We start from the raw sequence: 225618 nt of genomic DNA, 5'->3' as shown, positions 1-225618 counted from the left end.
CGCTGCTGACTTTCTCCACTGAAGCCTTGACAGTTGAAGTTGCTTTGCATTGAAAATTACATTTTATAACAATTTATGCGTACCCAATGTATTTATTTGGTATGCGTAAATTGTTATGGAAGAAGAAGAAGAAGAAGGGAGGAAAAATAATAGTATTTATATATATTTATCTGATTGTCCAGGTCTTGGATGTTTATCTATACTCGTATATGTATTTGTTATAAAATATAGTATCGTTGAGTTTATGTTATGGGATATTAATCCCATAACATAAGTCTCGAACTTACTTTGGGGCTAACTCAATCTGTGTGATTTATCCTTATATATTTATTTATTATTTATTCTGTCGGAGACTTCTAGCACATAGCCAGATTTAAACAATTAGAACGACATGAACTGATTATTTTTGACACTCTCTTCCTCAACTAAACATTATCCCGATGTTTAGTTCGACCATAAAACGTTAGAGACCAGGGTCTTCCCTGCTTTTTCCTCTCCAAGTCAGGTCATTGGCACTGTATTGAACACGTATGAGGTATGCCCCACGGCTACATTGCGCACCGTTGCAACGACGCAGCACGTTCAGCTCTGTCGTGCTCCGTTGTTTTCTATAGGTTTTGACATTGACTTGCGTTCATGTACGCCGAAACTCCATACAATTTCTACATTATTCTATGTTGATCCGTCAACGTGACAAAGGCCGGCGGAGCGCAACGTAGCAATGCAAACGGGGTATGGCTGTAAAATGTATCAAAATTATAATTTTGACAATGTTGTAATATTTGAGTGGAAAGTGTAGTTGTCTCACTAAGCGTCAATGCAATGTGCCATAACGTTCACTTATTAATCTCTGCCACAAAGATTGAGATAGATCCCTATATCTTGTATTATATCATTGCCATAAAAAATAAATTTATTTATTCTGTTGGAACTTTGTCACTTTGAGTAACAATTTTATAAATAGCGCTATCTTTTGAGCGCATGCGAAACTATTTATCTAATATTCCTCAGCTACATACCATTGCTTGGCATTCCATTTATGAAATCAATTATGGAGGTCTTAGTTTTTATGTAAGCATTGTATTAATACAAGGAAAAACCAAATAATGAACGTCGCGATTATACTCGTATATTGTATAGAAAAAGCATCAGTCAAAGAACACTACTGGGGTGAAAGAGCATTGATATGGTATGAAAATATACGCACTGATATAAAAGTATTGTATAAAATCTACTAGATGGCATAATCTGTTAAAAAATTACATTTATTTGAAGGAACCATAGAAGTAGTAATTCCAATTCGTAATTTATGGTTCTTGGAATGTTTCTTCCATCTTCCATCATAATAAAATTAGTCGATAAAGGAATAATGTAATAATAATAATTTGTGTATTTTTGTCAGACATGAGTTTTATAGATTCTTAAGAATAGAAGTTTTCCTGGATATTTAACATTGACACAAATACTGCAATATGTCTCGAATAGGATCCAAATACGACGTGCAGATATTCTGCATTTCCTCTTTTCAAACTGAAAATGTTATTGATAGAATTTTATTATTTTTCTCAGACTTAAATACTTTAGGGATTTAAAAGTGAGTTCCATTCATTTTTCTTTCAATCAAATGCACCAAAATACATCGAACCAAGATAAAAATATGCAAAAAAGATGAAGAACACAGTATAATGATATAATTTTCGTAATATCAATGAACTGGTAATAAGCTAGCACGAAGCCTCGCGCTCTATTATAAAAAAACTTTACTAAATTTATATTATTATGTATGAAAACTATGTAAAAGCAATAACTATAGTTTTTTCTAAATAATTGTATCCAACTGGGTACGTTTATGGGAAAAATGTGGTCCAGAGGTACTTTTTAACAGACAAGGGCAAATATATAGGTCTGTAGGTATTCTTAAGGTCTCGAATTGTTTGAAACCTTGACATACATTTTATACAATTTATATTAAACTAGCTTTTGCCCGCGGCTTCGCCCGCGGATATTTCCCACAGGAACAGTTATTTTGCCGGTATGAAAAGTACCCTATGTCCTTCCCCGTACTTCAAACTACAATCATGAAAGATTTCAAGAAGATTGGTTGAATAGAAAGAGCGTGAAGATGTAACAAACTTACTTTCGCATAAAAAAAATATATATTATTCCATACAAATTCCTCTGATGTTATAAATTTATAAATATTTTAGTATAGCCGTCAATGTGTTTAGAAGTACATAGTAGATACTCCTTTTTATACTATGCTTATGGCGACACATGTTCTTCAAGACGCTTTGCTACATACATTCTCTTTCATGAATGAATGAATCATAAATGTCCATCCATATTGTGAGAAAGCGTACGCGCATCGTGACCTATTGCCCGCCATTTTTAAGATGGAACTGGTGGTAAAGTGGTACCAGTGGTGTAGTGGTACCAGTGGTGTAGTGGATGGTAGTTGTGGTTGCGAGTGACGGTGCGCGCACGCACGCTCGGTTCGCGTTGGATAACTGTTGCACCACCCGGATACGGTAAGCCAGTTTTCACTTTTATACACGATTTTCGCATTTGCGATTCGCTTGTTGGGTTGCGAAATCATGTGCTGATGATATTCATTTATTTGTTTTAATTTCGTGTTTAAATCTCGTGTTCGTTTATTTTTTAGTTTTTGTGAAATTTCATGATTTTGTTTTGTCAAAATTTAAAATACATTTAACAGTGTCCTGTGAAGTTTTACTTAATACTTACTTACTAGTCCGTTATCGTTGTCCCAAAATAAATATTTTGACAGTAAGTATTCAATAAACATTTACACATAATTGCAAGTACACAATATGCAAAACTAACATTACATTTTGGGTAATTGCAAACCTTTCATCGAGTTGTGCATACATTAGTGATAAATACAGAGAGCAAGTCTGTGCAAATGCGGCGAAGCATGACCTGCAATCATTTGATGCACGCAAAATGCAGATTTTACTTATATACTAAAGTGTCTTAAAATTATACAAAGTTCGTGAAAAATAACGACTGTGCGCATTTATTTTTATTTTGAAATTTAAAATGTAATCTAGGTTTAAAGTACACCGATGTAGGATTACAGTTTCTGTGATTTTCCTTGTTTATTACTAATCATCATCACCATAAATAGACATATCTGATCGTCAGTCGGTATAATAACTAATAATTTATTAAAATCACTTGGCGAGAAATAGCTTTGTTTTTTCTACAATTTAAAAAAAACAAGGATTATAAATTAATTAATCTTACAATTATGACCACAAACCCTTCTAATTTTTTTATGTTCTTATGGACTTCAACTTGTGATCTACAAACTCTTTTAGGAATAATGTTATTGATCTGATTATGATAATCGAGAAGAATTTATATTTTATAATTCCGATTTTAACTGACTTGCAATGATATTCACATGTTAAAACATCATATTGCCCAACAGAGTTATAGTAGCAGTAGTATAATATAATTGAGCTAATACATAAACCACGTTATGTGGCTAACATTGTACTAATGCAAATTTTGTAACGTTTGCCAATTTATAACCTGTAGTTAGTGTTTACGACGTTTCGAGTACTTGTTTATTGCTAGTTTAGTACGGTTAACAGCACATCTATTTAACCAAATTCGGCGTTATTAACGCTGAGTTTAGAGGCACATACCTATTAGATTGACATGCAATTGAATGTACTTGCAACATCAGTCGACACATATCTAGTTTTATTAGATTCAATATACACCGCCTTTGGTTTATTCTGTCTTCATATGATATCTGTATTATGTATAAACTAGCTAATTCCCGCAGTTTCGCCTGCGTAAATTTCCAACGGGAAGAGTTAATTTTCCGGCATGAAAGGTACCCTATGTAGATTTCCACACATCAAACTACATGTAAATTTCAAAAAGATTGGTCAATCAATCCTCCTAGTTTCTTTCCAGTTTTATTCCGTTTATTTCAAAAATCCCGGGAAAATGGTAATGTAATTTTCATTTTGATTTTTGGGCTTTTATTCGTAAAATTAAGTCACGAAATGCTTAATAAATTATAAATATATGTACTTGCTTTCACGGCGATAAGTAAAGTATTTACACCACTTTAACGATTCGTGTTGACTATTACTTACTAAGTTATTATTTTCTTAGGTTTCCTTTGATTTAACTATATGTTTCTAAGTAAGATTTGATCAGTATACCTAATTCTAACCCTCGACAGGGTTAATGTAATAAAAATACAAGGTGTTTCTCAGAATAATACCTTGTATTTTTATGACCTCCATCATAAGGATCAAATCTTTTACAAAAATGATTAATAAATGGAATTAAATCATAGAAAATCTTAACTAAGTACACGCCCATTAAATGATTGAATTGAACCGAATGTGAACAATTGAACACCGGCTGAACGTGTTTGTTTAGCAGTCCTACAACTTTCTATGTGACTTTCTTAGAAATGCCTTACACGGGATATCGATTGACGCGATATCATAGATATTTTATAAGAATTATACATTTAATAATAGAAAAAATAATTTACGATCGCCTTAAAATTAATTTCATTAGCTACAAATAGGTATTTATGATATCAAATTTGACTCAATCTGTGTGATTTGTCCGAATATATTTATTTATTATTTATAAATTGAAATTGACAATGTAACACACGGAAAAATTTAAAGATAAAATATTATTTAATAAAGACAAATATTCAAGCAAGAATTATATTGGCTCATACAGGTTCAATAAAACATGGAAATATAAGGCATAAAAATATTTAATAAAGGAAATACAAATTAATTTAAGTTGACGTATAAAATAATGATATCGATTTTTTTAATTTTTTTCTTTACTTGGTTACCTAAATACCGAAGAATATTTTTAAAATCCTGTACTAATCATAAAAACTATGATGAGCCTGATTTATGATCGACTAATAGATACAAAATGTGTTTTTGGTTTTCACATTGGATGAGATCAGTCGACCTGAACTTAAGAGCCAAATACCAAAGACATAACATGACTGTGGTAAATACAATAGACACTTTATTGTTTCGTTAAGCTAACCAGAAAATCACAATTAACTAATTATATAATGGTTTATATCATCGATAGGCAAACGTGAGAAAATGTGCACGGCAAAAAAGCTTATGCGAAATACCCACAGGTAGATGCAGCTTGATAATTTTCTATTATTCATTACAAACTGCTATTGCAACATCAATTGTGTGTTTCATATGGTACATTATTAATACTATGCGTCCTTATAATTCTAAGAATTCATTAAATTTTTTGAGCATATGAAAACACACGATACGGAGATCCAGTAGTAGAATTATATTTGCAACCTTTTTACAAACACAAACATGAGTTGTTTAAAACAAAATTCCTATATGTAGGTTACTTGTATGATTCAATATAATTATTTGTTTTGATGTAGAAACATATGCAAATGTCTTCACATTTTTCAACACCCAAAAACAATAATAGGTACCTAAGTATACTCATCCAGAATTCAAAGTATTTGTTTCCTTAACAACACACAATAAATTGAAATAAATATATACAACTAAAAATTAAGAAATCTGAAATAACTATATAATAAACTGAATATATTTTTTTTCTGTTCCAAAAAGTTTCGCGAATTCGATTTAATGCACACACTCACATAATTCGTCTGTATTGCTTATGTGATAACGATAGCCACTCAACAGCCCACTTTACCTCACCTCACACTTTACCGCCTAATTGACGCCTGCGCAGTGGCGTAGTTAAGTGTCCTAGGCCCCAGTGCAAAAAATATCTGATAACTCCCCAAAAATAAGCTGTTTAAAATTATTTGACATTTGATCCGATAAATTTTCGACCGACGATAAGGGAGGGATAGCAAAAACTGGCAAGGGATAGAAATGGGTGGAGACAGAAAGAGAGCGTTTTTGCCCAGCACGGGGACCTGATAGCTACATAAAAAATTGCGATTCGAAAAAGCTCTAGTCTGGGCTCCCTTGAACTTGGAAGCCCCGATATACGACCGCTCTGATCGCTACGCCACCGACGGCGCAAAATCCCAGTGTTTATTTACGCACAATTTGCCAACATAAGACATAGCGTCCTCTCGGTGACACAACCATTTTGCGTAAGTGTGTACTTTTGTGAATAGGAAACTCAACTAGGACAGTCTAACAGTGTTAGCTAATGATATTTGATGGAAGTTGCGCTGTGGCGTTTGGTTGGGAATGTCGACAAGAGAAAAAATCTTAATAAGTTGATGGTCAACAACTGCAGGATTCCAAAGAGATTGACATCTGGTAGATAGCCGGTACTAAAATCAGGTAGTCAATGCACAACAAGTTACCCTGCATAAACCTCTACGGCGCGGTAATAGCGGCGAGTTTGCTGCGAATTTGGGTAGGTTGATGTGATGTTGACTGGCACAGTTAAATTTGACGTTAATTTTAACCGGCTCGCTGCTGACATTTAGACGAGAAGACAAGATAAAGACGCGTTTGTCTGTGCAAGTCAAAGTTGACGGTGCAACCCACCCTAAGTCTGCTGCTGACTACCAAATCGCAGGTTAAGAAGAAAAGGCGCAATTAACTTCTCCGCTGCTTTTTATAAAAAACTTTTGAAAAAACGCAGCTAGTATATGTAAATATTCAAGTAAGTACACAAATATCGCCAGTAAAATGATTTAACATTTAAATATTGCTCAATTTAGGGATGGTTAGTAACCTCCTCACCTCAGAGCGAGCATGACCAAACCAACTACTTACATTATATTACTGCGGTTAGAGCCATGCACATAATTGCATCTTAGCATTTGCTCGGTGCGTTTACACAACTGCAACCGCTGGTGCAATCTTCATTTGGCGGTCTGGTTTATAAGAATGTGAATTTGGTACTCTTGCGCGAAAGACACTTGTGCGAAAAAATGAGGTCGTTGCGCCCAGATCTATTTTGCACTTTGTAGTAATGTTTTTATGTTTCTTCGCGAACCAAATTTTGTTTAGTTTACATTACTATTTTTTTCTTGCGACAAAAATAAGTTGCATACAAACTAGGCAATGTATGTGCGTCGGCATCCTCAGCGGTATAGCCGGAATTAATTTTTTGAAGATTATGCTGTGATTTTTTACAATTGGCCTGTCGTCAGTGACAGTCATACCACGTATAGAGCTTGATTTTTGGTGCTCAAAACATAAATAAGTATGACCCGCGATTTATATAGACTGTACTGTGTGTGTGTGTACTTATAAATAAACCATAATTAAATAGAAATATATTCAACGTGGTAATATACATTTAAATGAATTTATAGTTCATTTAAATGGCTATTACTGATGTTATTATGACACGTATTATGCTATTCTGAAGAAACATATATTAATTACATATAATTAATATTGATAAATTACGATGATAAAATATACAGAAGAAGGCATTATCTACTTATAAGTACGGCCTTCGAAGTATGAGAAATCTTCCTTCAAGCCATCAAACCTGCGACCATAATCATCAATCGATTGAATTAACTATATTGTGTAGTACCTACCTCTCTTTATCCAAACTAAAACATTAAAATTACATCCCAACTACCTATTTATCTATTACACCGACCAATATCTATTAGACCAATATTACAAATGAAAAAGTGAACTTGTATATATGTTTTGTTACAGCTTCACGTATATGTCCTTTTTCGTAGTTCGGAAAATGATATAATATCGTTTAGTACCTACCTGTTCCCCGGAAAAACAGCAAAAAAAAAATAGAATCGTTTCCATGGGTAGCCGCATGTTAAAGTTAGCTAGTTAGTTATAGGCTACAGTATTGGCACGTCTCAGGAGTGGCCAAGGAACCTGACCCGCCGCTTTCTCTTTCGCCATATCCCTAGACTTGCAATTTATGTACCCACCAAATATTACCACATACTCGTACCGTCTAATGGAAATATACAAGCCTCCTTATAACTCGTTCTGGCGTCGATGTTTATTTAGGACTTATACTGCATTTGGAATGTTCGTTTGCTGTATGCTGACAGACTTTGTAATAATTTTCTAATTGGATTCGTAAATGCGATAGAAGTCTTTGGAATTTGCTCAAGCAATAAATTTTAAAAATCTTTTTAATAATATGATCTCTCCTATTTGATAGAATAACAATTAACAGGTCTCAAATAGTGATGTGCTGTTCCCACGAACGTGCCAGGTTTCCTGGAAACATTCATAATTTTGAGAAAATGTTTTCGGTACTTATAGGGAATAGTGGTACCTACGTTCCGAGATAGAGGGAATTTGGGAACACATACATATATGAGTATCACTGGAACACGGCTTGGAACTGCACATGGCTTTTAAATACTTATAAATATTGACAATTAAATAATTATATTAGACACCAATCTCAATTGGTACGCAGAAAAATAAAAGATTAAGAAACTAGTCTCAAGGTACTTACCAAAAAACTTCGTTATCTTTGCACTGGACAGATTCCCGGCCCAGCGCTTCTCAAATCCATTTGTTGTTTAATCATAATTCACGTGATCTTCTTGACCGTATTACACCGGATGATGATGAGTACTCGTCTAAAAGAGGTATTCCTCGAAGCGCCACAGTTTTGAAGCGCTCCTAATGAAGCGTTACTTTTTTATTCCTTCGGAGCGCTCCTTTTAGTAGCGCTTCAGATATCGATTAAAAATATTTAAATGTTATTCCTCGATGCGCTCCTATGATTAGGGTCTTATATCGATCCATTAACTAAACAGGCTAGAGATCACCTTATGTTATGTAACGTGCCTTCTCACTTACTTACTCGTTTCTGGTTTATATTGTAAGACGTCATGTTACCGGCTATTTTTGCTATGTCATATTACATTTCACAAAGTGAATCATTTCAAATGATACATATTTATAAAACAATATTTACGGTAGGTAACACCATATTCGGTTATTTTTTAATTATTATGTAAGTCCTGCTGCAATGTGATTATTATATATGCATATTATTTATATCTGAGCGTTTTATTTATAAATAACATCCTCTTTGAATAAACGTTACTTTTTGAATACACATTATAGTGCAGAAAGCGAAAACATATTTATCTGTCAATTTCATACTTTTGGTTATGCAACTTCAATGATGAAAATGCACAAATGAGTTTTTAAAAATCATTAATATAAAATATTACGTTTACTTATACTTTTCCCTATTTTTAAACGTGGGAGCACTTCGAGGAATAAAATTGAAATATTTTTAATTGTTTTCGGAAGCGCTACTAAAAGTAGCGCTTCGAGGGAATAAAAAAGGGGCGCTTCATTAGGAGCGCTTCAAAACTGTGGCGCTTCGGGGAATACCTCGTCTAAAACATTTTTTTTTCAGATGACCTCACAAGTGAACGAGTGGTATCGAGGGAGGAGCATCCTTCTGACGGGTGCTTCAGGGCTGATGGGCAAAGTGTTGATCGAGAAGCTTCTATACAGCGTACCTGATGTCGGCTACGTCTACGCCCTGGTGCGGAGCAAACGCGGGAAATCACCGGAGGCACGCATCGAAGATATGTGGAAACTCCCGGTATGGACGCACTGTCAGGATATTTGGCAATGACAAACTTTGTGGCTCGTATGTTCGATAGAATATTTATGTAATAATTTTACTTTTGCCCGACATAGTACTTACTATCCATATGTTTTCCCGAATAGGTCCATCGGGACCATCAAGAAAAGAGTAGTCAAAGTATACTTGCCTATCCGTAGCTACTCGTATATGTCCAAGCTTTTTAAAAAATATATAAATGTGTTTTTAGACGTATTCCTTTATTTTTCCCTCGGATATATTAATTTAACGAGATGTAGTTAAATGCCATCTTTTCACCTACAAAAATTATAATTGCAGTTATTTTCTCGAATAAGGGAAGAGAAGCCACACGTCATGAAGAAACTGATCCCTGTCACCGGAGACATCATTTACGACAATCTTGGCATTGAGAAACATCACCTGGAGAAAATATATAATGAGGCAAGTGGTTATTGCTTTTGTAAAGGCTAAATACACTAGGTACCTACGTATCTGAATGTGTTTACCTATATGTACTTACTTTAATATGTTTTTCACTTCATTATTATTATCTCAAGGGAAAAAGTTATTTACTTCATACTAAGGAATGTTTTCAATCAGCTACTTACGTATGTTACATTTATTTCCGCTATGGTATCCAGTGGCAAGAGTGGTATACACACCTGTAAGCGACGAAATAATCAACCATCGCGCAGGCTAATTTAAATGTGGATATACAATATAAGAATCTTGGTAAGGACGAATATAATTCACGTAGTGATCAAAAATGTCTGGTTTTTCAAGTTGTTCAGGGGCGTTTCGACAAATAAGTTGACTTGCTATTTATAGATAAACTATTAAACGTATTCTCGTACGTAGGTAGGTATTTTGTTAAAATTTCAGCGGTGGAAGAACATATTAATATGGACTATGCTTTATCAATTACGTGGGTACGAAAATTTTATGATTATGCTAATTATTTTAAGTATTTTATGATTATGATAATGCGAATTGAATATTTCACATAGTAATATTTTATGTGAGACTAATAATTATTTAACCGACTGTCATTGTATTATTAAAAATATAGCTATTTTTCAGTCCTGTTCAAAAAATGTTACAAATTATTGCAATGTTAGTAAGTTTTCGTCTTATAGCGTGTTATGAATAGGACTTTTTACTGATTCTGCTAGTCCATCATTTTTTCATTATTTTGACTTGACCACCACTGCTTGAGCGATAATGAGACGAATAGATGAAGTAAAAATGTTTCTCAATAAAAACCTATTTTACGTTACAGGTGTCAATAGTATTCCACTTCGCAGCCAGTCTTCGTCTGGAAGCGCCCTTGAAAGAGGGCTTAGAAATGAACACCAGGGGCACACTTCGAGTACTAGAGCTGGCTAAAAATATTAAAAAATTGGATTCTTTTATACATCTGTCTACAGCATTCTGCTATCCAGATTTCGAGAGATTAGCAGAAAAGGCAAGTACACATAGTATAATTCAATTTTATTCGGAAACACACCACTATGAAGTAACTATTTCCTTCATACTAAGGCATAAATCAAATTTATTTTGAAGAGTAACAAAACAAACCATTTGTGATAAGTAATGTGCCGTTTCCCGGACGCATTTCCAATTTAGATGGAACGTTCCCAGAAATGAAAATGGGAAATTTTGTGAATGGCACATCACTAGCAGTCAGCCGCAACGATTTTAACATGCCTGTTTATATCATTATGTGAAGAGATGCCTATGTCAATGAAATGTATGTAGACAAGATGACGATTACGAATAAAGATTAAATGTAAAATTTAAAAAAAAATAGTAAAATAAAATGCAAAAAATATTTGTGAAACATAATCGCAACGTTTATGATAGCTTAATTTGAACTGTTAAACTGAAAACAAGTTGAAACACGTTTCACCAGGTCCACGACCCTCCAACAGACCCTCACGAGGTCCTCCGAGCAGCAGGTTGGCTCTCTGACCGCCAACTGGACCTCCTGTCTCCGTCCATCTACCAGAAACACCCCAACTCCTACACCTACTCAAAACGAATGGCCGAGGCGTTGGTCAGGGAGTATTATCCTTCGCTACCAGCTGCTGTCATAAGGCCTAGTATTGGTAAGTTGTTGGCAATTTGTCATCATCAGATCAAATCTGTTTATCTTCGACACGCTACTAAGTGATAAATAAATTTAATTTTCTTTTTATCTATCCTGCTATTCTCGGAAACTACATAAGTTCCTGCTGAAATTTCTAAGTGAAAATATTTTCCTTTCTTTCTATCTACTCTCTGGATCTACCGAAGTTCCCGTAACGTATTCCATATTACCCAGATTTTCAAACTTCCTAACACATCACAAACTGTCCTATTTATAAATATTTCTAAATTATTCTTCATTTGTAAGTAATTCAGCAACCAATTTAACAATTCTTCAAGATCTTCATTAATGTAAAGATTTTAGATTTTTTCCCATAGCCTGTTTATGTGTCCCATAGGTCCCATTGCTGGGCAAGACCTTCTCTTTTGCTGTCTTGACATTTTCTGATATGAAAATATTTAATTTCAGTAACCCCTTCGTACAAGGAGCCAACGCCAGGGTGGGTGGACAATTTGAACGGCCCTATAGGGCTGATGGTGGGCGCTGGGAAGGGCGTAATACGATCCATGCACTGCTACGGTCACTACCACGCTGAGGTCATTCCTGTCGACATTGCTATTAACGCCATTATTGTTGCTGCTTACAAGATTGGATCTACTACTGAAAGGTGACTTACTGATACTAAAATATTATACACATACATACAGTCGAACTTTCTTAGATATACTTATAATAAAAAAATTTCGGTTTTTCTATACAAAGTCCAATCACTGATTATCCAAAGCCAATGGGAGAACATTAAAATGTATGTCATTTTTGAACATATCTTTGAAAACCAACTCGGTTACATCGTCCACAGTTTCAAGTTTTTCATGTTGAAATGTGATTATAATAATGAATGTAGGTACCATTAGTAACCGGTACTAATTTTAATTCAAACGGCACGATTTCAGTAACATATGTTACTTATACATACATATGTTTAGGTACCTACTAAGTACAACTTTAAGGCCGAGCTACACCACCATTGCGATTGTTAGTTCAATAGAACTAACAAAACTGATACAAAATCTTGTATTTTTATAGGCCACCTGAAATACCGGTGTTCAACTTAACGACGGGAGATGACCGAAACACGACCTGGAAGCAAGTCCTGGACATTGGGAAGGCCACAGTGAGGAAGTATCCCTTCGAAGGTCCTCTATGGTACCCTGACGGCAACATTCGACACAACAAATTCATCCACAGTTTGTGTGTCTTCTTCTACCACATCGTGCCGGCATATCTAATTGATTTCTTACTCTTTCTATTTGGACAAAAGAGATTGTAAGTATTCGGTCATTTTATTTTGAATATTAACATTTTTGTTCGTAAATTGATTCAATGTGAGATTTTGTTAGATTCCCTTTTTATTTTTATTCTTGAAACATATCCGAAGTTAATGAGAAATCTATGTAACCTCCAATCCACTTGCATAGACTGTCAGGTATCTTGTCGCATGTCGGTAAATCCTCAAAATATTTTAGAGAAATAAAACAGGTCCAATCGATCTTTATTTCTTGGATTTACTGATGATTACTTTAAATTCTGTTAAATTTTCAGCATGGTTCGAATCCAAAACAGAATCTCAGTTGGTCTCGAGGTGCTGCAGTACTTCACAACGCGGGAGTGGTGGTTCGATACAAACAACTTCAAGACTCTGGCTGCGATGCTGAACCATGTGGACACGGAGATATTTCCTATGGACTTGAGCATTATCGAAGACGAGCCTTACATCGAATGCTGCATGTTGGGCGGGAAGATGTACTGCTTGAAGGAGAAACTGGAGAATCTGCCGAAAGCGAGACTACAGAATAATATGTTAGTGTTTGGATACAAATCCATACAGTTAGGAGCTTTTTGAGAAATACTATTACTACTATTATTTGATACATGAAAAAGGTCTAATTTCTTAATAAATACTTTGACTACAATAGTGCATAGGGGCGGAGAGGTTTAAATAAATAAAAAACATGTTTATCGAAAACAGAATCTAACTTCTCTGACATGTTCGAAGATAATCCAACTAAGCCTTTAGGCGAATTAAGTTTCCCAATGAACTTTCAAATATTAGCACCCAGGTGTTTGAAGTATACTAAAATCATGTTAAAATGCACATCGTTGCATAAGCACAGGTGAATTAAGTTTACAGAAGGTTTTTTATTTTGTGTCAACTCGTACATATATACACCGCCAAAATATATATTCAATCTTTACTTGCCATTTGATATAAATTCCTTTTGCTTTCAGTCTGTTCATCCTGGATCGCATGGTGACAATATTCTGGTACCTCTTCTTCTTGTATCTCCTGGCTTCGTACTTTCAACCAGTACGAGAGGTGCTGTCTTACGGAGGGCCTCTCGTCAGATACTTACCTCTAGTCGGTAAAGCTGTTTTTACTGACTAGCTGCGCTGCAGGACTCTGCTTCTGGGACGAATCGACACAAAAAAAATATTTCCAATCCGACTGATAGTGTGTTTAAACAAAATCAAACAAAAAACCTCTCCAGCTTTATTACGATAGTAAGAATAGATTATTTTTTATACTGTTGTAGTGTAAAATTTATAAGTATTGTTATACTTAGTTAAGAATATACCATTAGAACTTACTTCCACATATTGCAATTTTTTATTGATCATACATACATGCATTACAAATAACATCATTAATATTAAAAAGACTCTAATTACAGTCGTCTTATGTATTAATATTAAAATATATGCATAGTACATAAATAATCTAATACGAATTAAATAAGACATGATTAATTAAGGTTGTAACATATTGTAAAAATGGTGCTTAATGTGTTAGAAATTAAAGTATTTTGGTAAAATTAAAGTAATTTATTTTCCATCCATGACGTTAAATATCCTCGAAACCTTTCTCAGTAGAATGTAAGTTTTTAATTGCACATACTCTTTTAAATTCAATCTTATGTACGTAGTTAAATTATATTCAAAACGTTTGGGCCGCAAAAGTACATAATAATTGAAGAAATAAATATTTGTTTATGTAGCTCCATATTTCTTTTTATATATAATTATTATTTATCAGATCGATCGAACTATGAGGCCTTAGAGACAGCGGGTATGAAAGAAACCTAACCTCCATGAACTAAAATCACTGAAACGTGTAATTTTGTAATCTTAAACATCATGGAATTAGTAGGTACTCCGTACAACGAAGTACTTATTACATCCATGACTATCACATATTACGAGATGTCTGCAAATCTGTCGTCAAAATTATTGACGTCGACGTCATCGTTTTCACAGATGAAGAAGCATCTTCGATCGCAAGCTATATCATTGAGCTGACCATTGTAGAACATTGTTCCGCACCGTTCCAGATCGCCGCCGTCAGGCTGGCCACCACCCCAACGGGAGTACCCACTGTTTTCTAGAGGAGTGCCTGAAATGAAAAGGATGACATTATATCGTGCCATATCTCTCTTCTCCATAATTATGTTCTCGGTTGCGTTCAGGACTTGTTGCATTGTATTGTATGTCTGACAATAACCTTCCTTGGGAACGCTGTCGTTGCCTATGTTACCTGCCAAGGCTAGTGTCCCTTAATCGCCTCACATGACATCCGTATGGAGTACTCATATTCCAAGGCGAAACCACATCTTGTATCGCGCAATTCGCAAACTCGAAAGGTTATCGCTATAGACTTTGGTTTGCATTAAGGTCTGCGACGACCTCTTTTAATGGTTTTTAAAATCTATGTACTATTCGTGGTAAAAAATCAATTTAATAGAAATAATGCTTGAAAGTAAATTTACTTTTTTGTACTTATAAAATGTTATTCTTCTTCGCCTGAAAAACTTTCCACATTTTTATGTTTATGGAAAAATGTCTGATAAGAGACTCATAAAACAAAAAAAATCCAAAAGAGTAAGTACCCTCAACTTGTAGGTTGTAATAATTAAGTAAGTACCTTTAATTGTTCTCCATCCATTCCCGTTCCTATTATGATACCCTAAATGAACAGCTCCGCGGAGGTAATTCCCCGGAATGTTATCTTTCGGAGCCAGACTGGTCAGCTGCTGCAAGAAGTCTGCTTCAGCCTGACTCTCGATGACAGCCAAGAATGACAGCTCCGAACTGCAGATGGTGTACGCCTCCGTCCAGTTCTTGGGAGACAGATGGAATTTGTAACATCTTCCCAGCTCTTTGTTGTATTTGTAATCTGAAAGACCCAAAACATTAAACACTATGTGTCATTTCCAACCGTATTACCGTATAACCGTATAACCGTATAACCGTATAACCGTACACTTAGTTGTTCAGAAGAAACCATGGTAACAACAGGGCTAAATAGGGTAATTTTCTCAAATACTTAGGGTGAGTTGCAGTTACCTTTGACGTTGTCTTTACCTGCGCGTCGCTGGCGTTTAGACAAAATGGCGTACTTTGCGTTTTTCTGCACAGGTTAAAGTTAACGTCAAAGTTGAGTGATGCAACTGATTGAACTTGATTACCTTTTTGGTGTCATATTTTTTCTGTTCTCACTAGCGTTGATAGAAAATAGGAAAACATTTAAAATTACGACATAAAACGTCATTGCTTTTTTTGCAGGAAAAAACATTAGTTTTTTCCGAACTTTCAACGCCAGCCTTGACCGGAAGATGAATAAGTAACTACTGATCCTATAACATTATCGTTGTAACCCAAAAGTAACAAAAGCCTAAAAAGATATTAGCGATTTGGGAGCTAAGTAATTACAATGCTACTAACCTGGATATGGCATTTTACAAGCTGTATTCCATTCGAGGAACGCGAGCGTCTTCTTGCAGATGTAGGGATGCTTCTTCCAGCAGCCGTCGTCATTCATGGAACCTTCCTTGTTCAGCACCACGCAGTCCTCTTCACCCCCGCCGTCGTTAGGCTCGCCCGTTGCCCATTTGTTATACACATCCAATAAAGACAATCCTGTAAATACGACGAAATAAATTTTAAAAAATAGGTAATTGTATGTTCTACTGCTGCTGTTTTTTTTTTCGTCGCTAGATGTAACACACGAATTTCATATTTTAAAATATGACAAGATTTCTATTTCATCTGCAAATATTTATAAGAGATTAGAAAGTTTTGATCCATTATAACGCGTAATTTGTCGTTCAAAGAAATCAACGACAATATAGAAAAAAATATTCAACAGCATCGTCGCACTCGCAGGGCAGATTATTTGGCCACCCTAAAAAACCTAAATTTTTGTATAAGTTTCTTCAAGTTAACCACTTAAATAAAAATTGTACGGTAAGGAAGATGCAACGTAAGATGTAATAAAAATATTTAGTAATAACTCACCATCAATGGTTTCAAATACACCTTTAGCTAACAACGAGGATATACCAATCCAAAAGTGGTTGTATCCTTGAGCTTCCTTCACGTAGCCAAGAACTGCATTAGCTTCCACTTCGTTTTCCGGATAAAATAATGTGGCTCCCTCCCATTCACATATTTGCTTAGCGACTTGCCAACTTCTCGGAATGGTTTGGATTTTGTAAAAACTCTCAACAGACTCTAAATAGTGGTAGTCTTTTCTGAAGAATTTATTTTCACGTTGACCGTCTAAAATAATTTCAACGATTATATGTATAGCAAGATTTAATTAATTATAAATGATATGGCGGACCCGCGCTCCGATGGCTATAGAAACAACCGTATAAATGCTTAGATGTGAGGGAGATTTATCTAGAAGACAATAAGGCAAAACAAGTTTATTTACAAAACAAAGAATATTACAAAGGATGAGCATTTTAAAATGTTAATATGACGATATTGAATGTACTTATGGGTTTGTATTGCACGTAAAACTGAATAATATACAATCGTAGACACTTACACGAGCCGTAAAAAACAAATGATATAAACAACAAATATGAAAACCAACTCATTTTACTAAAAAAAGATTGGCAAAATTGATATCTGTACTCGACGACGAATCGAGTTCCACTGAGAGATCGTTATTAACATGCAAAATATTAACAGGAAAACACTTCGCAACATATACTGATCTCTTGTAAAATTATAAATCGAATTCCATTAAAAACGAGTTTCCAAAAAACAAGCTTATCGTTCCAACCCAAATATTATGATTTTACCATTGCCTCTCATCCTTTTACTCTCGCGCCATTTTCTTAGGTAAAATGTAAAGTCATGTCAGATGACTTTAGGCGACTTGAATAAAATCTGGCACTAATTTTGGCAATCACTCGAAAAGAAGAAGTTGGTAAAATATAGTTTTACTGATTTAGTGTGTCTGATGTATTTGTAATAATATGGATATTTAACCGACCTCATTTATCGGTCGCAGAACGTGGTTGAGTGCAATAAAAAATGGCCAATTTAATTTACCTGTGTTTATTAATATCGTTGGCATTTCATTGTACATGTAAGTAAACCAAAAAAATTGTTTTGTAGTTTTGAATTCCAATTTGGTTTCACAGCGGTAAATGGCACCCATCCAAAACCCTGAGTCTTGTCTGAGGCGGAAGATCATCTTGTGAGTTGCCTATGATATACTCTGGGTCTGGAGAAGCCATATCTGGTATGTTGCTCAGAGGGGCCTTCCCTTTTAGGGACCTAGCGGTGGGAAAAGGGGATAGCTTTCTACCCTGACTGTCACATACCCATGTGGCGTTCGACGAGGAGGAGTAGGAATATGGTATAGCGCGATGTGCCGCACTACGTATCCTCCACTATATAGCGGCCATACTACGGTAGTGTAAAGTGAAAGAAGCGCCCAATTTACAGTGTGCTGCGATCTCTTTGCTCTCCGGCCGATGAATAGTTGTTTAGGTGATGCACGACTTGATAATTCATAAAATCACAGCCAAATCTTTGGGCTTAGTGGCGTCACGGCCGTAAATGGAACTGGGGGCACGCGAGGAAGAATGAAAGTAGCCATAGTACGAAAAGTCTCACGAAAGTTGATATAGACTAGACGTATAATGGTGTAAAGGGTGCCAAAATTGAAGGAAGTAGGTAACCCATGTTCTTTTTGTGTAGGCAAAAGCTTATATGGTTGCCACAGATAATGTACTTGGGATTAGTCACCTTTAAATCATATTTACGGGGTAGACAGAGCCAATAGTTGTGATACTCGAAGGCCTATTGGTGGAATTGAGACAGATTGCTAAACCATCGCCTACAAGGACAATCTCGACTTTTACAATTTACGCGGAAAGAGAAGCGGCTAGCGGATTCTATGTTTTGCATGGATAAGATCATAATTATGCATTTATTAGGTTAGATACCTGTCTAACTACTTACTGTATATTTTAAGGCGGACAGCAAGCGAAAAAATTCGTCAGGAAATACTACCACTTCATAGAATCTGAGAACAGTTTTTGTAAAATCCATTGTGTTCCCGTTGGCATGACAAGAAGCTAAGCAAATATATGAATGGGAGGGTGCCACCTTGCTTCACCCTGATACTGAGTACACGGCAGTCCTAGCATACCTACTTAAAGGAAGCCTAATTGTTGAATATGGATATTTGGCTTGGTGTATCCTCATTATTAGCAAAAGGAGTTTTTGTTACTACTAATGGTTAGTATTTTAGTTCAATTAACCTTCTTATGTACCCTCCAATCCACACTGAGCCCGCAAATTGGTTCATGACCCTACCTAAGTCACAGACCACTCATGCCCAGCTGTGGGGATATTAAAATGGCTGATGGTGGGTGATAATGTATTTTTTAAATACGAGCGCAGCAAATTGATAAAACAAGGGGGATGGTAGGTACTGTACGATTATGGGGTGCGTATTTATTAGACTTAACCAAATACCTGCACTCAGGAATGTCTCAGAATCAAGAATAAATAAGTCAAAATCAGTAATCCTTACATATTATAATAATAAAAACTTTATTCAGCCAAACAATCAATACTTAATATAATACAAATGAAAAAATGTACTAGTCAATATAAAACCTCTGCTGCGTCTGTCTGTTCGCGATAAACTCTAAAACTATTGCCCGGAATTTCATGCGGTTTTCTTCAATAGATAAAGTGTTTCCTGAGGTGTATAATTTATTATGTTTTTACTCGAGCGAAGCCGGGACGGGCCGCTAGTGTTATATGTTTCGGGAAATCCATTAGATAACTGATAGCCTTTGTGATCTACATTATCGTATATAAAAACCGTTCAATGAAATACCAGACAATAACCGTAATTTATTTATCTGTAAAATAAAACCATTGTATAATGTGGACTTTTGAGTTAATGGATATATTTTTAATTTGTTTTACAGGAACATTAATGATAGATGTTTATAATAAATGGAGCAAACATGAACCGAACAATATGGGTGACGCGGAGGATTGCGTGATGTCGTATGTGAGCTTAGGAGTGATGAATGAGGATGGATGTTTCAAGAAAGCCGTATATTTGCAAGAAGACTCTCAAGTCACTGAAATGGAGTTATTCATGCAATATGCCATATAAAGGTTGGTATAATATTTTCTTTCAAACTGGTTCTAATTTTGGTCGCCGGGTCAGGTGTGATTTGCACGAGTGACGCCTATGTAGGTAGAAATGCTTTGAAAACGATAATACAGGACTTTTTATAAATTGGCAATATTTTATCTACTTACTTGCGTCCATGATACTGAACAACTTTTCATATGAGGTGCAATCGCGAAGAAAAATCAACTGTTGCATATAAAATCAATATAACTTGAGGAATGTGTATGGATCAGCTGATTTTCTTTTCACGATTTCTGCTTTTTAATTGAAAAGTTGTTCAGTAACATGGAAGTGTGTATTTGGAGAATCTTTATTCTTTATTTATGTACATTTTATGTCATTTCAGATAACATCTATAACGATACACTCGGGAAATGTTACAAATTCCACCACTCGCCAAAAAACTGGACTGAGGCATACACAATATGTAGTTCAGAGTTGTCCTACCTAGTCGTGATTGACAGCCAAGATGAAGACGACTTCATGAGTGAGGAATTAGAAGAATATGTTACGCTAAGCAACATACACAGTTGTTATAAGGGAACAGGCTTTTTAGGGTATCATAACAGGCTCGGAAATGATGGAGATCTGTTCAAGGTATTATTTTTAAACCACCACCATATCACCACTTATCACATAGCCACTTATATGCTACTCGAAATTTCGCACGGTTTGGTCTTCGTATAAAATATATATCCCCCTGCATCGCGTTTGTTTGAGGCGGGTACGTAGAATAATCTATGAGCCGTGGCGTGCATAGAAGGAAAAGCAAACAGATCTCTTCCAGTTAATAGTATTGGTTTAGCATGTAACACAGAATGTAAGTACCTAATCTGTCAAAATGTTTTTATAACTTACAGATATTTCTATTGAAAATGAAAATTTCGGTTGGTGGGGCGCGACAACCGACCCAATGATGATGCAGAGAAATATGGAGCGGTCATGGTAGGCAGGCTTCATGACATATTCTGTAATCTTCGGTGCTATTTTGTGTGTGAACATGATATTTAGCACTATAAATAGTGATGTTTATGTGAATTGAGTTAAATACGGCCCATTTATTTAGTTGCCCAAACATTTAAAAAATAAAGAATGTAATTAAAATTATTGTTCATATAATAATAATAATACAGATTTAATTATGATCCAATCCCCATTATAGGGCCTTTAAATCAACATTCATTAATCATAGTCTAAATTAATTATTATATTATGTACATGTTTAATTCATTTTGACATGTCAAAATTTATTCAACAGCAGCGACGCCATTACTGCCGTTGCCTTTGTAGCTGACATAAAAATATACATTGACAAATCAGTTATTTATAAACATAGCACAATTTACATTAGATTGCAACTGTTTCTGAACTGGGTATAGTCTGTGTTTCAGATATAATTGCTCCTTCTTCCGAAAACAACAACAAAATACTTATTAACATCTCGTTAATCGCTCTCATCTTACCGATTTCCATGCTGGTTCATGGACAAAACGTGAATGCGTAGCGTAAACTTTAACTAGAAGATTAAAAAACACGCAAATATTTTTTTGTGTGCCTTATATCCAATACTGTGTTTATAATAATAGTTAACGTTACGCAGCGGATGGTATTTCGATTTCTTATTGGATTGTGGTGATAGATAAGATACAGCAATGAGATACAGTCATTTGCAGAAATCCAAATTACTTTAATTCAAAATGGAGATTTGCATATGAATGTACAATATGAAAGAGACAAGAAAAAATAAAAGACGATAATATTTTTTATAATTTTATCTTGAGGTGTAAGTTTATTCGCATAACAATGTTTCATACAAATTTCCTCTTTTTGTACACACCTTTTCATGGTTTATTTTTGTAGTTTTTATAAAAGTTGACTCTAAAATTTTAACATATCGTCATGTCTGTTCCCTATATCTAATTCGCTTTACCACTGCCGTTAAATTATTTAATAACAGAGGATTTATTAAGGCAAAGTATTAGGAGGAAAGAAAAGTTACTGCAGACTAAAAAGATTAAGAAAATAATATACAAATATTGTGTTTCTACGAACACGGAATGGGCTTACAGCGTAATCAGCCTTCCCATATCGTTCCACGTGGCACTGAACTGTATGCGATACTTGGCTTGGACCTTCACCGGCCACCACGAGGCGGAAAGTGCAGTAGGATTCATTAAAGCCACTATTTTCTAACGGACATTGCACTCTTAGCACTGGTCTCAGCAAACTAGGCGCCACCCCAAGAGGCTGCCAGTTACACCTAATAAGAAAATTCGTCACTAAATAACAACTAAATCACTTTAAAATCAATTGAAAATGTACATTATTCTCCTTATCAATGTAAACAAAACTAATCTACTACGAAAAAAAATTAGCAAATTTAAATACAAAGATCTACCTAGACCTCTATGTAAAATTAATCACTTAAGTAATAGAAAAACACAATAGTGAGAGTGAACGTTGCATTTCCAGCGCAACTCACTTGTGATATAGTTATTATGCCTTTTAGTGTACATTCAACGAATGATAAAAAAGGATATTGCGTTGACACATTAAAACTAAAAATTGACTGTACATTTTATATTTAATATGTAAATATTTGTACATATTGCACTCTGAAGTAACAAAATTATTAAATCTGTCGAAACGAAGAATATGTTGGCGATTTCAGTAAATACAAAATTCAATGAAATTACAAATCATCACAATGTTCGTAGCTCGTACACTATACTAAGTCCCTACGGCTTACAAAGCATACGAAACATAAATATGGAGGTAATTTACAAAAAAATATATTCTACCCAAATAATATAAAAATAACAACAGCCATCTGTACTTAGATGAATAAAATTAAAAGTACATATGTCAAACATATGACAATAGAATCTAGAGGTATCTATGTACAAAGTTAATGGACATAAAGTAGACTCCCACAATCAAGTCCACCGTTTGTAAAGACTGGACGTGCCACGTTTGGTCACAACAATACTCTTCTCAGTGCTTCCATGTAAAAGTAATACAATTCGAATTCAAAAGGCAATAAAGGACAACAGGTTATAACAGTCGATCATCGTACTCTCCTCTGCCAGTCTTGTCTACACATATCGCCATCTCCCTTACACATGCTGACTCAGTGGGGTGCTCAGTGTGCCGTCTCGCTTTTACATCATTATCCCAATAAGCGATATAAACTTATCATCTTACTAATGTTCCATTATTAGCTAAAGACACAAATTATATTATGGTATCTCATTACTTATTAGTTTCTCGTGTGAGATTATTACATTACTTAATAAACCTATTACAATTTCGAAATTGAATAATATGTATCAAACACGACCGGCTGTGCACCGACGGGGTCCGGATCCTACCAAGCTAATATGAAAACTACGCGACAAATGATGTATAATAATTACTTATCGAATGGCAGTTATTTTTGTCACAAACCTCCGATGTGGCCGTAAGAGGCGACTGCTCGGCTCACGGCAACATCTCGGTCATAAGGCATCGTTCGCAGCGAGATTCTGAAACGCTCAACTCGAGTACGGACCACGACTTGGCCCGTTATAACCCACGCGTCAAGTAAATAAGTTATAATGGCAGTGTATTCGTTAATACGCCCCAATCAGCAGGACACCTAAGACACTCCAGTGACGTTTTGTGCATCTTTCTCTATTATAGATCGCCTAATGCTAGAATAAAATTATATAAGTCGAAAAGATGTACTCAAGCCGACTAGCGCGCGGTCCGCGGTGCAAGCGCGATCGTTTCACTCTGAATTTATACGTATATTAAGAAATGCATTTCCAAAAACCCCAGGCATACCGATTATGTAAATACATCACACTTAATGGCATGTAAAGAAGACACATTCAACACGCACCAGACAGACACTTAATTACTTCTTAAACGCGTAAAATGGATGGTGAATAATTTCGTGTGGTGAGATGTTAAGATGAACAAACATACGCGATTTGGTGTTCTACTTTTTAAGAAAGTTCTCGTAACAGACATCGAAGACGTGGAGACGGTCACTGTACAACAGTCCCCAGGAAAAGTGGCTTTCTGTTATCATTATTATTATAGATATACTAGCGGCCCGTCCCGACTTCGCTCGGGTGGTATAAAAATAGGTAACAACCGATTCTCAGACCAAATGAATATACAAATAAAATTTCATCTAAATCGGTCAAGCCGTTTCGGAATAGTATGGCAACTAACACTGTGACACACATTTTTAGTATATATAAAGATTAATTGTAATAATTCATGGCTTATAAAATTATATCATGCCAAGTGCCACTAATTGCAAACAGTTAACAGGTATACGACAATCAATTTGCATTTTCAGTACTAATCCTCATATAAATATGGACAAATTGTTTTTAATAAATACTTATACGAACATTTAAAAAATTGAACTTCCTAACCAAAAGCTAACTAGCTGTTTGTTGCGCGACAGAAAGCCACTTGCATGAGGCAAGCGAAGCCGCCGGCTTGGGCTAGTCACGAAGACCGGCGGCCGACGAACGGAAAACTCGCTAAACGAACGAACGTTAACAACGCTTACGGTAATTGAGATCTATTAATTTTATCTTCTATATACTATGTTTTCCTCTCATCAACAATGTAGGTACACGACACAGGTAACGCGAAATAAGGCATATCGTATGTGGCTATTTATAGCTTTACGGGCAGTTAGTGTTCAAATGTTAGACCTACTATGATTAATTAATATCCGCTGGTCGGAGGTAGATTTGGTTCCGCGATTATTGGACGTTGCGTGCATGTAGACATAAGACCGCCCAAACAAGGACACATTAACTGACGCGCTGGCAGAGACGTACTATTTTAATATGTACCATAACATCTAGCCATATAACGCGCCCTTGTAGATAAGACTATCTTTACATTGTAGTATCTACTACACCAATATTGTTCCCATAGAGTAAGCTCGGCCAAATACATGCCATAAATAGTTTTAAACAAAATATATAATTATTAGCTGCCATTTTGTACTTTAAGTAGAGAAGAGTGGCGGGCTTCAAATCAAACATTCAAATAATTATTCAAAGAATACTGTACAAGTTTGGTAATTTCTTGGGGACCAACTATCTAATTTCATATCTACATAACATGTGCCTTACCACATGCACGCGACGTCCTATTTAAGTAGAAACATCCAAAGTATCGTATAATAAGTAATGTATTTTTATAACTGGGAACACGCACCAAACCTGCCTCCTTGTAAGTAACTATGTTTTAAAACATGTGACACGTACACAAAGTCTATTTGCAATGCTCTTATTATTTATGCTTATGGAATAAATTGCACACTCACGTAGATTTGGCCTTTCAGCGTGTGATAAATTGATTATCGATATGCAGCGTAACTAATCCTTATAGAAATGTACAGATTATAGGCGTTGTAGGACATTCCAGCGAAAACAGTGTAAAATGCAATGTCGATTTGCCATCTAAGCGACCTATGAATGCTTCTGTGAAAGCTACCGACAGTAGTGTTAAATGTAATAAGACACACTTATCTCAGCCTACGTAAGATAATTCAACATGTTATAAATGTAATCACAGCATAATAAATTATAAATTACTGACGCGGACGCGAGCGGAGCAATGGAACATGAATCGGAACGAAATCGACGGGACACGATAACACGTTTGACATAAACTATATATAAACAAACACCGCAGAATATCACGTACATAAGGTCCGCGGCCGGCAGCCAGCGAACTCGGGATAACGTCGCGGAACGTTACACTGCTACTCATCACATATATTAATCGAAAAGGTTAATCAACATATCGTTAATTTTGGTAAATAAACATATCAACTTTTCACCCAATAGAAACATCTCATATATTACTTTTTTTTCTCTATAACTCTGGTAGTATGTACGTATCTGTAATTTAGGAGGTGTACTTATCGAAGTCTTATAATACAGCCGTATCCGAGTGACCAACAATATCCAGTCGAAAACGATATAAAGGGTCCCTCCGGTCGCGCCGGCCAGAACGAGACGCGGTCATTGCGGCCGGCGCGCGGGCCACAAACGATCAACACTAATATATTCTCCAAACGTTCAACAACACATATATTCACTAATCTCGCGCATTCGTCGTCGGTCACCGAATACGAACGAAATCGGGGATAGTCCCACGCACAGTCCTTATAAATAGGATGATCACGTCCGACGTTGTGTCCTCGCACTTCACTAAAACTAGCCAGTCTATGAGCGTTCTCTCCTTGTGTGTGGGGCCGCTCACAGGCAGCGAGAGGCGCGGGCGGGCTAGAGGGCCGAGCCCGCGTCCACGAGCGGCAGCTGCTGGGCCGTGGACACGTCGGCCACGTCCCAGATCTCCTCCAGGAAGGGCGGCAGCTTGCGGTTCTTGAGCTTGAGCGAGATGCACATGTTGGAGTTCTGCATGCCGAGCGTGCGGATCTCCGTGAGCACGGACAGGATCTTGCCGAACACCACGGCGCAGCGCGGCGAGTCCGAGTGCTGGTTCATGATGTACACGCGCAGGGTGTTCAGGTAGTACCGCTGGATCTCCTCCACCAGCTGCGGCTGCTCCAGCCCCGGCCGGTCTGCAATAAATGTACACAATGGTTATTATTAATAGCAACAGAATGAATATCTTCCAAACAAAAATTAAACTGAATGCCTTATGTATGCTATTTAATGGTAAAATCAAATCATTTATTCAGAAATTACACCTTCATAGAAGCATAGTTCAATGTTGTTGTTTTTTTCTTTCAGCCATTTTTGCGAAAATATAAAATGACTGATAGATTGTGCTCTAAAATCATAACAAGTGGAAATCTAGTCACTGCCTATCCACACGTGAAACAGACATGACAATATATCTGTATGTATGTATCTGCCATAATAATTACCTGAGAAGATGACGATGGCAGTGAGTAGCGCGTAGTGCACATTATCCATAGTCATTGAGTACATGCACCGACAGAAGTGCAACAAGTCCTCGATGACATACGCCATGCCAGCCTTGCGGTAGTTGTCGCGAGTGTACGCCTGGTTGTTCGCGAACAGAACACTGTCCGTCGCCGCGTCATACCGCCGCGCCACTCGCAACATCATCACCTCGCTTGAGCACGCCTGTTGAGACAAATATTATGTAAAAACAAGTGTTATTTTTATAGTATAGTAGCAAACTAGTATGCGGGTTCCCTGATGGTAACCATACAGCCCATGGACACCAGTGAGTTGCTGACTTTTTGATAAAGCAATAAGATTTTTCTTGAAGGCCTCAATGTCGAAACTATTAGGGTACACCGCTGAAGGCAGTTTTATTCCATAGTCTAGCACAGCGCAGGAAGAAGTTACTTGAAAAACGGACTGTTGTTGAGCGCCAACCGTTAAGATGATGGGGTGGTTTTGATCATTACTGCAACAAAACTAACAGAGTAGAAGTTACAATTGGCAAGTGCTGGTAAAGCATGAGAGAATGAATGGATGAATGCGGAGCACCATGAATGGAATAACTACACATCATGTCGTTTCTGCTTCTAGCAAAGGGACAACAATTCTTGAAGTCATCAGCCAGAACTTTTTGGGTAAGGACGATATGCATGCCGTGCCAATGGTCTAAATGTTAAAAATGTCGTAGCCCGTACGAAGTGGAGAAGAAAAAGTAGGAGGAACGCCCAATTATTTCATACGATATAAGCCAAATCTTTGAAATTTGGCCAGTGGATTTGGATAACAGAGTAACTAGCATCTATGCATCATCGTCACAATTTTTCTAACAAGTCTTTTCACGTCTATTAGTAAAAAGTATACAATATTAGTAGAAAGTTATTAAAAACCTTTAGTAACGTGATTTGATCTGGTTGTGAGATTTTGGAGAAGCCAGGCAAGCCTTTGGCGAACTCCACTATAAGCTGCACAGTGAGGATCGTCATCTCCGTGATCTGGCGGAACGGCATGTCGTCGTCGTCCTCGTCTGTTGGCTGCCACGTCTGCAAGCACAATTGTTAAAATGTTAAATGTTGCCACTAGATGGCGTTAGAAGCTAATTCATCACATGACATGATTAATCCAGAAACCTTTGTAGACTCTTTTTCACATGAATTTCATTGTAATTGGCGCCATTTTTGTAAGAAAATAACAATACCGCCATGAAGTTAAAAATTTAACTTTTCCAAATGTCACAAACAAAAAATTATTATGGGCCTTATGTGACCGTGATGTTAGGTAATATTGGAGCCCACACTGCTAAGAACTTTTTGATAGATTTATTGGTATCTCTTTTCTCTTTAGTATAGCGAGATTTATATACAGCAGATGTATATACCTTTTTCTCTTTTTCTTTTAACACCAATTTGTATATATACTCATGTCTTACCTGTGTGACCCTTTTGAGATCCTCTTCAGAAGGCTGCTCGTATCCGTCCTGGTACCACACGAGCCTCGCGATGAGGAACTGCTGATTGGCGGTCAGAGGAGGGATGTTTTTCAGCCGGTTCTGCTCCATCAGTTTGTCCGACAGGAACCGCGGGACCACTTCGTGCTGCAAACATTCCAGCTTCACGTAGGAAACCGTCGAATTATTATCGCTTCGAGGGTGAAACGATTTAAAGACGAAGATAGAAGGAAATAATGATAGTATTGACGTATGATGACGTATTTTCTACTATCTTGGACATCAAAGGTAATAATATGATAATTCTGTTTTGTAAAACTGTATATGATTTAAAGATTTGTTTTAAAGATAAGAAGAGAAGAAGTTTATTTGCTCTATCGTTACAAAGAGAAGGAAAATATTAAGAAAAGTGGGCAAGTTATTATAAAGAACTTACAATCCTGGCGGCCTCTGGTGGTGGCGGATCGCACTGCATGATGGGGGGCATGTGATCGTCGACTGTCGTCGTGCTCACGGGCAATTTGTCTTTCTCCCTCTGTGCCTTTTTCTCTTTCCGCTTTATCGCACACTGGGTCTCAGGCACGACGCACTCTGGTCTCATACCCACCGCAAGACATTTCTTTAACCGGCATTCCTGACATTTCCTTCGCATATACATGTCCATTTCGCACGCGTGCCCGAATTTGCATATATAAACCGCATTTTTTGTCACACTCCGCCTGAAGAATCCTGGAATGCCACAACATCAAGGTTAACTTTTTATAATCTTTATATACGTGAAACCGTCACAAAAACAACGTGACGAAATAACAGCGAACTGTCCGATAAGATAATGATACTAGTCATATATAGGTAATAGTATATCAAGTTTATCTACATGAACCTTTATGTGGCGGTAATAGTTGCTAAAATGCTCTGATTTTATAGTAACGTGTCTTTACACTGATTGCCTGAAAGACATGGGTCATTGACAGCATTCAGATGACGGTTTTTATTGTATCTACACAAAATGAATAAGATAGACAGCGGCATAAATAGATTAAATTGGACATAATTGTACAAGATTACATGCCTGTGTTCCATGGCTCCAAGGATGATTTTAGCTTGTTTTCTGATTACTTACATTGTATAAAATGATACAGTGAATGCACACAATACGAGTAAAACCTGGCACTTGTAACAGCCCTGATAGGAATCGCGGTGATTCAGGAGATGGGCAGACATGCTGCAGACAGCATTGTGACGTCCTGCTACACGACTACAATATGCATAGTAGTAATCGACTCGCGCAGCACAATGCGCCAATTCAACGCTGAATTGGCACGCTCGTGGGCGACGAGTAAGGACTATGGTAGCTGACCTTAGCAGCACTAACACGATTATGAAGTCACTGCGTACTACGATCCATATCGATGTGTTACGCACAACTTACTTTTTCCGTGTTTTTCTAAAACAAAGACTCATCATTGATCAGCGATATAGACAGTATGATTTACATGTATGTGATGTACCTTTGCATCCTTCACACGTTAGCGCATTGTAATGATATCCGGAGGCTCTGTCCCCGCATACGAGGCACAACTCCTCCTGCTGCCGCGGTGCCGGCCCCTTTTTCTGTCGTCTCGCATCGCCGTCCGTACTGCAGCCATTGACGCTGGATGCCGGTGACAACTCCTCACGACCTGAAACAAAAGATATAGGAATTCAATATGATGTATTGTTTGAGAAATGCAACTGCGCAATAAATGAGAAGCGAGCTCGGTGGCCGGCGGCACCCAATGCGAACGTCTAAAATCGGACGCTATAAAATTTGCATACATTTCATGAACCATTTGTCGAGTTGGCGGACGAGCGAGAATTTTATTTTTCATTTTTATGTTCCGCCCGTTCCTTGAAGAGAAGTATTGAATCCGATATACGCTGGTAAGTTTTCGGCAGTTGCGTGAACATTTCCTGCCCAAACAAAAGGTGGCTAGAGCGATGTCCGCATACTAATGAAGTTCAAAGCGGATTTTATATTCGAGTCGCACGCAGGAGCTGGTGTGGGATGTGCGATGGAAATGTAATAGGCAATTGTCAATCAGAGTTGGAAGTCCATAAAAAGTAAACAAGAATAAGGAATGTTTTGAGGCACATAAACATCAATATATCGATAAATTGGTAGTTTGTATGTGCTCAGCATGAACATTGTATGTTGATTGATTTTATTGCAATTTATTTATAACACTGACGATAAATTAATCTAACAATGTTGATGTAGCGTTGTTGTTCATAACAGTAGGTTCTAGGAATATTATTGGTGAGAGAAGGGTTCGTTTAAGTAAGTCTCATTAAGTTTATTTACATTTTTATTGTGTCCATTATACCGAGTCTCGGCGGGTCGGCGCCCGCGTACCTGCGTTACGCAACCAACCAAAATAGCTGATGCCAAAAAACTAGTTCCACGTGGGAGCTGAGCCAGGTTGCGCTTCGGTAACTATAATGCCGTCTATACATTATAGCGATACAGTAGTTTTTCATTGCGGTAAATAAAAACTCAATACTCGATCTGTCCAAATTCGGCGATAGTGTGTAGCCAGCATAATGCGAGGAACACACGATACAAATACAAAGAAGGGCTTGGTGTATCAAAATATGCACGGCCATCACATAAAGCGGAACCATGGCGGAACCGCTTACCCGCTCCATTTACCTCTGCCCCGCGTATCGCTAGACAAATGTTATGTTAGGTTTTTATATATAAAAACATTGTTAATCCACAAGATATGCCACCGGTCTAATCCAATTATGGAAATTCTTAAACGCATTTGAGTACCTAATTCTACTCTAATTGAGCGAAATGTTTTTATCCCGACCAAAGTGACCTTGTTTACTTTCGCACTGCCAATTCCACTATCTAGTATATTTATGCCAAAATAACTCCCGCCTGCACTTGCAATAAATATATCTGACTCAATAAAGGGGTCAAGTGCGAGCGTCCATTTATCGTCGAGGTCTTTATAAAATGGAATTTATGGTTATAGGTTTATTGACCGATAAAAACACGCATTTTTATTCATGTATATTACAACATTCCTTACATAGCATATTAAAATAATTGCAAGTCATTAAAAAGGTATTCAGAAATAAAGGAAAAGTCGAAAACGGATTTCAATGCTAAATGCTGCTGATTCTTTAAAAATATGTTTTGTGTTGAATTGTGATAAAATAAATAAAAATGGTAACTGATAAAAAAAAATGTACCGTGTATACGAAAGTTATTTATATTAAATAACCTTTTTGACCTAAAATGATGCAATGATGGCGCGGTGAAAGTGCCACCAAGTCTAAACCAGTTTGTCTTTTGAATTTCAATAAGTTTGCTTTTGATTTTACACTGTTTTTTAACTTTTTTTTATTCCAATATAATAATTTATTGGCAATAAGTTCCAGCATAATTAAAATAATAATAAAAATTTATTTCAAAAAATGTCCTACGTACTATATACGCACAGTGGTTTGCTAATACTATGAAATTGTGTGTAAATGTACTCTCGTTACACAACAAGAGTACATTTACACAAAAATGCATAATAAATTGTAATGATGTAGGTAGTAGTAGTAACTAAGTAGTAATAGTAACTAATAAGTCAAAGATTGCATGTTTTTTCAGTGGCTTTTAACAACATTATTATACTTTTACTGATAAGTCTATAATTATTATAAATCAAAGCATTGTCCGTGAAAAAGAAAGCTAATCAAAAGTTGAATGCACGGATGACCGAGTCAGTGTGTTATGGTATTACGTCTCAGCTGTTCACTGTTGCGCCCGCGTTTGGAAGGTCTAGTTCGTACCGCTTCGGGGGAGCTCGGGCTGTTTCGGTTATGCGAGCGAGAGGCGCTCTAGAGCGACAAGTGGGGCGCGAGCGTCGACCGGGGGCAGCGTGCGGCCTTGACTCTTGAAGCCCCCCCTCACGCCCCACCTCGCTACGCTCACCGCGCAGCCACTTTATTTATGATAGCATCAGCTCCAAGCTCGCGATTCTCTACCAACTAATAAGCAACTCGTTTTTCCTCTCACGCGACTTATTTTTTGTACGGCAGGTTCTATTTAAGATATTGATATTTTAAAAGGATATTAACTTTGTTTCTTTTTGCTTTGTATAAAGGTATCTAAGTAAATTTCTGAAAGTCGTTCATCATGTAGTTAGTCATCAAGCGGCATCAATTAAACTTTCACTGTGACCTCAGTCAGAGAACAACGCAATCATTTCGCAGGCGGCCGCGTCAGCGTCTAGTGAAAGTTGGCCAAAAGTGGGTATTGCACAAGTCTACATACGCACACGTAATTTTAATTCGGATGTGGCGAAAGTAAGCCCATGCAGTAACGAGTTGGCTGGAACTGTGGACATTAGGACTTCCCAACGGCGCTCAATATGGCATAATTTCTATAGAAAACAAATTTTGTGAAACTTTCAAGGGTCTGTCTGCTTATTAGATAAGAGCTTTGACGGAGCAGTGGCATATAGAAGCAGGACAGATAGCAGTGGCATATTCGTAGCTATTCCTTCTTGCCTTTCGCGTATGGAACTCTAAAAATGTGGATAAAACCTCAATTTGATAGGATTTATCTCTACACCGCTACTATAATATGTGTTGCAGCGGTCGTGGATCGTGGAGAAATTATTGTCTAAAACTAGACGTATCGAATAGCATAAATATTATACTGTGGTAGTAGTTAGAATCTGCCTGTTTGGGAACCGCTGCTACGAGCATTCGCCGAGCATCACTAATCGCATTACACAGAAACACTCTGTGATTCCGCGCCACACAAGAGCTAGCCAAGATCTATTATTGCTCACAGGTAAAACATTATTGCACTGCAAGCTTGTCAAATAGATATCGCGACGGCAAATTACTTGTTTCTCAAGAATAAAGAAATTTGAAAGTAGAAAACTTGGGATATAATTTATGAAGCTAGAAGCTACTCAAATTTTTTGAAAATTCGTTTCTATTACTGTAGCACATAGTACATGACCGGCGGTTCACTGTACATAATTTTCACGTTATATCTCCTCTGATGTGAGGGTTGATTTCAAATTTAAAGAAAAAATCTCCGTTTGATTTTTTATCAGAATTAACCACACCCGCTGTCAATTGCAGTGTGGAACAGCATTGGCGCATAAAAAAATGCATACAAGATCGATGCATCGGCTGGGTGGAGACGTACGATGTTACTTTCAATACTTTCTAGCAAGAGATGTGGGCCTCGCAACTGGAGCGATCGTTTTCACCGCGGGGAAAACGGATTGAAATAGAAATCGCGGGAGAAAATCATTTTCGCGTCATACAGCTGTGTTACAACGTGGAAACTTCGCGTATGACATATTCGCACGGGACAGATAAAGTGTACACTTGACACGTTTCTTCTGATAGCGGACTAATAAACAATGATGATTAGAGAGAAATTGTTATGAATATTCGTGTAAGTATAGTATTCTTTGGAGAAAATGCGGCAATGAAGTTTGTAGTACCGATTCTTCTGGATTTGCGCTTTGAAGTTAATAAACTAAAATTAAAATAGTTTATAGCATTTTGAGAAATATTAAATATGTGATTTAAAATAATACCGCGTTACTTTAATAATACTCGTATATTATTATTTAGTATAAAACAAATATTCCAAAGCATCAAATAGGTCACTGTAATGATAACTCCGCCGTATTATATTTAATCAATGATAAGAAATTAGCAGTGTTTGTTGAACTTCTTATCGACATTATAAATGGAATCAAAGAAGTTAATAAAAACATTACATTTAAACATAATGGAATGGAACAAGTGACAATCAATTTGGGTCGAACTAAACATGTGTTTGGGAGTGTCCTAACACAGACTCGGGAGGAAACTGACTGTTGGGATATTTAGAAGAGGAGGGGGCGGTCGCACGTGGAAGTGTTTACATCCGCCGCGCAGCATCCGGGCACAGCGCATGCGCTGTTTCATGCAATCCTCTCCCATGAAACTGTGTGACTTTCGAAGAGCCATTTTTGATGGCAATGGGGAATATCAGTGGTTGACTATCTTTATTTGGTTTGAAGTTATTCTATCAGGACATTGCTCGTTTATAAATTATTCAAAATCTTTTAACAATCACATTAATATCAAATGGAGTGGAATATTCTAGTGCTTTATCCTAACCGTATGTTTACTTATAATATTTTACCTCCCGTGCGCTGTTAAGAAGGCAAACAACTATAGGTACTTTGAAGACGCCATGACTTTCAGTTAACGAAGCCCAAAAAATTCTTGGTTTGTTTCGTCATAGTCGTAAATTAGAAAGTGGTCACCAGTTATCACGTAGCCACGTACGTAATGGATATGCCACAACTCCCCAACAGTTCTGTTTATTGACGGAGTGCTAGACCTCCTGCGTCCCTCTCTCACATATGTTTACAGATTAAATCGGGTTTTTTGTCTCTATCTATTCCCCAATTTAGTAAACCGTGCACCCACGCTCCGACGCGCCTTTACGAGTAAACATGAGAATGGGTAAATAGAATAGGGAGGGAGATATAATTAGAATAAATGCATAGTTTCTACAATGCAACGTCAGTCGTTAAGTGTTGTAATGATAAAAGCAATACCATGTAATAATAAGTAATTAAACCGAATGAAACCAGAATCATGCACCGACTGAGAAAATAATGAGAAAATTAAATATCAAGCGAAGTAAATGAAAATCTCCAGACAAGGAGAAAAGGTAGAAAAGCTGTCCTTGGGCTCCGACAATGTACGAGTATATATCGAAGAAGTAACCGGGAGAACGTTCTAATGAGAGATCAAGTCAAGTGAGATTACGTAAACGCGCCATTCGTCCTATCTGTGGTCCTATCGATGCCCTTGCCCTGTCTCGTCTATTACGTGACCTCACTGCGAGTGTTGCTCGTGCATTAAGTAATACACGACATTGACTGATATAATAAAAGCCCAACATTTTTTCCTGTAACGGATAAATTATGACAGAAATGCACATGTACATGTACACTATTAACCTCATTACACGAAAATATAAGTGATGTAGGCCAAGGCATGTTTAGATGACGTAAAGTGTATCGTTCGCGGTCGTCATAAGGGCTAATTAAGCCTGGCTCCGAAATCACAAGCATTTGGGTCAACGACTCTTTGTTCTATGCAAAGTGATAACGGCGCAGGTCACCGCAATCACGTTCTTTTCAAACTAACAGAAATCATTAGCTAATTAATTTTTAAAAACTGATATTAAATATACAGTCGTAAGCATATAATAGCATATGCAACTAAAATAAATCTTTGAGCTGGTTTGTTAAGTAAGTTAGTATTACCTGAAAACTGTCTACACTTCTTTTGTCACCGCAATATTATCGACTCCATAAGATTATGTCGATGAATGATATAAATGAATGAATGAACGAACGATAGAATTTTCTATAATACATTCTCTTTTTGTAATTATTATATGTCTATTTACTGAAGTGTTCCATAAAATTAGTGGCTTTCTACCTAGTAAATGCTACGTAATAATAATTAATAGTAACAATTAGTCATAAACCGTAATATCTAGGTCATTAACAATTTCCAATAACTGAGCAGTGATGAGGAAAACAGAGTTAAAACCACAAAAGTAGGTCAATCATCTGAGATCGGAAATCGAGGCCAAAGTAACAAACCGCTGAACACAGATATTTCTCACGTGACACCAAAATAACCATTTCTCTGATATTTCAGAACAACATTTCAGTCCATGCTTCATAATTTATTTATCTTATAATACTTGTATTGTGGTAATAAGGGGACAATACTGATAAGTGAGGTTCGTTTCGTCATTTCATTCTTACTTGTGATCGATCCGAAATGCAAATATTTTGTTCTGGTTGGTTCCAAACAAAAGCGTTGACTTATAAAACTGAAAGGTATATTCATTGAAAGGAAATAATCATAAGGAATTTTTCGGAAAATAAAAACATAATCCTCCCCCAAGAAAGGAACTAATTTAAAAAAAATTACTATCAGAAATTTTTAAGAGAAACTGTGTGTCTCCGCATTCCAGGTTACTCGGACAAAAAAGGGACACAATGAAGGCAGAGTGCACAAGTATTTATTTTAATATACCACCCAGGAACTTAGGGGTCGGTGACCGGGTATCAATATAGATAAGCTGCCGACGAAACTGTTATCGGCCGACAAAGAATGCTTGTTTACAGCGATTTCTATACGCACACTGATTTGGTCAATCATAATTGTTTTTTTTCTTATTGTATTAATAATGTTTGTATTATTTGCGGCAAGGTTACCAGGTTATCGATATCATTACCAGATTGAACATGTTTTAACTTTACTAGTAACAAAAAGTGACTCCAGAAAGAATCATTCATGTAACATGTGTCTACGTATTATCAGATATCTGTAGGCTCCACTGAAAGGAACTTCAAATAAATGAATACAAATTTAAATTATACTGTTACGTGAAACCATGTAATTTTCAAAAGCATTTCTGAAAAATATGCAATATTTTCCACCCTAATTACTAAATCGTGTTTTCTTCGCATCAAACATTAAGAGCTCACATTCGAAATGAAATCGTTCTCGAACATTCGAGATACCTACTACATTTTAAAACAAGAATGTATCGTTAAGTAAGGTTTAAGTGTAAGTAAGTGTATACAGGCAACTGGTCACACCAGCAGGGCCTCTTCGCCTCGTGACCAGATCTCAGTAACGAGCAAAAACTACAACATCCGACCAACACGATAAAAACTGAATGTATACCGATACATTTCGATGCGCGAATTGAAACATGCTGTCTTGTCAACCTAGAAAGGGTTTTAAAATTTATGGCTGGCTGACAATAGAATAAATAATAGGAATACTTTCTCAAGATCGCTCTACTTCCAAGATCGTACGTAAATTAATAGTAAATATCTTATAATCTAGAGATCTTACACTATTTAAGATGGACAGATCAATACGGGATGTATTGATCTGTCCATCTTGTTAAGTTACTCGAAATCTCAATAGTTTACTCCAGTCCAAATAATCTAATTTGTACAAATAATTGCATTTAACTCTTTTGAAATTACAGTTAACTATTTGAAGAGAGTTCAGTCAGAATGTAAAGTATGTTACTCAACAGTTCCGCTATCTTCTTCAACTGATTCAAATTAGTTAAATTCAAAAGTTTAAGTTATATCAAAAAGTTAACTTCACGCGAACTGATGGGACACAAATACTCTTCTGCAGTGTCATACCTCGTGAACTGTGTCATGGGCTCGCCCACGCTCGGCGGAAGGTCGGTCGCCCTCCGCCGGCACTCATTTCATTACTCAATAAAGAACGTCTGCATCATTAAAATAATATGTAGTATTTATACATAACGAGCATACTGAAAAATCATGAGGAACATCAAAACAATGAGGAAAAACGTGGTTATTAAAATACATCTGCCAATCGGCGTTACATCCATGCGCATTGATTTGAGTTATTATCATATCGAACACCACCAACAAAACCCCTTTTAACCCTACACAAATTTCGGTAAAAAGGCCAAACGAGTACGCCGTGGCTGTAATAATAATCGGCCCTGTCGGCATGATTGATGGCTCGAGGATGACGAAGCGCACTAGACATACGAAACCTTTCCCTGTCCCTGCTTCCTCCCCCTACCGTTCATTCAACGTTAATGCTCACAGCAAAGAACTTGAAGCAATGACTTTAATCACTTCCCAGGCCTGCAATTAAGGCAACCCAAAACCGTTACAAATTCCAAACCTCTCAGTCATAAAGTCAAATCTTTGTCTTGTCCACTTCTTCGTTTCACGCCTTGAAAATTCGATTTGCTGTAAAATATAATAGATACTTGGAATCGAAGACAAACCAATTCAATTTAAGTCTCAACGAAATTCAGTTACTTTTCTCTCCGATAAAATTCGGAAAATCGTCACGAGGAACAGAGAAGATTAAATTTAACTTAGGTTAGCTTAGTGACTTCGTTGCAGCTGTTGATTCCCACTATGTTCGTACTTCACAACAAAAGTCTATGTCCCTTATTTCGAAAGGTTTCAATAAGCGTTGTATATAAATCATTTACCAACCACAGGAAATGGCTATACAATGACTAAGTATTTCTGGGCAAACGATAACATCAATAAAAGCTTTCTTTGCATATTGATTGTATAGAGTCAAAGTGTGGAAATATCCTTGGACTCGCAATCAATAAACCGAGTGTTCACAGTCCAACACGTGAACCGATGGATTAATAAAATATTAAAGGAATTGCGCAACCCACATTCTATCGTTCATATGACGAATTGCCATATCAACGCAAACCTACGCTTTGATTCCATGTGGGGAACACGGAAAACAAATTATAAATTATTCAATGCAAGAACAACAGACAATTTGTGTAGCTAATTGATCCGTATATCCTCACTAAACTGTTCGTAAATTAAGTTCTGTTCAAAGTTTATTCATATCACTGAACTGTGAGGACCAAATTCTCGGACAAGTTTCATAGCTCCAGACCAATTAGATTGGTGTTGCTACAGAAACAAATGCATTGTAGGCGCATTTGCAATGTTTCTGCAAGTCGGATCTCGGCAAGCTGCGGTAGCCAGCGAGAGCAGTACATTCCTCGAGTCGGCCGACCGGTTCCCGGCGACTGTTTATGGCCGCACCAGTTATAAATAGACTCACTGCAAACCATCCATCTTAGCAATGCTTTACTTCTAAACCGTTTCGATACACAACGACATTTTCAACGTGCAATCCTTATTTTCACTACATGAGATGCATGCATGGAACTAGATTGGCAGACAAGTAATCTCGATCGCTCCGCACAGGATATGCAATTTGGTCAGATGCTACCAGTGACATATTGTATCGTTAGGACAATTTATACGGCCTTAGAAGACTATCTAGACAATAGGCTTGTTAAGAACAACTTCATGTTAACGGAGCTCTATAAAACAATCTAATCAATGCAGCAGTCAGATACGGAATGACAGATTGTCCTAGTACACAGTATGTAGAAAGCATTGCAGTTAATTTGAGCAGATCGATATCGACATACATTATAACTCGCGTGCAAGTAGTTGATTGCTAGTACAACTCAGAAATAATGAAGATAAAATCAGTAAAACATGGCGACTGACTGCTCTCACGAGTAAGCTATTTCACTTTCACTACATCGAGTACCAATTACTGATAAAGCCAAATTAACTGAAACTAACTACACATAAGTCGGAGCACTTTATATAAACTGGTCTGTTAACCTAATAATTGTACTGACCGTCTCGATTCCTTACAACTCAAGCACGAATTTTGAACTAATTCAGCACATACGTTCAAATTACATAATGTCAAGCACGTGGTGTCAAGAGCAATGACCTCCGAATATATAACACTGATATCTAAAAAGCTGTTATCAACTAAATTTTGGAAGATAAAAACTGACATACTGTCGCGATAACTCGACAACGCCATCAAACAAAGGAACACTTTAGTAATCCATCAATCAATGATGCTTAACCGGCTTTCTTATGAACTTACTCAACAGTATCTACATTCTGCGATCGTATTTCGCACTGTAGTCACCCACTTTAACCGTGTTGCCAATTTGTTGCATAAACGACCTAGTAATGTCAAAGGGGGTCATTGTCGCGTTGCGCGGACGCCGCTGATCCGCGCCGCCAGGTACTTGCCTACTCGCCTCTGGTTGCAGGTTAGATAATTATATCGATTGAACCCCGGTCTCCTTCGGCGTGTCTGTGACCCCGATGTAAATAACCTGAGGCAGTTGTACTGTAAACAACTGACGCCGTTTGCGTCAATCGCTTGCACGGCATGGCCACGGCGTTGCCTCGCCCAGCCATTGATATGTTCCTTTTGACTTCTTCGTACTATTTTAGGTACAGATCAAACACTGAGGAAGCGAAGGAAAGCTACACGTAAACAGGGCGTAACACATAATTTCTGGAATAACTCTACAGTCAATATGTAACAAACAGGACAGGACGCAAGGAATTTATCGGGGTTTCAGTAGAATAAAGAGCCTTGAAAAGATAAATGGTAGGTATTACGTGAATTTTCTACAGATGCGAGAGGTGCCAAGTATCCAGGAGTTACTTAATCTTAGTCGTATTGCCGCCATTTGTTACAGATGTCCGGATGGCGTGCTCGGGACGTATCAGCAAAATGCAGGAATATTTCTGAATCGCTTCGACATACAAGCCACAATGTGATCGTTAATGTCTACTTGAAGCGCTAAACGTATAATTTGTGTTCTGTGACAGTTACTGTTGAAGACATCAGTCGTAAATTCAATAAGGTCCCAGTCTATTTTGCTAACGCTATTTTACATTGCCTCTGTCAAAGTCAATACTTGCATGGAAATTGTTATTAAACAAAAGCAGCAAGTGGAAACTATGTACATTCAGTAGTTACACTATTGAGTATGTTTAATCTACAAAGTAAGGTGACCTAAATGATAAGATTATTTTCAATAGCTTTACACATGAACACATGCAAGTGTGCATGCTTGTGTGAATCCAGCGAGTTCGTTCGTACAATGACATTGTCGACCTTGACTACTGCCTCGTATTTAAGAACACACACACTCTCACCTATTTGCATGTTGTTCGCTTCAGGAATGTATTCGTCATGCACACGTACATTATTTAAATCTAGCGAATGTAATGCGCCTGAAAACAGAAGAAGCAAGTTGTCTTGTAGTTTTTTAAATAGAATGGGCTCCTCTGTTTGTGTCGGTTTATAGCTGAATATAAGCCTGGTGTCTGGTCGAATTGATAGAGAACAGTTCAACACACGATAAGGTGAATGCCAACGTGCCATGCAGCGGTGCACAGCGGAGCGACCAAGGCCAAACGAACAGAATTATCACAAGTGTGCATATCAGAGTGCATGTTAACAACACTCATACTGCGTATAGGTTATGCATTGCATTCAAGAATAAATATAATCTGTACAACGATGATTAATGAGTTTTCCTGGTGTCTCGTTTCAAGATTATTTGTATCATTTTAGAGACTATCGGCAGGAACCAGTAAATATATTTTTGTTATCTATTGTTTTTGTTTAGTATTAAGATTGTATGTTGTTGGTTCATCTTGAAAAAAAAAACTGTTTAAAGATTATTTAGAATACGAACACTTTTAATTATTATTATCGGAATATATGGGTACATAAGACAGCTTAATCGGATTCAAAATGAGACTAAAATTTTCTGAAACCTTTTAAACCTTAAACAAATTATTATGTAGATAGCCAAGCTACTAATATACATTATTCAGTGAATTATATTTGTCGTAATAAAGAATAAAAACATCGGAGACATGATAATCTCTAAACATTTGCTTTGATGTTAGAATAGTCGGCACATTAAGGTTCTTATTTTTTTAAACGGATGACGACAGCTGAAGGTAACATCAGCAAAACAATTTATTTAAATTGCGATACTTATATGTTTTATTTTTGCCCCACCGACACATTAGACCAAGTTTGTGATCTATCGTTCTGAAGACTTTCCGCTTGCTTTTCTGTAACAATCGTAGGTCTCTCACAGATATAAGAGCACTCTTGTCCGTTGGTATATGGTATCCCTAAAGACAAATTATCACTCAACGTAATTTTAAATACACAAGCCGATCCTTTCAATTTTCCGAGTTTAGAAATTTAGATCTATAAAGCGCCAGCAAGTTAAAATAAATTTTGTTTGTTTGCCCGTCGACGTCCGCTTGCTTCGTTACGTAGTTAACGCAAACTGGTTTCAAGTTTAATGGGCATTAGAATAATGTTGTTCAAAACAATTACCCAAGTTAAACTGTGAGAAACTTCGTCGCTATTTGGAATTTTGGAGGCAAAAAACACAGGGCGGGAATAGAGTAGAACATGACTCATGTAAACATTGCACGTTTTATATTACAACATGTTATTTCTTATTGGATAACGCTAGGACTTATAGCTTAGTGTAGGTTGAGGATGACACAACATAATAAAACGACAGCCAATGCAGAGGCGGCTACAACTACGGTCTGTACCCGAGACAAATAGATAAGTAACATAGTTACAATAGGTGATTATAGTTCAAAGTCACGTAAACTTAAGTTCCGCGATGAAAGAGACTCCATTGATATGCGATCCGCAAAGTTACACAATATATAATAATAAGATTGTCGCCGGAATGTGATGTTTCTTTTTATTTGCTTGGATTTTATTTTATCAATTATTTTAAAATACATGAAATTCGTGTCGTAATTTATAGTTTTCTTAATATTTATTCGACTTTGAAACGCTAATCACTAGACTGGCTAGTAGCATCCCATTAGATATGTTGACCGGCATTTGATTTCACACAAAAGCCAATGCATTTCAACACGCAATATTATAATCGAGCTGAGAATAATTTAAAAAAATTGTTAGACATATTTCATTAGTTAAGTTCACGAATCAGGTTTGTCTTGTTCTTACCATAGAACCGGTCAAACGTTACTTGAGGATCATCGCCCTACACTATCAGTTTGATTGACAACTAGCGGGTACTAAACTAACAATGGCTTAAGAGCAAGATTTAGCAAGCCCGTTACGAACAAATTAGATCGATGCCCGTGAGATCTTCCAGTCTCCAACAGAACAGTGCAATCTCTGTTCAAACAGATGCTTCTGAATGATAAAAGGAAATATGAAACGATGTTTTGTACAGTCTATTGGCTGTATTGAATTTAATCGCAATAATCTTTTCAATTCGATTCTGAACAAAGATCGATTCTTTGGAAAAAGAACCGTAGATTAAAATAGTAGATAGTGACCACGAAGGCGGTTTGCAGGGACAAAAATATCGTGTTTCAAAATTGGAACTCAGTGATGTGACTGAGATAGTGTACCAGGCTGTTAGAGCATCGTAGGTCGAGATAATAGAAGCAACAAGCGCCTCGGAGCAGCGCGTGCGCAGCCGACCGCGACGCGCGCTCGACCGCACATCCGCCATACTTCTTCCTAGAGTTGCTTCTTATAAGAAAACCATTCAGTATTCTTCTAGCCTACTATTTCACTTTTCAAACCAGATTTTGTATTTTCTTCCGATTTGTGATACAATCTTTTACTTTTATCAATAGTTTTTGTTGTTTAAAATTCATGTACACTTCATTCATTATACTACCATCCAAATTAGTGTGAAAACACGTAATGTATGACGTGCGTGGCCTGTTTTTTTTAAACATAAGTGTCAACTTGTGTCAATGAACTTTCAAAGGTTACCTACAACGGAAACTAATCTTTTGTTTTAGATAATGCCTACACGCTAGGTATTTTAAAATCGATATTTCCTGTAATATCCGGCTATTTGCAAGTTATGAATAAACGTAATTATTGTGTAGCGAGGGAATATAAATCCATTCCTAATATTAGGGTTCACACAATAAAATAGGATGGCAGAGCTTTATAAAAGCGCGCTTTTAGCGAATGAGGGGTCAGGCAGACCATTAGATTATTCAGCCAAGTCAAAGGGTTGCCAAAAACGTTTTTATTTAATGAAAATTTGACCCTTTTGACTGCGTCAGAATCGGCAGCTGGTGGTGTAGTATAGATTAATGTTATTCTAACGCTATTGTCGGCTTAAAGGCAAAGCCGACACTTAATAGTTGCCAGGCTCATCCGATTTGTATGCTAATACATTCCCAAGTCGGACTTACATAAACGGAAACCGCTAACGATCTGAGAACAAGCTCTAGAATCACGATATTATCATTAATTGAGCTCAGTGGCATGATTGTTGTTATATAACATTTATTAAAATCATAGGATGAAGTCATAAAGCTATCTTCGAGCGAGTACTGAAGAGGTGAGCGACCTCTTTGATTAAGGAATCATCAATCATGCAAGGCTGCTCTACCAACGAGGGTATCATATTTCACACGTATTGAAAACGGTATGACGCTTACGAACCACACTAATATTCAAACCCATTAATGGGACGAATCGGTGTCATTTTGTACCTCCCTGTCGGATCGATCACATTACATTCAGGTATCGTTGGTATCTTTGTGTTTCAAACCTATTTATTTACTATGTATTAAATACTGCAATATGGTTATTGCTTTATTTACAGCTCAAAAATCTGTAGGTCTGAAGAAACTTAAACAACCGGACGCATTGGGACGCACCCTAGAGAATGGTAAAGACCCGTTTAATTGACGGGGAGGGGGATAAATCTGACAGAATAACGTCAAAATGGGTCAAAACCCTGGGCTGAAATAGCACATTCCAACATTAACATTAATAGAAAGGCCTGTTCTTGTCCAAGGTTCTGCTTGCGAGGTCTATAACCCTTTCGCTGCGGCAATGCGAGCGATTATTCAAATCAAGAAACAAATAATTTCCGGCTAAGTCAACCGGCATGAAGTAATTAGTCCTGGACTAGTACATGATGGCTGGCTTTGAACCTATTTACAGCGACGTGTCAAAAAACCGGCGTGACCTTGGCGCCCCCGCGCGGACGCGTCGATACATTCACCTCAGGTGGGGCCCGCGAGGTACAATTGTACCCTTCATTTATTGCACCATAATATTATCTCACGCATAGAGCAATACATTCAAGGAAGCCGCAAAACGAAATGGTTAGCGAGAAACCTAAAGAAAACGACACGAGCTCTCTGAATCTGTTTCATCTTTCTGTAACAAAATCTGCTTTACTATAGGTACATCAAGGCCGTAAAGTAAGAAAAATAAAGAAAAGAAAAACAATATAAATAAATACAATAAGTTTAGCGTTTCATTCCATTTGATTCTAAAGAAATTGGTACGTTGTTTATTTAGTCCTCCTACACCTTTTTCAATCATTAGCTAGTAAACTGAACTCATTTATCGCTTAGTTTTCCATTCACTGTTTTATGAATAATTATTTATTTTAATCAAATTGGAATAAAATAATTGTGTTACATTTTAGGTTCACGAAACATTGATAGATTACATTACGTGCCACATGGAAAGGAACGGAAATATTCCATTACAGAATATAGCTAGAAGTAAAAATATTGCGGTGACATTTATGTCATTTATGTATTACAGTCTTATTACATGTGGGGTAATTTAGGTCTGGTATAAAATTGACACAAGTGTTGGGCGCCAAATGTAACACTGCTTTTCAACAGCGCGGTGTAAATGCGTTCCTTTCCAAGCATCTCGCATACATATTTTCCACTTTCTTCTAAGAGCGGCCATGCGATGAATCCAAGTTTCACACGAGCAAGTAATTGACATGTTTCATATTAGATACTTACCCAGATTTAACTTTCTACACATAGTAAGTATATGCGCAAATATTTGTTGTTGGGTGAAAGCAATGACGACGTTAATAAAATTGTCGGAATTGAAGTATGGATTTCAGTATCGGTATTTACTTTTAATACTTTATAGGTTCCGCTCCCATAAACATTTTGTGATAAAAATATCTTGCGTGCTATTCCAGCTTTATGTTCAACCTGTGTACCAAATTTCACTGAAATCTGTTCAGTACAATTTTGCTTGCGTGAGAGTCCTTACATTTATGGAAAGTAACGCCCGTAACACTTGTACTCAGGATGACATGATAGCAGTTTTTGATGAAACCATTGAAGTGGCTTGGATCTGGCAAAAAATATTTAATATGCAACGGCATTGCAATATTTTTGCATTTATAGTTTTGGCATCGATACGCACGAAGTGGAAAAGTAAGATTATAGCCTATGGTAGCGTAGTGACACTTATATTTTTCTTAGGGCTTTATGATGTGTGTCTTCAGAAACAGCTATACACATATGTATGATACAGTGCATAGCCTTATACAGTTTTTGGTGGTAGTCGAATCATCACTTTGTGTGTTTAACAATGTATGCTTTGCTATTTTCGGCGTTTCATGGTCCTTCCTCGTCACTTCGGTTTTTCTCAATGTCACCGCGTCATTTTTTAAACGACAATTAGCTTTTACATATTTGCAAATGTTAAAAATAATGCACTTCCTTCTCGGCATTCGATCTTGTGACTTAAGTTAAAATAATTCTATATTTTGAAAACTTTATACTTATTTCCAAACTAATATTATAATGCGAAAGTCAGTCTGAAAATCAACCTCCAAAAGACTACCTACAATGGGGGGTTATAGAGCACGCGGGTGAAGCTAGTATTTAATATATTAGAAAAATATACATGTACTCATATTGCCCATAATACATATAGTTTTAGTAATTGTGAGCCCGCATGTTTTCTAAATAGGCAGTTATCTAGTCTATGCTTACAATTTTATTGGCATTTTGTCCAATGACTTTTGATGCGGGCTACTTTATTAAAGGCATTAATTGAATTTACGTCATATACCCAGTTATTTTGAATGCGTTATGGCATACCTACCTAAAATAGAGCAATTCAAAAAGATATATCTTGTTGTAACTGCAATTATAAAAAACATACAATTTTAAGACTGTGTCCTTATGGGCAAAAAATATTTTATAGTACTTTTCTATTCCTTAATCAATATATACAGAGCTGTGCTGAGGCTGAGCAGATAGAGCGTGAAGGAAGAGATAACAACTTACTATCGCATTTATAATATCTATTAGTTAGGATATTTATTAGAAATATATATATTTACATATGCTCTCGCGTCCTAACAATACCTACACTCTTCAGCGTGCTAAAGTTTCAATTAATAGATTCATGTATCTATGTAGGTAGTTTCTTATTAAATTCTCAAAATCCAGCAAGTCAAAAGCGATCAAGATTACCCGGTATTTTTCTCGAAGCATGAGAAGTTGGGCAACTAAGTATATCATGCACACATACGTGCCTTGTCAGCCGATGCGATTTAGCACCAGAACCAAGAGCAAACCGGTCGGACAGGCCCCGACTCCGCTCAAATTGTTTACGCTGTCCGTGTATCATTGGCGAATCGAAACCGTCTCAACTCAAATGAGAGGAAGCGATTATTGGACTCACTTTATTTGAGATAAAAATTATTTTAGGGTAGACTTGCATTTTCGTAATGCTAATTGAAGTAATTGTAGCGTTTGCCACATAAGCTTTTACATGTTGAAAGCAAATGGCAAGTTGTGAGTTGTATTTCTAATTTGAATTGTCTATGCTTTTAATCACTGTAGGTGCATTGGATACTATTTTGTGATAAAAAACATAGAAATATACCAACTTGCTATGCAAGCAATGCAATAGACCAAACAGTAATCTGTTTGGTCTAATGGTTGACAGGTAGAGAATGCCAACCTATATGGCGTTAAGCACCTTTTGTACATATTTTTTGTGCAATTAAGTTTATAATAAAAATAAAAAAATAAAGAATATATAAATATGCAGTGTGTCTTGAAATAATTTCCGGTGGGCTTTGGAAGGCAGGCCTCGTGCAAGAGGCAAAAGAAACAAAACAGAAACGAACAGTAGACAGTAACAGTACAGTAGGTGTCACACATCATAAGTCACCGCCGCCGCCGGCTATTTAAGTCAGATAAGAATTCTTTAAAGTAACATAAATAGTTTCTTAGCCAATGTTGCCTGTTTTAAAGAGGGAGGATGGATGGCAATCAGCCCCTTAAGTATATTATCCGTCCCTCACTAAAAGTGAACGCTTGACTTATCATTCAAAGATTGATTTTATATTGCTTTGCACATGCTTTTTAAACTAAACTTAAATACCTACCTAATGACAAAAAGAAATTCCCGCTCGAGTCTTGAATTTTTTCATAAAAGCCTAGTTTTCGAACAGTACGGAATAAAACTAAGATAACTTGTTTTAGAATTCAGTTTCCGTTTGTTCCCACACTCATATTTAAAAAAAAAAAATCTTTTCTACATTTTTTCTCTAAATACATCTAAACGTAGCAGGTAGGTAGGTATCGTGTTGGTCTAGGACCTAGTAGGTACACTACGTTTTTTGTTAGGTACGACATAAACAATCTTTACTTACCAACTTATTGTTGAATTTTTGCTATAAATAAATCAAATATTCCTATTAGTTCAAACCAGCTAAATAATAAAGTAGCCCGGAAAGTAGGTAGTTTCCTTAAAGTTAATTTTAATTAAAATACATTGTAAGATTGTTTATTTATTAAGATTTCTAAGAAAAAACAGATTTTTAGGTAGGTATAGATAAATTTCAAGACAAATAATTTCCAGATGCCTATTCATTCTATTTTTATCCTATTCACCCACACGTCAGGCAATCCGTCATCCAGTAGATCCCATGTATGTACCAGTATGTATAGTTAGGTATCTATCCATCTACAGTACACATACAAAATTAGAAAACACATTTCGATACTCATTCGAATTGGAAAATAAATACACCTAGTTCGTTAGCTAGCTAGTACCTACCTATATTTTAAGATCTCACGTTATATTGATAAGACGGATTCCTAAAAAAATAAGTAGGTAGGTAGTTACTTGGTATAGCTGTAGATAGGTACCTATCTAAGGTCAATTCAATAGAATAGATGACTCAGTGTACTCGGACCAACAGACTTCACTTAGATAAGTAGATGCAGTTACATTTACTTCTGAATGGAACCAAAATGTAGGTAAACAAAACGATTGTGATTCCTCGCCGGTACGGAGACATCGACTCGCCGCCCGGTCAAGGTATCCGGGGCAAAGGTCAATGACAGCCCGCCTCGCCGATCCAAAGCCGAACGATTCGCTTGCCGCCAAAAAAATACGCAAATTTCTAGCTAGCTATACCTACTCACCTAAGAAGGTAAATTTACTTACACAACTAATAATAATAAAGATTCTCTAATTCTGACCTGATGACATCGATTCGTTTTCCGATTTAGGCGTTGTGGGTGGCATTGGCAAAGGCATCGAAGGTAAGGGTTGCGTGGGTGGCTGCTGCTGCTGCATCGTGCAAGCGTTGCCCAGCAACTGTGCTGTCGCCGTATTGTAGGAAATACCATCATCGTAACTCCAGAGTTCCAGCCCGCCGTACTCGGGCGAGGCAAGCGATTCGGGCGACATAACCATAGCCGGCGGCAGACCGAGAGCTGAGGACGACGTCACTTCGGACGAGCTCTCCTCCAGCATTCGCAGCGTCTGGAACCCTCCGTTGTTGGACCAGCGGCGTCTCATGTCTACGAACGCGTCACCCGCACCGATGTCCACGATCGCCGAGGGACATCCTCCGACGTAGGCTTTCACTTCACTTTTTCCTCGCACTAAACAATCTAAACGCGACTCTATAGACATACACCATTCGTCTACGCGGCGTCGAAACTGAAGCGATTCGTTATCCACTGTCTTAATTTTATTGCACTCCAATAAGACTGGAACCTGCAGCCTTGCAAATATAACTTTTCACAACACAATCCACTCAACAGGTTAGAAAACACGCGAGTCCCACTATTGCGTCCGATGATGTGGTGATAGAGAGGTTACCGCGACGATCCGTAAAAACAAACACGTTGCGCGCGCGCGACCGTCGTTCTCGGAGTACGTAGAGCGAGCGAGCGAAGCGGCGACGGACGCGGCCGCTCTCACTACTCACTGCCACGGTCGACCGTGACGTCATACGCCCCGCCCCTCGCCTCCCCCTGTGGCCGCCGCGCAGCCGTGGCACAGAAAAGTCGACTACACTACCGATGCCGGCGACCGAATGCTGCATTGTTGCGCGCCGAAACACCCTCCACTCTTCCCATCGTTCGTACTTTATTTGATAAGTAACTTTTGAACTTGAGAAAGTGATCAGTTTGTAATTAATTTTGATCTTTATTCATGTCCTTCTTTAATTAATAAAGATTTACCCAAAGGATGGAAACTTAAATGTATAATTCGAAACGAAGAATATTTATTCTGTTCACAGATTAGATTGAATTACCTATATTGTTGGTATGTACCTATTTACTAGACGCATACCATACCCATCTTTGCTACTTTACTTTGTAAATGAAATATTTTCCATATGAGTAAGCCTTATAGTAATGATCCTAGCTAATGATCTATTATAGCACAATTGGTGCCTAAGTACCTACCTACTTAGGGATGTAGGTACATTATAGGTACCTACGGTAATAAGTAGTTCCGTTACACTTATATGTCCTATTTGTAAGTTTTATAGGTATTTAATTTAAACTGTTATGTTGTGTACATAAATTAAGAGAAAGAAAACAACCGACTTTAATTAACTCTACAATTTCCCTTGTTTCTTGTTAGGAAAGGGAGAAAGGGGAAGGGACCTTTCTCTATTACTTCCTAGTCCAGTTGTTTATCCTGTCATCTCTCCTTCTATTGTCTGCAGGTCCTACTGATTCTATTAGTCAAAAAAGGACAGCGAAGAACTGGACTCGGATAATGTTTTATGGCAACTAGGTTTGAAAGGAACCGGAAAAATGCTGAAATAAGAGGCACAGAGAGATCATAATCGTAGGTATTCTACTTATTTTATTGTATCGTATAGCATGCTACTGTTTTCTACTCCCTGGTTGGTGAACACATTAAATTCATTATTTCCCATAAGTTCGTATATATACTTGTTTCCTTAGGTTTCCAAGCTATTTTCAGTCTGCGACAAAAGAAGGTAATCCTTGGGATTCCGTTTTTCCGCTTGGATTAGAAAAATACTCAATCAGTCCTATATCTGTGACGCTGTGTGATGCCAGTGACACAATGACGCGCTCTGAAACGTCCTCCAAATCGTAAATAGAACGTCGACCTAAATTGCTGCATTCAGGTTATCTGAGTCTTCAGTAATTTATGAAGGTTGCTGAAAACTGGGTGATTTTGAACAACAGCGAATACCACGTTAATACGTTGTGTGTACCTATTACATTTCGTTGCATAAGTAGGTAACGCTTTGTAACATTTTGGCGTGAGCAGCGATGTATAACGAGTGTGAGTTCCTGAGTCGTATTTTGACGACTAGATTAGATTAGAAGTAGGAATGACGATGCGGCCATGATTGCCAGCGAGAGCGCGTCATCTCACGTGGTCGCGTGGAGCGTTGACCCGTGCTGTTTTGGGAATACGCACATATTCATATTCAGTTCAAACTCCAACCGCGCAGAATCTGTGATGCAATACTTATCTAGAAAAGTGCAATAGAATTCACGAAAACTATTTATCAACGGCCTCAACGACAATCTAAGGTAATTTTCAATTGCTGCCGCGTTAAATGAATAACGTCTTTCATATTGTTTTAACGCTTTTATGTAGGTGTTCCGTGATTTATTTACTTCGTTCTATGTTTTGACCGTTTCTGAAATATATGAGCAGCAATGACATAGCTTCATTTATTTAATCATACCACATAATTCATATAATTATTTTGGTGTTTAAATAACTGTCCGCACAACAGTTTATTCCATTTTTTTATATTAATCTCAAGAACGATTAATCGAGTAAAATTTCATAGCTCAATTTACAAAGCAAAGCAGTACAAAGCTGTAGCTATAGCATACATACATTTTCTTGTTTTTATTGATTAGACACTGGCGTCACTAGTCCTATATTATTCCTATCTATTTTTATTGGGGAATGACAGACAAAATTGAATAGATTCGCCGAAATCAAGGCAAAGGCATGAAATAAAGTGATCTCCAGTGTAGCTTGAAATCACAGACCATTTAGTGGCCGTCGGTACAAAACATTTCGTAATGATGATCGTCAAGCTGAGTAATCGAGGCATAGGTATAGTTGTGTACGGAAGTGTTGTAAGAGGAATCAGGAACTCAAAAGTTCAATAATTACAAAATGCTAATTCTGTGAAAATATTAAAATTAAGTAGGTATGTCATTTCATAAACACAAAGTGCACGAGAAGGTCTAATTTCAGAATATATTTGATTTGATTTAGGAAGGTTGAATTTGATCTAGGTGCAGGAATTTCTATTTTATTTGGAACAATAAAGTTAAATATATAAATGAGTAGGAACTATTATTTAATTTGAACAAACCAACCAAACATTGGTTTTGTCATAACTTTGTTCATCAATTTGAAATTGTTGTGCTTGTGCCCGAGTGTACCAGTAAAATGTTTGTATTTTGTGCAGTCGTGATGTTGGTCAGTCGTGCGTGCAGTAAACTGCTCGATTGGTTCCTGTATCACCGCCCCCCCCCCCCCCCATGCACCTCATTCCCGAATTAAGTAGTTTTAATTCCAAACTTATTCATCATCTTCAACTTTTAATTTATATTTCAGATTCGTGAATAGTGGTGATAACCAGAATTTCATATACCTAATGCATTAAATATGGTAAAGATTGGTTTGTGTTTTTATTTTTCAGATCCAATATACAAATCCGAATTGAAATTGATTGATCTTCACTCTCCAAATTAAAGGTTGCTATATTGAATAGCGCTGGAATAATATATTCTAACTTCGCCAATTTTTTTATTCTTTAACGTTATTAATGCATTCGTCTTAGTTATTAATCATACTCACCAGTCCATTAAATTGCTTTTTGTTTTTATTTAGATTGATAATCTATTTCAATGTTACTTTTTTTATTTACATCTAACGTTTTAACTGTCAATTCGATACTAAATTTAAAATTCATTTCAATATCATTCGTTTTAAGATATGACAATGAATTTATTGTTTATTATTATGGGGATATTTCTTTTATGCGACAAAACATTAAATAAATTTAAGATTCTGACTGAAAACAAGTTAGATAGCACAGTATGCAAAGATTTATAAATGGTGGATACTACACGCCGGCGAATGATTAATGGAACCAAATCTTGGCTTAATGCCATCTACTTTGTTGAGGTTCTCCGCAAACAAAAATGTAAATGATTAAATACCTACAATTTCAAGTCTTTTTTGTGAGACTTCTTTAGTAAATAATTAATTTAATTTCAATTTTAAATAATTTAATTTCTCGTCCGTAACTTCTTAAAGTTTCTTCTCGACTACGATGATAATGCGCATGCTTACCTGAAACAAACATAATACAGTAATTAGCTACATTATTAATTTAATTTATATAACACCTGTGGTGACATATACTAAATGTCAACATACTTTAAATAGTTCATCAGCCTCTAGACGCATGATTAACTTTGAAACCTATGCCATTTCCTGACCACAAAAAATAAAGTTATCAGCGAGATCTGCAAAGGACCAGTATGACGAAGTCTGTCTTTCTCGGTAGAACGCGTTTGAAATAAACCAACAGCTTTAAGAAGTAGACGATCTACTGGCCTTTTCTTTGACTTTGCAACATTTGAAACCGGCTGGGTTGGCGTCATGTCGTGTTTTTACTAGCGATGTGCAGGCGCATAAAAAGTGGACGCGGCAGAATGGTCCGCGCAAGCGCAATTAAGACCAAGGTCTCCAGGTTATCAAACCCATGTCGGCGACTTGCGATGCCAGCCGCGCCTCGTTGCTGATTCAAAAAAATGTAGCGAATAATGAAGTCGATGGTATTAAAAGATAATAGCGGGGTTAACACGATGGCTGCATAGCCCTAACTACCCACGTCCTGACGATGATCATCGTTGAACACTTAACAAGGTGAAGTTGACGCCGGAAATTATATTTTCATTTTACTAGATAGGTATCCTATGCCTTAAGGCAGCACAAAGTAATTTTAATTAAACTACGTTAATCATTAGACAAAAATTTGAATGCCTACTTCCAACGTAGGTTCGATTTAATTTTTGGAATGAAGTAAAAGTGCATGTACTTAATTTTCCTCAGCTTAATCGAAATCCGATGGTCATATTTCGACACGCACTACAGAAAGTAGTAATCATTGCTAAACCACATGGGAAATTCCAACGGCTTTTATTGGGTCAGTGAATGGGTTCTGGCCGAGAGCCATGCAGATAGCTGGAGGAAGTCAAGGCTACGACGCATCTACTGCATACGCAATGCTAAATCCTGTTCATTGACTCCCTGCACTTGACAGCCACTGATGTCATTCGCACCATTGTGACCTGCTAAAGAACCATGTTACCGTTCTTTGCAGTCACATGAACACTTACATAATAGAGCTTAGACAATGCAAGCATTATACATAAACCAAAGTAATCCTTCTAGTAAGTGCATTGAAATTACTTTCGCTTGGCCATGTCTCGCTTGTTTCCTTTCTATCATTCGCAAAACTCCGACCTTTAGAAAGGTTTCTTTAGGTTGAATCAAACCTTAGTGCTTTAGTAGTACAGTTTTGTTTTGAATGTTCTACGGTTGATGTAAGTAGCTCTTCAAATGTGTGTCTATGGCACTATCATTTACGTGATGCAACTATCGAGTCCGAGCAATGATTTGATATTGCTGGTTCTGATAGAGTGCTGCGGAAGGGTATGTATTGTATAACCAGTTGCTGCCCATTGAACAACCGACGAAGTGCAGTGCAAGCGTGAGCGACTCGCTCAAATTTACTTTGATAAAATTGAAAAATATAAAAAAAGGTCTTCCACAAACAAATTTACTTTTGGGCATGTTGGAATTTATGTAATTACATTTAAAATTATTCGCCACGTAGATATGGACAATATCCTCTTTTAATACCTCAACACAACGCGCTTATACTAATAAATCATGATTAAAGTCACCAAAATGTAGTAATTGGGTCTGGCAGTGCTTTGCACAGAGAAAGCTTTACGAGTTTATTTACGAGTTTCCCGTAGGAGCAAGTTATTTTTAAAGAAAACAAATTTAATATGAAATATCGGTGTTTGTTTTAGGTATTTTTTATAACTGACTTGCGTAAATAGCCGCATACAAAATTTTAAGGCAGTTAGGTATTACTAATATCAGAAGTTTTCGAGAGAAAGGAGTAACTACAAATATAACGAACAAATATCTGACTATCATCACCCCATCCTGATCCTAGCAGATGGGACAAACAAAGTACTTACTAGTTTTTGGGGACAAGATTTGATTAATGGAAGAACTATTAAATTGAAACCTGGATTCCAATGTTTTATAGTTTTGAAAGAAATCGAGATAGTACTCAGATGAAGAAGAGATTTTTACTACGTGAAATATATTCTTTCTCAATTATATGAGATAGAAAAAACTGTCGACAAATGGAAATTTCATAACTAAACAAGACATATACACCATCCTCAATTTTCTACTTAAGCCAGTCTTTGTACATCTTCTAGTCACAATCACCAATAGTCAATTGCAAATTACAGGAATCAAACTGCAATTGGGTCACAGTATGCAGCTAACGCCGACCGTTGGTCGCTGCGCGTGCGTCGCCTACGAATGCATTATATATTTCACGTCCCCTCATAGGACACGATTAGGTGCGATGACATAATAATGTATGCAATTGGGTTGATTTGTTTCAAGGATTTTGCAATTGTGAGGCCGCTAACATTCTTTATTTAGATATTCTTTTTGTAAGTATAATCTGGCATTGTGGAGAATACATAAACGATTTAAGTGATAGGACAGGACGGTGATGATGCCCAAATGATAGAAATTTAAAAGAGAAACTAATAGACTTAAGAGTCATAGAGATCGTTGTTGGAGAATAAAAAGTAGAATAAGTAACGAAATAAAAATACAATAACAAATTGCTACTAGATGTAAGAGTAGAAATAGCTCAGAATAAGTGAAGTGTTTTCAGAGCCACGCGTGACTTCAGTAATTTCTCATGCTCACCACGGAACAATATGTAGACGGAACATTTTTTATTTTCAGACTGTAAGCGAACTACCTATTTATTTAGACGACAGTAACCGTGTCTGCTGTCACAGAAAACGTTGACTCCAGTTGAAGACCAGAGAATTTGCCAAAAAGCAGAGGCTTAAAAGTTATAATAGGAATAGACTGACGGCCTCGTCTCCGGCTTCCTTGCCAACTTTGCAATTAGACGAAATAATTGCGTTTTTTTAATCATCTGATCTCCACATGTTTTGTGTTACTTGATATAACCTTTTTTTCATCGATTGCTTTGAGATCATGGTTTTATTTCGGTACATATTTTGCACACATGGGTTTGTAATGAGGTGGTAATGTTGGGAAGATAAATTTACGAGATGTAAGTTTTTGTTGAGATAAGTCTGTGTATAAAAGCAACTTCCGTGATGATCACTAACGAGGTAGTTTTAATTTGCGAAGGCACAATAATTGCAGTGCACGAGTTGGATATTGGACAGAGCGCCGCGAATAACATTGGTACCAGTACAAATTGAAGGTAATTACATCTAATTACGAGTCACGGTCATGGCCAATAAGCACCAATAAGCAGTAACATGAGAAGGTGGGCTGAAGGTCTGCCTTTGGAGCATAAAGTTGTGTCTCTCATGAATCATAGAACGCATCTTACTTTGATGTGAAATACATTGAAATTTAAGTATAAGACGAAAGTAAAATATGCTGCAATAGACAAGAAGATCAGAATAAAAGGTACAATCCAAATATCGCCTATTATGGTTGCCAACAAACGGTTCATGAAGACACCTACGAACGGCCTAGTTGTTCTGGACAATCGCCAAGGACTAGCATTGACTTCCAAACAAGTTGTTAGATATTCTATTACAGCTTTGTAATTCGATCCGATTATTTGTATCTTCATCGTTGTTGGTTGTTATTTTTATTAAGTCATATATTAATAGCTGATGTTTACTTACAACTCAAAAACCTCAAAGGGCATCATACTGTCTCGCCGTCGTGATATCAGACTTCATTGTGCTGATTTATCTATCAACAAATTAAAAAAATATATACATAACTCTTCTATTCTTTCTTTCATCGGTATGATATTACAACCCAGATTATCGATAACTAAAATATCAAGACAAGCCAAGGCTTATACTAGACAGTCATTCCTTCTTTGCAAAAAATTGAAACCTTTGCAAGAATCAGTTCGAGTATACTTAATCTGAAATATAGTATTGGAAATATGAGAGTGGCAATATTTAACGTCGATACAGGCTTCGCACAGGTCACGGGCATGGTCGAGCGTATTTATAGCATCGTAACTTGTAGACGCTTGGTGCTGGTCCGACATTGCATCGCAGGCCTATTGTTCATAGGTATAAAAGTAAAATGGTCGACCAACGAATCCAATAAGTGCAATTGTTTAAGCGTTCTCAGCTCTGAGCTGTGAGTTACTGCCGCATTGACTTGTATTTCCTTACTTCGACTTTATTTTTTCGTAATTTAATGAGGTGTTGTGAAATTTTTAAAATGGCTGAGCATGTTGTGTTCACATGTTCGTAACAGTCGCGCAGGCATGTAGTTGTGGGTAGGTTATGTATTATTATAATCAACACATATGTTTTTTTATCGAGTTAAACAAAAGAGTAACTTGCAACGAACGCTTTAAAGACGTCAACCACTTTATTATAAGTTTGTTGTCATCTCAGACGATTAAGCGAAAATCAGGTTTATTAAATTTCATACAATTATTTATACTTGCATGCTTGTAATTACGTTGAGAATACACTCATAAACATTCTGGATGGCAACCTTTTGACTTTTAATTACAGCATGCCACGACAATGGCTTGGATACGCTCCGCGGCTGCTGGGTCCTGCCCTTTAATCAAGTCTTGTAAATCATTCGTGAAGTATTCGATCCACTGTATCTGCCGGTATAATCGATGCCAGTATAAAATTATATTTGCGACTGCAATGAGAGATAGTTGCGCTTTATTTTTTAAGGCCATTAGCCTTTGTAACAATCTTCCGTTTGTGGATATGGCGCGACATTTCTGTTTTTTATTCTTTGTACGTTACCTAATTAATTTTATCCTTCTCATGCATGCGTCATTATTTAAGAATGGATGATTTAAATAAAAATATCATAGAAAGCATGCTTTCTATAATATTTTTAGAGTCTGTCTTGACATTTCAAGACAGACTCTCATTTTGCTATCGAAATTCCTACTTATGTAGGGTAGATACGTCAAAATACAAATAACTGATCATTTAATTGAAAACGACAGCGGCAAAACCAGAGAAGCAAGCATTTATGCCTGTAGAAGGACGATGTTAACTTTTTATTCATGTTGCCATTTTAGACCCTGTTTTTGATAGTTAACGACCACCAGTGTGTTTTATGGTGATAGTTTACAAGTGTAGTGTTGTACAAGGACCATAACGTGCTTTTTGCCTTGTTATAGGGCGCAGCGCCTAGCTACAGCTCTCATACATCGAGTTTTTACTGGACCTCTTATACTGCACATTAAAGCTTGACATTTTAACGGGCACTATAGCTTTAATTACAGCTGCCTTGCTCTGTCCTTCTCCTGTCATTCCATACCTATCTTGCCTCTCTGTCTAACTTGAAGAACGTGTTTATGATAAATAATTACGGCTGTGTGGTTAAGCACTGTTCTATGCTGAACTTCCTTTGCGATATTCGTTTTAACTTTTTATGTGAAACCATGTTATTGAAAAAATAAAGATAATGTAGAATTTATTAAAGGCAACGACTTAAAATTGCAGGTAAATAGTATAGAATAAGCTTGGCATTTCAAGGCCATATTACAGATGGAGTGTTTCCTTGGAAATATGGTCAGGTTGATTACAATTTTGCGACAATGTCTGTAATTATTTCACATATTTTCGTTGGTTTCTTTGAACATTTGAAGTATCTCACTTATGTTTTGGTGTTTCTCTAATATCTACAATTATTTGTACAGTTATCATTCTATACGAGTAATTTTATTTTAAAATTATTTTGGTTAGGTGGATGTATTTTGGACTAAGTACATGTACTCTACTAAAATAATGAAAAATGTCTGAAACTACCATTATTCTCACAGTATGCAGCAGCAGTAGTTCTGCAGCAAACTAATATTTACTGTATTTCTGTGTGTTTAAATCTAGGAGTTTAGGATTTCAAACTTGGATAAAACAATTCTAACAGTAAACCTAATTGACTGATATTTGGTATCAATTTTCGATAATATTTTAGACGTATTCTCCGTTCATGTAGATTTATTATGATTTAATAAAAACAAAAAATAAAAAATCAATTTATTCAGAAATTATGCCTTCACAGGCACTTTTTAACGTCACATTCTAAACTAGCTTTTGCCCGCGGCTTCGCCCGCGTGAATTAAATAGCAAAAGCTCAGTATTTTTTTTATCGCATACTCTGTAAGACTGGTAAACAAATACGATTCAAATTCGCATTTTTTCTCAACTTTAGTTCAATTTTCTGTTTCCCGCTGCATGTCTCGTACTGCAAACTTGTCCAATACCGCTTCCTGCTATGTAATGTAAAGTAGATATCCCGTACTGTTTCCGACATATTGTGCCATCATGTTTTTTGCAATGTGTCCCGTCCTGTTTCCCGCTACGTGCCTCCGTCCCATTTCCCGCTCCCACTCCCGCTTTCTGCAACGCGTGCCGTCCCATTTTCCATGACGTTTTACGTCCTGGTTTTTTATTAACCACAAACGTAAATTAAACATTTTTTGTATTTACTATTATTTACTACAAGTGTGCCAATTTTCAGCTTTTTATCTTGAAAATTGTATTAAGTCCCGTACAATCTTTCACCCCCCTTATGCAGGGGTTGAGGGTTAATTTTCAGAAAAATCTGAAACACGTATTCATTACTTAGTTGTAAACAACCAAAATCTAAATTTTCAAGTCACTAACTTCAATGGTGTAGAACATTAATATTTACAGTTTTTCACCCCTTTCACCCTCTTCGGAATAGAATTTCCAAAAATCCTCTCTTAGTGCTCACCTACACTCACCTACATGCCAAATTTCAGTTTCCCACCCAGCAGTTTCGGGTGTATGTTGTCTGTCAGTCAGTCAAAATATCATATCACTCAGTAACGGAAGAGTTTTATACTGACAAAAATTTCCAAAACTATAATTTCGTCGTTCTATATCAGTAACTTAGTTATTCCATGAAGAATTTAAAAAAATATATCTAATGTACAAATTTGGCCTTTCTTCAATTTTATTATATGTATTCAGTAACTAAGTAAAGAATTTAAAAAAATATATCCAATGTACTAATTTTCCTTTCTTCAATTTTATTATATGTATTAATTAAATGATATTTACCAAAGCTACAAACTACTAGCATTTCGGAAGACCACGGCCGAAGGAAACTCATTCAAACAGTGATTTTATAAAGGTACTGATTACGAAAACAGGCACGCGGCGAAATTTTATTCAGGCTTTAATGACATCGCTACAAAATGGTACGAATTTATTTTAATATGATTGATTTATAGATGTGACACATTGTGGTATGTAATATTTAAGATACCTATTTACTAGCTGAAAACCCTATGCAATTACATGATCCACTTATCAGCACTGATATTCTACACTTTACTATAGCTTATAATCGCAAAAACTATAATAATACCGACATGCAGCAAAATAATATTATTAAAGCCTGTTTTAATGTAAATTTACATTATGGCGATTATATACAAAGCCATAATGGCAAAAATTGTATAGCCGTTGTGTTGATGCCGTGGGCGGAAAAGAATGGCACATTAATATTATGTATTACGTCCAGCCCAACGTCGATAGCTTTTTTGCATGAATCAAAATATTAATCAATAATCTATATATTTTTTGTTTCCTATTCGTAATCTTCGAATATGTATTCAATTGTATGAATTTCATTGTGTTATTTTGAGTTGAGTTCAGATAATAATAAAATGTTTTGTTTTTGTCCATGACATTGATCGTTACCTATTCAAAATTCCTACACAAATGTGTGCTTTAGATCATCTACTTTTAAAATAATATCTAGATTCGCGAATTCATGCACAATATTTGTTTCAAAATCTTAACCTTCATAGGTTGTATTATCAACAATACTTGGAACATAATATACTACAATTTATTGTATTATGTTGTTTACGAGACGTGCAGCTCGCGTCTAAGCAGAAAAGGGAATAGGACCATTTATTTTCACTTAGCCCAAATAAAACCTTATTAGGGTGTCTGTGTCACTTTAGTTCAACGGTACAATACATTTGCACTTCGTCGTCTACGTTAATCACATCTAGAACCTTGACATTATCGGCAGCATACAGGTACATTTGTTCCTCAATAAAGTCACCATTAGATTTTATCTGTGGAATGTATTACCGTGGCGTCATTAGCTCATGAACTAGTCATTAACAACTATTGTTCAGGACATAGGCGTGCCCTTGAAAATACGATAACCAAGTTCGCTAGTGTTGCACCTACTTATGTAACATCACACACACATCTCGGAAAGGTATTTTAATCTAGCGTGTCGTAAAATGGCCAAGTACTGCAAGCCACGACCGCCGAGCAATAAACTTGGTATTGGTAACCGACAAGAATAGTGTTTTGTTTTAAATAGGTAAGGTTAGATATGTTTTCAAAGATGTACTTGTATGAGTTTTATGGACGATACTAAAGTTGTAGCCTTCATATTAATTATTTATTCATATAAGTACTATTGTATTATTTTCTAATATTAGAAGAAGGTTTTTTTGAAGAAGTGTAAATTATGATTAGTGTTTAAAGTACATATAGATTTTATATTTCTTAAATCATTCAATAAATTTGCAGGTATTAGTGTCATAACACTTGAATAAATTATTATTCTTGTTATATTCACATTACTAGGTTAAAGGCATGTCAGGTCTTGTCTCCATGATTAATCATCAATAGTTATTAATCATCCATTTATCGTATCAATGTAATAAGATCTGTGTATATTACACACTACAGTTCAAAATGCTAATTCAGTACGATCATCACCTACACTTACTTTCTGAGGTTAGGTATTTAGCATTTAATTAGGCAAAGGTGAGGTAAGATGAAGAAATTTAAAAGAAAATAATATCAAGAGGACAGTAGAAGCTCGTTCAAATTCTAATATACTAACGAAACAAAAACTATTCAGAAATAGTTGTAGAACAACTTGAGCTTCGTAATATCTGGAACTCTTTTAAAATCATGTACAAGGATTATCCCAAGCCAAAGCAATTGTCTTATATTCGTTGGCAATGAGACACCTCAGATGAACTTGAATCATAAAAATCTAAATAAAGAATTTGCTACATTTTCGATCAGCAATCATCGATTCACTCATTCCGGAAACTGCCCTCACCGTAAAGTGTGAAAAGTTTTAGGTAAACATTAGTGATGAAACGGAAAATTTTCTGCTTGACTCATGTCCTTCTGTATTAGCGGAACAATCTCCTACACATTACGACTTTTTATTTTTTTGTTAATGATACCAACTTCTCAGTAAAAATCTTAAAAATAAACCTGTCGAAAAAGTAATTACAATGTGCATAAACTTTAATGTAAAGTATTTTAATGCGGATGACTGATATTTTCAAATGATGGCAAAATAACACATCTGATATTTTCTCAAACCTTTTTTTATGTTAGTTAGTAATCAAGTAAACATTTCTATAATAGTTAACAAGTTGACATTTTATCAAACTAAAAATAACATCACGAAATAATCGCGTGCTTCCTTCGCTGGCCTTGTTAGCAGTTTATCATAATAAAACAATAATACCAGTCATGGATTCGTCAACGCGACACAAATTCGCAGAGATATTGAACCGTGCAAGTGGGCCATGCGTCGCAGCCTTGACCCATCGTCGCCACACTGCAATCTGTTTAGCCAACTATGTTTTATCTACTTTAATCACCAGGGATATAATTTCACCTAGATTCTGTGAAACAACAAGATAACTCTATTTACCGATTTGCCATTCGTAATATTGTCGGGGTGAATAATTTCAGAATTTAATGGCTATATATCAGTGTTAATTTAGTTGCAAGCAGATATTGAACCTTGCTGTGCATTGCTTTAATCTTGACCTGCTGGTTTGTACTGCACCGTCTCCACAGTATTACCCGCATTGACTAACCCTACGGTTACCACGTCATACTGATTATAGTGGCTACATTACCACATATAATGCATAGTACTATTAGAGAGAAGGAGCTCAGTTGGTGTTATTTTCTATTACAAGATCCAAGGGTTGATGTCCTGTGGCCGTAGAAACACAATGCATTCAATGGAACAAATACAATCTATCTCTGAAGTTCTAGCTCTAATAAAAAATCATAATAATAACATTGTAAATGACAACCCTAGTCATCGAAATGGAGTGGACTCTGACTCAGCTATGTAGCCCGTGTCACATTCACATCACATCTATGTCACGGTATTGCTCAATGACCAACTCCTTGATAAGGTTTACGGAGAAATAGAAGCAACTATTCTACGTCATCTAGATGGAACATTTCTAAATAGTCTATTCATTAGATAACACGAAATTTATTTACATAATTGAAATTCAGATAAACATGAATATAGCCTTGAGATGTTTACAAAGAATATTACGGAAGAATATTGGAAGTGATAGTAAATTTCCAACTGAAATTTTCTGAAATTTCACATGGAGATTTCGAATACTTTGTGGAAGTAGCCTACGAGTTTATGCATTTTATAATGAGGAATTATATTTAAAAAAGAATTTCTACCATTAGATACAATAGATCGTAAACATTTAATAAGTCCAGTCCATTCCTCATCCAAATAAGTAAGAGCCAAAATTTATAATCTAGAAAAATTCAAAATATTTTAGTCTATATCACTTCTATTAAATTTCACGTAACAATTTTTTCGTTTTTGTCTTGTTATCAGCGTTAATTCATAAGTTAGAAGCAAACACTGTCAACGCTAGCTCCATTTATAAAAAGCGCATCCTGCTTAGAAACTAGAGCATGAATCTGGTACAAGGCTGCGTAGGACATTATTCTATCAAGTCCAGGCTAACTGTCGGTGCAATACACGGCTATAAATCGACCGTCCTATCAACGTCGTCCGTACAGGGGAAACTAACTAACAGGAGTATAGATTACACTTGGGCTGGAAACGGGAAAAGGGAACATGTTGATAGAAAACCGCTATAGTTAGCGTTTGCAAATCACCAATAACTGAACGATTAATACAATATGGATTTTTAACTACTGGGGCAGGCTTGGAAGAGTACGAGAGTGGAATGGAGAGTGGAGTGACATGACTCGTAAGTACGATGCCATCAAAAAGATGCTGTAAAAACCCAAGTCTCGCAGCTCAGATTTTCTATCGTAAAAAATGGTGAGATCCATGTTACCAAGTCGATTAATTTATTTAGTCCCTACTTAAGGGACCTTCTCGTCTTAAGATATTACGCAAGTTATTATCATAACAATATTAAAAATTGCCCTGAATTCCTTCGAGAAAAGGATGGTATGGCCGTGCCTTTTTTTGCTCAACTTGCGGAGGCACGGCCGTGCCCCCAGATATCAGAGCTCTGGATAACAATACTTATTCCGCCGTTATGAAATTCATAAATCTTTTAAAAGGTCCTACCGTGAATACAAACATACATCGGAACATGTCCTAAATTTATCAGTCCTTATCTACGAGGTCAACCTTGAAGTTCTTTTGCCGGTGTCTTTGTACATAGACGTTATGCTAACAAAAAATATGAGAGTATCTTAAGAGGCATTGACTGGGCGATAATATGACAATATAATTTTGTAAAATAACATTAAATGTTTTCTTCCGTATCCAGACAAGGTCGTGATTAAGCTTATCAGCGACGACCTCTATACGAAAAACAAGATGCATTTATTATCATACGGCCTTATTTTTTACATCGAATTAATTACAATACTCTGATACTATCGTGCGATATATTTTTGAAGTGATGTATTAATTGGAACTACTGGAGTTAATTAAATATTGATGAACCATTGATGTACCTAGTCTGTATTTTCTAATCGATTCAAATCACGGATACAAATTCAGCGTCACGTGATGTTTAAACAGACTTCATACTGATCGATTTGTACGATCTACCTGCTGTAAAAGCATGACATTTTCGTCCTTATCAAATATTAATCTTCGTAGTGAATAACCTCAGTTAATAACACTACTTCTACTAACATGGGTCATAGACCTTTTGGTTTGTATCACTTACTAGTATTTTATTATATCATCTTCTCTATTAGTATAATAAAATTCATAGAAAATAAGTTCCATGAAGGAAGATTGCTTCAAAACGCTATATCTACTGATGTTTACACATCTTTGGGGATTTTAATTGTAAGCACTTATTGATCTTCTTTCTTTGTTAATTGATAACACTGGTGTCAGATTTTATTCAAGTCGCCAAAAGGTATCTGACATGACTCTAACGCCTACCTGCCGCGTGTGACAAATAATCGCATACACACTAGTGAACTTTAAACCTGTCTACCAGTGTGTAGATTTCCTCACGATGTTTTCCTTCATCGGTAGCAATTGGTGCTCTTTGAAAACTACTGTATATAATATAAGTTTGATTGACATACAAACTCATGTGGCACGAGTTAGATTCGAAACTGACACCTTTCGATCACGGGCGGATGGTTCTCATCACTTGACCAGCACCGCTCCACACTTAATGATTATGATTAGTGCAGAAATAAAAGAAAAAGAAGTTGTGATATTTCTAAAATTATCAGAGCACTCTAGAGAGGTGCATTGGTCGTTGTCGTTGGCGCAGCCTTGCGATATCGCTGCCCTTGGTCCACTTCGCTATCTCAGGCATCGCGCATCTGATAAACCGCTTGTTTGTCTGTATGTTGTTCTCTTGTTTCACTTGCTGCATTATTATAACCATCCTTATCACTAGCTGAAGTTACATGTGCAGGTTCGTGCTAAAGTCCAGTTAATATAGGTATGTAGTTTTGTGTTCAAAGCCAAGTGTGTGCAGTCAAACAATCTACAATCTGTCTCTTTATTTGATACTCCTAAATTATAGCAAAACTAAAATTGATTTTTTTCAAAAGCAATCCAAATACGTGATTCGATTTAGATTTTTTTTGTTCGACTTTATAGATTTGTTATTCGATAAGACGCAACTGAAATTCGCAGGCAACAAAAAACCGAATAGCATATAATAGATATCAAGACAGAGATCAAATTATAGACGATTAGGCCTTTTTTACCCAACTCTTTTGTACATAATGACACGCTTGGTCACGTAGCGGTATAATTTGCAAATGTAGATACATCTAACTAAACAATCAAGTATTTCTTCGCTCCGAAGATGTTTTAGAGTTGAAAATTCCGAAACTTTCTGAGAATTTTATCTGTAGATAGAACAATAACGCTGTACAGTTACATTGCTTGTAATTTCAAAGGAAGTGCAATTAATATGGAGATTCAAATAATGTGTAGGCGATTAATAAGTTAGTACCGTTTGGTTATAGAGATAATCAAATAATGCAGAGGCATAAATTTATGTACCTATACTTCTTTTATCTACAAAATGTTAAGTCTGCATTTGACATACTTAGGCTAATTTACGTATTTACACAAGGTACCATTGTTGGTCTGCAAATATTCCTTATATTCCACAAGTCGATCATGAAAGTTTAATCAGTTTGTATTAAAAGCAGAGGTGTAACCTTCCCCGAGATAGTCGCTACCTTGAAACTTCTGATACGTACTGAAACAATGTTTATTAAACACCTTACTTGTATCTAGATAAAAGTGTAAGTATATTAATATTATAGCTATTAGATAGGTACTTCTATAAATATATGCTGTACGACGACAAATAATATCTAACTCTCATTAAAGAGCTGTAGTGTTGGATACTTAATAAATATCAATATTAAGAGACTTCTAACATTTACTTGCTTTTACAAAGAGGCAATCCATTAACCTTTTATATTTGCGCTGAATTCCTTAGAAGCCGTCCTCCATCATTAGCCTTTTACGTTGGTAATAATATCCTGAAAATAAAACACCCACATCGTAGATAAAACATCGCAGTGAAACCGTTTTTATGCAACTTCGTACCTACTACAGTGCAGTTGACAAAGCCGCACCTGCGCCCTCTGCACCTGTGTAGAATTTATAAATAGTTTCAGTTAAACCTATTACACAGACACGCAAAGACGTTATAAAATTATATATTTAAGATCTTTGCACACTGGATGAGGTAGTGATAAAATCATTGTAATGTAATGTAATGTAATAAATAACGCTCTCGACGTGACAGTTACGTCACCCCGTATTCATTTATCACAGGTTAATATTATATGATAAAATGGTTTCAATGAATCTAAGACAGAAATAGTACTATACTTGAGATTTTAATTTCCACTCTTTCTTACTGAGATTTTAATATTTGGTTACCTAAAAAGCTTTTGAAAACTAGCCGATAGAAGCCAAGTGTATCCGCGCACACTTTCCGAGTATTATACAGTCTGGTGGGCAGATACCTTTATACGACAGATGTTCTATGAAGGATGGATGACCTTAGACTTAAATGGCGCATGAGCATGACATGAATATTTTCAGCCAATGAGAACTCTACAACGTACCTCATAAAGAGACAATTTTTAATAATCTTTAAGACAGATGTGTGGATACTAGCCTCTCAATGCTGGCAAGGTTTACTGAAGCTCTTTGTCATTATAAAAAAGAAACTTGCCCAGAAGACGAATTATTCTAGACATGATTCAAATTGCATTGATGTTTAGTAATTTGATTATCACGTCACGATATCAACATGTTACGCATGAGATAACTTGATAGATGAGATGACTACCCTGTGGTTTAAAATTCTCAGACCACAAAGTTTAAAATTAGTGTATTCTTCTGCTGGGAACTGAAGTCATGATCGAAATTGCAGTTGATTTCGATGTTAAAGTACTACATGCTCCATCTATATTAATACAATTTGATTGGTATGAGGCCCAATAAAGATGTGACACAAAATATCAATTTTGTAACAACATGTTCTGCTCCAGATTTGTCACGATGAGCAATTTGAAGGTATGATAATCAAATCCAATCGATTAATTTGTAGCTGCATATCAACTTCGCCTCGATGTCTGTCTAACGGGTTTTAATTACTTGGTTTCGAAAATTTGTGGAACCATACAAAAGCGGCTGATGAATACTACGGCTATTTTGAAATAAAAAATAAATTTCACCACGAATTTCATCATTCGGTTAGGTTCGATCAGTTGCAACTTTGTAAGAAAGTATGTATGGATTGATTGCTCAATATTCTTTCGATGTTCGCCTCTACGTTGAAGTCAATGTACTTTCTGTACTTAGGTATTCGAGTTAAAGATAATTCTATCCTTGCCTATAAAACATATCATAAATAATAAAAGCAATAAGTTACAGAACGATATAACTGTCCTCAGAGGGCACAGTTCAAGAGATATTTAATACAAAACAGCTTTATTGCTATTCCATACAAGTGATAAAATTTAAATCAGAAACACTCAGTGGACAGTCCTTGTGACTAGATTTTAATGTCAGCTTATTATTTCCCAATTTCCCTTTAGAATAGAACTACCTAGAAGTCAATTAAAAAACTGTAATTTATGATTCCATTTCTAGGAATATTAAACATGTCTTCTAATGCAGGTCTGTGGTTATAATTTACAAGTATCTATAATATTTAATTTTATAAAAATGTTGTATGTTAACCAAGAAAGAATTTTGTGAACGTTCTAAATTACACCGAATGATATACCATGTATGTAGCACCGAACTAGGTTATATTTCACAACGAACAGTCAGCACAGCAGGTAGTTCATCATTCAGTGTCGTTTTGTCATGAATATAGTGTCATAATATAGAAAATTTGTGAGCTCAATAAGTTCGTATGATTGTTTGACATTGATAAAACTATACTGTTAGTACAAATAACTTGAATGGGACATAACACCTGATGTAGGTAGCGAATAGCGACACAGCAAAAACTTAAGTGACAACTATAGAAATCTGAAAAATTATCTAATAAAAGAAAAACACAAGACATGTCATTGTGAGATTTCTTGACATGCTTTATTTTAAGCACCAAACATTAAACTTGTTGTAAACGAGGTAATGGACTATTATGAAAATAAAAAAAACACTTGTAGAGTTCGTTAGCATGGATCTGTTGTTAGAACAGCGTCATAACCTCACGCGTTGTGACGGTGGTACAGGTGATATTTTCAAGGTTTCCTCAAAATTTAAGCAATACGAGTACAATCAGTTTTCAGCCGTGTTTCACTTATTCTTACATATTATAAAACAAAGTTCTATACCACGTCTGTTCGCGATTAACTCAAATACTACTGCACGGATTTTCATGCGGTCGTCACCAATAGATAGTGTGATTCTGGAGAATGGTTTAGGCGTATAATTTATTATGTTTTTACCCGAGCGAAGCCGGGACGGGCCGCTAATCTACAATATTGTACTGTAATATATAGTACAATATTGTATTGTACGGTAATTGGTGGACTGATCTCGGGTATATAGAAATGAATTAGACAAAATAAATTGAGCAAACAGTCATCAGTTAAGCAATTACAATAAAATGACATTAAATAAAATAACGCACATCTCATGACACATCACTGTATAGGTTATATTCTTATAATATGTGCGTTGGCTATACAACTTTAAGTTACATTACATGGGACCAATCGTCTCGCTTCACTGCGACAGGACATTTCCATCCATTTATATTTATTTCTAGAACCATGTAAGTAGATAAGAAAACGCTCATATTCTTCTGTTATATAGTGGATAAATACACTCAAATACAATAATACGAGTTATGCTTATAAGGGTATATTTTTTACAGAGTAGTATTAAATATTATAATAAAAACAATGATATAGAAAAAAAAAAACATGAATATAAGTTTAACAAATTGTTTGCAATATTATTCCATTCTGACCTCATCACATGATTTGTCACCATTGTGTAGGAGACAAGGATCAACAATGGCCTTGAAAATAGAAACAACCATTACATTATCAAAGGTTTTGGTCATGTATTCTAATAAAATACAATGTATGAGACCTATAACTTCCTATATGAGATATAGCTAAGGATTATTGATAACTGTTTAATATGAAACTCTTATGCTTAAATCATTATTTGCTGATACATTGCTTGAAACTTCGTTTTCTTTTGCAGACTTCGCTCCTTTTTTGTTTCTTTACGATATTTTTATAATGATAATATAGTCACACGGAAAAGATACAGTCGCCATTGATAAAGCGATGAACTACTTACATATTTCTTTACTAGTAAAGAAACAAGATATGAAGCAAGGGCAATGTATTATAATACCGTGTTTATCAGCAGATAATCCATTCTGCGATTACCATTGATTACTATACATTTATTTACTGGATAGCATTTGCCTTATATTTTGTGCGGATTTCATAGTTCGGGAAGTGATTTAAAGTCAAGATATTTCTTTTGGGGTATAATGTAGATACATACTTGATGTGATACCACAAGTATAATTAGATGTAATTTGTTAATACTATCTAATGTTGTATATGTGCGTACGTAATGAATGATAGAGTTAGTTTACTTACACTATCGTGGACTATCCAGCAAAAATATACATGTCGGAGACATGAACGTATGCAGACAAACATATGTGTGATTGTATGTTGATATGGAACTGTGTATGTGTGACAAGTTATCTATGTATAGATACTGCGTGCGTTGCCCTCTCGGCACTGTGACATTGACAGAGAACAAATACTGATAACCACATATAGGTAAAGTACATGAATAATCTGAAGCTCTGTGTGTACATAACGGATGTATTATAACTACTTATTCCACTTTCCACAAATATAAGGGTGGGTTATAGTCACCTTTACCATTACTTTAGTTCACCGTGTGCAACGCAATTACGCCATTTCGTCTAAGAGTCAGAGTCGCGCCGCCGGTTGAAGTCAACGTCATATTTGACAGTGTAACTCACCCTAAGTTTGCACTATTTACTCGCATTTTACAGATCACAGTGTATGGCAGTAGCAATTGGTGCAATGGCTATTTACCCATGTTAATAGCCATTGCAAGTAGGCGTTAGACCTTGTATGTTGTTGTAGGTTCTGTAAATGACGCAGTTATATTCTAATGAGCTATATATACTAAGTAGATTTCGAATACTCCCTACTTTGGAAACTGTTTATGCTACCTCTAAAAGTCATAAATAAATGGTAATAGAAACATTTAAATCAGAAACATTTTAGATAATATGTACTTATTCATGCACTAAATCAGTATTATTGCAAAATCAACTTGGTATAAGTTAACAATGAAAATCGCTGTGGAAATTTACTGTTGTGGTGTAACGGAAATTTGGAGGTTTTTTGAGTCATAACTTTGTATGTAGATACCTACATTGTGTTAATATTCTGTACATGTTAAATTCAATTATCATGCATGTGTGCGCGACAAGATTTTGACAAAGTACGACATTGCAATGTTTGTCTTCTCGAAGCGAGTAGGTGGGACTTCGTCACAACTCACATGACTAATGACATTTAACACCGTGGTGCAATGATCTCATGGGTTTGTTTTCATATCGTCGACGTAAAAATCACAAAGAAATCTGGCGTTTGGGTTAATTCTACGGAAATCGGAATGTATGTAAAACAATGACTGTGCAATTATCGATCCCGGTATGATTTAACGAGCTTCGAAGATTCTACAAAACCAGAAATAAAACTAAAGGTATATTTACTAACAACTGTGTTATAAAATATAGAAAAAATGCCGTATAAAAATGAAAATTCACTTCCGTTTTAACTCTGTTGTCGAAGTTATATCAACAATGAATTTGTTTACATACAAAAATATTAGCCATTAGAGCAATATATAGATCATGGAACTTTGTTCGGAGGCTATTCACTACTTCAAAACACGAATGACGTAACCTCAAAGTTTAGTGAACGCAAGACGCGAGCCCCAACACAAAACCAGCCATTCACGATCATGATACATGGAGTAATTTTAGATGTTGTTTGTGTCATCTCGTCGAACGCCAAAAACTAATACTAATTATATGGACCTGTATTTTTAGAAATGCCATAATTAGATTCCATTGGACTAGTGCGTAATAGATAATTCATTTGAGATTAAGCAATTCTGGTTTATGCCTGTTATGTTATTATATCATTTCACAATCACTCGATTTGATATTTTATTAGTCTTTTTAATAAAAATCAAAGATTTCATTAGATACAATGTAAACGGCTTATTATAGAGTTATACTGCGATCTACTGACGGATGGTCGAGCAAGTTGCCGAACATGTTCGACCGTGAGTGGGTTTCATGAGATTATTTAGACGTTTAGAGCATTGGCTGTGTTCTCAAGGTCTGCGCGTTCTTCATCAAGGCCACTGGTGTGCGAAATCAATGCTGAATCGTTGATCAACACTAAATAGGGTTGCGAAAAATTGGACACCATATCGTCTAGTATTTTGACTATTAGGAACGACTTAGGAACGGCTGCATCCCCATTGAGAATTTGAAATTATTATCTCGTTGTGTAGACTTTCTCAATCTACGACCTTAATATATTTTATAGGCTTATTAAAAATTACGCTAATTAATCTTAAGTCTATGACAACGTCATGCACATTTGTATTTCAATCGACTTTTAATTTTTCGTGCATTGATATGGATGGAATTGAACATTGGGCATGATTCCTGTAAAAAATATTATATTATAAATATAAATTTTTTGGCAACCTTATTTAGGCTGGGCACTGGATTGGTTGGATGGTTGCGTGAGCTGAGCGCGAGACTTTCACATTTATAGTATTTTTAAATCTCGTTCTGGCTCGAATATAAAGCACTTAGTACAAAAATAAATAGCTCTTAAAATGACTTCAAAAAACGACATTAGTTAATTGTGTAGTAAAATACTATAAGTACCTACACTAATTAATTCAGGATCCAGACCAATGTCTCAAAAACGTTACGTACTTTATTTAATTAATGATGTTATAATATTCAATGTTTTTTACTTTATTAATTTCAAGTACCTAAGTATCCATTATTTAGAAGCGAGCTTGACTTACACAAATTTCCCTAAACAATATTGATACAAATTGTTTGCCATTTCCTTGATTAAAATATTTTCATGTTATAAATATAACGATAATTAAAATTTGTTTTGTTTTTTATTAGCTTCAAATTATTTAGAATGTGAAATTAATTTGGTACCTAAAGATTGATATAATATAAATTGGATGAAGTGAACGATTGTGAAATTTCCCGAATTTCCTATAAAAATGGCAGTATTATTTTAAATTTCATCTGATCAATTCTTTTTTACAATATAAGTTGACAAATTAGGTCCCTATATAAATAAAAGATAAATTTTCCTTGTGTATGTAAAATGTCAAAAACATAGAATTACGAATACATACAGAATGGAGATTTAAATACCTCTTGAAATAATGGCACGCCATTTGCAGACTTAAAGTGTCGAAAAAATATTTATTTAATAATCTGAGAGGTGCCAAAAATCTTCATGGAATGTTGTTTGTTATTTGGTTTGGACAAGTTCACGTTTTGTGTCGTTCTCATATGCCTGTAATAGGTCTACTGTATATAATAGTTCTCATCACCCTGTAAATAGACTTGGCTCCCGAAGGAGTTTCGGAATAAAAATCCCCTAACGTTCGTGCTTTGAACACATTTTAACTACAATTCTTTATTGTTCCAAGTAAAAACATACAAAAGCGCATGGCGAACTTTATGCTAAACTAGCGGCCCGTCCCGGCTTCTCTCGGGTGAAACCATAATAAATTATACACAAAAAACCATCTACAGGAATAACACTATCTTTTAAAATAACCCGCAACAAAATCCGTTGCGTAGTTTTATAGATCTAAAAAGGGACAGACGCAACTTTTTGCAGCGTTCTCTCTCAGCTAACCACTAGGAGGACCAGAGAAAATTATAAAAAAATGCGACTAATAAAGTTATATCTATTTAACGCGTTGTATTAAAAGTTTTTCTTTTTTCACATCTAAACGAGGCCGAGTATTTGATACGATTTCAACTTGATACTTCTAAGCGTTCCTGAGAAAATAGTATTGATAACATGAAGGACAATGTGCTATTTTACCCGAGTTCGAGAGACTCTGATTTTGTGCGATTGAGTAACCTTATCCTTACTCATAAACAACCAAACTTTTACATTTATAAGTCTTACTAATGCGAAAGTTTGTGAGGATGTATGTGTGTATGTATGTTTGTTACTCTCTCACGCTAGATCTATTGGACGCATTATTATAAAATTGTGTACCCGGGTAGTATTTGACATGGAATAACTTCCGGATACCAGGTGTATTACCATTAATAAATTATATACTACTAACTGCGCCCCGGAATGAATTTCGGGATATAAAGTATCCTATGTGTTAACATAGAGTACTTTATATCCCGAAATTCTCACGGGAGTGAGAAGGGGCGCAGCTATAATTTATTAATGGTTCATGTTTAAAGCAGAATATCCATATGCAACACACGTTTCTAAAATGTAATTGCTGTTTCTCAGTACGACTAGCAAACGAGAGGGTGTCTATTCTACTAACGGGGTCTCAGTGGATTTTCAATATTAGTTCCAATATACACGTAATAAGTACTATCATTGAAAAACAATTGAGATACGATTATGACTTATTATTAGCAGTATCGAATGTAGTTCTACCATACAGGTTAAGGAATAAAAGAAAACAACTGAATCAGTAAGCCAGAGTCATGGGAAGTGACTGTGTTTTTTGTAGTGTAATTATTGTAGACACGTCGTGATCGTGGTTCCGTGATAATGTATGCTTTTTTTTTGTTTTTATTTCATCACTGGAACCGACTCTATTATAGTCATTCACACACATTCATACCGCGTGAAATAAACAAGACATCGTCATAATTACGATTGGCCAGACATTTGTTGTTTTTCTTAAAAAATATATTTTTTTGTTTTTATTTGTGAACAGGCTTCATAAATCTAAAGTACTTAAATTAAATATTTTCAGAAAAACCCAATTTGTTTGAACGATTGAACTCATTGCTTTTCAAGTTCAAAAGAACGTGTCTGTCTGTAATTTCAAAATAACTGCATTTTTTTTAAATTGCATAGTACATATTAATAAACACCCTAAATACTTTTTTGTATTAGTTGGATTTCGAAAATTGCATCTCTGATGCGGTTCACCCTCAAAGGGGTTAGTAATTTGTATAGAAGTTCGTAATTTTTGTAGTAAGACACGTCAAAGTTAAGATTTAAATTACATGAATCTAAACACGTTCCGGGAAATGAGATGAGAAATGCAGTGGAAAATGGGACGAGACACGTACCGGGACACTAGATGGGAAAACGTTGGCTGAAAGCAGTACTATGTTCCGTACATTGCAGGAAACAGGAGAGGACACGTTGTGGTAAAAGGGATTATATATTGCGGGAAATGTGACGAGACATATAACGGAAAATGGAGCAGAAATCAATGTTGAACTAGAGACGGGAGACAATATCAATCTAAATCAAATAAATTTAACCAGTTCTGTAGAATATGTTGTAAAGATTGAGATTTTTCTCTTGGAAGGGAAATTCACGTTGGCGAAGCCGAGAAATAAAACTTGAATAAAGAATATAAGTACTGAATAGTCACTACTAAAGTATTTTATATCTGATATTCATATTTTCCACACAAAGGTTTACAGTGTATCGTGACCACAAAAGGAATACTGCCGCTCTTATTTATTACCAAGGCTTCAGTGGACTTGTTACTTTATTTTTAGCTTCCATTGAAATAACGCCTTACAACCAGAATCTTAAATTAACTCCATTATTTTTTATTGCATATTTGTGATACGCAAATTATGAAATCATTTATGAAACTGAAATCGTAAGGTTAAGCATTTTAAAATTAAGTCGTTATCTGATTTATGTACAGGACTTTCGCAGCCGGTAAGAATGTTATACCTAATACCGATAGGTCACAGAAAAGGTTTCTAAAAGGCATTCACATGTCATACATATCATAAGTATAAACAAAAATAGTTATAGTAATTTAAATAGGTATTTATAACAGAAAGAGCACATAAAAACGGTGATTATTGGCATCATTTTCAAATCGTATTGGTCCTAAAAAGCTGGAGATTTTTTATTTCCTTTTTTATTTTATGATTTATGAAAAAGGAATAATGATGTGTGTCGTATGCTAATTAGTTAAAAAAAAATCACAAACCTAGAATAGATACGAGGAGTTGATCATAAAATAGTGTTTACTCCAAATGCCACAACATAACTTTGTATGGCATGGAAACTAATGTACATAGGTACTTACCTAACAGTAAGTTTGTATATATGTAGATTAAATTTACGAGACAAAATAAGGCAAAATTATTCAGTCTTCGTAGAAGCAAAGGACCAAATCTGGTTGTTGAACTTTCAAGGTGAAATACCATTTTAAAATAAGATGGACTTTTAGTTTAGAATGAGCAAAAATTGCCCTTGCCCGATACAACAATATAAGTAGGGAAATACACAAGCAGCTGGATGTATAAAAGTTTATATAAAAAAAGACTTTAAAGGCTGTATAAAACATTTAAAAAATACTGATTAAGATAAAACGGCCCTCGTCGTTCAAGTTGTCTTTCAAAAACATCCGTTTCAATATCTACATATTTAAAGCAGATTTCTTATAATAACACCACAAAATTTACAGGCGGGTCACAAAGATGAATTTTTTGGCATACTTTCTGTGGCGATGGCCGATACATGCAATGAATACGTTATCGAATGAGCCATAATTATTTTGAATTTAACCTCAATGAACGGCTGCCCTGGAGCATACCCATTTTGTACGTATATTTTTCTGACATTGCCTAATCCGATTTCTTCACGTCAAATTGTGTGCTCTAAACTCTAAACATGGATTTAATAAGTAGGTACTTCGTGAGTACCTATTAATTCCATGGCTTTTAATAAAAGCAATATTTAGTAAATTTCATGGAGACAATTTACACGATTTTTTAGAAATAAAAATGAAAATTTGTTTTTTTTGTACAGCTTATTATTTTTATATATAATTAGTAAATAAATGGCATTCCTTTAAATTCCTGACCAACAAAAAAGGAGCACAAAAATTTAGTAAATCCGTCAATAAATCTGACATGATGAATGAACGGGTCGCTGAAAGCTTGCTGAAGGCGATGAAGATTTATGTATGAAACTAATAATATACTAAACTAATAATAAAAAATATATTTCGATGTCTATATTATTTGTTTGTAAATTATTTAATGTATGAAAACTGTCAAGACTGCATAAAAATGTTATCAGAGGCACAGTGTATCTAATAATAAAACGCTAATCACACACTATCAAGGGCACCGCTGTGAAGGGCGCACAGAAAGGGCATTAACTCTACCAATCGATAGTAGTATGTTTTCTTACATGTCTGCGATATATGTCATGTCTCTTAGATAAAATGAGGACGTTTAATTGAAAGAACTATTTATCAACAAAACAAAAGGAATGAAATACTCGTAGTTAAAAATGTTCGTAGGAAATATATATAATAAATAATAATAAGTAAAAGGAATTTTGTCCATATAAATATCAATTTGTTCAGATATAACAGAAAGTACTTTTGTCACTTTATGATACCTTGATGAACAGAATAGGTACGCAATCCATACTAAACTTATGAATGCGAAAGTCTGTCTGTTCCGCTTTCACGGCTAAACGACTCGATCGATTTTGATGAAAATTTGACTGTATGTAGTTAAAGACCCGCATTTAAACATAGGCTATTTATTTTTCAAAAATCATAAATTCAAGAAAATTTACGCGAGCGAAGCCGCATGAAAAGTTACTAAAGTATTAACGAACATTCACGAATATCCGTATAATGAAAAAATTATAACTGGTAGTGAGGTAACCCTAGAATAGGAATAGGCCATAGGTATTCGATCTTCCGTGGATATCGTATGAGGCGACTAAGGCATAAGAAGTCTTGGCAACTGATAACAACGACGATAACAACAGCATTACCAACGAGGGTTGACATTATGGTTGAAACCTTCAAAAATAAATATGAAGGTTTAATTATTTATGAGGACCCTGTGCTTCGCGACTACAAATCCGAGAATGCAATGGGAGTTAAAACACAAGAAAATTAGAGTGAGAGACCATAGTCTTCCACTCTCATTATTAAAATTTTTTTCGTCTTGTTTCGTATTTTTTTTTTTAAACGAAATTGATAGAATGGTTTAAAAATTTAAAATGATATAAGTGCCTTCGACTAAGAAAAACTCATAAGTAAGTACATAATTTTAAACATTTTATTTAAAATGCATATAATATGGCGAAGCGGGCCCTGTACACTTGTAAGTACCGTTGGTGTTATTTTTATTTAATGTAATTTTACCGCTACTTTTCACACCGCGGTATCGTATAATCTTCCAACAAATAAAGTAATATTCCTAAGCACTAATGTTAATAGTTCACACGCAATTAAATTGTATGACGTTGCATATGGATTCTTATGCATAATATGTTGATTTGCATATTGCTTCGGGAAGAATTAGTCATCCTTTTTTATGTTAAAGGAGGGCTACCATGAGACATAAAACACGTAGCACGTCATTGCGTCCACACGTTCTATCTTTATTTTACACGATGCGTACACAATATGGAAAAAAGAGACAGCATGCGGACGTAAGTAATACGTACGTAATTTTGAATACAAAGACTGTAGCTGAAAAACTGTAGAATATCTGTATCTCTTTTTGTATGCGTTTTTGTAAGTGTTATAGGTTATATTATTTTTAAGCTAGCACATTTTTTTAACCTTATTGTAATTTTATATTTAATTATTATTTCTAAGCTGGGCCCTATTTGCAGCTGTTGAATTATCGCACAGAATAGAAGAATCTGGCGCTATCTCGTTTCCATTTTAAGGTCACAAAGTATCTGTTTATGAAAAACAGACCAGTTGAAGGACTAAGCCAGTGAGTAAAGTAACAATTATTTTTTAAAAGAAATAAAGCGTGGAGACCAAAGCAGAAAAAATTGTTACTTTACCGAAGAGCGAAGAGAATAATACTTCAGCGAAATATTAGTACCTGAAACGAACAATAAAATATTATTAGATTTACTCAAATAAGGCAATAGAATCAAATAAATTAAAATATTTGTGAGAATGTCTGGATTTTGGTCGCCCAATATCATTCCACTTGGATTCACCTTCATTATTCAACATTCAAGCGCAATATTTTATGTTTTCATTATAATTTTCTAAAATGTGTCATTCGTCTGGTTAGTTTTTCTTGAGTCTTTCTGAAGGTATATTTCGCGAAATTATCATGTAATAAGAAGTAGGATAGATAGGGTTTTCTTTTCACGGTCAAGCGGTGACATCAAGACCTTGAGAGGCATCGTCTACAAATGTGGTTTCTGTGTCCTCGGTACAGGCACCTGGTTAAACATTTGGGGAGATAAGACGGGCACTTGATTTGAGACCCAAAGATAAGGCGCCTTCCTGCCTAGTAGGTACTTGACATTGTGTGTACTGTGTAGTTATGATAAAGTCAAAATCAGAAAGCTTTAATTCGATTAAGATACATTTTAGTGCAGTGTGAACGGCTTTCTTGAAAAATATGACAGAAATAATTGTATAAGGATCGTCAAAATTTAGAATCATGAAGATCGAATCAAATTAATTATTCTAGACAAAGTCTGATGCTAAGTGCAAAATAGCTTTCTTAAGAAGGTTCGGTTACAAAGGAAGCGAAGTAGCTTCAGTAAAAATCAAAACATTGAAGCGTTCGTTTCATATGCAAATGTGCAGCGATGCGTGCCCACGATACATACGAGCGCATTGAATAGAGAACCTTCTTATTCGGTTGAGAGAATATCATCGTTTGAAGTACTAAAGCAATATTATACAATGTTTGTTCATATAGTACCTACATCCCACATTTATTTTTTATTAGATGAAGTATTTTCGTTACGTTTTTTGTAAATGGATTATGTTTATTCTTATTTCAAACGAAATTATATATGCTCAATTTTGTTTGGTACAATACTAACCTAAATGTGATATGGTAATATCTTAATCTATTATTAGCATTCAAAGACACCTACTCTTTCTCATCTATCTCAAAGAATCATGCTCGAATATATGGAGCTAATTCTACCTTTCTCAGTTCTGCACCAGTTTTTTATCTTTTTTCCAATGATAAACAAAAAACATCACAAGACTCAGCTTTTCTATCTTCGTGGTCATGAGTTTTATGCGTCAGAACAGGACTGGACTGAGACGGACCGCTTTTTATAGTCGCTATTGTAAGTTATTGTGAGGCTGCTTAGTATGCGGCTTGTCTCTAAATGAGAAACGGACCGTCAGTACAATGTATAGCGTATACTTGACTATAGACAACTGGGATAAATGCGTAGGCAGTGATCTCGGTTAGAGCATCAGAACTCTAGATACAAGCCAATCGATTTACATTATGTAAAATACTGGTATACTTACAGCAACTTTGTCATTTTCAAAGGATAAATAAATTAGAACAAGTATTTTTTGAAAGCCCCTATAGAGCGACATGTTCAAATATACATAACTATCCAGAGATTAAAGCAATATTTTTTTTTTTTCCATTTTTCCAACATAAAAAATATTCGGCTTTGTTGGAAAAATCATTCAATCTAGTATAAATTACTTCCCACCATCATAAAATGTCAAATCATCTCATTAATCCGATATTTATGAAATTCTAAAGCTGATGATGATTAAAATTATGTTCAATGTGGTAAACGTTTTTGGATATATTATGAAAATATTGGCTTTTTAACTTTTAGGGAATATAGTATATAAACAAAAGACGGTTTACTAATCAAATACAAAAAGGACTGTGAGCTCAATAATAAGCTCAAGCTTATCTTTAGAACTTTTAGAAAATTTAATTCAGGGCGATCAGGCTGAATTGATGTCCCATTATATGCAGGCCAAGTCGTTCTTCCATGGCCAAAATCTCAATAGCCCCAAGCGTCTGAGCTGGCACGTGTAACTTTTTGTGCCAAATATTTCGGAGATATTGAATACTATAGTTCAGAAAAGGTCTGAGTTGATTGCCTTATTATGCAACACTTTAATAGGTTTTGGGATATTCTAAAGTTTTTTTATGCCAATAATTACGTGTTAGTTTATAATGCTATTTTGTTGTTTGAATTTTCAATGATACTGCGTCATGTTGTTTATCACCTGAATCGTTAGGTGTTTTATTATACAAATCTACAGCTTTAATGAAATCTATGAAAGCAATCATAAAGAGCGACGGCATTTGTGACAGAAAAGCGAACGTGTCTTCGCTACTGTCAGTAGTCTCTTCACCGGAGGCACTGAGGCAGGCCGGCGGCAACTTTCTATGTGACCTCGAAATGCTGCATTCACTTTCCTCACGACTCGACACCGGTTACGCAACCACCACGACCGACATATTACCGCAGCGTTCACAGGCGACACGTACCACCAACCAATACCGAACTAGTCAAACGACTCGGACCTACCAAATATTAGCTCCCCAAATAAAACCTGAGATGTTGCGTCATAAAACGAATGACAAAAGAAAACCGAAGAATGTCGATCTATCAAGCGGAGGAAAAAATAAGTTCGCAATTTATTCAAAGGGCAGATAAAAACGCCAGGTGCCATGCCTCTTGCGTCCAAGGTCAGCGTTTCCTAGAGCTGCATTTAGGTTTCTTTTTATTCGTTGCATTGCATGTCGCTTCCCTGGAGCAGGCTCGCGTGCGGCCAAACCAGTTCCGAAGTTGTTCTCCATTCCAGTCGTAAGGCAGCGCGCCCATAACACTATGCGTTTTTATTTCAATACCTTTGTAGAAACTATTTAGCTAACAATTTTTAATTTTCTTGGGTTAAATAACTTATATTATTAATATTTATTAGTCTATAGTGCCTAGCTCAGTGGTCTTTGTAATCTTTATTGCAATTTTACATTATCTCATGCTTGCGATAAGGTGAAGTTTCATAATTCCAAAAAGCCAAAAGGCTGCTTGCTCTTCGCACGTCCATTCGCATGTTTTACCACCATAAGGCGGAAACTCCTTGAGATTTCGAAAGAGACTCTTGTCTGTGACATAATTTTTATAGCACCAGGAAGAACTTATCGTCATGATAACTCGTACGCCTAAACATGAGCCTATTGGATAAACCATTTAAAATATAACAATTTTAAATAAACGAAATGAACTTTTTGATGAGCAACGCATTTGCCACGGTTTCGAAATGAACGCCGAGCCTAAAATTGCAAAACTGGAAAAGCAATAGGAGTAAAACAATAGGGGCGGGTTCAGAATTTGGCTTTTTCTTAGAAGCCTCCGACAACTGCAAAGCGCGCCAGCAGGAAGTGGGGACGGTCTAAGTTTATGTAACCCAATCACCTGCCTTGCTCGAGGCCAACCTAAACGATTCGGAAAAAATCAAGGCCACTAACAAAATACTGGCTTAGTCCACACATAATAATCTAACCCTCCCTGCCTTACTGCGCTCCTACGGCAGGATGTTGCATAAGTTGTGTTGTTTTGTTATTCGAGTCTGCGTCGCATTTTAGATTAGTTTTTTATCGAGTTTTCGAATCGTATTCTTCTTATTTCACTTTGCTTATAAAAATGAGCGATAATAATAAAGATATACCATGATGAGGAAGATTCTTTCAAAACATTTCTAGAATGGGATGTCTAAAATATTCACTTCGAAGTAGCGAAGGCGACACTGGAAGTTTGTTGAGACTATCAAACTATTCCTATTTTCACGTTGTGACTTCACATCTCCAGAGCTACTCTTATACCGTTGAAAGTGTGAAAAGTGTATCATTTTTCATTTGAAGTTGCGCAGTTTCGAGCGTCGCGCTTAAAAATTTTCATTCTTTTCATAGTGCAAGTGAGTATCAGGGGAAGGAAACTTTTAGACTAAATGACCTGGATAGAAATTGAGACACCGCAGAACGCAGATCAAAAGACGCTAAGTAAGCACTGAGAACTTGCTCTAAAATATTTTACGAGTTCTATCAAAACTGAAATTTTTGTTATAAATTTGTTGAAAAGCAAGGTAAAAAGAATTTCATGTTCACTATTACCAAATCTTCAAACGCGAGATGAGTTGTAAATGACATGGATGTGTTTATGACACAAACGCATTTGTGTTGGTCGAGACCATCATTTGTCAAAAAAAACGAAACTTCACCGGGGGATTTCCAACACGAGGAATTTTTGTGAGCCCACGAGGGCTGCACACATCCCCTGCCCTTGGCTCTTTCGTTGCTATAGGCAACGTGGACTATCTTTGTATCAATGAATACATTGTGCGCTGCATGAATAATAGAAATAGACTTGAATAGACAATATGAACTAGGCTTAATTGTGCTGTTGTTGACATTATTTGATTTGGGGCCCGAGTGTGTGTTATTGAGAAAAATTTGCATCAGTCTCACAGAGTTGAGTGAGCGGCCGAGAGTTATTATTTCAAAGAACTGGTAGGTATAGGTACTGTGATTATGTAGACGTGGCCGCATACGGGTTATTTATTCAAGTGTTTAACTTTACGAGACATTAACTCAAGATTTTTATGTCTAATGTTATTTTAAGGATCGTTAAAGTTGAAAGGAAGTTTATTGAAAATGCCTGCACGTCAATTTACGTGGATATTGAACTTAAAATTTCATTTAGAATGTTGAATGCTTATGACAGGAAGTAGAATATTACAAACACCAAGATGTCTTTAAATATTTTATGCCATGACATGATAATAGTGATCTTTTAATTTTACGGAAGGATATTTAATCTAGTTATATTACGCATTTTTACTATAATAAGGCCTTTGAAGAACGGACTTGCAATGCAGGTGCCAAAGGCGCGTGGTAACAACATTGAAAGGAAATTTGAAAGGCTCATGTAGACCAAATGCAATAATTTTGTATGAAATTGAAAACATACAAAGTGCTATCAAAAATCCGCAATCGGTGTACACACGCTACACTAAAACATCACCATTTCAGTGCCGATCACATTTGCTATTATTGTAGATGATTTGAAAACTTTAACGGTAAACAGTCCTTTACTGCGACTAAATATATAAAAATAATTAGGTCGTTGTGAAGGTATTACATAGCATCTGCAGGAATATATTTTTACTATTTTTAGAGTGACTGGTGTCAGGAGCTTGTTAATCTTAATTCCTGAATCTACAATTATAATGCGTCTGCGCGACCATATTTTTCAAAAGATCTCGATGAATTATTTATAGCTGCTCGTAGACGCCATTACAATTATTTCTTTTCTTCTATTTTACTGCTTAAGGAAACAACTTGTGAATAACAAGTATCGTGTTTCCAATCTCAATCTCCATGGAGGACGAAAATATTGTAGAATTTATAACCAAGTCTAGATTTAATTGTATTAAGTCAAGTGCTATGTACTTTCGGTATTTAGATCCATGACGCCAAGATCCATCACTCAATTATTAAATTTTTCCTCAATATAATATATAATACATAATATTTTGACAGATTCATAAAATTTGCATACATACATTCAAATTATCATAAACGGCAGCTACTTTCCACCCGGTGAGTAAATGAAGTAAGTAAAAAGTAGTAGTAGTAGGAAATGAAATCAACATTGAACAGAGACGTCCCAGTGATCGTTGACAAGAAAATAATGTGATAAAAACAAGCAGTGAGCTATAAATGTGTCACAACCTTATATGACAATTTAAAAACAACCCATATAAACTGTTTCAATTTCTTAAAAAAGTTTGCTTTAAAGTTTAACAAAAAGCCTTTCACCACGTCACGGTACGCGAAAGAGGTAAACAGGGTGAATGAACTGAATTAAACTTGACACATTTTTGGACGGCCCAATTGTTTGGGAGCACTGACTCGGGTTGCGCAACGGGATTGCCAATGCCCAGATTTGGGGCGAATAGGGAACCAAAGTTGAGCATTGAGGAAAAAGTCGTTCAGTCAGTTTGCAAGTAGGTCAGCGTCTTCGTTGGAACGTTATCATTTATTTTTGCTTTAACTTGAGTCTAAATAGGTGATGTTTTGGTTCTTAAATACCTACATTACATATGTACTTGTGAACCTTTTGTTACAATAAGTAACAATTGATGTTTTTCAGAATAAAATAAGAAATTATTTTGGAACGAACAATGTATCCATGAGTTTTGAATTATATATTATTTTGAAACAGCCAATATCAGGATATTTGCATAAATACGTAACAAATATGACAATGATGAGAGCACACAATGTAAGATTCCAAACATTGGGACAAGTGTAGTCCCAAAAAAAGTAGTTAACATTGGAACGGTAAGAATCGATCGTGGTAAATGAGTGTCCCTTAAATTCTGTTTGCGTCATGGGGGATGGTATAAAAAATGCAGGTAGGGCCTCGTAGGGAACATCGACCCCGGGTTTTTGAGAGATGACGTCACAGGTACATCGATTTGTGCATTCAAAAACACATATGTCGTCAGGAATATTTACCACATATAGTATGTTAGTGCTTTAAATTTGAAGTAAAATCTTTTTATTCTTGTCATAAACCATTTACAAACTTTACATAACAAACTGTACGTGGTATTGTAAATAAAATGTCTAAAAATTTTAATTACAAATACATTTACTTTTATATCTTTTAAAAAATGTTTATTTCTTGGATATTTCAAGGATAAAAAACCATCAACACATTCGTTGTTTTGTTTTCCCAATGCATTCTCAGAATCTTCTAGTCGAACACGCACACCGATCCGACGCACGGCCGAATGGATGTTTTTTCATGCTTTCTCAATGTGTAACCATACAATTTGCACTAGCTCTGGTGTCGTTGACCTTTTGCCAGCTGTTCGACTATTATACTTGAGGTGCCGGCGAAATATACCATAGAACCATTCTTTCTTTCGAGCCGTGACAAAAGAGCCGTGAATAATGACATCATTATTTTAGTTAAAGCCACTCGTGATAATGAGGATGCCATAAACAATACATTGTGGATTTTGACTCAAAAAGATAATGCACAGCAACAGTTAACTTATGGAATAAAATACGTAATGTGAAGGAGACTGTAAGCAAATACAGGTATACAAAATATGAAATATGTTTCGTAGATTTGAATAGAATTTTAAACAGATTTGAGTCACGATTTCAATGTCTCTGTGTCATGGTAAAGACAGGGCGTGGGTCATGAGGAAGCATAAATTTAGAAGAGCCGATAGCAACATAGCCCTACAAACTAACAACAGCTGTAGATGGAACGGCACGCTACCAACACATGCTTGCACCCCTACCGCACGCACACATCTGACATAAAGCATAGATGTAACGTAAACAGACTTGGGTTAATGTGTACCAGATGCCCCCATAGAAAGAGACAAAGATACAAGTAATAATAAAGAAAGAATAGGATATCTGTCCAAGACAGATAAAGGGAGGTTCGACAACAAGCGGAGACTTTTAATTAAATATACCTACAATTATGAAGGACAAAAATTATACTTGTACATTTTATACAGCTGGAGAGGTGCGAGTGATAATGATGGAAGCGATCATGAGCAAATAGGATTGCCTTAAACAGCAAATGTTGGTAACGAACTAACAGAAAAATAAACAGAGCCAGGCTCAGGCGAGGCCGTTGTTAATTAACATACAGATAGTTTAATAAAAGGCAGGAAACAGGCAGCGAGGGGAGTAGGCAATGAAGCGGTAAAAATAGACGCGGGGGCGACAGGGACGACCAAGAATCGATCCTACTAAACAAAGCGCCGTAGTGCATCGTGCAATGCAATCGATATTCTAGTCGTGGTGGCATAAAATAGTTCCCCCGGCTGTAGTGTTTGGGCACGTCAGTTTGCTATTAGGGGTAGTCAAAACTAATCAATTTAGATGCGTTTCGTCTCTTCTATTTGCAGATTAATTTTGCATTGGTATAAAATAATTTTTACAAAGTTTAGATTGAAGTTCTTTGATAAATTAAAATGAACTGTGATGAATTAGATATTAAAAAATTGAGAAATAAAGCATATTTCAACTTCATTTGATATCTCTCCCCTCTATATGTGGTTGATTATACTCAAAACTAATCCAAAAAAGGATTATATGTATAAACACAAGTATAGGATCTTGAGCGACCTTAGTTTGTTACTCGACTGTCAGACTAAGCTAATGAGATTCCACAACCCAGATAATCTTCATCTCGCTTGAGATAAGGCATTACATTTTATTGTGTTATAAGAAAATATTCAACAATCTGCCCAAGCACTTTCAGGTATTAATATTAAACCAGATTATAAATAGATTTGACTAATCCAAAGTTGACTAAATGCAAAGTATCTTGCGAGCAGTTTTGAAATTGTTAGACGGTACCAAAATAATCAATAATCAAAACGGTGTGGGACACGCATATGCTTGTGAGTGCGGCGACAAACGACACGCCACAGCTGACTGTACTCCCGGTTATTTTCGCCTGCCAATACGCAAGGCCGACATTGGGGCAGGTCAGGCACAGGCATTCACTGTAAGCCCTAAGTACTGAGGGAGCAATGTAGGTCATTAAGTGCACCGATTGCACCGCTCGCACAGCGGAAAACAATTTGCTTTTTCGCCTGTATTTTTAGTGCGAGGGGAAGCTCATTTGCAGTCAACCTTATCGAAATACTCTAACTTGTGGTAGGTCGAAGACATTACGCTTGTATGTATAATTCAATATTTTCCGTCTTCGTTCAAACTGCTACGCCGTTATTAAATACTAAATGTTTGTTGTTGGTATTTTATGTTCCACCTTTTACTTTTTCTAACAACAATAGTCTTGATTACAGAAGAAAAAATGTTTTATGTCTGTAAATAAGCGCGTTCGGTGAGAACCCAGCAGGAGTCTCACCGCAAGCTTCATTTCGTGCCTCGCTCATTCGAGCAAAACCACGTCTAGACAATCCGTATATTAACATCTATTACAGTCAGATCTGAGATTTTCTCTCACTATCCACCTTATTACATCTTTGCAATAGTGCCATCACTTGTAACGTCTGATTTTGTCATTTATACAACACCTACGCTTCAATTTTGTGTTTAAGTTGTTTACGATTTACGTCGGACTCCATATCTGAGCCCATCGGGTGGTCCCTAAAATATACTAATGGAATGTTTAAATGACATCATTACACATTAGGGAGTCTGGTGCTTTCATGCAAAATGAATCATGGTGAAAGGAGTATGTATTATTGGAGTCTTAATTGCATCTAAAATGGTTATCAGATGAGTATACACGTATGCGTGTTGTCCTTTTCCTCGGCACTAGACATGAGTCAGTGTTATAGGTATTTAAACAAACCTTTTGTTATCGGCGGCGGTGTTAACGACCAGCCGGTACAAAGGCAGCCGGGCGAGGCGCCCTTCAGCCGACTGAGACCTTGGATGGATTTAGACGCAGTTCGATGGACTTCTCGACGCCATTCGTTTTAGTTTTGATGTTGGCTTTTGGACCTTTTATTGCATCAGGCCAGGAATGCAGCAACACGCAATCTTAATTGGAGTTAGGATTTTCGTTTCCATTTGTTAGAGCATTTGGGATTCCTGGAATCTGATCTGTGCGATAGTAAATCAAAAGGTCGCTAACCGGGGGACCTTGGCCGCATTTGAATGTTCAGGTTCGTCGATCGCAGTTTGAATCACGGGAGTGTGTTTTATAACTTTCGCCTGGCGATAAAGGCGTCATTCCACAGTCATGCACGGAAGATCTATCAAGTTATTGCATCTTTCATATGTCATGAATATAGGTCAGGTATCTATAAGTTCGTCACCGAAAAACACGTCTACCTCATGAGTTGTTGGAGTTATTGTTATTGCAGCAATTTGCAATCAGCAATTCCTTACTTAATCCTTTTTTATTATCTCAGTATCTAAAAAATATTTGAGAAATAATTACCTAGATTCACAGAACTGTGTTGCACTCGCGCCTGCAGGTGTCCTTATATATTGTACTTAATAACCTGTTCTTGGCATATTGTACCATGTTAATCATTAACAATTTATCGCAGCAATGGAATGGCGGCCTAAAGTTCATGATAGACCAACATTTCCTGGTGAATGTTCGATTTATAAATACGAGCGCCAGATGCTCGCGGCCGGTAATCAATTTTTATGAAAATATTTATGCGATGAAATTTCATGCAATTTGGCTTAAGTACGATTTAAAATGTTTATGGGCCAGACATGTTGTACTGGCCGAGGCATTGGTAGGATTGATCATAATAACGTTGTAATTATGTGTATTAACGAAGCATGCAATATGTTTTTTATGTTATTAACGCTACATGAAATATGAAAACATTTACAAAGAGTAAACAATTTAAATTATCAAGACAGAAATAATGCCTTATCTTTGCAATAGTTGCAGTAAAATGTATCGTAGTGCCTGTGAAGAAGTAACTAATTTCTGTTGTATTGCTCCAAAATTTTCACATTTGTTCGTCTATTATCTAGAATAACCGGTAAGTCCTCGTTTACGATCAGTCCTCGTCTCGAACACTGTCACTGGGCAGACCTTGGCCGAATTCAGTGGTTCATCGACCGGGTCGCGGGTCGCTTTCACCGCGCGTGCGCGATGCAACTGCATTGCACTAGTTTGTCTCGCCAGTGGGTTTTTGCTTTTACATTACGATTATTAAAAAACTTTTCCCACGTTGTAACCAAGGTTCCGTTTATATGAAACTAGCGGCCCGTCCCGGCTTCACTCGGTTAAAACCATAATAAATTATACGCCTAAATCATTTTCAGGAATCACAGTTGGTAAAAAAAAAACAATTTAGGCTGGCTTATGTATTTCTGTCAGATGAATTTTGATTATAAAGGGACGAAAATGTTTCTAGTGTCTGCATATTTTTTCAATAAGTCGGTTTATTATTTCTATTGAAATTTTGCAATATATTATCGGCTCAAGGCGTATCACCGTATATTCGAGTAAATTGATCAACATCAAATAACTATGTAAATGCAATATTCGTCCGCTAACCCCATATTTGTCGAGCCAATTGATCGCAGGCAAACATCAAACCGCTTCTGCCTAGATACGCTCAAGTGTGTTTGAACAGTCGTACACTTGAATCAAGCATATGGTCTATTCTGTAACTGTTACTTACTCACTTCATTTGGTTTCATCATTTGGTCAGAATTCCGATAAACCACATTTTATTTTAGATTAATTTCATGACAAATTAAAGTGTGATTTAATTTAATTATATTTAATGGATAATGGAGATGGGATCAGTACAAGCGGAAACAAAAGGTACTCTTGAAAAACTAAATAGGTCTGGTTTTATTGACAACAGTTTCATCATCTTTTCAGTCTGTTTCTGTTCTCTTCTGAGAATATATTTTAAGAACTTCATTATTATTTTTCTGTGCTTCTTTTATCTATTTAATTTTGACAAGGTCGACTGCTAATTTAAAAGCTGGTTGTCTCGTCTAATATTGTCGCTATTGTTTATTAATTATTCTACGTTTTTATCCATCTGTTAGCAAAATCAAGGATCTTTTCGCAATGGTGCCTATCGTTTTAACCAGTGATGCGTTAAGTGAAGTGACTTTGCAGAATAAGCCAACAAAGTCAAGTTACTAGCATTTTAAAACACGCCACTGATGTTATCGCTCTGAAAATGTAGATCGATTCAAATAGTTTTTTGTGCCGTGGCCATCTTGGATACGAGGACTAGGACTGGTTTCCTCAGATGGCACTTACATCTTCATAATATTTTTTGCTAGGAATCTCAATAAGTACTTTTACAACGCATATATCGTGATGGTAAGATATTTTTTAAGCAATGTTATACAAGATCTTATATGGTCATCCTTTAGATAAATAATTCAAGGGCAGCATTCATATTTTTTTACAGCAAATACAAGTAATTGTTTGATAAATTCTTGATCTTCAAGATTTCTTGTACTAGGTTACTAATTTAAAATGACGATTTCACTATGCATCTAGAAACAGTACTTACTACTTTATTCAGAGTTTTTTTTGCGAGACGATGTTTTTACAAATCACATCATGCTCAGACGAAATTAATAAAATTACTTTTTCACGAAGATATTTATGGAGAGGTAGTGTAAATAATATATTTACTTTAACCACAAATATTTACACAGTAGAGTGTTGGAGCCTTGGATACGGATAAATTCACGAATATATTTTCATAAAATATAAGAGATAAACTATTATCTGAGTGCATATACATTCACACGCGATTCTAATTTAATATGGTTTCCTAATGTTGAATCTAAAAATTGTTTTGTTTGTTTAGGTCGCTACACTACATCATAATACAATCACAATGCTAGATTTTTGCAAATATGTAAGACATTTATGCTGTAAAAAATAATTTATCTCTAAATAGGTGTAAATATTATGTATTATGAGTGCCGGTATTTTATATTTTTTATTTATTTGTATATTTTTATAATTGTAGACCTATCAGGGTTTCATGTTGCGCTTTATAATTTGTATGTCCTAAATTTAACATGGCTACAATAAAGTGATTGAATCCTTTTCAACTAATTGTGAAAATAAGTTTTATGAAGAAGTATTAAGCAATTTTTGAGAAGTCTTTTTTTTTTACTTTCCAAGGTACGCACCGCAAACTCATGTTCGGAATTTTCCCATCTCTTCCTCTTACATCAAAATGGCTGGATATAATATCTACAATCTTCAACTGATGGCCGTGAAGTCACTACGAAATGTCAAGGTCTTAGAACAGGTTGCCAGTGTTCTTATGGTGTTTATTGCCTCCAGAGAATTTTATAGACACGGACCAACGAAGCCGGTTGGGCTGCTTTAGGAGATAGATTTTATAGAAATGATAGAGAAATCTCACAATACGTTGTATGCATCTTTCAATGTTTTGTATTTTTGTGTAGGATTCTTCAATGTGATTATAATTTACCTAAGTGGCATTGTTGTCATGTTAAAAATGCGGTCAACACATCTGACCAATTGCTAAAGAGTAAACATTGTGTTCGTATTTTTGATTAACTTAGCATAAAAATATTGTCGATTAATAATAAACCTAATTAAAAACATGAATCATTGAAGTTTGACGAGGAAATACCAAAAGAATCACAATCAAATAAATAATCAGTTTGTAGAGACCGATTCTCAGAATTGTAAGTTTCGAAAACAAATTAGCACTGTTGCGTAGTACGTCATACAGTCAACTTTATCTGCACAAGATATTTCAGTTGGCACATGTTTAAAAATATTCACCACTTACATTTTGGAAAATTAATATAAAATTTTATAGCTAATCGAGTCTAGCTAGCGAGTCTTTATATCACCAATTAGTCTTAACGATTAAGTATATTATTATTTCTGACTGATTTGTCGATAGAGTAAAATAAAAATACAGCAGTGAACATAATGCCTTTTTCAATTCCACGGCTTCAATTATCCTGGCATAACGAAGGAAAGTATACCTTTTAAATTAATATGTATGGACACATCACAAATATTGTGTTAGTTCCCAAAGTAAGTTCAAGACTTGTGTTATGTGATACAACTCAATGATACTATAAACAGAGAAATCCATTTCGTACGACGACAAAACGATTATAAAGCTCGTACATAAATAAAAATTATGTATGATATAAAGGTGCCCTGGGATCCGCCCCATACATGACGTTCCTTTGCACTCATTACGGCGACTGCAAAACAATGCTCTTTTGTTGAGAAAATGCGCTCCATTTTAATTGAATTTTTAATAAGAAAATTCTACAAAAATCTGTTGTTTTGTACTTTGTTCCGTCTGTGCGCGGTCTTGGTTCGTTTGTAACTTTTGACATTAATAAATATTTAATTACGTGTTTGTAGAGTATTGACCTTACGGGTTAGTCGCCGGTGGTAATTTGCAATACAATAAAATTGTATTAGCGAGTAAATTAATTAGTAATATAAGGACTGTGAGGTGTGAAGTCATACAAATCCAAAACTGTAAGAAGTTGTATTGAAATTTCAGACAAAGTTGTAATAACAACGGGAACGAATAAACCCCAATAACAGCCAAAAAATGCTATGCTATTCATGTAAAAAATCGTTTACCGTTTTTAAAGTCCTTGTTTTTAAAAAAAAAATCTTTAGGAATAATTCTGTTGGCGAGTCCTTTGACTGAACAACAGTATATTTTCATCAGCATCTTATAATGACAAAATGTCTGGATTGCAACAATTCGTCCAATTAGATGCACAGACAGCGTGTAATTTATAAACGAACGACAGTATAGTAATCACGATAGGTATTATGTTAGGATGAGGTCATGTTTGAGACAGTGATCTGACAAGAAATTATAGAAAGAAGAGAACGATAAAAAGGGTTTTTACGAACAGATTTATTATGATCAGAAGTTGTTTACGTTTTACTGACAACAGCTAGGGAAGCCGAGACGAAAACGGCTGAGGAAGACCAAGATCAGGAAATCGGTCAGATAACAAAGAGAAAGTTTAAATGAGCTGTTAAAATATTTCCGTCTACATGAAAATGGACGACAATGCTCACACAAAAATAGAATTAAAACTAAATATATGCCCAGGCAAAGGACATTCTCAAAATTGTTTCTGTATATTTGAATCTAGCTTATACCCGCGGCTTCGCCCGCGTTAATTTTCCAGGATAAAAGGGTACCTTATGTCCTTCTCATAAAATTTCAAGAAGATTGGTTGAGTAGATAGAGCGTGAAGAGGTAACAAACAAACTTACTTTCGCATTTATAATATTAGTTAGGATTGTATTCTTGTCGCAAACTTTTAGCCTAAATTAGTGTTCCATCACTAATAACATGAGGGAACAATTTTGTAAACAAACAGTGAAGTCCATACAAAATAAGTTTACAAATTTACCGCTTTTTGCTTATTTTTTGTTTATCTTAGAAAGTATATTATACGTAGAGAAGAAAAAAAAAAGATAACTTCATACAGTTAGTGCATGACGTACAATATTTTCTATCTTTTCCAGTTCTTGTACTCTATGTCGGGATGAGATCATAGCCTGAAGGCGGGACAGAACAATCAATTAAGTTATCAAAGAGGATAATGAACAAGCCAATTGCTCAGCACAGACATGTATTCTTTAATTATAAAATACGAGACTTCGAATAAAACAACGATTTGTACGCAATTTTTCCTTCAATTAGTTTAATTGTATTGGTAAGAGCGACAACGCAATTCTTATACGAATTGTAAATCTTAATTTTAGCTAGAATAAAGTTTGAACCTATTATTCATAAAAAAAGATAAGGACACTTTTAGCTAAAGTATGTTTTGTCTAAATCTGTCAATGCCAAATTTTGTAAAGCGCTACTGTGGCAAAACTAGTTTAAAATACTTATGAATTAAGATTATAATCTTATATAGTACTTGCATGATATATTACAGAACGTCCATCCATTCTTACAAACTTGCACGATTTAGTAATATTAATAGAAAATAAATACACACAGAATTATGGCTTTATTACGCAATTTTCACGCTTTAGTGTCGGCATGTGTCTGAGTTTTGCGACAGTGAGGAGTTACATTTATGTAATAAATAGTAAGTTTACTATTAGGAGTCATAATACGAACTTTAATAAATTAAAATTGGTTAATTATTTAAGGGTTTCTTCCCTGCATCGTCAAATACCTATTTGACATTGATAATAACCTAAGTTATATATTAATTTACCCCGTTATTCATAAAAAAGTTAAGGTATGCTTTAAGCTATACTATGTTTTGTCACTATCGCACCATATAAAAATGACAGAAAGAGACAAAACATACTTTAACACAAATGCTTAAACTTATTTGTTAATAACGGGGTAAGTCTAGAATCTATAGACACTGTTAATTCGTGACAATGACTGAACAAGACATACAAACCTATGTAAATGTTTGTGCAATTAAGCTTTACATTTTGATTACTTAAACAGAGAGGTCACGGGCGCGAACTTTACATTCTAAATGACAAAGTAATTAAAATTTTAATCATATAATTTTAATAATAAATTGGTGAAATAGGTATTTGACGATGTCAATGTAATAGGCCCAGTTCATTTGAAACATATTTGACATTTGCTGGAAACTTCATTTAACTTCAGTCTTATATGAAATACCTATACGTTTCCAGAAAAAAAAATCCATATACCTACCTATTGGGTTAGTATAAATTTACGAGTCAAAGTCACATTGAATGGTGAGTGCGTTGATATTAATATACATGTATGCAAAGGTATATACCGTATATTTGTTTTGTTAGTCAAATATTTTAATCAGGCAATGGCAAGCGACCGCAAATGATTTATATATATATATATTTGTTTGAGGGCATTTCGTAAATATAATTTATTCATTTCAGCTTAAAGAGAATAACTTAACTAGGTATGGAGATTTTAAGAAATTACTTAAAATGTGTCAGTGTCAGAAAAAGAATAAATAATTTTAAACATACAAACAAATTACCATACAAATCTTCGTGGTGTAAGGAAAGAATTATTATAATGTACTTATTGTAAAAGTTTTGAATTAAATAAATAAAAATAAAAAACCTATGCTTTGAATACCTGACATTCATTTACAGTTTACACCTTCCAGACCTATGTAACTAACCTATATGCTAACTACCCACAAATTATTTTCCAAGTCAAGTCACATCTGTGAATAGAAATATGAAGCAAAAATTAATTGATTAAAAATAATTTTTAGAAAAGTACAATTTTTTGAACCTACTGCTTAGAAAAGTACAATTTTTTGAGCTGTGTTGAACCTAGCGCCATCTAGTTATTAGCATCGTAAAGGGCGAACAGGTACTGATAGGATTGTTTCACACTAAATATACTTTTATTGCCTAAACATTTCTGCTAATAATAAACTGAATATTTTTTCCTTATAAAGGTTATTGCACTTTTATAAATTCATCATTTAATAAGTAGGTACCCATAATTGATGATGTATTTTTAATTATAAGCTCACAATTATGTCTGGAATTCTAGAAAACAGAAAATCAATCGACATTCATCAATTTTTGTATTAATTTCCAATGAAAAAATAATTAAATTCTATTAAGACAGTCATCGTTATACACCAGCAGTTGCGTCCGAGGCATGTTGTGTTGTGTCACAACACTAGCAACGAACTCGAGTGCTCAGTCAAGAACGTTCGTTAACCGCGAACGTCACTCGCCTCGGCTGTTGTACCAGTGCCCCCATCTAGCGGTCAATGTCGACATGACGCAGTATGCCTCACCGTAGTTCCACGCTTTTATCATAGATGGCGCTAGTGGTAACATTGTGAAGGGTGAGCTTTTCTCATCTTGTTTTAAAAATTAAATTTTCATTTGAACTGTAATTATGTTTTTATTTATTTCAGAACATGACTTGCACCTAGGTCGGCTACACAGTAGCGCCGAAACCAGACAGATGCCGACTGCATGAACATCGCGTAGTTTTTATGAGAGCTTTTATTTACCACAATGAAAAACCAGCAATGTATACCGAATCCGCTAAAATTTGGACTACTGTTTTGCGATAATCTATAGCCGACTTAGAATTATAAGGTAATTATAAGTTTACGAAACCTTATTACGCAAAATAGAAGTAAATATAACCTGATCATGCATAATTTAGCAACATAGTATTTACAAACATGAGCAAATAAAGTAGCCGGCTAGAAGGCGAGGCAAAGTGTAACGACTTTCAGGGTTGTCGGCACCGAATTAGCACCATTGAAAATGATCTCATCGTGTACTGGCCAATCTGGCCATTAGTCATTTGTCTGTCTGTCTTTACCAATCGGGATGTCCTTTAAACGGTTAGTTACGACCCCGAACAGAGTTTACAATGACGCAGGTCAGCACAGAGACAATATTTAATCAGGAGATTTTTTTTATGTCTTGAAAACTTGCAATGTAACTAAGTACATGTTTATGTCCCTACGTCTTTTTGGGTGGAAGCAGATACCTTCTACCGATTGAGCTGAAATTTTGTACACACGTTTAGTTTGGATTACAATGCCTTATTACGATAAGCATTACTAGATGATGCAACTAGGAACGGCTCCATACGTGGGAACTCCTCAACGGTTTACTGCTTGGATATGATTTTTTAAATTTTGGCTTTCACACCGACACGTAAATAAAAAGAGAACTTAGGTTAGTTACATGCTTATATGGGCATATTACCATATATTTTTTCTTCTTACAGGAGAGGGAGAGGGAACATTATATTAAGCGCACTCCCTTCCAAGAGCTACGGGCATGCATTATACCTTAATTATCATCATAGCTATGTTTAATGTTCCCATTGCAAAGATATTCTTATGGGTGGATTGGATGAATTAAAATGAATATTAATAACCATTTTGGCAATAAACATTTTGAATTTGAATTTGGATAAAGGGGATGAACCACCACGCGAGTCAAAGCTGACTGCAAATAGGGACCAACGACTCAACGTGACTTTCGAAGCTTGGAGTAGCTCGAAATAATATTTTTTGTCGTCCATCCCGAGACCGACCTTTCTCTAAGCGTTTTCCCGGTTTCATCCTCAGCCGTTGAGCGTCGGAGACCAGGGCCCGCTTTCCTACTTTTTCGTCTCCACTTTGCACGTCGCCTCGGCATCCCTAGTTATCAGACCATTGGCACCTGTGATTGGCACGCATATCGTCCTTGACGACATCAAGCCAGATTTCCATGGGTTTGGATAAGTAAGGTACTTTACTTACCATTGAACTTCAATCTAATTCTAGCCCTGCCGAGTAGTTTCGCCGTTGTGATTGTGAACTTATTACTCATTTATAATTTCATGAACAATTTGAAAATTGCAATATAATTCATTTCACAATGGAGGGCGCGTCTGCTGTCTATTGTGTTTCAAAGCCGCGCCCTCTAGCGGCGGGAATGACGCGACGGAGCGCGACACAAGTACAAAGGTTGCCCTTAATTAGTCACTTCCAATAATAAACCAATTTCACGGTGCAACGACAACATACGATTTTATTCAATAGGTGGCGTCATTCATATAAACATTAATCGTATTATAAATAGTTACTATTTTCAGATGTATCGAATAAATAGAAAAGGCTCTCTGGCCTATTGAGGTAAACATATAACATAGTCAATATAATCATATTTTAGTTGGGTTTAAAATCTAACAAACGCCAATGTAGCGAATAGGTACTCATTTAGCTGCGGAAACCATCGTCATGTATGGTTTCTTAGGAATCAATAAATAATGTAGACAAACTATGCGGGTGGAGAAACGCGGGCAGAAAATACTAGGAAGTAAGGGCCTATTTACATTTGTTTTTACCTTTCACAAAACGGGTTGCGATGGGAAAGTACTTGCGACGGTAATAACTTGAAGTTGAAGCAAGCAGATGCCTATTTTAAATGAGAAGCCGTAATCGTGGCTAACCGCGTACTTTGAGTACTTTCTAAGATTTCTCTGTCTAGTTAAGCAAGCACTGTTATTTGGTTGGGTAATTAGGTCTGAGAACTCAGGTCTTTGACCTAATATTTTTTTCATCACTTTTGAATTTTTTTTGATAATGACTTTTTCAACCTACCTGATAGTTATGCACGATTGTTGGTAAGTTGAGACTGCACAAGAAAGCCAGAGTTGGTAAATTAGTGTGTTATACAAAAGACTATCAATATATATAGACAAGGAATTAGAAAATCTTAAGAACAATAAATCCAAACTCTTGAGCAGTCAATATAACTTCAATCTCGATGGTGAATAACCAGATAACAAAAATTCAATATAAAACGTGCTTAGGTTAATCTTTTTATCGAATAACGCTTCAGGAATGAAAAATAAGCCGTATACATAACATAAAAACGAAATCGAAGACTAAGATCTGCATGAATCATGGTAATTGATCCTTATTTCAGAATTGAATCGCGATAATGTTACTCACTCAGTTCACGTAATCCCCGAACAATGGAGTCGTTTCTTATTCTTACCTGCAACAATAAAAAGGCATTTGGGATAAAAGAGGAAAAAGGATTATCGCTTTATAAGATTTCGAATAGGCAAATGCACTCGTTATTAAGATAATGTCTTTAGAGGATGTGAAAATGGAGAGCGTATTAACAATGTTTATGTGAAAGTGGCCAAACATGATGATACAAATGATTTTGTAGACAGTTAATGTAATGAGAAACGCAAAGACAGATAACCCTTTTGTCATTGCTAAGAAAATAGTTGTAAATTACATTCTACGAAATGACACCGCATTGATAAGAGAAGAAAAAGACAATTCGATTAAATTTGTTCTTGTATGTATTTAAAAAAGATTATTTTTAAGGAAACGAAATAATACTAACACAATAAGCTTGTAAAAGTATTGCAGTATGTGTTATTTAATCTTACATACTTGCAGTAGGTATGTAACACAATGGTCCTTTAGGGAGCCATTTTTATCTTGTAGACATTCAACCATTGTGTTGAGCTTAGAACCTCAATGGACTTTGTCCAGAGACTGGATTCTATTCTACGACTAAAATCAATCCTGAGGTAATCCTCTGGAGACGTATTCTGTTGCATAGCTGTGTTCCTTGGAGAACACTATATGAACTTAGAATTTTATATGGTTTTATATTAGAACTGACTTTAATGCTGGTGAGAAAAGGAGTTATTTACTTTTATTCGACCAGACGGTCTCGCTTTAGTAATTTACAACATACCTATGTAGACAGGACAATGTTAGAATGTAAAATCTGATTTGATGCTAGACAAATAGGTACCTATCATACTTATGTTTTAACTATACCTCTATAAGAGAATTTGGATTTACATTTCTTATTTGTAAATTGAAGTAAAAGATTCAGAAAGTTATTCAAGATAGAGAAGAAATTTTAAATTGTAAAACTATTATAGGTGCTGTTGATGTGGTATCACCAGTCTTAGCCAAACTGCGAGCCGGTAAACCCAAAACGGGCTGGTTTGATGCCTTCAAAGCTTCAAGGACAATATGCATGCCAATCAATTGACATGTATGCCGAATACCGCGCAAGACGAATAAAAATTAGGAAAACTGATCAAGGGCTCTCTATTCCTCTATGACTATAAAGGAAACAGACAAATCGCTCAGATATGAGGGAGACAGCGCAGATATGAGTTAATATTTTGGTAGGCATCAACAATAATCACCGCCCATTTATAAACGGCCAAGGCTGAATCTGTCCTTAAAATTTACATTGTCTCTGTTTTATTATTATATGATCGTTAGACGGCTCTCTGGGTTTATGGATAGTAAAAATTCTATTGTAAGAACTCGGTCGCTTCCTATATGTGGAACACGAGGACAAGGGCCTACTTGTAGGAGAAGATTCAAAAGAGTAACATCTAATGTATCTATACCTAAATAAAAAGATATATATGTTAAATTTAGTAAAAATGCATTTTATATAATAATAAATGTAAGCAGCACATAATGAAGTTGCAGAAACATAATCATAAAAATGTTTAGAAAATTAGAAATAGCTGATTTAGAATTAATTTCAAAGTTTACAACACCTTCCGTGGAAACATTAAGGTTTTACTGCTGCATACAGTACACAAAACTCTTAAAAGTTTAACTTTATTTTTCTAAATAATAATACTGAAACAGTTATTTTTCCAGGATGAGAGGTACTCTATGTTCTTCTTCCTTTATTTGAACCTACTCGTATGCAAAATTTTAAGTAGATTGGTGACTGACCAGTAAATAAACAAACTTACTTTCGCATTTACAATAATAGTATGTAACTATGTATGTAATACATAAAAATGTAGTGGGCATGACATACTCTGTTTTTAGAAACCTATGGGTCCATATATTATATTCAGCAAAAAAGAAGAAACCGGTTCATTGATCGAAGATGAAGAATAATTTCCATTCCTTTTCCAGGAGGTCCTGTAACATCAAAAAAATTGATACCAGTATCTCCTTGGAAAGACGTCATAACCAAGACATCAGCAGAAAGATATGTGATTTCTCGTAGCCAAATCAGTTTGACAAAATAGTTTGGCCATTCAAGAAGAAGTGGGATCTTTTACAAAGTAGTGTATGAAAGAAGTATAACTAGTGGTAAAAATTGGGGAACCTATACGAAGAAGAAGCCTGAAGATAGCAGAGAGAATTCTATTAAAGAAGCACAAGTAGTAGTATTGGGTAATAATACACGTGTAAAGAAAGAAGAACAAAATTATTTGGAAGATATTGAAAGTAGCAATTGCATAGTATATTTGCGCCAGCAGTGCATCGAGAACATTCGCCTGTAGCCGCCGCGAGCGCCCTTGAATAAGGATGAGATGTCTCATATCTTATGCATGCCTCGCCTCACTCACTCTTACACTGATTCACTGGTCGAAAGTAATTGCCCTGTGCTGGTTTTAACACTACTATTTTAACGAAAACTAGTGTCACTTTTTTAAATATAAGTAGGTATACTTAGTATTTTTTTTAAATATATACTAACTAGCGTTAGGTATTAGCGAACCAGAGGCACCCAGTGTAGTTCTGGCATGATGATCTGGCTACAGAGATAAGAATTTTCAGGTGTTAGAATATATATCTTTTTTATACACAAGATTGTGAATGATTTTTCTCTCAATAAGTACTTTTGTTTAAATGTTTTCTTCATCCACGGGCAACATGTAGTTAATAAAAGTAAATGTACTTGTATTAATTACATGTTAGGCCCGGAGCTTGACCCGCGGCAAACAGTAGCCTATGACGCCGTCAATTTCTCGAACTACTCAAATCTAAATCAAAGGTATTTATAATATGGGTCAATGGCATTTGTATTAGGTTTTTTATACTTATGTTATTACCTGAAATAAAATAATTTATTTATTTATTTAAATCGCCTAAAGGCATCTGACATGATTTGGCCTACCGACATCTAGAGGCAAATAGTCGCATACACAAGTGAACTTAAACTATCAACCAGTGTAGGGTTCCACACTATTTTACATTTTCACGTTAAATGGAATAGAAGCGATAGGTACTATATGAAATTCGGGGGAAAAAGATAAGATGAAAAGAAAAAAGTGTGGCCGTTATAACAAGATTGCTATAGTATAGAGCTTAACATTACTAACAATAATTTGGTAGAAATCCCAACTGATCAAGTGATAAGTTGACGAAATAAAACACTTTTCAGATTCTAGTTTATCAATAGTCCCTGGATATCAGGGGCCGGGGCACCTGTGGCGCGGCCTGACCCGGTTGTCATGGCAATGGCACACTAACCCGGACCCAGTTCAAACTTGGGAATTTCCTCGCATGAAAAATAAGGAAATGGAAAAATAACAGCAAAACCATTTTCGCGAAGCGAGTTTCAGCTCTTTTTCCGATGTTATGGCTTGCATTTTTTGTATTGGACGGGTTTTAAAATTTTTTAAACTTGCTTAGCTAACTACTGGTTATTTCGAATTCGAAGAAAAAACAAATCTTCAACGCTGAATTTTTGCATTGCTATGCACAACATGGGAAAATTTTGCCAATGGGAAAACAAGACTGATTTTCTGTTACCTAAAAATAACATTATGTTCATATCAAATAGTTATAAAAATGTCAATGCATATAGTAATATTAAAATTACTTATTTTTCTTTCGAACTTAATGAAAGTTTCCAGGTTGTTGGGCTCGGCCGTAACAGACTGATGTTAATACGCGCAATGAAACTTGAAATCAATCGGCAGGCGATACAAAACAATGTGACGTGGTGTCCCAGCAAGGAAATGGGTCATAGGTCGTACCGCGTCCCGAATTCCCTGAGAGCCAGGAGCGGGGCGCGACCTGCCTCACGACACGACCTACATAGTGGCAAGCCGGGACTAACCTGCTGGACGACCTCTGCTGGGTCGTTAACCCGTTTTTGGTACTACCAACCGAGTTCAACAGCTCGCGTTTATGGGTTCACGGATTTTTCGACAGCGCCTTTTTAAAACACATGCTAATATAATAAAAAAATGTTTTGCCTTTTCTGACTCGAATTTATATGAAAACAAAAATGTTCGGCCACTTGTTTGGTTTCTCAAAATAGGTATTTTATTTTTACACTAGTTTTTATCCGCGACTTCCCCAGCGTGATTTCCCATGGGAGCAGTTATTTCTCCGGGATGCAAGGTGTCGTACTTGTGCCTCCGGGATGCAAGGTGCCGTTCCCCGTACTTCAAACTATATGTATGCAAAATTTCAAGAAGATTGGTTGAGTAGATAGAGCGTGAAGAAGTACCAAACAAACTTACTTTCACATTTATATTATTTAGGATATTTTAAAGCAAGTGTACGTATTTATCTCTTCTTTTGAGAAATACGACTTTTTTGTCTTGTTAAACACAAAATTGGTAAGAATAAATTATGATTCGTAGAATCAAATGTGATTGCGATCGATAACATAATGACAGTGAGATTCTGGGAAAATCGGCGAACCGATGTTATTGACCTTTGAAAAATAACTAATGAACTGAAAATATTTCCACAAAAACAATCACTTACACAAAGTAGGTACGTTCTTATTCGCCAATAGTGTGCAGGAGTCATTGGACGCGCCAGCGTAACTTTAGGTGGTTTAAAATAAATCTAAACTCAAAGAAGGTAAGTAGGTATACGGAGTACGAAGTTTGTAGGTGGGCATTGGGTATTTAATATACATAACATTATAGTACCAAAAAAGGGAAGAAATGAAAAGAGAAGTTGGTTTCTCTGCGAAGGTAACTTCATTAAAATATAAGTTTTAATCGATTCAAACCAAGGACATGATATTTTTGATGTATTGTACGGGATAAGAGCTCACGGACTAAAAGTTAATCTGAAACTCTTAAGAATAAAATATGGGAGAAAATGTGCTACCTACATTAAAAAAATAAATAGGCTAAAAGTTTAAGATTAAAAATTCGACATAAGTGTTATAATCAAGATCATAATCTTTTTAATTACACGTAGGCTTAATTTGTGAATATTATTGTGCTATTATGATCCTTATAGACTAGTCGACCTTGATCTTTGTGTAAAAAATGGTCTAGACATGGAATAACTTTATACTCACACGTGTATCATGGGCATTAAAAGGTTTATAGAAATAATAAGGTAATTGCATATGTACCCTTTTATGATGTTAAATACATGGCATGTAACATAATACAAACGAATGTATATTCCAGATAAACTGTGTGAACAGTTTATTTTTAGAAAATTTATATAATTAATTAATAACATATCTTCTTTAGATCTAGATTTGTATTATTTGCTATCTGCAAACTAGATGCAAAATGTCATGCAAAATTTAAATTATGGAATCAATTATTTATTATAATCATAAAAATCTATATAATACATAGGCGCAACGCGAAACGTTTTAAAATTGTAATTTTAATTATAGTAGAAAATTCAGTTCAACATGGCGGCAAGATGAATGAATGAAATGAACAATAAAGCCGCACATAACGCTACGGCCTTGTGCCGAGGATTCACGGTACATTACTCAAATTGAGAGCGGACATATTATCACGCGAGCACGTGAGGAAACGCAGGTTGTAAGGCGTTCTGATGATGTTTTTGATGTTATCTTTTCTAAATAAAAATCCTAGTGGTTAGAACAGTATCAACTGGCAATCATAGCTTTCCAGGAGACTTGACGTCAGACAGGGGGGCCGGTTTTAAAATCAAAGCTAAACCTTTAAAATTTAAGGCCCTGGGCTTTGCAGTATCAAAGACCCGACTGCACCCGGGAATACGCGAAGATGAGAGAGAAATAGTAACTATGGTACTAGAAAACATATATTCGATAGTTTATGCATAGAGAAGGTACACGTGATTTATCTATCCTCAGAAATCCTCCACACTGATTTGCTTAATATCCAATATGCAGTTAAAAACTAATAGACCTTATGATACAGTTGCATGATACGGTTAGTATAGAGAAATCCGAGATTAGCGTACGATAGTGAGTAGCAGAACAACCAGAACCACAATGGCATATCTGATCGCACACAAGGTTGTGGGAGAGCGGCTTCCGATGGCCGATGTAGGTTGTTACGAATCACATGATTTCAAATTGTCTACTCATCTCTAAATAGTGTTTTAATTTCTGTTTCTAAGTGGAAGCTTTTCCTGTAGTTTGTTTCTTTACCTGCCCAAGAATAAAGTACAAAAACGCGATCAAAAGTGGCCCTTTCACGTCCATTTTGATGTTATAAGATACAAATAAATTATACATGTTATATACTGCCGTGGTATAACTAAAATGCCGTTATCTGACATCAGGGCGATTTTTAATTTTGGTTTGCAAGAAAATGAGAAAAAAAAGCTCTTTCGATCTGTATTTGCGATTTTTCGATAGCTTGATTAGTTTTGGAAATAACAATTGTAAAATTGCCGTTATGTACACATATTTTGCTTGTCAAATAGGCTAAAATGCCTTTAAGTGACTTTGCGAGTCTATACAGCCGCTAAGGTTGGATAACTCATACCTTTGTTAAAAAAAATATCATAAGGTTGCTTGTCAATATTGCCGTTAACTGCATTTTTTGCACTATAAAGGGGTAAAAATACTTTAACTGTGTTATTGTTATTTTATTTCTAATAGAGCAGTATTATATTGTTAAGTTAAAACGTCGTTAATTGAAAAAGCTAGACTTAAATGTGATTAACGTCGTATAACGGCTTTATAGCTTACTACTAATGTTTTGACTTTTCGTATGTTACAAGCCAATAGCGGCTTTTCGAAAATATCAAACAATGTGTTGTCCGCCACTGTTAGACTGCAGTGTCGTTATCTCACAGTGATACACTAAAATGTCGTTAACGTATCTCGCGCGCGGTACCATCGGAGAGGTCGGAGGTCGAATTAGTGAGTCGCAAGCGCTTGCTCCGGGTCTGCTCCCGCCAATTTCGCAACGATGACGCTTTAGGTGAGTAGTTTTTTAGCTAGGTGTTTAATAATATAGTATTATATATTCATTATATATTCATAAAATACCTGCCATGCATGTAATATGTATTCAAATAGGTATATTCATATCGTTCTATTATGATGTTACGGAGAGGCTATGATGGAAAAGACTAAAAAATACTCTCGAGGTCTATATGTGACATAGGACAACTAGTAATAAATATTATTTTTGTGTTTAATAATACACATACATATATACACATATTTATTTACATATATACACAGTATTTATTTTATTGTTACAGAATTTCGGCTGTTTCCATGAGAAGTAAATGTATTTTAGAGATGGCAAAGAAAAAAATTGATATCTTGTAATGAGCTTTTATCACTTCAAAATTTACCCCGTATTCTCAGTCCTTAACTCATTCCTCCACTCCATTTTGCAATAACATACCTCAAACTAACATCCAATCAAATCGCCATTAAATTTGCTAACCACGCCCATTTAAGGTACAATAACGAACTGTCAGCTCGAGGAATAACAAAGATATTTGATCTGACGACCAGAAATAGAAACTTTCTGAAGTTATTTTGAAGATTTCAAATTTATTCAACAGCAGCGACGCCCTCTCGGGCTGGATAAGTTTGCTTCCTTCAGTTCACATGGAATCTTAAAATTATATAGAAAATTAAAAATGGCATTTGTAGCTATTCGGTTTCGGGAATTAAGCAGTTTTGAAGATTGCACAATAAACTTATCCTGTCTAATGACAATAACATTAGTTTGCTATAATACTCTGGGAGCTTGTGACCTTGTGTGATTAGTGTTAGCGACTGCCGTAAAGCGTTTCCCTTGTAGTCAAACACGATTAAAATATTGTATTCTTGATAGATGTTCGATCGATAGTCACCGCGGAATATCTTTTTGACGTAAACTTGTTAATAGAAGATGTGACTGATGACGCTAAAAAAGGGTCTAGTATATAAGTATATTTTAGCATCGCATAATGTTTGGCATGTTGATCTTGAGGAACTTATGTACACTACATCGCATAATATAGACTGTCAACATTTTGGGACTGATGGCGGTCAAATGGTACTTTTGACAATCAAACGCATATTTTGATGTCAATATGTAATATTCTTCTTAAGTTTCAATATGGCCATCCGTTATAATTAATATTTTTTTAAAATAAAAAAGTAAAGTTAGCTTTCGTCAGTCCAGAGTGATGTTCGATCAAGGGCCGGACTATGAGGAAGATTCACGGGACGTTGCGCGGCGCGTCGAGCGTGTCCGAACAACGCATTAGTCCGACCAATCAACGCTTTAGACCCGCCCAATGAGTGAGGTTATGTCAAATTCAAGTCGAGTAAGAATTAGTAAGCCAAATTATCAAATGATCTTACGAAGAACTTTAATATTAACCAACAACATAGAGTCTCACCGATACCTGCAGCTGTAAAAAGACTACACCCGAGCTACAAGGCCTCCGCAAGCGTAAAAATACTGTTGATGCCAATTATTGTTCCGAAGTACCTACCTGAGATTTCCCAGCTACACCCAAGTGTGATTCGCAGAGCGTTTCGACCGCTACGGTCGCACTGTCAAATTTTAACAAAGACAAGAATGAGTTTTACTATATGACTTTACATTATTTACTCTGTACTGTAGTTATGAATGATTGATTTCATTAATTAATAATAATGATTTATTTTGCAAAATACAATTTAAAATATCCGCCACATGCTTCGTCAAATATTTTATTAATCTAACAGGAAAAATATAATAAAAAATATGGTTGTTGTATGGTTTTAGTAATTGGTACTTAGCATGTTTCTGTTTAGCCGCATTGTCCGCTGCTGACCCCGCCTCACGAACGAAATCTCTGATATGAGAAGCGGCAAACGTACTTACACACGTTGCGTCCCAAAGCAAACATCGTCCCTTTTGCCAGAGAACCAAAATCAAGCCATTGGGACGCTTGCCATCCGTGCGACTTAGTCCAGGTGGTTCCAGAACACAAGGAATATTTGCACTTACCATAACGAATTATATCATTAAGCGCATGATGTCTGGGAAATCTACCAGCACTGATGAATGATTGATTTTGGAAATGATTCCTTCCTCAAAAAAAAAATACGGATTGTAATGACCGCACAGCCGCAGCGGTCGAAACGCTCTGCGAACCACCCCCAAACGAATTAAATATTAGAATATTAGACACCCCTTTACAACAGCGGAATTTGAATTGATAAAACAATTTTCAAACCTGTATTTTGATAACTTTAAATTCAATTTGATCAATACTATCTTCCAATATTTTTACTATACTGTTGCACTTAAATGCCGTTAATTTAGAAGGTAATTAGTTTAACTGCGTTTAAGCGTAACAATGAACCGAATTTAATCTTCAAATTAAAATATATTCATAGTTTAGCAGACTTGAAAGCAGTTAAATGCCGTTAATCACACAAAAGCCTAACATGAATTAGTATCACAAGTATAGTTTTATGTAACTAAAACAACGTTATGGGATATAACGACATTTAAGTTACCATGAAGTCATGAGTTTTTTAGCATTTTAATAAATATATTTTTTAAATGAAATAGTAACGCTAAAAAGCCGTTACTCTTTACGAAGCGGCATTTTAGTCGATGACTCATAAGATTTTGGTATCATAGATAATATACTAAAACGCAAAAAACGTTTTATTATTATTAAAAAAATGTGTTTCTAAAATAATAGGTTAGTCATTAGATAGTATTTTACTTGATCTATGTTTTGGTACCTTCAAGTTTTAAATAAGTGTTGTCATTTATGAATGACATCGATTTAAATTTTTACCGCGCTTTTCGACGTTTTACTCGAAACAAGCCTTTGGCAAATAACGGCGTTTTAGTTATACCAGGGCAGTATAATATTTGTTATAGTTTTTCCAATATTATATCATAATTTACAATATAAAATACTCGAAATCTGAGTTAATTCCATACACTGTAAGTACTAATGATGACAATAGATTGCTTACAATAGTGTCGGTTTCCCGAGTTGCGTGGTACTGCGCCTGCGCTGCAGTGCAAGGTCGAGTGTCGACGTACTTTGCGTTGGTGATTGCTTCATTTTATTCATGTCCTTGCACTATAGTAACAAATCGTGAAATCAAATCAAGATTTGTTTGCTTCTATCATGTCCATGCACAGTTTATCACTCAACTCAACTCAAACTTAGAAAAGATGTGCCTTTTTCCTATGAAGGAACTACTAATGGAAATACCGAGAATAAAAGGCCTCAGTAGTTCCTTTAGTTATTTTGAAGAAAGAATTGAAGTAAATATGAATAAATTGATTGAAATATTAAATACTAATGAGATTGCTAGAGATAACACTGCTAATGAGAAATAATGCTTGGCCTTACTTCCAAATTTTGGTTAAGTACCTACTCAAATCCTAATCCCAAACTTTTATAAGTAACACTGTAAGAAAAGTTATACTTCTCAGTAGAATGAAAAACATAGGAATCATAAGATCAAAGCAACTAAGTTCAGTTCGGTTATGATTTAAAACTGAAATGACTTTTGCAATCCCCCATATCACCATTGTTTATTTACAACCATAATTTTAGATACAATTTTGGCTTACGGGACACGAGGATACATGAGGTCATGTGGAAAATGAGGTAATCCGGTAATCTGCTGGACAAATGTATGGTGTCGTATCTGCGAGCTAGGAAATACTTTACGGGCTTCCCTCTGATCTTGTTACGTAAACCGAGGCACATGGATAATTTGTGTTGTTGTTATGTTTTGAATGTCGTAATTTTTAGTTTTATTTCATCAATTGTGTTGAAACGGGATATTCCTGATTTACATTATCCTGCGAACGGATATTTATTTATTGGTAATTCTTGCATCATTTCTCTCATCATTCATCTCATTATTATGATCAGGTAAAAAAAGGAATAAAAATGTAATAATATTACTAAATGTTCTTCTTTTTTGCCTATTCCCTACACTTGGGGTTGTTCCCTCCTCATTCCATAATTGTAATGCAACGAAATATTATGTTTGAATATAATAACAGTATTTTCGTTAATATTAAAACTAGCAGCGAATAATGTTCTGTTGTGTAATAGTTTAAAACTGTCAAAGTACATACATTTTCTAGCATTAGCGAGCATAGGTTTATGAATCTAATACAAACTTATCTACCACACCCATTTCAAATTGTAAAATAACAAAGGTGTTCCAACATCATATTTAACTGCCAACCAACTATCAGTCAGAATATTGTAAGATCTAGTGTCAAAAGCCACTGTTCTTATCTATAAACCAGGTGATTACGAAATTGGCAATAATGTTTGTTTAAAAGTTTAATAAATTCAAAATTCAAAATATTATCATATCACCAATTACACGCAGCATACTTCTTTTAACAGTTTCGTTTCTACTTGTGCTTAACATAAAGGATACCAACCGTGGAGTCGAAAGATGTCTATTCCAAGGGCTTAGGGCATACCCAGAAAGAACGCCACTTTTAGTGGGCCCTAAATCAATAAGCGCGTTTAGATCGGCCCTCGTGATATAGATTGCGCCATTTGGGTTCACACGGGTTCAGAGCGTGCGATAAATCCGGCCTTGGCCCCGGGCCCGATATACAATGGCGATTATGAAACAGCAGGGAAAGTACACAAACACACTCGTGAAATAGGTGTAGTTAGATAATGATGAGTTACCTACCGAAATGGCTGTTTGTTTTTCATTAATTTGAAATACTACTATCTCAGAATTAATACTAAAATAAAACCTAATGATAAGTTTGTTATGAGTACACAATTCTAAACTACTATCTAAAGTGTAAGTGTTCTACAAAAAATTAATTTCAATCCAATTAAAGGTTTGACAAAAACTTTAATGTAACTAAATTTGGTGTAACTAAATTTGTCAAAATTTGTCAAAATGACAATTTTGACAAATTTAGTTACACCAAAGTTTTTGTTGTTCTTGATCATTATGTTTATTTACCTTGCCGACTAATTTATTGCTATTTAGGCAATTAACTACAACTTTAATTTATTATTACACAGTTTTACTAGCCTTCGGATTGGGTTAATAAATTAACATAACGATCGTTACAATTCATTCGAATGTGACATGATGTTGTAGATTTGATTTCGCATTTTCAATGTCAGTTTCTATACGTTTTATTAGGTTATATCGTTTCGGCCCGGTTTTTGTCGATTCAGTCCAACATAACATTTCGAAACCACAATAGGAAGTTTTTTGCTTAGTTCTATTAGCTTCTTGGATCTTTCAGGGTTCAGAAATTATTTTATTACATGTACCTAAATAGATCACAATTGTGCCTTTCGCATAAGAAATAAATCAAAAGATTTTGTAATTTTCTTAAAAGTTCAATTAAACCAATCTTTGCGCAGTTTAAATAGAAATTCTAGAATTAATGTTGATTACGAAGCACGTACAGCTGCTTTTGTTTAAATTTAAAAAATAACACAAAAATGCAGCTATTCAGAAGTCGGCTGAAGAGATGACGCAATGCAGTTTTACTGCATGTGATGACGTCAGCCGCCCTACGATACGACTTGGCTCTTTTGTTACTAGAGCCAAAGTTCAATTTGCTTTATTACTGTTTCAATTTAATGATTAATCTATGTTGGTGGTAGTGTAATATTGTGAGTACATCTCTGATATGACGATTGGCATGCAATGGAAACTGAATTAATCATTATGTAGATAATTATTTTGAACTTTTAGAACTGGTTTCAATTTTTTTTGTGACAATCATCACGAAATCATATGTACAGTAAATAGATACAGTCATCCTATTGATAATACGCCCAACCAAAGAACTTAGAAATTATAACATAAAAGCGTAAGAGCGAGATCCATGCTCGATTTTGATGAGTCGTGCTCCGTTTTGACGACGCAGTATACATTGCAGCTCCGACTACGTTTTGACTTGTGTTGCTATGCGTCGAAAGTCCATAAAATTTCTACGTTCTTCTGCGTTGATTCGTCAACTGATGTCAAAGTGACTCTGACTCTAACATGTATCGCCCATTGGAGTAAATACTATGAAATCCTTTTTAACTCAATTCGGTTGGAATATTATACAGCTCAGTTTAACAACTCAGCTTGTTTATTCAAGTTGCCTCTGCAAAATGAGGACAGTAATTTAAGCAACGACCCAGCAGTAATTACTGTGATAATATTTCAAGAAACACTGATGTCTGTGTCCGTTCTAAGGTTTTAATCGTCATTAGTTATGATTTCGGAAGTACAGATAATGAAGTTGTGACTGGATTGTATGGTTTGGTCAAGCAACGATTTCAAGGTTCTAACTCCTTAGTCCAACTTCTTATTTACGATCTAATTTTTAAATTTATAGCCATGAACATCGGAAAATGGATTCTTGCCGTTATAACAATTCAACTCTCTATGAAATTTCCCCGCTAAGGAATACAACCGATATTCAAAGCTCCCTGCAATGTGATGGATGACGTTGATGGGATGATGAGTTTAATAACCCACTTAGAAGTTATCCATCCAAATTTTCTATTGCTTTTTTCGTGGTCTCTAAATCATCAAAAATCCTAGATGTGTGACATCTAATGACACTAGAAATGTTACATTGATGCAATCATGCCTCGTTGCCAAGTTGGCAAGTGTGGCAGCATTTTCAACAGTATGTTGACCTATTCGTGTTTATGCCATTATGATTTAATATGTTCCACTATACTCTGTTATCGCATGGATTCTCAGAATAATAAAATTATTTATATCATACTGTGACTGGAGTACCTATAGATAAGAGTTTTAGCACCACAGCTTTGATTTTTTGAGTTCATACCTACAATGTTTTAAATGATTCAATCTTTATCTGTATAATTTAATTCATAGTACACATTCATTATGTAATTGTATTCTCTCTTTCTTTTCGAGTGTGTTATAAGCTGGTGTCATTCCAGTCATGGGTGACTGGAATGACGCCAGCAAATAACAAGGCATCTGACATGACTTTTACGACTACCTAAAGCGTCTAGTGGCAAGTAATCGAACACATACCAGTGAACTTCACCTGTATTGTATTTAAATAAATTCTAGAAGATTAATTATTTATTTATGAAATTTTAAATACGCTGTTTAATTAAAGTTTTGTGTTTAAAAATATATTAGCCTTCATAAATCACTCTAAATATTAAAGCGAATTTTAACGAGGACGAGTCATCATAAATCTTAAGATTAAGCCATGTAGATTTTAGAGATATCAAACAACCTCATTAAGTTATTCGAGAACAATAAATTATTATTTTAGATAAGACATTCAAGTTTTGATATAACGACATTGAAAGAAGGTCCATCCATTAGCTTTCAAAATGTTACTATTATCACAATGATTAATTTGAAGACAATATGTAATTATTGCGAAATGCAAAAGTCATTTTTTATACCACAAATCCTTCTGCGATAGTGATTGCACAAAAATGCAGGGCAACATATATTAAAAACTTTAACATCTCCCTAGACAAGCTGATAGCAAAAACTACGTACCGATGCTTCTTCACTAATGTGTTTTAAAGAAAAAAAAACGTATTGACTGCGGGCGTTGATTCTTTCATAAAAGAAATACTTCTACTGTTAGCATTCGCGTCAAAATTTATGGGAGGTCGAAACAGTCTTGAGCATCTTTTAAAAATAAAATCGGAAAGTAAAGTCAAAACAAACAGAGAAAAAAGATTCAACTTGATGTTTATTTATGTAGAAGTGGAAATAAAAATTGAAAGTAGGATATTATGAGCTGAACCTAAAGTCCTATTAGTAGGCTCAAAAACAGTCTCAAGGTAATCGTCTATGGATATAAAACAAAACGTGTTATTATTTTCTATAGATAAACATAAAATTAATAGTGCAAAGTTCATCCAATCATATTATTGGACGGAAGTAATTAAATCTCGCCTTTATCGACGCAATTATCTGCGCAGACGCAGACTGATTACCGATAGATGAGGTCATGAGTCACTAGTCATTGCCCACATTCTATGTTAATTAAAAACATTGGGAGCCTGTAGCGTGACGTATAAGAAATCATCTTTATTTCCATTATTTATACATATATTTAGAACATAGAGTCCGTACCACAATGAAACATCAGCGGCAATTTATGAAACTGTCATTAACACATTGAAGCGTTGTTGTAAACAGAGACGGTAGCGCCACGTCTGTGGGACTATTTTCGTTGTGAGGACTCTAATAATTTTCTTCTTCTGCCGGATTTACGAGATGTTTTAATGAAACCAATTAACTTGTAGCCCCAAACAAAGTATAGTACGAGTCAAATGAAAAAATGGTTTTAAAATAACAGAAGTTTATATATCACTGAAATTACCATTGCATTTTTGTTGAATATTTTTTTCGGACAGCAGTCACAGGACTGCTAATTAAGTTATTGACAGTACCTAAACGTCCATTACTTTTTAAATACATAAAAGCATCACACACACACAACGATCTGCATCGTCCACATGTTAACAAATAAGCATGTGAAATATATGGCATTACTTAAGAAAATGGAATGAGGTCAGCCCATTTTCTATACGCATTTCAATAACTTTTCTTAGCGATAATAGGGTTAAACAGGACAAGGCCATTGTGGACATGTGACGAAGGTTTTATGTTTATGCAAAGAAACTTTACCAATGATGTACCTAACAATTTTTTCAATATTTTTGTTGTTGATTTTCCTCTTTTAATAAGTTCATTCCGATACTCGAAATATGTAAACTCGAAAAGGTGTAAACTACCATCGATAGATTACTTTTAAGATGATCTCCAAAACAAAGACAAATTTTAAAACATGTATCTATCTATTTTATATGTAATATGACTAGGATTTAAATAACTGTCGACAATATAACTGAAAATATTAATATGCATTTGACGAGAAAAATATTATTTCACATTATTAAAGTAACATAATATGATCTTATTATTTTCCTGACATATTCTCAGGGAAAAAGTATTCTTGAATTGGCTACTGCAAACGAAGGTAATTTTTCCTATGTTTTTTTTCCGGTAATTTATTTCGTTCTTTTTTTTCCAGACTAACATTTCTTTTCAAGGGCCGGTTAATGCAGCGAAAAATTATATATTTTTCTTGAAGGTTATATTCATGGTGTTTTGGAGATGTTCATTCATATTTAAAGTACAGACCAGAATTATTATTATAGGAATCAATTATATCATTATAGTCTGCCGATTGTCAATGTTATAAATCTTAAAACAGTTCTTGGAAGTTTGAAAATACTTTTAGAGTTTGGAGCTTATGACGGTAAGATGTCTTTTCTATCTCTTGCCGTTGGCAGACAAACTAGGCAGACCTAGAAAAGTATTTATCGAACAATAAATTACAGGAAACATTAATTTTTATCGCCACAAATAAGGCTCCCGAACTGCAATATATTTTATTTAATATTATATTTACTGTTAAATGTTTAACGTCCATTACCGTCTTCGTTTTGTTTATGTTATAGAGTGCGTCGAACCGACAATGATAAAAATGTGGAGTTGCGAGCGAGTTATCGCGGCCGGTGCATCTTAACATATAAAATTAACTAGCACAAAAGATAAATCAACATGTACACACTCGACACATTTGGATGCATTTTGTCTGGTCCCTTTCGAAGTTAAATTAAAACTCTTAAAATACTTCGATTGCCGACCTGTGAGATATGGAGCTTCTGCTGTTTTTACTTTTTTAATTTTTGCATTTCGATGACGCTCGAAGAGAATATATTACAACTGGGATTACATGCTCGATATTAGGTATTCTCGTGAAATTACTTAAAGTTACATTAATTTGAAGATGTCTTCAACATTGTGATTGAATGATTGAGGTGAGCTTAAAGAATCAATATTCTGTTAGATTCAAACAAATTAAACTTACAACATCGTGTTCAAATGTTTGGAGATTTCTTCTTTACGTCCTTAGATTTCTGGTCACTATTTCGTGGTCAAAATATATCGTCGAAAATAAATCCAACGACGAAATAATACGGGACGTATTTTGTAACAGGATAACCTTCGTTGCAATATTTTCGGTCGGCACAGATAACTTATTCTTAATTGATTCGAAGAAATTCTTTCGTTTTAGTGTCCTCAAAATTGAGATGAAGTACGTGTGAATCACAGCTTTATTTTTCACTTTTGCATCAAGTATTTTTATTGGGCGGTTGGATAAAAGAATCTGTGATAATTCTTGAGACACCACTGAAGTGACTATTTACATTATTCCGTTTTTGCTTTTAGTTGTCTTTGTTGTAGTTCGTTGTCTAATCTTCATTACCTCTATTTATAATAAAAACTTCTATTCTTAATCTGATAAAGTACTAACATAATGGCATTTTTTGTTTGGTATTTTTTAATTCTTTATGGCATTCAAATCTAATATCGGGCAAGAATTGCACTAACCGCAACCGCACTGCGCTTGACAGCATTGTTGTAACATATTTAGAGATTTTTCGCTACATATAATAAAACACTCACAACAATGTAGCTTTTACTGCTTCAGGCAAAATTATCAAGCTCTTTAGGTTTGCTTGAAAGCGAACTTAGTTTAACCTCAGGGCTAATTAGACTGAACTTACATAAAGATAAATCTCTATAACTGCAATTTGCAATCGACTTTGTTTTGTGTTCCGACGAGGTCAATGACCTTTTGAAGGTTGGCTATTCTCAGACGAGCCAATCATTCCACTCGTAATGTATGCAAATTAACTTTTACTTCCTAGACGTTAAACCTATGCCAATCGTGTTGTCTCTATCTAAATCACGCAACCAGGTCGATGACCCCATTATCACTTTGCACGATAACGTGGAACACGGAAAAAATCCATCCTGAGTACTGATAAAAACACGTCCAGTTTCAGATGGCCTTCGGTAGTCGACACGGTTTGATTATAAATGAGGTCACGAAGCGGTGAGTGAGTGAATAGCGCGGGTCTTTTTTATTTGGTTACATGTAAACAGCTCAAATTGCCACAGTAAACAGTGTTCTGTCCTTGGACGCGGATCGTTAGTGCTGGGAGGTCGCGGGAGGTTCCAGCGATTCATCTAGTTGTTTATTGCGATGGTAAAGTTTGTTTTATGTCCAACTGTATAAGTGTTTTTTAACAGATAAATGCCACGTTTAAGGTCTTGTTGGAAGTAAAAGCTCACCGCCATATGTCAGGCTGGTCATATGTCATATGTCAGGTGTAAACACGTGTAGCATGCTGGGCGCTTACAATTTTAAAAATACCAAATCATAATTGTCGACATATTACTTTTAGGTCTTTACGGAATACGATTTATTCATATTCATTAAATTTGTTCCACACTATTTATTTGTAAGTTCATACTTTTTGAACCATTTATAAAACGTTACAAAATTATTAACCTTAAATAATTTTAAATCTGTTCTAAATTTTCGAATAATATGAACACCGAGAATTTTCTCACATTCGTATTATTTTGACATATATTTATAATAGCTTGGTCATACAGTAGTCAGACACACAGTATTTTCTATGACTGGGGTCATAGAAAATACTGTGTGTACATAAAATACACATCATCAATAAATTCTGGAGTTGTTCTGTTCATGCCTCTATTACGATCCGTGCAAGACAACTGCTGCGTAACCCATCAATTTCAGACAGACCGCGTGCTCAAAAAGACAAAAGGCCACAGAAACCATACTTTAAAATTGTCTTATTGTCTCCGTAATGAACGCTTACAACAAGTCAACCAACAATAAAGCTAATACTAAGTCATTGTTCACAAGGCAGTAGTTTTATTACCGTTGAAGGCTGTAAAACTATTGTACTTGGTTGTATTTCTTTGTGTGGATCATGTAGGTTGTGCATTCATGTAGTACGACCTCCCTGCTGTTACGTAAGCGTTAACACGTACAAAGTACTGTTAGTGGGTCGGTTGGAAATTATGATTGAAGGGTGCTACTTGTCTTTGAGTTTTTAAGTACAGTAAGGGGCGGATAAATATGATACCTTCCTGTGGTAATAGGTAGGGGTTAAGGGGTTAAGGGGTTAAGTTAGCCCCAGACCGTACTTACATCTGTAATGTACCTAATATACTTGGGTGAAATGGTCCGAGTATGGGAGAACTGATCACCCGTATGGTGCTCGCACAGGCGTCCCCAAAATTAAAGTACAGTGCAAATTAGGAACTTAAATGGCAAAACACTTACCTATTTTCCCATTAGGACTATATGGCCCGTAGCTACTCGACGACAGCGGCGAGGAGTACCCATTGTTCGGCTGCGGCTGCGTGGCTGCCCCGGGCGACGGCGATCCTCCCCCCCCGCCCGCCATCCACTCGCGCACGTGGCCGTTGAGCTGGTGGCCGTTGTGGCTGACGCCGGGCTCGGCTTTGACCTGATTGGGCAGGCCACGGTAAGCCACCTCGTGTTTGAGGTCCATGCCGCTGCTACCGCATGCTGCAGTGCCGCCGCCGGCCCCGCCGCCCGCGCTCCACACTTCTGTTGGCAAAGAAAGATCAGCATGAGATTACTGTTTCCAGTGATATTATTATATAAGAAGATTTGAGAATTTAGAATGAGAAAATCGTAGGTACTTTAATTTAAACGAGTTTTTGGTTTTGACAAATAAAAGTCTTTTGTGTATCAGGATTGATGATGGCACAAGTGAAGTGTTCGTTTAACTAAGTTGTGATATATATATATATATATCCAGTAACAGGAAGGCTTTTCTTCTATTTATTTTTAGGAGGAAGAAACATAATAGGCGTATGCAGGAACATTTTATTATATTACGCACGTTTCGTTTGGATGACCGACCATGCATTATTATGATAAGATTATTATGATGATGGTGCACCCAAGAACGGCTCCAGACGTACGAACGTTTTTTGTCACATATTGAATGTAATACGATCTCTCCGCTAATATTAAAACTTGTATCAAATATGACATTTTTGTATAAAACTTATTATCAGTCACCCGAGTGCAATAAGTAATAATAATTTCCTCCAGATAATACTAGCATTTCGACCTGACTAGTATACTGATTATATAACTGTATATTTAATTATATTTGTCAAGCTAGGTCATTGGATAAACACTACCTACTGACAATATCCGCTGCGGTAATACGGGAACTATGCCAAATGCATTTCTGTGTGCATTATTAATCAACAAATCGATTTATTTATTTAGCAAGAAGTTGGACGACATATGCAGTTGCGCTGTGATCACCAGGCCAACGTGATCTAAAAATATAACAACTGAAAAATACACGTAGAACACGTCTCATTTTTCGTGCATTATATAATCTAAAATTATTGGGTTGGCGACATAATCAAATCGCAAACATAATAGAGAGGAAGGATGAAATATATTTACATTTTACATACACATAAAGAGGATGGTGAAAACTTGAAGTGCTAGTAAATATCTAGTTCAATTAAATAAATTCTAATAATGTTCAGTTTGCATCTTATTTAATGGTTAGAAAAAAAATATGTTTTTTACAAAAATATTACCTAAGTTGGCCATTTCAAATATCTTAATTATTTTCAATATTTGATCTTCTTTGATATTTTGATTAGTCTTGTTTCTCGAATTTTAAAATCGTTATTTGTTTGAAGTCATGGGTTATTAATTCAACTTACATAACGTTCCTATTGAAATGTCACATATCTCCAAATCCATGTAGGTACTCGTACGTTCAGGTCGTAAAGCTCCCATCTTCTGGATTAACTGAGATCGTATCCGCGATAGCTTGAACTCTGGGATTTTACCAATTGGCTCTGCATTGTTTGTTCGTCGTAAAATAAAATATATTGGAGTGCTACGCGTTCAGTAAATGTACGTGTACTTGATGTTGTGCCATTATTTTATTCATTGACGGTTTTGGGATTACGATTTTTAGAAACACGAAAATATGCAGGATTCCCGAAGTTTTCAATAAATTTATTGATTTATTTTAGATTAGATGTTGCCCAAGGCTTCACTCCCGTGGGAATTTTCAGATAAAATATAGCCAATACCAATCTCTTATATAATATACCTTTATAATGATAAAATAATTTTTGTAATCGGTTCGGTAGTTTCGGTGATTACCCGCCTCAAACATACAAACTCACAAACGCTTACCTCTATAATAATAGTATAGAAGTATAAATAATGGAACTATTGCATATTAAATACGCAGGTTTGAAGCTGTAGCGACTCCTATATTTATGATAACATTCATCAACTACATCTGCTTTTGATTAAACAAAACATTTAAGGAAACTTGTACATTAGCTAGCTATCGTTGCAACACTGGTTCCTAATATATCAGTTGCCTTTAGGCTATTTGGTAAAAATGTACACTAGCAAAAAAGATACTGTGGCGATCCTTAACGACGACGTCAACGATATATAAAATATAATCTCCTACACGCAAGAACATACACCTAAATCATATAACTACAATACAAGACGAAAAACATGAAAGGAGAATGAACAACAATTAATATTAAAGACAGTATTAATTGTTGTATTCATAATATCAGTTTCTCCTTTATCCTTATGTTCTTTTTACCTGAATTAATTTATTTTGAATGCAATGCAAAGAATGTTCCAGACGTTGAAAATGAAAGTGTTGTTTCTAGTTTTACTTTTAAACACGTTATATCAGAACTAGCACTGAATACATTTAGCTTAGTAATAACTTCATTAAAACATTTCTGAATTAATGTAGAAAACGTTAAGTTTTATCAAAAGTTTGATGTACTAGCTTGATATTTGTTCACACTGTGCTGGCTTCATGTATTTCACTACTAGATAAATTATTGTTCTCTAAGAAACTTTTATGTATAATTTATGGAAAGTAAATTAGTGATATTAGATACTTTTTTAGTTCATTATGTATTTACTTCCCAATGTAATTACTCAATATCAAGAATATTAATTGCATCTGTTAAGTAGTCTATATAACTCCAGCTCTCCAAATATCTCCATATCTAAAATCATCTCAACCACAACCGTTTTGATGTAAAATAAAGATAAACAAACAGACATAATATTACAATATTACTAGTGGCGAGTAAAACCATAATACACCTAAACCTTTTCCAGGAATCGTACTAGTTATTGGTGAAAACTGTTCAAAAATTTTACCGAGAAATTTTTGAGTTTATCGCGTTCATACTGACAGACAGACGCGATGACTTCTTTTTAAATAAGGATGATACAAATGGAAGTTATTAGTATTCGTTAAGCAATTTCAGAAAAACTGTTATACTTACCGCTACGTATTTTATATATGTTTGACTAAAAACAAGTATATGCATAGAAATAGATCATGTGTGCTTCGTTCGTGAGTTTTACGGGCTACACAATAAAGTTTGTTACTTTAAACATTTTACGACTTGACATAAAATATAAATATGTAAAACACGCGATCTCATTCTGCTACCGACGGGAATGGTTGATACGTGCAATTTTATTTTCAGCAATAAACTTTTGTGTAATTTTTTACACTGAAAGTTCGAAAAAAGTGAAATCGATTTTCAATTCAAAGCTGAAGACAGAGTTATGGCTTGTACTTATATAAAACAACAAAGTTGATTAGTACCCAACGGGTTTTTAATAAATATTTTTGGAAAAGCACTCAAGCAAATAGATTAGTGCTACCCGCACACTAGCGCCACCTTACTTTTTTGAAATTCTTTATTTTATTCTTAGCGAAAATAAAAAAAATATTTTAACAGATTATACCAAACTAGACAAAGAATGTTAGTAGTACGATAGTTTTCCATTGTATAATATAGTCATAGTTGACTAAATCGAAAACGTAGCCACTAAATTCCTTTTAGTCTACTGTGACCACATTGTATTATAGAAAACTATAATACTTTCTACTAAAATTATGTGTAGTGTGGCATTATCTGTTAAAATGTTTTTTAACTTTCGCTGGTGGTACGACTGATGCCCTATCATACCTACATTTTAATACATTTCAAGTCAAGTCAGTGACCCCAAGTCTCATCATGATATAAAAGACATAAGTCATCCACGTGGTTTTCTGGTGCGCATGGGCGCGTTGCTATATGCTCGTGCGCCGGCGGTTGCGCCACACTCGCGCAGAGAAAGCGCGTGACGTCATGACCTCGACACGCTCACCTACTTGCACGCCGATGCTTGCACCAACCCACTTCAGGTACCGGCTCGCCGTGCTTTCCCTGCACTCGTGCCAAACCTCACGGATTGCAATTACGCAGCCTTTCCAGCATGCCTTGGAAGCTGCTTTCGCTTTTCTCACAATTAACATCATTGCAACTGACTCTGGATTAGACTTCATCGATGAAATTTCTCACGATATCGCAAGTGCGACCAGAAACGACGCCAACAAAGACAAACATAAAACTGAATGGTATTGCAATGCTTTAAATTTGGTCGGAGTATAATTCTCAATATCAGTGGTAGAATCAAACTGAATGTCCCGTCCCGCCACATCGCGCCTCGTAACAACGATGTTCTCTCTTCATCGCACCACCGCCGCCCGACCAAACTGAGGATTCACTTTTACGATGCAACCAATAAACTTTTATTACTCATTACGATAACGTTAGAATAAAATACGCAAGGGTAATCGAAAGATGTAAGTGTTCGCTCGTTTTGTTGAAACTTTTGAATTTTGACAACGTTCTTCTTCGATATTCGTTTTCGGTCGTTACTGCAATAGCATTTGTCTGGATTTATCTTTGCCGTTAGAAAATTCAGTGAAATAAATCTGTTGCGGTTCGGTGGTTTTGGCGAATAAGCGTATAAGGTATCGTTGCGGTCAATAGATATTCGTTCTGTCCATATAACATCTGAAAGGGACGTGCTGGCGCCTTGAGAATGTTCCAGAATGCATAGAGCGTCGCCGATGCGGCACTGATGCCAGTTCGGCGCGCCATAACCGTCTCATGTGACTGATGCAGGTTTTGGAGTAATCTATATGCAGACCCTTGGCGCTATAAAAGTATAAAGAACTGTTGATATTGCGGAAGTAGAATTTACGAGTAGAATAACCTCAGCGTTTCAATATTTTATGAGGTCTTCGCCTCGTGGACTTCTTAGCTGGTGGTTAATCATGATTTAGCCGCCACATAGGGTCTTGGGACAGTGTCAGTTCGGCTACAAGGAGAATGATTACTTATATAATTCTACGTGCGTATTATAGTGTAGAGACAGTCACAGCATGCATACTATTCCAAAATTGTTCATCAAAGATATATTGTTGAATTTCATGGTTTAATAACTGATTGACAGTTGTGATGTTGTGACATCACTAACGAACCATCGGCCTTGTAATAAATGAATGTACAGCAAGTTTTAGACGGGTTCGATAACCGTGCCACACAAATCATTAGTTAAAAGATAATTAGAGGGTTTGATTCGTACGTCTGACGGGCTTCATGCATTATTGAGTGTAGAGTGTGAACCATAGCGTCTTCGTAATAGTAACGTGATTGCCAGCAAATTGTTGTAGTTCCCACGGGATGTCGACATTTGATATTCTGTGCGACGATGTGTAAAACATTCCAAGGTTATGTTAAGACTTTACTTGGCACAAACTAGGTGTTCTCTTAAATCAAGGGTAAAGTTTTATCTCTTTATTATCCAAAACCAATTGCTGAAAGGAAGCTCTTATCTTTCATAATTTTTATTTCACATTGTTCTATATAAAGGGTTAATGGTTTGGGTTTTTTTGGTTTGGGTATATAACCAATTGATACACAAAATAACACATTTGTATATTTACATATCCTTTAATATGTAGGGCTCATTCAATATTTCAGTTGCATCCACAATGTCGTCGAGGTAAAATAGCTTAAGTTACTGCTAACTTTATTGCAAATGCAACGAAATCAGCAGGGGATCGCAATTGTTCAGATATCAATAAGAATATTATTATAAATCAGTTGGCGACATTCGCAACTACCAATATGGCGGATGCTCCAGGGAGTGCTTCCATAATGCGATTTCTAGACTAGATCCGAATGTTAAATTCGCTGCTATTCCCAGCAGATGACAGCTCGTGTGTTTACTGCGTCTTACTGGAACGATAGGAAGGGGGAGATGAAAAGATTGGAGGATCCGTGGAGGAAATCACGTAGCTATTTTATCGTCGCAACGTCTTGATGTGCGCTGCAGGGTCCGATGTGAAAGGTTTCATGGTCAGACTGAACTAAGATAAGTAATCTTATTTGTATTACAAAAAGGCATCAAAATTCTGTCTTTTAGGTATACTTTTGAGAGTTTTGACAAGATTATTACTTAAAGTTCTATGATAGATGGAAGAAAAATAGTAGTGATTTATTATTTTTAAAATTGATGTTCGTAAATATATGTTTGATCTATAATGGATATAGTAAACTTTTTTACCTTTGGCATAGAAATGATTATAACAAAGATTCTATCAAAGCCATCTTATGAATAATTCTTAGTCCCTCAAAGAAGTATTGCAAATAGTATCAGACGTAACAATATACACAAATAGTATTAATTGCAAGCATTGTGACCCAAAGATGGTAGACGTGACTTTTTGCTGTTACGCCATACAAATTGCCCAACAATGTTCTGAAAAGAATCACAAGAACTAATATGGACACTATTTATTATAAGGAGACCTGTTTGATTATGGTTGACACTTTGTGTTGCGATAGCACGGCAGTGAAGTGAGCTGAAGATAATAATATGAATCAGAGTGATATGGTTTGATTTATTATATAGAGAGATTAATTTTTGATCATTAATTTTACTTTAACTACCTAGTCATGTGTCAGATGTCACCCGAGATTTTGTTAGCAGTGCCGCAAGTACCCAGTTATTAAAGGTGTTTTGTTTTAAATCACGAAGTAAAATTTTTTCTATGAATTGGTACGAACCAGATTTAGAACTCATTAAGTACCGCTTAAAAGCAAATACTAAATATTCTACATAATTAAACATATACTTAATAAATTTGGGAAAAAATTCGTTTGAATAAAGAAGATTTTCGAATTGTATTTTTGCTCAAGCGGGAAAACATACTCGTCTCTTCATAAAATCTGCAGTTCCCAGGACAACAGGAAAATAATATAGAAGTAAATGGCAACTGAGATTCGATATCAAGTATTACTTTATGTATAACCTATTCAATGTCGATTTTTCTCTTTTCATATCGGGAAATTTAAAATGCCAGGGTGGAAGGAAAAGTGTCATAACCATAAAGTTTTATTATTTTATTTACTACGTAGATTTTGAACATCATATTCAGCCATATTATATTGTTGCACTTCCGTCATTCTACTGTGAATCTGTAATCGAGTAGATACTATTGTTTAAAATATTGTTTTAGTTTATAACTCCTTGAACCATAAACACTCGTTAGTTTCAGACGTTATTGCTTTATAAGTTTTAAAAATGTGAGGAACTTGCGTTTTTAGGACATCATGTATATAAATGTCTTATGAATAAAATCTGTGCCAAAGGTTCAAATCATTAAGATTTTTGGTCAATTCAAACTCACTATAAACTTCGATTGGACTGGAGCGGCATTTACTCGTAACGTGCACTTAATTGGGACTTGTTGCCACTTTGAAGGATATAAATTTATTAGAAATGAAACCAAATCGAGCATACCTCGCATTTCCTTTCCGACCAATGAGATTTTCAGCCATTTGAGTCTTAAAAAGCGATTTGCGCATTGAATCCGGAAGGTTTGGAGAACCTTTAGACGACCCGCGCGTTGCGGTCACCTTGCTCTTCTGTTTGTGTAGCCAATACTTCAGAAAGTGTCATTGACTCTCAACTCTATACAGATAAGTAATATGAAATATTATTAAAAATAAAAATTTATTTATTTAACTTTACGCCATTTACGCCATTTACCATTTACAAAAACATGTAAATGGCGGACTCAAAGCCTGAGGCTTGTTCTACAAGTCATCCATTCGGTGATGCAGAGAAAAAATAATATTTTTGGTGGAGCGCAAAAAAAGCAATATAAAATAGAAAATAGAGAGAACCAGAGAAAACTAGATATATATTTTTGGTAGGATAACAAAGAATTGAATACAACGAATAAATTACTATCAGACGTTGCATATGGATAAATGGATAAATATAGAAACTGCAAATTATAACTCTGTTGCGATTTCAAAATTAGAATGGATCGATGGAATTAAATGAGAATAGTAGAATGCAATGTCTTTTTATTTAAAAAAAGTCAATTACAGTAAAAATTGAATTAGATATATTTACTTGAAACATAAACAATAGTTACCCTTTTTATGTATTGAGGACGAAAATATTCTGAATAATCTTTACAGGACAAAACTAAAAAACTAATAAATGATTCAGATGGTAAGTGACGTAAAATATTCCTGAATGATGTTTTAAATAACGTCGCGCAAAATAATGGATGGCATTGTGCCATACATTTCTGTAATAATTCAATGTCCTGTCAGCCTACAGTTACAGTTTCATATTGTACTCGTAATATGGGATCTCGTTTCGACAGCATAAAAATCAACAGTTAAGATATGGACGATCAACATGATATGATGATAATAATTTAGATCATTCTTGTATTATACGAGCATATTGATCATATTATAACTGGCAACATTATTAATTTAAAAATGAACACATTAACATTATTACCATTTGAAATAGGAATGTCTCGTAACAAAGTCCTTCAGTTTTACAGCAGTAGTCTACATAAATATTAAAATAGTCTCCTAGACTGATGTAATCCACACAAGGGCATCTTCTAACCTCGGTCCACCGTACTACACCCACGATACTATATCTTGGCCTAGGTTAGGTAAGTAAGTAAGTACGTCACGCGAACTGACAAAAGATAATATCAGAACTTGTGTACAGAACAGAGAATGTAGGTTCATTAACTTCGTGACTGTCTACTTGTTTTACATTTTGAGGAACACGAGTAAAGATTTATGTTTTTCTCACAATATATATCACATATGACTGACTAAAATAAATATACTGACGTTATTTCAAAAGAAATGGTAAGATTTGAATAAGAAAAATAATCTAATAAAACTTTAACACAATAAAGCATACGGTTTGCAAGCATTCAGCTCCAATCCTTGGGAATATGTTGGAAAATAAACACGAAAATAGTGAACAAAATATTATTCGGCTGTCCAAACGTAGCTAAAAAAACTCTCGATTATTCTATTTTAAATATTAAAAAAAACTAGATCAAAATCGGCAAGGACAGACGTACTTACAGATAAACTACGTTCCTTCTGCCGTCGGGGGTTAAAAAAGAAAAACCTACAAAAATAGAACCTCGCAACTGTTGAGTCGATTTCAACAAACGAAGTTCATAGAAAATAATGTCAGATCTTCAACAACACTTTAGTTTGAAATACGGTCTCCTTGCACAGCTGAACTGAAACTACTCTCGTAAAGACTGACTACAAATTTGTTCTTGCTCAAGTTGCACCATTCGCATAATAGTTTTATATTCCTATTTCATGTTCGACTCGATTCATAAATTCATGTGGTATTCAAATAATACGATATTTCAATTTCTACTGTTACCTTTATGGCTTGAACGAGCGCTTTTGTCTTTTAGTTTTTATTCAAATATGCAATACGTATGAAGATGTTATACTATGTATATATGTGAAAAAATATACTTATATACCTCTCTCATCCTCTCCGTTTAAATTCGGGACTGTGAGGCCCGCGAAATCCGGGATCAAATGTAAACAAAAAACATTACAATTTTGAAGGCTCGACAGCATTTTTATGATAGGCACTTGATGGCTTGAACTCTCTTTCGGAATTTATGGATGTATCTGTACTCTTTTATTACTAGTCAGAGAGTCCGAGATTTTTTTGTACTTGACTTTAATCCTTACTAGGTAGAACAAGAGCTGCGATACTTGAAGATTACGCTTAATATATTGCGCGGGCTTATTGACATAAAAGCTGCTGATTGCGATGTTATAGCTGCTGAATGTCTTTGATTTACTTTAAAATCAGCGCGGTAGGAAAGACAGCTGGCAATGCAAAATACGCCTTTTTATCTAGCGCTCAGGTTAAATTCAACGTCAAAGCTGACTGGAACAACTCACCCTAACAGTAAGTTAAATTGACTTGATATTTTTAACTAATTTCGTAAGACACAACTCTGTCCGTTAATTCTGCTGTCATAATGTTGACTTTAGGTGACTTGAATCAAATCTTACACCAGTGTTAGTTAATGCTAACACATTTTTTATTTATTTTATTAATTACACTTTTCACATTATGAAAGTCTGATGTTATGTAATACATACAGTGGTACATAAGTTAAAAAAGAAATTAATAACTTCAGTATAACTTATTAGTCATTATAATATTGGTGCAGGATCTTTTGTGCGTCTTTTATGGATGCCATAAATACGCGCCCACTAACTATAGACACTGGGATTTAGAAGTACTGGATGTAAATTTTATTGAATAGATTAAACTTGATCAGGAGTGGGTTACTCAAACATAATTGTTTTAATATAATTATGGTTCAATAATAATGGACCTAATCATTCGAAATTTTACACTGATTTTGAATTGGAATTACCAGCACGGGATATTGTGAGAATATAAAAGGTTATAATTTCTGTTTTCTCTACCATTTTAATTGCGTGATATAATGATCAATATATGAAAACCCGTATATCAAACGTTATGAACATTTCATATACGAAAAGTTATTTGTTACTTTATCGTCACTATTCGTGGATAAAAGCCTATGAAGCTATAAAGGAAAAGTCCAGATTTCTGAGCGTATTGTTATCGAGTGACGTTCTTAGAAGAAATGATACATTGCGGAAAAATATTATCTTCTTCCTTTGTGGTATCTTTAGATATTATATGCCTGTCTGTCAGTATGATCGTGATAAATTCAAAACTACCATTTACCATAAAAAAAAATTGTACCGTTTTCACCAATGGATACTGTGACTCAGGAGGAAGGTTTAAGTGTGTAGTTTATTATGGTTTTACCTAAGTGAAGTCGGGACGGGCTGGTAAATAAATATAAATTCACACAGTATTATCTCTTACGGGGCAGATAGAGCCAGGAGTGGTGAAGCCCGAAGGCCACATTTCGCTGTTTCGTGGGCTTATTGGCGGAATTGAGATCATATAGTGACAGGTTGCTAGCTCATCGCCCATGAGAAACATCTCGTCGTACCCTTGGTTGATGGAGAAAAGAAGTAGCTGACACTATTTTCATTTCGCTCCCAAACCAATAACAGAACACAAACATGGAAGACAAGCAAGCAACATAATAAATTTAATTACTTTGAATAAACAATTTAGAGTGGGTTGTTCCAGTCAATTATGACGTTTGCTTAAATGTACGCAGAATTCGCAAGGCTGGTGCAACTAACCCTTAAAGAATATGATCGTTATATATTTTTTTAATTTGGTACATTCTTACTTAGCATGTTTGGAAGTTTTAAAATCATCTAAGCTGTTTTGAGAGTACCCCATTTCGTGTCATATGTCATTTAATCTTGTATTATTGATCAGTGTCCTAATTCCATATAGAATATAGTCGAAGTAGACAAGTAGTATCAGACCTCGCCTCATTCACGCTCCAGCCTAAGGTCTGTCCTCGGACGTGCCTTGCGATCAGATATTGTTACACTGTACCTTCTAATAGATTATGATGGCATTAAATAGTATGAATGTAATTTGAGTACAATTTATGAACATGTCTGAAGTGGCAATTTGGAGCCAAGTGCATATGTGCATATTTTTGACTGTAAAAGTAACTTTTGAGTCTTTGAAAGTAACTTTTGAATCTTAAAACCTCTAGGCCTTATTTAATAAAATCCAGCCTTATTGCGGGTACAGTGTTATATTGTCTGCTAGTCTGCCAGTATCGATCCGGCGCCCTCGATTTGAGCCGACTGCGCCCACAAGGTCATAGAGGTAATTCCAACTGGAAAAGCCAATTTTAATGTCGTACTTATGTACTTCATCTCCCCTCGTAATAAGACGCTAACTTCTAACAACTCAAAGTTTTGTGTCTACTTTGCCCGTTCTTTGTTCTGTTTCAGCCTTGGATATACTTGGTAAATTACTTGTTTTCTCTCTTACCATTGATCGACTACTGTCATATTGTTAGTGACGGTGGAAGGAAGCTTGTATTTTTCGTCTTTGTCAGCTGATACAATTTCAATAAGTTATTTTACGTGCAACTTTCCAACACATACTCTTATAAAATTTTTAACTAAATTCGTTTTGTGTTTCGTAAATGAGTAGATACAATATTTATCAAAGTAGTAGTATAAAGTTTTACATTTTGGTACCTACCAGCATTCCAATTCACGCTAGGATACAAATCTCAACGAAATCCTGGTGCAAACTGTATTTTTTTCGAAGTATTAATTAATGTTATGTTTTTTACCCAATAAATATTTTTTCTTTATTTCATAATAAAATTAATGTACTTAGTCACTTCCAAGACTGGCAGATCTGTGGCGGACGCATTATGTACTCGTGGCAAGCTAGCCTACTGCAATTTCTGCGACGTTTATGTTATTATATTTAGAGTATAGTGTTGAACTGATTTCATACTAGACATATTCACGTGAATAATACGTAATTTTCGATCCATACTTATCAAAGTTAGCCATTAAACATAGAAAACTGAAGTAGTGAACTTTCTTGTGTGTGAAAAAGTTTGAAGAGTTTTAGACAACAAAAAAATAATTAAATTTGATTTGTTTACTTGTGACTGAATCACAGATGAGTGGATAGGAAATTGTTTTGTGTGGGATTATTTCCGTTCTCGATTCGGCCATGAATATGTGCACAGTTTCGATAAATATAATGAAATGCATTTATGTTGTCGGATGCATGTCATTGTATTGGATTTACCTAGATAGGTAATTTTTAAAATCAAAGCTACTTAGATGGTATACAGTACCCTGTGTTTCATCCAAGTGGAGGTGAAGCCCAAGTCTGAACTCTTATATAATACACACAATGAATATAACAGAAGTAATTTTTTTTAAATCACATAAGTCGCGTGACTTTATCGACTTTAAATTTAATTTAAATTTACAATATGTTGCAATTAAAACAGTAGAAAAAGTAGAAGATCAACTATATGAAATATTCCGAAGCGCTATATATGACATTTCTATGTGTACATACATCAAACTATGGTGGCATGTCTGTTGATGCCATAATATTTTTGTATAATGTTCCGATTTATGGGAATTATGACAATTTTTAGTTACTTCCTAAAAATAAGTTAATACTTATAAACAAATGAATATATAATATTATTGAAAAAAAGTTCAACGGAAATTCGAGATAAACTGCAAACAAGACTCGAAGTTGAAGAGTTTGCGAGTCTTCAAGATTTCGATTTCGTTCGTATTCAGAAGTGGGATCCAATTTCCTCGGCAAACTTGTTGTACTTGCACGATTACAGTGTCGTGTTTTGTTAAAAATACTTACTGACTATAAATACATTTGGGAAGCAATATTTAGAAACCTACGCAATGATGCTTGCGAAGTGCAAATTTTCTGTTAAATGCGAGTAAATATAGATGTGATAATGTATCAGTTCATCCTTTTCTAATATAATTAAATGATTGTATTCTTTCTATCTTATTTACTGTGTTATGTACACATTACAAACTGGTGACAGACCTTATTCCAGTCAAAAGGCATCTGACAGGACTTTTATAACCTTTGTCTTTGCCACCTATCTACATGTCAAATCATATTTTTCTAAAGGTTAGACATTTAGAAATAGTTCAGGACCTCTAGTGTAATTATTATTCCCTATTAGTTATCCCCCACATTGCAAACTTTACACACGTTACAAAAGTAACTATAAATTAACTTTATTTTAGTTGTCTTAAATAACGAGTATTATTACTCGAACGTATAAATTTGCAATGCCGCCATATAAAATATATGCAATTATTGTAATAACAGAGAAGTTCATGCGAAAAAATTGTAGTTTACATTCCGTTTGAGTTGCATCGATGCTAAAGTCTATAATCATTTACATACATTTCACAAAAGAAGCTCTATGCAAGTTGCACAACGGAGTACTCTCTCACGGTCGTGTATCGAATGCACAAAGCCAATTTTCCACAAGAGTAAAAACAACACAAATTCAATTAAGGAAATGGTCTGTTTTGCAAAACGCGAGGGAGAATTTATACGTTGAATGCAAATAATGGTAGCAAACAATCTCTTTAGAAGACGTCTCTTGTAAAGAACTAAATAAATTGTTATTTAGACACTATGGACAGAATGAGTAACATATACAAAACAGAGAATCGATATAATTACAGAAGTAATCGATATAATAAGAAGTTAAACATGAAATGAGTTCAACGAAATGCATTTATATACATTAATTTGATAATTTACTATAACTTATAAATAAGGTAATAAATTGAAGTAATTCTTGATAAACGTTATTTTAGTATGACTCAATTAGGAAATCATTTCGATTGACGACGGAGAATTGGCGAGGCTACTCAATCTGTGGCATTAATTTTATTCAGAGTGTGCGTGCATGTTATGGTTTGAATGACATTTTACAATATGTACTACCTACATACATAAAAAATAACGGTCATAGGTATGTCAGTTACGACTTCTATCATTAAAAAGACTTCACATTCTTTAAATCGATTACAGCTTGTAAACTATATATTTTTAACAAAAGTTACAATGCCTTTCAATTGTTAAAAAATATGAGTTAATATAAAAGTTGTAATTCCATCTCATAAAACAAAAGTCCTTCAACGACTTACGATTCTCCCTAGCAAGGGCTCTTTCGCCCTCAGCAGAACAGACTATTTACGCGCGGCCCGACCTACCCGTGACCTTTGACCCGAGAGCCTGTCTCTGTGACCTACAATGGCTCAATCGATACGCACTGTATCTGTAAAACAACGTGAGGATAGAAGGGTATGTGGTAGTTTATGGCAATGTAAGTACTTTGGTGAGTCTTTAATCTGTGGTTAGCTTAAAAGTTACTTTGTGGTATTGTAGTGTACTTGTTTGCCTACGTACATATACTACTGGCATTCTTTCAGGCTTTATTGTTTCTGAGATCGAGTCCTTTGCTAGCAAAAATCTTTGTGAACACACTATTGCATGTTTCTTACCCAACCTTAACATATGTTAAGGTGTCAACTGGTTTCATTAAAATATTTTAAATTGAAGTATACATCTTTTTATTCATTTCCTACAATAAGGATGTTAAAAACTGAATTTTCGTAGCAAGACAATGTCGAAGAGCGAGCCAGACTTGCTTAGGTATACCAACCAAGAGTATAAATGTTCATAATAAAGATAAGAAAGAAATTAAGGTATATACACGATGTTATTTTCTATACTAACTGACAAACATAAATATGCCTTTCGATCTCTACCAAACCGCAATCGAAATCTTGAAGTAACTAGTTTAATTCATCTAGGTATCTAAATAAGTTAAGACTGTATGATGCTCCTATATTAATAGTAGCCGGTAAATAGATTATGGCCAAGTAGCCAACCCAAGCCATTAAATCAGTGGTATACGGTTGTTACAGCGTTAACTCAAAGGGATCGAAAGTAAAAGTGCAAACTCTGCACTCTTATTATTGGCGTCTGTTGCGAGCCTGCGATAACACACATCATGAAAACTTTTGATTGGACGAACCCTGCCGTCCTCGAAGATAAAAGTAACTCTATTTATATTTTTAGATTTGTTTAAGGCATTATTTTTGCCTGACTTATTAAAAATGGAAACAAATAATGAGCAGGTAAACATATCTGAAAAGTTTCCCTATTATTTCTGGATTTGCTTTAAGTGAATAGAAATTGAAAGTATAAATAAACCTCTGTAAAAGTTGATCATAAGAGAATAAGTAATGGCATTACGTTCAAGTGGGCCATGCACAACGTTAGGGTTCAAAATAAAAAAAAATGTAGGTAGAGATTCTCGAATGATTGATAAATATATTTCTACTCGCCATTATATAGGTACCTATACCTAGTTAGTTTAGCACTATTAGACAATATAAGTGCTAAGGAAAAATATACCAGAGGACGTGGACACACTTTAATTCAATTAAGCAAGCAGAAAGGAACACCAAGCGTGAAAATGGGAGGACTGCCACAATATTCTCCACAATGAAATTTTATTATTCCGATACGACGGGAGACTGTCGCCTTAACATAGGTAACACAGCCATCTAGAAACTTTTATTAAAAATGTCTGGACACTGGTGTGAGAAGGAAGGAAAGATAACACGATTCGTGTGAAACGAGATAAAGTGGTAGAGGATAAACTATGAAAAAAGTTAATTTTTATATTTTGAAATGGCTCACTTCACGTTTAGAATAAGATTGATTTTTTAATATTCTTATACAGTTAGATGTGAAAGGAAATATATGACATCATCAGTAGTTTAGACTAAAGACTAATATTTTGATGAATCAGCTTAACAAGAATTATAATCATACATTCTTGTTAAGCTGATTCATCAAAATATTATGATTTTAAAATCTTAAAAACTACTAGACCGATTTTGATGAAATTTATTAACATACGCTTTGTATTATACCCGAGCGAACCCGGGACGGACCACTGGTAATAACTAAAGGTGGTTAACCAGTGATCATATATTATTTCATTTCGGGAGTCAACAAAATTCTTCGCTTTCTCCACTACCGTCTAAATAAAAGAAACAAAAAGTTTGACTGGCAGAGCCTAAGCTGATTACCGTACCAGCGAGTATCGCCTTCCCGAAGATGAGTCACGATTCTAAAGAGAGAAGTGGTCCGTCGAGTTCGTGTTTTCCTTAATATACTTTTCTTGTTTTTTGTACAGACAACCGCATTGTAAAGATACAGCATGGTTGCGGTGATAAATGTGATGAAATTACTATGATACGTTCATAACTCAGGTAAATTTCTTCACTTAACTCCTATTTCAAAGTCACAGATAGTGAAAACGATAAACGATGAAAACTTCCTTTTTACGCAATTTAAATATAATTTTCCATTTTGATCTGACTGGGATTCGAATTCAGAATTTTGCATTGTCAAAAATACCACACTAGTTTCTATTATAGGAAATTCTATTATGGTAATAAAGCAAACTGAAATACATAATTATAATGTTCTGGCAACTAAGAATGCCTTGTGAAATAGGGAAGAAAATGTAGGAAAGTGTGATCTCCGATGTTTTTGAAAGATAGATGTTGCACGATCGTTCTACCATATCTAGAATCTAGATCTATTTGTTCAATCCTAGGCCAATCGAAAGCGGGTCACGTCTCAGTAAAGTTGCACTTGAACTTTTATACTTTCCTTTTCTCCCGTCTAGGACAGACTAGGTGCCTACATCAAAATTGTAAAAGATCTGCAAGATTTTCGAACAAAGGTAACCTAAATTTTACGTAGTTAATAGATTTTTTCTAGTAGCATGGTTGTGCCCACGCAGATCCAAAAGGAGCTTAAAGAATCCTATCCCTTTGTTTACAAGTACTTGCAACCCTACGCGTGTAATGCCATTGTGATAGAGTGACAAATTCGACAGAGCCGACACTCTTTATGTAGCGTGACTCGGCAACAATACCTTTGACATATTTTGATGTGGTGTCTGTTACCTTTCATACGTCGGAAGATAATACGTGTTTTTATCATTTTCTCATTTGAACCAGTAACTTGGAATAATAGCCTGTTTATATCTGAGAAGACAACAAAAACATTACAGGTATTTTTATCTTATGTTATATGTTTATTTTATACGGCGCTTATAATTGGATTATTAACATACAAGTCACAAAATGATAACATTGTGACTTTAGATAATGTAATCAAAGCAATATTATAGTCAATATCAACTACCTACAGCAGAAGAAATTTTGTATAGATCATTTCATCAAATCTATGGTAGGTATAGACTGTTCCATTTTCCAATATTCACTGTCGTCAATCTATTATATATTACACCTATATTACTAGCTGTTGCCCGCGGCCGTTGACATAGGTACTGGGGTATTATGTAATCTGTGACATAGGTAAAGCCATGTCACTCTCCAGCTCTCATCTCATCTTTACATTTACACCAAAATCACTTCAATCTAATGCTTAAATTTTTAAATAAGGCCAAACAAAAAATTATTATGCATATTTCCATATGCATACAAATATTTGTGTGTGGATCTTGTAAAAGATTGTGAGCATTTCTTATTGATAAATAGAAACCCGTTCTCAAGCTGAATGTATACTTATAAATCAATGTTGTTTAAGACCTAACTAAGGTTACTTATCTTTCGTATTTAACAAGGAACAACAAAAGTGCGGGTCGGACAACCGTTGTCGGATTTATTCCATCAATTATTATGAATAAAATATTTTATGCGCCAGCGCCCACGGCCTAAAGTAAGGAGAGTCAAGAGAGACAATTTAGGACTTACCTTATAGGTTGCCTGATATAGCCCTTTGTGTTAGACTACGGGCTGTTAAAGAATTTATGTTGTTAAATAAGCCATTACAATTAATTCATGTTGGTGGTATGTAAAATTTGTTCTGACAATGACGGTCATATACGTTTTGGTCAATATTAATTTTAGAATATGTCAATATGTCCTGTGTTATACCAGCTATGGCCCGCGGCCAAATTTATTAATTAAAAAAAAGAAGTTTTTTATAAATTCAGTAAACTTCTTCTTTTTTAAATAATTCCCTCTGTAATCATCTTATTCTGCAATTCCAGACCGTGCCATTTTATTTAGCCGTCGACTCTGAACATTAATTTAGACCCAGCATAATTAATTAGCCAAAACTTTTACCGGCGAACAATAACACCGTACAATTATTTTCTTCGAGTTATTTTTTTGTAAATATTTTGCGAATTTTCCGTTATAGCTAATTAGCACACAGCGCGATTTCTTTTGTGAGAAAAAATATTGTTTTCTTCCGAAGAATGATACTTCGATGAGTTTCATGTTTTTTCATAAGTTATTTTAAATATAAAATTGAAATACATGTTTGTATTTATTTATATAATTAACCAAGTTGTATAATATACATTAAAAAAACCTACTCGCAAGAATCTGCACTTAATTCGGCACAGCTTATATTAGAAAAGCTTATACTAGTAGATTAGTATATAAGGCTATAAGGGTACAAGATTAGTAATACTAATTTAGTTCATTACATTAGGTAATACTATATTACCATATAGTCTCAATAAAATTGATAACTTTACTTTAGCCCAAACATTAAGTCTCGTTATTAACAACTTGTAACTACAATTCTTACATCACACTCTGAGGTAACCCGTTATTTCTTTTGGACAGATATACGTATTTTTAAAGAGTACATCATGCATAAGCTTCGAACAGTAAGTTGAATATTTTATACAGACGACCAACGACCATGTTTCCTGACTTTTAAATGCGTCAACTTGATAACGTTAACACGAAGTAGTGAATAAATCTAACTAATGCATCTGACCACTGGTTATTATTCACTGTATGATAACTGTGGCAGTTAGATATCTCATGTTATCTTCAAACGATTCCTTACGACGCCATCGTGGATGTACGTTCATAAATTAACAGTGAAAAGTGCATTTCAGTATTGATATTATTCATAAATTATTTTAGATAAAAATAGATGCTTGAAATCGTACGAAAGGTATGCAATATGTTTGGCGAGAATGTAATTTTTATTAACGTCAAAATACGGAGAAAGTACAGGGTCTGTATCGTATGAAAAAATAATTAGGTAATTACTTTCCCAATATGATCTAGCATACATTCGAAACCTTATTGTAAAATGATTCCATGCTATTATGACCAGTTTTAACTAGTAGGTAAAATAAGTCAAGAACCTAGATAAAGAAAAAACAAAGGTGGCCAAAAGCCATGGTAGCATGTTCCTAAAATATTATAATTTCATTACTTAGTTGATAATAACTCGTATGACATTGAAAAATCCTGAAAATGTTTAGTAATAATATTCACGGGTAGACAATATAAACATAATAGACTCGTTCATTGTTTATATCAAAAGCCACGTGAATGTATGTCAATAAAACCGCACAATGTAATTTAGGAAGTGGGTTGTGCCAAAACAAAACGACGTTTAGCATATATTACTGGCACATTATTATGTTTTTGGCGGTGGTCGTGGTAATTAAAATGGGATTTCAATAGTCTATATCTACATACGTTTAAATGACATAAATGCGATGTTATATACTGATTTGTTGATTTAGATTGATTTAGGTTATTATAACATCAGAACATTTGAAAGAAAGAAGTGAGAGAAGATATTACGAATGCTACATGATGCGAAAAATAAGGTGTTCTAAATACCGAGCATTCACTGCGGGTCGTTGACTACAGGAATATGCCTGTTTGCCCTTTATAAACTGTAGAATTTTTCTATGGTCCGTTAGGGGAAATTCTAATTTACATTAAAGTCTCCGAGAGATCAGTTTTCTTAAACTGACTCAAAAATTAGCTGGAATTGAAAGAATATTTCCAGATTTGAATCAAATGGTATGCAAAATTTACATGAAAATAAAGATAGGATCGATTTTCTAAATCTGTGCAAACACAATATTTACTGTTTCTTGGCTCCAAAGTATTTCACATTCACCTCAGAGAAATTTCTGCCGTCATCTCATACGTTTCAGATTTATAGTTAACTCTTCAAAACCAAGCAGCTCGTGATTTCAACTCGTTTTGTTTTCCCTCATGCATTTTAACTAAACACGATCCGTCCATTGAGACCGACATAGTGCCAACTTTCCTACAATGAAAGGTCAGACCTGAGCCTTTTCAATTCTGAATATTTCATTACAACAAAATTTACTTACCGCCACAATACTTGGTTGCGAAGTACATTGACGATAATAAAATTAGCTATTTTTGTGTAAATTGATGTTGTCAAATTTGCGTTATGTATAAATAAATATCTCGACATGTGATTGTTATTGTTCGTTCACTTGATAATGTAAAGATGGTGCCTGCATCATTTTTACATACTTATTATAAAACAAAGTTCTCTTCCGCGTCTGTCTGTTCGTAATAAACTTAAAAATTAAAAAAAAAATCTTTAATTTTCAGGTATACATTTTATGTAACCGATCAACAATTTCAACTTTCCGGCTATATGTGGATAGTTATCACCATTGGAGATTCGATGTATTCTATGTTTTACTTTATTTGGGTAACAAATAAGATGGAAGATTATTTGTGAGCTTTAAAATTAAGAAACATTGAGATCCTTGTCTCACTAACACCTGGATTAAATTTTTCAAAGTCAAATGTTAAAGGATCACCGCATGCATTATTAAAATTCTGAAATGTCTGAGCGGATGTGAGGTAAATTTGCATCATGTCCCTGTTATATAAATAATTTTGTATTCTAAATAAAAACTTTGTTAGATACAATATGCAGCATGTTATGAAGACGCGCTCATGTTGTTATTATTATAGCATTGACTCAACATAATTTCACTATAGATAAATTTAATTTAACAGATATTCTAAGCCGGAGATTATCATAAAAGTATAAATAAGAAAAAATATATGAAGCCAAGGAAAAAGAAAAAATATCGGAAAGCTCAGTTTTACGCCAGACCTATGTTTTATATCAAAGATGTATTTGTGGTTAAACACTCGAAGGAGCAAAATTTTCATAAGCTAGTTGAATACTGGTCGATCCTGATAAAACCAATGGCAACACTTGCACCACAATTTACGGCGTCTATGCGCAAGCGCAAGCGGCCATAGAATGCAGCTGATCGGGTTTTGCAATATTTCGTAGAGATAACCGAGTGAAACGTGACTCGTGTGGAAAAAAGATGTTATCAGCTGCGCCAAGATATAAAGTGGGTACTAGTTTTTAAATGAGCAATATGGCTACCGACCTACTGCCTACTATGTGGTCCTATTTGAAGAAGGTTTTCTAACAATGGTTACATTTGCACTACTTATGAATCAAGAAAAAAGATATAGGTTATGGAAAATAAATATGCACAGTATGTATAATAAATAGTACTAGTTGTCCGTAGGGCCACTCTCTGCCTCCCGCTAATAATGACCATACAGTTACCATTCTGATATCGCAATCCGCACAGGCGCTCCATACGTTCCCGAACACGCCGAGATCATGGCGCAAACTCTGTTGTATTATCTCATTTACACAAGTATGTAACGCGTTGTGTCCAGCCGTTAGGCTCTTGTTCTGCGACGCACATGGCCGGGATGCTCTTCTTGAATTTTACGCCGGCTTCACACTGTTGTCGATACAGATTGCCAAACTTTGGCAGATTCGGTACAGTGCTGGTTTTTCATACCAACTATACAATGTTCACGCATTCGTGTCGGCATGTGTCCGAGTTCGGAGACAGTGTGGAGCTGGCATTAAAATTTGTTTGTCCAGTACGCTCTTGGTTGTGATGCTCTTGCAGAATCGCGGCCACGAGAGCACGCGTTCACCACAGGAACATAAGACAGTGTGCATAACAACGCGTAGGTATTACACATTATGTGCCCAAAGCCTTATAGCTTTACAAATGTATTATATAATGGACAAGAATTAAGTGCATAGAATCGGATAAATAATGTTGTGGAAAACAAACCCCCGTGTTCTTATTAACCCATATACTGCTGTAAACATACTACGGAAGTATGTAGGCCGTGGTCTGATACGTTATCTTAGTGGGTTAACAACCTATTGGTATCGGTCGAATGATATCAATCCAATCACGCTTATCTTGTCTTGGTTCAAGTGTTTCTAGTTGCTAATGTAAGGCACTAGTGTACTATTCCTAGCAATGCGTAGACTTGAGTATTTTAGTTGCCTCATTTTTGCCCACAATATGAAACAAAAACTTGTAGAGATCGCGCCACGAAGGTTGTCCCGCAGACGGCGGCGCTACTGTCGATGACAATAACAATGTGGCGAATATGTTACAAATAGTTCCACATATTGCCGTAGTATCTATTACGTGGCACGAAATCTAGATATTATGTTGCGTAATTGACATCGTCAGTACTTTAAATTCACGTCATCATTTTATAGATTTTCAATATACTGAGTACTCACTATTAATAATAATACAAATAGACAACATATTTAAAATCCATATACCCAACAAGTACCTACTTAATTGATTTAAGAAAGTGGTATTGTATAATATTATATATTGGTGGTATTTAAAAAAATACTTAGAAACTCTGTCTACATTTTATTACGCAATAAGTAATATGAACTATAAAGAAATGTTAAAAGTCGATCTAAGAATAGGGCATCCTCGGCAAGTCCTTCGCATCTATGACGTATAACCTGGTTTTTAGGTCACTCGGTGCGGATTTTATCGAGAATAGTAGGTCAAGGCATCGGGAGCACTACGAAAATATTGCTCATTAGTTCTTATACTAGGTACCACGTTGGAGTTACCAAGTGTCCAGAGGTCATCAAAAGTCTACGAGTATTTTCATGCGTTCTTCGTGTAGGTTTGCGTTTGATCGTTCGTTCTTTAGTGTAGATTATTAAAATATGATAGGAAACTAGGTATATAGAAAAATAATTTTTCTCGGAAAATATAACATACAAGGATAATACATCTTATTTGACAGGAGCTGGCGGGGTCGTTAGGGTGATATACGGTTTCAGTCCTTGCCAAGGGTTTTCTGGCTTCTGAACGCTTTAATGGCTCCGAAACTATATATTTTGCCTTCGAAAGTAAAATATACCTTAACAGCTGCCAGCGAATATTAAACTTTCTTATTTTTATTTAAATATGATCGTAGAAAATGCATATGTTCAATTTTGATTACCAATGTGGTAAATATGTAGTGTTTATAAACTAAAATAATTGATTGATTGAAAACTTAAAGCACAAACGTGTAGAGTCGAGGACTTATAAACCTAACCTAACTACTACATGATTATTTGTCCCTGACTGTACATAATGAGAAGTTTATAGCTGAGGTAAAGCCACAATGAAACTATAGCATCATTAGAATAACAACAAATATACTTATAATTGCTTTAAATAGTGTCTTGCGTTACAATTATCGATCTAATAAAACATCGTAAAAAACAAGCCTATCAAAGCTTCTATGATTATAAGCAGAAAATGATTGATATGAAAGTAGGGAATGTATATGTTTTTGATGAGTATAAAATGATGTACATATGAGTAATGTGCTTACCACTGGAGGCGTTTTCAGAGGCGAACAGCGGGGCGGCGTTGTAATCTGGAACAGGAGATATCAAGATCATATATAATATTTAAAAATAAATAGTATAGGAAATAAGCATAATAAAAATGAGCACAAGGTTTCCAAACATAGTTTGTTCTTAAAATCAATGTAAGATAAATTAAATTTAAATAATGATTTATCCCACTTATAAATGCGAAAGTTTGCGAGGATGTATGTTTGTTACTCTTTCACGCAAAATCTACTGGACCGAGTGTTATGAAATTTAGTACACGGGTAGAATATAACCTGGAATAACGCATAGATTACTTTTTATCCCGAAATTCCACGGGTGCGAAGCCATGGGACAGAGCTAGTCTATAATATATCTTTTCCCAGAAGCTAACATGGTTGCAAAGAAAAATAAAAGATGTACCATGCAGCTTTTCCAGCAGATTATAAAAGTCAATTAAGGGAAAGCGCCTTCTTGTAGGCAATACCGATGGATTAGTTAGTAACCTGCCCGCTATCTAGCTAAACGATGCTTTCGAATTACGCGACTTTAGGCTCTGCCTATTCCGTACGGGATACAGACGTGTACTGTATCTAAAATTAAAATAGTCCAGACAGACGTCACGTAATCATAACGTAACCCGAATCGAAATAGTTAAGATAACTAGCGCAGGTCGAGTACGAAAATACTAGATGGAGATAAGGTTTCCTCGCCATTTCGCCTTATGTCTTTGGCAATAGAGGCCACAATGTTTGAAGTAAACAACCACAAGGCTACGCGTGGCCGCTCTGTTGACTCTGTAGGGTTGATCAATGTTTAATTTTAATTATTCGAAATGTTAAAATTCTTATTTTTTTTTCTTTTTAATATCAGTTCCATCTACTACGATAGATGAAATGATTATTAATAAAAAGTAATCTTTCTTAGTTCGATAGTGTTATAAAAAAAAGTGATATTTGTTTCTCATTTTTTATAGATCTTACGATTTAAACTTTTATAATTGTTTTCACTATTTCCATACAGAATTGTACAAACATGTTATTGAAATTGCAAGTTTATTTTAAAAATGTGAAATTGTCTAACTTGTTGTAACTTGGTTCTTGTCTTTTAGTGCCTAAAAGCTATAAATGTTTGATAACTGGTTCAATGGAAAAGGAATAATAAATAAAGGCCACTTTTCAATATAACATCAAGGCAAATAATAATATAATATTAAATAAAATAGTCATTTATTCCAGTAACCTTGATTACAATATAAGGCTAGGACTTCCCAGTGAGTAATCGAATGATACTCGTAATGGGAACGACCTGCTGCTTTCTTAAAAATTTTACATAATTACTACAATTGTGAATGTATTATATTTATACATATTAGAAGACACACGCAAGCATACGTGCACTCAGCAAATGAAAGGAAATAAAATTTTTGTTTCGACTTTGACTAAAAATATACGTGTGGTAGCCCTAATAGAAGTAGGACGGATGGTGTCACTAGTGAAGCGGGAAGCGAACACAGCGAAGGCCGCGGGGTAAACGACACTGCGCTTACGCAACGTAACACCGGGCCACGTGACCTCTGTACCCAAAGATACAGACTCATTTGGCATTCACAAAAATTTAATACAAATAAGTATATTTACACGTACATCTAATTGGAAAAAAACTGGTTAAAAATGTTTTGCATTTTTACAACACTAAGGTCTCGTCCCGGCTTTGTTAGAGTAAAATCATACTAGAAAAGGTATATTAGGTATGCCTATATACTACTCTACCATATGTTGCTCCTTAAGGTTTTGTTTGTGTTAAATTTCATCAAAAAAGGATGCCATGAATTGTATGACTCACGAATCATCCGTGGCGATAGGAATGATTTTATTATTCAAAATAGATTGATTTTTATTTGCCATAACTTGTATTAAGTCGAATAATATTTTTTTGCTATTTAGGCTCATAGACTGTTGCCATGTAACTTTTTTATTAATGAGTTTATTTTCACCAGCTGTCTCAAAACATTTTTGAAATCATGAAAAACTCGTTCTTTATGTTATTACTTACATCAATTCGAAACCTGAAGGTGGGATGCACAGTCAACTCTGACGTTAACTTTAACGTGCGCAGCAAAACGCAAAGTAGGTACGCCATTTTGTCTAAACGTCAGCGGTGGCGCGCTGGTTAAAGTCAACGTCAAGTTTGACGGTGCAACTCACCCTAAGTCATTTTTGTCTGTGTAATGTCAATGTTTGCCTACTACCCACTATGCTTATGTTAATTGTAACCTTCGAATTCACACACAGAATAAAACTTAGCACATGTAGTAGTAGTAAAGAGTCATTAAACTTAGCTTGAAGCAAGAAAAATTGCTATTATTCAATAGAGGTTTTACCTTTTTTTAAAAACTAAATTAGACGTAGTCTCAATTCTAGAATCGGGAAGATCTGGAAGACAAGAAGATATGAATTAAATCCTTCTTAAGGCTAATAAAATGAGGATTATTCTTCTTAGCAATAAATTATAATCACAATGAAACCCAATGTCGAAAAATCATTTGTAGCCAAGAAAAGCTGCTGTCGTTAAAAATCCGAAGATTCCTTAAAACTTAAAAGTAAATTAACTGGAGAATAACAATGGGGCAAACAAATGAATCATGTACCTTAGTGTTAATTTTACATCATACAAAAGTGACATGCTGATCGACTATGCAATGAATACGATTGCTAACATCGACCGAACATAAGTGGACACACACACAAGCTCTGACCGACATTCACACATACATAAATGATGTACGAACACAAATAATGTTCTTGTGTGTACAGTTCGCGGCCTTTATAGCTAGATACCTAATTGCAAACAATTCGAGGCGAAAATTACAATGAGAAAGTCGTGAGTATGTTTGTAATAAAATTTGAGAGTTAATTATACGTTTATTAGAACGCTAATAGATACCTAGTTGTTGCGAAGGGAATTGAGGACGGCTCCATAGTTCAATGGAAATAAATTGGAATAAGTTTAGGAATATTCACATAATTTTTAAGGGCAAGAGCGTGGACATGTATTGTATTGACTTGAATGGGTAAGTTAGAGAATTTGTTACAAATGCTTTCAACTATTCAAGCGTAGGGTGGGGCTAATGGAAAGGAAAAAGGATGGATGTGAAAATAGGGGAAATGAGGAAGATATCCTGCTTATTAGAGGAAATAGGTATATCATTGTTGTTTTCATAATAATACAAAGTTAACAATCTTATTTTACATTTTAATAGGTAATGTTTACTAATCATCGGTCCCCAGTGACCCACTGGTATTAGGCCACCTTCAATCTACGTCAATTCTCCATCCTGATTTAATCTCATTTTAACGCAAATAAAGATCACGATTCAAACTAAAGTACATTGATGCGACATTATTAAGTCCATAAGACTTCATTACCCAGCCTGCTTTCAATTGCTAAGACCTGACCTACGTCACTGAAGACTCAAGTCATGTGGCCGAGTGACCGGAGCGATGCGTGTGTTAGTGCTTGCATAAATGTGCATCACAAGTACTCGCACTGCGCGCCCTTATGTACACGTTCCTCGGTCTCCCCTTATGTAACTACGCAGGGTTGCCACCTGAGTGGAAAGCCTAGGTTTTGCATATGAGACACTTCAGTAAAGGGCTGCCCTTTTTACTCTCTTTTGTGACTTTCTGCAGGAAGTTCTTTAAGTCGAAACATGAAACTAAACATGTCTAGACTGAAGATGATGACTGAAGATGAAATATCTCATATACATGTTATTAAATTTTCAGATTTTTTAATTGCAAAAAAAAACCATAATTTTAGTTATTTTGGTAAAATTAGCATAGCTCTAACTCAAAAGACAACACATTTTATGAATGCTTATTATAAACACACAAATAAGATTTGGATACAAAATAAAATATTAAACTGATGTTATACAAGTATTTCAAAATTCTTAACAAAACTGAACAAAAAGTCATAAAAACAAAAACTTTAAAAATTCATCATGAACACGACCTTCAAACTGAACCTACCTTAACACAAATTTCGACAGACTGTGCATAATGGGATTTGGGTGGGACCTAGGTTTCAGCCCTGAGAGAGGGGTGCGGAGCACGGGGGGCAGCCCTGACCAGACGCACGCGGCAGGCATTGCGCCTGGCACTATATTTAGATGCATTTTGCTATAGTCCGCATTGAACGGACGTTTTTAGTTAAGTTTTTAGTATTCGTGATAATTTTTTTGAGTAGGTTTGTTTCATTCATTGTTAACAGTACCTAGTTCATTGATAGTTGGACATGCAAAAAATCTGTTTAATTCGGTGACTGTAACTTTTACTGTAACAAAGAGTTTGCTAGCTGAGGGACCTCTTTTGAGCAATCCTTACAGATAATTCATTATTGACGAATAGACACTTGCAATTTTTGCATTCTTAAATAGAGATACTAGCTAAGCTGTTTTAAAATAAGTTAGAGAAATTATTGCCTACTATTCGGAATGGAAATGGGTCCCCTTCTTAGAAAAGCACTAACCCGGTCCGCCATAATCATACACAATTTACATCAATCGATTTCAATTACAGCCGTCCGGCCACCGCTAACATATTCTGGGGTATTTTTTATTAAAGTTACCAAACAAAATTATGGATTGTGGAGGTTGACAACCCGGGAATCGATAAATTGACCATAACTTTGCCTAGACAAAGACGTTCAGAAAGAAAACGTTTGCACGGTAGCGGCACAATCACACGCCATATTACATATTTTATATTTCGTCCATTATTTTTTTGACGATAACTCGAGGAGTTCTATTACTATGATGATATATCCCAAACTACCAATTTCAAATGAACATTTCTATTCTATTATAAATATACCATCGCATTCAACTTCGGGATATATTTATGGTTTCTCGTTTTGTTTCTGAATCAAAATTTGTATTAAATCTAAAAATCACAATCTTTGATTGAGATTCATAGTATTTCATGTATTTTTCGGAAACGCTGAGCAGTGCAGTATCTCAGCCAAGTACACATATGGAATCCCTTATTCTTGTTGGAGTTTCTGTTTCAAAAATAACTTTTATGAGATGGTATTAATAATATTATTGTTCGCAAGAAGATGGCAAAAGATATACTTTATTTATTCTTATATTTGTAAATTATTCATCATTATACATTTTTATAAATTATTTTTCTCATATTTGTCTCATAGATAATGCTTTTAGTACTAAGCCCCATCCCATCTGGGTAAAAAAGTGAAATACATATGTTGCCTACTAATTTATGTTCTATACACAGAGTTAACTAAGAAAAGCAATAAAAATTAAACGGTTAATAATTAATATATATTGTCGACGAAACTATTAATATATATTGCATAATTGCATTACATCAATGTTATACAAGAATTCATGCATGATTCGCATGATGCCTATTGATGATTCGCATTCCCATGTAAGAAAGCATTATTACAGCAACTGACGCCAAAACGTCAAAAAGTCGCACACAGTATCTACGTTAAGGATAGGTATCCTTAGATTTGAGATTATTATTCTGTACCTATTTTGAGCCAATTTTGAACCTTATGTAGTTTATATCTAGGCAAAGTCTAGTGTTGTTGGTCTAACAACAAATCCAACCTCTCCCAACCCTTCACGAAATCGCAGTCGATATGTCGTAACCACAACAACGTTTCTATTAGACTTCATCATCAACATACATCAACCACCACTGCTGGGTCTATACCTATACAATTCTACTAAGACAATCCTTAGTTAATTAAAATTAAAACTATCTAATAGTTGGGTTTGCGCCTGGACTTCTTGAACCAAATTGGGAAATTACTGGTTGTAAGTAAATGTTTATGAAAGATGTAAGTATATCATCCTATGTTGAAATAAAGAATATCGCTTAAATTTTAAAAACGATTGGACAGATCTTAAAAGGACCTTGTTACGAGTTCAATTATAATCTTTTGTTCGTCGTTTTCCATTCAAAGTTCTTATTAAGTTAAATTTTGAGCAGGGCCTAATCAAGAAAGTGTTCCCAACAACAGTCTAGGGTAATTAGAAAATTTTGCCCGATCTTTTGTTAATTCAGTCCAATCATACATACATTTCAAAGCTATATTAACTATCTTTTATTTATTTTATTATTTTTTATATCTAAATTTGAAGATTGAAAATGAGTGCGTTTGAACTGATGATCTGATGCCAATCGAGCCTAACAGGAGGTCTAGGTTGTTACACACAAGCTCAAAAAATGCCCATTCATTCGCTCTTGCTTTGAAGATCCCTAAATTGTAGGATTCGAGAAATATCGATGCGGAGACTGGCAGTTCGCAGTAGGAAAGAGGAACCAAATCGAGAGGTAGATAGGTTGGAATGTCGACCACCTAACTTATATTTATTTTATTTATTTATTGCATTATACCGTATCTTGATTTTAACTACGGCAACTCTTGACTCAAAGTATTTAAGGTAAATAATGTCGAATCACGAATGTGTACACATGTGTGAAAATATAATTCTACTCGTTTTGTAATGAATTATATAATTGCAGTTGTGATTAGTCAAGAAATATTTATTCGAAGTTGCCAACAAACTATTTGATAAATTTTCTTAAACTCTTCACCAAAATAAATGTGTGGGTTAAGATTGAAACGATAAAACAAGTTCATAAACCGAGGTACTTCTGCGCAACAGCTTAATAAGATAAGTGGAACAATATAGTGAAAGCATATTTTCCAAGCAGTTTCACTCGCAATTTTCTGAGAAGGAGAAACCGAACACGACGCTACGCCGGGAAAACACTCGTGAAAAAACGTGTAAATATCATCGCGTGGCATCGCACGGCCTACACAATACATAAATCGATAGTAGGAAGACCTCCGACTAGTTCAGCAGTGCGTGAGTGCGACCTACAACACCCACCACAGCGTGCTATGCGGGCTAAACATATATAGAAACCCGAGCGTCCTGCAGCGCAGCCCGATCGGAACTTATGTCGCATCGGCAACGTCCATAATCGCTTGTCGGAGAAAATAACCGGTTTCCACAACGGTCTGGCCGATTCACGACTTATGGAGAGGGGGGATTGGGGTGGAAATCGCGCGGCGTAGGCGCGGAAGAAGGCCGTTTTGCAATGCAGCCGTCGCGGTAATAACACAGCTAGGTGCATTCTCGCTGCAATTTCGCTCTCGGTCGGGCTGTGTGTTTGTGGCGCGCTGAAGATCAGGGCTAACGATCGGCGTGCGTTCACCTTCTCTTTCGCTCTCACAGCATTCCGTGAGTCTGTCTCGCAAAAGAAAATGCTACAAGTTTATCTAACAGCGACGCGACGCGACGCCGTGAGGCTTTTGTGCGTTTGCTTATGTTTATGGTATAGCAGAACACGTACAAGGGGTGCTTTGAACGGTTGCTGCGTAGTTATAAATTCTGCGCCCGTTTTGTTTTTATTTTCAAAGCTCGTGTTTGTATTTTGCACGTTGAACGCTGTAAGTAGGTGTATGCTTCTGTCGCATCACACGCGATACTGCAGTTTTTACTGAGCGCATTTGCATTTTGCTGATATGTTCGTATCAAATGTCTAGGGAAATTAATGAAGCTTGAATAACCAGGCGACTGTAAACAAAGCAGTACTTGCTGAACTGGATAAATAGCTGGTTATAGAATATTCCATACTAGTTTTAGGATACTTTCCTTCACCACAAACTTTTGCAGGTGCGCAATAAAGAATTTAAATGTGATAAATCTCTCAGACGAAAATCTAGACTATTACACAATTATCTATGTAAATGAAGTAACTAAGAATATACAAAAATATTGTGAAAATGTTATTTGAGCTTTATTCAACGTTTAACGAAATGTCGGTTGCGAACAAATTACTCACAGATTTCCAAAAGAAACAAGCTTGATTGTGATATTGTGATTAATTTATTATATTTTTTTTTCGTTAAGAATTATATTACTTTTTTTATTAATTTTAACGCTTAGTATTTAGGTAATCTGTGTATTTTATTAGTTTAAAAGTAGCTTACATGTTGCCAATCCAAATAGAAATTGTCTACGTCATTACAAACTAAACATAATGGGAATACGATCTAATATGAACAAAACAAAAGTCAGTGATAAAATTTAAAAAAATATACATTGATAAATCTTTGACTTTTGTTTATAAAGTGTACAAACACAGAAATTGTCTAACAAAAATTACAGAAAACGATTAATTAAAAATAAAAAGCGTAAGATTCGGCACATTTGGCTGGCATTGCCGTGATGGCGTAACGAGTACTATATTTACTTCGGGCACGTGTTTGTAACTGAATGGGCCTTGCCCTTGAACCCAGAGGGGAACGCACGGTACGCACCGCCCGCCCAAACGGCCGACCGCGCCTCTGTTAGTCCGACACCCCCCAAACCCCTCGCGACACCCCTCACACCCCCCACGCCCTCACTGATCAATAGCTCCACTTCCTACTTACACACATTCCTTTGCACGTGGCGCCAGTTAGTCCAAAACTTGTAATGATGCTAGTACGAAATCCCGAAAATAGTTTCTTATTTGTATGATATCGAGATTCAATAAAAAGTTGGGCTATTTGAAGCAGGAACTTGTAACTGTAACCAAAATTTACTACGTCTCTTTTTATATAAAAGCTGTTGGTGATTGTATATTTTTAGCACAGTCAAAATTAAGTAAGGTATTAAATTAAGTAAAATAATACTATAATCAGCAATTTAGTAGAATCATCACAGTCACAAGAGCCAAGTCGATGTAACAACGTTTATTCGAGGTTGAAGGAATCACTACGAAAATGTATTTAGAAAATATTCAGGCATTCATAAACAAAACAAAAAACTGAATGAATGAACAATATGTACCGTTCATTTGACTAACAAAACTAACAAGCCGTCGAATTTTCTGGGAGCAAGCTCTTTGCGTTTTGACATTGGGAAACTAAAGAAGAATTCAATATTTCGATTACATAAAAATCTGATTTCTGGGAGTCTTTTATATCAAGGTTGCCACGTATGCCATCACGTGGAATCCAGTACCTAAGGCAAGACATATCCTTTGTTTATTGGACACTGTATGCCGAATCCACCAAAGTTCGACAAACAGCTTTGCGATAATATATAGCCGGCATAAGATAGATAAACAGGCAATTAAATTAATGAAATTGGAAGTAAACAAAATAGACATTATATACCATATGGCTGTGGAGGCAACCCTACAATAGTGCTCCAAGTAAAAGATCTACTACCATCCGTCAGGTACAAACACAATGACTTTGTGGTTGTAGAAAAGAAAGCTCGTTATGGAAACGCGACCCAGTTATTGAAAGCGATGAAGCGTAAAGACCATATTTTTGGGGTGAAACACAATAATAAACTTTCAAGAGATGCCTCTGTTCCATATTTGTCTTAGTAGTGGTTACTAGTCCAAATTATTCTGCCAATTTTTTTGTTAGTGAACATGGATTTAAATCGTTTGTGGCAATGAAGATTGGTCTAGAGCCTTCCCATTTCGAAATATACCGCCGTCATTAATTTTATTCAGACTTCGTTTATTTTAAACGATTTATTTTTGGTCAACGGTTTATCCATTCATTTATTTATCAATTTGAAAGTAATATTAATTTGCATTTTGTCGTGTTGGTTACCATGTTACTATAGACCTCATTAATCATAAGGTTTGATTCTGGGCACCAGAAGTACCAGACCTTGGCCGTTTTTCACATCTGCCATTCGCCGCTCCGATGGGCAAGTGGGTCGGCAGCTACTGCCCATTGTTAATCGCTGCGCCCGCGCAACTAAACTATACTTCTTGGCTACCATTGTCTGAAGTATTTTTAGGTGATACCAATCGATGAAGTTGAATGTCGTTTTACTTGTTTACTGTGTACAATGAAAAATGGAATGCGGTATTTTTGTCAGAAATATGAGGAAGAACAGCTGTTGTTATCTGGTTGGCTGATTTAAAAATAGAACGGAATTAATTCAAATCCATCTCGAATATTTGTGTAGTACATCTTTTTTGTCGCTTTAATGCAAACTGTTTAGTGAAAAATGACAACAGTGTCATACTTGCATAGATTGACCTATTATATATATTTAGTTTTTAAAAGATAAGACATAAAATGAAAGCATATTATAGAACTTATAATCAGTCATAGTTCTCATTTGAGACGTAAAAGAAAATCACAAAATGTTACGGAAATAGATCTCCAGTAATATTTCCAGGAAAACCGACCCTGAATAAACGCTAAGCTATTAGAGAGAGAGACTTCAGAAGAGCATTATCTAACTCACAACAGATAATTCGTGAAAATATGTGTGTTGACTTTATTCTCTTTCTTCACTCGTATTTGTGTGATTTGTCCTAATATATTTATATTTATATTTATTTATATTTATATTTATTTACTCATGGCTGAGGATCGTGGTCATTAATTGGAACGAAGCACACATTTCGAAGTCTTTGGCAATATTAATGGAGAAGTTTGCCTTTACCTTCTCCATTTCACACGCTAGATGATTAATTATCGACTATAGTGCAGGTTCTCCCTCACGATGTTTTACTTCACCGGAAGCAAATGGTGGTCGGTGAAAACTACTCAGACGCCAGCAGAATTCGAACCTTTCAGTTCACAGGGGGTTGACCATTACAACACCACCGCTTCAACTGTACTTTATAAACCACGAAAACGGTGCACGATTGAAGCGAACCTTGGAATAAAACGTAAATGAGCTCTTATAGTATGAATCACTATGCTGTAACCATTCCTTCGCGGCCCCTCTAGTTTTTGTTACGGTCATCGGCCTCAGGCCGATCCATTGACTTGACAACATTTAGGGTTAGATTTTAACCGCGATTTAACTGGACCAAAAAGGGTCAATAGAAAAACTCCAACGGAATTCTTTACGTGCGCACGTGCAAATTGTACAACTGATTTAGCGATAAAAGCGTTTTATGCCTTTCAAAATTATTCAGCGCAAAAACTGGTTTTAGGATATAAAGCGAACTCTGGCATTAAGCAGTAAAATTCTGAAAGTTAAATTCGTTACCCGGTGTCCTAGGTAAGCGACAAAGCAGCACGACGCGGTGCAATACATCTTTGTGGAATGCATGTGTTTACTTGTGGGGCTGTAAGCACGGATTATACGCAAAGTGTCGCATCGCGTTATGTAGCAAACAGTCATTTACTTAAGACGCCGGTTTAGATATTTCCTATAACATAAATTACTCTTCGCTATCTTTGTATTTTAGAAACTCCATCCCTTTGTGTATTTAATATTAATAATTTTACAGTTGATTAGATATAAACAAAGAAACTACATGGATACTTTAGCAATTTCAATATGTCCAGCTATAAACAATTACTATAAAATAAGCTTTCTCATTTATTGCGTAGATTCTGATTATACAGCAAATTATAAGCGTTTGATTGTCTAGTATGTTAAGTTCGATGCTTAAAACTTGATTGTTATCACAATTTATTCGCTGTCATTATTGCTAAAGTATTGTCTCAAGTTTGTGTCATACAAATTCACTACACTGAAGAAAATTTAATATATTTTCATAGAAAATACCTCTAAACGATTGTATATAACATTATATACCATTTTGACATTTAAACAATTTATATCAAAATCAACCCAGTTTTAAATAAATAAATATATAGACAAACCATACAGTTTGAGTTAGCTCCAAAGTTAGTTCGGGACTTGTGTTATGGAATGCTAACTCAACGATACCATATTCTATAACAATACATACATAGATAAACATACAAGATCCAGGTCAATCTCAAAATATCGTCAAGCGCAAAAAAACGCAAAGTACGCCATTTTATCTAAAACGTGGCCGTTTAAAGTTAACGTGAAATTTGATAGTGCAACGCATCCTAAGCCTCTATTAACTCAAGCGAAAATTGATAACAGAAAGTCATTCGCTCACATTATTGTTATCAGGTCAACCAACCACCTGGCAGCCGATTGTTTAAAGACGTGAACTGCAATAGTTGGACTTAATCGAGCACGCGGCTAATTATTTATAGTTAGGTCATATGAGGAGCTGTTTGGTCTAGTAGTCTAGGCTTCATGTCGAGCAGCGTTGACCGGGCGATTCACCTTGAAAACGCACCTTGCTTTGTATAACTCAGCCGCGGTGAAACTGCGCAGACCAGTACCTCGCGGAAACTGGTTGGATGGCAACCCAAACTGGCAGTATATAATCGTTTGGTACAATGCTCGAGGACCGGTCCACTGTGGGTGAGCGAGTTGTGGAATGCACGGGACGGACTGAGGCGGCATGATTTGAAAGTACGGACTTAGTGCGTCGGTTAGAGACTTACGAATTGGTATATTTTTCGATGCCGCGGCACGATTGCTTCATCTGATAGGTTATCGCTAGGGTTGCCGATTACGGGACCGCCACCGTATTTAGCGATACCGTCTCGTATTTACGACACGTCCCATATTTGGCGATACCGTCTCTCGTATTTACAACGTGTCCCGCATTTGTTCCGTACTTTTGCAATCCAGTGGTAATCATAAAAAATCTCATTCGGAAAAACTTACACTTTATATTTAGGCTTAAAAAGGTCAATCAAAAAACTATTTTTTACCAAATAAAGCCCGTATTATTTATTGGAAGTTATATGGCAGCCCTATGCTCGATAAAGCATCAAAAGTAGTCATGCCTGTAATCGGCTATAGCTTAAAATGTGGGACCTCGTTAATTTCAATGTGTGGGTCGCTACATTTTCTCCCACCATCGTTTTGAATCAGCAAATTATTAAATTATGTTCTGAATTATCTTTAATCATATGTTGTGCATCTTGTAGACTACCAAAATGTTATGTTTAACGAGGGTAGATGACCAAATTATCATATTTTATACATAAACATACTTATAACAACGGTATATTATTTATTATAATAGTGTTAGATACTTAAGCATTGTAATAAAATAATCAAGACAATTAAACTCTACTATAACATTTAATTATCTTTCAGAAATGTAAAGCCTAAATTGCGAATATAATTTATAAGCTATTAGAAGGTTAGATTACTTATTGAGTTATTCTTAAGTCTGATTACTTCTTCTTATTAATTGGCTATGCTCCTGTCAGTGGGGTATCACTCTCCATGCCACTCTACTCGGCTCGCGACAGACGTCATGCTTGTCTTCTCTTTCAGTTGGTCTTTCCAAACTCTTTCCAAATCTTTTCTTTCTATTACTTCCCCTTTAATATTTTTTTTAAGACTTAGTATCAATTAGCCAGTATTTTTTCGCCCCCAATTTACAATATTTCTTCACTAATTATTTATTAAAATTCCTTCTGATGAACTCCATGAACAATTTTGATGATTTCCGCGAAGGACAAAAACTGATTTAGACATTTATACTCATTGAAACGATGTTGTTTTAAGTTAGCAATGCGTGGGTGCCCGACGTTCTAGTTTCGCTGCGATTAAACTACACGACGCGATGCGACGATATGCGCGGTGTATGCGTACGTTGAATATTATCGTGTCGCGTCGCACTTGTCGCATTTGTAGCTTATCTAAGACCCCGAGTTATATCTAACCTCATAAAGTTAGTAAGGATATAATAATTACTCGTCAAGCCCAGCATTTATGCAAATCGTTGTTAATTATTTCATTAAGAAAGTATAACATCTAGAGGGTAATTGCGAGGGTACAAGGAAAATTACTTTCAGACGGGGAGATATTTCGTAATTATGACATTTTGCGTAACATAAAGCCGCAGTCATATGAAAAATAAATAAAACGTTGAATTGCACAAGTTGCGGGAAGTTATTATCGAGTTTCAAGCAGCCTAAAGGTATCTGACATGACAGTTGCAGGGAGTGTTTTTCTTGATCATATTGTTTATCTGGTAAATCGTTTAACCAAGCCATTACGAGTAATGAGTATTATATTTGTACTTCCATTGTTAGCCTGGAAATGAACAAAGTCATTTTTCAGATATTAAATTTTAATATTTTGTTTTTACCCCACATCCTTATTAAACCTAATCGACAAAATAAATTAAAATGAAAAAGATTATGTATTAATTTACAAAAGGTTAAAAATGAACAGCAAAATGGCAAAGTTTCGAATCTGCTACGATTGTAGCGTTTACGTAGCACATTCGTAGACCTTCGTAGCTCGTAGCACAAACAAAAAGTGCATAATTTTCGTGCATTATTCGTAATTGATCAGCACATTATATACAACAATATAATTACCAATTTTTATAGGTAATTTAAGACATTGATAAGTGTGGGTTGATTTTTAAAAATTTCATTCTTTGGAAAATACTAATTACTAGGGAATGAAATAAAAAAACATTAAAGATTACATTCAAAATATAGTCTTTTCTACCATAAATAACATAAATAGTGTATTAAAAGTAAATTATCAATAGCAATCACGTGCAATGTGGTTTAGTAAGCTGAGTTTTAAAATTCACTTTGCTTCCGTTTACAAACCAGTTTTTTTTAATTTATTTATGTTTCCTATTTATTAAACTTCCTTGGAATCCGGATATTGTTAACTTTGCAATGCCAATTGGTCTTAAGTTTAAATGTTCCCATGTTTGTTGGCTTTCGGTAAAGGTAATAACGTAGTAATATATATTTTTAACATATTCTTTTGCGGCTGGCACTCCCTGTCATAGATATAGTAAAAATAATCCTGTTTGACTGGTGTCCGATTTGAGGACAACGAGGTGTTTGTAAACAATGGATTTTTAATAAAATATGTGTTTAAATGTTGTAAAATACAGATAATATGATACAAATTCACTCAAATAGGAAATGTAACGAAATATATGATGCAGATGATAACTTTTTGCAGAAGAAAACTGAATATCGTGATAGTGCTAACCATGACATGACAGTTGCTAACCATTCACTCGCCCGGTCGACTCCGTCTAGCTATACGATTCCGAGCACCTAGTTTTATTATCCGTTCAGGTCTAAAGAGCAAAGTATCGCTTTTGTTTTGTCCAGGGGTAAGCCTAGTTATGGCTATCCTATCCAGCAGTTCTTAATGAATAAACATATAAACCTGACACGATATAAATCTCAATAAAATAAATTCATAGAGATTAAGGCGGCCAACCGCTAATATTATCATGATTGTCGCGTCCAAGCTAGGACACACTATAGCATCACAGTCACTGAAACGAAGCATAACGTAATTCCTACACCCACTTGCGAGTCCACTAACCCATTACCTCATCAAAATACCACAGGTGTGGTATTCGGGTATAACGAACTATTTGTTTTCTTCGTGGAGTTTGAAGCCCCGGTGTTAACGGGACGCCCCAATTCTATACCGAAATACACGCGCTCTGTCCCACTTTCATGTCCCCGGCCCCCGCCGCCGCCGCCGGTACGGCGGCGATACACTATTCGAACAGGGTTACTATCTATAACAAGAGAAATCCCTACTATCATTTAATTGGTTTTTTATACATGTCATACATGCTTTTTAAGTAATTTTGAAAACAATAATGACATGAATAAATTTGAAATTCTAGAATCGAACGGGAATTCAACCTACGTAAGGCAGGGGCCTTACTGTCAGTTCGAAAACGTTAGAAGTTCTCGTAAAATTTAAGAAATAAATTTTCGTCAGTTAGCTGTCTTCAATTGCTTCCTTTTTATTCAATCGTATTAATTCATGATAGGATACGACCTTAGATTAACACGACATTACTCTTCTCGCAGATAGTATTTGTTTCTGGATACCAAAATATGCCAAGTTCCATTCTTATGTATTGTATGGGAGTGGTGGTATAAATATTGGCTTCGTGGCTTATTTATCATATTCCATTCTCATGTTATCCCATTGTCAATAAGCAATTATATCTGAATTTTAAGACTAATATTTTAGATATTTAGTACTCATATTTCTAGTAAAAAATTCAGACTATAAAAATCTGACAATATTTCTATAGGTACTTATGAAACTTAATTATTTAAAACACGTTATTTTTATGTAACCTGAAATAAAATATTTATAGTTATATATTAGGTTTCCTTTAAATCTGGGAGGAATATCTAAGTTTGTAACACTGTCGGCGTGTGCGACTGAATGACATAATGATTTCGTAGTACAATGAAACGATTGTCCAAGTGGAATGCCTGCCGACATAGCAATATAATAATTTAAAGTTTTAATTTAACTTTCAAAATACTTACCATTTTGTGTACAATAAATTGGATAATAAATTGTAGAAGGATATTATCCTTGCGGAATAATATTACTTCCATGAACAATGCAGCCATGTAATGTACGTCATGTAATGTAGTAATAAAAAAAACAGAGTTTATTGACAAATGCATTCGTAATCGTAACTATAATCATCACACATACGCAAAAAATAACCATAACAACCTACATAAGTGTACTACTTGTGCAAGTGACTGATAAATATATGAAAATTAAATCCTTAAAGCAGTCAAAACATCTAAAGCCAAAAAAGAATCGTGATGTGTCACCTATGTCCCCCTATGCCCCGTTGTATCGGTGACGACGTCCCATGAATGGACGACACGTGTTCAAAATCATTCGGCTAAATAATTCGATAGGGTTGTCCTTTTAGCTAAAGCACGGTAAAAAAAACTAGTTTTGTTTTTGTTCTTGAAGTGTCAATGAGAAGACTTTTTGGGATGCCCAATGGCGAACTATTCGATTGATTTGTATCTAACCTACCTATTTCTTTAAATATCCTTCCATATTTTGTATTATCTAATTAAAATACAATTTGGAACAATCCTGGAGCGACTTATTTGTAATCTCATTTATTTGTAACCACATTGTATTTGTTATATCAAACTCCAGCGTCTAAGCATGACATGAAGATGCGGTAACATTTCTAGGGTTGTCTATTTATAATCATTCATAATCAACTGAGTTTATTCTTCAAATTAATCAATAAGAATTTTCATCTAAATGCTAATCAAAAGATGATAAAAATGTTGTTAAAAAGTGCTGATGATTCAGATCTAAATGGCAGGGCGACTGCGAGTGAGAGGCCCGTTATCGTTCTAGTCGACACTATAAACGTAGTGTATCCAAATATTAGGCGGTTGCCGGGGTGAACGACCTCCCGCTTGAGGCACCTGCAATGGAAGTGTCTATGTTGACACAAGCACTATGACGTGCTCAAGTGATAATGAGTATCAGTGCAACGTACTTGAGAATGTTTTGATATTCGATAAGTTAAATGGGATTTATAGGACATCAGTTTGGTGGTTCTATATTTAATATCGTGAGCTTTATGTTTGGATATTTCAGGCGAAGTGATAGTCTACATTTAATAAGTAATTAAACCATATGAATTCCGCTGTGAAGTATTTCTACTTGTACATTTAATATTTAGTTATTTAACTGTTTAAAATAAATGAAATAATTTCTCTTTTTTGCAATAATGTGCTCGTTTCTGTACACTACCCGTTATGATTTTAAGCTTCTTTTTCTACTCTAATCTCATATAAAATGTTGCATGCTTATTCTAACTTAGTGTGAATAAGTGACGCAAAACAATGAAGTTTTTCTATATAATATTAATTTTGACAACCTACTCATTTGATGACAAACTTGCTCATTTCATTAGAATCCACACCTACAACTTCCTCAAAACTGCATAATGATTTCTCTATTCTTTTTGACTCTTAATCTTGTATCACGATATCGATTTCTACAGTTCATATTTGCAGATTTATGTAGAACCTCGGCATTCCAGAGTGGAAATTGAGGACGTGGCCTTGCTCTCCTTCTGAAGATTGGCACATTTTGTCTACCGCTTGAACTTCGGCCAAAGACTCGCCATCTTTTGATTGATGCGGAGGTTGAAGCATCGCTTTCCAGATTTCAATGATCATTAACAGTCGAATATCTTATTTTTAAGAATATCATGAATCCAATATTTGTGTTTCATCGGTTGATCATATTATATTTTTCCACATTACCATTTTCACGTTTCAGTTGTCTCAGCAGATACATCGAAAGTTGTAAACTAGTTTCGTGTCGTTTCATATATTTGTTGTTTGCATTTTTGCAGTCGACACAGATGTCTAGTTTACTTAAAATATGTAGTAGAAGATCTACTAAGACATCTTTTATCACATAAAACGACTCAAAATACGAGAACAAACAAATTGTGTTTCTTTCTTTTATAATTGTTTAGGTGTATTATGGTATATACGTTGTATATTTATTAAGACAGGCTAATCTTAATAAATATAAAACATAATTCCATTATTGGATGGATTGGCTGTAGGTGCTTATTCTAACAGCTAATCCATCCAGTGATGGTATTAAGACAGGCTATATAGTAAATATACTTGCAAGGGACTGGATCTCGTTAATTCAATTTACAAAGCCTAAGCTGCATTAGATGTAAACTAAATACGGGTGTGCTGACCTGCGGCAAATGAATGCAAAGTAAAATAAACATTTATGAAAAATCAGAAAATCAAGAAAATGTATAATGAATTAGTTATATTATAAAATTCGTTACATCTATATAAAGCCTCTGTTTACTCTATATTATCTGTCAATATTTTATGGGAAAACCAAGAGCAAGGTAAGAACAAATCAGCTGTGTGTGGCGAGGCGGTCACTAGCCGCGTCGCGATCGTCTCTACTTGCCGACAAGCCGTGTCACTTTCCAACTTGCACGCTATAAATATTCAACGACCGCTTTGCCAGCAACTGCTCAGCTCTCACCTACCGCGTTAACTCCATCCACAAGCCAAAGATACCCACCTAGATACAGTTTGGGCTCAATTTTGACGAACCGCTCTCGCACTCAGCCAAAAATACAGACGGCTCGATGGTCCTTACTGGCACTACTACTTCTGTCTACTCATCCATCACTGCACATCCGTACGATACGGTAAGAGCACGACTTCACTGTCACACGCGGCGGCCGACCGGCCTGCTGAAGTCACCGCACGCACCAGCACAAACGTTTCAACAGTAACGCGCCAACTGCTGCAGTGGACCTATCATCAATCTCGGGAGGTGAAACCGCGACGACCGAAACTGCGCGAGGTCGACGCGACCTCCACGCTCGAGAGCGTGAGAGCCGTCGAAGCCTGAACGTTGGCAGGTGTGCTGCGTGAAGTGCAGCGCCGATGCAGACGGAGCTGTACGAGACGACGCGCGTGGATCGCCGCCGTCGACTGACGGGGCGCGCCGCGACGAACCTCGGTTACCACCACACGCGCACTCGCGCACACTCGTCCGGCCACCTCGCCTCGTTGCGTTGCCCCACACCACTACATGGTTACACCGACACTCCGCGCCTCGCCGCCGGACGCAGAGATCCGCCGATATTTTAAAGTTTCATAGCAATTTGACTTTAAAATCTCATCCGTCTGTCGAAGCAACGCAAGCCAGTCGGACAGGCTGAATATTTACCTAAATAATATCAGTGTGATGTATTACTAGACTGGACGTGTTTGTTGCGCATTGAATGGACAGCGCGTGTAGAAATACCGAGAACGCATGCGCCACACACACTCCCTTGGGGCGCCTCTGTATCTAGTAAAAATTCATACGTGTGTCTGTAGTAGGCTCAACCCGTCAAAAAGAGGTAGGCAAATTGAAAAATAAGCGCTCGGAACTTGCGAAAGCGAAAGAGGTTGAGCCTTTATCATTAGATAATAAAATCTTTAAAACAAGTTTATTTAAATATATAGTGAACAATAATTATAAAAAAATGTAGAAAATATACAGAATAAAGAAATGTTAGCTGAACAAGATGATGCAGTATTTATGTAAGTTGGCGCGGAGGCAGAGTAAGGTCATCAGAATGATTTAGCTGCGAATGCTGCGATGCTATAAATTGCGCAAATAGATGTTCCAATGAACTCGTTTAATAATAGCGGGCGTAGTGAGGGCGTCACAGAAGAGAATATTCATGTAGTCGGCGTACACGCTACTCAATTTGTAGACATGCCCAAGGTTGCTCGAACACATATCCCCGTCACGCTACGCGCTGGCAAAAATCTATTAAAGAAGCTTGAATGAAATGACTTCATAACTGATAAATAAAGAATTATCTTCGTTAAAACTTGAATATTTTTAGATCATTCTTACTGACAGCTAAGCTTACATGGACACACTTACGTAGACGATATATCAATTGTAATAAAACATCTAACATAGAAATATTTTTTTCATTGTTTAAATATATTGTATCTTGTTTGTACTTTAGATGCTATTTATTTTTGATTTTCAATATGTGATTTCAGTTATTTCAGTGATTTCAGTGATTTCAGTAATTTCGTGTTTCAGTGATTTCTAGAAATCTTATCTATGGTGATGTATTATACTAAAATAATTTCAGTTGAAAGAGTTTTGCATTGAGCGTAAACATAAACAAAGATGGATTCGTTGGAGCTCCAGATAGTCCTGTGTGAAATAAAAGGTGTACATAGTTGTCACTTCTGAAGAAGAAACGATAAACTAGCATAAATAATATCTTCGTGGGCGACTTAGCTCCTTTGGTTATAGTCGTATGTACGTCATGTTTTTTCTCATAGAATTTGAGCTCACGAAATGAAAATTAATGGACTAGGAACCTCCTTAACACATTATTGGGACTACATGGATTATCTAAACCTGAAATTGCATTTTTTGGGGAATAATACCTAGCAGTGTCAAATATATCTAGCTTGTTTATGACAATTTAATCTTTTAAATCACTGTGACTATCATTGATTTAGCGTATTACTATTTGTACTATTGGCTGCTTCTAGAAACGATATATTAATTTCTATAACTATATTGTTCCTTTTCAGATAAAAGTTATCCTTGTGTACTCTTTGTATTATATTCATCTGCCGGCTGCCAATGCCGACTTCCGCCGGCGCCCGGATCATTGCCAGAAACACTTACTGAAGAAGAACCAGAGATGTTCACGAATATGATAACAATCCTTAATTTACATTGTTTTGGCACACGAAACTTTTCATCTCGTCATATTCTGTTATGGATTTTTTTTGTTATTTTTAAGTTATTAAACATCACAGGATCTTCAAAACATAAAAAAGAAATTAAAAATGTTTACAGGAGTGATGAATCTGACATTGAATCCACGGATAAGAAAAAAGTCCAAAGGATTGTCGAGATACCAAAATACTCACAAAATGGGAAGACGAAAATATAAACGTCAAACGAAAAAATATCTCGCGTAAAACTTTCAGTGGTAGATGCGCTGCGCGGCCACAGCGTGCGAAATTCCTACGTGTCTGATTAGCGTGCAGTGACAGTTTGGGCAGCCGTGAAAACAATATTTTTTGCCAGCAGGTGAATGATATGTAATAAAATAATATATATGGACAAATCACACAGGTTGAATTAGCTCCAAAGTCAGTTCGAATTCGACTTCCTTTGTTTCCATTATGACCATTAGACTATAGATTATAGAGAGTTCATGTAATTTATTTTAATCCAATTTATTGAATTAAAGTTTAAACAATCTCGAACGACTTCAAACTTAAGGAGCCGAGGACCGATCCCACATATACGGCGGCAGCATTCGAAATAATTGTGTGATATTTCACATTAGCGAATTCAATTCCCACTTTAATTTCATTCAAAGGCTACAAGTATTCCTTAGAAGGAGTTACGTGAGCCGTCGGCATAGGTAACGACTTTCGATCGTGTCACTGAATGACCACACCGCCAGTTTATAGAATTACCACCCTTTATGGTCGCCGCGCCTGCCACAAAGGACGGGTGATTGGTTGGAACACATCATCAGACAATGCGACATAAACGTTTACATATTTCTGTTGAAATATTTTCTAGGTTCGCCAGGACATAAACTTGTTAACAGACAGTAGTTGGTGGGCATGTGGAGCTGGAAACATGTAACAATAGTGTAGAGCGACACGACGTGGTATTCTCTTGAAAACTTCATGGTGTATTGTTATGTCAACAGAAGAGCAGTAAAAATTCTAAAACTTCTTGGGTGGTACTTTGCTTGTGAAATATATATAAAAGTAATGACATATATCCATTGAGAGTTTTTATTTTTTTTAAGTAGTTGTACAAATACGGTGATGAATTTAAATAAAGAAATATATAAATAGTCTTCCATCAAAATCGATGTGTGGAAAAATACGTCCCTCGATTTAGAAATCGTATTCTTTCGGAAATTACATAGGTATCCAACTGCCTATATTTTCCATTCGATTGCTTGCCGCTGCCATAAAGGGTATTTAGGCTCTAAAATTAGAATATCGGACATTCGAGTAAAGAAAAAAGTTCAGGTCAATGTTCTCTTGGAGATTGTATAATTTTTGCATTTCATAAATACCCTCATTAGTTCTCTTTTAAGGCCTGACCTGACGGAACATGCTGTGTTGGACCCAACAGTCTCGTTATACCATATAATTAGCACCCATAATTTTGAATAAGATGCTGATTGTTTAGATATTTATCGGGCAAGCTTAACATGTTAAGGTTAGATATTTATCGGGCAAGCTTAACTTGCTTATTATTTTTACGTGATTATAAAAGACCAGTTATGATTTCCATAGCCTTCAGTTCTTACGTGGAAAGGTTCGGCAACGATTAAACGAGATACCGGGGCAAAATACAAAAAAGTTTCAGACCAAATTTGCAAATTCTGACACAATATAATTTTTTAAGGGACAGAGGGAAATTTCGGAAAATGGAATCTCTCAAGTATACGACATGAGCGCGACGTCGAAATCGCAAAATGACTATGTGGTAAAATTTCGACTGTGAAAACACTAACTTCTTGGGTCTTTTCTGTGATAGCAATAAACCTTCCTCAGTAATCACATTATCTATTGGTGAAAACCGTACAAAAGTCCGTCGGGTAGTTATTTGAGTTTATTGCATACAGACAGACAGATGTATGATTTTTGTGTATATAATATACCTAAAATATAGTATTATAGTTAATAATGTATTTTCTGGATAAAGTCAGCTGTAATTTTGTACGCCTTTGTCCAAATGTCAGCGGCACGCCGGTTAAAATCAACGTCAAATCTGACGGTACAACTCACCCTTAGTTATAATACAATTGGTCACGGTACCACAAACTACAGTAAAAATAAAAGGTGTTTATACACCTTGCACATTATCGCGCTATTTAAATGCATATCAAATTTAAAGGTTTTTTTTCAATTAAGCATTAGAAAAAAAATATTTATAATATTTCATATTTTAAGTAGTTTGTCTAACTGTCATTATAACGTTGACGGTTTTTAAGGATTCTCATACCCTGCTGTTCTTCTTTATCCACCCCTTCTCCGACTATATTTGGGATCGGGTCTCTTGCGCGTCTCTTGTGCCACCTATTTATTGCAATACAGTAAGCAAATAGTTTCTTTGTCTATTTTATTTAGGATGTTACTTGAAAAAAAAATACAATTTTCCAAAAACAAGTATTTTTGCACGTATCGGGAACTTTTAAGTTTTAATAGTTTCTGTCAATTAAAACGATATTGGCGCTTGTGCACCCACGCGCGTCCCACGCCACACTCAATGTCAACAAAACTGAATCAGATAAAACGATACAATAAATAAATAAAAATATACAGGATGTTTTTAGTACCAGCCTGTTCACAATATGCTCAGGAACATATAATTTTAAAAAGTGAAATAATTATTTGTCATTTCGTACTGTTCATTAATAACATGCTCTATTTCGTCTTCAAACAAATAAATTTGTAAAGTATTTACAGATATACCCCTCGTTTCTCTCTCATCTCCGTATATTTCGGTTGTCTTCGAGGCCGTGACGCCACGAAGCCCGGGGTCTGCCTTAACAAATTACCTTACATTTTCGAAGATTCGGCTGTAATTTACAACCGGCCACCTACGGACGTCAAGCCTCCTTGGGAATGCTAATCTTGCCTATCGGCTGTCCAGGTTTAATGCCCCTTAATCGCTTCATACGATATCCACGGGAGGATATGGAGCGGTTCTATTCTAGGGCGGAACCACACGCCACTAAAAATACACTATGTTATACAAACATACCCTGTATGTATACATTACATGGAAGTTTGATTTATCATGCTACCCGACATCGATGTTGTTACGAACTCTTGTGTTAAGTCTTTCTCTCCTTATTTGGGACCGAGTGAATAATGGATCAAAGTATCGATGATTCAATTATTTTCTTAATATATCCCATGTCTGGGTTTAGAAGAAAGTACCTCAGGTAAAACCATAATAAATTCTACACCAACTTCTTTAGGAATCACGCTATCTATATAAAAAACCCGCATCAAAATCTGTTGCGTAGATTTAAAGATAGAAGACAGCGAAAAGCGACTTTCTTTTTATACTATCTACTGATTGATTGGTAAGGAAAGCATTCCATATAACACGAGCTTACTATTTGCTGCACCTATTTATTCCACAAAACGGTCTAGACAGACGCATAACAAAGTTGACATTTTAAGGATTCTATTTACATTTTGAGGAATGGAACCCTAGAAACTAGCTTACCAGAGCTCAAATTCTATATTTTTCGTTTACTCAATTAATCTATACACGTTCGAATAAAACCTTGTTTAGATGTTAAATGTAAACGGTTACAGTCTACGCGCTTGCATCTAACATCTATCTGGTTGCAAGTAGGATTTCCTTTTTAGTCCACACTCGTCTATCATTGGGTCAGTGTGCGAGCTGCATGGAGTTGCGTTTGCGCAGCGGCCGACTACACTTTCTTGTTTACTGCAAGACTGCGACAAGCTATCGGAACATTAACTTTGATAACTTATTTTTAATTTGGCCCAATACATAACAAACAACTGATGACAAGGAAATTAAAAATAATGGATTGGCAATTTATGAGTCGAGAAGAAGATGAAAAAGGAAAATCCCTTTTACTGCTTACCCCAGTTAATACGTTTGATTTATAAAATCTTTATAAATTCACTTTATTCATCGAAAATCACATCAAATGCCTTATAAAATCTCAAAGGTTTGTAATTATCTCTGAACTGCACGTAAAGCCATATTTAAATATAATTTATAGCTCAATAAACCCTGCTTGGAAATGGCGTGCCTGTAAAAACTTATCATAAAGTAATATGGTGAGCTTAAGCAAATCGAATCAATATGTAGACTAATAAAATAATATTTTTATTAATCACACGAATTAATAACACAGATAGGCATCACGTTAATTTAACGTTCCGGTTAATTATTAACCCTCGACGATATAATGAGTTATAAGTTTTACGTGTATCTAAATGTCTGTCCGTGTCTTTATACCAACTAAACGGCTATATCAATTTTGATCTATTTTTTCTTTTATTTGAGAGTGAATTTATTCGAGAGTGTTCTTAACTATGTGTGGAAAATGTTTTCAGTAGTTTCGAAACCGTCTGCTCTTTTCTAGCAAATGAGATGATGCCGGCTACTTCGAAGTCAGGAATTTCTTTCTTTTTTCATTTTTACAACTTAATATGTATACGCAAAAAATGACCCATAAATAATAATCATTATTTAATTATAATAAGCTATTTGAATAACATTTTATTTATTGTTACAAACCAATAAAAACTAGAAAAACACCGATTGCGATAATATTAGTTTTTTTAGGTTACCGAACCTCAAAAGGAAAAAAAGGGAAGGAACACTTAAAGGATCACACCATTATCCATCTGTCTTTACGTCGATCAAGACCCTTTTTTCCAAGGACGCGAAGAGATATCAAGTTGGAAATTAAAGCGAATATTCGAGTCTACGGCCTCTTTCAGCTGTGAAGAAATGGAATTTGAGGGAAAGCAATCATCAAAAGAAATATATCTAGCACATATTTTGCTATTTCACAAGGGAATAAGTACCTGTTGAGTATTTTGCGATGACCTAGAATCATGAAGTTTGGTAAATAACACAAGATAAAGGAAAAAATCTGTAAATGGTGCGATAAATGAAACGTTCAGCAGTAACAGAAGCTACATTTTTATGGTCTTACGCGAGCGAAGCCGGAACGAGCCGTTAGTGTAATATAAGTAATTGTATATTACAAATCAGTGTACGAGTCCAACTTTCACTTGATCGCTTGGTCAAAAATATTAGCAGATCGAAAGGTTTGCCGGATTTTTTTACGATACATTTTTATACATATTATATATAAATTATATACGTATTTAATATAATAACTCTCAAGTGTAAACAAATGGCGCGCGACCTAGAGAGGTAAATAGACCTGCATCGCGGAGGTCACTTCTTAAATATTGAACTGATTATTTAAAATGGCGCGCAAATGATCTTATATACGAATACAATTGGCACACGCGTGTAGAGTTTATTATTCCGTGGGTACACGATACAAAAATTTGATTGTTAATTACCTATACATATATTAGTCCCCAAGTAAACTTGACAGTTTACTCAAGTAACAATTACGACCTAATAATAATATGTGGGTTCTTCAGTTGAAAAATACTACTTCTATCGTATGAGGCGAAGCAGGGATACCATAGCATTGGCAGCTGATACGCAATAACATTCCCAATAAGGATTTACATCAGGCAGGCGGACGGCCGTTTGTAAAACCATATAGGTTTATTTTGTACGCTGAACCTAGGCTTCGCGATATCACAGCCCAGAATGAAACTGAGAACATTCGAAGATGAGAGAGAGGGAGAGAGAGAATCACGATCTAACTTCAAGTTTACATAACGTCTGCCGTTTTACCATAACGGGAACCGCTGGGCCGGTTTAGGGTCGATAGACTGCTTCAACCATGACCCACGATCGTGTTCTAATTTTTATATGCGTTACATAACCCGGTTCGTTGCTCCCGGGCTCGGCTTTTATGATAATATATGGCAATGTTATAGATCAACAATTAACACGATTTATATGATTGCCTTAATTTTTTGTACGTAAGACTTCCTTGACGGTTGTCTTTTATTTTTGAGGTTTTCCGTCTTCTTCTTGTCAAGTAGCTTGTGTCTCTTAAAGAAATGCTGCCACCCTTTTGAGCACCATATCTCTATATCGTCGACGTCAACAGTGTGTAGGGGCATTTTTGTTAACGTAATAAGGGATACGTTAAAAGTAATTACTGTAGTAAGTAGATTTTCAATTATTAAGTTATCGATCAGGCAAACTTGGCGTAATCAGCTGTTTCGGTTCATGAGTAAAAACTATTTTATCCGTCAATGACAAGTCTACATTTACGAATTCGTAGGTGCAGAACACCTTGATCTAAATAAACTTGTTCATGCACCAAAATAAATAATGTATTACCAATTTGCCCCATTACCATACCGGTGGTCACATTTATTTCTGTTTTCTGGCATCACGCCATGCCATTTATGCATATGAAGTTGATCAGAGTAACAGAGCACTGCACTAGTTTGTTTATAAAAATATAGCATTATACTTACATGTTTTTCTTAGAAATATTGAAATTAATTTGATCTGTGATGCACACACATACTCACTCTCGTCTCCTGGTTTCTTCCCTAGTCGCTTGTACTCACATGCAAATTATAACAACATTCAAATTTGCTAACGTTTGTTTTTTTACTATTGGTCCTGATCTGAACGGGCTAACCTAAAAGAGCTGACTTGTTTGCTGTCATCAAGGAGGATTTACGTAGCAATGGTCTGACGATTCAAATTATGCCCAAGATAAATGGAGAAGAAAAAGTAACAAGACAAATAATGCAGAAAGCGGTTGTTTTTACTATTATAAGAAAGATCTCAATTAAGTATTTAAAATTTTAAGGTGGTCTAACGTGAAATCAAATTAGCTCCAATTGACTCTTTTTGTGTAAGTCACGTCTAGAAAGGCGAAGGGCACTAGATCAACAAAACATAATCAAAACGATATTCGTCACCAGCGAGACAAATTATATAGTAAAAAACTAAAAACAAAACATAGGAGTAGAAATATTTGCAATCTCAAGAGCTGTTTGGTATTTCGGCGAAACTTGGTTGGTTGCGAAACATTTGTACTTGGGGTACTTAGGGTAACACAAAAATGCTGGCTTGATGTCGTCAAAGAGGATGCGTGACAATAGTCTGACGATTGTAATGACAAAGACCGTGGAAAGTGCAAAAGAAAAAGTAGGAAAGCGGACCCTGGACTGATTGCTCAATGACGGAGTAAGGAACCGAGAAACAAAAAAGCATTTTATAAAACCAAATAAAAGAAGAACAAAAAGTCTACTACTAAAGTGATCGCTAGAACTTTAGTCTTAATTAAAAGTTGTATGATAATTCGAGTATAAGATTTTAATGGTTCTTGACTAGTAAAGCCTGATCACTTGCTGTTTACTAGCAATTAACACACACTGATAGTTGTGTAATGCTCATTTGCTAGTAGTAAACCAACTGAATGTTAGATGTTAATTAAGAAATTGAAGACACTTTACAGATAGTCCGGACTTTATTCCTTTAAATTTACCTTCTTCTTATTTTTGCTCTTGAAGAGTATTGGTCACACCTCTCTATCCTCAGCTTTACTTTAAAGGTTTTCATACGACTCAACTAATGCCTTCGCTTTGAGTTAGCTCGCATCTCAATTTACCAAATTTACACTAAATCGTCTTGGTCGTATTCGTAAAAATATATTTGTGTCAGCTACGATTATTTTTTACTAAGATATTTAAAAAGCTGTTGAAGTTTTTGCTGGCTCATTTTCATTTGTTTATCAACTTTACTTGTTTTTCGTGAACGGTCATATACCTATGAATAAGGTAAGTATAAAATACATATTTATGCATGATATGGCTATCATAATTGTCACTGTCAATTCACATATGAGCTGAAGGTAGTGGATCCTAGAAAGATAATAAGATGGTTATTCAAGTCAGAGAAATTGCCATGACTCCCTGGAAATTTCAAAGTTGATTGAAAAATTGATGAAGAAGAGTGGAAATGATTTATAGGATTAACTTGCAAACTGAATTAAACAATGAGTAGTTTTAAGAGACGTGTGAGTGACAGAGTCATTGTAAGTGAGATCGTTTAATTTGAATTTTTCGTAAAGAAACAAAGCGATTGACATGCGTCAGAAACACTGCCCACGCGCATATGAGATTTTAATGACTTTTCTGATGTTTTTCTGTTTTATTCTTAGATTTCTGTGTTGAATGACCTTGTTTGAATATTTTTCTTGAAAACGTCACGTTGTTTAGTTTTTTGTCTATTAATTTAATTAATGTCACCGAAAATCCTATAGTTTATCAATATAATCTGTAATATTATATTTACTATTACTCCTAAATATAATAATGTAATTTCGTATATCTGTTACTTTGTAAATGTCACAAGACTTCTTCTTTGCAACTTTTACTATCAAATGTCCTAACTTGAAAAAATATAATTTATAAAGTTTCTCAATCTAGATCCTTTGAAATATGCTTATTTTATTAATTATTTCAAGCCACTTCCATAGTATGCTTTAATATAGACTGCTCCTAATTAAAATGTATTACGAATTCCAAGACTTCATCTAGGAAGGATACCTACTTAATAAAATGATTAACAGTTTGATGATTAGATTGTGTAGAATAAATCGATAATAGCAGCCCTCATTTTCAATGGGCTTTATTTACCCAGCAGCAAATATTTCGCATTTTAGCCCCCAAAATAAACATTAATGTTGTGTATCTTAAAGAAATGGAGGAGAAAACCGTCTCTGGTTGCTTAACTTAAATTTTCCTATTTTCTTTTTGAAACGACAGAATAATTTTCATCCGCTTTTGTGAATGCATTTAATTTAAATCATAAACCAAATTAAATTGAAAGTGCAAGCAGTCGACTAAATTCATTCCTATCACTCCTGAGTGGGCCACAGCAAACCTTAAGGTGCAATAGCAGTTTGCTTAGCCATCAACAACTTGCAAAAGTCAACTCTAACAACGATCCATTAAAGTTCTACTTTCCTTATGAGATAATGGCGTGTAAGTCGAATATCGCGTGTTCAAAGTCCACTATTTTTAGAAGGACAAGTAGCAAAACCTGTGGGGCAGGTTAGTGAGTATAATGAGAAGCAAAGTTGGATTATTGCCACAAGTGGTCTGTTGGTGACAGGACGGCTAGCTTAGCTTTTATTTTAAAATTTCTAAAAGTCGATACATCGAACAATACAAAGCATATGAAGTTTATTTTAGTTTATTCAATGATCATATTCGAACAGACTGTCTCTGATGAACAAAAATGCCAAATAAACTTGATTTAAACTAGACAAAACACAAAACAAATTAATCAAATTAGTCCATTAGTGGTCGCTATAGTAACACAGTCGCTTGCATCAAAGAATGTCAAGAACTCTGTTCACGGAGTTTAAAAATTTTAATAATTCTGGATTAACACATGTTAAGTTACAACTCAGGTAAATTCTCAGACAACTAATTTCGTCTGAAGAGCGAGCTAATTGCAAATAAAATAGTATCGGTGAAACGCAGTTTAAGTGCGACCATTAAAGCTTCAAACAAAAGCAAGTTACTTTAGAAGCTTGGCAGCTCATTAGTAGTAAATTGCTTGTTATATTCAAGTTAGGATTTACCATCAAGCTAGTGGCAATAAATACCAGACTAATTTCTGTACATAGAAAGTGCGAGCACGATTATACTTACAACATACAGTGTTTTAACAGGACAAGCATTAATTTTACATTGTGATCAAAATAAGTTTATGATGATTTTATTAATTTAAATCAAATCTGGTTTAAAAAAATATTAAAAAATAGTGAGGAATACAAATGGGAAAATCCTGACGTTTTTGTAAAAGCCACATGTCTCTCATGAAAATTGAATTGATTTATTTACCCACATGCCACACGAAGCGGTCTGGAAAATAGGTTATTCGTTATCAAAACAATTCTTCCAATAATATTATTTTGTTAACCAACTTTTTTAAATCTATAACCTATATAATTATATAATATATGAATCTCATTTAGTTGTGAAAAAGCATTGGACTCCGAGTTCTGCGGTTCCAGAATTCTTGTCCTTTACCCGCTACCCATTACGAAATAATAGTGGAAAAGATGCGAGAATTTGATTAAAAAACGTTTCTCCACACAATACCGTGGAAATATGATAATAACCGACTACTGACCTGCAACAGTACGCGAACCTAGATTCGTTTCTACGAAATATTTGCATAACAACCGCTCTCAAGGTGAGGCGTGTCGGCGACCGTAAGGGCCAATCTCCTTAGTGCAACAAACCTTTTTAACACGCAATCGTGAGTATTTAGTATTATAATCATTATTTTTCTTAATATTTGTGCATTATTTTCCTTATATTCCCCATAAAGTGATTATATTGAAAATGTTCATTGCAAACGGTCAATTGTTCACCACTGTAAACGAGTAATAATGAGCAAACATACAAATCAAATTAAAACACACACCCTTAAACACTCAAGTATATTATACATTCACATTCAAATGATGCTACAAGATGATTGACACTTAATAACATATCACTAAAACAAAATGTTAATTTGATAAAATGTCAATGATATTTGATGACTAATACGTAATTCGTAAGAGTCTTTTGAACTCATTTGCGTAGCATTAATTAATCATACGATTTATTCTTGTGATTTAGCTACTACTATGTAATAAAGCTATTCAAGTGATTGTTTGGTCTATACATTCAAAATGTACTGATTGTTTGCCTGTTGTTGTGTCTTTTTTGGATCTATTGGAATTCCATAAAGGGTTAGGGGGTAACATAAAAAATATAAATTTTGATCAAAATTAGGAGCAATTAAAAAAACACGTTTGGCAGAGTATTTTCGTGAAAAAGATTTGATAATAAAGGAATATACAAGAATAGGAGGCAAAACCAAATAATGGAAGAGTACTGATAAAGGAATAGATACAATAAAAAACATTATTTATCTTGAGCAACCTGATTCGTAATGCAAATAAGTTTTTATATTTAGTTTACGGAGTCAACAAGAACTACTGCAATAAGAATTTCTGTCGCGCGTACGTTTTAGTTAGTGAGTTAGTCACGCAGACAGCCCCAATTTAAATAATATATGCACGTAACGTCCCAGATGACCGATAAGGAGGTCGTCCACGTACAAAATATGAGGTAATGCTTCAATGTCGCAGCACGTTCAAAACCATCAATATTGTTGACGCTGTGTGTTCATAATTCACGTCGGAGAGGGCTAATGATAGGGTGGGGTCAACGACCGGCCTTGCCTAGTCAATTTGGTTTGGATTTTTTGTTCTTAATTGGCCTAAAATTATGGTGTTTGGTCACGCGTAGTATACCTATAGTGACGTGATTTTTTTATGTATTGTAAGCTAACTTATTGCGAAGGATTTATAGCGACGGCAATAATGTAGATAACGGTTCTTTCCAGATTTATGGGTGAAATGATATGAATTTGCCAAGATTTCTTTGTGATATGGAAAAGTTCTTCGGAACGCTTATTTCGTTTTCGAGATAGATGAAGTAATCTCTAATCTTTTTGAAATTTTGTTATGGTATTTAAATATACTTACCGCAAAAAGTTATTTAGAACTTACATTGGGCGGTTGCGATGAAGACTAAAACCTAAAGCCATGCTAAAGAGAAAGATCAAGTGGTGATTATATTTCGATTAATTTAACATCAAGAGACTTTAAAAATTAATTAGGAATGATATTATAGATATTAAACTAATTGATAAAAAAGATCCAGCGGTGACTCTTACGGTCACTCGAGGTCGTAGATGCACTTTTATGTGTGCAATTTGCGCCGGCGCAATTGCCACGGCAGACGGGGCGTCGGATGTTGCAATTGGCCAGAGTGCTGCCAGACAATGGGTGCAAACAATAGTCTGCGAACTGACTGCTTTTAGAGGAAATCTGTTACCTAGCCGTCATGATGAAGATTGCTGGAATGGCTTGGCAGGAAACTTTATCATGATTGTAAGTCTTTTTTAGATGCACTGATGCAACAACTTGCTATGTCTGTTGGGTCTAATGGTTGACAGGTAGAGAATGCCATATAGCGTTAAATCAACCTTTTGTATGTATTAGTTGTAATATTATGAAATATAGTTTTTAAATAAAGAAATAAAAACTCGATAGGGATTTTGTAATTTAAAAAACTCAGCTGGTATACTAAAGCGAGATACCATGATGGAACATCATCCTCTTTAGAATCAAATCTTCGAGAAAATTCGCTGTAATTTAATTACTAATTTCGAATTAATTTTTTTATCAAATTCAAATTCAAAATTCTTTATTCAATTTAGGATGATATACATCATTTATTGACGTCAAAATCGAATAATTTGCTAGAAATTTGTACCGATATGATAATACATAAACAATGAATAATGCCAATGAACCACACACAAACTCACTTAATCGCAGACACGAATACGTTTATTCACAAAATAGTCGCGTGATCGAGAAATTAAAACGTGTAGTATTTTAGCGTAGATAACTAAAATAGCGCGTGTTGAAGCAATTTTGTGGTGCTCCATAGTCAACAAAAATTTCAAGAAACAAGAAGTTAATAGTGAAAAATAAAACAGATTGGGCTAATAAAAGTAAAACATTATCTTCTGTACAATTTGAGACTAATATCTCGAAACATACTTTTAAATCATAGTGTGATAAGCACTTTGATTACATATTGCATGTGCCCTTAAACTTTGCTTCTGTTAGAAAGCAAATGTATTTTTTACACATTTGTGTCTCTTAAATTTGTGTCGAGGATCGATTTAGCGGCGTTTCGTGATGCCGAATAATCACACCCACGCGTTCAAGTAGCCTTGAGTATAAGTCGAGAATACACTATCATACTGCTCATTACTGCTCCCGGAAGTGGTATCATCCAATACATATTCCTCCTACTGGAATTTATACAGATTATGACGTAGAAATATAAATTTTCTTCGGCTTTTAGAATGCAATTGAACTATACCAGTACGTGAATGTATTGATTACTGACACGTGGTTACAATTATATTTTATGCCCCAATGTGATAGTTTAAGTTACAGCAAAAACGACTTATAAAACTAAAATCACAACATTTAAATCGCTGGACAAAGTTAAATCATGAGCAAACGACTGGTCTTTACGATATAAATCGTATGGCGAGATCGAAACCGTGTCGTAAACCCAGCTTTACGACGGCCAAGCTCCATACGAGTTCCACGAATGTTCTAAACTTCTGACACGTCAAGAAATCCACAATATAATGAAGTTGAGCGTGCAGACATTATTTGGTGATCAAACATGCCGTCTACCTAGGTGTTTTGATGCCGAAACTATTCGAGATACTGTCATTGAAGCATGAGATAATGGGTATGGCATGTTGGCTTAAACTTATTGTCAGTTTCGATTAAGGCCGAAGGGATTGTTTCGATAGTTATTGGTACGAACGGATTTGAAGTCCAGAGTCAAAGAAAACTTTTCTCATCACAATCCATATTTATAATTATAAATGTAAACGAGTGTTTGTTTTCGTGTCTGTCTTTCTTTCAGGTTAAAACAGAGCAATGAAGTTGTGGACGAGTAGCTAGTTGGATGAGTGAGTGGAAAGAGATACAAGGTACTTTTTGTCGCGAGCGAGGTGAGCTATGTGGTTCATGAATAGGATTCAGAAGAAATAAGTTATGAACACTAAATGGGAGATTTCTCCCTTTAGACCCGATGATGACACGGATATATTAGTTGACCTAATCCCTGATTTATATATTTAAAAAAATGTGAATATAATATCAATATATATTGATCAATAATATAAATGAAATATTGCCTAGTCATCTATTACAATCACCACCATCTGCCGGCAGGCACCACAGTGTAAACAAAGCTATTCATTAGAAACAGGCTCCGAAATGAAACGATAAATTATGATCCTGCTAGCAATGTGAAGGATTGACTTTTCAAAACTTGCCAAATTGCAAAAGTCTTGTTAATTTTAACATCTCACTAATTGGAAATAAACGTATTTGGTAGAAGGCAGGACAGCAAATCGTCTACTTATTGTCTACATTAAACATTGAAAAAAATCGCATTAGCGTCATCATATCATATCGTTTAGACAGAATTCATTCTGAGTATCATTTATTGCATCAGTAAGTCTATTTTCCGTTACCTTCAAAGAATATATTGAAAATAAATATATTGAAAACATCATTCTTGCGGAAAGAACCTATTTCCTATCATAAGAATTTAACGGAAGTATACACGGTATTGCTACAAAATGTAAAGCAATAATAATAATAGTAAATGTATTATTAATGTGACAATTTTAATTAATGCCAGTAGAGATTTAATGATAACTTAAGATTCTAATGCTTGTGTTCAATAACATGGAATAAGCATGGAATAAGAAAAATACTAGAATATCAAAAATATAGAAAAGAGAAATAGTGTAGTGGTTGTGTAGTGGTAAATCAACCTGAATATTTTTTTATAAATATGCCGCACGCGTGGCTGTCCTATTTTTTATGTTGTCCAATGTGAATGGCACATGATTGCGAAAAAAGTTGATCATAAATGAGCGATGGTAGTGAACTGCCACGATGATGTATGGAGCATCAATATGCTCGACAGATATTGTCAGATAAACCGGCTAGCTTGGACGTGACTGGATGTCGGGACGGCCATATACTGTTGCACTTTGCTTCGCTTGTGTTAATGAATTTATCTAAAGATTCACTATTAATAATTATAATGTCAACTCATGTCAAGATAATATATGATTGTCCGCTCATTCTTATCAATATTCCAAATGTGAAAGTTCTGCACGCATATTTAATTAATCTATTTAATTAATCTATGAATCACTGCAATAGAACATTGGGTATTTATATCTCGAGATTTCCTCAAATACCTCGATATGCTTATCCTTACATATTATAAAACAAAGTCCTCTGACGCGTCTGTCTGTCTGTCTGTTCGCGATAAACTCAAAAACAACTGCAAAGATTTTCATGCCGTTTTCATTAATAGATAATGTGGTTCCAGAGGAAGGTTTTGGTGTACAATTTATTATATTTTTACCCGAGCGAAGCCGGGATGGGCCGCTAGTATTGTATAATTAATAGATGATGTAGTTTAAAAAGCAGTTATAATATGAAATCTGTTTTAAATATGTAATACAGTGAACCAACCAGACCAGCTGAAATGAGCAAAAAGAAGTTGCAAAGATTTTACGTATTTGTGTAAACCCTAAGTGATTGGTAATACAAACAAAAGACGAGTAACATTGTGATTCGAATAAGCAACAACAAAATTTAATTTCTGCTGCGACAAGCAATGGAAGTTTCCTGTGTAAACGACACGTCATGTACTAGATTTTATAGTTCGGTTGTATTACGAAATATTCAGATGACTTTTGCAAATGAGTCAGTGACCTTAGTTTTATTTTTTGTGAAGATAAGATAAGTTAAAGCACGGAATGAATCTTAACTTCGACATACGTGAAAATTACTTGACAAAGTAAAGTGCATCATTCCATATGCCCCATGTTTTGCATTAACGAAGTGGAGTATTGGGTACCATGTATGAACATGTCAGCATTTGTTCTTTCTGACGTAATCCATAATATTATTTTGTCATTTTTCATTCGGAAACTTTATTAAAAGTTTCAATACGTTATTTGAGTATTTATTTATTTGCCAATTACCGAACAAAATAACACGAGTGTCGCCGTCAACGTTGGTTTGACAAGTGTCATCTCGTCACAGATCGACACACGCTCGCTTATTTTCGGGGGTCATCGCGCTCGCGGCATGACGTCACAGATGACCTTGGCGCGTACTCGCCCCCCGCACCGCTTGCACGCGTCCTACACGTCAGCCGCTAGTGTGTAACTATGTTCGACGTTCGTTAATATAATTTGTTTTCAGTGAGACATCACTGTAGTATTTTACTAGTATTAATAGTAGAGAATCATAATGTTGGATTTCTTTTGTCGTAATTTATTTATTCAGCAGCTGCTATTATTTTTCATTTCACGACGTGAACACAACAAAAAATCATTTGTTTTGAAGAATTTTTGAGGTTGTGTAAGTATTTTTGTGGCATTCGTATCGTGTGTGACAATCTGCATGATTCCCGAATAGATGTGGCATTTTAAAATACCTTTTTTATTTTTGGTCTGAATTAAAAGTTCTTACTAATCAAGTAATCTTTTGAAATATTTTAGAGTAAGTACTTTGTGATTTGAAAAAAATCTAAAAATCCATAAAATTGCTTTCCTCGTTAATATAATTTGGGCACTAACTGAAAACGAATATAGCTTGATTAGTCTGCAATTAGTTTAGTGTGGGTGAAACGACCGGATGACATTCGCCGTCCTTGTCCGTCCTCGGTTGTGTAAGGTCTGGTGCATACAGCCGGGGGCGTGAAAATATCGATTTCAGTTTCAGTACTGTCCTTGAGACGGAAGATTGACCTAACTTCTTCTACAAAGTTGATTCTTATGGTTTATTATTTTTCAGTTGTAGTTAGGTACTTCTCAATTGATTATATTTACATGAATTACACGAAGAAACCATTTTTTGAATTGCCTCTGCGTTTTTGAAATATTTACAAAAACGATGTATGTTTTTAAAAATCATATGTTTTATAATTAAGTTATAAACATATGATTTTACCTTACTGAATATTCTTTAGGTTTAGAATATTTTTGTGATAAAAATAGAAAGAAAACTGACTCACCGTTTATCAAAGTGAACCCGTCCGAGGCGTTTGTTGATATCGTCAGGATGACGCTGTATCTGTAAACAAACAATTGTTTTAAATCCAGTTGGGTATATTTAAGAAGGACAGAGTGTATTAATAAAATATTTAAAAAATATATTAAGTAACTCGATTTTTATTATTTTCTGACATACTTTCTACCCAAGTCTACATAAGTTAAATAGTAGATTATAGGTATTAAAAAGGTATAAACAAAGGTATAAACATAAGTTAAATAGTAGATTATAGGTATTAAAAAGGTATAAACAAGTTGTACAGCATCTGCCCAATATAATAAGATGTCTGGCCTTCTGAGCACGTTTCCACGTTTCCAGACAGATTGGAACCTTCTGCGAGTATGAATGTTATGAACAATATCACAATATGTCCTCATTCAACTATAAGTTTCCAAGGATTCTAATATTTTTGTTGAAAGCTTTGAAAGCACGACGGAGCATCATTGAAAGCTACAATGTAATTAGCATTCTTTCTCATCTAGTGTATCATTGCTAACACAAGTAACATATGTCATCCTATTCAAGTCGCCTAAAGGCATTAGCAATATAACTAACATTAAAACACCTTTATTTTTTTTATGATGTAATAATGCTGTTTGATCTCTTTCAGGCAATTTGACATGTATTAATTCCTTTTTAAACATATTCTTCTGTGGAACTAGGTACATATGAGGATACCCATGAGGACATCAGGCTACAACTGACTGTGTTTCATTTTTTCTTTCGTTAACGTCAGTCGTATGATGGTAGATCTTTCTATCTGTCTACATTTATATCCGTACACGTTCTAATTATCCGTTTATTATCATAATTTTCTCTTTAGCGTTTGCAATTTACCTAAACCCCTAGCGACGGACCGGGTATCCGAGTTTATGTTAATTACTTTAGTTCGTGACTTCCACTCTCATTAGAGCATTAGCGCGTACAAGTCAATTACGAGTAGCTTTTATCAAATGTCTTATTCGTTTGTCATACAGAGTATGGGTTAACAATTTTTAATCCACGATTAAATTATATTAATATTGTATCTATTTGTATGTTTTTAACGATATTTGATAAGATAGAAGGGAGAATCAACTGCACGATTTAGAGTGTAGAGATAACATGAGTGGGTAAAAAATTAGAGGCACATTATGGAGAAGAATGCAGAGATATTTGACAAAGATGGATACGATAAAAATACGCTGGAAGCGACTAACTTTTACACCAAAAATATTTTAAAAGAACTTTTTGTTTCAATAAGATTTATTTACTTTTATTAGAATTAAATAGAAGATGAATAGATGTTGTTAGATCAAATCTCATAACCTACAATCGGAGCTCTGATGTTACATACGTTATAATACCTTTAAGAGATATGTTTGCTTTTTTCCCAAGCCAATTTTGTACGGTTCTTATATGCAATGGACTCCCCAGGTAGCAATAATGCTCTATCCGTCCACGGCTTAGCAAAATATTTGAGAGTCAAAGAATAATTGTGTTAAATGGGGAAAGCGATGACAAATGAGTCCATAAAACTGCCAAAGCAAGTAATATAAACCGTGCTAACGATAAAACAAAAATTTATTACAGGAAAATCGGACCCAAAAGTGGACGTAATGTTCTAAAAATTCACGCACTTCAAAATATTGAAATTATTAAAAAAAGCTAATATATATTTATTTCTTAAATAATGTTCCATATCAATCTTAAATCTACACAGAAAGTTGTTGATATAAAATCACAGTGTACATAGACAAAAAGGTTTAATGTTAGACAATGTTTTTAGCGTCAAGTCCCCCTTTTGTACTTTTACTATTTGTATTAAAAATATACACAATTTGTGAGCACAGAAAACATTTTCATACAAAAAATGAAGAAACAGTCATCTTAAGTTAGATTACCTCGTGTGTGACTTAAATGAAGACATTAGTAAATTGGAAAACTTCAACAATGATTCACACTTTCCAAGGACGTTCGGGAGCGCGAAGGACTTTTTGTTTTCGTCGAAATTTTGGAGATTTATTACTATCTTTATGGTCTCCGTGACATCTTTACGTTGTGTGGAGAGGTAATTTAAGATGATGTACGGCACTTAGTAATTTGACAATTTTCGAATAGATTTTATTCTCTGATCATTTTACGTGATCCTAATATGACGACAGACCCTTTCCTATTTCAATATTTAAAAAAAAATCACATTTCTAAATAAGTAAGAGTAGTATTAAAATAAGTTGTTTAGTTTCTTAACTTTTTACGATTTATCTATTGCATAAATATTTTTGAAATTTTGTATACATGTAGATATGAGTACGGTACATTCAATCCGGAAAAAAGAACTGTTCACGTGGTAAATTCACGCAGGCGGAGCCGCGGACAATATCTAGGTAGTATATATTTTTTTAAATAGAACATACAGCGGTTATCATAATCTAAAAGAAAGAATGCATAAAAAAAGTATGACGAAAGAAAGTCAGTTTGTAGACGTGTTCGAACAAATATTATCTTATCAAAGAGTGTATAACACAGTAGATCTTAGGACTTTCACCTAAACTGGTCTTCGTATTGGAGAAAGTACCTATCTAGTGCCTACTCGCCTCGTCTCTCTCATAAACCGCAGTTCAAGATCTCCATTACAGATATTTAAAACTCTGTAAGTACAAATACATTTGCCTAACTAGTTTTATCAGTATACATATACATTTTCGATGTGTCCTGTGCAGTTTGGAGTTGGCAAGGCGAGTGTAATACCACTGGTGCAGGTGTTGATAGGCTATGGTAACCACTTACTATCAGATGGGCCGCATGCCTGTTCGCCTGCTTGGTGTTATAGAAAAAAATAGAAAAACTTAAGCACACAATTTCATCCGATGTAAACAGAAATTGGCTTGCGAGGAAATTACAATGGACCTATATGATAAAAGTCCTTCATTCTGAACCTGGAGATTTATTTCATAATTATGCACTTATAATAACTATTATAAATTCACGATTCTTACAAATAACTATATTTCCAATAAAAACAACTCATGTATCAAAATCCAAAATCAATAAACATATTTAGCCTACTATTTATTTAATATCTAATAGTAAATACATTTTGCAAATAGACTGAATAACTGATAAAATTCTAGTAAGAATAAATTAGCATTCACATAGCAATCGATTAAAAATTTCGAAACAAGTTTGCGAAGTATAAAAAATTACAAATTGCATATACGTACAAGTGACCGACGACGCAACAACGAGTCTCATTATACTGAAGTCTCAAATTACTACAGAGCAGTACTGGAATTCTAAAATAAATTCCTCACAAATAGGAAGGTCTTCCATCTTGCCTTGGCGCAGGATGAGAGAGCGAGAGAAGAATAAGTCTGCCGGCAACAAGCATGCCTCTAGCCGACATAAAAATTTCTGAGGCGCTGACCGCTTGCAAATTGCACAGTGCAAGACGCATGTTTCACTATATGCGTTCTCTTTTCGTGCGGTCGAAAGCATACATTATTTTTTTAAAATAAGATTATAATGGAATTTAATATTACATATTTTATGTTAAGCTAGGTGGCTTGTGGTCCCGCACTAGAATAGAATAGAATATCGTACGTGGCGACTAAGGGACACATGCCTTAACAGCTGACAGGCAACAATTAGCATCCCCGACGTAGGCAGGCAACGGGTTGTAAAAAAATTAATGGTAAATTATTTCGCGATCCCTGGGCTTCGGGGTATCACAGCTTCGAATGTAAACGGGAACAGGCGAGGATAATAGACAGACATTGACATGATTTTAAATAGTCTTATTTTCTTTTTGTAAGTCGATTATATCAAGTCAATTATATTATTATTGACAAATAAAGTGGCACGTAATGGCAACAAAAAATGTCTACACAGCAAGAAGAAATATATTTATTTGCTTTTAGCCAGTTATATCTTTGAAGAGTTGCAACAAAGTTGCGAGCCAGCGTCCTTGCCTTTTTTATTTTTCCAAGTCTTTAGATAAGATTTAAATTCGTTCTTGCACTTACATTTTTACTTGCATACAGATGCTTGCGCGGTCTCGTATCAGATTTAGTTGGTTTTTTGTTGTAATTATCCAGTTGAAGTTGAAGCATAGTTTTTGTTACACTTAATGGACGCAGGGTCACTTGGCTGTGAAATTTTCGACTATTATGGTTTGTAATTATGTGGCCCGTGTATGTATTTTTATCATAACATAATTTATATTACTTAGGTACATAGTAAAAGATAAACTTGACGAATATTTTATTTTTGTTTGTGGCATTTATAATGATCGCGCGTATTTTTCATTTTTTCGGTTTCAGTCACTTATTTATATAAAATGGTTATCCTCAATTTTGTTTGTGCTCTTGTATGCTCTTACAATATAGCAGCAGCATATATGATTAGAGCAAAATGAAAGTACAAACCTATTGACCTTCCTTTCATCTGAGTACATTCCTGGTTACTTCTTTTCTTTATGCCTAATAAAGCGCTATTAAAAGGTCTGCTTACCTACTTTTTACATAAAGCCAAAACCCTCAGCGTCCAAGCTGTTTAGGTGGCCTAAACAGCTTGGTGGCTACAGTGTCATTGCTGTACCCTCATTTTATAGTCTGCAAGCGGGCGCAGAAAGGGCGTTCGCCGGATACACGCTCACTCGCCAATGTAATCTCCAGTAGCTGAACCAGTTTTATTCCGAAACGCGATACATAAACGACTCTTTGATGTTATTTGATTTTCATCTGACATTCGCTGAAAGCTAAAGACGTTTGTAAATAACTCTATTGTGCGCCCTCGCAGCTTATTTACATTCTGACTGGAAACGTGAGACGAAACCGCTCAAATGATCGGGATATTGGCCTGATTGATTTTGGTGTATAAAGCAAATTGATTCCGTAAGACTTCGCTTTCAATTTTATTTTGATGTGGTGTTTGATGGTCGCAAACGTCTGTTGTTGTTCGGCCTTTGATCCTGTTTAACACTAAATTCCAATAGAGGAACATTTTTGCTCGGAATTATGTTTTCTTTTTTCCAGTTTCTTCTTAGTCAGCAAAGATTAAAAGGATTATTCTTAGAATTACTTAACATAACAGTACAAGACATTACCTCAGATTTTAAATTGAAAAGAAAAGTCATTTGTTATCTTTTTTCCAGGTGGAGATGACTCGAAGTCGTGTAGCGTGTATAACGTGATAAATGTAAGCATTACGTGCGAACGTCATTCGACCACGGCGTGATCTTCGCAACAAATGAGTGGTGATTACAGGAAACCTCGTCGTATGGCCACAGCCTGGGATGTGACCCAACTCGTAAATCACTATAGGGCCTAGTGATGTGAGAGAAAGGCTCAAATTAAACGCGAGCCTTTGTTCTCGAGCTAAAGATGCGAATGGTGCGATAGGTTTTGAAATTCGAAGTCGTTTGGCAGCCGACATAAGTAGACATATTTAGATGTTGCTGTTTGTGACATCCCGAGAGTTGAAGAATGATGTTCTGTTTTTGAATTTAATTATAGTATTTTTCTCAATGAAGCATCTGAAGAGACATGCGTGACGAGCCCTCATGAGTCTAAACTCTTAGCAACACTAACATCCCATTGCACTCTCATCTCATGACGACACATAACTGCCTCTTTATAAACGCAACATATTAAATTCCTTGCAAAATGACTCATTTCACTGGACTATAAAGTGAATAAATTACTTGTTACGTCGCACAATTTTCAGCTCGTATTTTAAATTAAAGACATCAATCATATCGTTGTTTTTTTTTCTTCTCTTTTGTGCCTAACAAAGGCAGAATACTCTTTGAAGCCATAAAATAAATTGGACTGTGGCTGAAACCGAAGTAAAAAGGATAGTTTGGTTAAAGCAGGGCTTTTATCAGACAGATTGTTAGCCTGGGGCGACGCGCTCTTTTAGTCGCCTATCCTAAGCGTAGCAAAATAATGACAGAGTAAAAATAATGCTATGTTGCATAGGTAAACTTATTATAACTTTCCTCTTTCTATCGTTGGGTGTAAAAACGATTTAGCCGATTGGCTGCTATGATGCCACGGACAGACATACCGATACACAGACACGTTAAACTTATAACTTCCTTCTGATGTCGGGTGTTAAAATAAATGTTTCCTACCTATTAGAGCTTTGGAAACAAATAAATAAGATTTGTAGAAACTATGGTTCCCCGCAGTATAGATTTTCGCATAATTTACGTGATGTATATTTAAGAAGCTATATTTCTGTAATCTCGACGGTTTGTGTCAATATTTTCCCGCGCATTCCCTCTACAAGATAAATCCGAGTGCTCAGCGCGATTGAGATTGAGAGAAGAAAGAACAAAGAAAAAGAAGGTGCGAGCATTCGGCCCTGACCTTTTAGCTGATGCGCACTTCGCTAGTTCGCTAGATTACCGATATGTTGGGATTTTCATTGCTGACCGCTGAGATGTGGTACAAAACATCCAAGGGTTAGAAAGCCAGCTTTGTACAAAAATTATCGTACCGTAATTTTCTTCACCTTATACTCAAAATTGGACAAGCCGTTCCCTAAAAATTGTTTATGTAAAGGGGGTAAATAAGACTTGCAATTGAAAAAAATGCAGTTATTTTGCAATTACGTACAGACAATTTATACTTTTTTGTATGGATAGATATTGGGATTCACTTCTGGACCTGCCATATTGGACCTAAGAGAATATAGGTATCAAATCAAACACATTGCTATCAAAACTAACTGTGTTATAGTTACTAGTGATTACTTTGTTCAATAGCCGTGACGTTTACGGAAATTAGCAAAATCAAGTTTGCGTGTCAACGCACCAATCGACCTTGAGGCACACTATTTAGCGGTGCTCGCTAGGGAAATCAACCCGAGTTCGCTTATCTATCTCATTAAATAGCCGGGGACAAGGACGATCGGCCCTCGTCTCCGGGGAGAGGACACAGATGGAGATTGCCGTAGACCGAATGATCAGAAAAAAAAATTAAATGCAATCTATGTTCTGTTAAAAAAAACCCTATTATTTTTGTTAAATTATTAAATTATTTTTATTAATTAAATTATATGTTAAAACGGGACCCTATTACTTCGCTGTCCACCCGTCTGTCTGTCTATCCGTTTGTCATCAGGCTCTATCTCATGAAGACACAATTAATTACTAAAAGTCAGAATGAAATATATATTTAATGGGACTCTTATACAACAAACATTTATTTTATCGTTTTGATGTTTATACATACCCGTATATATTAATTTTGTACCCAGAAAAACTATTTATAAATATAATTTAATAATTGAATAAAAAAACATATAGGATTTTTTACCAGAACATAGATTGAATTTAAGTTGTATTTATTTATATTTTTTATTTATTTTAGCTATCATATCATTTCTGTTGGAGTTTAACGAATTAACACGACTTGTGAATTTGAGGCTTATAAACAGAGGCTTTGAATATAATTAATGAATTATATTCAAAGCTTCTGGTATAATTAATGTTATGAAGGCTCGGTCATGGATCTTTGGGTGTTTGCTGTTAAATATTTGTGAATCAACAACGCCTTATATTGAAACTATGTTCATAATGACATAATTACATCAACTTCAAAAATTATATTGTTATTGTATTTTTTTTTTCTTTAATTGAAAAATTTTCATCAAATTTCAATTACACAATACGAGGAAGATGAAAATTAATCAAGAAAAGTTTAATAAATGAAATGAAATGAAATAATATTATAATGGTGAAACAATTAGATTATATAATAAGAGTTTCTGTGAAATGGACAATAATATCAATTCGGGAATAGAAATACGTTTCAAATTAATTACTTTAACAATAAAAACTACTGGAAATATCCGTTTCAGTACAATTTTAGTTTCTACAAATTTTATTTCAACAGTATTCTTTTGTATCTTGTCCATTTACATTTAACAGTGATGCATTTACTCTAAATTAAAAACATAAAAGGTTCTTGGGTTTCAGCGGATTCAGTCCAGGGGTTTAGACAAAACGCTCATCCATCCAATTCAATTACTAAGGAAAATAGCTATGCGGCGAAAGTTCCACTTTCTTATTCAAATAACCCTAGAACAAAGGCTATTCATTAAAATAATCCCGTGCAAGAGCTGAGCGGTTGGGCTATATTATAGCAACGCGATGTACTAGAGCATCGAAAACATAATTGTGTTTAGAAAGACCACAAAATATCTGTGGCACTTTTTAAGGTTCTGTTTTACCCTTTAGGTTTTGGGGCTCCGTACTCATAGGAGACGCCGCGATACTTCGACTCCGCTGTCTGTCCTTCTGTTACCAGGCTGTATCTCAGTTAAGCAGTTGTTTCACAGATAATGATATCTGTTGCGGCTATGACAACCATACCAAAAAAAATTAATAAAACAAATATTTACGGGGGCCCCCATGTATGTGTTTATAATTAGTACGAAACCTTTCGTACGCGAGGCTGGATTGCATTTGACTGGTTTTGTTTCAGTTTACTTCACCATTAAAATAGATGTTGTTGCTACATTTTAATAACTTACTTTCATTTATGTATATCCTTCAATACTCGGTTCTACATGATAGTATTAAAAAGGTATATAAAATTTATAATACAGTACAGTAACCAACATATTTAATTTTTTTTCACACCCGTTCTAATCTCTTTATATTATATATTCTGTGGATGAGGGTTCAGACAATGTCTTCAAATTAGGTGGACGGGATCACAGTGAAGTAAATTAAGTTTTAAATAAAATATTTAAAAACTTTACAACTTTAAATAACATATGACATTGTACCAGACAATTTTAATTTACCATTTACTTGCGATTACTATAATGTTGGATGTATGTTTTCATTTTAAGAGAATATTTAATAACATTGACATTTCACATTTACTGGCTGTTTAAGTTATTTTTACCAAAGAAAAAAAAATGTATTTGAGAATATGCCAGTTATACGTATAAAAAATAATTTTGTATGAATACCATTTAGATTTTTTTAAACAACTGAAGTAAAACATCCCATTTACGATGTTATGTACTACTTTTTGAAAACCGTTACAAAATAAGTGAAAATTTTAATTTTGTGAAATAATGTATGCAGTAATGTGTTGCTTAAATGAAACATACACGTTACTTTCACTACAAAGTTGTTAAGATATGTTCATTATTCATGTTGAAATATGCAGTATTCATTAACTCATTTTTTGTTGCATTAATTTGTCAAATTAGAAATTATATTATTGTAGATAAAATATATCTATGCACATGCACACGGTGCAATCTTACATCGTGAAGAAACCTGCACTGTGGATACAGACATATACAGTATCACGCCTTTATCTTTTACGGGGTAGACAAAGCTACTGGTTAATAAGTTCACCAGTGTGTTATAATAGTGAGCGCTATAATACATGTTATGGTTTCTGGCATAATCTGTTAAAATATTTACTTTTTAATTTTCGCTAAGAAATAAAATAAATTAATAAAAATATGAGGTTGCGCTAGTATGCGAGGAGAAATCTCCTTAAAATCATACCGTCTCACATTATTTGCCAAGAGTTCCTTATAAACAAAGTCTTACAAGTTGAGCATGAGCAGTGCTATCTGCAAAATACAAGTTATGAAATTAGCTGCATGTATGGCCAACTGCATATCAAGTTACAATCTATGGACCTCTATACGTTGGTAATATGGGCTACTTTGTTATGAATTTGAGTAATATGATGTGCTGTAGACGGTACACGCTCCGAGGTCGCCAGAGATACGCTCAGAAAATTAGGAGAGTGTTGGAAACTTCATTTTCTTGGCGATTATCTTGGTTGCTGGTGGGAGTGATCGCAAAGTTTGTGTAGGTTTCAAGCTGTTAGGAATTATGTGATATGGAAAAGATAAAATTTTGTTTTTCGTTTATTGTTTCATTTCATTTAACCATCAACTAATATTGTTGACTTTTATACACTTGTAGTTTAAAAATTTAGTTGCAAATCACTTTCACATCCCTGCATTTTTCTGGTTTCAATCAAGGTTGTGATGCCCAAAAACCGGATAATTAATAAAATTGTGACAGTGTTGAGCAAAAATTAGAAAGTTTTCATAAATTTATTAGTTAACATAAATCAGATTATAAATTTTTGAAAACAAAATACATAAATCCAAGATAAATTATGTGCCATATTTACATAGAGCTATGAGAAATGTTCGAAATACAAATACAAACATTGCGTCGTGGCTGGAAGACGCAAACAAAACACAAAATAATTAAACAAGCAGCGTATATTGCATAATAAGTACAAATATTTGCTTGCGCTGAGAATTGAAGCCGGGACCTCCAAGTAACCAGCGTGGGAAGTAACCATTGAGATTAGAAATTAATACACAAAATCTAATAGGTGTATTATTTACTTCCAAAAACACTGTCTACTAAATACTTTCTGTCACATACAACAAGATTTTTTTTTAAATATTGAAATAAAAATTAACTTTCAATATCTCATAGAAAGTCCACGTCGCTAGAACATTGGCAGCTTTTTGTCGCTGTATTAGAGCTAGTTATTAAAGTTAAAGTAAATTTGGTAATGAAGTTTAGCATTATTGTTTTTGTTAATGCTCATAAATTATATGCGGAGCAATATTAACGAGTCTTAGTAGCCAACAGTCGCAAATAATAAAATAATCCATCAAAATTCCTTGTTTCTTTATTCTAAAATTACACCAGAAGAGATTTAAACAAGACAAGAATCCATTTCCGAAGGATGATGGCGGGAAAATAAACAACTTATATTTTAATTCTCGTCTCGGTGCGTGTCCGCGAATAATTAGAATCCTATATAATTGAGCCGTTAAATACATTCAAAGCAAGCCCTGGATTGTTTTATATCTCTGTACGTTATATAAAATTAAAAAAGTAAATTAGTACCTATATTTTATCTAAGGATAAATAAATATAAGCCCGCAGCGGGATATCGAGGGCAAATCAAATGGCACTCGTATAAATACAATTAAAAGAAAATAAATAAATATTGGCTGGGAAGACTTGTAGCGGCCATCTTTAATTCTTGACAGGCATTCACGATTTTTATAATGCTTTTTATAAGTACTTATTTTCGTACAAAAAACAAACAAACCAGCAATGGCATAAAATACACATCACCGACTTTTATTGGATAATCGTTAATCGAATCAATCGAACGTTAAATTAAGAAAAATGGTAACGTGTTTTGAGTCATAGAGTATGGTGAAAATGTTTTTAAAACTAGAAAAATAACACGGTGTAAGGAAAATGCGAAATATAATAATGTACATTTAAATTTTAGCAATTTCATCTAATCCATGTTTGCAACTGTGTCAGCAACATGTAAAGAAATTACAAAATATTCTACTTTCTTTTCACAGTCCTTCCAAAGCACAGGAAATGCACAAATGCACAATGCATCGAGTTCCAAGTTACATGTCGCGTTGCTAGCAAAACAACTCCGGTGCTGTTATTGTTATTAAACTTTTGTGTGGAGTAGCAACTAAGCATAATGCATAGTAAATTACTTGCTTCGTGCATCATAGCACAAGGACGAGTCCTCGATTACAGCTTTCGTAGAAGTTTGCTTGGAAAGTATTAACTAATTTCGATGAACTTATTCTAACTTCAAATAAAATTGGAAAGGGATAACATTATTACGATAATGTTGGTTTATCCTTATTGAGAGATTTTTGCTGCTCGTCGTGTCTCGTATCTACCCTTGCACACTATTTTTGTTACCAACGAATACTATTTCCATTGTTTTATTCAAGTAGTATGAGATGTAAGATACGCATTGTTTTTTTGGCTAAGAATAGTATTGACTGGTTTTGCCATTTGCAATCACTATTTCATACACAAGCTGATAATAATAAACTAGATGGAGACGCTACCAATCTAAATTTGTGCCAATCTGCAGACGCTACCTCAATTAAAATAAGCACCTTTGATTAATTTGTCACTCAGAATGCAGAATGCAGAGCGAGCATCAAGGTGAGACTGAAGTAGCAATCACAAAGACACGAGACATGAAGGCAGCTGAGATAACCGCAAATCTGATGGAACTTGCTCCAGCACTAGCTGAACTTGGGGAAAGTTGCTGAGATCTAATTAGAAATAAGACGGGAATGTAAATGCTCAGTTTCTAAGTGCTCGCTTTTAGTTATAAAATAACTTTATTAACTAGGTAGTTTGTATTCGTCTTTAGAATAGGTTACTTAGAGAAAAACAACCATACTAATGCATGCGAAAGTATGTTTGTTAAAAGAATAACTTTAGAGCTCTCATGCTCTCCAATCCAACCCATGTCACTCTCTTTTGCCGCGGACAATAATTCTAAATATATTTTATGCATTAAAATATTTATATTATTTATGAAGTAAAGGAAATAACTTAGGTATAAGGTAAGTAATGGTAGAAGACGTTATTATGAGATGTTTTACAGATACCCAATTAACGTTATAATTATTTTTAAACTTGTTGAACAAATTGGATCGATTTATTTACTGAATTGAGATCATTTACCGGATCGTTAATTCGTTACTTGAGTGTTGACTCCGTGCTATTTCTATTATTGGCAATGCTAAATAAAGGAAGTAAATGATTTCTACACTTAACTAGATAAATATAAATACCTAATAATATTACTTGCAGTATTTATTAATCGAGACTAACCATTATCTGGAATACTGAACAGACTAGTTGGATATCTGAAATTAAGATCAGTATTCTCTTATATTGAATAGTGATTTAATACTAATATCTAATTTTATTCGAATCAAGGCATTTGACGTGACTTATACGACTAAACTGAGATTATAATACTAGTGAACTAAATAACCGAAGTGTGCAGCGTAGGTATCCTCACGGTATTTTCCTATTAATGATTCAGTAATAGGTATAAATGAATGAAAGTATTGTAAATGACTCAGGTTGGTAACGAACTCATTTGACATGAGTACGATTCGTTCCTGGGACCACAAACAGAAGAAATATGTGCAGAATCAATAAGCTCCTTTTTTAAGTTGGTATAAAATCTAAAGGCTAAAGTGCTGTAATACGGTTATAAAATGTATATTTGTAGATTCACATAAGTATGTATATTCTAAATTAATGATCAACAAGAAGAAAAAAACAATTTACAAACAGCTGAAGATGATTGAATTGACGATCTTCAACTTTGCCGAACTTTTTTTTGGAATGGCGGCACGAGAATAAGGACTCTTTTGACAGAAAGTACCCCCTTCTTTGTTGATTGATGATCATTAGTTGTCCGAATTTAGTACCGAGTTGTCTGGGAGTCGTACACGTGTTTTGTATAAGTCTTGAAAATATTTCTTATTAGTTTTGTAATATAAGTATGTATTTCAACAAAAATAGAATATACCTTTGGAGCCCCGGAAAACATTATGACATGAAAATAATGTTATCTGGCGCTGTTGCGATTAAGAAATACGTTTCTTTACATCTTTTTCAATTATGCGATGGTTAGAACGAAAAATAAAAGTATTCATAAACATAAAAAGATACTCATACACTTTTAAATGGAAATATTGCAACACATAATTACAAAATATCCATATTCGCACAAGATCATCGGGTCATCGGCCGCGCATTATTTCAGTGGCAATTATGCGTCATACTGCAGTTTTGAATGTATTCTTAGAACTAACAAATAGTACGTGTAGTAGTGATCTGCCAAGGACTAGCTAGCGACAACGATAATCAACGCGTGAGTTTTATTTTTCAGGCGCGACGGAACTGCACCATCACATTTTTATCAATTTCTTTAATTTATTAGCAAAAAATATATATCTTAACATATTATGCCACACTAGTCAAAAAATCTATAATATGTTGACTAAACGGATTTGGTGGCTACCGTGTTCGATTTAGTCAACTATGGATTATATTGTGTAATGGAAAACTAGATTACTTTATAATAAAGTGGCAAATTTGTCGATATAATTTTTTGTTGAATAATAAGAGAAATTGATCAAAATGTGATGATGGCCCTAGTATGCGGCTACTAATTCCTTAACCCAAAATAGAAACATGCACTACCCGTGTCTTCCAAAGTAAATAAAGAATACTGTTATATCATATGGTATAGAAATAATTACTTTCATTTGGTTTATCGAGCATTAAAAAATAAATATAAGGAATTTTGTTTATGCTATTTTGTAAATTTGTCTGGAATAATGAGTTGCAATTGAATACTCATTATTTTTGTTACGCGTTAAAGCTGTAAAACAAGGATACTTAAATACATATTATAATATCAAAAAGCTACCTTTTGAATCCCAAAACATAAATCCCAAGGCTATTAAACGGCAAAATGAACAAAATCGAAATAAACCGAATTTTCCGTGCTCGCGACGTAGAAAATTACGAATCAAGTGATCTTCGCGATATAGATGTATTAACACGTGTGAACACGTGTTCATTTCCCAGGGTTACTCCCTATGGATTACTAAATAAATAGTTGCGAATACCATAGTGCGCAAGTTTCTTCACGATGGTTTTATTTATGGGAAGGAAAATAAGGTTTTCGTATACAAAACCATGTGACATGAGTAGGATTCGAATCTGGAACCTTGTAGCTTAGAAGCGGTCGTCTTAAGCGCTGGACCGCAGCCACAATATTCATTTTACCTTATAAAATAATCATCATCGAGCCTGACCGATCTTGTCTAAAATTTTATATTTCCGTCCTAGAAACCTTTTATATAATATAATTAAACATTTTAATGTCAAGATTGTGTGTGACTAATATTTAGAATTCATGTTACTAGGTACAATAATTTCCCTCTAAATTCACAACGGGCCGCCTGCCCGACGTCAAATTCTCCTTGGGAATGCTATTGTTGCCTATCAGCTCCGTAGGCAACGTGTCTCTTTGTCGCTTCCAACGAATCTACGGGAGTCTAGTCTAGTGCGGTTAAGTACATCCATATTTCAAAATAATAAACTAAAGGAGCTAAACCAGTAGCCCTAACGTGAGTGAGTCGTTTCCCGCAATATGTGACTTTAATTTGACATGTTGATACTTTGATGTGACACTTCCAAGCAAGTAGAATATTTGATATCTCAATCTCAACCCGCGGAAAGTTTAAGTATTCTGTGACAGTAAGCCATTTGGTGGCACTTTGGTGGCCATATTTAATAAGACAAGTAGGACCCAGCCCTATTGCTCCGTTATCGCGTCAACGCAGCGCGTATTGCTGCTTTGTTGTTTTACTAATTTCTACGTTGTTCTGCATATATTCGTGGACGGATTTTGACGTCTAAAGATATCTAACATGATTTTTAGGTCATCTAGTGGTAAGTATACGCATACGTATACAAGTGAACTAAATAGCCAACCAGTGTACTGGTTTCCAGGTGTGCAGGATGTTCCTTCACCAGAAGCTAATGTTTGTCTGTAAAACCCACTATAATATATGCGTATAGTCTACTAATATTGGTACACAAAGATATCGTTGTGTGATATGTCATGGGTGTAAAGTTATGTCATCATGTGACATATCATGGGTGTAATTTAGTGATTTGACGGAATCGCGACCACCTCATCAACAGGGAGTTTTGATAGTAAACTTATGGCAGTTGATTGAATCGAAAATGGTGGCCACGTGAACTGTGACTACAAATGTATATTAGAAAACGATATTGGTTTCGGGTATAATATAATATAAATATAATACTTCCTAATATTTTTTTTATCTCGTGTGGCGTTATTTTTCAAGATCGTTTTTCCATAAGAAATAAAAGAAATTGAAATAGGTAATGAAAATGTGACCGTGGCGCTAGCGTCTTAAAGAAAAAAAATATGTAATGTGAATCTAGCGAAGTGATTGCTTGATAACGGAAATAGACATTTAGTACCAGACGCAGGTGCCCTGAGCTTCGCTGGGGCTGCGTAGGGTCAGGTCACGGGAACTAGGTCACCCCTCCCCCGCGTCCCCACCCCGCCATAGCCCGTTACCCTGCGTGGCCTGGTTCAGCTCAAATTGAATACTAGGCAATCATATGTTACAGGATGTTAAATTTTTATTATCAAAGTAATGATAAATGGAGTGTATAGATTGTATTTTGTATTACAATGTCGACATTAAATATTATTTCTTGCTTAATTTACTAGCTTGCCCGCGGCTTCGCCCACGTTTATTTCGTGCGTCCGCTTATAACTTATTATTGTCAATATCTCGGGTTCTAAGTAACGAATCGCGATGAAACCTATACCAGATTTTAAGTTAGACTATTCTCTATACAACTATGAAAACCACATAAAAACCATAATATATTTATTTGACAACCTAAATAACAAAGTTATAAATGCACTATTGCATTGAGCTGCACTAAAATAAACTTCGTACGAGTTCGCCACCATTCGGGCTGGGTCGCTGGCTTTTCGGTCGCCACTTTACCAATGATCTCTAGTTATTGCCTGGATAGATTCAGACATCTTTATTGCAAGTCACGTTAAAAGAGATGTCACATACTTAAACAGAAAGAACAGGTCTTACCATCATCTCTTAATGCGATCCATTTCGGGACCTAAACTGATCTGCACCGTAAATTCGGGGGGCCATATAGTTAATTTTATTACTGATGCCATTCATTTTAGTGACTAGTTTGTTTAAGTTCATTCAATCGTACTTTAAAGAGATTTTAAGTATCTAGTAAACGACGACAATCGAAGGCTAATCAGTGATTATCATAAGTTGTGTTGCGAAATTGGCAACCAAACTCAAATGCTATCAATTTGTGCCGCCCCTTAAGCCCATGGCCACAAATCATACAAGCCTTAAAGTAATCTTGGCTGACCTTGATGTTCCAGAGGACTGGTGCTGTTATCTGTTAACACAATCAAATCAAATCAAAAATTATATATTTGCTTTAAATAATAAATTAAATTGAACTTCTTTGAATCTTACCGTTCCGTAAAGTTTTTCTATGCATGTTAAAATTAACGTCAAAGTTTACGGTACAACCCACCCTAACTATCACGATTCATGAGGCACAGCCTAGTGACAGACCCTTTGGGTGCTCCACAAATATTCTCACAATAAATAAAACACCAAATATTTCCAAACATAGATAAAGAAGAGAAGAGAAATCTATTATCTGACATTATTTTACGGACTATATTCCCCGTTGCTTTGGTCACACCTACCCCCACCCCAAAATAAAAGGTGAGGCTGTATGACCATCAAAAAATACAAACAGGTTATGGGCCCAGTTTTTACCGAACTATGTATGCGTATTCTTTATAGGTTCCAGTGAAAAAATCTTTCTATCGCGTTCTACAATACATAGAAATGGTACAGCGCCATCTCGCAGAACTATCTGTTAAATGAAATATTAAACTGAATTTAGAGTGAACCATGCCTGTAGATTTATTATTTCATTGTTTTATCAGCTTACTATCTTTTACCCGACTGCAAAGGAAGGGTATTGTTTTTCGCGCGTAATTTGTATGTATGTAATATTTCCAAAACAGCTGAACGGATTTACATAACTGAAGTAACGTTATATACATCTTACTGCCTGTGTTCTTAAAGAGGTAACATTAAAAAAAAAAACATGGCGGCCGTTGGTCTTGGTGAAAAATACTTTTACGTTTTTCGAAAATAAATCAAATTAAAGGGCTCAACGCAAACATTCTTTAAGCAAGCGTTTTTTTTTTAATTTTTGCTTGTTTACACAAAAAGTTGGTTTGGTAAGTCATACGTTTATAGTTGTAATAACATAAACATCGCGCAATTGATCTTGTTCGTAGACGTTTCAACAAAATCATCATCATCAACAGCCATATATTGTTATCCCCAATGTTCACCCTTCTCATTTCATGACCCACCACGCGAGAAAAGGGGAAAAAGTTGGGACAAAAATATAGGTACACCTACTAGCTTTTACCCGCGGCGTCGCCCGCGGCAATATCCCATGGGAAATGAATTTTTGTATGAGAGAAATTGTGGAAACATTTCGAGAAGATTGAGTATACATATAAAGTGTGAAGAGTAATAAACAAACAAATAAACTTTATTTCGCATTTATAACATTAGTCGGGATAGTTGGAATAACTATTGAGAATTAAATAGAATACAAGAACTAATCTAATATTCAGGGCGTAAAGGATTTGTGAGGCGGTACACAGATTCATAGCACGACGTTGCGGACTTAACATACGCATATATCATATCACTTTACCTCTCCAAGTTTGTGGATGATAATCCAGTGAGTAAATAAAATATATGCCAATGGTTGCAACACAAACAAAAGGTTATAAGCCGACGACCTAATTCCGAGCAACAAAGGTCACCCGCCCGGGAAGCTTGATAACACAAGGCTGAGCGATGCGCGCGAGTGGACTGTTATGCAATCGATTGATCATACGAGATTCGATCCAATTAAAGTTATAGTGCTAACGATCGATTTCTTCGTGAGAAACGATATGCCGTCAAGTACTTAATAAAAACCCGGATAATGTTGTAAATAGACACTATCTTTTCCGGTTCGTTCGGTCAGATACCTACTTTGTTCTTATGTCAAAAACAAAATTTTACATAGAGCTTGTATGACAGTATTGTATTGTAACATCAAGGATTTGGAGTCGAAAAGCATTCTTAATATAATACAATAATACTTTACTAAGACGAAAAAATTATAAATCTCAAAATAAAAGTGATTAATTAAAGTGACACTTATTTTTGTATTGTATTTGGATATATAAATACCTATATGCATTTTATTTTATAACCGGTCAAGTAGCCAATTTTTGACCACATTTCAATTCGCACAAGGACTGAAAATAGTCGATCGCGAACGCTAAGTTTTGAGAGAAGATTTTCAAGTTATCCCAACTTATATAAAAAATTGATCTATTAGACCACTCCAGGACCGTGGTGTCAACGCGTAAGAAATCCTTTCAGATATGATATGAATTCCGGGATGAAATCTTAACTTGCAAATTTTCAATCAAACTAAGTACTTTTAAATTTTAATATTTCACTAAAAATATGCGTTTGTTTTCACCCACCCCGAAAGGTTAGTAAATACTTAATTATGCACGTTATTTAACTGAAGAAGTACTATATTTTTTTAAATAAATATTGGGAAGGTCATTGTCGTGTATTGAAGTTATAATGAATTCAGTTTCTCAGTTTCAAAACGTCTGCAACAATTTCTGAAGTTAGTCTATGATCAGACAACGCGAACTAGCGACAATTTTAATTATAATCAAGTTCCTTGAAAGCATTACAATCACGGCCCCTTTATGTAACAAGTTACGATCTTTCTGATTGTCTTTTACGAGTGTTCTCAATAACTTGATTTATAATATCCGAGTACAATGTGCCTGGCGAGTGAGACCTAGGGACTGGACAGGTCATATAAAATATGGAAAATATATATAATTTATGTAATTAGGTATTGATGATGTTAAATAATCTGTAAATATAAAATATTCAAATGAATATCTATCTATACATGGTACAGTCCACAGCACTACTCAAGTTCATTTTAAACTCTCCACTATTACCACGCTATAGAGGATCATGAAGGGTAACACGATGTGCTCTTGACTGTACATGGGTAAGATTGGTATACAAACTCATGTGGAACTAATATGATTCGAATCTTTCGATGGCATTAGTACCCAGGTACCTACTAATGCGCTCCACCACCACTGTTATAAAATTGATTTTAACAATAGTATTTCTTTATTGAATATTACCGTAGTGTATGTACATATTGTGTATTAATATTTAATATTCATAATGAGGGAAGGTTGGTTTGTGACTTGCAAATACCTACTACAAATGAGTATGCTGTTCTTTGACATCAGTTAATTTTAGTATTGTGTCCATTCATCCTTTGTACTTTATGACAACATGTGTACATTATTCTGACAGTAAGTTAAACCTCTTTGTAAGTAATAAACATGTTTGGGATATATACGAGTGTTCATATTTAAACTCAATAGTTTCAAAATCCCATGTTTCAATTTCTCACAAACTTTCTAATATTAGTAGGTTTAGTAGGATAATAGTAAATTCGTGTAAATTCTCATTTAAAAACTTACCTGTAACTTATCCGTGGCCAAGTTAGATTGTTCCCGAGATTAGAGCAAAGTTAATCACTGGCCAAAATGACACTGGTGTCAAATTTTCTTCAAGTCTCCTAAATATGACATGACTTTTACGACCTACCGACATTATCCTTAAATCCTTAATAGCATAAATAGAAGTCCGTGTCGTGTTTGTCTGTCTGGCTGTATAAACGCGATAAACTAAAAACGGTGCATAATTTATAATAGTTTTACCCGAAACGAAATCTGGACATATCGCTAGTAATCTATAATTTGATAGTGTAAAGTTTCAAAGCAAAATCTGAGTAAGAAGCAGTAGTACAAGTACCTATGACAATTTATAACATTATGTATATGTACATTCGACAGCACATGAACCTATCCAAAATCATTGCAAATTCAGCCCTATTACTATAGCATAAAGTTCCATGAAGGGTAACTTGATGTGCGGTATTAGTTATCTTTTTCAATACATTTACATAACATCAGTTTCCACGTCCACCTACACCTAAAAATAACTTGATGATCTCACTAAGTAAGTATGTATCTGTAGAGTTATTGTCTACATTTTTATCAATAAAATTTCTAGATAATTCACAGGAATAAAGTGGGATTTGACACAGTTATGCATAAAAAAATTAAAGCACACTTTATGCTAAAATATGGTTTTGTCACTATTGTACTTCATAAAGAGACAAAACTTACTTCAGCTTAAAGTATGCTTAACTTTTATGAGAATAAAGAGTAAGGTAAGTAAAGAATCCTTCCAATTAATGCAAAGTTTGGATGAGATGGAATGTTTGTTACATAATGATGCAATCCTGCTAGTTGTCCAGCATAATAACATTTAGACGGGTAGAATATGACGAGGAATAAATATTATTTTCTTCAAAACAAACGTTAAAATTAATCTAATTTCTCTAGATTATAAAATACTATTATAGAATACTAACTTGTTGCAAGAAACTATTTTCGATTACTTGGCATTTTTGTATTTAAACATAGGGCGAGTTACACCAGTGAACTTTAATCTGCGCGTCTAAATAAAATAGCGTAGTCTGCGTTATTCAGACAAGTGGTTTGTATTTTTAGTTGTTCATTATATTTAGATGTTTTTATCTTAGGTTCACATTGTTATCTCTGTTAATTTATCTATTCACACTAGGCACGATTTTGTATATTTTACTTTGTAAAAAAGACAAATTTACGTAGCCTGCTTTGCATACCGTCTTATTAGCGTGATGAACTAAAATATATACAAGATTAAGAAAATTACGCCACTTGGCTAATTGCTGATAAAAACTAAAAATGCGTTAACTTGTATTTATTTAATTACAATCAGTTAACATGTTGATTTATTGAATACGTTGAGTTTCACGTTTATTGTGCCGTAATGCTGATCATCCATAGTTCCATATCCATCTTAATATTATAAAGAGAAAAGATTTGTATATTCGTTTGTAACGAATAAAATCCAAACTTACCGATTTTGACGAAATTTGTCATCTTCAGAAGTAATAATATTATATAAAGATTTGTATTTTTGTTTGTGAAAAGAATAAACTCAAAACTACTGTGCTAATTTTGATGAAATTTTTATTTTTTTAGTATAACATCCAATTTGGCTTAAGATTTTTTATCAAGCAATTTCTTTTGGCACAGGAAAGCCAAAGATATACAAAAAATCTTTACCAATTTGTATGGAATACATCAAAATTTGGACTTGAAAAACTTATATAAACTTACCTGTCGGTAACCGGGGTAAACCCGGCATTTCGCTTGCCTGTCGTCAAGTTATCCACCTTTGCACAACACTTTACTTGTACTTAAAAACTACTTTAAATGCCTAAGTTATTGCTATGTATTGAATACTTCATATCATTGTGCACATACTTATTATATTATTAGTTTTATATTATTAAATATGTACCTAATTATTTCGTTTAAAACGTTGCGTTGTCCTTTTCGTATTGTTAGACCTGGAACAAAAAATATTGTTAGTTAGACAAGCTGACAGCAATTATTTATAGATGTTTTTTTCTTGCCTGTGGTTGAGTCTCAATGCTGGGCAAGGCATCATATAAATATAGATAAAAGATAAAATATGTATGATTACATCACATTTGTTACATTTGTACCACATACATCTTATAATAATTAAATAGCGAATTAAATAAACAAAAAACTAATTAATTAATAATTTACTAATACATTACATGGAGGGACGTTTTGCAGTGGAATATAAATAACTAGTGAATGATAAATAAATAATAATTTAATTCACAATTAGCCGACGTTACAAAAATACTAGATTGATCAAATTCGGTTCATTCGTTTAAGAGCTGCTATGTCACAGAGATACATCAAATACAGAGATTTCAAATTTGGAACACCCCTTTCCTTGGGGTCGAGGGTAAAAGTGATAGTTAAAGTACACTCTTGAGACTTTGTTGTATAATTGGAATCCTCAAAAAAGTTTGACCACAAAAATAAAATACGCCGTAAAGCTTTTCTGCGGTCGATCTTAATCAAAGTGTGTATGAAGAAACATTCATTGTGTATTAGAAACAATTGCTCCAACCGCCAACTCATGTAAGTTAATAATTGCAGAAAACAATATGTATTAGGCTCATAGCTCACTCACGTGTAATGTATGTTAATTCGTATCTAAATTGACTAGTGGAATACGACTATGAAGAGAAAGGCTAGATAAAAGGCAAAAAGATTCAGAGGTGTTAATGATCATAGAAATATTTATTTGCAAAAAATATGATTACATTTAAATTGGTGTTAAAATAAATAAAATAATATGTTGACAACACGAAACGGAATTCAAAATATAAGTTTTGGTTGTCTAATGAACAAGCTTTGTTTGAAGAAAATTAAAATACTTTATTGATCAGCTCTCATCTCACTACTCTCTAAAAATAAAGCAACATAAATTGACTGGTCGGTAAGTCGTTTCAGTGCGAGAGGTGCCTTATCTGTACCCTTGCCCTTGAATGCAAAATGCACGGTCATTACAAACTGCGGTCCTGGGTTACGAATGCAATCTTTTAAGATAGACAACACACAAAACACGCCTGTAATCTCATGATCATTGGGTCGACATTGCCTCGCATCCCAGCAATTGGTCGTTGCAATGAGTTAGCTAGACTGTCTGAATGTCAAACCAATATTCGGCACCGACTGCACCGAAGCAATAAAAAAATAATTTATTCGTGTCTGTGTAAATAATATGAAGGCGCGAATTGAAAATTTGCTCGCGAATTTAGCGCTCGATACGTTACCGGTCCTTTGTAGCCCCTCGCTTGGGATGAGGCCAAAAAAAACAGTTTTATTCGGTTGTTTATGAGAAAATAAACTGTGAGGACACTAAAATCTTTATGAGCTAGATTGAGGATAAGGATGGAATCCGATCCTTTATTTATCTGAATGACTTGCATATATTACGAAGCCTTTACATCACATAACCATGTTTAGTTTTTCAAAGCCAACCACAACAACAACCACCTATTTAAAAACTTTATAAAAGTCATCGAATAATATGAATATCTTTTTCTGATGTAAATTATATATCACTTCATTTGTACTTTAACTGGAAAACTACGGAATTTCTGAAGGAATAAGACAAATATTAAAGTAAAATCAGCTGAAGAATAAATAGTAGCAGTTCCTTGAGAAATCTAATAACGTACGAAGGTCACTTAAACTGGTACTAATAACTATATACCAAAGGCTGCAGGTCAGCTACTGTTCAAATCTAGGAGCCAATGAACTGCTAAACGCAGCCGGAAGCGGAGGCTGACGCCTAGCACGCTACCGAGTTAATAATAGGATTAACGCAAAAAATCAAGGCCTTCCTTACATTCCCACTTAAATATATTACGTTACATAAAACAAAATGAAGATACATAGACAGAGAAATAGAGAAGAAGAAGAGAAAAACCGCGGGTGAACTGTGGAGGCTGTCTAATCTAGTCTAGCTTGAGTATGTTTTGTCACTATCGCACTTTACCATATTTAACATTGACAGAACGAAACAAAACATAATTTAAATTACACTTTATCTTTTTTATGAATAACAGGGTTATCAAATTAGTCTGGTACTTCTTGTTTCAAATATGTTATTTATTATTCTGTGTAAACTCACAAAGTCAAACCTTCACAAAAATCCTTTTGAATATGAAAATTATAAAATTATAAAACTATGCATTGCATGTCTGCAAAACAATAAGTAAAACGTGATGAAGGTGCTACCCAGCTTATACCAAGAAACCTTATAACTATCAGTATCAAATTAAATTTAAAGCGCTTGCCCTCTCAGTTTGAAAATAATTAAGTCCTATAATTCAATTATGGAACAAATGCACTTGTTTTGTCTCAGAATGAAAATACAATTTTTTAACGAACAGAAAAGTCATATCTTTCTGGAAAAATAAAAAATGCGGTTAAACAAACCGCAAGAGCAGAAAAGACCATCAACACAAGCTATCAAAGACCTTGTGACCTCATTATAAAACGTCTTTCTGTGCCAATCTCAACGAAAACACAACGACCGATAAATTAATCCGGATGGTTTACAGCCAATAAATCCAATTTTTGAAATAGCTCGTCCGATTTTGTCGGGGTCGACGAATGGTGGCATAAATATTTGTGACAGTTTCCTCACTCTTATCTGCTATTCTCTTCATATTAGGATGTATTCAGTGATTTCCGATTGGCTGTGTGTCCGAATTTCAATATTGGAAACATTATTTTACCCAATAACATAACATTAGTATGACATCAAACTGCACTTCACCGTAGTTTGATGCTTTGGATTTCAATTGAAACGGTTTGTTTATAAATGATTTGTTTCAAAAATAATGGTGGAACCATTTTTGTACAACTTACAATACTGAACACAGGTATATAAGTAGTAACTGTTATACATAAGAATGAGCTTATATCTCATCATAACAATGTCAAAGTTACATATACCACAGGAAAATGTACGCTACACTACTTATACTACATGGTATATATAAAAGCCTGATGGACATCATAAATCATAATTTCATTGAGGGGAAATTGCGTAATTGTATTTTAAAACATTCAAGCACAACTTCTTTGAGTACAACAATTATACAAAATGATGTTGTACAACAAGATTCTTCAAATTCTTTAATTTTTTCTGTGTTTTTGCTGCACCCAAGGAATGTAGAATGAGGAACGCTTCAGACAGATGTCCACTGGAAAATCTTTATTGTCTACAAAAGAAAAACTCTGCAATGAATTTATTCCCTTATACAAATCAGAATGGATTTGTATTTTTAAGTTTTATTTATTTAAAAGTATTTATTCACAAAGGCTTAAAGATTACCAAGGGAATAAATGAACCAGACAATATTGCATACAAATAATAAGTAATTGAAGTACGATGTAGATATACCTACATTATAAAATTACTGAAAATCCAATTACTTTGATTTAAACAGAAACATGAAAATTAACAAGACTTTCTCAGAGCACACAGAGATCCAAGACTAAACATAGGTCCGTGTGTATAACGCATTGTTTTAATTTCAATAACACTGGAAATTTAACCTTGACAGGAAGTCAGAGGACGTCTCTCAAATGTTTTTTTTTGTCGAAACTTTTTGTGTCGATACATATTGTCTCACAATGGTGTTGAATTTGAAAGGAATACATTATCTCGGTCATTGACACCGGACCGAAACTTAACAGATTAAATAAATAAAGATTTTCAACAATATCTCCATAATAATGAAGATGTAAATCCAAATGCAATAATTCATGTTTGATTCCTTGTTTTCTTTTTACTCACGCTCCAACTGTTTTGCAAAATGGAATATGTTATTATAACGTGTACATTTTTATTGCGAGAAAAGTTTTATTTAATTTTCTAGAAATATTAAAAACTATATATGTTTTACGAATTTTAAATTCACGGATAGTTCCGAAGGGTTCGAAATAAGTTCAGTTCTAAAAACAAATCAAGGTCCTGAATGATTCTAAAATATGTTTTCTGATGTTTTATAAGTGTCTGATTAGTTTTTAAAGATTCAGAAACAACGACGTATTCTTCACAGAAACTCCTAAAGGGCAATATCATCTCCACTTTGGGAACCATGGACACACAAATAAAAGCAAAGTATACTACACGTGCTTCTCAGGAGGGCGACCTTCGTGAGGCCTCCGACCACAGAATCCAATTAAGTTATTCACAAGAGATTGATGGCATCGGTCGCTTATTGGAGATATTTGTCACCGGATTTAATCAGCTCCTTCGGCGCAAATTTATTGCCTCCAATACTGTTTTGGACGGTATTATGATACAGATTTTGTTCTTGAAATTTTCTTCTGTATTGTAGTAACGCTCAGATGAGAAAGAAAGACTTCAAGCAGTTGTAAAATCATAGCCAACCCTTCAAAATGTTAAGGTTATTTTTTAAGCTGAGCTGGGCTTCGCAGCGTCACAGCCCCGGACGCAACAAGGAATATGCGTAGATGAGAGAGAAAGAAATAAATACAGGTGAAATGCACAAAGACTTGCTAAAAGATTTTTACCTATTTTACCTTATATCATCAATCAAGAGTTTAAAAAAAAATTAAAGTAAAAAATTGATTTCAGATTTTCTTCAAAAGTTTTTCGATGATTTGCTTGGAATTAAAACCTCGCACTAAGCACCTGAGTGTTTCTGTGTGTTAATCTAATATCTAAATATAATATATTAGATTCATTTATGTGACGATAATATACGCACCTGGAGCTAATTGATCAAAAGCCGTCCACTTGACCATTACTGCTTCTTCATCTGTTACAATTATTTGGAACTCAATCGTGTTGTATTGTTATTGATTAGGAGACTTAACAATAACCTCAATCTACAACAACACAATGCTTTGGGATAACCTTTGAAGTAACCTAAGAAAATTTATATCAAAGTGCCTTTCGTGATATTATTTTAAAGGGTTTCCTTGGTGTAAGCAGGAAGTCTTTGTAATAAAGTTTATTTGTTGCAAATCCTTGATACTTATTTGTTAGCATAATAGTCTAATATCAGAATAATAAAATAACTTATATAATCTCTCTTTAATTAATCTTAACGGGCGGGATGTGATTAAGGAAATTTCTTTCAATACTAGCGGCTTAGTATTACTATTTTTTAAGTACCTATCATTTCATTTTTTGGATCTTAATCTAGTTCACCTATATCTTAAAAAATCCATCTCAGATCCTATATTAGGGCCACGCTTTCAGCGCATCAATGTCATGCTAATTTTATATTCTGCCTAATCACCTTCTCAAACAAAAGTAGTAACTCTGTGAGGTACAAACAGTTTTATGGGCGATTAAATTTTCAGCTGTTTTTGTTTACTCTATAGCTCAATGATCTACATCAAGATACAAGGCGAAACACTCCATAAACACGTTTTATGTTAGTGAATACCTGTGGTTATATCTTAATTCTATGTCTGAATTATTGATGCTATCGCTCTGGAGAGTTGATTCTAGATACGAGTATATCAACAAGTTATAATTAAAGATAATTTACTGAAATGGGAACATGTGGTACTTAAGTAAATTAACACAATAATGTTACAAAAAAAATAAATCTGTGTCCGGACAAAATTATTTTAGACTCGATTGGGAAATATTGGAATCAAATTAACAAATAAAAAGATATTTTTACGTTCTCACTATCTTGATCCCTTAGGATCAAGAAAAAACAAAAATTAAAAACAATTTAGGTACTAACTAAATTCTTAAATTTAGTTGGTAGGTACCTAAATTGTTTTTATAAAATAATAATAACTTAAAACCGTTAATCTATCGACGCTCTAGACCAGTTTGATTGTAAATATTAAAAGGTGTCCAATCAAAAGCAGCGCGGTAAAATTTACACGTTAAGAAACTTGTTTCTCCATCATTCATTGGAACTACTGCCAAAACCCGAATAGTATACAATAGACTAGTTGTTGAAAACTGACTGAGAGAAACGGTGGAACTAGCTAGATAGCCCATCTTACGAGTGCCTTCACAATTACCGGAACATACATTGCGGTTCATTTCACATACGACCGGTTTTAAAAAGTGCGTATGGTGTTTGTAATTGCCCAATTGATCTTGAACTTGGCCCAGTTTCTCACGAGCTGAATGCAGTTCGGGACACAAAGGATTATTATGCAAACGACAGTTTTATTGGGGCACAGAGCATTGCAAATCATGTGCAAAGAGCGAGGCGAGCATTACGTTTCTTTTTGGAATGATGAACGGGTTTTGTTGAGTGCAGTGCCATTATTCTTCTGTATTGTTTTGGTTGCTGCTGAATTTTTTCAGAGAATGTTAGGCCACCCGCCCATTAGCCATATCATTTTTTTAATGTTTAAATTATCTAATGAAGCTTTGTTCGTCTACTTGCTACATTATATATAGGGTACGTTTTCTTTTTGAACGTATGTATTTAACATACGTTCGAAAAGAAAGCTTACCCTGGCATCCGACGTTATATGAGGCCTTCCTCATTAATGATAAGGGATACCTAAATGCATTTTCTAAAGATGGATGTTGCAATACATGGATAGTACTTTATAACTATATATACTCTCCTATAACACAATCATGCGATGACATTATCCCGCAGTCAACATGTGCGAACAGTGCGAAGTGTGCATTATCTATCTAGGATCCTTGCAATGTTTGCGCGCAGGCCTGGAAATAGGTCATCCAGAATTACCAGGCTCATCGATCTAAACAATGTAACACTAGCACAAAGCAAACACAGGCAAATATAGAACTCTAAATGAGAATAGTCACCAATTAGCATGCGCGACTTTTGACGTATAGATATTTTGGCGCTGCTTGGAAAATCTGCATTGGTTCATGTTCATAAATATAAGGCATTATATTGTAACAGACCTTATAAATAGGCTCTCAATAGCCATAACCTATTGGGTTTATTTATAAGGTACTTACCTATCTAATAAATATAAACAAACCATTGATATTTTCGATTCCATAGGGTAACCTACTTTTTCTTGCGCACCCAAGCAATCTACTTAGTGCTTACAATGCTTCAAGAGACTAGAATTGAACACACATCTACCAGATCCGAAGGAATAATAAACAAATAAGCTAGGAATTTAAGTTAACATTTGATGATAATTTAGAAAAGCTTAACTCACCGTTTGAAAGCTCCACGACCGGCTTGGTTTGCAGCACTTCGGGAAATATAATAAACAAAAACAGAATCAAGCACAGGCGAAGGAAGTCGCCTAGTTATAGACGTCGGGGTATTTTAGGTTAAGATTTTTCGCCACGGGACTCGCGTGACGCATCGCCGCATCGCGATTTGCAGACGAGGAAGTGTTTTGATTATTTTTGGATTGTTTTGAGGGAGAAAATTGTTCAGAGAGAAATGCGGCAACGTCGTGGAGCACGGAGCGTGCGCACTCGAGCTCGCGGCGTTACTGGCGGCGGCCGCCAGGCGGCGCTAGTGGACAGGCATATTGATAAAAGCGCAAAGGGCGCGTGGAGTTCGCCTCGGAGGATACCACTCTGCAGCACTTTCGGTTCAGTTCAGCGTGGCCAACCTTGAACTCGCTCGTGGATAGTCAACAGCTCATAGATATACTAACTATGCGGTAACAGCACCGCGGGATATATCTATTATTAAATGTTACGAAATTGCTATTTGTTTACACAAGTTTTTTTAAATACAAATGTGCATGTAGAATGAAATTGACGATTATGAAGTTACTTAATACCTACCAAAGTTACCGAATTGGCATTAAATGATTTAGTAAATGGAATATATTGCATTATTTATTACGCATAACATCTCATGAATTACCACTAATTACTGATAAATATGTTTATGAAAACTTACGTAGCAAAATGTATTGATCATTTAGTAGCAATTTTATGGTCAACGATGCATCTTTGCGCATTATTGTGAATATATTCTCGTGGGATTTCGCACATGAAGTATTAGGAACTGTGGCTCTCAATGAGCTACTTGAATATTCATAGAAATATAAGAATTAATCTTACACAAGCCGTGACTGGAATAGGTAATATACGAATATTATTACATACTTAAACACTATTGTTAGGAGTTAAGTTATGGTCTGTCTCTGGCTTAGCGGAATAGATCAATCGTAGAATCCGTTTGTTCGTTCATTATTAATCATTTCAAATACGCATTTCTATACTGGTTTGGGAGTGAAGGAAAAACATAGCTCATTCTGTTTAAGCAGATAGTGAAAGTCATTCAACAAATATGGAAAGATACATAGATCTTTTATCTTCCTCAAAATCAACAGCTATTTAAACATCGCCACTGCACAGTATGTATCATTATAGTATCATTATGGATGGATAAGGAGTATGGGCTATGACCCACTATTCGGGCCCCTCGCAGATTGGTGGATTTTAACGACTGCAAATAGGTACAACCGGGGCCAATTGCAGCTAGTCATTTGCATAGAAGAAATTGACTCCAAAACAAACTTTTGTTATACTTACTTAGTATAACAAATAGTATAAAAAGGATAAGTTAATCCGTTTTAAATCCATTAATAGATTATATCTACTTATACCTTTACTTATCAGGGTCATTTTAACCACATTCCTGTGATGATGAAAGTGCATTCCACCGAGAATAGCTAGACAAGCTGGATGCGATCGCATCAAACAAACCAGATTCGCCTTCTACCAAGTGCTTACATCTTAGGGTCAGTTCTCAGTCCATAACTGACGCAACGAGATCCTTATTAGGGATGCCTTCCAAGATAGAATTGTTACGAGAGCTATCCATACTAATCCTATACTATTATTATAAATGTAAAACACTGTCACGATTTCACTACTAAAGCTGTGGACCGTATTTGACAAATTTGGAAAATATATAATTAAAGTGAAGACCAGAAATGGGGTCGAAGATTTGTATAAAAAACGCACCGGATATATTCCGTGTTAGCTTCGGGAAACAGCTAGTAATTTTATACAGCGATATGTGGATTTTTTACTAGGGCGTAGTAATTATGTACATTATTTTTTATATTTTCATCTGTCTGGAAGCAATGAAGGACATACAACATATCACCTGCTTCTTCATATCAAGCAGATTTTAATAGTCAATCAAGCCAATCAAGGGAATGTTTTCATATATACCTAGTTGTCACTAGTAACTATTTCAGAATCTCCTCGTTATAGCTAAACGTGTCCTTCAACTTCCATGTTTCATGACCCTGTGTGCCTCGTAAGGTATAAAGGCGTAACGACTGTATTTAAGAAGCATACTAATACAATTTACAGATTAAAATAATTTATATTGAGTAGGTAGGTATGTAATTCTGGAATTTTCTTTACAAATCTAGTTAAGTACCTTAAAAACGAAAACGAATTACGCTCGCGTTTGTGTTATTATTATATTATAATTATATTCATATTTAGTTTTACACGAACGAGTTTGATAGTGAAGTGGCAAGCGAGACGGTGCGACCTTGAGAAGTTGCACTTCACCCTTGCTGCCACCACATTCACCCAATAGCAGCTCCACCCCCACTACATCCCCCTCCTTATCCTCCAAAATATACCCCAGAAAAGGATAGGTACCCGGGGATTGCCTGGGTGGGTATATATTGTGTAGATATATTTGTATAGGGTTTGTTATGAACTTGTAATAATAAATAAAATTAAGAATTTCGTTGCTTTTTCATGTAAAATAAAACTAAACTAATATAAACTCAAATCCGTTTTATTTTACCTATCATGCTAATTTATGTTATCAATCAGAAGAGCAGTTCATGGAAATATAATAAAGCTGTCACTTAGATTTTTATCGTTTATCGTTTATCTGCAACAAAATTATAAAAGCATTTCAGGTTACCACCAAGTTTGCAGAAAGAAAAAAATAACAATTCACGTGGAATTCCACACAATTTGTCAGACTGTCCGACGGATAGTCTCGCCGCAATGTTTTTTTTCTTATTTCGGTCCGACTAATGGCCCATCCGACGTTCCGTCTCGTCTGATAAGTTTCAACTCTTATGCAAAATTCAGATGCATTGATAAATTTTGCCAATTATACTTTATTTAGCCACAAGTTTGAGAATTTCTGTTTTTAGCAACGTTTTTGTGCTCGACATAAGCTTACTAACCTTTTTCGATATATCTATTCTATTTCATTTCGTTCTCACCAAAATCATAATTTTAAAATTGATGATTATAATAATGAGATTGAAGTGTGTGAGTGTGTGTGAGTTATGTGAAGAATTTGACATATTGGTGAAAGATGAAAATTAACAGTGGGATTGGTAAATGAACGCATACAAATGCAGTACGCCTCATCAACACAGAATTTTGATACAAAAGTAAGTTATTTTAGTTGTTAAACATGGATACTGCTAATGGTGAAATTCCCACGAGATCGGAACTCCAGAACACAGCTATTCTAAATAAATAGGACTTATACGAGATAGTCACGGTTTCCCTTGCAAACGTTGCCAATAAAATTAACAAATATTAACAGACCTGCTTCTCCCGTCTTATCTCTTGTCAGACCATATGTTGTCGGGTACCTTTAAAGTAACTCAAGGGGTCAAACAAAATTGGCTAGTCATTGTATGCACCGAAGTACAGAGTTAATGACTGTTGATTGATATTTATGAGTTTGGAAACGAGTGCTATCGCATGTCAAGCGCGTCGATATTATGCCTCAATCAGCCAGGATTCCCAGAACAAAATAAATACTTTATTGCCTGTCAGCTGACTGTGGGAAAACGAACCTGTGACTGTAAGGACGGGCTCCTAATTAAAATAAATTGATTAGGTTGACTGCGCATGAAAAGGATAGAGAATTGCAAGATATATTTCCCGATTCAAAATCGCTGAGGTTTACAATTGTCGATTTGACTTGTCCACGAGATCTACTCAGAATACTTGTATATATTCTTGAACTATTGAAGGTATGATGATCATGATATCAACTCATCAAATAATAATATATGTTCTATCTATCATATGAAAGTACTCAATATGCTAAGTTGTTTTATTCTACCCATATACCAAACATTAAAATCCGTCCAGTAGATCTTCCGTGACACAACATATTTTCGCATTAATAAATAATAGTAATAAGAAGTATAATTTATATTCCGTCGACATATCCCGTCGCGTAACTTATCCGTCGACATTATTGCATAGGTTTATATATTGAAGAAAGAGTTATGAATATTTGCAGCTAAGTATATTTAGCCCTTAGGATGGAAAGTGGCCCCAAACCTATAAAATTTCCATCGACAACAGCGGTTGGTCTTAATAGTTCGGTGTCAGTGGCATTAAATACCATATAAAAAGCATAAAACCTTATTTTTAGGGTAGCGCCTCCGAAAATGCTGGGTGGTGCGGTAATGCTCTTGGCACGAGCAAAAAAATGTTCTCACGACGGTGTCTCGAGATGAAATTTCTGTTCTGAATGTTTTAAAAATCATCATTATTTTCATCGAAAGACGGCTAGCCTATGCTTGGGAGTACTTATATAGTTTCTTCACAATTAAATTCACCGATAGGTAGGCTGATGTAGAATTACTAATCATCATTGACGACCTCGGTGGCGCAGTGGTAAAGTTCTTGCCACTGAACCGAGAGGTCCTGGGTTCGATCCCCGGCGGGTCATGATGGAAAATGATCTTTTTCTGATTGATCCGGGTCATGGATGTTTATCTATATATGTATTTCATATAAAATATAGTATCGTTGAGTCAGTATCCCATAACACAAGTCTCGAACTTACTTTGGGGCTAGCTCAATCTGTGTGATTTGTCCTAATATATTTATTTATTTATTATTATTATTATTTATTATCATTTCGCCGACCTCTCAATGCATAAGCCCCTCTTCCCTGTGTTCTGTGCATCTCTCATCCACGCGCTGCGACTTTGATTGTCGTATTATTGTTCGTCGTGAGGTCGACATTGAAGATCTCAATCAATCCTCATCTTGAAATCCCAAACACCACCACCCTTGCTTATGCCACGGGAACGTATGGTTCTACGGTTATATCCAATAGGAATTATGTCACCATTCACATTGTACTTACCAAATCGATCGTTTTGTTTAGTGAACTTCAGTCAACTCAACTTTAATCAAATTAGTTTATAAAGTAATTAGTTTCCTATGCATAAGGCGGTCCATGTAGATGTTAACATTTATCAGACCGGCGGCGGGCTGCGCGGGCGCTAAACTGCTGCGAACAGCAAATTGAAGCCGCCTACCATTCGCTTAACTGGTCAATATTAATATTTATTTGCTTGTTATTTGATCACAATACGCATTTATAACTGGATTCATGAATTTAATAGGTGTAATAAGTCTCAACTTGATTGGATCATCAAGTGGACAATCAATCATGGACTAAAAATAAAAAATCAACAATGTTCTTGAACAATAGTAGCAGAGAAAAGAAGACCCTGGGCTCCGATACTTAGCGGCTGTCGAAGGAACCGAGAATAAATGCTTAGATTAGAAAGAGAGTTCTTAGACAAAAGGAAGATTATTAATCTGCCGTATTTATGATTCACTCACACACACACACAGTCACCTGCGTGCGTTTTATGACTTTCTCTCTATTTTTCTTTCTACTGTTCACTTTGGACTTGAGTGTGTGTGTGTGTGTGAGTGAATCAGAAATACGGCAGCTTAATAATCTTCCTATTGTCACTCCAATTTTATTTATTTTTGTGGATATTCACGTATGTGAATTACATACAAGAAAAAATATATCGATGTCAGTGATAGTGAAACGCGTCAAAAAATTTCAAATAAAATCTAAAGGTCCTATACCTTTCTATCCATGTCCCTAGTTACAATAAAAAGCATATCGACACCATTATTTATACGGTCAAAAAGGTGCATGCAAGATCGTAAAAACAAAACATATTCATTTAATCTTTCAAGTACACATTTATCTTTGTATAAATCTTTAGAGTAACATCCTCTCAATGCACTTCGCCCGGCTGGTTTCAGGATAAGCCTGGTATTGTTAAGCTGACGTCATCGGGTGCAAGCATGCAACAGTGGAGGGCTTCAAGAACCCTTCAGCCTACAAAGGCCGCTATTCAGGTCAATCGATGAGATGGGGGTGTTTAGAGTGATATTTTCATTATATATTTTTGCATATAGTACCTTTGTATGACGAGGTATCGAGGAGAGACGAGGATGTTCAGCGCACCATTCGGAATCGTGCCGATTCCAATAGCTTAGAGCACCAGTTAAATTTCGAGAAATAATTACTATGCATTCCCAAAAAAGCCCGTCGAGCTATGTAATTAATTAACAAACATTTTAGTCGTAATTGTAAATATTATATGGTCTCAAATGCTATTTAAAATTACTTCAATACAATGTTAGTATTGAAGTAATTTTAGCCTTTTAAGTATAGTGCAAGAAGCTTTACCATCCGAAAACCTGCAATAATCAATTTTAAAAACAAACAAACACTAGCTTATGAAATATTCGTTTACATAAAATGTACTTACATAAAGTTTAATGACCTAAAGCGGCTGAAATGCGTGCGATACACGATGCAGATACAATGCGTGTGCGTTGGTGTGGGTGTTTACTGTGCTTGTGTGTGTTCGTCTGCGACCTTGGAGGGTCGTCTGAGCTGAAACTCTGAATTTACGAGGGGGGAGATAGGCCTGTGGTCTCTGCCTGTGATCGATATTCAAATTCATATATTGAGTTTAAATATTGCAAGTCGTCATTGTTTTGGTTTGAAAGTTTGGTTTTGTTAAAAACAACCTTACTTAAGTTTATTTATGTGAAGTTTCCGGCATTGGTGCCTAAATTACCTAATATTTCCAAAAATAATTCTCATACTGTCTTCATATTCCTCATTGCTGAGGATCGTGACGTGAACATTGACCAGTGGTATGAAAGTTGAGAGCACTGTAAACTCAAGCTTGTACGCACGATCTATATCATTAGTTTGATTATGACGTGAGTAAATATCAATCGCATCCGCAGACTACTTGAGGTAGACCTTAATACGAAGGTCCTCTACATGTGTACTACTTCAGCTGCCAAATAGTAGTAGTTGCATTGTTGTGGAGAGGCAGTATAAGAGGGTACTGTGGCAAAAGTCTAGGCCACAAAACGGGCAACGCGCGTGTAACAACCCTGGTGTTGCAGGCGTCAATGGACTGTGATGATCACTTCCCATCATGTATGCCGTAGTTAATTAAAAACTAAACTCAACTTGAGATATTAAGTTTGAATCAGCTCAAAAATGAGCTAATCAAATGCACCAAAAGAAGCTTTATATTGAATAATGAAAATATGTGAAGAAGCCCCAAGTTTAGATATGACTGAAGTTAAATCTGATCCAATACTGAAAGGCCGACTGTAGCGACCTCTAGCCGGTTAACGAACGCTCGTGACATTGGGACGGGCACGGACAGGCCTCACACCCCGAGAGCTTGCACCCTTGCACCCCCATCTCATCAGGGGAGGCAAGGCGTAGTTTGTATTGGTAGGCTGGAACTTCTAACAATAGGTGCTTCATGCAACTTTTATCTAAAATTATATACTCTGAACTAAGTATATACCGAAAACTAAAGGCCTGCCTCACCACTTGCTGATAAAGTATCTGATAGCTTATGTAACATATCAAACAGATAGCTGTGTTTGCTAGCTGGCCAAACACATCAGGCAGATATATTAACCTAGTGGTTAGTTTATCTGTCAGATTGTAAAATTATATTTTATCAAAAAATTGTGAAATAAGCTCTAAAATTGCTATAATTTTACTATGCATATAGTTTTCTATAGTTATTTTGGTATGAAATTACGCTTCAACTCCAAAAGAACATCCGAAACTGCAAGAAACACACACGTACCATCCTCTAATTTTCTTATTTGAGGTATATTCAGATTTTGGTTCGTGGTTACTGCAACTGATTCAGTAGAACGGAATTACTATTTGTCGTACTTATCTATAGAACTAAAAGGTGAAATATTCGAAATTAGTTTGGTTTCACATTGACTTAACTGTATTGTTATGCATAAAAAACATAAAAACATAGATAATTTATCATAATTCTCAGAATGTTCCCATGGGATAATTAGAAAACCCAAATTACCTACTGAATTATTTAATATTATAAAATTTATAAAGAGCCCTCTGTGAACACACCTTAGTATTATGTAATTAAACAGCGCCATCTTACATTTACGGTAAGAACTATACACATCGACAAGTAGGTGAAGTAGCATTCTCCTTTGGTGCCAGTGAATAAATTTATCAGTATTAAATTCTAGATGGCTGCACAATCTGTTTCTTTCATAGGATTGCTATTTATCATGAGCCATAGTTTACATTTTAGCATAAATAAATGTTCATGTTTTGTCTACTATATCTCCTTTACAATCTGTTACATTAAAAGTTTTTTTCTCTTCTGTTGTAATCAATATCTCCAATGCAAGTCTAATCATTCTTCCTTGGCCTATTATTACGTTAAGACACCCACAGGATCCTCTTATAAGATCAAGTACCTACATTATTGCAACACAACGAGGGATCATTCAGCACTAACTAATTTTCCAAGGCGGGATTCCGGTTCAACTGCGCCGTCGAAGCTTGATGGAGCATTTGGACCACGACCCCGTCACGACAATTTTTTTGTATCCCAACTAATATTATATACCTAAATGCGAAAGTAAGTTTGTTTGTTACTCTTCACGCATTATCTACTAGACCGATTTTTATGAAATTTGGTACACGGGTAGAAAATAACCTCGAATAACAATTAGGGTACTTTTTATCCCGAAATTCTCAAGGGAGCGAAGCCCCGGGGCGCAGCTAGTTATTTATACTATTTCAACTTCGCTGTTTTAATGTTTCTGATAATTCGAATAATTAATAGGTCTATAATTATTTGAAGCATTGCCTGTAAGATATAGAAGATATATAAAAACCAGATTTTTTTAAATTGTATCGTTTCAGTAACTCTCCAGCAGTTTTCTTATATTACTTTATTGTTATTACACACAGGCATTTCAATTGCAATTGACCCTAAATAGATCTGGTCAAAGCCCAATATTACTCAAGAAAGACCATGAATTTAGAACGTTATACCCTAGTTGCAGTAAAAAAAACTATAGTAAGGTCGCAAACGGCTATTATCATAAAAGAGTCATTTCGGTGAACACAAAAGTAATACCAACACAGGTATAAAATACATTTAAACGTTCTAACAGTAACTTGAGTGTTCGGAGAACGCACAATATCTTTCCTTAAAGAGACAGTTTAAATACATTTTTGTGAATACACACAAATTCTTGTCCAACTGATGGCGACAAAAATTATCTTAGATGACAAAAGGAACTTTGTCTCAAGTAAACCTGATTCGTTCTCCACTAAGATCTACCTTTAATTTGCGTAACCAATCTAAGAATAGATATATATTAACATAGTTATGAATACGTACATAAAGGAGATAATAAGAAAGAGACATACAAAAAGAGATCGAAGAATTTAGAACGACAAATCACACAAACAATTGGGATAGATTTTAAAAAGTTGATTTCAGTAGATTTAAATTATTTTTACCTTTTAGGAAAGTCTAAGACTTATCCTCTCCCGAACAGCCTGAGTGTTGAGATAGTTACTAAGACGTGACGTTACGTGACGTGAGTTAAACTATATTTTTAACTAACTATAGTTTTATAATTAGTTGGCCGTTCAACCAGGATGATTGAGAAATTTTCGCTTCAATAACAATTTAATTTAGCCATATTCACATCATATTCTCTAGACCACATCGCTACGTTGCGTCGCGCTGTCCCGTTGTTTACCATATATTTGCCGTGCCTTGACGAGAATTTCCATACAATTTCTGCGTTGTCCGTCAACGAATGTCAAAGCGATGTAGCCGCACTCAAAATCTTATTACGTTGATGACGAGACGCTTCAGCCAATAAATGTATTTACTGTGTCATAATTAAAAGTCTCTTCAACGGTTACACATTCACTTAGTTACGATATAAGTGTGACTAAGAAAAACGAATCCGAAGAATCGTTTTTTTTTTAATAAATTGCAAATAGCGAAATACGGGTTAATCGGGCACCGTGCCTACAAGCGTGAAATACACTGGCTCGAGATTTGTACAGAAGCACACTTATATTATTATGACTCATCATCATCAAGCATTTAAAAACGTTGTTCTTGTTGGTGGAGCTGCCTTCATTTACATTACCATCGATTTTACCTCCCTATACGACACGACCCCTGCCTTCTCCACATACATGACTATCATAATGATCAATGTATATGCATTTAGTTGTAGTATGCATGATTTACTATCATCTATAGAAGCAATATGATATATTATAAGGATGAGTTGGCATCAACTATAAAAAATGTAATTATGTAATGTTATGGTAGTATCTAAATAAGTTACCATGGCCCTTGCGCCTTTGTGTTGGTGTTATTCTATTTGACCCTATAAGAGCTCACCTTGATCAGCTACGGAACTCTTCCTCAATGAGGAAATCATTTTGAAGCTTTATATATAAGTAGAACCAACAACAACGGAACAACATTTAATAATTTCGGGCCATAACCAAAATAAATTTTGACAGTTAGAACTTAACTTCGCTTTCTGTCAGCGAAATATAAATCTGTATACGAAAGATAAAGAAACGCATTTACAACAAAAATCTAAAAGAATTTTTTTAGCTGATATCGTCTAATTAAAGGCGACATAAAGCTGAACATACCCCGAATAATATAATTATCTCATCTCTAATTTCCAGAAACTAGTGCGTTATTTGCTCCCGTGTGTATCTGAGATCCGCAACGTAAGTGGCGTAATGACGTAACAGAGCGTTTCGCAAACCGCCCAGCCGTCGCTGCTGGCCGCGCCGCGCTGTATCGCCGGTCGTCTCAATATTATATAATCCAATCTTTTGGACGCCACGCGATTAAGCTTTGCACCAGTGTCATAATAAATAGTGTAGATTAGATTAAAGTATTCAAGATCGTGTTCAAATTAAAATCGTCACACCTAAAGTATCTTGTAATTGAAAAGTCGTAGAGCATGTTATCAATAGCGCTGTAATAGTAGGTAGTTTGTTATTTTGACCTAGAGAATTGAATAGAAGAATTAATTTTATTTTTGCAATCTGTTACAGATCTTGCCAAAGAAGAACTTCGAGAAATATCAAAATTAACTACAAAAGGTAGTAATTATAATATTGTTCTGGTCACCAATTATGTCAACTACATGATGTATGTACCTACTTATAGCAAAAACCGAGAAGTAGGATACTTCCTTGCTATGTTTTCAATGACAGAGTCATTGACCGCGAATAAGTCACGAATTTCCATAAACATACTTCACGCCATACACACGAATGTTCCAAATCCATGAAAAAACAAAGGAATTCATAAATAAGTGGTGCTTACAATTATGTATCCGACATGGAATTAGTATGTACTCCATATCCGACAAATCTATGGCGGAATAGTTCTCTACTATGAATTTTCAATACAGAATTAGCAAAAATATCACAAAATACTAACTGACATGAGAAGCCAAAATTGAAAACTTATTTATTTTTATATATTATTTTGCATATAACTTTATATAATATACAAAGTTATATGCAAAATACTACAACAAATTTAACATAACATATGAAATGCTACAAAATGTTGAACCATTACTTGCTACCAAGCAACTTGTTTTGCGAGTTGTAAAACACAGTACCATCTTATGGTAGCTCCGCACAATCTAAAAAGTACAAAAATACAACTTTATTTTACTCCACAAGTTACAACAATTATTAGGTACTACTTAAAACATAAGATTAATTTAAATTTAGAACATGTGTGGAGCACTGGAGACACCAAACTATTCTGAAGCCTGAAGGGTCAAGACATATGTAGCTATAACGTTCCCCTCACATATGTAGCTATAAATAAGCATAATTTTAAATATTTTGTTGTTTCATGCCTAAACCGCTGGACCGATTTTGATGAAATAGAATGAAGAAATTTGACGAAATAGAAATGCATATAGTTAAAAACCACTGTTCAAACATAGGTTACTTTAAAAAACAAACAGTCTCTTGTATGGAAATCATATCTGTTGCGCTTTCGCAGATAATTCACGCGGGCAAAGCCACGGGCGAAATCTATTAATTTGGAAACAGAAAACAGGATTTTTTTAAAATTCCTAGTTTTAGTTCCTGGCCTGGATCGGTCTGCCTGGAGAAAGATGATCGGCCTTTCTGGGACCATTTCTCCTATTTCCCCGTAACCCCTTCTTTTAGGTGCGGGTTAACTGGTAACCCTGTGTTTGCAGAACCTAAGAAACTGTCCTGTGTTATGTCTTTGAGATCATTCTCATATAAAGTATCTGATACGCTTCGTTCTAGGTTCCTGTACCTATTACACTATTATATGCCTAAGCGATGGTGATTTGGGATGATAATCTGAGCCATCAGTCAAGAGTCAAGACGCTGCGTCCGCCTCCAGTCCTTTATTACAATTGACACGAGTATATCCCGTGTTTATTTTTTATCATCCGTAATTCGTGATGTAACTAAAGTATCATCTTGGAAGTAAGAGACGTGCCTTTAAAATAAAACTTTATAGAGAGACAGCCAACGATACAACTCCCGCAGCAGGAGATCGAAGCAATTGCTATTATAATAGAAAGTAAAAATATATTCAAAGAAGAGCTTGATACTACTCGTTTTCATAGAAATGTAAGAAACAAATTCGTTTGGCTAAGTACCGTTATTTGTTGGAGCCACAATACCTATTGCATATCATGGATTGTCAATATTTAAGTACAAATTAAGGTAGGTCCGATTTACAGGTTTGATATATAACTATACTAATACAGGCACTTTAATTTTCCCTACTGCTTTTTTCTTTTTCCCTACTACTGCTGTAACCTGAAACCTAGCCTTTCTTATGGTTGGAGAGGGTGAAAATTTTAGTTTTTCTGAATGCATTATTGCCTCGTATCGTGACGCACGCTTCCTATCGTAACGCTTCGAAACTCGGGATCCGCTTATTTTTTAAGCAGACTTTTAAAATCTGATAATTCCGCTGTAATTTTAAAAGCAGCTGTCTGATGTCAATTCGTTTGACTGCTTATACCTATCAGTGTCAAGGTTTACCGTACGATATCTACAGGAAAGTATGGACTCTCTAGGACTGTGAAATCACACACCAAAACTCAGTAGTGTTATTAAATTTTAGTAATTCACTAAATACTTACTATATTTTCACTCCCCGTCTCGAATGTCCTTCATATGTTAAACTTCCGCACCTACACGGCTTTGCATATATAGTATGTGTTGCAATACAAATTCTTTTATTATTACTATACACGCGGTAAAGTAAATTCGTCATGTTTTCATTAATATGTGTTATGCGTTTAACGCCATTGTATGTCTTTCTTTGAAAATAAACGCGGTAACAAAAGAAGCTTGATAACCATTTATTTATTAAATATGGGTAAATTTCACTATTGTTTATATAACCGCAACATTGTCAGTTTCAAATGAATAAGAAATACTTCTAAGAATGAACGTGTTTTGGTCTTTTATTTTACCCACTTATAAAAAAAATGCTTTTATTTTGATTAAATTCAGACAGAAAATTCTGATAGAAAGGATAAGTTACAATATATTTTAATAAAATAGGCCATTACAAGCAGAATCTTGATTTTTTTACTAAATGTTGTCTGAATGTGTTGTCTCGTTCTGTTTTGTCAAACATTGTAAATTGAGATAAAGGTTTTTTTTCTGAATAAGAGAGTAAGGTAAGGACGATAAGCGTAGTGTAATATGTGAGTACACTACAAGTAGTTTTCGTCTTTTTTTTTTCTTAGCTATAGCGAAGGCTTTTGCCCAGCAGTGGGACATCCCAATGCTGGGCAAAAGCCTCCCCTCACACTTTCCAACTGTCCCTTTCTTTGGTCTTCTCTTTGATCTTCTTCAAAGTCTGTCGAACGCCCTAAGCTTATCCCACCATCTAGTCATAGGCCTACCTCGCTTTCTGTATCCGTTAGTTTTCGACTTTAATGTAAATTATAATGATTGTATTTATGAGTCATAGGGGAGATAAGACTAAAAGTTATATAGAACTTCTCAGAAAATAGTGGTTTAGGGTCTTCACATTAAGTATATAACATAAAATTAACACTACAATGGTAGTGGTTTATTTATGACAACAAACATAAAGGTAGATGAAACGTGACAGTCGTACCGAATACCTAAGTGACCTCAGGATAAATTTGTGGTTTTGGTTCATCGAAGTGGCCGAGATGGTCTCCTACTTTAGTTGATTATGTATTGTTACATATCCTAACGACCAACAAGGATAATTTATGTATGTTTTTGCGGTTTTTGTACTTTCCTCAAAGTCATCTCATTATTACAATTATCTCTGTCTTATCTCCTCTCCTCTCTCTGTTCCATTCGGGGCTGTGAAGCTGCTAATCTCGGAGACAGCGTATAAATAACCATAACATTTTGGACATTCGGTTATGATTTTACAAACCGTCGTCTGCCTGACGGAATGCTATCGTTACCTATCAACTGCCTAGGCTATGTTACGTATGGATATGGAGCGTTCAGGACAGTTCTTAGGGCAGAACTACACGCCACATCTCATTTTTCCAATTATGATTTAGTAACAATAATGAAGTAACAAAGTCTATGGAGATAAAAAAGCAAATAATAAATAAAAGTGGAGCGTTAGTGATCACTCGACTACGACCAAGTACGTTACAAAAACCAAAAGGCAAGAACAACAAAAAAGAAATGATTTGCATTTATCGTACGCAGCCGGCCGATTGTGCAATGAGCATTATACCATTATCTTAGAGGTACCCTTACGTATTTATTGTTATCACGAGCATAATTTGTACTTTAGATCGGATTATCAAAACTATATCCACTACACTTCGGTGAAACCGCTTTTTAATAGTCTTTGATCAATAAATTACATAGATTAAATTGAATCTTACTTCAATTTGCATGGGATATATAAAAACTCCAATAAAGTTATTGTTTATCAATGTATTCAATAGTAGCAAAGCAATCATTAGCAATTTTTATATTTTCTTAATGCTTCCTATGCTACTGATTTTATATATTTACCCTCAGTTACAGTCCACTTTGACGTTGATTTCGCCGCCAATTACCTATCTATATAAAATAGCGTAATTTTCGTTGTTGTGCGCAAAATTAACTGGTGCATCTGTGACTACATATACCTACTTCCATAATACATATAATACAGTAACTTATTCAAATAAAATATTTGTGTTTCATAAGTAATACACTTAGTATTTATAAAAAGTCAACAAAAAAGCAATGCCTTGCCACCTTTCATTTGACGTAACAAACTTGATCACATGTAGATCTGATTTATTAGGTTGAGGCAACTTTCTATAGTGTCTAATAAACTGAATTACACCGGTCAAGTGCTCACTGACAACTGTACAGAAGGCGGGTTTAACGTGTCTGTGTATCTGTATGTCTGTCCGTGGCATCGTAACGGCTGTAGTTTTTTGATTTGATAGAGAATATAATCAAGAGTGTTCTTAGCTATGTTTGGAAAATATATGTTCAACCGTTTGGAAACTATCAGTTTACTTAATAGAAGGCGAAGTTTTAAAATTGTTGATTTGATTATTATTATTATTGCAAGAATTTTATTGTATCATCTTTCATTAATCAAGTCATATAAATAACCACCAGGTGCGGTAGAGAGGTAAAATTGAGTATAACGGAGACAAAACAGATTTATGTTTTGATTGAAATTCAGATACGGTCGAAAAGAAAACGGCACTAAGTATTATTATTATAAGACAATTGTGACGAAAATAACACCTTAAATGGTGCTATCTCCCTTTTAGTAATAAACTAATACACTACCATTAATAAATGAGCTACAGATGTGTGAACTTGTGTTGTCACTCAAAAAACCGTGATAGTCTTCGAATGAGTTCCAATAAGTTACACAATCAAGGGCTTCGGTCAGTAGGCCGCACTTGCACGTCGACGGAAACAACAGCCGCAAGTGTGTCAGTGGGTCCTTTCTCAA

General features: G+C 35.1%; 3 protein-coding genes across 8 annotated transcripts; 1 reads left to right on the top strand and 2 right to left on the bottom strand.

Annotated features, from left to right (window-relative positions):
- Nucleotides 1-2367: 2367 nt before the first annotated feature.
- Nucleotides 2368-14114, top strand: LOC128683474 (putative fatty acyl-CoA reductase CG5065). 2 transcript variants are annotated; one of them, XM_053769157.2, is made up of 9 exons: nt 2368-2528; nt 9385-9576; nt 9898-10020; nt 10859-11044; nt 11492-11687; nt 12137-12335; nt 12755-12994; nt 13271-13528; nt 13958-14114. In XM_053769157.2, exons 2-9 carry the CDS (start codon nt 9385-9387, stop codon nt 14112-14114), a joined length of 1551 nt encoding a protein of 516 aa, XP_053625132.1. In that variant the 5' UTR covers nt 2368-2528. The 2 variants fall into 2 exon arrangements, with proteins under 2 accessions (XP_053625132.1, XP_053625134.1); XM_053769159.2 differs by lacking the exon at nt 2368-2528 and adding an exon at nt 2579-2787.
- A 422-nt stretch (nt 14115-14536) lies between these two features.
- On the bottom strand, nt 14537-17700 carry LOC128683475 (uncharacterized protein). The gene is made up of 5 exons (XM_053769160.1): nt 17559-17700; nt 17021-17284; nt 16448-16642; nt 15648-15899; nt 14537-15119 (listed from the first exon to the last, which is right to left on the bottom strand). The coding sequence occupies exons 1-5, from the start codon at nt 17608-17610 to the stop codon at nt 14923-14925; spliced, it is 960 nt and encodes a 319-aa protein (XP_053625135.1). The 5' UTR covers nt 17611-17700; the 3' UTR covers nt 14537-14922.
- A 4245-nt stretch (nt 17701-21945) lies between these two features.
- Nucleotides 21946-209918, bottom strand: EcR (Ecdysone receptor). Of its 5 annotated transcripts, XM_053769155.2 has the most exons (11): nt 209665-209918; nt 202219-202451; nt 180345-180403; nt 142649-142693; nt 118620-118910; nt 30104-30274; nt 29029-29321; nt 28575-28754; nt 28036-28188; nt 27103-27325; nt 21946-26793 (listed from the first exon to the last, which is right to left on the bottom strand). In XM_053769155.2, the coding sequence occupies exons 5-11, from the start codon at nt 118849-118851 to the stop codon at nt 26495-26497; spliced, it is 1551 nt and encodes a 516-aa protein (XP_053625130.1). In that variant the 5' UTR covers nt 118852-118910; nt 142649-142693; nt 180345-180403; nt 202219-202451; nt 209665-209918; the 3' UTR covers nt 21946-26494. The 5 variants fall into 5 exon arrangements, with proteins under 5 accessions (XP_053625130.1, XP_053625129.1, XP_053625131.1 ...); XM_053769154.2 differs by lacking the exons at nt 180345-180403; nt 202219-202451; nt 209665-209918 and adding an exon at nt 161446-161945; XM_053769156.2 differs by lacking the exons at nt 180345-180403; nt 202219-202451; nt 209665-209918 and adding an exon at nt 161446-161939 and having other exon boundaries at nt 28575-28739.
- Nucleotides 209919-225618: the final 15700 nt, after the last annotated feature.

The sequence above is a fragment of the Plodia interpunctella genome, chromosome 3, assembly GCF_027563975.2.
Source record: "Plodia interpunctella isolate USDA-ARS_2022_Savannah chromosome 3, ilPloInte3.2, whole genome shotgun sequence".
NCBI lineage: Eukaryota > Metazoa > Arthropoda > Insecta > Lepidoptera > Pyralidae > Plodia > Plodia interpunctella.
This window is presented reverse-complemented; position numbering and strand designations above follow the sequence as displayed.

Excerpts from the sequence above, each read along its gene's own strand:
- LOC128683474 (XM_053769157.2), top strand. The coding sequence starts at position 9,385 with ATGACCTCACAAGTGAACGAGTGGTATCGAGGGAGGAGCATCCTTCTG. Across the intron at positions 9,577-9,897 it reads AAGATATGTGGAAACTCCCG|TTATTTTCTCGAATAAGGGA; the intron begins GTATGGACGCAC and ends TTATAATTGCAG. Across the intron at positions 10,021-10,858 it reads TGGAGAAAATATATAATGAG|GTGTCAATAGTATTCCACTT; the intron begins GCAAGTGGTTAT and ends TTTACGTTACAG.
- LOC128683475 (XM_053769160.1), bottom strand. The coding sequence starts at position 17,610 with ATGAGTTGGTTTTCATATTTGTTGTTTATATCATTTGTTTTTTACGGC. Across the intron at positions 17,285-17,558 it reads ATTTGTTTTTTACGGCTCGT|ACGGTCAACGTGAAAATAAA; the intron begins GTAAGTGTCTAC and ends AAATTATTTTAG. Across the intron at positions 15,120-15,647 it reads TGGATGGAGAACAATTAAAG|GCACTCCTCTAGAAAACAGT; the intron begins GTACTTACTTAA and ends TTTTCATTTCAG.
- EcR (XM_053769152.2), bottom strand. The coding sequence starts at position 49,844 with ATGTCTATAGAGTCGCGTTTAGATTGTTTAGTGCGAGGAAAAAGTGAA. Across the intron at positions 28,755-29,028 it reads CACCAGAGGCCGCCAGGATT|CTGGAATGTTTGCAGCACGA; the intron begins GTAAGTTCTTTA and ends TCCTACGTGAAG. Across the intron at positions 28,189-28,574 it reads ATCTCAAAAGGGTCACACAG|ACGTGGCAGCCAACAGACGA; the intron begins GTAAGACATGAG and ends TTGTGCTTGCAG.